Source organism: Cynocephalus volans, chromosome 16 (assembly GCF_027409185.1).
Source record: "Cynocephalus volans isolate mCynVol1 chromosome 16, mCynVol1.pri, whole genome shotgun sequence".
NCBI lineage: Eukaryota > Metazoa > Chordata > Mammalia > Dermoptera > Cynocephalidae > Cynocephalus > Cynocephalus volans.
This window is the reverse complement of record NC_084475.1, coordinates 4,854,694-5,142,109: the sequence shown is the minus strand read 5'-3', so window position 1 is coordinate 5,142,109 and position 287,416 is coordinate 4,854,694. Positions and strand designations below refer to the sequence as shown.

The window sequence follows — 287,416 nt, the reverse complement described above, 5'->3', positions numbered from 1 at the left end:
AAGGCCCCTCTAGTTAGCAGCAGGAGGCACACTGTGGTTATTATCATCCACTCTGAGCATGTCGAGGAGCTTCTTCAAGCATGGAGGCCAAGTATCATTTTAAGATGAAGATTGTGCTTGAAATCTACTGAAGGGTATGGGATTTGGGGTCTGACAGTGGGGTTTGAGCTCACTTCTAGGGTGACCAACTCTGCTGGTTTGCCTGGAACTGAGAGGTTTCCCAAGACATGGGACTTTCAATCCTAAAACCAGAAAAGTTCTGGCAAATTGAGATGAGTTGGTCACTCTTTTTGGACCCCATTCTTGCAGAGTTTCCCTCAAACTTTCAGTCCCTCCTTTTCCACACGTATAGAATGAAGATACTAATAAAACCTGCTGTCCCCACCTTACAAACTCGTGGGACTTGAAAGAGCTAACGTCTTAAACGTCTGAACCTCCCCTTCAGAGCACGTCCCTCTTCTTCCTCTCACTTTGAGCTGTTCTGGGGCAAGGCTGCCTTATTCAGCTCTGCATCCAGGGTGCTGGGTGAAGAGCAGATCCTCAGGAAATCTGTGTGGAAAGTGCTTTGTAAAGCACAGCACAAAGTGTTTCCATTTGTTGGTTTATTCCCGCCTTTTCTGCCTGCCCCTGGTTCGCCCCGGGACAAGATCTTCTATAGGTTGAGGCAGACAGACGTTCCCCCAGGGTGACTGTCAGGACAGTAGTGCAGTGGGGGCAGGAGGCTTGGCCACAGCCTTGTTTGGGACAAAAGGTGGACAGGCAGTGAGAGAAGCGGGCCTCGTGGGGAAGTGAGGGAACAACAGGTCCCCACCATCAGGGGAGAAGGGCTTTAGCTGGGATGCTAACAAGCAAGCCAGCCCCCCAGCCTCCGGGGCTCCAGCTCCGAGCTGGGCTTAAACTGTATTCTGAGGCCCAGTGCTGGCCCTCGCCTGCCTGCCTCTCTCTCCCAAGGCCAGCGATCCCTCAGGAGGGCTCCTTGCACGGCTGCCTTCCCTGGGGCATGCTGAGCTGTCCCCTTGGCCCGGGCATAGCCTGGCTCCACAGAGTGGAACCTCGTGGGCAGTCTGCCCCAAATCTCAGCTCTCCATCTCCCCTCACCTCTTGTCTCTCCTCTCCCAGCCCTAGGCCTGCTTCTCTGCCTCTAGGCTCCTGGAGATGTAGGGTCCTGGCTCTGTGGCCACTCAGGGTCCCAGCCTCAGTCCTAACCCTCTGAGCCTCGGTCTCAGCTGACTCCCCTGGAGACAAGCCCTGTGGCTCTGGGACTTGGAATCTACCAGAGGATGTTGGAGAGACGTATAACCCAAGGCAGCCTGGACTCAGGAAAGCCCCTCTCCAGCGCTTGTCAGTCTGCACCCAGAGGCTCCATCCCACACCTCCTCCAAATCTTTGCTAATCCTGTTTCATTCTCTTGCTGGCACATCCTTCCTGGGGCCCAGGAATGTGGGGGACACAGACACAGTCCCCATCACCAAAGAATTCTAGAACTCTGAGTGGAAGAAACCCCAAAGGGAACTGGTCTAGTCTTTTGCATTTGGGTAGGTTACATATTATTGTTTGAAATTCACAGTAAGGACACATAGGCTCAGAGAGGGCAAACGACCTCCCCGAGGTCACACAGTAAAGGAACGGACAGCTGCTCCTCAGCCACCTACCTGAACTCTCCTTTTTCCGTCTGGATGATTTCTTGTCCATCTCGTTGGCAGTGCTCCCAAGGACCCCGTAGTCCTCGCCTGGGCCTCCCGTGGCGTCCACCAGGCCTGGGCTGCTGGCCCCCCTCTCTCTGGAGCCCCTAGCCGGGCCTGGGTTGAGGCTGTGCCGGGCCTCCGAGACAGGGAAGTGCCAGTCAGGGGGCTGTGTGAAGGCGGGGTGCTGCTGAGTGAAGACACGCTCCTCCCGGGGCAGGCTATGTGGGGTGGCTGCCAGGCAGGAGGCTGAGAAGTCAGGGTACGCTGCTGTCGCTGTCGCCGGGAAGTCTGGTTTCTGATGGAAGGAGAATGGGGTTGGAGGGTAGTGGGGTAGCCCTGAGGCCCCATTGCCTTCGGAGTGGGGGTTTCGAAGGCAGCCCCAGATGGGGGCTGGGGGGTGGGGGCTTCTCATGCAGCTGCTGGCCACAGGATCCATCTGCTGTCCACGTCTCAGTCCTTTCAAAGTTTTCACTCTTTACACTTTTTATATTCAAAATTTTTTAAATGAAAAAAAAAAATAAAGAAAAATTAAATAGGAGGGGAAAAAGTTCAATAGAAAATTCACCCCAGGAACCAAAACAAAAACCAAAACTAAAGTCTCTCCTTAAAGTATACACACGTGTGGCCAGCTACCCACATGTGCGTGTGCACGCCTATTTCGGGTTTCACTCCTTGCTTCCTGCCCCCCAACACACCAGCCTGCCTATTGGGGTCCCTTGTACGTGTATTTGTCGCTGATGACACTAAACATTTTCACTGTCCCAGCCCAGACGCACCAGCTGATGAGCTTGTCCTGGAGCCTGAAGCAAATGCCTGCAGAGGGCTGGACCAGGGCTGCTGAGACACACTTTTAAATCCTGCGGTGAGGAGAGAGTGACAAATTTCTGAGTGAAATGTGAGAGAGGAGAGGGAGGGGTTAACTCGCACACACAAGATCCCCTCCAACCAAAACCCGAGCAGGCAACTATTAATCATCAGAAACCTTATATGCACATCTAATGGGATTTGCAGATGGAGACTTTTAAAGAAACATGGTCTGTATTTTTTTTTTTTTTTTTTAATTTTAAGGACAGAGAGTAGCACACACACCGTCTTTAATGTGCCTCCTGTAACACTATGAAGTTATTTTTATTGCACTGTTAACAAAATTCCCCAAGTCTTGGATTTGGAAAAAACCTCAAGTCAGATCCAGAATCCATCAAATGCCAAATTCCAGGGAGCGAAGCAGAGAATAAGTGTAAGAGACAAGCTTGGTGATTGCATTTGATTTAAAGGCCCTTCGACTGCTGCCTGCAGAGGAGGAAGGTGGATTAAATGAAATCTTTTTTGCAAGTCTCAGTGGCCCACTATGGTCTGTAGTATAAAGAAAGACACACTCCAGAAAAAAATAATTTCTCTCTGCCCAAAGTGACATTCTCACTTTCTGAGTAACTTAGAAAAAAATCAGATTCCTCCTTCCTCTCTTCAACCTCCAACTTCCATGCCAATTAGCCACACTCTTCTCTAGAGAGGTGTCAAGTCATTTTTCTCCACAGCAAAGGCAAGTTCTTAAATAAGGTCCTTGAAGTTTCTTCAGCCCCCCCCCCCACCTGCTCCCTGCCCTCCTCACCTCACCCCACCTGCTTCCCTTTCTTGGCCCCCAGAAGCTGAGGCGTCCACGGAGTCTGGGGCATGGAAATAGAGATCAGGGTCTTCCCTTTCCCCAAAGGAGTCCTTTCTCTTTGGCAAACAGTCCCACGGGTCTTCCTGGCTGGTGCCTATCACAGGATGGCCTGCCCAAGTGCCATTTCAATGGGTCAGTCAGTCTACTTCATGGCCATGCCCTGCTGGTCTCTCTGGAGGGTTCATGGAATCTCTCAGGAGATGCAGTTCCAAACACACAAGGGCAAGAATTCCTCTCCCACTGAGTATTTCCACGGCCCAGCGAAGCAGGACCAGGGCAGAAGCAGGTGTGGACTTAACAGCAATGTCTCCACTGGCTGGTTCCAAAGACACCCAGGGTTCGCTGAGGAGGGGCCCGTGGGTCTTACTTAGCTCTGCAGCCTGGAGGAGGGGCCCGAGGGTAAGGGTACGGAGATGCTCCAAGCCAGCAGACATAAGAAGAGAGCAAGGGGACCCGGGGTTGTGCAGAAGCCCCAACTTGCCCTTTAACCCAGAAAGTCTGGTCAGAGACACATCCCAGGGGGCAGGAAAAGCTGTAACTGATGGGGGTGCGTGTGTGCACACACACTCTTCATGAAAAGACATTTTGTGGAATGAGCGGCTAGGGCTTTGTAGACTGAAAGAGGAGGTGGGGTCATAGCCACAAACCAGACTCATCTCTCTGCTTTGTCCAGGGCTTAGCTGTTACACCCACAACGCTCCGCTGAACCTTGTAACTCTCCTATTGTGGGTCAAGAAAGAATTAGGTCTGCATTTTGCAGGTGAGGAAACTGAGGCTCAGACAGATGGCTGGGCTGGTCAGAATCACACAGCTAAGAAAAGGCAGAACCAGAAGTTGCCCTCAAGTGTCCGGCTTTCCAGTCTGGAGCAGGCCAGATGCAGAGGAAGAGATGTGATGTTTGGGGTTAGGGCTGAGGTCAAATCCTGGGTTTGCCACTTCCCAGCTGTGTGCCCTGGGATAAGTCACTTCACCTCTCTGTGCTTCTGGGATGATAGTCAGAGCTGACATTCACCCACTGATTTTAGCACCTTACACATAGTACCCCAGTGGGTCCCCACAAAAGCCCCCTGAGGCAAGTGCTATTTTCATCATCTCTGTTTTTCAAAACAGGAGACTCTGAAGCACAGAGACACTGTGTAACCTGGACAAGGTCACACAGCTAGGAAGTAGCGGATCCAGGACCCAAACCCAGATGCCTGCCCCGCAGATATTTGTGAATTTTACATGAAATCATTATGTGAAGGGCAGAGTAAGTACTGTGGCTTCCTTCCTTTGGGTTCTCCTTAACCTCGGGGATTCTGAAGGGGGAACGTGGGAACGGGGAACCCTGAGGACATTCTGCAGAAACGGCCCTGAGGGGTTCTGGGGCTCTATGCTGCGGGGCTCTGGAAGGAACCCACGGGAGGCTGGGAGGAAGATCTGGCCTGCTGGTTTCCCGAGGAACACCTTCCCGGGGCCTGGCCCTGCAGGCTGTAACCGGACTCCCACTCCGGCCTCCACATCTGGCCCAGGGACCCCATCCCAGGGAGGCCCAGCCGCCTGGCCCTTTGCCCCTAGAAGGGGTGGGCCCTGGGTCACAGAGGGGTGGACAGAGAGGTCAGGAGGGACATGGGGAGGGGCGCGGTGGGGTGTCCTGTGCTGAGAACACGGGGCCCTGGCACCCCGGCGCCCCAGCAGCTGCTGGCGTCCGTCAGCCACCCCGTGGGGCGCGGCCGGGGGCCTGCAGGCCTCTCCATCTTCCTGACAGGCCCCTCTTCTGAGGCCGGGGGAAAAAACAACAACAGTCCCTCCCCTCACGGCGACCCATTTGTTAGATGAAGGCCGGGCACCAGCACCTTTAACCTTCTCAAAGTCAGTATTTCCCCTTCAAGGCCCCGCAGGCCCATGAGACGGGAGATGGATGGAAGGGGCTGTTTGTAGAGAATGGCCTGTGGCCCTGCGGCCAAGGGGAGCATGTTCAGGAAGGGAGGGGCCCCCGGTTCCCGGTTGCTGCTGCGGATAGCAGGGGGAGGAAGAGGGAAACGTGAGTCAGGCCCAGGTCCCTGAGGGGCCCTGAGGGTGGCGTTGGGCTTGGCCACACCTGAGCCATCGCAAAGAACTTTTGGAATTTCCTCCCATGTGCACGACAAGCAGGCGTGTCCTTGGCATGGCGGGCCTGCTTCTGTGCTCGGCCACCCCACCCACCTGTGCCTGGAGATGCCGGGGGTTGGGGAGGCCCTGGAGGCAGAGGCGCGAGCTCCAGGGGTGGCCTTGCCTTTCATCAGCTGTGTGGTCTCGGGTAAGTCGCGTTCCCTCTCTGAGCCTCAGTTTTCTCACTGGCAGAATGGAGTCGACAGTACCAGCCTCGTGTGGTGGTTTCGAGAATAAATGGACTGATGTCTGAGAAAAGAGCTGGCTGACAATAAAGGGTGGTGCACACGGGGAATCGTCAGGCCTTCTCTTCCCTTAACTATTCTGAACCCCTGGACAAGCCACATTTTGATGGAGGGTGAAGATGGTCCATTCTAGCCCCCAAATACCTTCTGCTATGGCGACATAACACAAGGGTCAAGATCATGACCTTGGGGATCAGGAGGGTGTGGGTTCAAATCCCAGCTCTGTCATTAATAAGCTGAATGGCTTTGAGCAACTCACTTGATCACTTGAGCCTCAGTTTTCTCATCTGTAAAGTGGGGATAGATGACTTCTTTCTGCATTGGGTTGCTGAGAGATGAGAGTGAGGGGCGTGATCTGTGAAAGCTCTCATCATAGCCTGGCAGACGGTGGTAACACCTGGCTGATGATGATGATGATGATTCCTGAAATTTTTGTCTCTGGACAACTCCAGAAGGCCCCTGTGAAATACTTTTATATGACACCTGAGAGGGGACCAGATGAAGCCATTAGCATCCACTCCAATAGTAGAATAGGTGAATCACACAAGACACCTTTTCTCTAGCAAGATCCTGAGGGACGGAACAGGAGACACAAATTTTGAATGTGGGAAATGGCTGTGGACTAGGATGTTTACTACTGGGCCCGGGATTTATGAAAAATATGCATGTCCTTTGTTTCTCAGAAGGCTTTGAAGCAGCAGAGTTATACTACTGCCTGCCAGTCTGCCCTGCAGGGCTTTTGTGTGGTTCCAATAGTGTGATCTACAAGACAGAGTTGAGTAAACAGAACACAGTCCTCCGAGTTATCCCAGATGCCCCTGGGAAGCCCGCAAGTTGGGGCCAAGACATGCCACCCCAGGGACCCAATAACAGGGTCTTTCCCTAAATCCCAGAAAACACTGAGCTACTGGAGACAAATTCTGCAGATTAAAGTTTTCTCTTATGTATATATATATATATTTTCTTGTCTACAAGAAACCACTTTTTAAAAAATTGAAACAATTGATTATACATATCTGTGGGGTACAGTATCTTGTGTATATATTTTTAAAATTTTGGTACTGACCATCATTTATCTGCTACGGAGATTGTAGACAGATGACTGAAAAATGTAATACCCAGAACAGCCTGCATTCGAAACCCGGCTCTTGCAGGTCGCATGACCTCAGTTTCATCAGCTGCAAAGTGGAGGCTCACTGTAGAGACACGGTATAGATACTCAGTGCCCAGCAAGTGGGCACCTTCCAGGGGTCTGTGCCTGAGGAGTTAGAGGCACGTTGGGTCACAAAGGTGTGGGATGGCGTCCCTGGCAAGGATGGGGCAGGGGTGTGTGTGTCAGGATTGGAGTCAGCTACACAGAACAGAAACCTCAAAATAACGAAAGGGGACACACACAGAGTTTATCATTCTCCCCCATAAAGGAAGTTGAGAGGTGACCATCCAGGCTGGGATGGCAACTCCTGCGAGTCATCAGGACCCAGTTGCTGCCCCTTTCTACCTCGCTCCCCCGCAGCACCTGTGGCCTCCTACCCAGGCCGCTGGGCGGGACTCTCCCATGTCTCTGGCCCATTCTAAGGAGGCTCTCTGGAAGTCCTGCTCTTAGACTCTTAGACTCAGTGGCCAGAACTACTTACTTGGCCACATGGAGCTGAGGACAGCTGGAAGATGCATCCTAGTGGCACCTCGGTGGCCCCAACAATCCTTTCCTCTTCTTCCCCACTGGAACCTGTTCTCAAGGAAAGGAGCTAAGGTAGGGCTGCCAGATGAAATACAGGGCGCCCAGGTAAGTAGGTTCCACAAACTACTTGGGACGTACTTAGGCAAAAAAATTATTTATTGTTTATCTGAAACTCAGACTTTACTGAGTGTCTTTTTTTTTCCTTCTTCTTCTAAATCTGGCAACCCTAATCGAAGGCTAAACTCTTCAGGATGGAGAAGGCTCTGGCCTTCACTTTTGAGCCAGGACACTGCACTTTGACAGAAGGCGAGTCCAGTAGGTTTGCCTTTGGCTGTGAGCTTCCCGGTTGCTGGAGGAGCCCAGGGTCCCCCAGGAAAGCCTCCCCTGGTGGACTTCTGAGTGAGACAAAGCAGAGGGGAGCAGGGAGCACGGAGCAGGGAGGAGGGAGGGCGCCCAGGTGGAGGGAGTGAGGACAAAGGTGAATGTCCCTGGGCAGGAAGTGCTGACAGAGAAGGAAGGAGGCCACCGTGCCTGGGCCAGGAGCCAGCCTGGGAGACTCCCAGGCCGCCCGCTTCCCGGGGCCTCTCCTTTCCAGACCCTTGCTTTGGAGGCAGCAGTGCCATTATTTGGGGAAACCAGCTAACCAGATAGGACAGCCAACTGGGGATTTATGTGGTGTGGGAACAGCTCGGGTTTCCCTCGCTGTTTATGCAGCAGTATTTTTTAAAACAGAAACCAGCATGCGGGTGACCGCAGCTGTGAGTTACGGGCTCTGGCTGTGAGGGCTGTGGGGGAGTCTCCTTCAGAGAACGTTGCTCTCTGCCCACCGGCCTAGGAGTTGCAGAAGGAATGTGCCCCACCTAGCTGGGCCCGGGTGGGAACGGTGGCCCCGGGCAGGTCCCAGGTCACTCTCCCTCCCCGAGGAAGACAGCCAGCATCCCTAGGGGATCTGTGATGATTCAATGTCTAAAGCTTTAAAGATCACTCAGTTTAGGGGTCCAGAACCCACAGGGGACCAGGTAAGTGAACACAAGCTACTGAAGCCGGCTGGGACAGAGACACTGGGACACCTTGGAAGGGAGAGGGGCCCAACTTGGCACTGGCTAATTTTGCTTTGCATGAACATGGTCCTAGTTTTACCAAATCTTTCCATGTTTAAAGAGAAGCCATAATTCTACATTTTTTTTTTATAGGCAATCTCCATTTTTAAATGTTGGCAATGAATTTACAACACTGCTATTCAATTAAAAGAGGCCTATGGGCATGATTTGGTTCTCAGACTGCCAATTTGCAATCTCTGATCTCTTCCTAGTCTCCCACTTCCCATTTTACAGATGAGGAAACTGAGGCCCAGGGAGGCCTAGTGACTTATCCAGGGCTGCACAGGTTATAATTGGGAACATTGTGGGGCCAGGAAGCCCGTTTCGTGCTCTTTGGCCAAGCCGGCAGTTTTGCCGACTGATCTAGGGATCTTACCAAGCAGTTCTCAGGTGTTTCTTAAGTACATCTCATTTGCATAAACATGACATTTACAAGCACATCCATTATCTATTTGATTCTGGCAATAACCTGAGGGAGCAGAGCTGGCATTAATCCATTTTTTACTGGTGAGGACACTGGGGCTTGGAGAGGCTAGGTGACTTGCCAAAGTCACACTCTTTAAAAGGTCCGGAGTCAAGGCTTCCAATTACAGATCTAGGGTTTTACCACCCCCAAACCCTGTCATCCCATAAACATGCTAGCTTCCTTGGTGGACACAGCCTGATATGGATAATAAGCTCTGCCTAAAAGGAAACCACAATGGACAGGATACTTGGGTAAACTGAAGATTCTTTGTAACTTAAGTTAATTGAAAATCCATAGGTTATCAATTTTCTAAGCAGGAGAATAAAATAGAAGGTATTTCAAAGAGCAATTATACTGGGCACGGTTTAATCTTTCTTTGATGATTCTGGAGGCATTTCAGGGGAACGTAATGCCTTAGGGCATCATTATGAACACGAATAATTACTGTGTAGGGCTGGGAGGCAAGTCCTCATCAATCCCCTCCTGGCTCTTTGGGGTGTTCCAGGGAAGGATGGCAGCAGGGAGTTGTGAGCACGTGTCTGTGTTCTTCAGTTCTCTCTCTGTGTTTGTCCTTCGGGGTGGTGTTGTGCAGAAAGTATGTCACAGGAGGGAGGCAGGGTGGGGGGGATGAGGTCAGTTAACCTTAATGAGCTTCAGATTCTTCTGTAAAATGGGGATAATACTCACTGTATAAGGTTCTACTTATCAAGGGCTTCAGATCTCACAACATCACTGCAGGAAGGGACTTCAGATCATAGCATGCACCATCTGAGGCCCAGAGAGATTAGGGGCCTTGTTCAAGGTCACACAGCCAGGAGGGGTGGGGTGGGGGTGTTAGAATCTGGGTTTTCTGCTTCCTAGCCTCCTTCCTGAATACCAGACTGAGGCAGAAAAAGACCTGGGGGAACCGAAAGATTAACACACATGCAAACAGATGCACGGGGTCTCTGGCCACAGAGAGGAAAAGGTCAGACCTCTCAGTCTCAGGAGAGGGGCTGTCTGACTCCCGAAGGAGGTGAACCCCTCAGTTCAGGATGGGGAGAGGTTGGGGGCAACTGAGACACCACTGTAAGCTTTATGATGTCATGAATGTCAGAGTTTTTAAAAATGTGGTAATTTCAAGTGTGCAGCCTCCCAGGGTCTTTCTTCTTTTAATTGAAGAAATAAACAATTTCCCCTAAGGCATGCTTGGCCAAGGAGAAAGGCAGGTGTAATGTTCGCTGAGGACAGCAGCAGCCTTGGAGGACCGTGTCATGGAGAAGTAAAATATCCAAGAAACAAAGAGCAAGCAGGCCTTGACTGAGCCCCAGGAGAGGTGGGACGCAAGGGGTGCACATATGCACACCTCCACCCTGAACCCTGGTAGTCCCTACATAGAGCCCCTACACGCAGGCCACACGTCACACAAAATCAAATGCAAATAGGCTCAGCACACCAGCACACACGTTTGTGTCTGTAACAAATGCTCTCAGATGTGCTACTGTGTGTACCTGCTCATGCACATGCAGAGGACCTGCACCAGGGCAGAAATACCAAAGCGGGGCAGGCACACACGCGCACACACACTAGCACAGCCACAAAAGGTTGATCCAGTCACTCCCAGGAACACACACACAGCCAGACACACTAGGAGGCACACTGGGACAGATGGTCCCCCATCTCCCCCTCCTCCCATACCCAAGTGTATGTAACCCCTCCCCGGGCACGGTGAGTTACAGTCTTAGTCCAAACTCACCGGCAGCTGGGTGCAGAGATGAGCTCTGAAACCTGATGCCTGCACCCTCTCCGGTCTCTTTCTCTCTCTCTCTCTCTCTCACACACACACACACACACACACACACACACACACACACACTGCTCTGATGTCCACAGCCCTGGCTAATTTTTGAGCGCTGAATGTGTGGTTACCTTCCCAAAAAGCAGTAGCATTCACCTCCTCTGCAGTTTAACCCACATCACAACTCCCACTTTAAACATCCAAACAGTTAATTTCCCAGTTCTTGGACCTTCAAAGCATCTCATGCCCTGGTCAAAGGTTGCTGCCCTAGAATCTCTGGAGGAGCTTTCACCTACACCGAGAGGAAGAATAAGGAAACCCTGCATAGGTTTGTGCGGAAACATTTTAGCCCTATGAACAGGGAGGTGGGTCCAAGGGCGCCACCTTCTGGTGAGACGCAGAACTGCACCACTTTCTGCCATGGGCTTCCAACTCCCGAGTGTGAGGATGTGCTTCTGACCCTGGAATGGTGGGGACAGTTGGAGGTGTCAAGTGCCTACGGCCCCTGTGGCCCCACAGCTGCCTGCGGGAAAAGGGAACCCTCCAAAGCAGCCCCAGGCTTATGTCTGCTCTGCACTTCCATTTTCTAGATTTGAAGTGGAAAATATGTAAAAGCCCACTGGGCTGGACAACTGTCCTTACTACAAACCTGTGATGTCCCCTTCCAGTGGGAGGGCTGAAAGGCAGATGCCGTCAAGGCCTGCATCTGCCTTCTTCACCTGTATAGGCCCAAAAAGCACCCAGAACAGTACCTGATACAGGTGGGCATCCCTAATAAGGAAAAAAGAATCCCTATCCCACTAAGCTCAAGGACTGAATTTCAGGGTTGAATATGATGATGTATTTTCCTACTGTAAAATTCTGCAATGTGACCAAAGGAATTTGGGGTAATCTCTGACTTTTTAGGTGAACCATCGAGGGCAGTCGTGTCCTCCCGCTGAATCCCCTGGTGATGGCTGCAGGGGCAGACTCTTGGGCTGGAGGAAGTCCTGGTTGGATGTCTTCACTGGGCACAAGGCTGGCTTGGACAAAGAGTCCTTCCTTAATGCTGAGAATCCAAGATTCTCTGACACCTCATTCCTTCATTCCACGGCCACTTCCTGGGAGCCTTCTCTGTGGGAGGCGTGGGATGAATGAGCAGTGGTGTGTCCTGGATGGGAGTGGAGGGTGGGAGGGGGAGGGAGCAGGCAGGGCTGTGGCCACAGGGAGCCACTGAAGGGCTGTGAGGACAGCATGATCAGATCTCCACGATGGAAAAATCTCTTTGTGGTGGTGCCATTGTCTCCACGTTGGCAGTATGATAACCCTGTCCTTCTGCTGACAGCCAGCATGTGTTGAGCTCTGTGTATCAGGGGAGTAGAATTCTCAGGGCCCTACTAACTCAGTCGGAAAGGATCAAGCAGCTAGTCACCCTGCAGCCAGGGAGCTTGCAGTCAAGTGCGTGGTCTGCCTCTGACAAGCCACCTGACCTGGGACTTGTGGTGTAGCCTATGCAGGGTCAGTTTTCTTTTCTGTTAAATGGGGATAACAGCTAAAACTTAAATTAGATAACATGGGTGAAAGTGCTCTACCACTATGTAAAATTATGAAGGCATTTTTTTAATGTGCTTTATTTATTTCTTAAAATGTGTTTATTTACCTCATCGGCTGGTGGGTACAGATGGAGTCATGCTAATAGTTACTCCCACATTTCACGGGCATTGTCCCCACCTGCCATACAGGCTGGGCAAAGTGTCACCCCAGCTGTGCCTGGATGTCCACGGGGTGTCTCCTGAACTAGTCTGTCAGGTACAGTCTGCATTAGCATTGCCACATGCCCCTTGCAGACTTGCTCTGTCTGCCCCGGAAGCCATTTGAGGGGTTCCCTCTCTGCTGCTGCTGCTGCCACGACCTCCGAGACTGTGCCTCTGCTGGGGGAGGAGGCATTTTCAGGGATCCCAAACTACTGTTCCTTGAGAGGCCTGAGCACGGTCATCTCCCCAACCTGTGGTGTACTCGGTCACAGGCCAGATGACAACGTGAGGAGCAGAGACCTTACCCAGTGGTCGCCTCCCCAAGGCCCTAGTCCTCAGGTAAATGGAAGCACAGTTTAAGATTGAATTGTGGCCTCTCCAGGGAGCCATTTAGAAATGTGTGCATTCAGCCAAAAACCCCCAGGGAAAGTGCTCTGGCTTAGATCCCCACTCGGCCTGTGTGTGCAAGAGGCCCTCAGACACCCTAATGCTACATTTCCAACCAAATCTCATGACTGTGTTAGGTTCTCCATTTCCAGGTAGACTCACTTCTGTAGATATTTTTATTGTTTGCACCTAATATATGCAAAGTACAAGATGCAGTCAGGTGTCTGCATCTCGTAGGATGCCATCTCGTAGACTTGGGTTTGAACCCTATCTGAGCCACTTACTAGCTGGGTGACCTTGGGTGAATCCCTAAACCTCTCTGAGCCTTAAGGCGGTATGGTAATACCACCAGCAGAGCTGGTGCACACATGTGGGGCCCACAGTGATGTGTCACAGCACCCAGCACATCATTGTGGGTGTGGTAGGATCAGTGGGTCATGGTGCCAGCCCTGAAGAAGTCTGCAGTTCCAAGAGGTGAAGATGGTGAACCAGATTCCAGACAGAGATTCTGGGTTGCTGCTGAGACTGAGTGAGGGTAGCGGGGTACATGGTAGGACCAATTGCATAGTAGACCAGGGCTGAAGTCCACACTCAGGTGGAGTGGCCTGGCCTGCCCATCCTGCAGTAGACTTTTCCAAGGTTCACCCCTCCAAAATGCATGAATCAAATCCTCTCAGAACCAATCTCATTCGTCACGCGCTGCGGGAGCTGGCTACTCACAGATGACTGTTCCAAATGTAAGACTCACTTGTCAATCCACAAACAGGCATTGATCAGAGAGGAAGTCCCTGGGCTCAGGAGCTCTTGCTAGGGCTCCTTGGGAGGCCCAGCCAGCTCTTCAGGAAGAGAACGGCCAGCTGGCCGTGGGGAAGGTGTGGAACGGAGGGCATGTGGGGACTGCTGTTCAGAGGGGAGAGGTCTCCCAGGCAGGGCTGGCCTGGGCGGGTCCAGGGAGGGTGGGGCTGGTGCAGGGACTTGAAGGAGGGATAGGATGCCAGAGACTCAGAGAAGGGGGGAAGCGTGTGAGCCGGAAACAGAGAGTGTGTGTGTGTGTGTGTGTGTGTGTGTGTGTGTGTGTGTGTGTGTGTATGTGGGGCTGGAAAAGAACAAAGCGAGAATGTGCACAGTGCATCCTGAAGCCAGGGCCATGGAGAACAGGAACAAAGTCTTTTGCTAGAGGGGAGGGTCCTGGTAGAAAGCAAGGAGAGGGCCACTGAGAGCCAGAATGAGTGTAAGGAGTCCTAAGGGCAACAGAAGTGGTTGGGGGCAGGGTGGGGACAAACATTTGCACCTGAGCTGGGCTGGGAGGGCAGGCCCTGGAGGTGGGTAACAGGAGGGAGGCAGTTAAAGGAATCGGTAGAGAAATCCCCCAAGGTGGCTGCTGCAGGCTGGGGACAGCATGACCCCCGGAGGCCAGAGTCTGCAGAAGCCCGGAGCAGTCTGTGCCTTAGAATGCTCCCCGGGGATGCCATGTGGCAGCTATGGGTTCAACAGGGCTCAGGATTTGCCCTGAATTACTGCCTTGAGGCCCCCTCGGTCTGGGATCTCGCAAATTCAGAGGGAGGGTGCATCTGTGTCTGGTTCTGAACAGCCCAGTCTGCCCTCAGTATTGTTACTGAACAGGTCACTAAACTTGTAGAGCCACCAAATCCCAGGGCAGAAGGAAGGGGCTGAGGGCAGGGTGGTCCCTGTGCCCTCCCCAGGGATGGGGAGCCCTGCCTGGCCTGGTGCTCCTCTGGCCTCTAATGCACATTGCTCTACTTTTTTCACTCTCTCTCTCCTTCCTTTTTTTCTTGACTTGGAAATCAGAAAAGAGCTTCACAGACTAGCTTTGCCCTTTACTGGCTGTGTGACTGGCTGTGGCCAAGCGCTGTGACGTCTTCGGAGCCTCCTGACTCTTGGAAGCCTCACTGCACTGAGGCTGGAGAGAAAATGGAGCCATGTGGGCTCTGCACATACAGGAGGGGGCTGCTAATGTCTTCTTCGGAGCCCTCTTACTTTCCTTGTTTAAAAACCCCTCCTACTGTGACAGAGACACCCACCCCTTGTGTCACTGCACTCCCACCTTGGAGGGGTCAGGATGTGATGAAAGGTCATGGTGAAAGGTCATGATGGCCATGTTGCCACCACTTCCCACAGGAGGCTGGAGGCCCCATGGCAGTCCATGCAGAGGCTGTCCCAGGGTCTGGTGGGGGGCACTTGGGGTGACCCAGGGATTTGCATCTTTCCTCTGCCAAAGGAGGGCATCGTAGTAACTGCCCCAGGGTTTCAGGCCTCAACAAGGTCCCTCCAGCTCCCCACCACTGTCCACGAGGTTGGCTGTCCAGGTTTGGTCACCTGTCCCTGCACTGGAGGAGAGTTTGTGCCGTGATTCCTCCCTCAATCAGAGGGGGCTGGTGAAAGTCGCTGTCATGGGACCCTCACCATTATTGTCCCAAGGGCCTGATTTTCCTGCAGAGGAGGGTACATCTGGGGGCCAGACCTATGGGAACTCACCCTTGAGTCCCGTTTTGTTTCTCTTAGAACAAAGCCCTGTTTCCAGTAACTAGGTGTGATGGCTTTGGCAGCAGCGAGGACACCGACCCTTTCAGGTTTGGAAACTCATGACAATCTCTCTTTAGGGAAGAGAAGAAAGGCTAGGAGGAAAGACTGGCGGGGCTGGAGAGCTGGAAGGGAGCCGAGGCCTCCGGGCCGGGTCCCCGTCCCTGCTGCCGTTTGCCATTTTCTTTACCAAGGGAGCCGCGTGTATTTGCATGATCTTCTCTTCCCATGTCGGGAATCAGAAACACGTCTTAGTTAGGGACCGCCCGAGGCCAGCGCTGTCGCGGGCTGCAGGGTGGTCGGCCTTCTAGGCGTGCCCTCGGCTCAGGGGTCCCGGTGCTGGAAGCCCGGGCACGAAGCCCCTAAGCCCAGGATCCCCGGGGCCGCACGGCCGCCTCCCCCCGGTTTCGGGGCGCAGAGACCCAGCGGGCTCCTCCGGCCGCCCACGGCCTCGGCGGGGCGCTGGCGCCCTCTGCTGGCGCAGCCCAGAAGGACAGCCCTGCCGAGCCCCGGGAGCAAACGCCCCAGAAATCAGCCCGAAACTCCCCGCCCCCGGTCCCGGGGGAGTGAGGCACCGCCAGGACTGGCGGCCCCGCCTTGCCCCTTGTTAGCTGCAGGACACTGGGAAAGCTAATGAACCTCAGAGCCCTGTCTGTGAGGTGGGAATGACAGTGCCTGCCTCTCAGGGTTGGTGTGAGCATTGCACAGGATAACATATGGAAAGCACCCAGCACACAGCAGGCGTTTGTCATGGTGGCTATTGTTAATAACAGCCATCTCACACGGTGGCTCTGAAAGACATGAGGTCTGGGAAGGCTCAGCCACAACTAATCCCAGGGCAGGTGGGCGGTGTGTTACCGGCAGGTGGAAGTGGCGGGTCCCCTGGGGGCTGTCAGGAGCCACCCTCCGTTTTATTACGGAAACTGGTCTGTTTTAGTCTTCTTCCTTTTATTTACTGCATTAGTAATGCTTCCTTCTATTTCTCGCTGGTCTTGGTGAGGGGCTGGCAGGACTCCAGCAGGGCAGGATACTGAAGTATGTCACCCCTGGGGTGGGTGGGGGGTGGTGACGACTGGCCATCTGGCTGCTAGAGAAGGGCAACTGGCTTTCTGGTGCTAATGATTTGGATTTGGATTTTAACAGGTCATCAAGACATAGTGTGACAGAAAAGTGAAAGGAGCTTTTTCTGCGGAGGGCCGGGAGGGTGTGGGGTGGGGCCCTAGGGGAGAATGAGTGAGCAACGGGGTGCTGGTGGGGTCCTGGATTTAGGGATCAGATCTGGGGAAGGGGTCCGCAGGGACCACCCTTGAGTCAGAAAGGGCTGCTGAATGGACAGTGACAAGGACCAGTGAAGACATGCTTTGCTGAAGTCGTCACCAGCCAATGGCCACGACTGAGACTGTCTCACAGCCTGTGCCCAGGACCCTGCCATTAGACCACCCAGTCTGCCCCCAGGACTCTGTCTCCATTCATTACCTACCCATGACGTCTCAGGGCCTCTAGACCCCTAAGAAATGTTCCCGGACACCTAGGAAGGTGTGGAGAGCAATTCCCACACTTGCACTGGGGAGGAGGGCCCCGGGGAAACTGAGGCTGAAGGCTGGTGGCACTCTCTCACACACAGGCCAGCTGGAGGGTCTTAGTCAAGGACTGAATCCCCAGGGAGAAAGGGGTCCTTCATCTGGACTGCTCAGCAAGCAGTCCCATCCCAGGGAGGTCCTGGAGGGTTAGGAGGGGCCCCCAGGTGAGGGGCTGAGAGAGTGGGGCGAAGGGAGGGGGCGGAAGAGAGGAAGGGGGGAGACGGGGAGGGGCAGAGACAGACGGAGCCGATTTACAGCTCCTCGACAGTGTGCCTAGCTCTGTCCCAGGTCAGGCCACACCAGAGAGGCCTTCCTGTCTCTCCTCTGCATTGCCCGGCATTGCTGGCCCAGGAGAACTTCTCTTCAGAGAAGAGAATGGCTGGCGAATGGCAAAGACACCGCAGAGGGAAGAAAGCACCGCCCAGGTTATTAATGTGATTTAGGAGATACGTGGGTCACCCCCTCATGACTGAAAGCCATCCTGGAATGAAGGTTTGCAGCTATTTCTAGGCTAAACTGTCTGATGGGATGACATAGCTCAACTCCTGACCATTAAGTCACGAAGGTCATGGCCATCGTAAATCTCCATCTTTCCAGCCCTCTGGCCGGCGGGGAGTGACACCCAGCCAGCACCAGCCACCTCGGGGGGAAGGGCCCTCGTCCCTCCTGGCCATGCCCCCAAGGAGCAGGCAGGCGTCAGTGCCAGGGCCTGTGAGGGCACTTGAAAGCCATCCTGCACCTTTATTGTTTTCCCGGTGATCTAGACTGCCTCCTGGCCCTGCCACTTACCTATCTGATCACTTCGAGCAGGTAAGTTCATCTTTCTGAATTTTCATTTCCTCACCTTAAGACACGAGTAATAGTATCTCCCTGGCAAGGTGGTTTGTGAAGGCGAAATAAAATAATAATTAGAGAATGCTTTCTGGCATTCTTGTCTTAACAATACCCGGCTCAAATTCTGTCCCCTCTTCCTGGGATGCCATCCCTCTATTGTCGCCCTGGCCAATTTCTACCCATCCTCAAGGGCCTCGTCCCCTCCTGACTGTCCAGGCACAGCTAATCTCTTGCCTCCTGCTCTGACTTCACGCAGGACCCTTTGGCATGGTGACTTCAAGATTTAGAGGTGAGACATCTCTGAAGAGCAGGAAACGGCAGTTTGCTTTATGTTTGAGGAGGTAGGAAAGGAAGATGGGGTCAAGAAGGTAGTTGTTAGGAGCAATTTTAGGCCATGGGGTATGGGATCGGGGAGATGGGATTCTCGGAGTTGCGGATATAGTTCCCCTCCACTAGCAAACAGGAGGATGACCCTGCATGGTCCCTCTTGGACGCGCGGCTGCAATTCCACTGGTGGCCGCCAGGGGGCGCCGCGGCGTACCTGGGGCTTTTGCGATGGGACGGGGAGGGCGCCCATGACACAAACGCCAGCGTTGTGTGTTTAAAAATGGAGCGCTCATCTCATCCGGTATTAATGAGGCTGGAGCTGCAGTTCTTGCTTCTCCTGCCCTGCCACACCTTGCGATGATATTTCCCTGTGTCCCCCTCCCCAAGAACCTACCCGGGGGACCTTGCAGGAGACGTCTCTGGTGCTGGTTGTTCCTGCAGCTCGGAAAGCCAGCCCCGATACAAATGAACGGGGATGCCACTACTGGACTCTGCCCGCGTTTGGAAAAAAGTTGAATGATTCACAGACTTTGGTCTCTATAACTAGTAATTGAATACCTGTGACATACTTCAAGATGGTGTGTGGTGACCTAATAGTTGTGAAGCACTGAGCTAGACATGCCAATAAGGTTGCCTTCCTGGGATGAGCAAATATTCCAGCCCGGAGGATGTCACTGTCTGGCTCTTCCTGTCTTCTTAGAGAGGCAGCAGAGCAGAGTGGTTAAAAGCGTGACTCTGGAGCCGGACTACCTGAGACCAAAGCTTCTCTCTACCACTTACCAGCTCTGAGACCTTACGCAAGTTACTTAACCTCTCTGTGCCTCAGTTTCCTCATCTGTGAAATGGGAGCAATAATAGTCCTGTCTCATAGTGTTGTTAGGAGAATTAAATGAATTAACACCTGTCAGGTGCTGGATCAGCTCCTGACTATGGCAAGGGCTGTGGGTCTTGGCACAGGAGCATTAACTCATTATTATCGTTAGAAAAGGTCCCAACCTGCCGACCTATGGTTGACTTGCATCAGATGTTAGGTTCAGATTATTATTCATTTAAAGATCAGAAATGGAGAGACGGGTGGGAAAGGGTTGGTCAAAATAGACCTCCCATCCCAGCAGAGAGGGCTGGCTTCATGGCAGTGACCTGTGCAGGCACCCAGGGCCCAAGCTTAGAAGGGTCCCTGGTTTAATAGTCTTCTGTCACCATCTTGATGTTCTTAATAATTTATGAAGAAGGGACCCTGGCTCTTCATTTTGCGCTGGGCCTGCAAATAATGCAGCAGGTCTTGCAGGTGGAGAGACCCCTCTGGCTTCCTCCTCCTCTGCTGCTTATCTGTTCCCTTCCCCTGTCATAGGCAGGCACCCATCTAGGGGGACTTGCCTCAGACTGAGCCTTTTTTCTTCCTCCAACATTTTAATGAAAAATTTCAAGCATTTGGCCATGTTGCAAGAAGTTCATGGTGAACACCCATCCACCTGCTACCGAGATTCCACCGCTAACGTTTACTGCGCTCACCGCATCGTGTACCTGTGGTGAGGCTTCGGCGATCTCATGCACGCTCTCCCTGGGCCCTGTCCGCAGCTACCAGGCTCTCATCTGTTGCTGACAGCTCTACAGCTTCTGGCACTGCTGTCAGAACCAAGAAAGGCTCCTGGGCTCGGGGTGTCAGATGGTGGCCAAGGAAGGGGGGGTGGGGGGGAGGCTGCTGGAGATTCTGGAGAACCTGTTGGGGAAAGGCTGGGACCAAAGTTCCACCTGCCCTGTGCAGTGGAGGCCAGAACAGAGTAAGAGGAGCTCTAGAAAAGCAAGGAAAGTTTCACTCTGGAGTCTGTGGCTGAGGTTCCTACTTGTGACCAAGTTCTCGTGGGTTTCTTGTGTGGTTTCTTATACCCTACATGGTCTTCTGAGCATTTCTCGCAAACATGTCTGGTGGGTGGGCCCCAGCAGCCCTGTGGGACGGCCAAGGGGAGATTTTCTTCCCCAGTCCATGACTTAGGAAACTGGGCCTCAGAGGTTCTTTTCATGCCTGCCCAAGATCCCAGGGCAAAGAGATGCAGAGCAAGTCAGGGCCTTAGACCCCAAGAACAGGCCTCTTTCTTTTGATCCTTTGGAGGGGCTGGGGAGGCAATGGTGTCACATTCCCCTGGGTAATTTGAGGAAAAAAAATTTTAAAAACCCAAACTTTCTCTCCAGGAAAAAAAGGGAGTCTGGGCTTTGATTTACCTCTGAGGGTGTGGTTGGGCCAAGAGTGATCACATTTCAAAGGGTTAGGACTCACTTCTCTACTTTCCTAGCTTGGGCCCAGAGCTCAGAAGTGTGTGGACTTTTCCCGGCCCCTCCCAGCATCCCTGCCCCCTCCCAACTGCCACAGGCAGGTGACACCTGTATTATTGCTAAGGGTTAAAAAGCCCCCGAATCAATAAAACCCATTAATGAGTGTTGGTACCTCGAAGGCTACAGATAAATCCCTTCTACTCAGTGAGTTCAATCCCATAAAACAGCTTTCCCCTTTCAATCCTAGCATGCATTTGATAGAAAATGTGGAGAAATTTTAAAAAGGTGACTTACTAATTGCCTGTAAAATAAAAGGCAGATGGAAGCTTTATTACAGTTGAAGGAAGTCAGGAATATTAAGGTAAAATGTCAAATAACAATTGATTTTCCTTAGACATAAAGGGGCGATTTATGGCTTCCTAGTTACTACAAACGAGAAATTATTTGAAGTTCTAAAAAGTATGAGGAGAAATAAAGATTAAATAGAAGATGAAATCATAGGGATTTCTCTGGGAGGTGACTTCAGTGCCCCTGGGGGCTAGAATTCATGTGGCTGGGGGCCCAGCCAGCTGGGGCTGGGCTTGGCAGTTTCAAGATTTAGAGGCGAGGCGTCTCTAAGGAGTGGGGAAGCGGGCGTTTGCTTTGTGTTTGAGGAACTAGGAAAGGGAGTGGGGCAGAGAGGGCAGTGGTTAGGGCAATTTCGGGTTGAGGGATATGGGATTAGGGGAGAGGGGTGCCTGTTCATTGGGATAGAGCCTCCTGTCTCCGACTAGCAGATGTGGGGAACTAGATGAGGAAAAGGGGAGCTGTCTTCCCTGACTGCCACGGCATTCTTCCATCCTTGCTGGTCTCTGAATAGCGGTGGTCACGCACGTACGCCTCCAAGCCACAGCACTGCCCAAGGCCCTGCGGTGGCTTTGCCTGGTGTGGGCCAACCTGTTCTCCAGAAAGGCAAACAGGAGGAGAGGAAAAGCGACCTGTCTCCTGACTGCCAGACCCTATGCTCGGGCTCATCTTAGCCTGGGGTCCCCCAGAAGCTGACCTGAGACAAGATTTCAAGGGCAAGTTGTTTATTTGAGGGATGCTCACACTGAACTCCAGCAGGAGCGCGGGGACCCGAGGGAGGGGAAGGAGGGCAGCTCACAGAGGGCGCGTTGTCAGGCACGTCCCCGCTGCGGGCCGCGGGAGCTTCACCTTGCTGGGAAACCTGGGTGAGTGGCCAATGTGGGACCCACAGCTCAGAGTATCCCACCTGAAGGACAAGGGGGCTGGGGCATTTATGCACTGAGCCCATTCCGTCCTCGCTTGAGGCTGCTGGCTGGCAGGGGGGTGGGGGCATTCATGCTCTGGCACTTGCAGGGCTCCTCAGGCAGTCATCGAGCTCCACGATGACGGGGCACTGGGGAGTGTGGGCAGGGCACTCCCAGCAGCCACCTCTGTCCTTTCTGTGTTTATGTTCATCCTCCTAATTCCTGTTGCATGCCTATCAGAGCCCCAACTTTATGGAAAAGAACAAGGGCTTGGCGAGGTTAAATAATGTCCCCACAGCTGGAGGTGGGGCAGCTGGGAGCTCAGCCCAGGGTTGCTGACTTCGACGCCCAGGCCCTTCCCAGTCTGTCATATGTGACTCATGAGACGCATCTGGGGAGCGTGTCAAACTGCAGATTCCCGGGCCCACCCTCAGAGGCTCTGCTTTGGCAAGGGAGGGTTTACGGGCAAGAGGGTGTCCGGGAGTGTGCACGTTTAATAAGTCACCAGCCAGGCCAGGCAGGCCACCGGCCAGGCGTCAAGAACCACAGCCACCGCCTCCCTTTCTCCCCTTCCTTTGGGTCTGTTCCCCCTGACAGCTCCCTGAGCCTCATCTCTGTCCCTGAGTGCCCAGGAGTGGAGAGGGGAGTCACCAGACTGGAGCCAGCCCCCAAAGCAGAGATGAGAAGAAGAGCGCTGTGGCTCCTGAAGCCGTGAGAGCTGGCCAGGATGGTGGCTGAGGACGAGAGCCTGCAGGGAAACACCCTGGACACGGGTGGCTGTTCTCGTAGCTGCTCAGACTAAGAAAAGTCTTAGAGGGCTGGGGAGAGGGAGCAGCGCGGGGGCAGTGAAAAGCCTCGGGGGAGCTGCTTCCTCTCCGGGGACCGAGGGGCTCAGGCTGCAGAACAGCTGCAGGACTCTGAGGGACCAAGAAAATGGGAGCAAACCCCATGGCAGCCCTGCATGGAAGGGTGAGAAAGTCACAGACGAGGGAGGAGCAGACAGGGGGCGATGGCCTTGTGGCTTCTGGACCAGAGGAGCCACCTGACGCCAGTGGTGATCTGGGGTGACCCTCAGCATGGGGGTCCCTCTCTTGCAGTGTGTACAGACAGGAGCCACACTCCCAGATGCAGAGTCCTGTGACAAATCTTCTTTAACACTTTATTAGTTTCCTATGGCTGTTACAACACATTACCATAAACTAGGTGGCTTAAAGCAACACACATTTACTATCTTACAGTTCTGGAGGTCAGGAGTTCTAAACCCGAGGTGTCAGCAGGGCTGCGTTCCTTCTGGAGGCTCTAGCGGGGAGTTGGTTTCTTTGCCTTTCCCCGATGGAGAGGCTGCCACATTTCTTGACTCATGGCCCCGCATCCTCCAGTCTCCTCTGACTCCTGCCTCCCTCTGTCTTGTATAAGGACTCTTTATATTGGACCCACCTGGATAGTCCAGGCTAATCTCCCGACCTTAAAATCCTTAATTTAATCACACCTAGAAGGTCCCTTTTGTCATTATAAGGCAATATATTCACATTAGAACAATTAGGGGATTAGGACGTGGACCTCTTTTTGAGTGGGAATAAGGACCTGGGGTTCTTGTCTCACATCAGCCTCAGCAATCTGGGTGATCTTGAGTGAGGCACGTCCCCTCTCTGTCACCACATGTACAGTGAGGCTGGCCCCTCCAGCTTCTTCACTCTGAATTTTTAGTGGGAGAGTATCTTGGAAGGGGGTGCAGTTATTCCATTTCCGGGCCTCCCAAAGTTCCACCGTGGTGAGCACGCTGTGTGCGTGTGTGTGTGTGTGTGTGTTTAATCGTCTACATTTGGATGTGGTCCTAATCCAATAAATGCTTAAAAGATTTCTACAGAATAGATTAATTTTTACTAGAAAAAAATATAATTGGTTGATGTTAAGACTACTGTCCTGACAAATCTGCCTTGACCATATATCTGAGAATGTAAAAGACCTGATATACTCGCACATAAATATGCCATCTTCCCCGCAGGCCCCGGCAAAGCACTCCGTGGAGGTTTCCCTCAGTGATTTATTCTTCATTAATAAGCTCTATGCTATATTAGGATCAGATTTATGACTCTGCCTTTCTAATATTTCTGACATTTCATCTGAAAAGAATTATAAATGAAATCTTGAAACTTTGCCACTTCTCTCTGCTGGTACCCGAGCACTGTGTGTCCAAGGGGAGCTGGTGGGATGGGCAGGCCCTGAGGAATGGGGGCAGAGGTGTGTTTCCAGTGGAAAGGAATATTAGCTTGACTTTGGGAAGGCTTAGCTAGGTTGCAAGCAGCTCAGGAAGTGAGCAGTTCAGGCTAGAAGGCTGCAGACCACAACCACAGCAGCAGCAGTGATCCCTGTAACATTTATTAGAGGACCACCCTGGTGCCAGGCACAGTGACTCATTCATTCATTCAACAAATATTTATTGAGCATTTACTATGTGCCAAACACTGTGCTGCTTGGCGCTTGGGATACAGCAAAGAACAAAAACGAAGTGAAGAAGATTTTGGTCCTCATGAGATGATGTTCTAGCGGAGGTAGGGTGTCAAACAGTAAAACAGGAAAATCATAAATAAGTGAAATATATACTATGTTCACAGATGATAAGGGCTATGGCAAAAAAAAAAAAAAAAAAAACAAGATAAAGGGAACCGCGAGTGCGGGGTGGGGCAAGGTGCAGCGCTCACCAAGGAGGCTCCTCAGCTCGCCAACTCGGGAAACTAACTATCCCCATTTTTCAGATAAGGACAGAGTCTCAGGGTGGATAAGGAGCTACGCAGTGACACAAAGGGACCTTTGTACAACTTGATGCTTTGCAAAGCACCGTCTCAGCCATTAGTCTTCTTTCTACCCCTTGCCTACTCACTATAATCAATCACGTGGGGACCTTTAAAATACTGTCACCTGGGTTCCACCCCCAAAGGGTCTGATTCAATTGGTCTGGATGCAGCCTGGGACTTAGTGTGTTTAAAGGGTCCCCGTGATTCTATTGTACCACTATGGCTAAGGACCATGAACCTCAGGGCCAACCTCAGGCATGAAAGGCGGAGAGAGTCTTGTGTGAATTTCAGCACAGCCTTGCCTGGTGCTGTGAGAGACCCCCCGTCCCCTCCCCCACCTGAGCCCCCCACTCCCAGTTGGCCCTTCTGACCCCAATGTGGCTCTGGTTATTTCACTCCCACAGCACAACTTCCGAGGCCACTTGCTCTGAGATAAAAGCTCTCACGTGGCAGATGGAGATGCAGACCCAAGGCTTGATGTCACCTTAAGCCAGATGCCTCCCTAGAAATGAAAATTCAGGCTCCTGAAAGTCATCTAACCTACGACCTGCAGCGTGAGAGCACAGACGAGCCAGCTAACGCTCCCCTCCGTACCCCTGCCCCCAGCCCACCCCACCCCGGGTGCCTAACACTGACGATCCAAGGGGGGCATGATGTGGGCCTGCCCTGGGGCATTGGCAGTTTGTCCGAGGAGACAGCTGGCCACAGGGAAGAGCTTGGAAGCCAAGCCTTGTGTGATTTTGTAGTGACAAGTGCCCCTAGAGGTCACAATAGCCAGTGGTGATTTCTGCCACTGCCCCTAGCATCTAGAGTGGCAGGAGGGAGGGGCCCTGTCAGTCACCCCATTCTATCATGGACTTGGGGGGGATGGCAGAACTTTCTTATCCACCCCCAACCTCACCCCATTTCGATAGACAGGCAAATAGAAATAACTGAAAATGATTTAAGGTACTGGGCAGAAAGGGACAAAGGGCAGGTGTGGGGGTGGGACAGCAGGAGAGGAGGCAGCAAGAGGCCGTGACTGCCTGGCTGTGCCATGGCAAGGGCAGAGGAGAGGCTAGAGGGGCCAAGGGCGTGAAGCCGGGCTTGGGGGTTTGGAAGGGGTTGTGCACGGGACCCCAGGCAGAGGAAGGCCTCCATTCCTCCCAGGGTTATCTTTTCTCTCTAGGGGGTGCTCTGCAGGGAAACAGCTTGAATCCTAGCAGGGAGGCAGGGAGGATGAGAGAGCTGGAGTGGAGTCCAGCTGCATGGGGTGGAAAAGCCAGGAAATTCAGGAAGGCCAGGAGGGAAGAGTGACACCAGCCCAGGCACTTGGACTTAATCGAGGGGGAGCCAGAACAGCTTCCTGAGCAGGGGAGGATGAGAACCCAACCGGGGGCTGTGGGAGGAATGGATGGTGGCAGGTCACGACACAGGACTAAGAGGCACGGATGTTCCCTTTACTTGCTTTGGGACTTGGGACGGTCACAGCTGCCCGGAGCCTCAGACTCATTCCTTTCAGGGAGGTCACAATGATGATGCTTCAGGATGATGGGGAAGGATGAGGTAGAAGGGAAAGTACACGAAGAGTGCTTTGAAAACTATAAATCACAGTGTGCGTTCTGTTCTTGCTGCTGTTTGAAGGACTCACTGCAGTGGTGGGACAAGAGCTGGGGAAGCCCACTCAAAGGCCAGTGGGTGACTAATAGACCCACTGAGAACCAGTGGGGACTGAGAGAAAGAGTGAGTCAGAGAGAAATGACAGGACCAGGAGACAGGCCTTGTATGGAGAATGAAGGTGAAAATCACAATTTATCAGAGATAGAGAATTGGGGGGGGGAGGTTGGCACTTATTGAGCCCTACTGGACACCAGGAGTAGTGCTGGGCATGTTCTTAACAGGTGGGGAAATTGAGGCACAGAGAGGTTAATTGACTTATCTAAGATCACCCAGTTAGTAAGCAGAACAGCCTGGATTTGAATCCAGGCAGCTTAACTCCAAAGTCTTTCTACTAAAGCCAGATTTCCCAAATTTGCCCAACTATAAAAATCACCCGGGAGTTTATTACAAATATATATTCCCAGGCCCCTCCCTCCGAGGTTCTGAGTCAGCGGGTCTAGTAATTATTCATTATTATTCATTATCACTCGTGTTCAGATGCAATGTGGGTGACAGCTTGTCTGGCAGCCCCGTAGCTGCAGGCAGCCATGTCCAGACATCAGTAATAGTAACACCAATAACGACTGACATTTAATGACCACCTACAAGGCCGGGCTGTAGACTAAGCATTTCATGCTCAAGATGCCATTTAACCCTCACAACAACCTGTGAGGTGTGTTAGCCTCACTTTACAGAGTAAGAAACTAAGGCCCAGGAAGTTGTGTGACTGGCCCAAGGTCACTTATCTTGAAGGAGATGAGATTTAACCCATTTCTACCCAGATCTGAACCCTCCTTACCACTCGACTCTGCCCTGTCTCCCAAGTGGTATTTGGTCTAGTTAGGTACTGTCCAGTTGGCAAATGAGATTTTTCAGCGTTAGGCAGTCAGTACCACGTAGAAATATGCCCAGGACTGTGCACATTAGAGAGGTTTTCAAATGTGTCCACGTCAGATATTTTTTCTCAAAGTGCCTCCAACTGCACTCGTGCCATTCACTGTGTACTGAGCACCTGTCCCTTGCCAGGTCCTGGTGGAGAGGAGGAAGGAGTCAGACAGAGTCCCCACCCTCAGGGGGACCAAAAAAGGGCTCATTAAAGCAGGGCCTCTGGGCCTCAGCACTTCTGACATTTTGGATCAGACAATTCTTCGTCGGGGGGTGGGAGGGGGTGTTCTGGGCATTGTAGGATGTTTTACAGCATCCACAGCCTTTGTCCACTAGATGCCAGTGGCACCTTCCAGTTGTGACAACCATATAATGTCTCCAGACATTGCCAAATATCCTCTGTGGGGCAAAATTGCCCCCAGTTGAGAACAACTGCATTAAAGAAAAAACAAATTCTGTATCCTCTGTCCACGAACATGATTTGACTGATATTTCTCTAAAATAACTGATTCTATTTCCATATTAATATTTTTTTTACCAGCTGCTATTTTATTTCTTAATAAAGCACAAATCCAATTTAAGATGCAGCTAGATTTTCTTTTATATATAAAGCTTAATGGATTTGGTTTTGTCAGCTTCTAGAAAGTTCTGGGAACTCCAAGAGAAGTGCAATACCAATTGATGATGTTGCAAACAAGAAGTTCTTCTGACCAGCACCCCCTTAAAAGCTGTCTGTACTTGGGGTTCTCAGATGGGCTGCAACAGAATTGCCTGAGCCACAGAGCCCTCCCCCACCACCCTTGAAATTCTGATTCCCTAGGTCTGGGGTAAGGCCCTGGCACCTGCGTGTTTTTAAAACTCTGCAAATAATTTACATGATCATCCAAATCTATAACAACATAATATTTCCCCCCATTCTTCATTATCCTCCCTGGAAATTAGATCCCAAGCTCTGCTGGGGTTCAGTTTTACAGCTGACCACAAGATGTCCCCTTTCAGCCACAATTCTCACCAGGTGGCCCTGCAGGAAGGCAGGTGCCTTCTGCAGAGAGAGACGGCCTTCTCCAGGACTGTGGTACCCTGGCTCCTCCTCATGCACAGACTCTCCACAGATATAAGCTTTCCCTGCTCCCTGTCTGTCCCTGCCGGCCAACAAAGCCTGCCTATCAGCAGACAAGAACTGGGAGCTACCAAATGAGCCATTACTAGTTATATTATGTTTGGAACCACAAAAGGCAGAATTATTAGGGCTGTAAAGGACCCCAGCATGTGTGGTGCAATGGGTTTCAAATGTATTTTTTAAATGGCGTGATCTTGGATAAGTTACCTAAACTCTCTGCCTCAATTTCTTCATCTGTAAAATGGGATAAGAATACATCTCGCTCATACGTTTGTTATGAGGACAAAAAGAATAAATGCATGCGAAGCACTTGGCTATGTACTTCGTTAGGGGAAGCTTTTGTTGTTACTATGATTTTACATATGGGTAAACTGAGGCACAGTGAGGGGAAGTGACTTAGCCAAGGTCACACAGTGAGATAATGCTGGAGGTGGGGCCCCACCTCAGAATTCTTGACACCCAGTCTACTGCTGTTTCCCATGCTCTGATTTTTCCTATAGCGGAAAATCAAAACCCTAGAAGGTGGGACAAAGAACAATGAAAGATGGCTTTTGAGGCAGTGAGTTCTACCGGAAGGTGGCAAAAGCCCTGATGCTGGCTTGGGGACAGAGTTCTGTTCGAAGCTGTTCTCTGGCTTTGTGGGTGAGGATGAGTGTCTACGCCTGAGGCTCAGTCTGTTCATCTATAAAATGAGGATAACCATGGCTGTGCCTCCCTGGAGTGGAGTGAGGATCAGACCAGAGCATCAGAAAGGCACAGCGACTTGTCAGGGTGACCAGAGAGCCCTGGAACCCTTCCCCTTTCCCTCAGGGAGCTGGCCCTCGAAGGAGGACTGGGGTCCAACACTTGGCACCAAACTGGGAACCCAGGGACCTCAGCAGAGATCTGGTCCTGCATCAACTTGCTGTGGGTATTTTGTCAAATCACTTCCTCCTTTGCAAATTGGGAGAATTGGATGCAATTATTTGGGGGGCTTCTTTGTGGCTCTCATAATCCTTATGTGTTTACTGTGTCCTCTTCAATTTAGCTAGCACAGCCCAAGAAACGGTTAAGCAGACGCAGCCCCTCTCCTCCTCGGACAGGAAGGTCAGAGGTGAGGCCAATACAGGAGGTAGCCTTGTCGGTAGAAATGACAATATTTACTTCCCAGCCTCACGTTTGCTGCCTCTCCCCACGGCCTTGCCTGCAGTGGCCTCCTGAAGCGGCTGGCTAGGCGCAGGACAGAGGCCAGCCCTCCTCTGAAATGGATACGCCGTTGCACCCCCTCAAGGCTGGTCTCATTTGCCTTCTTCATTTTTAGACACATTCCAAACTTTTCAGCAAATTACAGTGTTTGCCAATGGGCCGTCTGGGACCCAGGAGAGATGCTATTTATAGCAGTGCTGGAACGCTGCCATCCCAGAGCAGCCTGGTAAGAAATTGGGCCAGAATGGCCTGGAGTGGCGCCCTGCGCCCTGAGCCCTGGGGAGAGGCCGGAGCTCCTGGAGCAGGGTGGCAAAGCCCACAGCAAGGCCCACCCAGCACATCCCCATGCCTGGGCCTTGGGCTCTGCTCTCTGTGCCTCGCATGTTAGGGGGCTGCTTCGTGCTCCTTGGAGACTCCTGAGACCCAAGAGAGACAGCGGTGCTGTTAGGGCCACTGAGCACGGTCAAGGTTAAGACTCACCACGGGGCAGCTCATGACCATGCTGACTGCTGCCCCATTTCATTTCATTCATTCCCTTACCCACTCATTCCTCAGGGTCTGTGTGCTGGCTCTGTCACTACCTGTGTAAAGTCACTTATGTGAGCCTTGATTTTCCCCATCTGTGTAAAGGGTGGATCTGAGCTCTAAATTTCCTTCTAGCCACATGTGTGAAACCCCAGCAGAGTGTCTAACATGCAGTAGGTGTATAATAAATGTGTTTGTATTCCCACCTTGCTCAGTTCTGAGCACCGGAGCATGCAGAGGAGAAACATGAATAAATGTGGCCCTTGTCCTCAAGAGGCTCAGTACACATGCCAGGATCCAGGACACAGACAAGGGACTTACCCAGGGAGAGCTGCATACCCTCACATCTGCGCCGGACGTTGCCATTTACAAAGGGCTTGTATGGCGTGTGAAGGTCCCCACGACTCCATGAGAGAGGCAAAATGTGGCGATGCCTGTTCACTTGGGAAAATACTGCATCTCAGAGAGGCCGAGGGACTTGCTCAAGGTTACGCAATGACTGTCCATAAGTGGGGAAAGAGCCAGAGACTCCAGGCTCCTTTTCTGGGGGGCCCTACTTCGCATGTAACCTGCGCTCTTAGACTTCTTGGGCTCTGGGCCTCCCCTCTGCCCTCCGCCCCCACTTTCCATTAACAGCTCAGTGCTCTGAAGTTCTCTCTTCTCTACTCCCCACCTCTGCAAAACTCTGCCTGCTCCCAGAAAAGGCTTTGATTCAGTCATTTTTGGCATCTCCCCCTGGGGAATCAAGGCTGCCTCCTCTGCGAGCAGCTGAGGACACCTTTTTGAAAGGGAAGCTTCTCTATGATCTTAGATTATGTAATTTTTTTTTGCTTCTTTTTTTTCTGCATTTTTCATATTTTCCACAATGAGTGTGTATTACCTTTATAATTAAAAACGGAAATCTTCATTTAAAAGCACAATGAGACACAAGGCAATATATGCTCGAGTGCCAAATGGCCAAGTGGCGGGGGAGGTGTTGGGCACCGAGGCCTCGGGTGGCCCAGCCCTGAGGGAGGAAAAAGAAGGACAGGTGCAATGAGGGACGGTGGGGGCCCCCTAGTGGGATTTACAGACTGTGAGTCTGAGGGGAGCCCCTCTACACCCCAGCCTACTGGACAGTGCCTTGCACATAGTAGGACCTCAGTAAATACCTGCTGATCAAAAGGCACTGCTTGAGCAAATATCTAGAAGCAAAGTGTGCTTGAGGAGTGGGGTGGGGGGTGGGCGAATGGTCCAGCTTGGCTGGAGGGGCTGGTCTGCCCAGGGAGCTGGTGCAAAGGCAAGCTGAGAGCCGACTGTGGAAGCCCTTCAGTGCTGGCCCGAGGAGGGTTCCTTCCTCCCAGAGAGAAGAGCAGCCATCTGAGACAGGGGGCTGAAGAGTGACATTTTGAAATCAGTATTTTAGGAAAATGGAGCCAGCGGCTGTCACAGCCAGTACTGATGTGTGACCTTGAATGGACTCTGGGAGGGGTCTTTGAAGCTCCCAAGGTTTCAGAGGATCCCCTGAGAGCTCCTTGCCTGGTGAGGGGCTCAGTTTAAGCCATGTTCAGTGTGGGAGGGGCACAGGCCACCCCAGAGGACAGGTCCAAGCAAGGCACTAGTGACAGAACGCCTCACCTTGCGAGATGAGGGGGGCTGATTGAAGGCAGGGGGCTTAGTGTTGGGGAAGGTCCAGTGGGGGAAGGAAGGGAGCAGAGGAGGAGCTGGGGGTGTCAGAGACATGGGAGGAGAGTCAAGAGAGGGAGGGGTCCTAGGGGTGAGGGAGGGGAGTACCTGAAGGAAACACAGGAGAACAAGGGCTGAGAAAAGGCCCCTGGGACACTGGCTTGGATGTGGCTGACACTGGTCATGTTGGTGCAGATCCCGAACAGGGGAGCCCAGCCAATGACCTTTCCACATGTTCTCTGGCTCTTTCTTCAGCCGGCTAGGAGCAGCAGCTGTGAATAAAGTTTGGAGTCCTTCCCTCGGGATCTGGCCCCAGCCACTCTCTGAGCCCTCTGCTGTCGCCCTGCCCTGCCCTGCTGGCTTTTCCTGCTGCAGCCGCACAGGCTTGCTCCTGCACTCAGCTCCTGCCTGCCTCAGGACCTTTGCACTTGCTGTTTCCTCTGCCTGAAGTTCCCTGCCCTAGGTAATCACATGACTCGCCCCCACTTCCTTCAGCTCTCGGCTCCCCTATCAGGAGCCTCCCTGGGCTCCCCGTCTGTGACAGCACTCGCTCCTCTTTCCCTCCTCATGCCCTCAAATGTGCCTTAGTCGCCTTGTTTATGTTCCGTCTCTGCCCATTGTAGACAGCCATAGCTGAAATAATACTGTGTAGCAAACCACCGCAGGACTCAGAAGCTTCAAACAAGCTTTGATTTTTCTTATTCATGAGTCTGGGGTCAGCCGGGGCAGGGCAGCTCCAGGCTGAGGCTTGGGTTCGGGTCTGCTCCACAAGTCTCCTCATTGTCCTTGGACCAGCAGCTCCCGGGGCATGCGCTTCTCACGGAGATGGCAGGAACTTAAAAGCCCAGCCAAATCTCACAGCACATACGAGGCTGATTGTGACATGCCACGAATATTCTAGTAGCCAACGAAGTCCCGTGGCCAAGTCTAACAGCAGCGGACTGGGAAAGTTTACTGCCCCGACACCTGTGGGTGGGGGAGGGGAGATGAGTGGCTATTTTCATCAGAACCATGGAAATGATCACATACTCTGATAGAACTGAGACAACATAGGTCTGGGACCGGGTTCGTATCCTGGCTTTATCCCCAGCACCTAAAATAGTTCTTGGTATATAGTAAGGGTGCAATACACATTTGTTAAATGAATATACAAACTAGCTAATTAGCATAGTACAGATGGTAAAGCTGTCCCTCTCCTCCCAGATCCTGTGCCTGAAAGGCTGGTGGTCTCGCCCCGTCTCTCTAATGCAGATCTCCTGCCCCCACCTATCTGTGCCCAGGGATCGACTGCTGTGACAGGAAGTGAGGGCCCCTCCTCCTGTCTCCCTTGGGCTCCTAGTACCTGCGAGAACCTACGTGTCTCTCCCCCTGCTCACCTGGACTCCCATCCCAGGGGCCCTCTGGAAGCAGCTTTCAGGGCTCCCACAGCTCAGCCAATTCGACATCTGGCCCCACTGTCATGTCAAGCTTGGTCTTGTTTTCTGACCTGACCACAGCTTCATCACTCCTACCTGACTGTGGATCCTGGCAAGCGGGGGGGGGGGGGGGGGGGGCGGAGGGGGCCAGGGGTGACAATTACCTGGGACTGTGACACCGAAGAGCTAGACAGGCTTGATTGGAAAAAAAAGTTGCTATAAAAGATGGTATTGGACAATTAGTTAGATTTGAAAATGAACTGTGTATTAGACCATAGTATTATACAGATATTAAATTTCCTGTTAATCATTCTCCTGTAGGTACGTAAGAGAATGTCTTTGAAGTATTTAGGAGAGGAAGGTCATGATCTCTGCAACTTACTCACAAACGGTTCAGCAAAATAAAAGACTAAGACTAACGATAATGTGACTATTATTATAGTAGATATACATATATAGAGAGAACTAAAGCAAATGTGGCAAAAATGTTAAAAATGGGTGAATCTAGGAGATAGGTATACGGGAGTTTATAAGATTCTTGCAACTTTCTGTAGCATTCAAACTTTTCAAAGTAAGTTTAATAGTAAAAACAAAGGCTGGTGGGTGAGGCCTTTCATGTGCTCTCCAGGGGAACTGAGTCTTGCTCCCCAATTCCTGTCCCCTTGTTTTCTCTCAGACACCCCCGCCCCCAACTCAAGGACCCAGGGTTATGTTTACTAAACATCTCAGCAATGAGCTCTCGCCCCCTGATTTCATCAATTATAAATGTGCTTGCTACTGACCACGGGCAATTTACAATGGACTGTGGTTTGTGGCGAAAGTAGCCTCCAAGTTCACTGCAGCCGCGAGTAGAGATGAGGGTTGGGGCCAGACACAGGGCTGTGGGGGTGGCAGGGGCACGCAGGCAGCCCTGCCACCTTCCTGTTTGTCAGCCAAGCGAGGCTTTGGAAGGCAGCGGGCAAGTGGGTCACTGCTCAAGACTGGCTACTGCTGCCAGGCTTGCTGGGTCAGGTCTGTGCAGCCATAGCCAGATGTGCCCCCAGGGCCTGAGGTCTCCCAGCTTCTGGGAACTGAAGCAAACACTCTGACTAGCCCTGCTTTCAGTCCTTGATGCGCACGAACTCATTTAATCTGCACAACAAATCTAGGAGCAGCTATTGTCATTATACCCATTTGGCAGATGAGAAAAGCGAGGCATAGAGAAGTTAAGTAACTTCCTCAAAGTCACTGGTAAGTGACAAAACCAGGTCTTAATCTCTGAATCATTATGCCATATTGCTAAGTGACTTACATTAACAGATAATACTCATATATATGTTTAATTGATATGCAGTGATTAAAAATCACGGGTAGCAACATTTTCACTGCTGCCTAATTCAACTGCCTGAATCCCAGCTGCGAGAACGTCTTTCCTCTATGTGAGAGCATCCATTGGCTCCTAGTGCCAATGTACAAAATACATTGTATGTATCTTTCATATAAAGCCCTCTTTCCTATCTAACTTCCCATTTCCCCTTCTCCTCTCCTTCTGGTAATAGCTCTTTCCTACCCACACTACCTGTACTTCAAGGGGAGCTGACCCCACCTTGCCTCACTTCAAACTAATCATGTGACCCAGGCCTGGCCAATCAGGTTGCTGAATTTCCCAGCTATGGTGATTGGTTCAGGGAGGGACACATGACCCATCAGAGCCAATGAGGATCTATTCTGGGACTTCTGTCAGAACTCTTGGGAAAAGAAAATCTCTTCTAATGTTGGGGTGGCTGAGAGAATGAACATGGGCTGGGAGCTTCCAGCAGACATCATATTATTCCCCTCCACTTTCAAGTAGTGTTTTTGCTTCTCCTAAAAATTCCAAATCTTAATCTTTCCCAGCATTCTTCCATTCACCAGTAATATCCTAGCACTCGAGGGTTTCCATTTGAGAAATCAAATGTTTGGAATTAAAATCTGCCTTGCGGCTTCCCTGGTTACAGTGAAGGCCTGAGCTCTGGCTGCTTTCTGCTAATCCTGGGGAAGGATTTAGCCTGCCTGCCCTTCCTCCCTGGTTAATTTTCAGAGCACAGATTCCGTGCCTTAGTTTTCTCCCACATAGACAACCAAAGAGAGAGTCAGATATGGCTTTAAATGCATAAGAGAATCTGGTGGTGAAGCAGAGGTGGCTCTGAAATTCAGGCTAGGAGACCTTAGTAAGAGTCTAAACCTTGCCACTTACTGAGTATCATCACATTAATCTCTCTGAGGTTCAGTGTCTCCATCAGTAAAATGGGTACTGCTGAAGATGTGGTCTTTCCAAGTGTCTCCTAAACTGTAAATACTGTTCTTCTGATTATTTCCTAAACAGAGATAGAAATGGTTTTCTCCTCACCTGGGGTGTCACTGGTCATTGCCAGAAGGGTGACTGAGTGCAGGGCTTCAAACATCCAGATGAGGCTGAGTCTTCTACATCTCTGGAGCTTTACCGGCACCAGCCACATATGGACCTTTAATCAGAGTTTGCAGAATGAGTGAGAATCGTGTCAGAATACAAACACAGATATCATTTAATCTTAGTCATTGTTACTCTAAGGGACCATTCTTGCTACAGGAATATTGCACAGAATCCAGAAATTCATTGATGACTTCTCCTAGTAATGGCCTAAACAGCTGGCATTAGACATATGCTGAGGCCAACCCAGAGGCCCAAAGCCTGCTGACCAGCCCCAGCTCGGGTAGGACTGCCCTGCCTTTACCCTCCTTTTCCCCGGGCTGCAACCCCAGGAGGCTGTAGGCCAGCATGGGCACAGCACTGCTGCAGAACAGAGGAGAAGCCCAGTGGTGTCCTCTCGCACCACAGGCTTCCAGCTGGGGAGGGGAAAAAACGCATGTCACTAAATCAGATTCAGTTTTGGGTACTTGGACTGGACATTCCAGTGTCTGAACTGAGATGGTGTTTGTGACTTAAACTGATTTCAGGACTCTCTTTTACCGAAGAATGGGCAGAAAAGTCATGGGCTTGTGGGGGTTCTCATTGAGAAACAGGGGAGATTACTCTCACTGAAGAAAGTTTAAAGGAAGGTGGGAGATGAAAACAAAGTTGTGCTTTGATGATACTAGGAGCTGCGCTTGTACAATGTACCGGTTACACCTGCCATCACAGCATTTATGAGTTAGGGAACCCAGGAGTCTAGAATTATATCCAGAAGGCCTCTGAGGGCACAGCAGGGTTTCCCTTGGCGAAAAGTATGAATTAAACCCCAAGAACCTGCTCGGTGTCTAGGTACACTGTCTCTGAGTCTCTCTGCTCCTCCCTTAGGCTGCTGGGAGTCTGAATTCTTCCCCCAGCACCCCTCCTCCGTGCCTCAGTCGTGGGAAGAAGGTCCCTTCAGCCGTGGTCCAAGCCCTGTTCAACCTGGAACCAGTTTCCCATCAATGGGGTGGTCTGGGCAATGGCCAGCCAGAGAGCAGTAATTACTGTCAAGGTGCAGGGACCCCAGGTGGCTCCCCATGCTCCCACGTCTGTGTGGGCAGTGAATGGACCTGTCCCTGGATAAGATGGTGTCAGCAGGTGCCTGCCCACCCCTTGCTGTGTTCCCAGGCCCCTGAAACCCTCTTGTAATAGGAGTCATTTGCCCCGTAACCAGTGGGTGACCAGGTTTTTAATCTTGGAGACCCCTTGGATCCCAGCTGGGAAGTGGGATTTGTCAAATGGGTTGGGGAGGGTCTGTCTGGGAATGCCAGAGGGCTTCTCAGCACAAAGGGGTTGTCCTGGAGCAATATGTCTCCTTTCTAGAGCGGCCTCCCACATTCCTCTAATCTTCCCTTACCCCTAAGCCAGCTCTGCAGCTCCTAGGGGGTGTGTCCAACATGCCCAGCTGTTGAAAGTAAGTGGATGCCTGAATTTGAAATCTGAAGGGCTTGTTTTGTGCTAACTCAGGTGCATGTCAAACTGGGGTGCCTCTTGGCTTGACCCTCATCCTCCCTTCTCTGAAACTTCCTTTCTGGTCTGCTGCCTGCCAGCAAATGCCCTGCAAAGATCTTCCACTTGGCCACTGAAGATGCTGTGTCCTAGTTGTTGTGGATGAGACAAATACTGGACCAAACCCTGACTACTCTCCGCAGCAACTCACTGTGTGACCTTGGGCAAGTCACTTCCCTCCTCTGGACCTCAGTTTCAGGTGGGGTCAGACTTGGCACTTCCTAAGTGCCCAGCATATGCCTTTTTTTTTTCTTTTTCTTTTTGGTGGCTGACTGGTATAGGGATCGCACCCTAGACGTTGCTGTTATCAGCACCACACTCTAACTAAGTGAACTAACCAGTCAGCCTGTGCCATGTTGACATACATGATCCCATGCAACCCTCGCCAGTGGCCCTGTGATGTAAGTCTTCCTATTTCCAGTTTGCAGGGGAGAAGATGCAGCCTGGGAGAGATAAGCAGCTGTCTCAGATCACACAGCAAGTCATCCAGTGCCAGGATCTGAAGCTGGGTCTGTCCAACTCCACTGCCTGAGCACTTTCTCCTCTGCTGAGACCTCCAGGTGATCATGAGGAGCCTTCCAGACTAAAGGTACAGAGCCGTGATTCCAGCAGCCCAGGTTCTCATGCCTTCTCCATGGCAGTTGCTGCCTGGCCAGCTAGTGTCTTTCCACTGGGTTGTTCCTTCCATCTCCTGGAGATTATTCCTCCTATCTCATCTCTCCCAAACATTTATGGTATGTGCATGCCTCCCTAAGTTGGACTTTTGAGCCTCAGTTTCCTTCTCTGTAATTTCCGTCTCTTGGGGTTGATAAGCTCGGGTGCCACTTCTTTGGAGAGGTCATCCCTGACCATAGCACATGAACTAGCCACGCTTCACCCCCTGACCTCACAGAGGTCAGATTCTTTCACATATTTATTTGTCTATTATGTTTCTCCACTAGAATGCAAGTTCTACAAAGGCAGGGGCTTTGTTGGTTTCATTTGCTGTTGTATCCCCAGCACCTAAAACCGTGCCTGGCACATAGAGTAGTCAGTATGCACTTGCTGAGTGAATGAATGAATGATAATAACAGCTGCTATTTCTGGAGTGTTTACCACATGTCAGGCACTGTGTCAATCTTCACAACAACACTAGGAGGAAGGTCAATTATTACACTCACTGTACAGATCTGGAAACTGAGTCATGCAGTGATTAAGTAACTTGCCCCAAACTCCACAGTCTCACTTTGAGCTTCTGTGTGTGTGACTCCAGTGCTTGTGAAAATGCTTTGTCAACTCAAAAGTGCTCTGCAACTCAAGTAGCTTATGTCAACAGACTTATCCTGGCACTGCTAAGAGCTGGACTCCTGACATTGGTGGAGCCCTGTGCACGGCTGTTCCTTTCCTCAGCCTCCGGCTCTGGCCAAGGGGAGCTGCACTGGGGCCCCACAGGAGTCCTGAGGACTGAGACCTGGACCCTTTCCCTCTCATGGGCAATGGTCCAAAATTAAAAACAAAAACACTTTAAAATAAAAGCCATATTAAAAAACAAAACCAACATTCTGCCTTAAAATATTGTGAGCCAGGGGGGCAATTAGCAATTATGTCGTATTTTATTATGAGAAGATAGAATTCTAATTGGACTGATTTGAATTCCACACACCTCCACAGATTGTTTTGGGAATTAAGGTATCAGTTGTATCGGTAATTATGGTTTACCATTAAATTACCCCCCCACAGAAAACTGTTAAATTGTCTGTGACAGCGCTTAAATTTAGCCCAGACTCATGTCTTATGAAGACTGCGCAAGTCAATACAAGCCATCCGGAAACCACTGGGTGCCCTGTGCCAGGTGGTAATTAGGGGTTGAGGTTTCCAAAGTTTTACCTGAGGCAGCAGGGACAAGTGCCTGGGCTGCAGGGTGCTCACATGGAGGGCTGGGGATACTGCCCCAGAGCAGTGCTCCCAGACCCTGCCCTGCTCTGCTGGCCCAATACCTGAGCTGCACTAGGTGTCCTGGAAAGCAGTGTGGCTTCAGCTGATGGGTGACACTTTGGTGAGGTGCACTATCACAGAATGAGCCCTTGAGCTGTGAGGGACCATGTAAGGCTCAGGGACATTGTCATCATATACATCTGGGATTGAGTGTGCTCTGCCATGTCGGGAGTGAACTTGGGAGGGCCACTTAATCTCTTTGAGCCTCTGTTTCCTCATCTGTCAAGTGGGTACACCACCTGCCTCATGCATGGGTTATTGTGAAGATTAACTGGGAATTGGTGATCATTACCATCTCTGGTACCTTTGTAATGTGCCGGGCATGTGCCTTCACCTTGAATCGCTATGACAAGCCTATGAGTTGGGCACAAGTTCTGCACTGGGCAGGATTGTATGACTGTGAGCTATAGACCCTGAGTCCAGCTAACTTAAGCACACTGGGAGTTTACCGGAAGGGCAAGGAGGGACTCACAGAATGGAAGGGAAGGCTGGAGAAGGGGATTAGAGCAGACAGGACCCAGCGAGCGCCAGCAGGACTCAGGAGCCTGAAGCCTCGCTACTTCCTCCCAGCGCCTCCGATGGAACAAACGAGCTCCGAGCATCCCTCGCGTGCCTGCGGCCTCCACTCAAGACCCTGGCTGAGTTGCTTGGCTCTAAGTGGGAGCCGCAAGAGAAAGTTTAGTCCAGAGGGCAGGCACCCGGTGTCCTATTTTTCACAACACTATGAACAGTGGGAAGGGGAAATTGGGTGTTGGGGAATGGATACTGGGCACAACTTTTATTATCCTCATTTTATAGGCCAGGAGACCAGGGATCAGAGCTGTTCAGCCACTTGCCTAAGTCCACACAACCAGTGAGTGGCAGAGTTGGTTTTCAAATCCACGATTCTCCTAGGAAGTAGCTTCCTTCCTTCAGCCCCCAACCTGGGCTTTTCCTGGGCAGACCCAGACATCAGCATCCCAGGGTTGTACTCTGGGGTCTCATGTAGATGTCTGGCTCTGCGAGGCCCAGCCAGGATGGGAAAGCCTCAGGATGGCAGGGCAGCTATCGTCACCCAACCCCCAGGACTAGCTAACAATGCAGCAGCATCTCTATCTTACGGGTATGAAACACAGCTGTCAGGACCAGTTGGGAGGGAAAGTTTGTTGTCATGACACTGAAGAGTTTTAAAAGTTGTCAGATGTTCAGGGCGTGTTTTACGTTGGGAAAGGGCTGCCCCCTTTCTTTCTTGACTCCATACTTTGCCTTCTGTCATTTCTCACACGTAAAATGAGGTCTCCCCTATCAAGGATTTACAACCTTAAGCATTCTTGAAAGCTGGATCCAAAGTCTACTTTATCTGAGAAGCTTTCCTGAGTCCCCAACCAGGGCAGGCCTCTCCCTCCTCTGGTTCTTACCTAGTTTGCTCTCATAACCTTGGCCGTGCTCTGCATGGCTGGGAGATTGTTTTCCCACCTGCCACCATGGCAGCTCCTCTGAGAGGTCTCACCAATTCCAACCCATAGCACAGTTCTCAATCCAGGGTACAATCCCAGAGTGTGTATTAAGTGGAACAAAACTGCTTTTCCCCCCAAATAAATTGCGTTATTTTTAGTACTCACTATATGCCAGATACTTTACAAACATCATCATCTCTAATCCTCCCAACCACTATGAGGCAGGCACTGTGGTTATTCTGTTTTACAAATTAAGAAACTGGGGCACAGAGAGGTTCAATAACTTGCCCAAAGTCATACAACTATTAAATGGGACAGCTGGGACTCACACCCAGCAGCCTAGCGCCATAGCCCAAGTGCGAGGCCACCGTGATGGATGCCCTCTGTCCCTGTCCCTCCGTCTGGAAGTGCCTCACAAGGACTCAGTCAGAAGCGGGAGGTCTTTTCTCATTTCAACAATTCCCCTTATCCATAAAAGATTCTGTAGGCCCCGGGCAGTTCTTTTCTCCTGAATATAGAACTGAGATGTGCTAATAAGCAACTGGCTTTTTAATATCATGATGCAAAGGAGCTAGCTCTGCCATGGCCTTGAAGTGACCGGGTAGAGCAAGGGTAAGACAAACCACACCCCATGGACTACAGAGGTCACTCTCCAGCGGGTGAAGGGGGGATAGGAAATCCTGCAAAAAGGTGCAGTCTTGAGGATGATAAGGATCAGGGGAGGGACATGGACTCTTCCTCTTCCTTCTGGCACCACCAGGGGCTAAACACACGGACTTTGGTTCAGGTCCTGGCTCTACCAATTTACTAGCTGTGTGGCTTTGAGCAAGTTACTTAACCCCTCTGATCTTCAGTTTCCTCATCCTCAAAACAAAAATAGTGCTTGCATTATGGAGCTATTGTGATGATTCAAGGAGATGATGAATGCAAAGGGCTTCATACAGTGCTGACATCTACTAAGTGTTCGATAAATATCGGCTGTTTTTACTGTTATTGTTGAATACTAATGGGCCTTGAAGTTCCTCCTCATTGCTGGCACAGACTACTGTAGTAGCCACCTCCGTCCCTCCTTTGCTCCCTGCATTCCAGCCACAGGTGGCCACAGTGGCCTGAGCACTCTGGCTTTGTCATGCCTCCGTGCCTCTACACATGCTGTCCCTTCTGCCCAGAAGGCCCTCCCCTGGAGTCCATCTCCTTGCCTCTCGGACCCAGCTGGATGGTAGCTTCTCTGTGATGCTGACCTCATTCCTTGGCAGGTCTGCTGCTTGGCCCTCAGCCCCTTTTATTCAGCCCTGGCCGCGCTGAGGATTAAATGAAATGATGTCTGAGAAAGCCCATGGACGAGTGCTGGCACGGAGCGGGTGTCCCATAAATGACTGATGGAGCTGGGATGGCTTTCTCAGCCAGCTTCCCTGCCTGGCTGGGGCCTGGCTTCTCTGTCTCCACATCTCAGCACCTAGGGTAACAGGTGGCACACACTGAGCACACTCTCGAAAACTCTTAGACAGTTGTCATTTTGGGGGCTGCTCAGCATTCACACTGGGGTGTGGAATCTCCCCTTGAGTAGTCCTGGTGGGGGAAGTCAGGGGTCCAACCATAGAAGCTGCGGAGGCCACATCTTCCCTCATCTGTCTAGGGGTGGACATGAAACCCAGGCTTGGCCAGTCGGATGCTTGGTAGGGATCTCCATAAGCAGTGGCAGTGGTGGCCAGCAGGGGTGGGACCTGGGCAGCCTCCTAACCCATCTTCCTGAGGTGTGAAGCTGGCTGGCTTCCTGGCCCCTGGCCCCCCTTGCCCATTCCTATCCAATGTTCCAGGCTCCCTGTAGACTCCTTGCATTCACTAACATCCTTCCAACCCACTGATTTGCTGCTTCTCAGCCCAGGCATCGGTTTCTGTCACTTGGAACCAAGAGCCTGGTCAGGTGCGGGAAGTGTCGGATGTATAACTGAAATTGATCAACATGTTTCCGAGACGTGCTGAGAGGCAGGCCCTGGGCTGGAAAGCTTGGTGTTCAAATGATGTGTGAGACAAAAGTAGTACCCCCAGGGAGTCCTGATCTACTGGGGAGACAGACTCTGCATGAGACCATGAACAAGACAATGACGTGAGGCTGGACTTAATTGGGCCATGTGGACACCTGGAGAAGGTGACTTTGAGTGCTCATTGGGTGGTCCCATCATAAAATACAAAATGAATTCGATTGTGAGAACTGGAGGCAGTGGGACAATATTCCAGAGTAGGGACTTGAGCTGAAGGGGTTGGAAACGGCTGAGTGGGGTGAAGGGAAAGAACCCACCTAGTAGGCAGTGCTCGTGGGAAAACATGGCCCAAAGCAGGAGGAGACCAGCCTACGAGGGAGCAGCCATTTCCACCAAGAGGGGACCCAAGGGTGTACCCACTACCAGTCTAGGTAGTTCCCCTGAATGTGGGCTTCTGTTTGCATGGAGGGCTGAGGAGCCTCAGGGAAGAAATCATGCAGGACCCCATGACGCTGAGGAATCTACAGGTAGCTGGAGCAGTAACACATGGGTTACTACAGAGGAGGAGAGATTAAGTCTGTCTTCCCTTTGGCCACTTGTCCCCTAAAAGTGCTCTCTTCCTACAGTATTGCCAGGAAAGTAAAAAAATTATCCCTGATGTCAGCTAGGGTGGTACCAAAACAATTGTGGGAGGAACGACATCAGCAAATTAGACAGTGTGAGAGTGTAGACAGCAGGTGTTTTGTCTTCGACTTCATCTCCCAGTCTTTGTTTTTGTATATATAGGAGAGTCCACCATCACCCAACCTGGCAGTAACTTGGATCTACTGCGAGGAAGCCAACTTCTCCCAGGACATCGCCTGAGAGCAAACCCCAGCTGCCCCTGCTTAGCCTGTCATTGAGGGGTGAGCACTGTATCACAGAAAACACAAGGATGACAAAAAGCCAAATGCAAAAAGTTCCCATTTCATAATAAAGCTGGCTCAGCAAATCATGCTATTTCAGGGCCTGGCGTGGGCCAGTTCCCAGGCAGCCTTGGCAGGAGGGATCTGAGGGGTAGACAGTGAGGTGGGGGCTCGGGAGTGCTAGGTCTAAACGTCTACTGGAAGCAAAAGAGAGGGCAGGAGAGCGAGTCCAGAAATCCTGCCCTTCTAGGAAGTACCAACACCAGGCTTTTCCAGCACCCACCCCTCCGAGTCCCTTTTCATCTGTACCTCTACTCCACCCCCACTTGCAGCTGTCCCAAGGCACCTGTTCCTCTGATCCCCAAGGTCATGCCCTTTGTGTGTGTATAGGGAAGCGCAGGGTACACACTTGGTTAGTTCCTTCTTTGAAAACTGTAAATTATCAGACACAACCCTTTTGGAAAGCAATTTGGCAATAATATCAAGTGACATAAAAATGTTCATAGCCTTTGGCCCAATAATCTTCCTCTTGGGAATTAATCCTAAGGAAATCATTCACAAGGAAGACAGGACAATTTTGTTTCTACAAAGACATTTATTGGGGTGTTATTTATGAGAGGGAAAAACTGGAGACACCTTCCCCAGCCAGCATAGGGGAATGGTCCTATATATCATGGTACATCCGTCCAGTGAAACACTACCCGGCTGTCACAAGTGGTAAGTTTCACGTGGCCTAGCAACGAGGCTGAGTATTTAGAAAATAAAAGCGTGTGAAACGAGGAGCACAGAATTGCAGATGTGCCGTGATCGTGTCGATGCAGACAAATTCTATGTTCGTGTCGGGGGGGAAGATCCGCCACAACTTGCAGAAATTAAAATAGTTGTTGTGTTACCTGCAGAGGACGGGAAGGTGGACGTACCTGTCCTTCGAGCGTTCTTTTCCACGTCCGCAGAGTCCTCGTGAGAAGTCATTTCTGTAACATCACAATCGGTCCCCACGGTTTTGGACTTTATTGCCTCGCGCGAGGTGGCAGGAGCGTCCCACCTCACACCGAGCCTCGGTGCCACCACCCCCCGCCCCCGCCCCCGGTGGAAGATGTCGCAGCCTCCCAAGTCCCCACGGCAGCGTCTCCCACTTTGCTCGGAGCTTTCGGTGGCAGACAGAGCCTTTGGGCGCTTTTTCATGCTCATAATTCAAATTGCCTGTTTAAGTCAGTGAAATGAAAAAATAGCAGCTCGGCCCCCACGCGGCGGCTGCAGCGCCCCCCGCCGCGTGAGCTCATTTCCTGGGGCGCGCGCCCGGGCTATTTCAGCCTGGCGCTGTGCAAACAGGACAATTTACTGCAGCCAAAAGGGGCCCAAATTACAATCGTATCACAGACAAGTCTCCGCCACGCCAGTTCTCCGGAGGTCGAGGAGGGGCCTCTCTCCCGGCCGTCGCGGGGTCAGGCGGGTCCGCGGGGCTCGGCCCTGCTGCGCCCTGGGCCGGGAAGGGGGCTCCGGCTCCCCCGGGGCACAGTTCCTCTCTGGGTTCCGGTGCAGAAAACTTCGCCTCTTCCTGGGGAGTCTCCCTGATTCAGGGCCCCTTTTACTGGGCTACTTCTCGGCACTCAGGGGGAGAGTCTCTCTCCATGCAGACACCCCAGGGCTCAGGACCTCTCCATCCCCCTTAGGAAAATGTCCAAGTCCTTAGCCTGATGGTCAAAGCATCCGTGTCCTGACCCAGTCCCCCTGCCCAGAGCCAGCCCCTACACCAGCTGCTCCAGCCACTGAGGGCACACCAGGGTTTTTCATAATTTCAGTCCTTGGATTTGCCTTTTCGCTCCAAATAAATTTTCCCTTGTTTTCTCTGTCTGATGAACTTACTCCTTCTTCAAGACCCAACTACATGTCTCCTCCTCCATGAAGCTTCCCCTGACTTCTTCTTCCCCCCCCCCCCACCTGCCCTCCAGGCAAAATCAGCCCCTCTCCTTTCCCAGCACCCAGGAGAAGTATATGGTACTTTTCACATCCTAGAATCACTTGCTTCCATGCATATGGTACACCGTACCATTATTCACAAATATTCCCTCCTCCTCTCTGGAAAAGGATTCTACTTCCTTGAGCCATTACCCTTACTCAGGCTTGGCTGTGTGACTAGCACTGGCCAGTAAAGTGGGACGTGTGAGTCACTGGAGAGCAGAAGCTTCCAAAGCCAAGCATGGTACACCACACTTTCTCTTGCCTCTTCTACAAGGATGGCAGTGCCCCAGCTAGAAACCATGCTGCCAGCCTGGCACAGGACTGAGGAAATTATGGAGTGGTGCAGAGGCTGATACATGGTGCATATGAAGTGTGAGAGAGAAATGAACTTGACCTTGGTGCTTGAGGCCTCTGAGACCCTGGAACCACTTGTTACTGCAACATAAACTAGCTGATCCTGACTTCTACAAACTCTGCCTCTCTTCCCGGCCTTTACCTTCACAAAATCAAGAATCTTATGTCACTCATATTGCAGAGCAGGTCCTCAGCCCATGTTCTCTGAATGGCTAATAATATTCATGGCTAAGGTGTGTTGAGCACAGATTGTGTGCCAGGCACTGTGCCCTTGACAAACATCACCCCATGTCATTCTTTCATCAGCACCGTATGGTGGGTATACTCTTATATAGAATATACAAAAGAGAAAAGGGGCTCGGAGGAGTTTAGGGGCTTGCCTGAGCTTTTAAAGTCATGAGAGGTGAAGTTGGTTCTTGAAGTCACATCTTGATGCCAGAGACCTTGAACTACTTGTCATTCAGTTATGTGTATTCTCACTCCACCTGTTCCTGAGGAGGACCTGTGGAGGATGGAGAACAATGACCGGGTTGTCACTATTGTTTATAAGTGTTTTTTCCACTGGGCTATGAGCTGCTTGACAGACCTTAATCACTTCTAATTCCTGTTTATTAATTCAATCATTCAACAAGGATGTATTGAGTGACTATGTTCCAGGTACCATCTTGTGTGCTGGAGCACAGAAATAAAACAGATAAAAAATCTCTGCTCTTAAACTAACCTATGGTGACAAAGGGCAGATCAGTGGTTGCCTGGGGTGGGGGTGGGGCAGGAAATGGGGGGACTGGGAATGACTGCAACTTTGTGGGGTGATGGAAAATGTTCTTGGTATCTTGGTAGTGGTGATGGTTTCACAGCTATATACATCTGACAAGTCTCACAACTGTATACTTTAAATGGTAAGTGGTTACACTTTAATATACATAATAAATATAAATAAATCCCTCAATTAAGTTTATTTTTTAAAAAAATCCTTGCTCTTATGGAGAAGCATTCTACTAGGGGGAACAGACAATAAAAACATAGAAAAATAAAACGTGTCAGAAGGCGGGAAGTGGTACTGAGAAAAATAGGCAGGGCGGGGGGATCGGGAGTGCTGGGGGACACAATTTAAAATAAGGGGGTCTTGGATGGCCACCCCAAGAAGGGCAGGTAGAGCTATGCCTAGCTTGTGGTATCCTCACTCAGACACGGGACTGTATCCCCAGCTTGCAAGCCTTTTTGAGGTACCTGCAGGGTTTGAGCCCAAAGTGCACTGTACATTAAGTACTGGGCTCTGATGAAGTCTTTGTAACAGGAGTGTGTACCCTGGACCTGGCATGGCTCCCTGCACGTATTAAGTCCACAGCAAATACATGGGGATGAACACTTTCCTCTTCATCCTCCCTCTGTCTATCCCAGTCCAGGGATCATGTATCCACACACTCAGTTTTGCTGTTTCTGATACCCCAGTGGGTCTTGCCTGTTCCTGCTACTTAAAATCTCTGCTCAGAGGCCTCGGTGTCAGCTCCAGGCAGATGGGAACTGATGTCCCTTTATCTCAATACATCTTCCCACCCCCACGCTCCAGGTAGACTCTGAGCTAACTCTGGTCTTTTCGAAAGTCCAGACTTCCCTTTGGGAACCTCTTTCCCCATCGTGGAGCTCCCTTCCAGAATTTGGTGCTCTCTTATAGCTCTTTTTACCTTCTCGCCAAACCAGCATTTAGGAAAGATGTAATATCAGTCATTTACATCTGAGTGCGAAATCATTTAGACCAGCGTTCTTCTTTCCCAGAGTGGTTTCATGTTTAGCCCTGTCTCTCTGGTTATCAGAAGGAAGGCTCACATTTTGTTCTGGTTAAAGATATTTCAGGCTGAAGCTTGGCTGGGGAGGGGATGTATTTTGGGTTACAGGACCCTGAAATTGCTCCGCAGAGGGAGGCAGCTGTCCTCCTCTGCAGGCTCTGTTGACTACGCCATGTCTCCTGCTCCTTGATAAGTGGTCTCAGCAGAGGCCGGGCCAGGCTCTTCCTAGCTCCTTACATCAGAAAAAGCAAAATGAGGAAAATCCCAAACACTCAGACTTCTGGCCAGAGGAAACCTCCAAATCAGTGAGGCTCGAGATTTCGAGTGCCCTATAAAGCATCCAGGAAAGGAAAACTGGGAGTCCGGGGTCCTTTCAAAATCCCAGAGTCGGGCCGAGCCTGTGGCGCACTCGGGAGAGTGCAGTGCTGGGAGCGCAGCGACGCTCCCACTGCAGGTTGGGATCCTATATAGGAATGGCCGGTGCACTCACTGGCTGAGTGCCGGTCACGAAAAAGACAAAAAAAAAAAAAAAAAAAAAAAAAAAAATCCCAGAGTTAAAACCTTTTACCTCTTCCTGACTTTCACGGCTTGAAAATTTAGGAAGCCTCTTGGGGGTCTCCGTTGCCTGAAATAACTTGGCCACTCAGTCATCCGTTCAGTCCTACTGATTAAGTGCGTGCCCTGTGCCAAGCTGAGAGAAGGCAGAAATGAGTAGGATCTGTCCTCAAGGGGCTCAAAGTCTATGGGAAACAGGATCCTTTAACAAATTTAGAACCCAGCAGTGTGCTGAGTGCCATAATCGTGGTGTATGTGGTGGTGGTTGCAGGCAGGGGGTGCTGTTGACAAAATACAGAGGAAGGAACCACCAGGGAACACTCATGAGTTGAGCTGAGCCTGGACGGATAAAGAGGAGTTCCCACAGAAAGAAGATGGAACAGTGTCCCGAATGTACTAGAAATCAGAATGTCAAGTGCTCACCACGCTCAGATAGGAGGCATAAACGAATGGGGCAGGTAGGAGGAAGGCAGCAGGGATTGTTGGAGGTGCTGTGAAGCAGAAGGCCCACATCCTGCCTACAGGGCCACTGCTGGGAAGACAGCCTTGTTTGGATCCAACCTCCATTTGCCTCATCTGTCAGGCGCCTTTGTGCAGTGCACAACCCGCACGACATCACATGGCTGCTCCGCCCGCCTAAGATAGCCATCAGCTGCTTGTTGCTCTGCTGAAAAAAAGGGCTTGGTTTTACTACATCTTGCTTTTTTCTTTTTCTTTTTAGTTTTTTTAATTTTAATTTTTAGCATTTTTCAAGAGAAGCCAGAAATGCAGATTTTTATATATAAAAAAAAAATTTTTTTTTCACAAGATGACCAGTAAGGGGATCTTAACCCTTGACTTGGTGTTGTCAACACCACGCTCTCCCAAATGAGCCACAGGCCGTCTCCTTTTTTTTTTTTTTAAATTTTACTTCTCAATATACATTGTAGTTGATTTTCATGCCCCTTTACCTGTTCCTCTCTACCCCCTTATATAAAATTTTTATGTAAAATTTGTCAAACACCATTGAGGCCAAACAAAATCCTACCCTAGAATTCTAGTTTGCAGACCCAATGGGAACCAGTCCCCTGAGCTCATTCCACTCTCTCTCCTCCCCATGCACCATGCAACACAGTCCTCCACTGAAATTTGATAGGGAAAACACAGTCATTGATGAAACTTCCTACCAGCTGCTGCAAAGCTTCTCCAGAAAGACAAGGTTGGCCTCTGAACAAGAGGAAAGCAACGTGGGGCTGCCCAACAGCAGCCAGCCCATGAGATTGATGGGAAAAACTTTAATTTATCCAAGTACCTTGTTTTGAGAGGGCCTTCCCTGCCCTCTGGGCTGCCCCCACCTCCACCCCTCTTGTTCTGCTAATGATAAATGACAAGCAGTGGACATTTATTAATTAAACTGCTCACAGTAGCCAGTGGTAAGACCCCAGACCACATGCAGAGGAGGCATTCAAAGCATTCCTGCTGCCCCCCACCCAGGGCACGGGCCCCAGGCTTATCCAGCCCTGGCGAGAGTGAGCCACTGCAGCCACAGCCTCGCACAACGGGCCTTCTTAGGATCTGTCTGGGGCTCTGCTCTGACAAATGAAAATCACCTCCATGGGCCACATAGTAATTAAACTCCCAGCATTCTTTTGACAAAAAGTGTTCCTCCTGGGACATTCCCACAAGCTGCTGAAGGACTGTCTAGGGCCTGCAAGCTCCCAGCTGAGTACCAAGGGATTTTTGAAGTTGGCCTTGACTTGGGATCAAAGGGGGATGGGAGTTCAGGGGGTGAGGGTAGAGGTGAGAAAGGCCTTAGAATTAAATTTATCATTTAGTTGTTCAGCCTGAAGCACCAATACCTCTTTCCCTAGGACCAAGATGGGCAGAGGATAAAAACAGACCTTCAAGGCCCATTGGTTTATATTTATTTTGTCTATTTGCTCACCGAGGTATTCCAAGTACATAAAAGAGAGCTTGGCACATAGTAGGTATTCAATAGATATTTGTTGACTGATTAACCTGAGATGTGCTAATGCCAATTCTTAGCAAAAGCAGTAATTAGGAGCAATTTCTAATGAAGGTCCTAGAACCAGTGGCTTCTAATTGCTCGTAGCCATAAGATTGTAAACATATGGAAAACGAGGCCAGCATCCCAGTCAATTGACTGTCCCCAGAGCCAGGCACCAAGCCCAGCCTGCAGCCTGCATGAAGTACTTTCTTAACAGTATCAATTGTCCGAAGGACTCAGGGGGAAACCACATTTCAGGGCTAGGTCAGGCAGAGCCCCACTGGGACACGACCTGCATACACTTTGGCAATCCCTTGAGCATGGTGGCGGCGGCGGTAACAGCAAGGTCATAAAGCATGGGGACCAGAGCCACAGTGGATGTCACAGCTGGAAAGGCCTGAGATCTCAGCCAGCCCTTAGCTGGACAGAAAGAAGAAATAAACTAGCTACAATCTTGGGGTTTCTAAAAAATGCAACTTCATTTTCCTCAGGTTCTCTTTGAGACCGCCATTCTGCCCAGCAGAAGCAAAGTTAATCAATTTCAGCTGAATTTAGTAAATTCAGATTTAAATTCAGTCTATTCTAGATTTTCTCACCTCCCTCCTCAGGGCAGCTCCTTAGTTCCAGGGGCTTCTGTGGCATAGGAGGGGTTCTGGAGGAGAGGGGAGAGCTGAGCCGTGGTCATTGGTATCTCTTTTCGGTGGCCTCTTGGGCATGGTCACCCTACCTTGTTGGTGCCTACTAAATCCATGTCTTTTATTCTGTGATCATCAGTCCACACACTCTGCATCCTCCTGACTCTGCACATGAGGCCTCCCAGGCCACCCAGCCTTGATCGGCACCTTCCAAGTCCTCCCTGGGAGCACTGGAGAACCAGCTGTCCCCTTATTACTATAGTGCCCTGGGAGGTCCCCGGTCAATCCTGCAGGCCATGACAGAGCAGTCTCCTCTGCTTTGGGATTTCCCCAACTGTTGGGAGGATTCTGTTTGTGCCCCCACCCCCTTTTGACCTTTGTCTCCATTGTCAGCTATGGATGCTCTCAAAGGGGAGGGTCTCCAGCCACAAGGAAATGCAGAGGAGGGAATGCAGTTGATCTTGTAGCATTTTATTCCCTGATGTCATATGGGGAAATGGAGGTCAAGAAGGTAGAAGGACATGCCTAAGGCCACACAGCATGATTGAGTGGCAGTATCAGGCCAACAGCTTGGGTCTTAGTAAACCACCCCAAGCCCTCATCCTGAACCGGGCCCTGTCCCAGGTTCTAGCACATGCAGCTGCGACCAACAGGGCACGTGTGACAGTTTTGAAACATGACCACAAATTCTTTGATACTCTTTCCACTGAGGCATGAGGGTTATATCTCCTTTCCTTGAATTTTGGCAGCCTTGTGACTGCTTCAGTTAATAGAATGCAGAGCAGCGATGCTACATGACTTCTAAGTCTAGGTCATCATGAGCCACTGGTTTCTACCTTGAGAGCTGGAACACTTGCCACTGGAGTCCTGAGCCTCCGTGTAAGAACTTCAACTATCCTGAGGCCACCATGCTGGGAGGAAGACCAGAGCACATGGAGGCCATGTGTAGGCACTCTGGTGGACAGTCCTTACCGAACCATCCCAGGGCAGGTTCCAGACATGTGCATGAAGAAGCCCCCACATGCTTTCAGCCCTCCGCCTTTCAAGCCACCTCCAGCTATTCGAGTCTTCCCAACACAGGTCCTAGATATTATAGAGCAGAGACAAGACACCCTGTTGGGCCCCTGTCGAATTCATAACCCTCTGAGTCTGTGAGCCTATTCATGGTTGTTGTCTTATGCCACCAACTTTGGGGTGGTTGGTTTTGCAGCCACAGACAGCTGGAACAGTGTGCCATCTTGGCCTGCTGGGATGCTAACCCTGGATCTCTGATACCCATGCTTCTGCCAGTCCATCAATAAACACATCTGTTCCCACCAGAAGACCACAAGAAGGCCAGTGAGTGTGTGGTCATGACTGTTGTTTTAAGGAAGGTGAGTGAATGAAGTTGCTACCATGTGTGGCTGGTAACAAAAGAATATATACTCTGTAGAGTTTGCCCTGGAAGTATCTTAGGGAAGGAAAGGAAAGGAATTAAGACTCGCTGACCACAAACTGCATTTCTGATCCTGCCCATCCTCGTTTAATTTATTTAACAAAGGGTCTTCCCATGACTACTAAGTGCCAAGTGCTGTGTTAGACTCTGGGACGTGGACACAGGCCTGGCCCTAGTGGTTCTCATAGTACAGCAAGAGACAAACACTAAACAATGATTCATGCACATACTTTGAGTGAAAAGCTTAGGGTGTCCCGATTAAATAGTGAAGACCTATTTAATCCTCATAACGTCCTTCTGAGGTGGGTATTCTCATTTCTATTTTTCCGGGGAATGAGAGGCTCAGAGAGGTTAAGTGACTTTCCCAAGGTCACCCAGCGGAGGGGATATCAGACTGAAGAGAAGGCTGAGCAGGGCCCTCCAGTGCAGCAGAAAAAGTGCAGGCACAGGTAGCTGGCTAAGCGGGGGCATGGTCGGGCTAGGGGAGCACAGTGGGGTCAGTGCCCTCAGACTGGCAACCTCTGAGGAAACGGCATTAACCTCAGGAGGCCGGGGTAGCTTGTCAATCCAGCAAGACGACTCCCACCTTCCCGAGAGGAGATGGTCCTCTACTGGGAAGGGATGATGGGGTTCCCAATCATCTGCATTCCCTGGGTGGCCACACTCACCCCCCATAAGATGGGGACAGGAAGAGATTGGCGAGGTCTAGTAACCACCCAGAAACAGTGTCCGATGCCCTCTAAACCACACCTTGATTCCAAGTCCTAAGGGCAGGGGCAGGGCACCAGAAGATGAGACAGGACACCCAGACATCACAGAGGAGTGGGTTTCAGACCTTGGGGTGTGCAAAAAGTGCCCAGAGAACAGGTTAAAATGCCAATGCTTGGCTCCCACCCTGAAAGACTAGGATTCATCTGGTTGGGAGTGAAGCCCAGGCATCTATAAGTTTTAAGCTCCTCCTGGGATTCTGACACATAGCATCCCTACGCCAGCATCTGGGGACCTACCTTAGAGGCATCCTCTCTAGTGCCCTTGTCACACAGAAGAGAAAACTGAAGCCAGAGAAAGGATGTGGGCAATACCTCACCTCCATCGGCACCCTTGGCCCAGGCTCAAGGCTTCCCCTCCCCTGGAGAGGGCAGAAGGGAGGGTCCGGGGCATTCAGACTGCCTCTGACTCCCAGCTTTAGCTTTTTCAGATTTTAGGGGAAATTTTGTCATCGTCCTCTCATTGGAGGGGGGTGGCGCAAAGTCGTGGGTAAGGGAATCAGGCCCAGCTGGGTGTGAATCCCAGGCCTGCTGTCACTCACAGCAAGACCCAGCAGCTTTGATAAATAACCAGCAGACAATTAAAAAAATATATTCTTAAATGAACTTTTTATGAAGTCCTTAGAATACCCAAAAGAATAGGGAAAACTGGCACACTAAAGTATGCAAACAGGTGATAAGGCAAATGCATCATTAGATGAATTGGCTTCAGGATAATGGTTTTGTTCCCCTGTGATGCTGGGCAAGTTACCTGTCTATTCCACTTATTTATTCTCAGTTTCCCCAGCTGTCAAATAGGGCTAATGGAACCTATTCCCAGTGCTGTTGTGATGACTTTGTAAGAGGGCATGAGCTACGTGCCAGGTGGATGGTAAACATTCAATAAATTTGACTTCCCTCCCTTCCTGAGCATTCGGACCACACAGAGGCCTCCCTGCTCTTGGCCTTGGCTTTAAGGAGCTGTGGTCACTGAGAGGATTTCGCACTGGAAGTACACGCATTCCAAATTGATACCTAACTGTATATTTTTTGGTGTAAACTATATGTCGACTCTAACTTTAGCCTGGGGGAGCTTTATTATTTGTTTTCCTTTCATGAAAGCTATAATAGAGGAAGAGAAAATCCTGCCTCGATTCCTAAATACACAATTTACAATTTTCTGGGATATTATTTCAGTTTATTTTAGTTCGGGAGACTCACCATTACTGTGGTGTGCTTATTTAAGTTCCGGGTGGGCTCTGGAAAGGCCTGGAATGCCTCAATGGGAGGGAAGGAGATTCGTGCCATTCCTAAAGCATCAGGGCCTGGGGTCTTTGCAGGTTCTAGGGCCTGGAAGGTTCCTTGACACGAGCTGAGGGATCCCAGGGTGGGGGCTGAGCTCACACCAAGTCTACTTCTCATGTCCTGTAGCTCTTTGACAGTTGGGCCTCTTTCTGGCTTCTCCATGAAGCCAATGGCAGGGACGTGCTGGACCATGGTGTGGCTGAGGGCTCCAGCTTCCTGCCTTAATCTCAGTTGTTATAGGGCCCAGCTGCCCATGCAGTGTCCCCATGTGTGAGAAAAGACCTATGACTTTCATCAGGTTCTCAGAGCGGGCAGGGACCTCCAGAAGGATAAATACCATTGCCAGATGGTCGTCTACCTCCCTCCCTCCCATTTCATGCCCTCAATCCTTGTTCTTAGGACAAGGCCTTCCCCAGCCCTCAATGGCAGATCCACAAGGAAAGCCCCAGCCTTGCTGAACATCCTTCAGGCAGGACTTTAGCTCCTGGCCCTGTGGCGAATGCTGTCGTTAGCAACAGAGGGGCAGAATGGGGCAGAAGGATGAAGTTCTCCCTGTCTCTCCTGTTTGCAAATTACACACACCTATTCTGGAGCTCCATGCTAGGTTCTCAAACTTTAGAGTGCAGAGAGTCAAGCGTGTTTTAGAGCAACTTGGCTTCGGATGCAGTGACACCTGGAGAAACACTGGTTGATAAAGTTGCTAGAAAGCTGTTCCAAGTTACTGGCTGTCTTTGTACTGTTCAGAGTCAAAAAATGTAGGCGCCCTCTAAGCAGGCCGATTGTGAAGTAGAAAACCCATGCAGGATGGCAGGCCTGTGAGCACGTTAATAACAGTATGGCAGCTGGCCGACGCGCACGGAGCACTACTGTGTGCAGACACTGCTCTGAGCACTTAAGAACAGTAATCTAAATGTCACGACAGACAAGAGGTAGGCGCTCTCCACGGCCTCGTTGTACAGATGAGGAAACAGGCACAGAGAGGTTGAGTCGCGTATGATGATTTCCCTTTTGCAAATGAAAAGCATCGCGTTGAGATGCAGCCAATGCTGTTACTTGCCTATCAGGCTTCCTGCTCCTTTTTCCTTGCCAAGATACTCTGTTGATGGTGGTCAAGAACTGGCCTTTTGGAGCTTCCTGAGAGCTGAACACGTGGTGGTTCCTGGAGGGTGGCACACCCAGGGAGGGTGTAGAAGCTCCACACCCCTTCTCCCATACCTCACCTTATGCACCTCTTTATTTACATCTTTCGTAATATCATTTATAATAAATGGGTAAATGTAAAAAAAAAAAAAAAGAAAAAAGAAAAAGACTTGACCTTTGTGTGCAGTGATTTTTGATTAGTCTAAGTCAGTGCCTCTCCTCCCCAGCGAGGAGTAGTTTATAAAAGTACCAATGCCAAAGCCACACCTCAGAGTCGTTAAGTACCAATCTCTGGGGCTGGGCTCAGGCATTTGTCAAAAACTCTCGGGTGATTCTAGTGTTCCGCCAAGATTGAGACCCATTTGTCAAAGCCAATCATGATAATTCCTTTCCCCTTGGCCAGGGGTTAGCATGTGAACTATTCTGGACAAGGAGGCATGAAGTTTTCTGCTTCTGGATGTTGTCATCTGCAAATGACATGTGGTGTGGCATCCATCTTGGGATCAAAAACAGGAAGGAATCTGGGATCTGCAGATACTGCTGAGCTGCCAGATTAGCTCACCTGGAACCACCCTATTTCCAGATTTCTTGTTACACGAGGAATGGATGTCCTCCTGATTCAAGACAGGGGTTGACAAACTACGGCGCAGCGGCCAAATCTGGCCCACTGCTTGATTTTGGAAGTAAAGTTTTATTGGTATACAGTCATACCCATTCATTTACATACTCTCTCCATATTGTTTAGTGCTACAAGGGTAGAGGTAAGTAGTTGTGACAGAGACCCTATGGCCTGCAAAGCCTAAAATACTCTCTGGATCTTTACAGAAAAAGTTTGCCAACTCCTGGTTTAAGGATCTTTTTGTGAGTTTTTCTATTACTTGCAGCTGAGGGTATCTGTTTGGGAGTTTAGCTTCCTCAAGATGGCATTGTTAGTGATGGCAAGCTTCGCCTTCGTTAAGCCATTTTTCATGAGAGATTTATCACAGAGTGATCTTTCAGGGATTTTGATAATATCATCCAACCCCACTTCCCACGGGGATTCCAGGTAGCAGTGTGGGATCACACGGGTTGGGGCTGTAGACAGGCCTGGATTTATGCCCTGGTTTCATCACACAGAACCAACTGCCTTTGAAAAGTTAATTAATCCTCTAGTCCTCAACTTTCTTATCTAAAACAAGGACAATTATATTTACACCAAGGATGGGCAGACTCACGGAGGGAATTCCAGATGAAGGAATGAGTGCAAGCGAAGTCACAGGTGGGAAAACTCCAAGTGCACGCGGAGAACATCAAGAAGCCTTGTCTGACCTAAGCCAGGAGCATGTAGAGAGGGGTCCATGGAGTGCACAGTGGTAAAGGTAGGGTGGCTGTGAGGAAAGTGGAGACAGACTGGTCAGTCTCCCTCATCTCATATCCTGCTGAGCATGGCTCGGCCTGTCTGTTGTAAATATGTTAATTGCACATGTGCGCCCAGGTGTTTCTTGGCTATCTGACTCTAGTATAAAAGACAATGGCTCTGACCCGCTGGGGGCTGAGCTCGCATCCAAATAAAGCATGTCAACCTTGCCAGCGGCTCCCAGGGTCTTTTTCCAATCACCTAGCTCGTGACCTGCATATGAGGGGTCTGTGACCCAGTCTGCACAGAACAGGTTTGAATGGTCTGTGACCCAGCCCAACAGTGGCACTTGTTGCATAATAAAGAATTTGTCTGGTCTTTGTCCTGGGTTTCTGGGAGGGAGCTTCTAACTCCTTGGAATTTCCCAGTAGGAGTGGCTTTGTTATTTGTAATGAGCCCCTGGGACCGCGCCTGAGCTCATGCTGACAAGGAAGCTCATGGTGAGGTTTCAGGATGAGCGCTGGCCGTCAGAAGGACCAATCATGTGATTAGAGGGTCAGGGCTTTGACGCAGATGATATCCTCTCCAGGCAGGGAGATTGCGTTCAATCACATGACCAGTGATTTCATCAATCATGCCTATGTGGTGAAACCCCAGTAAAAACTCTAGACACCAAAACTCAGTTGAGCTTCCTGGTTGGTGAACACCATGGGTGTACTGGGAGGGTAATACATCCTGATTCCATGGAGAGAGGACATGGAAACTCTGTGACCCTCTCAGATCTCTTCATTTGGCTGGTCCTGACTTGTACCCTTTATAATAAAACCATAATGGTAAGTATAGTGCTTTCCTGAGTTCTGTGAGTCATTCTAGCAAATTATCAAACATGAGGGGATTGTAGGAACCCCCAAACTTGTGTTCAGTTGGTCAGAAGTGCAGACTGCCTGGGGACCCCAAAACTTGTGCTGGTGTCCGAAATGAAGGCAGCTTGTTGGGGACTGTGGAGTCTACACTAACTCCAGGTAGTTGACACTGCAGATCTACACATTGCAGTATTGCAGTGATAGACTCATGAATGCCTGATTCCAGACTTGTATTTTCTTTGGTTGGTGGCTGGGAGCCATAGAAGGTTTATGAGCAGATGAATGACAGGGTTAGTATCTGAGATTCTGGAAGAATAATCAGGCAAAGACTAAGGCCGGCCAGAGCTCTTCCTGAGTCCCAGGGCCCCTCAGTCATGCAGTCTCAACTTGACAGGTAATTCTGGCCACCAAAGATGCTTTCTTTCAAAAAACTAAAGAGCAGCTATGGAGCAACTCTCATATATTGGTACAGTTGGAGCCATGCCAGGGTAGGCCAAGCCAAGGAGCTACATGAAATACTCCTGGGAGCAGAAGGTCTGCTGGTTCTTCCTGACCACAGCCTCTTTAGACACTGTAGGTCATGTAAGAGGCCTGGATGCATACCCAGCTCAAGGCTTCTCTTTAAAGCCCAAGGGGTGTGGCAGCAGAATCTGGTGACAGCTTCCCCTTGGGTGTTTGGGGAACCTGGTAACATTCAGGAGCCCCTTTTCTTAAACCTTCTGTGCTCTCCAGCTTGCTTCTTTCCAGCCACAGATAACCACTGGGGAATTGTATTTCAGCCTTTCTTGAGTGTCCCCTGCAAGCCTGGCACTGCACTACTTGTTTGCTGTCACTGCATCCTGCCCAAGGTGATGACTTAATCTCTGGGCTGAGTGAGTAAAACCACAAAGTTCAGATGTATTTTGCAAGACAAAAACCTAAATCTATTTTGTGGCTGCCAATAAACCTTCTGACTTCACCATATCCACGGTCATTCCAATCACAAACACAAAAGTGCTATAAATTCTTTCCAAGAGGTATTAGATTATTTCTGGCATCATTCATTTCTCAATAAATCAATCAGTCAAAATCAGTTCGAGTCTGATCATGGATCCCAAGTGCCACACCGTGTGTCCTTATTAACAGTGTTAGGTCTTAATTGTTAGTAGCCAAGTTTTTTTTTCAGGAATTCTGTTTTCTCATTGACTTTGATGAGAAAAATATTTGAGAGAGACGCTAGTGAAAAAGTCTAATTGCACTCAAAGAAGCAGCAGTCTTTTTTCTTTTTTTATTTAATATTTTTATTAAATAATGGTCACTAGAGAAAACTTGAAAAAAATGGAAATATAAAGAAAACAATTTCATGCTCTAGAGATAACCAGGACACCAAAACATTTTGGTGGACTTTCTCCCAGCCTTTTTTCTTTCTTTCTTTTTTAATTTTAAATTTTTATTTATTATTAACATATTCCTGCTTACAAATCATGATATTCTTAATGCCCTTTGCCCGACATACCACCCCCCAAACCCCCTGCCACCTTCTCCCCCCATCTCTAACATCCTTAGGTTTGTTCTCTGCTTCTGAAAGTTCAACTTCTTGCGGTATTTTCTTTCTTTCTTCTAGTCTTTTTTCTATGCATACGCACATGCTTGAATGTAACTGGGATGATCTACATATATAGTTTCACACTTGGTCTCAACTAGTAGCAGAGGCACCACCTGGGAGCTTGTTAGAAATGAGGAATCTCAGGCTTACCCTAGACCTACTGAATCAGAATCTGCATTTTAACAAAGTCTAGGGGAATCTGTATGCATAGTAAAGGTTACTGAGTTCTGGTTTACCCTGTGTTATCTGTACTCTGCATTATAGTAAGCATCTCTGCATCTCATTAAAAATTCTCCTAAAATATGATTTCCAAATGTATAATATTCTATTACTCATATAAACCGTAATTTTAACTTAACTCTTCTCCTCTTGCTCTCAATATTATAAGTAACACTTCAATGAACATCCTTGAATCTGCTTTGCTCCCTATCTCTGCTTATTTTGTTGGAGCAATTCCTAGAAGTGAAATTACAGAGTCAAAGGTCATGATATGTTTTTCAGGCATTTTGGCTGCTCAGCACCTTTTGAATACAGTCCTGTATTTGATGAATTTCCAGCCATGTCAGTCCCGCCTCCCCCTGGTAGAAATCAACACTCACTTTCCTGGTGCTCCTCGAAGCTGAGAGTCACCTCTGCTATGTGAGGTACATAGGTGAGCACCATGCAAGAGAGATTCAGAGGGGAGCAAGGAGAAGGGAAGGCACCCGCCAGAGCCCATCTGGGGACAGCGTGATGGAATGAGCACAGAGCCACCACCTTGCATGTCTTGCTGCTGCTGGGTCCTGGGCCCAGCCTACAGTGGGATCTGATGCCTGTGCCTAGTGGTGGCAGCAGTGGACTTTTGCCTGGAGCCTTGTCCCTGTCTGCCTGGTCTCTGGGCCTCAAGGGGAGTCTCTTGGCTCTCACATATCCTTAATCAATTTTTTTATCTGCTTGAACTGGCTAAGAAACCGACTGACCACAAACATTTTGAAGACTTTTGATACATATGGCTGTAAAATTTGTGGGGTTTTTTCCTTAATTTAATTTAATTTAATAGAACATCAATATGAGGGCAGAATTTAACTAAAAAGTAAAATATAAAACCTCAGAACCTTTTAAAACACTTTCACAGAAGCCCAACGCCCACCTTCATGCTTGTGTAGTCATTAGTAACACCACTGTCATGTCCAAGTGCATCTACATCACACAGCAAGTCAGAATCATTTTCTGAGAATTAGTTCCAGATTATGTCGATGTTGTAGGCTTTGTATTTTATTTATTTATTTTCCTATCGAGATATAATTTATATACCTTAAAATTCATCATCTTAAAGTACACAAGTTCGTACTTTCAGTATATTTACAAGACTGTGCAACCATCACCACTAATTCCAGAACATTTTCCTGACCCAAAAAGAAACTCCATACTCATTAGCAGTCATTCCCCATTTCCCCCATCCTATATTCCCTGGCAACAATTAATCTACCTTCTGTATGCATTTGCCTATTCTGGACATTTCACATAAATGGAACCACATATGTGGCCTTTTGTGTCTAGCTTCTTCCACTTAGTATCATCTTTTTAAGGTTCATCCATGCTATGGGATGTATCAGTACTTCATTTCATCTTATGGCTGAATAATATTCCATTGCATGGATATACCATATTGTGTACATCCACTCATTAATAAATCGACATTGGTTTGTTTCTAATTTGGAGCTATTATGAATGCTGCTTATGAACATTCATAGACAAGTTGGTGTATAGACATATGTTTAGAAATCTCCTGGGTATATAACCTAGGAGTGAAATTGACAGATCATATGGCAATTCTTACGTTTAACCTACTGAATTAGATTCTGGGACTGGGCCCAGGAATCTGTTTTAACAACTTCCAGGTGATCCTATGATCATCAGAATTTGAGAAGTACTGCCCTACAATAAAGGGCATCTCCTGTGAAGAGCCAGACAGTAAATATTTTGGGTTTGCAGGTCAAGAGGCAAAATTGAAGATGTTATGTAGGTACTTATGTAACAAGCAACTAAACAAATTTCTAAATTTTTTATCAGCAAAATTTTAAATATAATAATTGGAAACAATGTTTTATAATGCAGATGTACTAATGAGAAAAATGGAGCTTTTTTGGATAATATTTCACTTAATTGGGATTCAAAGTTGGTGTTCTCTGTCATTAAATCAATTGCAAATATTCATCTTGAAAACCATTCTTAGCTCATGGGCTATAAAAAAACAGGCAGTGGGTCAGATTTGGGCCATGGCCGTACTTTACCAGCCTGTCCTAGAGCAAAGCAACGGCCCAAGTTTCAGCAGCTTGGCTAGCGCAGCACTATTGCTTTTTCCTCTATCCCTGTTTTTCTTTGAGCAAATCACCTCTCTTCCATTTTATGCTGTCCTCATGGGGTTGTCAGTGGTGGGTTCTGGCACCTCCCACCCCGGCACAGCTAGAGCAATCAGGCCCTCAGGAATTTGAATCTGGAGGGAGTTATTAATGGTGGAGAACAGTGGTTGCAGAAGCCTTCTGATGGCAGGACCCTGAATTAATTCCTGCCGTGAGGATCTGGCTGTGATGTCCAGGCCTTGTGCGAGTACTGAGGATTGCACCCATCTGCCTCTGCTCTAAAATCTATAGTTAGCCTTTGCCACGTCCATTTATCAATTCAGTTCAGCAACATCTACTAATGACCCTTAAATCCTGTGCAAATATATTTGAAGTGGCCCCCAGGGGTTAAAGAGCTGGTGGTCTCCCTCCAGCAACAGCACTGCTGCCCCATAGCCGGGGGATAATAGCCTGCTATTAAATATTTATTTATTACATATTAATATGTGCCAGAAATGGGATCCTCTCTCAGCCTATTTGGGTCATGGGATTGTAAAGTGGTACCTATCTTCTGGAAAGCAATCAAGCAATATATGTCAGGAGTCACAGAAATGTCCCCCTTCTGGGAAAATAAATAATCCTAAATACAGAAAAATCTATTTGAGCAAAGATGTCCGTGGCCACATTATGCCCCTCAATGTTCAGAAATGGATACAAGCTCAACCCCCCACCAGCAAGCACCTACCTACACTCATTCAAGATGCAAAGATTCTCCCCTTTTCATTGGGTTGCCTTCCAGGAAACAGCTTCCAAGCTGCCCAGTAATCTCTGCATCCTTCAGTCTCCTTCTCCTCCTTCCTGGGCAAGCTTTTTTCTCTTAGAAAACCAGCTTCATCCCCTTTGGTCAGGAGCCAGCAAATCTGGATTGCTCCTTGTGACCCTTGTGCCTAAGGTGGGCACAACCGCCTCCCTGCCTCCTCCTATCCTCTGCATGGAGGACTCTTGAGATAATCAGGCTCTCTGGTTCTAGTGGATTCTCAATGTATCACTCTAATGATTTATGGTGTTAAAAGTCTCCCTCTCCAGTAGGGGTAAGGATAGAGAGGGGAAAGGAGTTGACGGGGCCAGGGAATCCCATCTACCATATTTACCATGGTGAAAATATTAGTAAGCATCAGATGCTCCAAATGCCCTCTTGCACCAGCCAAGGGGGCTGACGCATGGTACGATCCCAGGGGCCCGGGTCGGACTTGTGGGAAGGTACCCCGAGTAACAAGGCATCAGATCAGAGAATGGGAGCCATGCTCAGCCTGAAAAGTAGGCTGAGGGCCAGTTCTAAAGAAGCATTCTGGTTAATTTGTTTTGTTTTTAATTGTGTGCAGAAGTAGGGGGAGTCTGAGAGCTACGTCTCAGGTCTAATCTCAATGGGTTTGAAATTTAGACTTTTGCTATTTTTTTCCAAATGCAGTTCTATACTTAGTCCCAGAGAGTGACTGACAAGACCAAAAGAGAACATTCATCACTTGGCCTTGGACTTTGGACAGCTGGTATCACCTGTGGTGCCTTAGAATTTGTAATTTTCTTGTGAGTTTCATGACAATGTTGTACCACATTATTGTCTGATAAGAGTATTAATCCATTTAATGTAAACATTAAAATATCTGGCAATCTTTATAACCCACTTTAGAAGTCATACCTTCATTTTATAATATGCTAAAAATCCCAAAAATGGATGGCAATTCAGGTTTTTCTAGTCTTCAAGAAGGCGTTATCTAAGTTGTCAGATCGGAGGAGGGGGTGAGTGTGATGTACAAATTAGAAGGTAAAGCAAAAAAATCTGAAACAGAGAGAAGAATGCTGGAAGAGGTCAGGGAATGAGGGACTGGATTGAGAGGGCCAAGATTTGGGATTTGAACAGGGTTGGGATCATGGAGCAGGAGCCTGGCCCTATGATAAAACTTAGCATGCTAAGGGGTGGGTCAGAAGACAACAGACAATCCTTAAGGCAACAATGGGCCATCATCTCAACAGATTAGGCAGCCGTTAGGAATGACGGTTATAAAGACTCTGCAGCAACATGGAAATGCTTACGTTGTCATATGGGATACAAAACTTCATGGACCTACCACACACGCACACACACACACCCCACAGAGGAAACAAGACTGGAAGGAATTTTACACCTAAATGCAAGCAGTACTTGTGTTGATGAGCAGGGATGGGGTTGTGTGTAGATTCATTTGCTCTGTACTTTTAAATAAAACAATAGTCCAAGTCGGGAGATAACTGAGTCAGCAATTCATCCAGCAGTCCCCGACCTCCCGGAAGAAGTCCAGGGCTTGCCAAATTCCCACCACCTGGCCAAGAAGATCTGGAAAGGCTGACAGGCCCCCTCTCCCTCTCCTGGGGTCCTGAGCCAGGGATCTAAAGCCACATTCCTTGGGGGACCAGGCAGGGATTGGGGGCAGATGTGGAAGCTGGCAAAGGCCTGGCTTTGTGGGAGCCAGTGTACTGTGGCTTCTGTCCCAGTTTCAGCTCCTTCATCCTAAAGCAGCCTTGAGGCTGGCTGTCCCCACTTCACACATCCCACTTCCCAGCCAATCAGGCCCAAGGTGCCAAGAGGACACCATCTTCTCACGGATGTGCTAGGGGAAGAATCTCCTTCTCATTCAAGTAAGAGACCCACCCGGGATGTCCCTGGTGATGGGCTGCTGTGGCCCTTGCTCTGGGCCCACCCACTGTACCTCCCAGCCAGTCTCCTCAGGGTTTCTCAGCATCCCCAGGAAGACAAGGAGGTTTCCTTGGGACCAAAGTGCTGCTGGACCTCTCTGTCCAGGCCAGGTCCTTGGCAGGGCTCCACACCTGAACTCTACACTTGTCCCTCCCACTTTCTCCCTGGGTTCCCTCTTTAACCCTTCAGGGACCATGGGAACCTTTAAACCACATAGTCTGGGCTTCAGGGCCTCCAACAAAAGCAGACTATGACCTATAGGGACTTATAAATATTTTGACAGTACGTTGTTAATCAACTATGTAAAAGTTATTTATTTTTCTGTTAGAAGAAGCAGAACTTTCCTCTCTAAAAGTCAGGCTTAAACTTTGTAAAAAAAATTTTTTTTAAAATTCATCCCATTCAGAGTCAACCAGATGTGGTGCCCAGCCTCCGTCAGAATCATACACGGTGTTTGCTAAAAAATGCAGATTCCTCGGCCCAGCTCCAGAGCTACTGAATCAGAATCTTAGGGAGATGAGGACTGGGGATCTGAACTTTTAACAAGCCCCCAAGGTGACTCTGAGGCACCAAACCAGTGGTTTAGTGGCTTCCACACGGGGGAACATGACTCCCTCCACATCCCCAGCACAAGCTCCTGGGGTGCTGGCAGCACAAGGCACAGTCCTTGTTCCTAAGACACTCCCAGACCTGGCGAGGAAGATGACGCAGTGGGCAATGGAGTTGCAATACAGGTCTGTGCCAAGTTCTCTGGGAGCACAGAGGAGAACGCAGCCCTCAGAGAAGGAAGACTTCCCAGGGAATGAGTCTTTGGGGCCAGATGGTGAAGTCTAAGTAGAGTTGACCAGCTAAAGAAGGGAGCAAACGTTCCCAAGGTGAGGGCATAACATGGCCAGAGGCACTATGGGGGAACTGCAAATAGTTTAGGGCCAGGGCCTGGGTAGGCAGTGGAGGAGAAGAGGCCAGAGAGGCGAGTGCGGCAGGTCCTCCTGCTGCTTTATGTTATGTCAACTTGGTTAATCTGGGAACAGCACTTCCCAGAATCCCCTTCTCCATATGGGTCTGGAATAGGGTTGGTGCGGGACTGTGAGCATAACTGACTCCATCTTAGGCCCTTCCCATAAAGTGATACAGTAACTAGGGGAAAGGTAGTTAGAACAACAGATAGGAACAACCTGCTGACTGTGATGAAGGAAAGATTAAACGCTGGTGTGAGGATAAACCGACCTGGCCACCTGCATCAACATTTGGAGCTAGTTACACTAAGTTGTTTATGAACTGCCTATATAAACCTGAGCTCAGCCTTGAGCTAGCATGGAGAGAGAATTTTGGTGTATGTCTTTGGGTTGCCGTCCACCCAACCTGTTACTCTGTAAGTTGCCCTGTAATAAAGTCTTTGCTTTATTGCATGGAATGGTCTATTTCATTGTTTGGCCTCACGATCCTGTAGGGAAAGTGAAAATAAATGCTCAGGGCCCCTCAGATGTCCAGAACCTTTCCGAATATTTGATGTAAATATGCACATGTACCCTGGTGTCCTTGGTTATTGTCTAATGTAATCGCACATGTGTACCCAGGTGTTCCTGGGTTGTCTGACTTGCACCCAGGTGTCCTTAGTTATTGGACTTGAGTATAAAGGATGAATGGCTCTGATTCACAGGGCCCCCCTGCCTCTGGGATGCCCCAGTGAGGGCCACAGGGAGGCGGCAGCTACCACTGCCACCGCCTGAGCTCGTGCTGTCTGCCAACAGCTCCCGGGATCTTTCCCAATTACCTAGCTCATGGACCTGCGTGTGAGGGGTCTGGTGACCCAGTCAGTATATGAGGGGTCTGTGACCCAGTCTGTTGGGAAGATATAGGAAAATGGTCAGGGCCCCTCAGATGTTCAGAATCTTGCTGAGCATTTGATGTAAATATGCACGTGCACCCCGGTGTTCCTTGGCTATTGACTAATATAATTGCACACGTGAACCCAGGTGTCCTGGGTTATGGACTTAAGTATAAAGGATGAGTTGCTCTGATCTACAGTGTTCCCCACCCCCGGGATGCACTCAAGGGGGCCATGGGGAGGCCGTTACTGCTGCTGGAGGCTGTTGCTGCAAGCTGTTGCTGCCAGGGCCCCCGTGACCCTCCGCGAGGCCACCACCACTGCCAGACTTGTAAGCTACTGGACCTGTAAGCTTCTGCTGCTACTGCTGAGGACTGAGCTCATGTTGTCTGCCAGTGGCTCCCAGGATCTTTCCCAATTACCTAGCATGGACCTGTGTATAAGGGGTCTGGCAACCCAGTCTGTACAATGGGTTTGAAGGGTCTAAGCCCTAGCCCTGACAATACAAATGGAAACAGTATACTAAAATAATGAAACATTTTGGCTTTAGTTATGATTTGCCTTATGCAACAACTGGCGTAGTCGTGTAGCTTTACACAGTCCGTACAATCGGTTCGAAGGGTCTCTGAGCCCTAACCCTAGCAATATAATTGGCTACGTCAGCAGGATTCTGGCAATTAGCTTAACAAGACAGTTACCTTTCCAGTTAGGTGAACAATCTGCCCTTCACCCACCTTCAAACAGTTGGTCAAATAGAGAAATTTGCATGAGATCTGGGAAATAAAAGTGAAGCAGCACTGAGGTTCTCAGAGAGTTGGTTGTCATGGCCAGATTCTGTGATGGCACCGGGGCAGAGGTGCCCAGCCAAGCCCAGCTAGCCCTCATGCTCCCTGGCTCCCTGTCCAGCCTGTCTTCCGCCTGCTGGCCTTGCTGAGCTGCAGCTCCCCGCAGACCTCTGTTGGAACGTGGGCAGCCAGATGTGCTTGGCTTCTTGGATTTCCCCACAAGCTCTGACTTGTCATTTATGGCAAGACTGGTTAGTGACACTTTCTCTGATAGTCCAACTCCCCTTTCAGAACATCACTTCTCCAGCTCCTACATTTGGGTAAAGTCTAATGCATATAATAAATCCCTTATTCTCCTGTACACTGCTTCTGTGACTGGAACCTGATCAACATGGTTCTTATCAGGAGTTCCTCTTTAAGAGCAGGAAAACCTTTTCCATAAGCAACTCCCCTAACACACGTGCACACTCTCATACGCTGAGTCCTTCCGTGGCTCACCAGGGTAGACGTCTCAATACCCAGGGCTGAAGCAGAAGTCCCCTCACACTCGACTGTTAGGAGGGCAGTGCCCTTGTCCAGGCCACCTGCCAGGAGGAGGAGGCAGTGGGTCCAGTCCTTCAATGCAGGGGCTTCTCCAGCTTCAAGTCCTCTCTAGGAGTCTTGGAGTTCTGCCCTATGGCTTGTATTTCTGGAACCTAGTCATGCCTGCTTAAAGATAAAAAGATCAGACAACAGGATGCTGGGGCTCTTCTTTCTCCAGGGACCTCAAGGCGAAATCAGTTCCCTTCCTGGGGGATCAGATCCTCCTGTCTGGGACCTGAGGCCAAGTTGGTTCAGTTTATATCCTTCAAGACTGGCTGTTCCTACATGTCCAAGTCACAGGATTTTTCAAGTCAAGGTCTTCTTTACAGCCCTGACCATGACAGCCAGCCTCTGCCCTCATGAAACTCCCAGTCTTGAGGAAGAAATAAATAGTCCGTTGGCAATTAGGGGGCACTTTGCCAAGGGCAGTATGAGAGAAACTACAACCTGCCGTGAGAATACAGGGGAGGGCCCTAATCTGGTCCAGGAGGCTCAGAGGGACTTCCAGGAGGAAGTGATGTGAGCCCAAGGCCTGAGTGGCATGTAACACAGGAAAAGCATTTAGGCAAGGGACCCCCTGCATAAAGGCCAAAGGTTGGGGAGAGTGTGGGACTTGGAGGAACTAAGTAATGCCCAGTAAGGCAACTGGGAAGAGAGGGGGTTGGAGAGCTGTGAGCATCTGATCAGGTCCAGCCTGGGACACCTGATGGACTCACCTGGTTGAAGGAAGTGCTTTCCGTCCTGAGGCCACAGGAAGCAGAGGAGGAGCAGGAGCAGATTCCGCTCCTACAGGAAGACTGGCTTAGAGGAGGTGAGTCCAGAGGCCAGGAGAACATCGGAGGCAGGGATAAGGGGGCTGGGGGATGGGCAAACCAGGTGGGTAGTACTGGAAAGAAATGAATGGATTCGAGAGACAGACCGATGGACAGAAGACAGAAACCATGCACACAGTGCTCAGTGGGTTGGATGCATGCAGGGGATGGGGTGCAAGGAGGAGTCATGAGAATTCCAGGGGCCTGGCTAGAACCCCTGAGGGGTTGGAGGTGTTCAGCTAGTCAGCTGAGCAGAAGCTGGGCAGTGCAATGAGTACTACACTGACAGCAAGATGTGTGCCTTTATCCCCCCAGACTGCAAGAAAGGACCAGGAAAACTTTTTAAAGGATTCTAGGAATAGTGTTTGTTGCACTCTCTTTGTCCTCACACGGATCTGCCCCCTCTCTCCCCTGGGTGATGGAGATGCAAAGGATTACTCAAAGCCTATTTCTTCTGAGCAGTGAGACACCCCAAAGGGGCCAATCTCAAAACCCTCAAGAGAGAGGCATTCCTCCTTTGGGAAACTGACACTGAACTGGGGTTCTGTCTTGGTATGTATTCTCTAGGCCAGAAAGTTACTGAAAAACAACATAGGTGGGGTTATGGCCAAGTATAGTTTAACAATAGAAGCTGGTAACATCAGTGAAATAAAGTGACATTCCATAATGCAATTTGCAAAAGGTTAAGTCGACCCATCAACAAAAGCCTGCTCTTAGCAAATACTGTGTTTTCTTACAGCAGTTTCCTTGGTATTTTTACATAACAATAAGGCAACTTTTCTTAACATATCAATCAGTAGGTTAACCTGCTCCAAGGGCATCTGTCCTTGAGCCAGCAACTTTGCTGTGTTACAATTCTATATATCAGAGACTTTAGCCTGGGGAAAGTTTCCTGTCTTTTGCAAGGTTAACATTTCTATATGTAGTTTTAAGGACTTAGACTAAACCTGAAACTGCAGGGCTTTGGAAACTAGGCCCTGTGAAATACATTTGCTTTATAAATGCTAGTGTACTCTACAGTGTTGTTGATAATATAAAGTCTCTAATGCAGGTGAGACTACTGGAAAAGGGGAAATGAAGTGACTGAGGGAAGGAAAGCACCTTGTGCATAAGGAAGCAAAGAACAAGCAATAGAAAAGCTCAAAACGTTTTTCCAGGCCTGGAGGATGGGGTAGAGAGAGTGTCTTTTACCCCCTCTGCAGGAGGAGGCTGCCTGGGACTGAAGCTCCTAAGTATTTGTGATCCGATATTTAAGTGACGCCCTCACCGGCCGGTTATGTTAACAGTAGTCGCAGGGCAAGTGCGCTAGTGGCCCAGCTGCCCCTTGCTGGTTCATTCGTTCGGCCAGCGTTTACTAAGCACCTGCTATGTGCCAGGCTCTGTGGTCCAGACCTCGGGAGCAAGCCAGCTCAGTCCCTGCCTCATAGTTTACAGTTGGGCAGCAGAGCCTGACATGACACAAATCTAAAATGACAAATTGTGACAAGGTTTAGGAAAGAGAAGAGCGGAGTCCTGTTTTAGATGGGGTGGGTCAGAGAAGGCTTCTGAGGAGGCGACATGTGAGCTGAGGTCCGGATGGCAGGCAATGCAGGAAGCGTGCTTCGGGCAAGGGGAGCAGCTTCACTGTAACAGAGGAGCCCGGAGCCTGGTGCTTTCGAGGAACTAGAAGAGGGGCAGGGTGAGTGGCGGTGGGAGGACACCAACCCGAGGCCAGCTGGTGGGGGCTGACTGTGCAGAAATTGGAATCCTTTGGCAAAGGCAGGATCAAATGATTCCTCTGGGCCCTTGCTACCCTATGTTTCGATGACATTTTAAAGATCTGTCCTGATGCCATCATAAAAGGCTAGGGGTCTGTTTCCACCTCCAGTTCTCATTTAAGAAGAGGGGACATCCAGGCTCTTCTGGAACAGGTGACCTAGAAGATGTTCCTTGGTCCAGTTCTTGCAATTTGTCCAGCAGCATTTTTAGAAAGTGCTCCCTTTTCGATTCAACTTCTCTTAGCCCAACTGACCAGGGAAAAATAAGGCCCTACAAATAGCGATCACTGGCAAACGAGGAGAGTCATTATCTTAAATTGAGGCTGGTTTCTAAGAAAAAAGGAAAGAGAAAAAAAAAAAAAAAAAGCCACTGGGCCAAACTCCTCCCCACCCCCCACCCCCACCCCAGTGAGGACCGTGACTCCACCGCCTTCCCTGTAAGTACTAAGTCCCGGGCTCAACACAGGCCTCTGCATGAAGGGGAGGAAACAGACAGAGGAAGGAAGGCAAGAGATTAGAGAAGCTGACAGATGTAAATAGCCTCAGAGGAGCCACGCTGTCCCAGCGTTTCTCCCCAGGGAGACTTTTGTACCAAGGAATCTGGTTGCCTGAATGAAAAATGAAATCATTTATTTCTTTAGTCAGAGCTGAGCTGTTTTCTTCAGACATAGAAATAACCTAACACCGCAACACCAAATTGTTGGCCAAGTGATAGAGATATCTGTAATTTGAGCTCTTGATAATGTCCTGGGTAAACAACCATGGACTTGGTTTTTAGGGAGGGGCCCTACTCCCCCAACAACGTTGCAAAGCTACGGGGGGAGATAAATGAAAGAAGTGCTTTTGAAAAGTCTGTCCCAGAGCTCTTGCCTGCTGCTGACGTCGCACCCCACTGGCCAAACATCCACTCATTCTACAAACATTTACGGAGCCCTGATTCCAACCAAGCCCTGTGCAAAAGCACTGAGGCTACAACTGTACAAAGGCTGGGGCCTGTCCTCAACAGCCTCATTGTCCAGAGGGGAGATGGCTGAGTTCAGCCCGTGTGGCAGTCCCCATAACACAGCCCCACGACGCAGCCCGTGCGTGGTGCCGGGGTCTGCCTCTGCGGAGGAGCAGAGATTTGAAGAGGACTTTCGAGGCCAGAGAATTGGGAGGAAGCAGTCCTAGGCAGACTAAACAGCATGTGCAAAAGCACAGAGGCTCGAAACCACCCGCACTATTTGGAAATGAAAAAAAAAAATACAATATTGCAGAGAATAAAGGCTCAGGAGGTCAGTGGTCAAACGTGTGGCTGGACAGGTAGGCAGAAACCAGATGATACTCTTGTAAACTAAGGAGTTTAGAGTTTATCGTTTACATAATAGGGAACCATGGAGGAATTTGATCATGGAAGTGACAGGCTTAGGTTTTTGTATTAGAGCACTCACTCCTTTGTGTCCTGAAGAAACTTGACATATGTCACATCAGGAGATTAATGCAGGCATCTTCTTTGTGGCATTGCTTGTGATGGTGAAAACACTGGAAATAATCTAAATGTCCATCAGTAGAAAAATGGATGAATAGTGATATATTCCTAAACTGTAATGCTGCTCAAGAGTGAAAACTGATCCAACGTGGCCACATCTTAAAAGCATAATTTTGAGTAAGAAAAGGTGAGTTTCAGAATATGTATAGTAAGATAAAATGCATGTAAAATTTAAAAACCTGCATTTGTATATTGGTTATAAATATTTGTGTAGAAAGCATCAAAACATGGATTATTTCCTCTGGAGAAGGAGAGAAATACAAAAAGAACTTTATCTATAACCGTCTATTGGATTTATATAAAAAAGAAATACATGGAGTAAAAATTGTAAAATATTCAATTTCCTATGTTTTTTTAAATTTAACTTTGTTTTTTAAACAACAGAGAAAGAAAAGTCCTGCTAGCCGTGGGGTAGAGGATGAAAGGGGGGGACTGGGAAAGGGATCTGAGCCAGGATCCTCACCTCCACACAGCTCCTCTTGCATGGGGGAGAGATGGAGGCAGATCTTGGGGGGTATCCCAGAGAGGAGTGTGTACAGAGAACACCCACCTTCTTGGGCTAATTTTTGCCTCTGTCCAGAGCTGTAGCACGGTCCTGGCCTCTTGTCGGGTATCTCTAGAAGATTCAGGGCCCTGTCTTGTCCAGAACTGGCCACCACTCCAACCTGATGTGACTTCTAGCATCATTCACAGTCCCCGGGATGCCAGTACCATTCTGAGACACCTGCCAACCAAGGGGCAGAAACAGGCTTTTAGAATACTTGGGAAAGTCTGGCATTGTATATTCAGAGTGAAGATGTTGCGTGGGGTGGGAGGGATGTACACAAAGCACACGTGAGCACGTGCCAATTCAAGAGCAGACTGAAAGGGAGTCTTCTCTAATGGGATTTGCAGTGGATGCTGACTTGAGCTTGTTCACTGATGAAAATGTGCTTATACAGTTTACAGAAATAAGAGTAAATCCTTCCAGAGGGAATTCATTTCTAGACTCCTTCTTACCCTTCAGATCTGCATTCCCTGATCCAGGATCTCAGCTGCATCCATCTACATATACTTGTATGTTTGGCTTAGGGCCACAGCAGGAAAGAACAACGAACACATTCAAGTTTACAAGCTAATCCTTTGCTTCCATCTCAGCCTGGATTTTGAAGACATCCAGTAAAAAAAATCAGCGAAAAACCCCTGTAGGCTTTTGTGCAATTAGGTACAAATTTTATAACATATCTGTGTCCTAGAAGGAATTCAAGGGCATTAGTTTTCCTATTGTAATACATTTGCCCAATGCTAACAGCCCGAATTAGTAATGTACAAATCATTCTTCTCTGGGGCCACTTGGTCTTTAACATACAGAGCCAGGAAAACGTACAAAGAAAGGCTCTCTCTGTTACACACACACACACACACACACACACACACACACACACCCATTATAATTATAGTTACTACACTGGCATCCAGATCAAGGGTCAGTAGTCTTGGCATGGAGACACCTGAAAGGCACCCAAGGCAATTAGTGGTGTCCCTTCACCACCCCCTACATATCTTCAGGGCCTTTGCACTTGCTGTCCCCCCTCCTGGCACATGTACCCCCAGGTCCTTGTGTGGCTCACTCCCTCACTTAGTTCAAATGCCACCTCCTCAAAGGGGCCTGGCCTGGCCACCTCCAGGGCTCTCTATCCGCTCACCAGCTGTATTTTTCTTTTTAGAACTTTTCATTCAGGCATTATGCTATACGTTTATTTGTTATCCGTCTAACATCCATCTCTCTACTGGCACTAGATTGCACTTCATGAGGCTCCATGGTCACAACCACATGTCCAGAGCCTGGGCGGTGCCTGGCACGTAGCTGGCACTCAGTAGTAGTGGAATGAGATGATTGCCCTCCACTCCTCTCAAAGCCCACCCTCTCCTGCCCCATCTCCCCTGCCTCCATCTTAAACCTGCTGGCAGGACCAGCCCTCAGGAAGTCATCATGCAGGGGAGGTCTGAGGTCTGGGCTCCTATCCTCCCACCTCCTTTTTCCACCCTCCCTCACGGGCACATGTCTCTCCCACCTGCAGGTGCCTACTGCCAGCTCTGGGCTTCCTGGTAAGCAGGCCTCAAGCCCAAGCACCCCAGTGATTGTGGGGAAATTGGGAATTGGGTGGGTGGTGAGAGTCAGAGCTTGGTCTCCAAAGCAGCCCTGCCAGGCTCACAGAGAGCAGAACGCCACTGGGACACCTGTCAGCACCCACGACCCAGATCTTTGCCTTTCCTGCAGGAGTCAGCGTCACGTTCCGGGAACTCAGCCCCTCTCTCCTTGTCATCCCTCACCTTGTTCTCTCCTGCTATGATTGACAGTATCTGACTCGACCCCCACCCCCACTCCCACTCTGCTCCCCTTGCTGACTTCTGTTTCCTTGTGTCACAACTTGGATAGAGAGAGCCTGCGACGTGCCAGGTCCCGTGCCGCCTCTCCCTGCGCCACCTGGTGTGGGCCCCCCTTGCTCCCTGTCCTCCCCCTGTGTCCCCGCTCTGCCCCCCACATCCTTGGCCGACTTCAAAGCTCAGCTGGGTTCTCTGTGCCCTTGCTCCTCTGGAGCCCCACCCCCTCAGGTCGCTACCCCTCCGGTGGCAAGTGACGACATACTCCACAGGGAGGCCTCTTGCCTTCATTTTCCATGTGACTCCCCAGCAAGACTAAAAACTGCTTGGGAGCAGGAACTGCGTCTTCTCCTCAGAGACCTACATGCGGTAGTCCGGGCAAGCAGTCTCTTTTCTCAGAAGTCAGATGTTCCCCTTCCTCCTGCCATCCTGCGGACATCCCAGCCCACTCCATCCACTTAATATCACCAGAGAAGGAATTCTAAATAAATTGAACAACAAATGTGCAACCACAATGCATATTAGGTGCCCACTGTGTGCTGGGTCCTGAGGGTGTCCTCCTGAGTAGCGACAGACGAGAGTCTCTGCCTCCCAGGTTCTTACAGTCTAGGAGGGAAGAGAGACAGAGAGGCCGGTGTTTGGAAATGGACAACTGGGCCTTAGCCATTCCACAGGAAGTTGCATCTCTTAATAGCAGGGGGACTATGTAACTTATTGCCCAAACTGGGACATTTTTGAGAGGGAAAGTGGGAACTGTTAATAATTATGCTGGGCCAATAGGTGTAAACAGGGGCCATCCTGGGCAAACCAGGCACATGGTCGCATAGATTAAGAGGAACATTCCCCCTGCCTCTAGCCACAAAAGGAACTTCTGCTATTGGTGAAGGCTGTCAGAGATCTGCGCCCTTGCCTGCCCTTGGACAAGGGAGAAGACAGAGGGTGCATTCTACGAATGGGGTGGAGATGTGGCAGGAAGGGTCAGAGAGCTGGAGCAGGGAGCACAGGCCTGTGTCAGGGAACAGGTGGGAGGTGGGTGGGTGTGGGATATGGCAGCCACCTGCAGTGTCTGTGACTCTGAGCTTGGCTCACACACAGGTGACTTTTGCACGCTCTCCACCTTCCCCAGCTGCCAGTGTCCTGCCTGCCTGCCTGCTTGAAGGAAAACAGGAAACTTTGGAATCCTGTGGCTCCTGGAGTTTCTTTTGCATTACCTTCTTGTGCAAAGGTGACTTGATTTGTACTAGGAGTATAGGTAGAGCCCTATGGAGTGTGTGTGTGTGCATGTGTAAGTGAGAGAGATCTATTTCCTTCTGTCCTGTCTTGTCTGTCTCTCTCTGACTGTTAATACAAGCCCCACGTCTGGCACCCCCCAGAACATGCACTCTACACAGCAAAACACCGCCCCTCCCAGCTAAGCCTGTTGTTTGTTCCGTTTCTGATCGGCGCCAGGCTCATAGACCCCATGTGGGTAGAATATAACTTTCTATAAATAACCTCCAACCCGACCTACAATTTAGCCTTTGGGTTTTTTTCCCCTCGTGGTAATGGGATTGTAACCTGGGCTGATCCCTCCTGCATCTCTGGGTCCCAGAAAGCAGACCCTAGGTGCACTCAGGTTTGGGCATTGCTTGGTATTTCCTGGTTGCCCCATGTTGCCTTGCACGTGGGAAGGACTCCATACACATCGAGGAATGATGGATTGATTCTCCTCCACTCAAGAACAGCCATACATTTGCAGCCTCAGCGCCCTTGCTTGGGCCCTACCCTCTGCCTAAAAGTCCTGTGCCCCCTTCTCCACCTGGCAAACCTCTAAGCAGCAGCCCTTCTGTGAAACCTTCCATAACCGTGATCCCTTGTGTTCACCACAGAGTGAGTTATTCCTGTCTTTGGTTCCCATACACTTTGTACAGAACAGTGTGACCTGATTATTTGCCCACGTGCCCACCAGGCTCTGAGCAGCTTAACTGAGTGTCAGGGCCAGGAACCAAGCCTATGTCTGGCTGTGGGCAAAATGTTTAACCCCCTCATGCCTCAGATTCAAACACAAACCTGACTCCAGAGCCTGTGTCCCCACCTGCTGTACCCCACTGCCTCTTGGAGCTGAACGATGTCTCCGTTTCCTACCTGCTCTCATGTTCTGGGCTCTGGGACCCTCCTCGTGATGCATGGATTCCCTGCAGGGTCTCCCTAAGGCCTTGTTGGGGTCTGGAACTACAGGGAGGGACCAGCCAACAATGACCCACTGACACCTACCAAAGACTTGTTAATAACAATAATGCATTTTATTAAGGTTCATTGGGAGTTAAATTGAAAAGTCATCAGGAAGGACCTCAGCTTACTTTGGGGTACGGGTTTACCCCAAGATAGGCTGGACTTCATTTAAAGCTTTGCGGTTGCTCATCCCTCCTTATGGCAGCTGAGTAGCATTTACTGAGTCCCGGCTAGCATTCAGCCTGTTAGGCACATTGGAGAGGCAGAACTTTGAGAGAAGTGCAAGACGTTGCCCCTGCTTTTGAAGATCTTACATTTTCACCCGGGAGGCATAAAATTCACTTACAGAGAAAAGCTTGACCAAGCTCTCTATTAGCTGGTCCTGAATTGTACTTGGCTTTGTGTCTATCCTAGTACTAATCAGAGCTTGGCCAGGCTAGACAGATACTCCATGAATGCATGTTGAATGGAAGGCATAGAATTAGGAACCAAAGTAGTGGTGTGAGCAAAGGCAGCTGGGACGTCAGAGAGAGGGATCATCAAGGATTAGAACATCTCTGGAAGATTCAGGAAACAGGTGACAAGGAACATGAGTCCTAAAGGAAGAGTCGGAGTTATTGGGAGTGGTCAGTAGGGATGGCACATGAAGTGGGCAGGGATCAGCGTGGCCATGTGGAGTCAGTGAGGAAGCTTGGCAGAGTGGGAGACGGGAAGGAAACAGGGGAAGGCCTCACATGTCAGAGTGAGAAGCCTGCACTTCATCCTGGGCAAGGAGGAGCTGTCAGAGGATCTGCAGCAGGGGAGTGATACCATGAGAACAGCGTTTCTGGAAGACAGTGCAGAGGACAGGCTGCTAAAGGGAGACCAGGCTGAGGTTATGACAATGACCCGGGTGAAGGAATGAGGTCTAGGTTTGAAAAGGAAAGTACGAACATGACATTTCAAAGGAAGGACATAATTGCCACAAGGGCCACCAGAGAGCAGTCAAAGGTGCCTCCAAGGTCTGAGCCCTTGTGACTGAGACAAGGGTATTAACTTTGACAGAAATGACATTGTGTGTGGTTGACAAAATGAGACCACATCCTCTCGGTAATGATTCACTGTCTTTATTAACAATGCACCCGGACTCTGAAAGAACAGACTGTTACTTCACAAAGCAATATTAACATTGTCATTCTCTACAAGAAAAACTTTTGCATAAATAACTTAAGTGAGAAAATAAATAGGTAACTTAACTCTTTAAAAACCAGTCCTTTCATTCCTGTGGACAAGTCCCACACGGAAGGATTACAGAACCCACCAGCCCGAAAGGCTTTCATATGGCATGTGCTTCTGTCTAAAATTTTTTTTCTTTTAACAATTAAAAACTACACAGAAAGTAAGAGGTGTCTGGAAATGATTTTCAAAAAGTTTTTGGGTAGCAGCTATTACGCTTTGCAGTTTCTCAGCATATGTACAGCACTTGTAATTTTTACCCCAATAATATTCTTTTAATGGAAGATATACCATCACATGGAAGAGCAGTAAAAAGCATTTTCTAGGCAGAAACGTGTCTATGAACGGTGAGCAGGAGGAGGTACCTCAGAAGGGACGTGCTGGTCTTTGAGTGGGTGGTGACTGCTCCCTTGGGCCTGCAAGCCCAGTGTCCTGGGACCTTGAACTTCTCTTCAGAAGGTGACTTTAAAACATGGTGGCCTATGGGGCAGGAGAGGGACACTGCTCTTTGGGAACGGTGTGTGTGTGTGTGTGTGTGTGTGTGTGTGTGTGTCACGATTTCTGTCCCTCCCTCCACCCTTAGAGTCCTCTCCTCCTCTATCCCAGTTGATTGTGTTATTTATTTGAGATGGAGGGATGCAGGTGGCCAAACATCTGGAGAAGCTGGGAAACAACACAGCTTCTTCCAGGGGTTTGTCAGCCGTAAGTATGTAACCCATAAATAGAATCTTTTCTTTTTTCCTGCTTGTTTTTCATCTTTAGCTGTCAGATCTGAGTGTCACAACTCTGAATTCTGGGAGTGACCCTGGCAGTGATTCAATCCAACCTCTCTCTTTTTTTCTCTCTCTCTCCCCGTCCTCTGCCCATTCAAAAGGCACCCGAATCACATGACAGTAGACTCCCCGAGATCCTAATCCCTCACCCCCATTTTACAAACAGGAAATCAAGATCCTGAAAGAGAACTGTGTAGTCCAAGGTCACACAGCAAGTTAGTGGCAGAGCCAGGAGTCCAGTGTTCTCGGTGACACAGGCTTTGCAATGGGCAGAGAGGTGAAGGGGGTACCTTATGAACCTTCTTACACTCCCCACGGCTCCCTTGATCCCCCCGGCGGTGACAATGCTCCCATTTCGGCCTCCTCTCAAGTGGGTCCGGCAAAGGTGGGCGGCCCAGGTGGCCGGGGCTGCGTGGCTCAGTGTCTGTGACTCTCCCTCCCTTGCCCTGCGGGACCCCGTCGGCGGGCGGGGCGAGGGGGCTTTGCTGGCACCCGGGATTCCGCGGGGCTTGGAAGGTTTTAGGCCCCTCCCCTGGGTTGCAGGCGTTTAAAATGAAATACAAACAATCAGACCGCGCGCAGAGGACAGAGACCCGGGGGCGCCTGCGCCGGTGGCGGCGCCCGCTGGGGAGGGAGGCGCGGCGGGCGGGCGGGCGGGCGCGCGGCCTCTAGTAGGCGTTCTCCAGCTCGGCCTGGTGGGCTTTGGCCCCCCGGGCGCGGGGCCGCGGCTTCCGGCCCTTCTGCGGCCGCGCGGCCTCGGGCCCGAAGTCCTTGAGCTCGGACTGGTTGTGGGAGCGGGTGAGGCGCTTGCACTTGCACGAGGCCACGAGGCGCACCTTGCGCGCGCGCGGCGCGGCGCCCCCGGGACACAGCAGCTGCACGCGCTGCGCGCGGTAGCGGTCGGGGATGCAGCGGAAATCCGGCCCGCTCGGGCGCCACCACTTGCCGCGGCCGATGGCGTTGGGCAGCAGGCGCGCCGGGCCGCACTGGCCCGAGCACAGCAGCTCGGTGACCGGCTTGGCGCTGCGGCACGGCCCGTCCGTCACGTAGCGGGTGGAGTGCAGCTCGCGGCAGCTGTACTCGGACACGTCTGCGGGGAGAGGTGCACGTGAGGACGGCTGCCCAGCCCGGCCACCGGCTCCCTGGCCCGGCCTGGCTCCCTCCACCCCAGCCTCGCCTTTGCCCAGCTTGGTTCTCCTGCCCCACTGCAGACGCTTTTGCCCCTGGGCACCTATTACAGGAAGGTCCCAAGTACTCTGGGGCTGATCCCCGCTGACCCTCTCCCCTTGGAGCCAAGGGGTGCAAACACCAAGGGGTTCCTTCACTTACTACCTGTGCGATCTTGGGCTAATTCCTTAACCTCTCTTCTTCCAATCCGTAAAACGGGTTGTGCTGAAAATTCGGTAAATTAATCCATTACACGTATAATGCAGAGAATACCATCTGGCACATAGTAAGAGCTCCTCCTGTTGGCTGTTACTGTGTACTATTATTATTAATCCTCTCCCAGGGGTCCCTCTTCTGATTTAAGCCACACCTGTGCTGCAGGGTCCCTGGCCTGGGTAGCAGGTACTAGCCACACCTTCTGCATGGCTCGGACTTCTCCCAAATTCCTTTTCCAGCCACTTGGGAGGGGTGGGCAGGAAAAGGAGAAAGGAGTAGAAGTTAATTGAAGGTAATAAATCAGGTCATCTGCTATGGAGGAGAGGGATAGATGGGGAGGCGGTCAGGATAAGAATTCATTAGACTTGAAAGAAACCAAAGGCAGCCTGTCCAATCCCCTCATTACCAATGAGGACACTGAGGCCCAGAGGCAGAGAAGAATTTGCCCAAAAGGCAGTGCTGGATCTCCTGCCTCCACTGCCCTGGGGCCCAGCACCTTTTGGTCCCACAAGGGTGGAAGCTATGGGCTTGAGCGCCCAAGGGAGGCTGGGCTGGGGCGATAGGGCAGAGGGCTGCTTTCTACTATAGCTACTTCCCTACCAGAGGGAGACTGAGCTCTGACCCAAAACCTACAGGTTCAGCTGCCATACACACATTTATTAAGCACCCACTGTGTACCAGGCTCTCTGCTGGGCACAGCTCTTGTTCTGTGTCACTCGGATGGACACCTGATGGTGATGCAAGCTTGCTCCCTGGGTGGGAGGAGACTGGGCTCTGAGGCCTGGCTTGGTTCCCTGCACACACCTTGACCATGCCTCCTGCTGTAGGCTTAGATGAGTGAGAGCTTTTTAAACAGCTGGTCCTCATATGAACACCTTTCATGGGGACAGTTCCCATGTGACCCAAAGGGATGAAAATAGTCCTAAGACCGAAAGCAGAGAGGGGACAGAGAAGGCCAGCCCCCTTCCCTCCAGGCCCTGGAGAGCAAGCATGGCAGGGAAGACGTAGGGCTTTGCCAGCCTGCTGTGCTGGCTTTCTGGCTTCTGGGCTGGTTTGGCATCTCACCCTGCAGGGTTGTATGTGGGGGTGGCCTATTTGCCCAGGGAAGGAGGTGTCTTTGGGCTTTCCAAGAATAGTGCCCCTAGGTCAAGCACTTCCTCTGCAGAACGTGACTTTGTTTTGAGCATGTGGCTTCCTCGGGCTGTGGCCGTCCATGGGAGCTCAGGGAAGTGGATGTCTTGTATTTGGGTTCCCTATAGCACTTTAAGCAGTCATTTGAGCTCAGCTGAACTTGTCTGGGATTGGGGGGAGGCTTGGAAAAGAGGTGCTCTTGCCCTCCTGTTTCAAAGACCCAGGGTCCCAGCTGGCCTCCTCTGGGGCTGCCCTTTCCAGAGCCCCACATCCCCTGCTGGTTGTGAGGCAGGGAGGGATGGGATGCAGGAGCCTGGACAGTGGACCCTTCTCCCACCTGGATAATGGCCAGAGGGCAGAGAGGCCCTCCCTCTGAATTGTCATTCCAGCCCACATCACCCCAGCCATTCCTGCCAGCTGCAGAGCCAGCTGCGTGCAACACCCCCAGGCTGCTCTGTGCAGGCCTGACCAGGAACCCAGGAACCCAGATGTGGCCTCCATGGAGACCATTGCTTTCTCCCTCTCCTGGGGTCAGGCTCCCTCCTCAGAATGAGGCAGTGCTGTGTCTGGGGTAGGGACTCAGGACAAATGGTGTTACCTGTGTCCACTCCCTACATAGAGGATGCTGCCTCCCTCTAGGGCCTGGACTCAGCTGCCAACCTTGTCAGAGGCTAAAATTGTGCCTATGGCTCCCATTCCTTCAAGGGCCAGCTTACTGTGCAGACCACAGGCAAGCAGAGCTGAAGGGGTTCCTCCTGGCTTCCCTTTCCCACTGCTTTTCAGAGATCTCAGTCCCCAGGCACCCCCACCACACACGCACACGCACACCCTCACACACACCCTCACACACACTCCCCCACCAGGGCTGTCTTGCAACTGAATCAAACGAGGCTCAAATCTCAGCTTTCTTTTCACTACCAGGTTACTTCATCTCTGGAGCCTCAGTTTCTTCACCTTCAATCTGGGGGTTCACCTCATGGGGCTCCCACCAGGCAGGTCCGTGGGTGCAGCCACAGCCCGCATAGAACATCCGGCATGCAGCAGATGCTGCTCCATCCATGTGGGACTCCGTCACCTTGTCCCCTCCCCCGTGGTTGCCAGCAGCTGGCCCTGGCTCCTGCATTCCCAGGAGGGGATTCTTTGAAACCTCTTCTTTACTGAGTCCCTGGGCCTGTGCCAGTGCTGTACCCTTACCAGCTCAGCCTTCTCCTTTCCCTGGGCTCTCACTACCAGCCCCTGCCAGCCTCGTGCTCCTGCACTCAAAGTTTAAGACTAGGCTGGCATGTCATCCTTCTGCTTCCAGGCAAGCCCGGCCCTCCACGGGTGCCGGCAGAGGCTGATGGTGAACCCCAGTCTTCAAAGCCTCCCAAAGAGAAGATTCTAAAATTTCCCTGGCGACCCTAGTGTTAAAATTCTCTCCTCCACCCCATACCTTTGGTCACATAGGGGTGGTGGGGAGGCCTCCCTCCGTTCTCCGCCCGGTTCATGGTCTTGTTCTCCAGCTCCGGTGGAGGCTCAGGGTATTCTCCAAGCTCAGGGATGATTTCCGTGGCATCATTCTTGAAGGCCTGCCACCCCTGGCCCTCCACTGCACTGAAGGCTGTGTGCACCAGCAGGCAGACGAGACACGGGGCTAGAGAGAGCTGCATGGTGCCAGCCGGAGGAGGGCACCCAACCTTCCAGTAGCACAGGCTCTGGTCCCCAGCCCAGACACATTCGCCTTTTTTAAAGCCCCCTCTGCCTCATGCCAGCCAATGAGGACAGGCTGGGGCAGGGCTGGGCCCATGCTTCCCTCAGCGCTGGGGGAGGGAAAGGGTTGTGCTCAGAGCAAGCCCTCCCCAAAGACTTCTCAAGCTCAGCAAACTTCCACATTGCTCCTGGCACTCCCAGGTGACCCGGGGGTGGGGGGTGGGGGCTTGCGAGACAGGGTCCAAGCCGGCTCTCCGGCACCTCCCATGTGCGGGTGGCTGTGGTCTTCAGATATCAAAATGAGCTCTGGCTTTTAATTGTCTGCCTCCCTGGGCTCCTTGGTCATTCTCCAAACAAGCTGGGGACCACCTTAAGGAAGAAAGCGTGCAGCTCTGAGTTCGCTACAGGGCTGAGCCCAGCTGATCCTGTCTCTCAGGCCAAATTCATTTGTCACTCCACCAACAAATGGCCTTAGGGGTGTCTGTTTGGTGGCCACAGACCCAGCCAGAGGCAGAAGGATGCCTTTTAAGAAATCCCATTGATCCCAACCCCGTGAGGCTCAGCATTGGTTATCCTGACCAAGAAAGCCTCTGTTGGCATCCTCTGGAAGGCAAGATGGAAAACTGGAAGCGTCAGCAAGGGCGCCTGCTTGGGCAGGGGGGCAGGTCCTGGGTACAAGTCACTGATGAGAGGTCACAGGCTTTGGTGATGGAGCGCAGAGAGGAAACCTCAGTCCGTGCTCCTCGGGGACCCTGCGTGCTACGACAGACACTTCTCACTCGGGCACTCACTGCTGCTTGCGGGCTGAAGTGCCAAAGGCTGTTATTTCCCTGGCCGGGCTGTGGGTGGGAGTGGACAACACAGATCCCTTTTCTTAGCAAAAGCCAAAGACAGCATTTTTAGTGCTGGCATTTTTTTTTTCCCTTGTCTCCCAGCCCATTACCGTTTTCTAAAACAGCTTTGAGTCCTATGTGGAAGACCGTATTGGTACCTCCCATGGGGTGGGTTCCATGCAGCCATCCCAGATCCAACGAGCCACAAAGAAGCCAAAAGGAATTGCTATCTCAGCCCTGGTGTAGAACAAGGGGCATGGGGAGGGGTAGGGGCATGGAGGAGGAAGGTTCACACCTGAGGTGCAAGGAAAGAGAGGAGGGTCAGCGGAAGCTTTCAGTGCAGACAGATCGTCTGAGGACGGCTCTCCCACTCCTGGCCCTGAAGGGAGGCTGGGAAGAGGGCCGTGCCCAGATCCCCTTGGTGTTTTAACCGGGCAATGAATCAGTACGCGCCCACCTGCAGAGCCCCTGCAGGACCTCTGCCACCTGCCTCAACTTGTGAGTCACCGTGTCCATCTGCGGCGGACTGTCCTTTCCGTCATCCATCACCCGACACATGAATGCGGCTGTTCTGACAGTTTTACAAGCCAGACAGAAGCCCCTGCAGGAAGGGCCCTCTCTGATACCTGCTTCCTAAGTCAGCTTCCTTCAGGGCAGACAAAAACAGCTGTGGCCATTGTTGGGGGTGGTCTGTCTCTCCCAGCAGAGCCGCTGGTGTTGTGAGAAGCTGGCCCTGCCTGCTCCCTCCCCTTGTCTGTGACCCTCCAGCCTCTTCTTCTCTTGCTCTGGAATGCGGATTGTTAACCCCATCGTGGCCAGACGACTGCCTTCTCGCCCTGGACTTCAGAGACGGCAGCTCTGATGCCTGGGTTCCTCGAGATGCAAGATTGGCGCTGGGAGCCCCACCTGCTGTTGGGAGCTGCTGGACTATCATGAAACAGAGATGGTGGGGACCCTGCTTGGGACACTTCTGCCACCTGCTGGAGACAAAGGAGAAGCCGGTGACTAGATGATGGCCAGGATCAGGATTTTATTTTTTTAATGTCTTCTCATTATTTTATTTGGAACTGAAATAATATTAAAATAAAAAGAGTCCAGTGGACTTGAACCTCTAAATGATCACCCCTCTGAATTATTGTCTTCCAACGGGATAGCCACGCTTTCCACAGAATGGCTCAGAGAGACCCCGCTGTGATGTCATCTGCTTTTTCATTTAATGTTAAGTCATTGACTGCTCTTTATTGTTACTCAGTCCACAAACTTGTCATTGTTCAGAGTTAGGCAATATTCCCCGGAGTTAAACCCCCAGGGTTTCAGCTGATTCCTGTTGTGGGAAGTTTAGGTTATTTCCAATTTTCCCCTATTCTCAGCAAGACTGCTGTGAACATCCTCGTACAAAGTAGTTTTTTAAATTGTTTTATTTTGAGATAATTGTAAATTCATATGCTCTTGTAAGAAATAATACAGAGAGATTCCCTGTACTCTTTTCCAGTTTCCTCCAATGCAAACATCTTGCAACAACATCTTATAGTACAATATCACAACCAGAACATTGATATTGACACAATCTAACAATCTTATTGGGATCTCTCCAGTTTTACCTATGCTCATTTGTGCATGTGTGTGCAGGTCTGCATGTGTATTTAGTTCTATGCAATTTTACCATATGTAGATTCACGTGTCCACCACCACAGTCAAAATAAAGGACAGCTCTGTGACCACAAGGCTGTCTCCTGTTGCCCTTTTATAACTACACCCACCTCTGTCTCTCACCCTTCCCCCCACCCCTAGCCCCTGGTAACCACTAATCTAATTTCCATTTCTATAATTTTTTCATTTCAAAAATTTTATGTAATAGAATCAGTGTGTATGTATCCTTTACGGGTTGGCTTTTTTCACTCAGCATGACTTCCTGGAGAGTTATCCAAGTTGTATGTTATCAATAATTTCTACCTTTTTAATTGCTGAGTGGTATTCCACAGAGGAGGGTTTTTTGGTTTGTTTTGTTTTTACTTTAGAGCTATTTCCATAGGTGAATATTGGGTCTAAGGGAGTGAACAGCTTGGTTGGTCTTGCTACATATCACAGGGTTGTTCCAGAAAGTCCAGCTGGGTCCTCGGTCCCACCAGCAAACATGCAGTAGTTTGCTAGGGCTGCCTTCACTAGATACCACAGACCGGGTGGCTTAAACAACACAAGTTTATTGTCTCACAGTTCTGTCAGAAGTCCAAGATCCAGATGATGGCTGGGTAGGTTCCTTCTGAGGGCTGTGAGGACGTCTCATCCACCTTCTGGTGGGTTGTTGGCAATCACTGAAGTTCCATAGCTTGCAAAAGCATCACCTTGATGTCTGCCTTCATCTTCACATGACATTCTCCCTGTGCCCAAATTTCCCCCTTTTTTTATAAGGACACTACTCATATTGGACTAGGGCCTACTCTAATGACCTCATTTTAATTAATTGCATCTGTAACAGGCCAATTTCCAAATAAGGTCACATTCCGAGATACTGGAAGTTATAATGTCAACATATGAATTTGAGTGGAACACAATTCAATCCATAAAAGCATGTTTCTCCACAAGGCTGCCAACACTGGGTTTGGATTCTTAATTTTTTTTTAGTTGAATTTAATAGTTGTACCTTAATTTCTGGAAAGACTATTTTTCCATGTGATTATTTAGAAGCTTTTGTTCCTAAAGAGTTTGTCCACTTGCCAAACATTTAATGAAGCAAGGGGGCCATGTGCTGCCCCTCCAGAAGTTCCCGTTCCTGGGTAAACATAAGTTCTTCATCCAAATAACTCCAATACCAGGTAGAAAGTGATTGGAGCCACTAAAAAAAAGGTTCAGATGCTTTTTTTTTTTTTTTTTTTAAAAAAGACTTTTTAAAGGCAGTTTTAGGTTCACATCGAAACTGAGAGAAAGCTACAGAGATACCCCACATATTCCCTGCCCCCACATATACACAGCCTCCCCCATTATCAACACCCCTGCCAGAGTGGTACATTTGGTACAGTTGATAAACTTACACGGACACATCATCGTCACCGAAAGTCCACAGTTTATATGCGGGTTCACTCTTGGTGGCGTATTTTCTATGGGTTTGGGCAAACATATAATGCCATGTATCTATTTTTATAGTATCACACAGTATTTTCACTGCCCAAAAAATCCTCTGTGTTCGGAATGGAAATCATCAAGTCGAAGGTATACCTGTTTCCCAATGTTCATCGCAGCCCTCTTTACAATAGCCAAGAGTTGGAACCAGCCCAAATGCCCATCATCGGATGAGTGGATACGGAAAATGTGGTACATCTACACAATGGAATACTACTCAGCTATAAAAACAAATGAAATACTGCCATTTGCAACAACATGGATGGACCTTGAGAGAATTATATTAAGTGAAACAAGTCAGGCACAGAAAGAGAAATACCACATGTTCTCACTTATTGGTGGGAGCTAAAAATTAATATATAAATTCACACACACACACACACACACACACACACACACACACACACACACACACAAACCGGGGGGGGGGAAGGAGATATAACAACCACAATTATTTGAAGTTGATACGATAAGCAGACAGAAAGGACATTGTTGGGGGGGAGGGGGGAGGGAGAAGGGAGGGAGGTTTTGGTGATGGGGAGCAATAATCAGCCACAATGTATATCAACAAAATAAAATTTTTAAAAAAAGAATAATAAGCCCTCAAAAAAAAAAAAAAATCCTCTGTGTTCTATTCACCTTCCCTTGCTTCCCCTAACCCCTGGCAACCACTGCTTTTTACTGTCTCCACAGCTTTGCCTTTTCCAGAATGTAATAAAGTTGGAATCATACAGTATGTAGCTATTTCAGATAGGTTTCTTTCACTTAGTAATATGCATTTAAGATTCCTCCATGGCTTTTTGTGGCTTGATAGCTCATTTCTTTTTAGCTCTGAATGATATTCCATTGTCTGGATATACCACAGTTTCTGTAGTCACCTACTAAAGAACATCTTGATTGCTCCCAAGTTTTGGCAATTATGTATAAAGCTGTTATAAACGTTTGTGTGCAGGTTTTAATGTGGATATAAGTTTTTGAATCATCTGGATAAATACCAAGAGCACGATTGCTGGATCACAGAGCAAGAGTATGTTTAGTTTTGGAAGAAACTGCCGAACTGTTTTCCAAAGTGGCTATACCATGTTGCATTACCACTGGCAATGCATGAGAGCTCCTGGTGCTCCATATCCTGACCAGATGCATTTTTTAAAAGGACAAAGTGTTACGATCCTTCTAAGGAGAGAATGATCTCTTCCCCCAGGGTGGGTCTGGGATCCTCACGGGAAGACATGGCAGTTGGACCAGACTTTGAAGGACAGGCCAACTTTGGAGAGTACCTATGCTCCTTTGATTCCTTTTTCTTTTTCTTCTTTCTTTCTTTCTTTTTTTTTTTTTTTTCTTTTTTGGAAGCTGGCCAGTATGGGAAACCGAACCCTTGACCTTGGTGTTACTGCTTTGATTCCTCGGGTTTGTAGAATCTTTGATCGGAAAGGAACCTCAAAGGTCGTCTGGTTTCATTCTCTGCTTGGTTCTTGAGGCCCCTATCCCTAACTAATGGAAACAGAACTCTCCTGATGGGCTGCAATTTTAAACACATTTTGCTCCCACAACAAAAGTGGTAAAAGGGGACTATCTGGATTTGGAGGGCAATGTCTGGTTTTAGGCAGTGGCCTGCACTGAGGGATGTCTAAATCACCCTGTCTTTATTTGTAATTGAGAACTTGTTCTCAGTAAATTTCAGGGCTTCTGCACAGCTGGAAATCTCCTACCTGTTCATTTAGCAGCTTCTGGGGGACAGCAGCACCCAAGAGCTTGTGTCACTCGCCCTTCTGCTTAGAATAGACTAACAGCTGCCCAAGCCCTAACAGGATAAAACTTCAGCTTCCTTTTGTTTGGGAAGACCAGGCCATTTGTCCCCAGCCACTCCCCAGCTGCCATACAAACTGCTACCATCCCCTCTGCCTAGAGAGAGCAGTGCAAATCCTGTGTTTGGAGAATGTCTCTCCTTCATCAGACTCTAGTTCCACCCCTCCCGCCACTCATTCTCTGGCACCTCCCTGGTACATCCTGCTTGCTGTGACCTGAGGCCAACTCACCAAGCAGGAGACCTGTCTTCCCTCACTCCTTTCTGCCTTCCTCCTTCTCAGGGTGGATGCCCAGGTGCTCCGTGCTCTAGGAACAATAAACTGGAAGATCACCTAGCTATGGGCTTCTCAGAACCCCGGATTTCCATAGAGATGTCTTATGGTTTTAAAAACATGTACATTTTGATTATTTTAAAATAAAAGCATTAATCAAATGTGTTATGCATCCACTTTTAATGAACTGGAGACCACCCATTCATTTAGTGTTGCCTCCAGGTTAACTCACTTTAGTGTAGACTTTAGGAATGGAGTCTCTGTGTATTTGAACTTCTTATAAATGGGTCATCAATTCTGAAGAACATAGCTCAGAGACTGGCTTTTTAAAAATTAGGCTAGGGCATGTCCACACCCATAAAATTACACAAACGAGCACAAGACACTCCTGTTCAGCTCTTATATTGAGATGCGGTTGACACTGTGCCACTGCAACAAGTGACAGAAATGAACAGGACACAGGCAGATAAAAATCTGCAACTGTCATTCATTTAGTCTTGTTTCAAAATTCTGTGTTCCTCAAAGCAGCCAGGACATCTAACATAAGAGTGTACAGAAATCACAGCACATCCATACGCAATGGGATGCTATGTAGCTCTTAAAATAAATGGGGTAAAACTATAAGAAACAACCAAAATATATTGTTTAAAAAGAAAAACTGCACAGAACATCTTCCATTTTGGGGGGAAAAGACCTCTGTATATACACACATGTATATGCATGTGTGTGCTTACACACGCATGGGATTTTTCTGGAAGGATATGATACTTATTAGTGGCTTTCTCTGTGGAGACGGATTAAAGGTTAGAAGAGGACACTCACTTTTCCTTATAAGCCTTTTATGTTGTTTGAATTATTACTATGAATTTATAGTATTACCTTTATACTTAAGATGTTTTTAAAATTATACAACCTAAGGATACTAGAGATGAGGGGGAGGGACGGAGGGGGTTGGGGAAGCGATAGGTCAGGTAAAGGGCATAAAGAAATATCACAATTTGTAAGAAATAATATGCTCATAATAAATAAATAAATTTAATTTTAAAAAGATGCTTATACCAGTTTTATATATTAGTGTTCTGCCTTAAGATTTTGTGTAAAAACATAAAGATTACGTTGTCAAAGAGGTTCGACAAATAGTGAGCTAGTCTAATTGCCTCATGTGACACACGGGGAATTGGGTCCTAGAGAGGCTCTTTCTCTGCACAGGCGTTTTCTGTCTGGGAGAAAAGGCACCCAACTTTCTCTGAGGTTTTTCATTCAGAGGAAAAAGGAACATGGCACTAATAGTAGAATTTAAGGTATCTGGGGCAAAGGATACATCTTGGGATTGCCCATTTTCAGGATCACTCAAATCCTAAATTGTCACCCAGTCATCTTCGTGTGAGGACATCTTGAGACTCCGGTTGTGTCACCCAGTCATCTTCGTGTGAGGACATCTTGAGACTCCGGTTGCCTGCTTTCTTAGGAACACAAATCTTAACTCCGTCCTTTGGGGCGGTCCACTCTACCCAAGGACATTTCCAACATAGGAACTTTCTGGTGCTGGAGAGATGCCCATCAAACATCTACTGCATAAATGTGATCATCACGGAACTTATAAGGCGCTGAGGAGGGCGAATTTTTAGGTGACAATTATTTTTTAAAATTATGAAAAGCAAACATAAGGCTGAGCATCAAAGCATAAAAGAAAAGTGTGATAACACAAGGACAAAAAGGAACATCATTTGTAATGTAAGACATTTATTTTGGTTACAATTTTAGTGTTTTAACAGACTTGTGATACAACAGACAGTAAAACTGACTTTTTTTCCCCTTAAACCAATTTGATACCTCCCCTTTTCTGTCCATAAAATCCGCTTTTTCATAATCAAATTACCCTAAAAGCTGGCAGAAGAGAAGAGGGAACAAAAGTCAAGCTTCCAGCCAACCTGCTCTCTCAGCTGGAGATGGCCCAATTTCCCATCAGGATAAAATCTTGACTTGGAAGGACCATCACTGTCGGTTTTTCTGTGATTCCTGACACCAGTTTTATGACAAAGAAAATTTACTGTGAGAAAAGCGCATATCTTCCTATTTATGATCAGTGCCTATTTTGATTAAAACATTAGCATCTTAACATTAACTCGTGACACAAGAGGCGCCCACATTCCCTTTCCGAACCATGCATCCTCACACGTGAAACGCAGCGCCACCTTCTGGTCATCGTATTACTTGTCACATATCTGGTAATTTCCTGGTGATACTGAATTCCAGGTGGGGTTTCTTGGAGACCCCTACCATGCCAGAGCCAAGAGAGACCTCAGAGAGCTTCTAGATGAGTCCTCTCATTTGACAGGTGGTGGTTTCTGCTCTCAAAATAACAGAATAGCAGGGAAACAGGCCAGTCTGTGGGAAGGTATACTGCTTTAAGATTGAGAAGAAAACTGTTTGGCACTCTAATTTTGCCTAGATGGGGCTCAGTTAGTGAGAGAAAGGGAGCAGGTCAGCAGAGGGGGTAAGGGCACCCTGAGTTCCCATCTCATCACTTCCCAGGGCGTGGAAAGCTGTCCAGGAACAGCTCCCACTCACGGCTGGGCACGTGCTGGCTATTACACAATAGAATTTTGTTTTCCTTAAAGAACTAGGAGTTAAATCTCATGAAGTAAATAGGGGTTTCTGGGGCTAAAGACTATCAAGAAATCCCAAGTTATCAACATAAAAGTCGTCCCAAAGTAAAGGCAGTAATTCTCCCAGTTGCCTTTTTCCCCTCATGTCCCCACAAGGAGGCCATCTTCAGGAGGTCCAAGTTAACTGGCCACACCAACTGCCGTGTTCGCCTACGTCGCTGTGGCTGTCCTGTGGGTGACGACTGCCGCCCCAGCTCCCAAGCCTTTTCCAAAAGCAAAGCAGAAAGCTCTAACTCAGGGGTGCTACGTGTCACCTGGAAGAAGAGCCACACTTTGGTTAGAACCCAATTGGGGACCCAAGCTTTTTACTTCCTTCTCCAGAGCTGGGTCAAGGGCGTGTGCAGTGCAGCTGGACACTTCTGGGGAGGTCATTTCTTGAGGAGGAGTATTGTATGAAAGAAAGAATCTAGCTCCAGAGAGCAGCAAACCTAAAATCTTGCTACAGCTTTGCCTTAAAGAGCCAGGAAACCCTGGGGGCCACGCCCTTGATGATTCTGAACTCTAGTTCCCTTCTTTTTTTTAAAAGGTAACAATACATGAATAAGCTCTACCAAATTCACTGGGTGATTGTGAGGACAGAGTTGGATTAAGTAGGGAAGCTATCTGTAAATTGTGAAGGGAGGTACACAGGGAGGTACACTTTCTCCTGGAAAAGAAGACAGATTCGAATTGTTCAGGGCTGCTGTCGTCACAGAGCAAAGGGGACCATGAATGTCCAGGCTGCGCAGCGCTGCTCCTGCTGTGATCAGAGACCCTTACACCTGGGAGTAAGGCCCTAAGATACACCTATTTCTCCCTGTCCTATCCAGAAGCTCCTGGTCACCTCCAAAAAAGGCACGTTACCCACCTTGACATGTTAACACTGCCTGAATTTAAACTGAAAACTGGATTTTAAACATTCAACAAAAGTCCCTGATATTTCTTCCACTTCAGGTAAGACTCCTTTGCAAATCCTTGCAAGTGATCCTACTATGAATTCAGGCTTCTGGGAGCTTGATACACCCACCAGAACAATGCCCCATATATATATTTGGTGTTCAAAAAAAGAGTTTAAGTTCCACAAACTTTTATCAGTCACCTATGAGCTAGGTGCCGGGGGCATGGCGGAGAACCACCTCTCTGCCCAGACTAACCCTGAAGATAAAACTGTATGGCATTTCTTCCCATAATCACAATAACATGAAGTCCTAACAAGACTGTTCAAAACAAAATTCCTATATTCCGGCCAGTGTGCACAAACGTGAATGCTAGTACATTCCAATATTATCCTTAAAAAGTCCTTAAAAAAGCTGTTTCTTTCTGTTTGTTTGCTCCACCAGCAATAAAGATCCATTTGGATGCTCCGCCATGCCTCATTTCTGTGTGGCTGATTCACTCCAGAGATCCTGCACTGGCACCACGGAGCCGCGTCAGGGCCCCCGTAAGTGGGAAGGGTGTGTGCCGGCGACCATCCAGTTGCCCACTTGTCCGTCCTCTGGCTGCATCTGGGAGAGGCACCCCCCTCCGCACACACCCACACATCCACCCGGAATTGGCCAACTTCCTCCTCCTGCTCTTGGAATAGCAACCGAGACAAAAAGCATTAGCACGAGTGCCTTGGGCTCACCAACACTATAATTCAGGACAAATCCCTTGTAATTCTCCAAATGGTGGGGTTTTTAAATAGGCTGGACTTCAACACCCTGTCTTCTAAAAAGGAAAAATAAAACCATGCCCAAAGCATCACTCTTTTAACAAGCGAAGTGGCTGAAGGAGGCCCAAGGGAAATATTCCAAAGCAGTAGATTCCGAACTCAAAGCTTTCCAAAGATTCACATTTTAAGAACTCGATGAATTTAGGAGAGTCCTCCAGGAAAATCTGATGGCCCACCCGAGGGCCTCTCTGTGCAGGCCTCTTTAATCCTAAGGAAATAACTGAAATGCAGGCTCTTCGTGGAAATTTCCATCCATTAACTGAGGGATACCCTTGACCCAGCTACAGACCCCATGACGTGCCTCCGCCTATGAGCGGGTGTGGAAGGCTGTGAGACCAGGGGGCAGATATGGTGGGGACAGAGGGGTCTGTATTTGCATAGTTCCTTTACTAGTGCTAAAGGTGCTGAGGTCGCCACTCAGGAGAGGATCCAGGGTAAGGGAAGGGAGGTCATGAGGGGCCCCTGTGGGCATCCAGGCCTTCCTTACACTTCCGCAGACCTCCTGCCCTGGGCCGTTGAGAAGCATGCATGCCACAGGCCTTCCCCCTCTGAGCCCCCATCTCAGGGAAAGGACATCATAAATTACAGGAACAGGACAACCAGGGAGCATGGACACCCTCCTCAGCAAACTTCATGTGCTCCCCAGGGGAGAAGTGGCCCTGGGCTGTGCTGGGACAGACTTGTGGGCAAGTGCCTTGTGATGCTGGGAGCAGGGTATATACTGTGTTTCCTAAACATGGTGGTTTGGGACACCCTCAACCAGGGCCTCCCCCTTGGACCTCTAGAGAAAAGGCAGTGGGGGCACTCTAGAGTTTCAATTTCCCCTCCTTGATGAGTCTGTCATTGAGCTGGCAGAGCTGGGCCAGGAAACCATCGTTGGGGCCGATCTCACGGTTCTGCCTCACGATGCTCAGGGCAGACTTGACATCCATCTTCTGACGCATCATGAGGTATGCGATGACGAGAGTTGGGGAGCGGCTGTAACCTTCACGGCAGTGGACGAGCACCCGGCCTGCAAGAGAACGGAGAGATGCGGTGAGCTGAGGACACCCGAACACACCAGGACTCTAGTCAAAACTCTTCCGTGAAATGCAAATTCAAAGCACCATGTGACACCATTGCATACCCACCAGGATGGCTAAAATAAAAAAAGATGGAAAACACAAAGCGCTGGTGGAGATGTGGAGCAATTGGAACTCCCCAGTGTGGCTGGGAGGTGGGGTGTAAATTAGTACAACCATTGTGAAAAACTGTGTGGCAGTATTCACCCAGGCAGAACACGTGCATCCCCCACAGCCCAGCAATGCCACTCCCGGGTCCATGCCCAACAGGAATGTGCACATATATTCACTAACAGACATGTCCTGGAACGTTCATAGGCAGCACTATGCATAATGGCCCTGGGAAACTCCCGAAGGCCCATCCACGGGAGAACGGGTAAACGAAAAGAATGAACAGTCTGCCACTTACCAGCCACAACTCGGGAGAAGCACACACACGAGGCATGTGACTGCACAGAGCAGGAAAGCAGGCAAAACTGATCTCTGTTGTTAGCATCCTGGACAGTGGCAGCCCTGGGAGCACACAGAGCCGGGGAGGGGACACGTCGTGGGCTCTCTGGGGTGCTGGCTGTGTTTTGCTTCTTAATCTGGGGGCTGGTACCTGGTGTGTGCAGTTCACTGAGCTACACACTCATGCCATGGGCACTTCTCTGTATGTATTTCATACTTCAATCAAAGGCAAAACATGGCAACAACCCAAGTGTCCCACAACAGGTGGATGGGAAAACAAATGGCCATGCATCCATACAATGAAACACTACTTTACAGTAAAAAGAAAAGAGTATTGATGCGTGCAATGACACAGATGAGACTCAAAATAATTGTGCTGAGTGAGAGAGACCAGACACAAGAAGAGTACATACTGTGTGATTCCATTTATATAAAATGCTACAGAACGCACTTATCTCTAGCGACAGAAAGCAGACCAATGGTTGCTTAGCAATGGGGGGGGGCAGGAGGGAGAGGTCCCAAGGGGACATGAGGAAAATTTGGGGGGTGATGGGGACGTTTACCATCTTGGCTGTGGTGATGGCTTCACAGGTGCACACGCATGTCAAAACGCATTGAACTGTGTGCTTTAAATATATGTAGTTTATTAAATGTCAATTATACCTCGACCAAGCAGTTTAAAAAATAAAAGCATGCATGGCAAGCACAAACACAAACAAAAAAGCAACCCAAGCACAAACAAAAACGCCCTCTCAAGGCTCCCCAAATAGCCCATGAGGACTTCCAAAACCGGGCCCCTCCCTCTGGCATGTTTCCCACCTTCCTTCCCTGTCCGCTCCAGCTCGCCCCTCGCCTGCAATGCCTCTTTCCCCAGGGCTTTGCTCAAAGGTCTCCTTCCCAGCAAGGCTTTTCCTGCTCAACCTCTCTAAAGCCACAAGCCACTCCCATCCTTATCCCGCCTTTTCCTTTTCCTGACTTTGGCCCCCACTCCCCTACATGCCGTGTCATCTGCCCACTGAGATGCAAGCTCCACGAGAGCAGGGATGTCGTCTGTCACCCCTGCTGCATTCCAGCATTAGATGAAGGACTGAAGGAAGGAATGATGAAGAGACAGCAGAGGCTGCTGTCAGCTAACTCCTAGCATGTCACAGGGAGGCCCTGTGAGCTGCAAGCCTTGGCTTCTCTCTACACCACCAGCTCCCCACACAGAGGTCCTTGTCACCTTCACCCTTATCACCTCCAAACTGAGCCAATCTACACTCCACCCATTAGCTAGAGGGATCTGTCCAAAATATAAAAATGACCTGTCACCATTTGCAGGGTAGAGTCCAGTCTCCAAGGTGTGGCTCCCCAGGCCATCTGTGCACAGCCTCGACACCTTCCTGTGCTTCTGCGCGCCTCTGCGCACTTGCACGTCACTCCCTCTGCCCGGGACATCCTCTCCCTCTTGGCTTCCTGGTTATGTCCTACTCATCTCTTACGACGCCATTCAAGTATTGCCTTTGCCAGAACAGGGATTTAAAACCCAAATCTTTGAAGCCATAAGAAACTGGGTTTAAATTTTAACTTGCTGGTTGTGATGGTTCAATGTGTTAACTTGGCTCATCTACAGTGCCCAGTTGCTTGGTCAAACACTAGTCTAGATGTGGCTGTGAACGTGTTCTGTAGCTGTGACGAACATCTACGATGAGCTGACTTCAAGTAAGGGGGACGCCTTTGACGATATGTGTGGGCCTTGTCCAATCTGTTGAAGACCGTAAGGAGAAAAGCTGAGGTTTCTTGGAGAAGGAATTCTGCCTCAAGAGTGTAACAAAGAAATCCTGCCTGAGTTTCCAGCCTGCTGGCCTGCCCTACAGATTTTAGACTTGCCAGCCCCAATAATCACGAGCCAATTCCTTAAGATAAGTCATATATGAGGGCATTTCAAGATGTTCATGGAAAAATAGGATTGAAAGACAAATCTTTCCATGAACTTTTCAAAGTACCCTCTTACATAAAAATAAATAAATCAATATTATATATATATGTTAAATCTCATATATATGAATATACTCTATACATGCTATTGGTTCTGTTTTTGTGGCCAATACACTGGTTATTAACTTTATGACCCCTAACCTCACGGTGCCTCAGTTTTCTCATCTGTGCTAATAGTACCCATTGCACAAGGTGGTTGGGAGATTAAAGGAGATGACACATAAAACCCCTAGGCTAGTGCCTGGCATACGTGAGCACTCAGTAAATAGTACCCAATGCTAGGAGTCCTCGGGTGGCTCCTAGGACATCCTCAACTGCAACAGTCCCAGTCCTGTGTTATTGCTGGCCATGCACAGATTTACCCTCCTCCTCCAGAGGGTGAATTCATTAAGAGCGAGGACTGTAGGGTATCGATCTTTGGATACCCTACAATCTCTAGCACATTCTAGGTGCTCAATAAATATTCGCTGGCTAACCGCGTGAATGATTACCCACTAACACCTCTACGTGGGCATTATTTGCAAGGAAATCTGCTAGCCCAGAGTCAAACACAGTCTCTTCTGCTCCCATCACCCTGCCCCAAAACACCACCCTGTTTTTCCAATGCCTCCCAAATCAGGAAGAGGGAGTCCTCCACTTGCCTGCCCTTTCACTCCCTGGCCAGTGTACCCAAAGGATTCAGAGTGGGTATGCTGGCCAGTATCCAGGGCTTCCCCTGCCACTGTCCTGGGAATGACACCCTCTGCAGAACAGCCACCTCACCAGCTGGAACATACTCAGCACACCCAGGACACACACAGCCAAATGAGGAAGGAGAAGGCTTAACCTCCCATCCTCCCAGGCCCAGCTCAGTTGCCAACTCCTCCACAAAGCCTCCCTTGATCTTCCCAGCTAGAAGTGACCGCCTCCCTCCTCTGCGCACCCCCAGCCATCCCACTCAGCTCTTTTAGTGATGGGCCCCTGGGTCCCCTCGGCCCTGCAGTGTTGGAGGTCAGTGCGTTTCTGCTGACTCACTTGGCCAATCTTAGAAGCATGTATACCTGGCATCAGAGACCCTGGAATTCATTGGTGATGTTTTCAGTAATCACTTGCAAGGTACCTACTATATGCCTGATTCTATGTCAGGCGCTGGGCAGACAGACAAGGGACACGGTAGACCCAGCCCAAGGCCAGGCTTCATGGAAGAGAGGACAGTATGCCCAGTGCTAAAGCTCAAGGTAGAGGTTGCCAGAGGACAGGGTAGGGAGAGGCAGAGAGAAGTTTCCAAACTGAAAACCCAGACCACCTGGAGGTCACAAAATGCCAGGGGATATTCCTAATTGTTTGCAAACAGGAAACAAAGTCAGGGAACTCCAAGTTCCCTGAAGGGATGACACATCAATAGTATATGAGAAGAGCAAAATCCATCCCTTTAACTGGCCCCCTCTTTTTTCATCTATACAGGGTGAGGAGCTCAATACAGCTGGAATACATGGGCGTAGACGGGGTGGGGGTTGACAGTGACTGTGAAGGATCATGAAGGGCCCGATAATAAAGTCAGCAGGTTCCCTAGTCAATAAAACTTCTTTCCTGAGCCCTGAACGTGTGACATCCAGTGGTCTAGTAAACTCTGTTTCCTGAAAACCATTCCGGTGGAGAGGTTGCTGGGCCCAAGGAGCATCCGTGTAGCAGAGACAAGGGTGATCACATCTCCTGGGGTCACCACTCCTGGGAAGGCTGTGGAGGGTGGGGAGGGACGAAGCGGTAAAGGGAGGAGCTAAGAGAAAAGCAGCTAATAGCAGAGAGGGCAAGTGGCCCAGCCTGCTCAGCGGAGGTCTGCCCTGAGGCCTTCTAGGGTTTCCTGCGGGAAAGCCTTGTCTGACCGCCGCACCTCGCAGCTCCCCTTCACTCATACCTTATGTCTGGGGCGTGCAGGAAGCATTTAAAAAGTGTCTGGAAGATTTGGCCTGGGGGCTGTAATTCACTGACCCCCAGCCTACGCCAATCATGGCCACCCCAGTCCCCCCGCCGGGTATTCATGTGAACACCCAGCCAGTGAGATGTGAGAGGAACTTCACTGGGAGATTTCTGGGGAACATCTTACTTGCTCGTAAAAAAAAAGAGAAACGTGAAGAAGAGGTGGCTGCCTCATCTGCTGCACTGTGTTCTGTCGGGATGCGGTGATCGGATCCCATCTTGGGACCACGAGAAGAGTACCCAACACTGAGGGTGGCAGAAGAAAGTGGGGGACAGAACTTGGCCCACTGAGCTGCTGAGTCAACCAGGCCTGGTGCTTCTTCACCCCAAGACTTCTTATCACGGGCAATAACAAATCTTCCTCATTACTAAAGCTGTTCGAATCTGGAGGAAGAGGTGGGGAGATAAGCAGCTGGGAACCAACCCTCAGCCAAAGTCAAATCAAACGCCAGGACCCCGGGGACGTGATTGTGTAAAGGAGTTACAGATCTTGTGTAATGTGGGGACGTGTGACAAGCAAGCAGAGAGAGACCTAAAGCTCTCAGACATTCACCACAGCAGATGAGAAACAAGAGGGTTTCCAAGGGACCTGCTGTGGGCCTGTTTCCTAGAAGGACAGTCTAGTCAAAGCTGCCTCCCATTTCTTCCTGGGTGCAGGTCCCTTACCGTTCTTTTGAGCCAAGGCCTGGTCAATGAAGTCTGCAGCCCTTTCAAAGTATGCGCTGAGGTTGAACTCCTGCGTGTCATTGGCCTTGATGCCCAGGTAGGTGATGCCGGAGTCCTTGTAGAAGTTGGCATTCGTGTTGACGTGCATGAAGGACCTGCCCTCGGCGGCATTCAGTACATGGGTGATGCCCAGTTTCTGCAGCTTGGGGATGTCCTGAGCCACAGACCTGAATGAGAACCAGTGGTAGGGAATGATAAACTGACACACTGGCAGCAGGGAGAGAAGATGGGGAGGAATCTAAGCCTCTTGGCAAAGCAAGCAACCCCTCCGTGCTCTGGCCCCTCCTGGTTTCCCCGGGCCTCACCTTGTGACCTCTCCTCCAACTCCAGCCATATCTAATTACCAGCAGCTTCCCCAAATAGACTGGTGGTTTCACACCCATGCTGTCCCCTCTGCCTGGAACGCCCTTCACCACCTTCTCTGCAGACAGCACCCTCTCATCTTTTACCACCCTCTGCAATATTTCCTCATCTCCCCTCCACTCCATCTGGCATTTTGCTCCCTCTACTGTGGTGATGCTACAGTCAAGTTGTTAAAAATGGGCTCCAGAGCCAGACTGCCTCGGTCTGAATCCAGCCCAGCCACTTACCAACCAGGCAACCATTAGCAAGTCACTTAACCTTTCTGTGCCTCAGTTTCCCTCTCTGTAAAATGGGGATGACAACAGTGCCCACTCCCTGGGGTTGTCATGAGTGTTAAAAGAGCTATTCGGTGGATGGAGCCTGACACCGTGACGGTAAGTGCTACTATTCTAACACTCGATTGTTCTTTGTTAGATGTCCAGGCTGCTCCTTCAGGGAAGAATCACGTCTCCTTCAGGTCTGTTTCCCCAGCACCTGCTATGGTACCTGGTACCATACGATGCTGCATAAATACGTGCTGAATGAGAGGAGAATGAAATCGTCAAATGCAAGGCAGCCCCCTCCGAGCCCCCCAGAGGGGCCCTTCCTACCACACTTCACTAGCCACATTTCTGAAGCTCTCTTGCAGGAGTGAACACCCGGGGAGCAAGTGGCCCCGACAGAACCATGGGAATTACAGAACGCTTGATCTGAATGGTAAAAGGGCCCCTTTATTTCATCTCACAACAACAGCCCAGTTCAAACAGCAGTCTACACGTCTCCTACACAATCTCGTTTGCCCGTGATGGCAGCCCCATGAGAAGGAAGGACGGCAATATCCCCGCTCCACAGAGCTTCAACTCTGGCCTGACAGGACAGGTGAAGGGCTGCGCTCATGCTCACGTGGCTGCTCATCAGGAGCCGGGAGGAGACCTCCTGTCTCCTGACATCCAGCCCCGCTCTGGCTTCCACTCACTGTGCCTCTCAGGCCCACATCAACTGCAAAACCCTGAGACCTGGAAAACGTGGCTCACACAGGCTCCATTTCTGCCTTATGAGGACATGGCTGGTGCCCTAATTCTGTTACAGGGTTCCCGAAGGGTGGGGAGATCCATATCTTCCTGGCACTAGGTGCTCAGATGATCCTCCCTGTGGAGCACCCCCGAAGTCCCTGGCCAAGTCAGAGTCAGATTTGCTTAGAGGGCAAGGGACGTGTTTTCTATGGTGGCCATCAGCACTTGCCACTGTGGCTACCACCAGGAATTCACAACCTCAGTTTCCACTTGGAAAGTGGTGACAACGGAATGTGCAAAAGTGCCCAAGCAAGGAGGGTTCCGGAGGCTACCAAGGCCCGCACACTGCTTGCATAGCTGAGGGGGTGGAAAGGGTATCCCCTGAACTTTGCAATTGCTGGGGCGTTTGGCTGAGACTGGGGGACTCCATTTTAGTTATTCCCGCTCACAACACTGCACAAGACTGTAAAGCAGTGGCTGACAGAACACTTTGCAGAGCCACTCCCATTTACCTCCTTTCTAATACTAATACGACATTCAACAAATTTGCCATTATTATTACTGTCACTATTATGAATGAAGGTTGTACAGCACCTGTCACACAGTAGGTGCTTAATCTGGTGAATGAATGATGGAATGGGGATCTGCCTGCATGAGGCTAGGACCTGCCTTAGGGACCCCTTCTAGCTCCATGAGGACCCCCACTTCTGTGGCAGTCCTTGGCAGGTTAAGCAGCAGGTCCTATCCTAGAGGAGGACGGGGGATAGAGACACGAACAGGACACGGACTCTGTCCTCTCTGCCCTGGGCCACCGTTTTCCTCCTGTGTAAAATGAGAGGAAGGGTTAGTTCCTGGTTTTCAACATGCGGTCCCTGGACTGGGCCACTGAGCTCAGGACTTTGGTAACTGGGTCCTCAGAGTTTCATGGAAATCCAACCTGAGCCTTACCAAGCCTGTACAGGCGCGCTGACCTATCCTTTCTTTTGGCTGGTGTTTCAGCACCTCTCAGAATGGTTAACACTGGTTCTCTTCCGCTGCTGAGCTTTCTTACCAGGAGTTTGACTAATAGCAAATGGGAAAGTCAATTTGGTAAGAGGAACTAGTAAGTCCTAAATAATAAATGCATTTCCTGGCGGTGAGAAGGTAGGGAGGCTTTTCTAGGTGACGGCTCAGGTCCCCAGGGGGCTTATCGTTGGACGGTTCTAGAGTCCCACGTAAATCAAACCCCGTCTAGAAGGCGGAAGAAGGGGCCAGGAAAACAGGACCCCCCTCTCTGGACTCCCTCTTGCAGGGTCTTCCGATTCCCTGATCTGGGCCTGCCGGGGCCGGGAAAGTTCCACGCCCGGCTTGTGACGTCAGCCCGTTGCCATGGCAGCGAAGGCAGACATTCCGCGGTGACCTCACTGCAGAACCAGGCAGCTGTCACATGACACGCGGCCAGGAGACCGGCCGGGTGACCGAGGGCCACCTGTTAGGTGAACACGGTAGCCCCGACCCCTCCCAAGGCCCAGCCCCAAGCGGGTGGCGGCCGAGGGCCGGGCGCCCCCGGACCCCGTGCACCCCGCGACCCGGAAGGAGCGCGCGGGGCCAGGCCGGGGTCCAGCCCCTCGGCTCCCCGCGCGGGGGTGGGCGTCGATTCCAGCCCGCGGGTGGGCGCGGCGGGCCGGGGGCACTCACGCGTTGCCCACGTAGATCCTCGGGGTGACCTCGTTGCAGGGCTGGCTCGGGAGGCTGTAGCAGCCGCTGCCGTCCGAGAGCAGGTCGTTGAGGTCCTGCACCGAGAGCTCCAGCGGGCCCGACATGGCGGCGGCGGCGGGCCCTGCACGCCGGGCCGGAAGCGAGCGAGGGGCAGCGCGGCCGGGGCAGCTGGGCGGGGGCTCGCGAGCCGGGCCCGCCCCGCCCTGCCCCGGAGGCGGGCCCGCGGGGCCGGGGAGCGGCGGAGCGGCGGGCGCCGCCACGTGGGCGCCACCCCGGGCGGAAGTGCCGCCGCTGCTGGGTTTCGGGGTCCCGTCCCTACGTCTTTGGGAACTGAGAAAGGCAGTGACTTCCCTGGACCAAATGCAGCGCGCCATAAATGCTTCTTTTGACTGGGGTACACTCGGGGGTCGCTTAGTGTTTTCGGGATTACAGGGACAGCCGGGTTCCGCTTGTGAGCCCAAGTCCCCCCGCTGCGGACCGGCAACGCTGGGACCACCGGGGCGCTCGTCAGACACACAGTGTCCGCCCCAGCCCAGACCTGCTGAGTCACCACGTACACATGTTACAGGCACCTACGGAGGTTGAAGCCTAAGCAGCCCTACGCCAGGGCACATCTGCCCTCAACACTCATTGCCAGCATCGAGCCTAAACGCCTGGGCTCTGTGCTGCCGGGCGTGGGATTCTGACCCTGGGGAGTCACCTAACCTCTCTGAGCCCGTTTGCTTGCGGGGCGGGGGGGGGGCGGTGTAATAATAATAGTACCTAACTCCTAGGGCTGCTGGAAAGATGAAACGTGACATTTAAGGAAAGCGCCCGGCACTTCATAGTGAGCCCTCAATCAGTGTTAGTCCTTCCTACCTCCATCAGCAAACGAGTTGAGCACCCACTAGGTTTTACACCCTGTGCTAGTGTGCAGATAAATCAAACTCCTTTGCAGCCCTTCCTGTAGTAGCTGGAGCCCACTATGAGGGACACGATGTCAGCAACTCAGCATTTCCTGGGTTCCCGTTAAGTACAAAAGACACAGTCTCTGTCCTGGAAGAAAGCTGCCCTCTCCCACTGCCGTGAAAAATGCAGTTCGCTTGCCCAAAAGAGCAAATATGGTCCCCAGAACTCAGGAAACCCACATCCCGAGCTCAGCTTCTGCCACCAACTTGGTTCTTGAGCGATCGCTGCTGCTTTGGACTTCAGTTTCCTCATCCGCAAAATGAAGGAACTGGATCAGGTTGTCCTTAAGATCATCTTTCAGCTCCCCAGAAAGCTTGTGGTCTTGCACCTGGAGGGAAACCATTGCAGTAAAGATTACTTAGCCTATAGCCCAAGATATGCAACCAGGGCTGGAATATCTCTATCCCCCACCCTCACCCCTCCCAGCCACCACTCCTTTTCCTCCTGGCGGGGTTTGCAGTATTGGCATTCCAGGCAGATGGGAAAGCTTGACTTGGGCCTAGGTTAGCACTTAAGCCCAGAGACAGCCAGGCATTCTCTGTTGCTCCTACTCCTTTCCTGAGACCTGTCCCTGATGTCATAACTGGGTAACTATGACAACCTGTCATAGGGACCTCTAAGCACTTACAGAGGAGCCTGGGTGCCTCATTTCTGAAGTGAGACTAGGAAGAGATGAACAGTTCCCTGGAATATCTGGCCTACCCTGTTATCGTCTCTAATCACAGACAAAGCACAACCTTCAAGAAGAAACTTGACTTTGGCTACTACCTATTACACAAGAATAGAATACAAATAGGTATGTGGGCAGTTTGAGCTGGACACTGTTAACAGAGGTTCTGGAAGGGTCCACCATAGAGATATTGACAGCAAACCAGCCCAGTACATGGCTTTGGGATGATAGGGCCTTATCTGCTGAGTTTGGTTAAGAAGACATTAGCACCAGTAACAAAATTTCTATTCTATCGGGGAGTTCATTTGATGGAACACTCACTTTAAACTCTTCAAAGCCAAAGTAAATTAGAAAGAGGATAGGGGTCAGCCCCGTGGCTCACTCGGGAGAGTGCGGTGCTGGTAGCACCAAGGCCGCAGGTTCAGATCCTATATAGGGATGGCCAGTGCACTCACTGGCTGGGCGTGGTGCAGACGACACCGTGCCGAAGGTCGTGATCCCCTTACCAGTCAAAAAAAAAAAAGAGGATCGGACTTCAGTATCCAACAGACAGGTTAGTAATATTGGCAACGGGTGGGAGAGGCCCTTTCGTTGGATTAAAAGAGTATTTATCTCTGTAAATTTCTTTCTAGCCCTCACCATTCTTTCATTTCTGCTCAAAGCTCTTCAGAGATATCCATTTGAGAAATTAAACCAAACTAAAATTGCTGAACCAGATTAAGGTCATAACTCAAAATCATCATTAGCCAGGGTCATCATCTAGCATGTGAGTAGGTTCCCTGAGGCTATTAGGATTTCTGTGATATAATATTTCTCTTTTGTCCCTCTTCTCTAGCGAAGGCTACTGTTGATACCAAACCTCCAGTGGCGCACAAACATCATATTTTGAAATTGAGCAAACTACAGGTATTTGTTCTTGTCATCTGCAGATGTATTGTAATGATTTTCAGCTGTGTCCTAAAGAGGTCCAATTTCCCAGATCTTTCTATTTAACACTCCTCCTCCCCGTACACGTCACCCGCAGTTTCCTAAGCTGTGCTCCCAGTCTCCACGGTAGCCTTCAATGTGCCACTTTCCCCACAATCCCAAGGAGAGCGATGCTAAGCCGTCGGGTGTTGAAGCAGTGTAGCAATGATGTCACCATGGTGGGGTGCGGTTTCTTTCCAGGGTGAACAAAAGAGAATTGACAAAATCGAATATGAAAATAAGCAACTGTGCCAGAAAATCGCGAATGCCCATCGTGGCCCTGCCAGGGTGGACTGCTGGAACGAGTACTTATCCAAGAGGTAGTGCTCTTTCTCTTCATTTCATTTTTAGAAAGTCAAAATTGACCTTCCCATTGGGTTTTAGTGTGAGGTTCTCTCAAACCAGAGGAGTACTTAGGAGAAGTTATCGTGACAGATAACCAATGAGACCATGTTGAGGAGAACGAAAACTTCAAAAATGGGGACCTTTCTCTAGCATCAGAAAGCTTTTATTTCATCTAAGAGACTTCTCAGAGTCCTACTCAGTTTGTCACAAGAAAGCACTGTCTCAGTTGTTCAGAGTACTGTAAAAAAATACCACGAACTGGTAGCTTATAAACAACAGAAATTTATTTTTTGCAGTACTGGAGGCTGGGCAGTCCAAAGGTCAAGGCGCCAGCAAATTCAGTGTCTGGCAAGGGCCTGCATCCTGCTTCATAGACAGCCGTCTTTTCACTGTAACCTTGTGTGGCAGAAGGGACAAAGAGTTTCTCCCAGACTTCTTTTATAAGGGTACTAATCACACAAGGGTGTCCTTATCACCTCCCAAAGACCCTACCTCCTAAAACCAACGTTTTGGGAGTTAGGATTTGAACACATGAATTTGGGGAAGATATAGACACTCAGACCACAGCACCATAGCTGGGACTATGACATGACATTCCTAAAATCAGTTCCACAAATATTTCCTGAGCAACTACTACGTGTGAGGCATCAGGAATACAGAGATGAAATGCGACATGTATTTCCTAACCTCAAAGAACTCAAGGTCTGGCAGGGGAGACATTTATGTAAATAATAACACTGTAATGTGGTCAGGGCTATAAAAGAACTGTATACAAGGGAAAGAATTTGGTGGTGTGTGTGTGTGTGTGTGTGTGTGTGTGTGTGTGCGCGCGCGCGTGCGTGCGTACGGGACAGTGTCAAGACACCTTTCTTATATCCTGGTATATCTCAAACTAAGTTGAAAGCTGAGGGGAGTGAGGTGAACCAAAACTTGTCACCAGCCATTTATGATTAATCCATAGGAAGACCTCATCACATAAACCGCAGGTTCTCAGTCTTGGTTTCACATTATAATCCTTGGGGAACTTTTACAAAATGCTGATGTCCAAGCTTTACCCTAGCCCAATAAAGTGGAATCTTTTGCTTTACTGAAGAAAGCACAATGCTTTGCAGGTTTCTCAGAGTGCAATGTGGTTCAACAGGCATGCCTTAGGGGCCTCAGAGCTCAAAGGGACAGTTTACTCCCTGCACGTAGGCAGCCTGGCGTTTATGACATCATGACTTCATCTCCTCCCCCAAACCAATTTCTTCTTCACCCATCTCGGGATTTTGTGTTTTTCAGCTTAAACAGAGAAACAAGGAACCGCGAGCTAGTGAGAATCACCATGGAAAACCAGGGTATTCTGAAGAGGCTTGGTGATCACAAACCCCACTATGACCACAGGGCATCCGAGATAGACTGGCAGGCAAGTGGGCACTCATTACATTTCCAGGAGCACACAGATTTTGTCTGTATTCATCCTAAAGAGAGTCTCAGAAAGACCCCCTAAACAGCTAGGGCCAGATCCTGTGAAATGCAACAATCGTTAAAAGAAAAACCACTCAAAGCAGACAGAGCTAATAGGCACATCAATCATCTAAAGACATCTTGGTAGAAAAGCTATTATGTGTGTCAGTTTCAGAAAATAGCTGGTAGCATCTCCCTCATCCCTAAACTCAGTAAAAAAGGCTCAACGTACAAGGATGAAAGGTATACAATTCAGTATATGGTTGACTTGCTTGGTATAGGAATGACCCTTCAAAGAGAAATTTTTTTTAAAAAGCCATCTGTACTGTTTTTTAAAAACCTCTGCTCCCTGGCTCCTTGGTCTGTAAACCTTTTCTAAGCCACCCTTAGGACTTAGAACTTTGACTGTAGCACCCTGACATTGACATAAACCTTTCTGATTTTTTTCCTTCAAGAATTCAAGGCGCTACATCAGAAATACAACAAGATACCTTCTCTCCTGAGATGAATAGGTATGGCTCTTTACTATACAAAATTGTGATCACAGTTGACACCAAAGCCCTAAAAATCCCATAAATGCCAAAGGAGGGGCCCAGTGAAGGAGATGAATTTTGCTCTTCTCATATAATATTGATTGGTCATCCATTCATGACTCCTAGAGCTCTCTGACTTTGTTTCTCCATACAAGTAGGAAATCACATTGTCTTTTGTCATCATCAGCTTTGACACTTTATGAAAGTCTAAGGGGAAGTGATTTGTTCCAATAAAACATGAACAGGAGGCCTCATGGCTTTAAAGTTGTGCCAAAGTTATATTTCAAGTCTCTGTCACTATTCAAAAGTACTTTCATGCTGGCATTTTGTATCATTTAACATTATTGGTAAGGACTAAGTCGTCCCCCCTCCCCCTCCAAGGGAGAAGGATAAATGGACACCCAGGCTTTCCAAAGAATAGTTCCTATAATTGATGTGTCTCCCTCTCTTTTCCCCACTGAATACAAGGTTACTCACCATGGAAAATGATACAAGAGAAGGCCCTAAGATTTCTTAGCTGCTTAGAATCTCAGGACACTCCTGAGTGGCTGAATGCTCAATCTTAGGATGCTACAATAAAGCTTGGAAAATAAAATGAGTAAGTTACATTTAAGGGATCCGAGGGCTTTCAGTCCTGACCCCAAACTGGGGCAGGCAAAAGGAAAGATGCAGTGAGCTTTTTTATTTGGGGCTATGAAAAAAAAGTTTGTGTGTGCGTGTGCGTGAGACAGAGACGAGAGAGAGAGAGAGAGAGAGAGAGAGAGAGAGAGAGAGAGAGAGATCTGAGAATGGCCAGTGCACTCACTGGCTGAGTGCCGGTCACGAAAAAGACGAAAAAAGAAAAAAAGGAAAACAAAAGCACATGACAACATCGAGTTTCAGACAGCACAAGGAACAAATGCCACATGTTCCTCTGTGAATACACAAAGTTGAAAAGAATGCTTCATTGAAATTTCCAGTACTCTGTTCCTTTATAAGGAGCAGCAACAGTGGAAATGTCTCAAAACATATGGGTGAGACAATGTCGCATGACTGGTCATGCTAGTTTTGAGACTGACTTTTAAAACTTTTTATTTTGAAATAATGACAGATTCACAGGTAGTTGCAAATAAATGTACAAGGAGGCCTCCTGCACCCTTCACCCAGCCTCCCCCAATGTTAGCATCTTGCATAAATACAGTACAATATCAAAACCAGGAAACTGACATTGGTACAATCCATAGTGCATATGCACATTTCATCACTTATGCATGCACTCATTTGTGTATTTGTGTGGATAGCTCTATGCAGTTTTGTCACATGTGTAACTTCATGTAACCACATTGAAAATGCTTAACTGCACTATTATCAGAAGACACTCTTGTGCCACTCCTTTTAGCCACAGCCACCCTATCCCTAACTCCTAGCAATCACTAATCTGTTTTCCATCTCTATCATTATCTTATTTCATGAGTGTTACATAAATGGGATCACGCAGTATGTGTCCATCCTTTTAAGACAGGCTTTCTTCACTCAGTGTAATTTCCTTGAGGTTCACCCAAGTTGTGTGTACCAGTAGTTCATTCCTTTTTATTGCTAAGTAGTATTCCATGGTATGGATGTACCACAGTTTGTTTAGCTGAAAGACATTTGGTAGTTTCTAGTTTTTTGTTTGTTTGCTTAAATATCATGAATAAACTTGCTTTGAGCATCTGTGCACAAGTTTCTGCATGAAAATTGGTTTTGATTTCTCTGGGATAAATGCTCACTAGTGTCATTGCTTGGTTGTATGGTAAGTTTTTATTTTCCAGGGTGGCTGTATGATTTTTCCATCCCCACCAGCAATGGGTGAGCGATCCAGTTTTGCCACATCCTCACCAACATTTGGTGTTCTTGCCATTTTTTATTTTAGCCGTTCTGATACGTGTGTAGTGATATCTCTTGCGGTTTTAATTTGCATGTCTCTAATGGTTAACGAAGTTGAACATCTTTTGTGTGCTTATTTGCCATCTGTATATCCTCTTCAGTGAAATTGTGCATGGCTTTTGCTCATTTTCTAATTGGATTGTTTTTCTTAATACTGAATTCTGCGAATTATTTACATATTCTAGATATAAGTCTTTTGCCAGTTACATGGTTTGCACATATTTTCTCCCAGTCTGTAAATTGTCTTTTTGTTCTCTTAATAGGGTCTTTCACAGAGCAAAATATTTTTATTTTGATGACATCTAATTTATCAATGATGAAACTGTTCTGTATCTTGACTGTATCAATGCAATTTCTAGGTGGTGATATCGTACTGTAGTTTTGCAATATGCTACCACTGGGGGGAAACCGGGGAAGGGGTTCACAGGATCTACAATTATCTCGAAATAAAAAATTTAAAGAAAAAAATCAAGAAGTCCAAACGTAAATTCATTATGAACTGGTTCCAGTTAATCTCATTTTGAGAAACATCCATGCTTCTAGATATCCTTAAGAATGTGGGGGTCATCCTTTATTTCACTCCCTTTCATCCTGTCCTTTTCCTTACATATCTTAAGTCGACAAGCCCTACTTCTCAATCTTTGTATGTGCAACAGCCCATATCTCAGGCACTTGGGATTTATAACTGGTATTGTGCCCATATCATTTTCTAGCTTAATACGTTCAGTGACTTCTTCCATAACATGCCATAGCTTTAAGTATGGCATACAAGGCCCTCCATGATCCTACCCCTCCTGTCTTTGCAACCTTTATCAGTAGGAATTCTTAGTTTCAAGCAGCAGAAACTGACTTTTTCTGATTTAAGTAATGAAATAACTTATTAAAAGAATATGAATTCATTAACAGTATTTCCTAGAAAACTGCAGAACCTAGCTTTAAGCTGCACATCAAGAAACAACATCCAAAATTTTGCTGTGAGACTGGCCTGGAGGTGCTGCTGCAGCTCACACTGCTGCCCTGCTTCACCTAGATCTAGAGCTTGCTGAACTGCTACTGCTGCCTTAGAAAAGTCTTTGTTGTCCCTGCCATCTGTGTCACTGGCCATCTATTCCAAGACAGTGAAGGTGGATCTGATTGGTGCACCTTAGCTGCAAGAAAGTCTGGAAGGTGATATCTGGCTTTTTCCACTTCTGGACATGGGGTCTGATGACTCTCCCCAAATCATAAGATAGGAAATTTCCCCCAGATTAGAAGGAAGCTCAGATGCTAGACTTCTGCGAAAAAAAAAAAAAAAAAAAAAAAGCCAAACTTCTGCAACCTTATCTCATCACTCCTTGCCTTTTTCAGCTAAAAGAACACGTGTTTTTTTCTCATCCCTTTATGTCGTCCCCTCTAGCTGGGAAATCCATAGTTCTATCTCTTTACTTGGACAACACCTATTCATTTTTCAACATGCGAGACAGCCCATTCTCAGGAAATTTCCATGAATTGCTCAAGTTACATTAGCGATAGTTTCAAATGTTTGGAAATGTTCCTGTTGTCTTTCTGTTATCAATTTTTAGTTTGATTCTTATATGGTCTAAGAGTATACTCTATAAGAGTATACTCTATAATTTTAATTCTATTAAATTTTTAAGGTTGTCTTATGACTCAGGATGCGGTCTATCTAGGTGACTATTTTATGAGCATTTGAAAAAATGTGTATTGTGCTGTTGTTGGAGGATGAGGAGGGAACATTCCATACATGTCACTTAGATCCTGTTGGTTGATAGTGTTCAGTTCTTCTATATCCTTGATGATTTTCTGTCTAATAATTCCACCAGTCACTGACAATGGGGTGTTGAAATCCCCAGCTATAATTGTGGATTTGTCTATTTCTTTTCTCTGTCTATTTTTTTCTTTTTTTTAGATTTGTCTATTTCTCCTTTCCACCCTATCAGTTTTTGCTTCATGTATTGTGGTGTCTGGTGCATACATTTAGTATTGCTATATCTTCTTGACGGACTGATCCCATTATAATTATATAATGTCTCCCTTTGTCCCTAGTAATTTTCTTTCTCTAAAGTCTACTTTATCTGATGTTAACATAACCACAACTGCTTTGTAAAAATTAATGTTTGTATGATACACTGTTTCTTATCCTTTTATTTTCAGCCTACCTATGTCATTATGTTTGAAAGAGCGTATACTTGTAGACAGCATCTAGTTGGGTCATGTTTTTTTATCCATTCTGCCAATGTCTTTTAATTGGTCCCTCTATCCTCCCCACTTTAAAAATATAACTATCTTAAGTATTTCTTCTGTTTACATTGAGCAACATGTCAGATGGTGTTGTACCTTTTGCTTCAAATATAAAATATGGGTAAAGAAACTCAAAAGATAAAGTATAGTCTATTATGCTTATTTCTATTGTGTCAATTTTTCCTGTCTCAAGGTCTCACCCTCAGCCTTCATCTGTTAATTTCTTTCAGTTTAGAGAGCTTCCTTTAGCCATTTGTTAAAGGTAGGTCTCAACAAATTCTGTTTCTCTTCATCTCAGAATGTCTTTATTTTCCCCTTCACTCCTGAAGGATAGTTTCAGCATATACAGGATTCAAGGTCGATAGTTCTTTGTTTTCAGGAATTGATGAATGTTGTACCACTTCTTTCCGGCCTCCATAGTTTCCATTATAGGCAATGCTAAAATAGAACTGGAATTAGTGTTTCTTCCTGGTTGTTTCTGACTGCTTTTAAGATTCGGTCTTAATCTTAACTTTTCAGAAAATTAATCATAATGTGTCAGTGTGAGTTTCAACTATTTATCCTCCTTGGAGTTAGATCAACTTCTTGAATCTGCAGATTTACATCTTTCTCCAGCTTTGGAAAGTTTTCAGCCATTATTTCTCAAAACCCTTTTCAGTCCCACACTCTTTCTCCTCACCTGCTAGGACACTGATGACACAAATGTTAGTTATTTTTGTTATTGTCCCACAGTCCCTGAGGTTCTTCCTCCCCACTCCCCGTCTGTAAGGTAGAGTACATATTATTAATCTGTCCTCAAGTACACTGATTTTTATCTTCTACCATCTCCACTCTACTATTGAGCTCATTCAAGATTTTTATATTTTGCTTGTTGTATTTTTCATTTCCATAATTTCCATTTGGTTCTTTTATTTCATTGCTAAGATTTTCTATTTTTTCTACTTGTTTCAAGAGAAATTTATAATTATTGAAGCATTTTTATAACAACTGCTTCAAAATCCTTGCCAGATAAACTCCAACATATGCATTATATCAATATTGCTACCAATTGATTGTCTTTTCTCCTTTCAATTGTGGTTTTCCTGATTTGAGTATGATGAGTGATTTCCTAATGCATCCTGGACATTTGGGTTAGGTATCTCTTCCGTTTTAACAGGTAGTAGTCCTGTTTAGGTGCAGTGTATAGGTTCTTGCCTTCTCTTGTGGGTTTTAGTTCCGATGAAACTCAGAGCCTTTGCAGTGCTATTCTGGTCTGCTTTGTTCTTAAGGTGCTGCTGGGGCTCCTGCTCAATCCCGCTGAGTCTCCTGTTGGTTCAGAAGGTGCTTTCCTGTTACATGGTGTCACTGGGCCACCTGCAGAGGGGCAGGCAGATACTGCTGGACCTAGGTCTCTTTACACCATTGGATGGAAGGCAGAGAGACACAGGGCTTTGCTGCTGCTACTAATGAATTGGGCCACCTGCTGGTGCCCTGGTGTGAAGCTAGGGTTGGGGCTCCCCAGTAGGTCTCTTTTGAGCTTCCCCATCCTTGGCCTTTGGCCATTGAAAGCAAGATTTTCTTAATTTTTTATTTTTTCTGTCTATGCCTGTTGGCTGTTCTGGGTTGCAGGCCTCTCCAGAGCCCAGTTTGGGGGTATTCTGGAGATAAAAAGAAAACCCAGAGGACTCCACACCTTGGTATTCCCTCAAGTCTTGAGGTCTCTACTCAGGCCACTGTCTTCTTTCCAGTTCTCAGCCCTTTTATCATTCTCTGTTGAATAATTTCCAAGGTATTTGGTTGTATTTAGAGGAGAGGAAGAGGAATAAGTGATTCTACATCATCTTGTTCTAAAACCACAAGCCTGACTTTTAAAGGAAGCAATGGTTGGAGAATGTATTCAAAGGGCAGGAAAAAAATGGAGTAAAAAATTAACTAATGTTAACTCCACCAAATAGAAAAATCTTGCTTATTGGATTTTTAACTATTTGGCTCAAAAACGGACTTAGTGCATATGCTGAAGTCTGTAGCTTTTAAATAAATCAAGTGCTATCATTGTTTGGATGCATGATCCTGTGATTGGTGGCATAAATGAGGTGACACTGGATAAATGGATATTTAATTTGATTGGTCACATGTTTAAAAGCATGTATGTATCCAAATATACAATAGTAAAAGCACGATTGGCTAATATTTAACCTATCTGAGCACTGCCTGTGAATGACAGATGGTTGTAACTTTCTTAAACCCATTTCCTGCAGGATACATTACAAATGGCAGGGAAGGTTACAAAGCCTGGATTGAGGATGGCAAACAGGATTAACTCACTCAATTCTGCTCAATTGATACTGAACACTGTGTCCTGAAAGATCTAGGAGAATGCCATGATCAATTAGTAATGTCTGCCACGAGTGCAGGAATGGGTGGAGGCAGCAGGTATGCCACCCATTTAACATCCTGACCCAGAAAATTCTGCTAGAGCTCACATCCTTTCTGGCTTTAGACACAGGCAGAGAACTTATCTATGTTTCAAGGCCCAAGAAAAAACAGGTACATCTGGGAGGGTTTATAATGTGATTTATTAGTATGGGGGCCTAGAATGATGGATTTTTGCAAAAATTTTGCCCAGGGGCTCAGAACATATGTTCTGCTAACTGGAACAGGACTTGGAATTGCATATATATTGGTGAACAGGTGCATTTTTTTTTTGGAACAACACTTTTCTGCTTTTTATGAACAGCAAAAACACCTTCCAAATGACCTCTGTCTCTGGGGCCCTATCCTTTCTCCTCCTGCAGATCAGGCAGCAGACACACAGCTGTAGACACAGCTTGTCTTGGGGGTGGAGAGGCTACCTTGAAAGGAAATAAAGCATCACATTTTAATACCTTGCTTCATAATACACATAGAGAGAATTACTAACATTTAATCTGAAAATTGTGTAAAAATATTGAGTAAGCAGCACAAAATAACTGTGGAGTAGTATGAAAAGAAGAAAAAAAGTCATTGGGTGCTCAACCACTGTATTCCAACATTGGAGGAAAAATCACCCAGGTGGTTCAATTGAGCAACTTTAAAACTTTTTTTTAAGTAAAGGAAACTTCTTCAAATAAATTTTTTTGCAAAAGCTTAATATGTAGAATATAAAAATCCAGGATCCTATCACTTAGTCCTCTTCTTTCGTGGTGCCTCTTGGGTGTTGGTGCCTTCACTGGGCACAGCATGAAAACCACTGGCTTAAAGTCAGTCTATCCTAAAGTTGACCAGACACCTGATCTGTCAAAAATTTGTCAGATTCAGCCATAAAAAGGAATGAAGTACTGATACAATGTGGATGATACCTTGAAAACATGCTAAATGAAAGAAACCAGACACGGAAGACCACACTGTTGTATGATGTCCACGGAGGCAAATCCACAGAGATGAAAAGTAGATGAGTGGTTACCAGGGGCTGGGAGACAGGGGGACAGGAGAACAGGGAGTGACTGCTAATGGGTACAGGATGTCTTTTTGAGGTGATGAAAGTATTGTGGAATTAGAGAACGGTGATGGTTGCATAACCTTGTGAATACACTAAAAATCTCTGAATTGCACACTTTAAAAGGGTGAATTTTGGGCTGGCCAGTTAGCTCAGTTGGTTAGAGCATGGTGCTGATAACAACAAGGTCCAGGATTTGATCCAAAAAAAAAAAAAAAAAAAGTTGAATGTTATATTATATGACTTACATCTCAATAAAACGAATTACAATGACATACTATTCTGTTCCATGGAATTGACTATTTGAAAGAAACAAAGGAATTGTTACAAAAAAAAAAAAAGTCACCAGGTAGGACTTCCTAGAGTTGTTTAGTATGTCCACCATGGTGCCTCCTAGGGGATTTCCAAGAGTAATTTTTACTTATGTGTTTTTTGCCTGCGAGCTGACTTTAGTTCCCACCTCTCCTGCATAACAAACAACTTTGCATGTGCCATTTATACCTCAGGGGCAGCTGCGCTCCTTGGCTTGGTTCTCTGTGGAACAGCTCAAGACCAACTTCACTTGATAAAAATCCAATACTCTGTAAGTGCAAAGAAGTCCCTAACCTTTTGCTAGAAATTTCCGTAGAATGTGATCTTGTTAGGTGAACCTACCAGGTGAGTGAGCGAGGGAGTTGCAAAGGTGACCATGTGTAAGAAGGTAAAATGGAAATGTCTAAACAGTCAGCAAACATTCTTCCTGCTGCTTTGCCTTTGACGTGGCCTCCTTTTCTTCTCAGGAGTAAAAGAGCTTGAGAATTTACACAGGTGTAAGCAGCTTCTTCAGTATCAGAAGTCATAGCCACACTGCATATTACTGTAAATTCTAGCTATGAACATGTTCCACACATATAAGTCAATTGTTTAATGCGTAGCCTCAACTAAGGACCACAAAACAAGCATAATGGTTAATGACCACCTCTGGTATTAGGGAGATTTATGCTCAAACACCATAGCTCTGCTATTTTTTTTTTAACACTATGAGAGCTTGGGCACATTAATTTAAGATTTCTAAACTGTATTTTTTCTCATTTGTATAATGAGATAATAAGAATCCTACCTCATTGGCTCAGTATATTTGTCAAGGCAATGTATGTAAATACCTTAGCATAGTGCCCAGCGCAAAATAAACATTGGCTATTAATAAGAAGTAAAATTCTCTGAGCAGCTAATGTATATCACAAATCCTGTGTGACACTAATCATTTTTGCTCGGAGACAACTCATTGGGCCCACACTCTGCGTCTATATACTTTCATTTTGACAGAAATGATTTACCGTGGCTTAGATATTATTTTGATGGGGGAGTCATCTGGTTCACCACAATCTAGCACAACAGGAGCCCCTAACATCTGAAGGTAGGGACAGGCAAGAACCAAGGCAACTATCACTAACAAGAGGGACAACTGAGGGATCAGAACAAGTCAAACAAAGCAAAGCCTAAATTTTAAGAGTCTAAGTATGTTTAAAAAGGGGACAAGCAGCTTTCCAGTCCTCAAGAGCCCCTGAAGACACTACCGTATTACAGAACAGTACAGTCATTCATGTGGACAGTGGTGTGCCTCAGTCTTCTGGAAAAAGTTCATGTATGCTCACGTTTCTAGAGAACCACGTTTTTGATTACCAGGCAAGAGTTCACTATAACAAAGGTTAAAACGAACATTTTAGTGCTTGAAGACAGGGGAACTTTAGTTGCATGGAAAATCCCCTAGGGTACAACAACTTAGCTTCCAACAAAATTAGATAAATGAAGGGTCACTATGTTCGTAAAGCTTAAACATCTCTGCAAATTGGTACTATATAAATTAACCACCGCCACCTCCAAAAGACAGTGGCTACTTTGGTACAAAGAACCAGGGTCAACTTGCCTGTGATCCTTTAATGAATGAAATGTGTTATTTTGTGATATACCCCTTTTAACTCATGAGCCAAAGGGGTGCAGTGAAAAACAGCAGACAAAAACCAACAACAAACCAGACTTCCCACTTCTCCTCTTCCTGATGATGGAGCTTACAGAGAGTTCTGCCCCTCTCTGTGCTTGAGATGCCTCGATGGTAAAATGACGGAGTTTGGACTAGATGATCTTCAAGGTCCCCTCCAGCCTGGATGTTCTGGGGTAAAGTTACCTGACCCAACTAACAGGTACCCAGTGACTGTCCTTGCTCAGCTTCTCTAAGACGACTTTGAGCTGGCTGTAAGCACCCTGGAGGTCCTCCTTCACCAGCACAGCATCCACCAGGTGTCCATAATGCTGGTCTATGAAGGCAGCGGAGGTAGCCATCTCTTGCTGCTCCTCATCCTGCAAGCAAAGGGGCAACATGGAACAACTGGGTTTTTCTGCTACAAGAAACCTATAGCCTTCGTCTTGGGCAGTGTTCCAACCTTCAATTTTCAAGTGATGAGTGGATGACTGTGCCCCACTAATAACCAACTGAGGACACGAGAACAGAGTGGGGTGACATCATCATATCAAATTTCAAAGAAAGCTCCTGGGGGCTGGCCGGTGAGCTCACATGGGAGAGCGTGGTACTAACAGCAAGGTCGAGGGCTCGGATCCCCTTACTGGCCAGCAGCCTCCAAAACCCAAAAAAGAAAGAATGTTAATGGGCAGTAACATAATCATTGCTCAGTCATTCACTCACCAAATATTTACTGAGGACCTATGAACTGAAAGATGCGATATAAAGTGCTTTGGGGATGCTGATTTTATTATATCTGTGTATATACGTCAATATCATAGTTCCTGCTCCAAAAATATTTCCAGAGAAATATTTATATTGCATGGGAATTTAGTATACAGGTTAAGTAAATAAGAAAAAGCTGTAAATAATATTAACTGTATAAAAGCAGAGCAAGCATTTCTGGCACTAACTGCAGGAAGTAGGAGGAGAGTAAGTAATTCTAATGCCCTTCTGAAGGCTCCTAAATTCATCACGTAGAACTGAATTCTTCTCATTTCTCCATACCAGGGCACAGCAGACACCGTGGGGTGATTTAAGTAAATGCTGGGACAACTCCGATTGAAGTCCCTGCTTCCTTAGGGTACCTAATTCTTCAATCAGATTCCTTTCCTGACACCTAACATTAAGGTCTAGACGTCAACCCCCTCTTACCCAACCTGGGCAGTGTTTGCTTCTCCATTCAAAAGCACCCCTCCTAAGGAGAGTCTCAGGTGAGTAGGTGACTGTGACAATTAGCCTGGTTTTTGGAAGAAAGGAAAGTGGAAGATCCACTCCGAATAAAATTACAAAATGAAATTTGCTACCAGCTCTCACTCACATCCTTCTCTATCCTTTTCCAGGCCTCTGTTGTCTTCTCCTCTGTTTCCAGAAGCTCAGTGTTTTCAGCTGCCAATGGGGGTTGGGGGGCAGGGTTGAGTTATGTCCTTTCCCAAAGAGACCCACATTCCAAAAGTTTCCTTCCTCTTCTCTGTCACCAATAAAAACCCAAGTCTTACTTTAGTGAGAGCACCCATAGCTTCAGGAGATGAGTTCTAAAGGTCTAGGAAACAGTTTTTACATGCTCCCACAGACAGCAAAAACCTGCGAGAAGGTTGAGACAATTTCTTCCCCTTACCTCTTTCCCTCAGGAGGGGAAAACTTGATTAAATTGGGAGATGCTTCTTGATGCTATATTCTATCTTGCAGGGCTACTCCCATACTCAAAAGCACTCTGCAGTGTCCTAGGGCAGTCCTTGGATCTCCAATTACACCTTCCCTGTCCCCTGATATACCCACATCCTATACACCTGTCTGCTGCTTTGACTTTCCCCTTCTCCAGGCACCCACATGGTTCATTCTGGAAATATTTAGCTATTTGAGAAATTATAGAAGGAAATTTTTTGCCACTAAGTACCATGATCTTTCTAATAAATATATGCAGATGGAAAGAACTCAAGTAAATCTCTAATGGAGTAAATGTGTAGCATTTGCTTTGCAGCCATAATCCTCTGAACCCCTTTCCTGGCATTTAAAGGTGGAATTCTCGCACCTGTGGCTTCAGCAGGAGAGTCAGTCCTGAAGGTCACACAGAAAAGATCCCCCCATGCGATCCCCTGACCCTGTGTTGGACTAGCTTGCTGGATCAGAAGGCAGAAGACTCATTAACTTGTGGGCAGCAAAGAAATGGACAAAGAATGTGCCCTAAGGTGTTTTATATAATAGGTCCCTTTACTTGGAACTCAGGTGCCAGACAGTGGACAAATATTTAATGTTACACAAAACCCAGGCCTTTGTGAGGAATTTCTCCACATGTGGTCTGGTGTCTGCCTACATACATCAAAATCATGTGAAATATGTGTGCGAAACATGGACATGCCTGAGCCCCACTCCAAACCTCCTGGGTTAGAATCTCTGGGAATAGAGCCGGGGACTCTGTATTTGAACAGCCTCACTGTGACCTTGGTGTCTACTCGTGTTGAGAATGACTGTGCCTTCAGGATAGTGGAACACCTCTGGAGATGCTAGAGAAGCAAGTTAGGATTTCACAATTGGTGGGTGAACTGACCCATAGACAATAAAAAACACAGCTGGCTGCGTTTCATCATCGACCCACCTGCTCAGACTGCAGCATTCTGGTGGGTGATAAAGGAGATGGAGTAGACTACAAAATTGGTCAGGCTGGAAGGACGCCAGTAATGAGGAGCAGATCTGCTTCTTCTGAAACAAGAACCATGGGCCAAGGAGGGTTCTGACTCCTAGAAAGCTGGCATTTCCTATCGACCTACTGATTTGGCAGAACTTTTTTATGTCCTAGGAAGCTTCCTCTTACTCTCCCTTATGTCTTCTTGACTCTTTTTAAAACAAGCCTTTTCCCCCTGGCTATTAAGATCTTTTGATCCTGAAATATTTATAAAACAAAACAAAAACAGAAAAAAAATTGTTGACAACCTGATCCTAAAATTCATATATAGAAATGCAAGGAACCCAGAATAGCCAAAATAAATTTGAAAAAGAACTAAGTTGGAGGACTCATACTTCTTATTTCAAAACTTACTACAAAGCTACAGTAATCAAGACAGTGTGGTACTAGCATAAGGATAGACTAAGATCAATGAAATGCAATTAAGAGTCCAGAAATAAACCCTTTTTTCAACAACTGATTTTTGACAAGGATGACTAGATAATTAAATGAGAAAAGAATAGTCTTTTCAGCAAACGGTGCTGGGACAACTGGATATCCACACAGAAAGAATGAAGTTGGACCCCTACCTCACACCACACACAGAAATTAACTCAAAATGGATAACAGAACCAAATGTAATTGCTAAAACTAAATGTCCTAAAAGAAGATAAGTAAATTTTTATGACCTTGGATTAGACAATGGTTTCTTAGGTATGACACCAAAAGCATAAGCAACAAAAGAAAAAATATACAACTATTATGTGTCAATTTAAAAAGTTTTTAAATATCCCTCCCCCAAAAAGATAAATTGGACTTCATCAAATTTAAAAATGTTGTGCTTCAAAGGACACTATTAAGAAAGTAAAAAGATAACTCACAGAATGGGAGGAAATATTTGCAAATCACATATCTGATAAGAGTCTAAAATACAGAATATATAAAAAATTTTTACAACTCAATACTAAAAAGATAAATCATCCAATTTAAAAATGGACAAAGTATCTGAATAGACATTTCTCCAAAGAAGATGTACAAATGACCAATAAACACATGAAAAAATGCTCAACATCATTAGTCATTAGAGAAATAAAAATTGAAACCACAATGACAACACTTCACACCCACTAGCATGGCTGTAATCAAAAAGTCAGGCAATAGCGAGTGTTGATGAGGATGTGGAGAAACTGGAATCCTTGAACACTGCTGGTGGGAATGTAAAATCATGCAGCTGCCATGAAAAAGAGCCCGGCAGTTCTTCCAGATGTTAAACAGAGAGTAACCACATGCCCCAGCAATTCCACAGCTAGGTATATACCCAAGAGAGAGAAAAACACACATCACTCAAAAGCTTGTATATGAATATGCATAGCAGCATTATTCACATAGCTTAAAATGTAGAGATGACCCAAATGTCCATTAATTGATGAATGGATAAAAAAAAGTGGTACTCCATACAATGGGATATTATTCAGTCATAAAATGAAGAACTGATACATGAATAGACCTTAAAAACATTATTCTAAGTGAAAGAAGCCAGATACAAAAGGTCATATATTGTATGATTGCATTTACAAGAAATGTTTAGAATAGATGAATCTATAGTGACAGAAAGTAGGTTTAGCAGTTGCCTGTGCCTAGGAAGGAGTTGGAAGGAAACAGAGAATGGGAAATTCTTATGGCTCAGGGTCTCTTTTGGAGATGATAAAAATGTTCTTAAACTGATTGCGGTAATAGCACCCACTCTGAATACATCATTAAATCGTACACTTTAAATGGGTGAATACTATGCTATGTGAATTTTATCTCAATAAAGCTGTTATTGTATTTGACAATGTCATGAAATATTCCTCAGACACATGACTTTTCATTGGCTATAAAATACCCCACTGCATCCTGTGAATGTCATGTCATGTTAAAGGGCATTGAACCAAGCCCTGTTACTGACATTTAGGTTGTTTCTGATTTTTTGGTCATTGCTATTACCACCACCATGATGAATGTGCTGTGTGTTTCTAACTGGTTCTAGACCCAAGCTGATGTTCCCTAGAGTTTCTTTCTAGACATTCTAAGTAATTTATCAATGTGGAAATTAGAACAATTAGTATGAACTAGGGTGACATCAAAATCTTTTCCTGGAGGGAGCTTCTTGACCAAGGGGAAGGATCTGAGAGGGCCTCCTTCAGATGGAACCAACTATATTGGACAGCAGGCAAGTCTATTCTGGAACTGGGTTGCTTCTCACCCACCCACCGCCCCCCACCTTTCCCACAACAGCTTCCAGCTCATTCCACTAACTGACCCTGTTGAGAGCCAGAAAAGATGAATCACCAAGCCCATGTCTCCTGGGAGAACTCTGCAAAATATTTAGGTTTCAGGTAGGGGTCTTCACACAGACTGGGCTGAACAGAGAACCTATGACAGTGGTACAGAAGTTCATTTAGGAACACATTGAGCAAGGGCTGGCCCGTGGCTCCCTCGGGAGAGCGTGGTGCTGACAACACCAAGTCCAGGGTTAAGATCCCCTTACCGGTCATCTTCTATTAAAAAAAAAAAAGGAACCCATTGAGCTATCTCATCCACTAGGTTTAGAAATAGATTAATTTGCTGATGGCTCAAACTGGTTTGAAAGTGATAATAATGACCTTGTTAGTTGGTGTTTCAACTTAAAAGTACTTGGGTTGGGCTTAGGATTTCGACAAATGAGTGTGGTTTCTCACACTTAGATCAGCTGCCTGACAGATTTTGGGGGAGGGTGCTTCTGTGAGAGAGAGGAGGGAGGTGAGCCCAGGCAAAGACAGCCCTGCCTGGTTTGGGAGGCACTTCTGGCTGTCCCACTTTGAGCCTTCTGGCCATGTGACCATCTTGTCTAAGTCCTGCCATTGGGCACGTCCTGCACCCCCCTTCAACTGCGACAGCTGTATGCAGCTAGAAGTATTCCCTATCACGGTCCCTTTGAGACTTTCAGAAAAGAAATGATCAACTGTAAACTTACAAGTGAAGCTGCTGCGTCCTCACAAGCTGGGGACATAGGTGGCGTCTTCATTTTTTCCTGAATTGCAGGCTTTACAAATATAATATAGGGTTTGAACTCTGAGGTCCTCAGTTGTTTCAGTGCCTGAGAAAGAAAGTTCAGGAATATTATATACTTTTGAAATATTTTATTATGAAACATAGTTTTTGAAAGCTCAATAATTGTGTGCTTCAATCCCATCCTTCAATGGCAAAGGTCCTGGTTACGTCGGTCCTGTGACAGCGGACTTCACCGGGCAGACCAGCTGCTCATTTTCTCGTCCTTCACTTTGACACTGAACTCAGCTGGGCCCTGAAGTTCTGCTCACTGAGAATGGAAGGTTCCAAAGCCTCGGCTCAGAGGGCTGCCGGCTGTCTCAGCTCTGACCCTCCAGCTCTAATTAACCTGAGGCTCTTCTCCACCTGCCCATTCCTGATGGACCAGGGAGCAGGATTCAGTGTGTCTATATAGTCAAAAGTCATCAATTCAGACTACACTAATGCAAAATTTGTGCCATCACACAGTCCTCTTCCTCATATCCAAAGAAGAAAAGGTTTGCAAAGCAAATGAAGAGATTACCTAAGAGATCACTTGAAACAAAATCGTAGACTTTAGGTTTTTGATGTGCAAATCATACTGTTAATTACTGCATTTTATCTATAATGTAAGGGCCTCTATTTGGAAACAGTGGTATTTAACTGCTGTATGCACTATCTGCACACACAAAAAAATCAATAAAATCACTTCAAAAATTTTTTTGAAATTTAGACTTTGAGTTTTGACCATCAACTCCCAGTCAGTCCAAATTAGTGAGGGTTTTCCCTTAAACGCATAATGTGCTTTTTGAAATATGTTTCAAGCAAACTTCTATAAGATAAAGCCTACAGCTTATATCATAAAATCAGAGATCTGTTTCTATAGAGGAAAAAAAAATCCCCAGACTGAGTTCAAAGCTTGCAAGTTTTTCTGAAAGAAAAGGTTAAAAAGCCAGTTAAGCCCCTGTTGAGCCTGCAGTATGAACTGGAAGTGTTTCTGCAGCACTTCACAGGGTCACGTCTCCCTCCCTCGTCCCCCTTTCAGACTGCTCTCCTGACCACCTCCCGCAGTGGTTCCTTGCGCCACTGAGCTCACCTGTCTAGGCTGGCGAGGGGGTGGCCAGGCCGAGAGCTCAGACCCAGCTTTGCCTGGGTATTTACGTCTAATGCTCTGTCATGTCGCACCATCTACTGCAGAATCTGTCCCATGCATGAGTTACTCTCCTGGGTCTGTGGGCCACTGGAGGGCCTATGAGCTCCCTACAACTAATAGAGTATTTGCGGACAGAGGTGCACATTTGGAGGTCTAAAGCTTTCATTCAATTCTCAAAGGGAGACCCAAGGACATTTAACATCGAGTGTTCTGGACTAAAAGTTCCTTAAACTGAGGCCAAGTGTTCTATAAAATGTCCAATCCCCCAGGTTATAAATTCCATTAATTGGAAATGCCCAAATGGCTCAGTAACTCACTTCTGGTTCCACATCCACCAAACAAACTTTGTTTTTGGCCATAACAGCGTGAATGGCCTCCAGGCTGGTTCCATAGAGATTTTCTTTATATTCACCATGCTCCAGGAACCTAAACCCCCACCAAAGGAGAAAAGACCTTTAGCTCCTGAGCTTTCCTAAATGAGCGAAGAAAAGTGAACGGACCTCCCAACCCTTCTCTCCCGCGGCCCCCATCCCTTACGGAAGCCCTCCCAGGAGGTCAGGTGAAACAATGGATACACGCAAAGACACACAGCTGCCCCGAGGGCCACCAGGCCCATCAGGCAACGTACTTGTTGTGATGTAAGTCAGCCTCAAATGCTTGCTTAGAGACAAAGTGATATTCCACCCCTTCCTTCTCATGGCTTCTGCGGGGCCTGGTGGTATCTTTTAAAGAAAGAAGAAGGAAAGCTGGGCAAAGAGATGTCACATCAGCAAGGGAGAACAGCGGCGAGCCTGTGCCCTCATTCAGGAGTTCATGGCTGATTTGTGTGTATAAACGTCCATTCACCGAGTGTCCCCATTTGTCAAGCACTGTGCCCTTTCCAGACGCGTCACTGGTTTACACAACTCTCTGATAGGCACAAGGAGGCCTCCCACGCTGTAGCTGAGGTCACTGAGATGATAGAGGTTAAGCACCGTGCGTGGTGACCTGCAGCCTGTAGGTAGCAGAGCCAGGGTCACTCTCTCTGTCTCATGCCAAGCAAATGCCATTAACCACTCTGCAAATGGCCTTGCTGATGCTGTGGCTTTTACAGAATCACTTAAGGGACCCCTAGTCCTAAGCTTTTATTTCTTCATTGTTTTTCTTTTTTGAGAGCAAAGGGGTGATAAATACATTTGACCCCACTGTATGCTTTTAATTCTTTTCTAATTATTTCTCATTTTGAAAGAAAAGGAGACATGAAGACAGTCCTTTCATGGATGAGATGTGTCTCAGCAAAGCTGGCTCTCAGGTCTTAGAGGACAGTGTTTCGAGCCCTTGGGACCACCCAGGGGATGCTGTGTGTTCCACACACGACATCTTAGTCCAATCTCTGGTAGAGCTGCTCGGGTCACTGTTCTAACCACGCTATTCCCTTGCTTAGAAACTTTTATTCGCTCGCTGATTACACTCTAACACCTTGGATGAGTATGTAAGACCCTCATGATGTGCCAGCCTGCAGACTCAGCTTCCCCTCCTGCCACGTCATCCACACCAACCTCCCCAGTCCCCGACACGGCTATTCTGGATCACACCTTCGTCCCTTTGCACATGTTGCTCCCTCTGTACAGAGAACTCTTCCTTTCTTCTCTGCCCGGAAATCTACTATTTACTCTTCAAAACCCAGTATAAAAGTCACTGCCTCTGGGATGCCTTCCCTGACTCCCCCAGTTCCTAAAACCAAAGAGGAAATTTTCCCCTCTGGGGAGTCCCTGGAAGCAGGTAGGCCTGACCATTCAGGTACCCCCCACACACCAGGGGATGGACCCAGGGGATTCTGAACGACTGTGCATGAGCAACTTCTGCATGTCCTGTTTTAGTCCACCTGAAACCCGGAAGGTCGTGGCTCCCTGCAGCCTTTCAGGTCCAGCACAAATGTGCTGCCAGATGGCCTCACCAACTCACCACCTCCCCACCTCAGATCGGGCCCTGGGACAATTCTGACAACCCATAGGCTAGGCTATGTGCCCAGAGGCCCAGGAGAAAGCAGTATGATAAAAGAAAGGCTTTGCGGTTGCCCTGGCTCAGAACACTCTGCGAAAGCCCCCTCACTGCCACCCTACACCCCCTCTCAGTAGCCACCAGGCATTTGGAGAGTGAGCCCCAGAAAAGAAAGGGGCAGCCAAGGGCAGGAAGGGACAGGCAGCAGGAGAAAGGCCGCTGTGCAGCCTCGTTACAAATGTGGCTGGGGCAGGCTGCCTGGGTTCGAATCTTGGCTCCACCACCTACCAGTTGTGTGACACTGGGCAAGTTACTTAACCTCTCTGAGCCTCAGAGTCTTCCTCTGCAGAAGGGATGATAATCACCTCTCTTCTCAGAGGTACTGGGAGGACCAACCAAGTTGCTGCACGTGAAAGCTCTTGGTGTAGTAGCTGGCACTCTGCCTTTTCCTCTTCCTCCTCATCACAGGAAGCTTCAGGAATTGGCAGGGGTGGCAGCACCCAGCAGTGTACCCGGTTACCCTGATAGCCCAATCCATCACAAGGGAGTGCCCCAGAAATACCACTCACTGGGCCCTCCAGCTCCCCTGACCTGCTCTCTTATCCAAGCAGAGGGCAGGGGCCATAGGAGTCAGAGTTATTGTGAAGAGGAAGCTGGCATGCCCCCTACTGTGGGGGTCACCCTTGGTGTCAGGTTGAGGCTGCCACTTTGCCTGCAATGTGCTCTGGACTCACCTCCCACCCGAGGCAGGAACCAGGCAGATGGTCTTCCAGCTTCTGCCTCAGAGGGTCCTAGTGGACCACTGAAAGTGGGTCTCTTCCCATCATGCCTAGGTCCCACAATTTGCCTATAGCAGGCAGTGCCTGGCAGTCCCTCAGACCCAAAGTGAGAATTAGGATGGATACGGGGAGTCAAGTCCCTGTGAAATATTCACGTGCATGCGCACAAACACACACACCCACATGGGCCCTCTTACGTGGAACAGCAACACCAAAGTGCTGTGGGTTCTCGGCCACCACCTTTTGCTTCAGCTCGTGCAGTTGGGCTCCCAGAGACCCTGGGAAACAGAGAGAAGGCTGACCAGGGTCCCTGCGGAGCTCACGCCCCACCCTTCCAGAGAGGAAACCAGCCCACTCCCTGGAAACCCGGGATGTCACCTACCGATCAGAACCACCAGGCGGGGCCTCTCACCAGTCTGGTGCTGGTACCTGGCCACCTCCTCGTAGGTCAGCAGCTCTGGAGACTCAGCTACTGTGGACGTCTTCCCTTCCTGCGAGTTACCCAGCCTCTCCCTACAGCCCAGCCGGAAACTCCTCCGGAGACCAGCTTGAGAGGAGGGGCAGACGGACACCATGGCATTTGTCCCAGGATCTCTCAGTAAAGACTTTCCTCACCTGATCAGACCTGGAGGTGGTCCTGAGTCCCACTGACCTCTCCCAACCTTCTCCTGCTACAGGAAGGGACTGTTCAGGAAGCACAGTAATATGATCAAATGGTGACCCCTGGCATACAAAATCTAGGGTTCAAGGTCACTGTTTTATTTGACATGTGACTGACCATGGGCAAATCTCTTCATCTCTCTGAGCCTCGATTCCCTTATCTGTGAAATGGGAATGCAAATCTCCAAATGCAGTTTGTGATGCTCTGAAGGACATTACTGGGACAACTGACAAAGTCTGAGTAACAGTACAGAAGATGATAGAATTGTATGCACGTGAAATCCCAGAATTTGATCATTGTCCTGAGGTTATGTAAGAGAATGTCCTTGTCTGTAGGAAATACATGCTGAGGTATTGAGAGGAAAGGGACAGGAGTCTACAACTCACCCTCACGTGGCTCAGGAGAGCAACGCAGCTGTGCAGAAAGCAAATGTGGCCACGTGCTAACGCGTGGTGAGTCCATGTGCAGAGCACACGGAGCTCTTTTACTTTTCTTACAGCTTTTCAGTAAGTTTGAAATTATTTCCAAATTAAAGTTAAAAAATGATTTGTCTACCTCTAAGGCCTTTGAAAAAACTGACCAAAATTTACAAAGTGATGGTATTTTGGAGACCAGTATAAGGCTCCCTCGCTGTATGGTGGGGGCATTAACACTGAATAAACTCTAATTAAGATGGTGATAATAATAAAATTGGTTTTAATGTAATGGTCTGTGTCCCTTTCCTGCCAGGGTTCTGTGCCCAGTGGGTGGGTAAAAGCCAGGGTGGGAGCCCCAAGGCCTGGCCTGGCTCAGCCCTTCCTCCGGCTGACGGAGACTCAGGGGAGATGGGGGTCAGACAGGCTCAGCTGCTCTTGAAGGGTTCGGAGGGCTCAGGTCACTCTGCTTTTGTCTCCGCCCCACTCTGGAGCCCGAGGGGCGGTAGGCTGTGTGCAGGTGGGGGAGGGGTGTCAGGGGGAGCCCCTGCTACTCACCCACGTAGTGTCCTTTGAGGTACCCCTCACAGTCACATGTCTCTGGGAACCAAACAGAGAGAGGGAGGCCAGTGAGTCGCCCTGGACACATCCTGGCCCAGAGGGACCCCCTGGATAGTCAGGAAGAGCCCTCTGGGAAGCTGTCTCAAGGGGAGCTTGGGAAAAATCCCATGTCCTGGCTGCCACAGGAAAACGAATTCTTCTGTTCCCTCGGTTCTCCATGCTTAGGCCCCTACCAGCCTTTCCAGGCCCTGGCAGGGGTCTGGGCCAGCAGGCCTCTTCCCAGTGCTTTGAGTTAGGGCGGGTGTGACCAGGAGGGAGGATTCACCCCTGTCTGCCCCACCCTCCTGTCTCCAGTCTCCTACCTAGCCCAGTCACACAGTCAGCACAGCTGAGTCTGCAGAAGGCTGGGCCCTGCGTGTCAGGTGGGCATGGAGGGGCCCAAGGCCTTGAATCCTGCCCCACCAGCTTGGCACACCTCGAGGCCGGTCCAGCGGGCAGGAGATGTGCAAAGAGCCGGAGGGACACAGCCACCCAGATATGGGAAAGGAAAACAAGCCCTACTGTGTGCGCAGGGGACAAATACCGGGCCTACCTTTGTCACAAGGCTGATCATCTGCGGTTTGCACAAAAGACAGATGGAACAGCGTTAGTGTAGGGGACTGGGGAGCCCTGCAGCTGAGAGGCAGCTACGGCCTCAGGTGCCTGAGGAGCCCTCCATCTGTTCCCTCTCTTTCCTCCAACAAACCTGTGATCTGAGCTGTAGTCCCTTATTAAACCCCAAGACCTGCTCTAATTAATCTTCTCGTGTGTGTCTCCTTAGCAGCCCAAAGAAAGGCAGCTCACTGCTGGCATAAGCAACCTCAAGGCCAATTTCTCCAGCAGCCCTTCCCAGTTGACAGCGAGTCTGGAAAAGCAGCCACTGGCAGTGGCTGATGGAGCAGCTCTCCCTCTCTTTTCTGGAGTTTGAGGCTTGCCTGGGGAATGCAGACGCCAGAGGATGGAGCAGGACCGAGCAGAGCTGCAGGCCAGCCATGCTACGCTCACCTGGGTTACAAGACCCTGCCAGAGAGGCCAAGCCCTGGAAAAGCTTCCTCTCCACACGGGGCACTAAGCTGGGGCCGCTGATCACAGGCCCTCTGAGAAAACCCCACCCCAGCTCCACTCTGCTGTTGGAGCTCCCGTTTTCCCATCTTCGAAAAGGGGCTGCCTGACTCTACCTACTTCACATTGTTGTGATGATTAAAAGGCAAGAAGGTAGGTGGATGAGTTTTCTAGAAGAAAAAGTGCCAAACAGAATGGTGTGGCCAGATAAAATACAGGTCACTCAGTTACATTTGAATTTCAAACAAACAACAAATAATTTCTTAGCATAAGATGTCCCAAATATTGCACGGGGACATGCAACAGTCCTTATCTACCTGAAATTCAAATTTAACCTCCTTTATCTGTATTTGCCAAATCTGGCACCCGTAACACAGAGGCATGGGCCACCCACAGCCTTCTCCATTCCCTCCCAATATCAGGGGTTCTTACATTTTTAGGGTTCAAGAGTCCCTTGGCATCTAATGAAAGCTGTGGACCCTCTCCCAAACACACACACGCACACACACACACGCACACACACACATGCACACACACACACGCACACACACGTTTGCACACCTTTTTGGGAGAGGTGTTAACATATCCCCCAGTGTTATCTATGGATCCCAAATATACTGAAGCTCTTCTCCATGGAGTAACCCCCGATGCCAAACTCCCTGCCGCCCCTTTTCCCCTCCTCGTGCCCCTGCCCCGGCTCCTTCCTCTGGAGGCCTGCAAGCTCAGACAGGACCCCTGATGCCCCTCCAGCCCAGCGCCTGAGTCTGCCCAGCACAAAGCCCCTGCGTCCTAACCCCATCCCCTCCCTGAAGTGCCGTCCCTGCCAACCTACTCACAGGGTGGCTTCTTGAGGCTCTGGGGGCTCGACAGGCTGCCCGTGGCTCTCCGGTAGCTTAGTCGTCTGTGGGAACACAAGGGGATGGGCGGGCCCATGAGCCGGGCCAGAAAACCAGTTGAAAGCAGCCTTCTGGAAAACTCAGGGGAACCAAGGCCTGGATCCCACAGGTGGACACAAGCCAGACACTCTGGGGGCCTCCTACTTTGCACCGAGGTCCACTGAAAGGGGACACTTGCACAGGGCTCATTCGTTCACAAGGAGGAAGACACCGAGTCTCTTACTCTGTGAAAAGCTTGCCCAACCCAAGACAGCCACACACGGGGATCCTGCCTGGTGTCCACAGTCATCAGTTGGTTGTTACTTTCCTAGGGCTGATTCCCAAGGAAGGCAGGCCCCTTCTCCACTCTCACCGCACCTCCCCATCTCTGAGGAGGCTGGAAAATAGCTGAATGACTAAGAGAATGACCAAGAGAGACCGAGGGCAAAAGTGACCTGAATTTAATGTCCCCTCTTCCCCCCCATAGAGAGCTCAGCCCTGGCACATTACTCAATATGGCCATCAGTGGAGAGGTGGCCGCCAAGGCCTCATCTCTGAGTCGAGGAAACTCTCCAGGGCTCCTGGAGATGTCTAATTTCCACATTTAAATGCAGCTAAAGAGCCCTCCCCACACCTCTGGAAAAATGTTACCAAGGCCCGTGAAGCCAAAAATGCAGATGGGTCCAGGGCGCTCGAGGAAACAGAGCAGCGATTCTGAGACTTCAGCACCTCAGAATCACCTGGAACATTCGTTACAACACAGAGCTCAGAGTCTGCCCTGGAGTGCCCCTTCAGCAGGCTGGGGTGGGGGTCCGAGGATTTGCATTTCTAACAGGTTCCCTGATGCTGATCCCCTGGCCTGGGGACCATACCAGGAAGGCCACTGAAATGGGTGGACCCTGAGGTTCCATCATCACCCCAAAGATGTGAAGAGGGCCCAGAGGGGCAGCGAAGGAGTCGTAACTGCCACACCTCAGATTTTACACTCTTGGAAATCCATCCTAAGGACATAATTTGAAATAGGAGGAACACTCTATGTGCAAGCTAATCACTGCAGCTTTATAACAGTGCAAAATTGGAGACAACCTACAAGAGCGGCCACAGGAAAGCAGGGAAGTCACTTAGGTCTGACCCTGCCTCCAAGAGGCCTTCCCCGCATGCTCAGATGAGGGCACACGTCCTAGTGTGAACCTGCAGAGCACCAAGTCCTCCCTCACACCCATCACATTCATATAAAGTGTCTGAAGAATGTCCGACTTGCCCACTAAACTATAAGCTCTTCTAGCCAGAAACCAGGGGTTCACAGCAGCCCGCAAGATGCCTGGCCCGAAGCCAGCCCAGTTCATAATAAATACCTGCCGCCTGTGAATGAATGGCACATCCTCATGAACATTACATAGCCGTCACAAGCACACTGCAAAGAATATGTGGTAAGATGGGAAATGCTAACGTCGAAAAGTTAAAAAAAAAAAAAAAAAGGCAAGACCACCAATTCTGGATGCAACACTCGTGTAAAACGCACAAAAAGGACAGAAATCATGCTGTTTAGATAGTGGCGAGACAGTGTAATTTTCTTTTCCTAGACTTCTTCCTCTGTATTTTTACATTTTATTTCTCAGCCTTCTCTAAGTATGTATTATAAAATACACATCAACGTAATAACGTCAATTTCCATACATTTATTTAAATCTCAAGCAGCCATTGCCACTAGCTGTGGGACAAGAAGAGCAAACACAGGCTCAACTGGCACTTACCTCAGGAAACACCACTCAGAGGGCCTCTCTGGCTGTGGTGGCAGAGTCTCTGTCATGCACTTGAGCCTCTGGCCACTCTGGAATCACCCCATCACGACATGCCCCAGACCCACCTCTCCTGGAACTGCTTGGAGGGGATGAGGCCGGCTCGAAGGTTGGTGTCCCCCACTCGCTTGGCCTGCCACCACGTGGGGTCATCCTGGCTCACCACCTCCAGGACCTGCCTGCGCTGGAAGGGCAGGCCTGCCTCCTGGCAGGGAATGGCCCGGTCCTCCCGAGGGTCGTAGTGGAAGAAGGCCCGCATGAACACCTGCACGGCAAGGGCTCTGGTGAGGCGGCCCTTCTCCGTGGAAGCCTGGGCATGTGCACGCCACATCAAAGGCCAAATGACAATGACCACTCACAATGAGGAAGAACGAGCAGCCTTGAGAATAGAAAGCTCATCAGAAACACACTACACATATTTTCTTGTTGTTTTTCAACCATTTGGGATGTAATAGTCAGGAAATCCATCAAGAATCAGAAAAGTACTAGATGGGCCCCATGAATGAATTTCTCTTTCCAGCCTAAATATTTTCTTATTTACCTGATCTGCTGTCCTCATAACAGTCTCCTTAGAATACACAAAGCAACAACTAATCCTGGGAACAGAAAGTAAAGGCGAGCATAATTTGTAACTCAAATGTTATTTTGAATATGCTAACTGCTCCTAATGAAGTCAGCAGCCATCTGTTAAAGAAGTGATCTAGAGGTTTTGGTAAGAACACAAATATCAACAAAGCCACTGTTACTGATTCCTCCCATCACTTTTCAATGGGTAATTGACACCCACGTTTTTACAGCTCAGTCCTTCCTCATCTGCCATGTACTTGGCCAAGCCCCAACTGCCCCTCTACCCTGGAGTCACCCTCTCTGGGGAAGATGGTGTCAGGACACAGCATTTTTTCACATTTTTTTGTTCTCTTCTATAATTCAGTGGCATGGCTTTTATTTCTTTCTATTCTAGACCATTAGGGTCCAATTACTTCAGCAGCAAATAGAACAAAAAACAAAAAAGAAAAAGCAGTCAGGGGTCTTCCTCAGACAGATTCAAATTGTATGAAGGGGTCTTCAAAAAGTTCATGAAAAGATCCTCATTATCTTTTAATTACATTTTTCCATGAACTTTTTGAAGTCCCCTCATATTCCTTTATGTGCCAACCAGAAAAGATTCAGTTGCACAATAATAAGAACTTTCTGGCTGCATATTGTGGGGACAGGTACCCTCACCCAGCCACAGATGTTACCAGCATCCTGGGTGCTCAGAAGACAGTGTCATCTTAAATGGCCAGCCCAGACCAAGCATTGGGATCAAGAAGAAATATTTAGGAAGGATGGGCTAAGGGACAGGCTGCCCATTTTGTCCTCCAGGAAAACCAAGAATCACCTTCCACCAGGTAAGAGCCGGGATTATTTACACCCTGGGATTTAATCAAAGAGTGCAAATAAGAAATGGCCATGTAAGATTATTTCTTCACTTGCTATAAAAAACTGTCATTGAAGACATTGTCCACTATTAATCCTCATTCATAAGAGCTCTAATTGTCCTCTCCTCTGTGCCACATGCCGTGATGTCCCTTCTTTCATGCATGTAGGACTGGGAGGCAGGGGTGGGAATCAGGTTTCCTGTAAAATGGGCTTGCTTGCTTTCATCCACTGATGAAAAGTATGTAATTCATTATGTGCTCCTCTCTGCCTTGGCTGCCAGGCAGCTCAATCCAAATTTACTGTGAAATCAAGGTGATGCCCTCCTCTCTATCCCCTCCACCACCGTCTCGGTTCAGAGCTTAATAACCTCTCACCTGGGCTTGTACAACAGCCTCCTACCAGGTCTCCCTGCCTCCAGCCTCCACCCACTTCTCCTTCCTCCACATGGCTGCCCCAGGGAGCTTTCTAAAACACAAATATGGTTGCATCACTCTCTTCCTTCAAAACAAAGAAACACAAAGCAAAACAAACAAAAGACCTTTCAGAGCTTCCCACTGCCTATGGGGTTACCTCTTGGGCTGTGGGGTGCCTACCATACCTCCCAAGGCTGTACCATTTCCGTGACTTCTAGCTGCCAGCACCTACATCTCTTTGCCTCAGAACTTCGTTTCTCTGGCCACTGGGGCCTGCTCTACCCTAATCCAGCAGGCAGGAATTGCTAGGAATTAATCCCCCAGGGACAGTCTGGCAGGAGCTGGTGTAGAAATCCCCCAGCTCCCTGAGCTCTTGGGTGAGATGACAAAAGTGCGTGTCTACAGAACAGCCCCAAGTTCCCCAGCAGGATTAAGTTCCAGTTGCCCACAGTGGTGACTTGCCCGATAACATGCCTGTTGTCAGAATGGCTGCCTTCCCTTCCCCACTCCTGCACTGGTGTTTCCTGGGGTCACCTCCCAAAAACACCATTTGCATTCAAATCCTTGTCTCAGAGTCAGCTTCTGAGAGGCCCCAAACGAAGCAGGGATTATGCCAAAACCTCTAACAAAGCATTCAAGGCCATTCAGAACATCGGCTTTACCAACCTCTCCAGCACATCGCACTTTCTCACTGATCCTCTGTGTGACCCCTCACAAGGGGCCTGTAGTGTGGCTGCACAGAACCCTACCGAAGCACTTATCACACAGCAGTGCAAGACCTGCTCCCTCACCACCCCTCTGCACTGGGAACCCTCGAAGCTACTAACCGTCCCTGTCTCCAGCATCTGGCAGACTGCCTGGCACAGAGGAGGTGACCAAAAAGGTAGGCTCCACAAATAATTAAACCAATGGCAGTTACTTAATTGGTCCGGAATCTAGCACATTTGGTACTTTTTCCTCCTCGTCATGGCCCTGATTTTCTATTTCAATTGAAATAACCTTGTCTTTTATTAGTAAGCTACGTCAAATCCTGTTGAGAAAGAGGCAGGGTACAAATAAATGAATCACTCTGTGACTGAACTAAAGTTCTCTAGTGGGCACATGCTATTAGGACCAGACGTGGGATCCATTCCCTAATGACGGTTCCACAAGGCTGGACTGGGTCCAGCCCCTCCCCCGCCATCTCCAGACCCCACCAGGGAGCTGCGATTCCCAAGCCGAGAGAGGCCACCCTTGCGCCCACCTCCCCGTACCTTGCTCTCCTTTAAGTGATCCTCCTCCTGAGTGGCTGGGATGATTTTTAGGGTGATGGATCCCTGGGATTGGGCCTGACAGGAGGAAAAAGAGAGGTTTATCACCTTCCAGGAGTAACCCTCCATGAGGTCAAGTCTTCCTTCCCAGGTCTAAAAACCGATGTTCGGAATGACAGGCCCACACTTCTAGGGTGGCACCCTGGTTGAATTAACTAACTAAAGCAAAACTCAGAAACCAAGTGTCTGCATTCTCATGGGACAAACGAACAGAAGATTTGCAGTGAGAACCCGAGGAAGCTCCGTGCATTGCGTCCCAACTCTGCACCCTCCTGACCTCTCCCCTTCCTGCTTTGCTCTTGAGTCTTTTTAACAACCTATTTCAGTTTCATTTGCCTCTTCCCTGGCTGATTTGGTGTGGTCCCCAACTAGTCCTTCCCTCTTTGCTTCTATCTCCACCAACAGTTTTCCAATCTCAGGGCACTCCCACCTTTCAAGGAGTTCCCCTTCCCTCCACCTGACAGAGACCCTGCACCCCAATGCCAGGCACCCACAAGGAAGATGCTATCAGGCCAGGAGGGCACAGGCCCAGACTGTCTCCCAGCCCTGCATCACTACCCGGAAAGCCCAGATCACGGCTCTGGAACACAGGAAGGTCAGCACCCAGAACCAGGGCAAAAACACTGAAGGGCCTGCCTGCGATCTTGGTCCCGTACAGCAAGGGACCTTAAAGACTGGGTTGCCTCTCTTCAGACCTCATCCTGTTTCTGCCCACAAACCATCCAAAGTTAGCAAAGAGCATCACATCTGAGGAGGACGCCTAAGGACAAAGGGGACAAAGCTATGATTGGGGCTTTTCACAATTTCAGCTCTGACTTAAATTCCCCAGAGTGGACTATGGAGGCTGTTTTCATCCCAGCATTTAATACTCTGGAATCCCCTTACAGTTGTGAACTGCTTTATCCTTTTCCGGATGTTTACAGCCTAATGATAACCACACAGTAGTTGAGACTCCATCTTTATCCCTACTTTACAGGAAAGGAAATTGAAACTCAGATGATTTGATGACTTGTCCAAAGTTGCTTAACTAAAATGTGGCAGAGGCAGGATTCAAACCCAGGACCCAGAAGGGTCCTCGGGAAAGGGAGCCAGGGGTAGGGAAGACAATTGTGCAGGAGAGAGAGTCAGAGAGGCAGGTGGACTGGAAGCTCCACTCCTCCCGTCCTGTACCCCACTCCCCAGGCACACTGTAGGGCCACTTTGCCTGCCGCACCTCATGCAAACAGCAAAGCTGAGCCTGAAGCTGCCCTGGCTGTGGGAAGCCCGGCTCTGGGTCTCTAAGCCCCTCCACACCCCCAGCAGGCATGCCGCACAAACCAGAATCTGGCTGATCTCGTCAGGCCGCTTGTGCAGGACTGCAATCCCGTTCACCTCTCGGAGCTCATCTCCCACGTGGACCAGGCCTAGGAGACACAGGGACTGACTGTCAGCTCAGGAAGGGAACCCAGAGCCAGGGCCGGCCTGAGGAACCCACTACAGGGCAGACTCGTGGCTTAAAGTTGATGGCTGGGACTGGGACGAACTGAGCCCTGCTCCTTGTGGGCCACCTCGCTCTGCATCGAAGTCTAACAGTCACCCAGTGAAATCCCCAATTTACAAGTTGGCAGCTGATACTCAGAAAGATTAAGCAGCTTGCACTAGGCCACACTGCTAAAAAATAATGGAGCCAGTATTCAAACAAAGTTATTTTGACATAGAAAGCCTGCATTCCTTCTACTATGATCTCTGCTGCTTTAAAAACAGCTTTAACTCTTCACCTTCCTGGGTTTACAGACACACTCCAAGAATGGTCTTAAATCTTAACAAACTTAAAGGCACCAGTGTCTTGGAGATGTATTGAAGATGTCATGGAGAAAGTTAAACACGCCCAGCTGTTAGCCTCTGCTTTAATGACAACCATCTCTGCTTATTAGGCCCCTGTGTGCTACTCAAAGTGGGCACTGGCCCAGCAGTACCAGCCTCACCTGGGAGTGGGTTTGACATGCAGAATCTTGGGCCCATCCCAGAACCGCTGAATCAGAATCTGCATTTTAACACAGTGCACAGGGGATTCACATACTCATTAACATCTGAGAAGCGCTGGTCTAGGATTCTCCACAGCAATAATCCCCCAGACTTGGAGGCTAACACCCCCACACTAGGAGGTTTGCCTCCCACCTTGCTTTTCACACACCAGTGATTCTCAACCTAGTTTCCACCCAAACAAATCTGGGACAGGAACACCCTTCCCTTGGTAACAATGGCTTGACAAGGCAATGGGGTGACAGGTGGGGAAGGGTGTCATCCCTGCCCCCAGTGAGGAATCCCCCTCACACCCATGCTACATGTTTCACCACCATGGTCCTCAGGCTAAGCCGGTGCAGGAGCTCTTTCCTGATTGCCCCACAGTGCTCCAGGCATGTTATATTCTCCATTAAAGTTTCTACTGGGCTTGGGAAGGAGATGAGAGTTCCAGCCCCACTCAAGAAAGCAAAGCACATCCCAAACCAGTGACCTGACAGGACAGGGGAGAGGAGACCTTTGAACCAAGGGGAAAGGCTCTGGGTCAATGCCACTCACCGCTCCGGTCTGCCGCACCCCCTCGCATAATCCGGGCCACCACGACAGCCCCTGAGTGCTCATCCCGCCGAATGGTGGCCCCCTGCGTTGGAGACAGAACAGGCAGGCTCCTAAGAACCAACCCCCAACATCAGACCCCGACTCTCTGGGCCCAACACAGCCCCCTGCCTCATCCCCCCCTCTGCCACCCGAGAGAGCAGATCAGTGGGGAACTTCCCAAAGCTGAGAACGCAATAAAACCAATATCTCCCATTAGTATAGCACTGTACTTTACAGTTTACAAAGCACAATAACCCTGCGACATTTTAGATAAGGGACTGGAGCTCAGAGAAATTAGCATCCTCAAGGTTATCCAGTTGGAAAGGTGGGCAACCTTGTGATGCCAAATCCAGTGCCTTCTCTATCACATCACAGCTCTTCCCAATGCAAAAACATTTAAAAATGAGGATAATCTGGGCCAGCAAATCTCAACCTGCCTCTAATCAATCACAGGGTTGCTGGGCCTTCTGTTGTTGCCGAGGGTAACTAATTATGCCCCAGCAGAGCTTCAGGACCAGGACTTGGCAGTGAAGCACAGCAGAGATGCCTTCTAAGATGAGAAAGGCACTCATGAGCCCTCGAGTTCCGGTACCACGCAGGCTGGACTGCGGCAGGACAGCAGGAAAGTTGGGAGCTAAGCTCTGGAGGTAGATAGCCCCAGGTTTGAAACTAGCTCTGCCATTTACTAAAAGCATGTGGCCTTAGCCAGGAAGTCCCTTATCTTCTCTGAGCCTGTTTCCTCTGGGGCAGTATTTAACTCACAGGGTTGCTGCAAGGATTACATCAGGTAATGCATGCAAGGCACTTGGTACACAGTAAATACTCAACAAATGCTAACCATTTATCAGTTGGCTGTAACTGCAAACACATTTGCACACTTACTATTAACTTCGTACATGTCACCTATTTGAAGAACATAAGATATTCAAGCGTAAGAATGTTGCTTGGAAAGAAAGGCCATCGGCTCAGCATCCCAGACTTCTTGCTCCCCCAGATCCCTGACTTGCAAACTTTCCAGTATCTCTGTCCATCGCTCATTCATCTCTGAACTGCGGGCACCCAGCACAGTGCCTGCACAGGAGGGCTCATTTGCCTATGCTTGGCAAATCCATGGATGACTACCCCATTTTGCAAGTGAGGAAATAGGGACAGAGGAGAGATCCTCTGTTTGCAGAAGTGGCTCATTGGAGGTTATTTGGGGAAAGTTGAAAACAGAGAATGCCAGCTGCGGTATGCTCTAGGGCAAGTATTCAATCCTCTGGACATTCACCACATCCCTCCACCTAATGAATAACCCTGTCCCTTTGCTCAGGAAACCATCGCTGAACCAGGACCGAAATGATAACAATTTGTCAGCGGGGTCAAGAAGGGCTGGAGCCCTGTGCTTGCTCTGTGTTCAGAGCAGGGAGCAGCAAACTTGTTCTGTTAAGGGACGAATGTAAATATTTTAGGCTTTGCAGGCTGTAGGTCTCTGTCATAACTGGTCAACTCTGCTACTGTAGTGTAAAGGCAGCCACAGACAATATGTAAATGCACAGGCACAGCTGTGCTCAAAAATAAAAAGTTTATTTATAAAAATAAGCCATGGTCTGGGTTTGGCCCTTGGGCTGAAGTTTGTCAACCTCTGGTTCAGAGCATGATGATTAGGGCCACCCCGTACAGCTGTCCAGGTTGTTCACTGCACAAAGAGGTCTGGACACAGCTGGGCAGAGGGCTGTCTCCACCCAGAGAAAGGGGTGCCCTGCACACCAAGCTACCTCAGGGACTAGCAGTAGCCCTGACCAAGCTGCCATCACTCCCTCTGAAGACTTCAGGAGGGTGCCTTCCCAGTGTTCTGGGTGGGGGTGAGATGCAGGGGAAGGTGGGGAAGAGAGGTGGGCACCACATACCAGGGGTTCCTTGTTCTTCACTAAGCGGATGATCTTCACTGATTCTTCATCGAAATCCTCATCAATATTGTCAGGCAGAGGTGGAAGAACAGGGTCAAAATTCTTCTGGGCAACCGTGTCGTGTACCATGAGCACAGCCTGTCAGGAAAGCAGGAGAAAAGAAGGGCTGGCCCCATGGCGGGCAGGGGTGGGCAGGCCTCGGCTGGGCAGCAGCCTGGAGGGTCTCGGGTCTCATGTCAGAGAGAAAACCACCCAGACACTGGCGCAGAGAAGCCCTCGCACAGAAGTCTCCTTGAGACCAAGAGCTCCCTCCGCCCCCATCCCAGGGGACACAAGATGCGTGGCTGGCAGGGACTGTGGTGTGACTACCCTGAGATGGGGAGTGGACAGCAGCTGGAGCAGCTCCCTCTGGTCGCTGTGCACGGAGGTGGCCTGCAGTTCCTCCATCACCTGTAGGGGAATGAGACAATGCCACTGGAGCACCCCCTGCCACGAGTCTGCTGGGGGTCCCTCAGAGACAACCCCTCCTCCCTGGACCGCAGACCCAAGGGCCCTCCCAGCACCCAGGGCACGTCAGAACTTCAGCCACCACTGGACTGATGCTCTGGGAAAATCACACCAGCAGCCAGGAGAGCTCCAACAGCTCCCCAGGGCAAGCCTACTAGGAGCTAATTCATGAAGCCCTCACTGCACGTGAGCCACGTGCCTTCTGCGGACCTTCTCACTTAACCCTCCAGCACACTAGACGTAGTGGGCCCTATTATCTTGCCATTTTACAGATGAGAACCCTGAGGCTCAAAGAGATTAAATATTTTGCCGAAGATCACAAAGCTCATAAGTGGCACAGCCAGGATTTGAACCTGGGCTAATCTGGTTCTACTGTTTGTGTCCTTATTACTATGCTGTTTTATGAATGAGGACACTGGAGCTCAGAGAGACAGACTGGTCACAGGTGGTAAAGGCAGTGCTGAGCCTGGGAGCCGGGCCAGCTAACATGCTCCTAAGAATGTTCCACAGTGAAGAGAGGTACAGGGATCTGCACCCACAGGCTGCACCTGTCCCTCACCAGGCCATCTTCTGAGGTTAGACGAGTTTATCTAATCAGGAGCTGATCTTAATAATCAACCAGGATAGCTTTTCCCCAAACATGCAACACAGAGGACTAGGTCTACAAGAATTATGAAGCGTTCCTTTAAAAAAAATGAGAAGCCTGAGCCAATAAGCAGAGACACACTGCATGTCCCTTGACTTCAGGACTTCACACTAGCCTCCCACAGCACAGATACAATATGCTTATTGACCTATTCATAGGGCCAGGCCTCAGGACAGTTTGGGAACTGCTAATCTGATCCAATGCTCTCATTTCACAGCTGAGGAAAAAGACTTTCTCAAGAACACACATTAGGTGGGTGTCACTATGTCACCATGTCTCCAAGCCCATTCCAATGCTCACAAGTTCCTCCCTGCCTGTCTGGAGACCCAGGGAGGAATAGGAGGAGGAGGGAAGGAGACGTCTCTTCATCTTTGGGGTCCCAATTCCTGATGTCCCCAGGCTAAGCAATAGCAACAAGGCAAGATGAAGGAGCCCTACAGGGTGGGGAGCGGGGCTGACAAAATAAAGGAAAACCTGGGGCTTACATCCTCAGCGAGGGCCACAGCACTGTGCAGAACTGGGGTTGGACTTTGTCTTTCGTAGTAGCGAAGCTTCTCGTGAATCTGCAGAGACAAAGGATTTCAGGTTTACACTGGACACCAAACACCCCGGCCACAGCTGTGGGGATACCTAGGGCTGCAGACTGGGTCACCGGTGGGGGAGGGTAAGAGAAAGCCCTGCCTAATGGGCTAGTGAAGACCTTCCCGGGGCAGGGGGATAGCAAGGAAGACCTCTACAAATCCTCACGTGGCAGAATGACATGGGATTTCACCTTCATTAAGTAACTGAGGCTTTTTTCACTGAAAACATCCCTCAGGAAGCCCATCTCCTCCTTGTGGTTGGAGTCCGGTCTGAGCTGAGAGGTCAGTAGCGCCAGGGTTTCATGCAAACCTGAAGATGGTGTAAGAAAAGATAAGGTACAGCAAACGCACTGGGTACTTCCTGCCCCTTGCGACCCTGAGTCGACCCTCAAACACCGCTTCAGGCCTGCCTTAGGGACATTGTCTCCCCAGTCTCTCATTGCCAGGGCTTGGAGGCAGGGCAGCCTCTGAGAGACAGCTCTGGCAGAGCCTGGTTTCTTTCCAGCCCTGGGCTGCCAGGTGGGCTCTTGTCCTCAGGGCAGCGGGAGGCACTCACCCGAGTCCTCCGATAGCACTGGCATGCCCGTGCCGGCCAGGTCCCCAGCTCTCCCTGCGGATTCTGGAAGAAAGGGGGGTGGGAGTAGGTGCTGAAGCTCCATTAAGCATATCCATTCAACACACAGTTATTATACATCTACTGTGTCTGTCTATGATCAACCTGTGGACAGAGAAGATGGGAACAAATAACTCTCTGATCACACTTTTGCAGAGAGGAAGGAAATAAAACTGAGATGAGCTGTGCCCTCAATATGCCAAGCACTGTGCTGGGTGACTTCATATGTCATTTTTCTTCATCTGCACAAAGTCCTGAGGAATGGACACTAACGTGCCCATTTTACTGACGAAGAAACCGAGGCTTGGAGGGGTTGAGTTGCAATCCTGCTCCAACTGGTTCTTCCAGGCTGGCCTTGGAGGTGCCGGGCGGGCTCTGCCTGGCAGCGGGCGCTCTCCTGCGCAGCGTCCCCTGCACCGTGACCTTCTCACAGGCCTTGCTCAGGTCCCCTGCCGCAACACCCCTTCCATAAGTACCTGGCTGGGCCTTAAAGCCCCCTCGATCCCCCACCCGGCCGCAAGCCCAACCCAAAGGGAACCTCCAGAACGGTCCGCAAAGACGAGGCCTCTCATTCCTCTAACGAGAGCCGGTTTCTACTATGCGGGAGCGGGGACCCCCCATCTCAGGCCCCCAACGTGCTCTGCAGCACGTGGACCTCAGAAAGTCCTCCTTCAGGAGGGGACAAGGAGAGTCATCACTCACTCGTTCCGCAAACGTGGAGCCAGCCCGCTGCGCTGAGCTCGGGTGACCTGGTGACACTAAGAGGCATAAGAACGGTCCCCGGGCCCTGCAGCCCCCGCCCCCCGGGCTGGCCCTCCCGCCGCTTCCAGCCGCGCCCCCCGCTCTCCCCGCGGGCGGCCAAGCGCAGACTCCGGCCGCTTTCGGAAGGGACCTGGGGGACCAACGAGGAGCGAGGCCGGGGACCGAGCGGCGGGGACGGGGCAGGGGCTCGGCGGGCACACGAAGGCGGCTCCCGGCCCCTCCTCCCGCCCCGCTCCCTTGTCTGTCCCCGCGCCGCCTCCTACCTCGTCGCGCCGGGATCTCCGCTCCGCCACCCGGAGCGGCGCGGGGGCCCAGCCTCGGCGGCCGCTGGCTCCGCCTTCCCGGGCCCCTCCCTGCCGCGGCCGCGCGGGGCTGGGGCGGCGGAGCCGGAGGGGGAGGGGAGGAGGGGTGGGGGAGGGGAGGAGGGGTGGGGAGGGGAGGGGTGGGGGAGGGGAGGGGTGGGGGAGGGGAGGGGTGGGGGAGGGGAGGGGTGGGGAGGGGAGGGGTGGGGGAGGGGAGGGGTGGGGGAGGGGAGGGGAGGGGAGGGGAGGGGAGGGGGAGGCCAGGGAGGAGGAGGAGAGGGGGAGGGAGAGGCGGAGGGGGAGAGGGGGGAAGAGGAGGAGGACGTGGAGGAGGGGAGGGGGAGGGGAGGGGGAAGAGGGAGAGGGGAGGGCAGGGGGAGGAGGGGAGAGGGAGGAGCGGGGAGGAGTGGAGGCCGCTCCGGCGTCTGGCTCTGCGGTGCTCCCGGGGCTCCGCTCGCCCGCGTCGTGCCCCTCCCCCCACTGCCCCCCACTCTCCCTCAAGTGTCGAAGCGCCCCCTGCCCGTGTCCCTCCGCCGGGCACACAGCCGGCCTTTCCTTCTGCCCCCTCCGCTGGCGCACACGCCACCCCCGCGTGTGGAAGGGTGGGCACCTGCTCAACATAGAGCTGGATTTTGCAAACATTTATTGAGCGCCCTCCAAGTGCCAGGCACTGTGCCAGGGACTGGGGCTCCGAAGACGACCAAGGCAGAGACCCTGGATTTGAGGAGCTCAGGGGCCGGGGCTGAGGACCGGTCGCACTGGAGGGCCACGGGCTGTCACGGTGCAGCGTGCTGGGAAAGCCGTCTCGGTGCGCGCTGCCCTGGGGGCGCGAGGACGGAGGCAGGAGGGCAGGAGGGGAAGGCTGCTGCGGGGAGGCCGCTCCACTCGGCCGGGGGTGCGGGGGTGGGGCTGCGTAGGAAAGGTGACTAGTGTCCAGGGGCTGCTGCTAGAGGACGCTCTGAAATGGCCATGACGATCACTGACTTCTGTTGTGCCGTCTCTGTGCACAGGTGCTCCTCAGATCACTTTGCATCACATCAGCCCCTGAGACGGAGACCGCTACTGCCTCGGCTCTGCCACTGAGGCAGCTGAAGCTCAGGAGTGGGAAAATGTTCGTGGAAGAGAGGGCAAGAGCTGCTGTGCCAGTGAGCGGTGGCTGTGGGTATTCGAGGGCGAGGAGTGAGGGAGTCCCCTCCCCTCAACCCCAGCAGCAGAGAACAACGTGCACCTACTGGGAGGTGTGGACCCAGAGGTTAACTCGGGGACTGAGTCTAGCAGGTCAAGGAGCGTAAGTGGGTAGACAGGCCCCGCAGCCTGCAGTGAATGGGGACGCTGTGAGAGGCAGCCAATGTCATGATGAAATTCCCCCCTTTTCCTCAAAAATCATCTGCACCAGATCTCCTCAGGATGCAGTGTGCCCATGGATCACCAGGGGGTTGTGTAGGCTGGAGTGGAGACAGATTCTGCATTTTCTTTCTTTCTTTTTTTAGTGGCTGGCCGGTAAGGGGATGCAAACCCTTGACCTAGTGTTGTAACACCCTGCTCTAACCAGCTGAGCTAACCAGCCAGCCCATATTCTGCATTTCTAATAAGTTCCCAGGTGAGAGAAAGTCTACACAAGACATTTTTACCTGTGGTGCTTACTGTTGGTGAGATGTCAAGAGCCATCTGGAATAGGGTCAAATGATTTTTGACAAAGGCGCCAACTAACAGTGCTGAAACAACTAGGATTCATGTGTGTAAGGACTCAGTCCCTACCTCACACCATATACAAAATTCAATTTAAGAGGGTTCATAAGCCAAAACATAAACTAAATTGATAAAGCTACTAGAAAACAGGAAGAATATCTTCTCAATCTTGGGGTAGGCAAAGATTGCTTAGAAAGGATTCAAAAACCATGGACCCTAAAAACAATAAATGGACTTCATCAAAATTTAAAACTTCTGCTTATCAAAAACACTATCAAGAAGAAAAAAAAAGGAATAAATAGGCAAGCCACAGAGCCATAGACTGGAAGAAATATTTATAATGTTCGTATCTGATAGAGAACTTGTATTCAGAATAAAGAATTCCTGCAACTTAATAATAAAATCACAAACAACCCAACTGAAAAATAGGCAAAAGATATGAACATGCACTTCACAAAAGCAGATATAAAATTACCAATAAGCAAATGGGAAAGTGCTCATACAACATCATTTGTCATTAGGGAAATGCAAATTAAAACCTGTCTTAGTTCCTTCTGCTGTAACAAAATACCACAGATTTGGTAGTTCATAAATAGTAGAAATGTATTGCTAACAGTTCTAAAGGCTGGAAAGTCCAAGATCAAGGTGCCAGCAAGTTTAGTGTCTGGTGAGGGCCTGTTCCTCACTGATGGCATGGTAAGGTGTCCTCACATGGTGGAGGAGACAGAAGGGCATAGAGGGATGAATGCTATGTTCTTACATGGTAGAAGAGGCCAAAGGGATTAGGGTGCTCATTTAACATCTTTTATAAGGGCATTAATCCCATTCAGATGTTTGGCAAGTGAAAGTATAAATAAATTGTGGTTTATCCATACAGTGGTATATTTACTAATCAATAAAAAAAAAAAAACTACTATTCAAAGATTATTCCCTCCGTGCAACAACATGGATGAATGTCAAACTGTATTGTACTGAACGAAAGAAGGCAAACGTGAAAAAGGAACCTGGGGTGTTGTGATCCTGATGCTGTCACTGCAGTCAGAGGCTTTGACTCAGCTGGTCCAGAAACCCTCTCTATTATTATTATACAAATTACAAAAATTACCCCAGAAGAGAGAGAAAATATTAACAGACCCAGTTCAACAGAGCGGAGATATCAAAGAACTGCTCCTTCAAAAAGCATCAAGCCCTGGCAGTTCTGCAGAACTCCCAAACATTTAAGGAACAGATATCTCTAACTCTTCTAGAGCATAGAAATAGAAGGAAAACTTTAAAATTCTTTTTATGATGGCATTGATACTAAAATCTGTCAAAGAAAGCAAAAAAAAAAAAAAAAAAAGTCTCACTTATGATATTGATGCAAAAATCCTAAAAACTCTATTAGCTTGCAATTTTACCAGAACACAAAAGTACAGTGTATTCTAAAAATGGTTTAATATTTGGAAATTAAATTGTTTAATGTGGAAATCTATTACTATAAGTGCATATAAGGCAATCTATTAGTAGGATAAAAAGTGAAAAATTCACATTATTATATCCATAGAAGATGCTGAAAAGGCATCCATACATAATTTTTTAAAATATCTTTCAAAAACGTAGGTGAACAAAAGGTTAAACAGAGTTACCATATGAAACAGCAACTCTACTTCTAGGTATATTCTCAAGAGAAATGAAAATATATATCTTCACAAACACTTAAACGTGAATGTTCATAGCAGTATTATTCATAATACCCAAAAAGTGGAAAAAAGCCATATGTCCATCAATTGATGAATGCATAAATAAAATGTGGCATATCCATAAAGTGGAATATTATTTGGCAATAAAAAGAAATAAAGTACTGATACATGCCTCAAAACATTATGCTAACTAAAAGATGTCAGTCACAAAAGACCACACATGTTGTATGGTGGTCTACATGAAAAAATCCACAATAGGCGACTCTATAGAGACAGAAAGATTGGTGGTTGCCTAGGCTCAGGGGATCGGAGGTGGGACTGACTGCTAATAGGTACAAGGTTTCTTTTCAAGATGATGAAAATGTTCTAAAATTTAAGATTATGTGCTGGTTGTCAACCTCTGTGTATATGCTAAGAAAAATTAAATTGCACACTTTACATGGATGAATTTTATGGTATGTAAATTATATCTCAATAAAATTGTTCTTATTAAAAGTAAATAGCCTAAGTCCTCCAATTAAGAGGCAGAGATCATCACATGATAAAAAAGCAAGACTTAACTATATGCTTTCTAGAAAAAATTCACTTCAAAAATAAAGACACAGGGGGAGAACAAAGTCTGAGTGATTTCTATTTTTTAAAAAAATAAATAAATAAAAAGTAAAGACATACACTAAAAGAGAATGAATAAAAAAAGATTTACTGTGGAAACACTAATAAAGCTGCAGCAACTATATTAATATCAAGCAAAGTAGACCTCAAAACAAGGAATATTACCAGAGATAAAGGGGTATCATTTCATAATGATAAGGGATTAGTTGATCACTGAGATATATCTTATGTGTATGAATCTAATTTGAATCCCTAAATGTGTATAAATCTAATAATCAAACCTCAAGGTGCCTAACAACACCAGACTCACTTAATACTACTCTGGATGTGTTGGCCAGCATGAGCAGGTGAGAAGAAAGAAAGAACAGATGTAACTACTAGAAAGGAGGCAGCAGAGGTATACCCGGGATAACAGGCGTATACCGAGAATCCCAAAGCAGTTGACTAAAAAGCCAATAGAGGGGCTGGCCCGTGGCTCACTTGGGAGAGCGTGGTGCTGACAACACCAAGTCAAGGGTTATGATCCCCTTACCGGTCAAAGAAAAAAAAAGCCAATAGAAACGATTTTTAAACTTAAATAAGATGGCAGAGTACATAATTGATATTAAAAATGTATGACTTACCTATGAGCAAAAATGAATTATTATAAAATATAATGAAAGAAAAAATTTCAAACTAAAATAGCAAGCGAAAGATTAAATACCAAGTTATAAACTTAATAGAAAAAATGAAGAATCTATCAACACATTTTAAAGGTTTTCCTCTTTAAAATGCTAGTGAAAGACATAAAAGACAAAGCATAACTCAAATGGATGGGAAAAAGGACAGTTCAATGCCGTAAATATGTTAATTAATTCTAAAATAATCTCCAATCCCAGTGCAATTTCAATTAAAATATAAAAAGGATTTTCAGAGGGAATTTATTAAATGCTACTGAAATTCATCAAGAAAAATAAACATTGGTGAATAGCAGGAAACTTCTGAGAAAGAACAGTTATGGGACCCAGGGTGGGTGGAGGGGGGAGGACTGGCCGGTTAGCTCAGTTGGCTAGAGCGTGGTGCTAGTGACACCAAGGTCCAGGGTTCCGTTCCTGTACTGGTCAGCTGCCAAAAAAAGAAAGAAAGAAAGAGAGGGACCAGGGGAGGTGAGGTGTAAAGTGGCACGGGCCTTATCAGATAGGAAAGGGATATTTAAAGTTTGGTACTGAAGAGTCAATCAACATCTAGACAAATATAGCAGAATGGAAAGTACAGAAATAGTACTCATGTATACGGTCTTTTAATTTTTGAGAAAGACAACATGATAAATAAGTGGGAGGAAAGGAATTACTTTTTTTTAAAGTGTGGGGACAATTACAACTAGCTACTCTTGATTAAAATGGCAGGGGGGAGAAAGCTGATCCCTAGCTCATTCCTCACACCAGGATACTTTCCCAGTGGCTTTATTTTTATAATCTTGCAGTGAGAGAAGACTTCTAAGCAAAAGCCGAGCCCAAATCTATAAAGAAAAAGGTAGATATGTGTGACTAAATAAAACATAAGCACACTTATAGACAAAAATATTACTTGCAACCTGATGTGATATATGCAGTATGATAAAGTTAAATTATTTAATTTTAAAAAAGCCCACACAAATCAATAAGAAAAGATTTTAAAAATTTAAAATACTCAAAGAAAATAGTTTGTTACAAAAGAATGATTCAGCCAATAAACATACAAAAAGATGCATAACCTCACTCATAATTGAAGAATTCTAAACCAAAATAGAAAGCAATGTCCCTTGCTACCTATTAAGATAAAAATGTTTGTTTGTTGGCATCCAGTGCTGTCAAGGATGAGGGAAATAAACACGGTTTACCCAGTTGGAAGAAATGTTAGTTGGTGCAAACTTTCTGGAAGACAGGTTAGCAATATTTGCTTAAATTATATATATATATATGTATGTATATATATGTATATATGTGTATATGTGTATATACATATATATATATACATATGTGTGTGTGTGTGTGTGTATGTTGTTTAACCCAGGGGATACTTGAGCAAGCAGGTTGGAGGGAAAGAAAAGCAGAGAGAGAGATGTTCGGGTGAACAAGAGTTCAGAGTGGGAGACTGGGGAGAAAGCTCAGAGCAGGTGATACAAGGACGGAGTTGGCCAACATGGCTGGGAGCCCAGGGCAGGAGTCACCTCACCTAGACAGGGCTTGGTCAAAGTGCTCCCTCCAGAGCTGCTGCAAAGGGGACAGGAAGATGGGCTCAGTGCCAGAGGAATGAACAAAACCAAGGTCCATCTGTACAGAGAGAAGAAAGTGTAGGAAGCACACTCTGGAAAAGATAGAATGCCAGTGATCCTTGAAGAGATGACAGAGAGCATCTGCCTCAGGCTACAAGTGTGCGTCCTTTGGTCTGGCGTTCAGCCCAGACACCAAAGACAACAAGGAATAATTCCAAGAAGAGAAATGGGCTCACTCCCAGACATGCATCAAGAGGATGAGTCAGAAATAGAAAAGATGATCTTAAAATAAGGGCTAGCCAGATAGCTTAGTTGGTAAGAGCATGGTGTTATAACATAAAAGGCAAGGGTTCAAATTTCTGTACCCACCAGCTGCCCACCCCCCAAAAAATCAAATTTAAAATTTGTATGGAACCATGAAAGACCCCATATAGCTAAAGCAATCTTGAACAAAAAGAATAAAGTTGGAAGCATCACACTTCCTGACTTCAAAACATACTATAAAGCCATAGTAACCCAAACAGCATGGTACTGACATAAAAACAGACAATTTGATCAATGTAATAGAATAGAGATCTCCAAAATAAACCCACACATTTACAGCCAACTGTAAAAATATAGGAAGACAAAAATATAGGAGGAAAGGACAGGCTTTTCAACAAATGGTGCTGGGAAAACTGGATATCCATATGCAGAAGATTAAAACTAGACCCCTACCTCTCACCATACACAAAAATCAACTCAAAATAGATTAAAGACCTAAACTTAAGACCCAAAACTATTAAACTACTATTACATAGGAGAAATGCTACATAAAATGGGAGTGGACAGCACTTTTTTGAACAAGACTGCAAAGGCACAGGCAACAAAAGCAGAAATAGATGAACGGGATGACATCAGACTAAAAAGCTTCTGCACAGCCAGGGAGAGTATCAACAAAGTGGAGACACAATCTACAAAATGGGAGAAAGTGTTTGCAAACTACACATCAGACAAGGGGCTAATATCCAGAATATATAAGGAACTCAAACAACTCAATAGCAAAATAATAATAATAATAATAAAATGGGCAAAGGACCTCAACAATATTTCTCAAAAGAAGACATACAAATGGCCAATAGACACATGGAAAATTGCTCAACATTAATAATCATCAGAGAAATGCAAATTAAACCACAGTGAGAGATCTTACTCCAGTTAGAATGGCTATCATCAGCAAGACAGAAAATAACAAATGCTGGCATGGATGCTGAGAAAAAGGAACTCTCCTACATTGTTGTGGGAATGTAAATTGGTACAGCCACTCTGGAAAAAAGTATGGAGGTTCCTCAGAGAACTGAAAATCGATTTACTTTATGACCCAGATCTACCTTATGACTGCTGGGTGTACACCCAAAGGAAATGAAATCAATATATCAAAAAGACACCTGCACTCCCATGTTCATCGCAGCATTATTCACAAGAGCCAACAGATGGAATCAACCTAAATGTCCACAACTGGATGAATGGAAAAAAAAAACTGGTAAATATATATACATATGCAATGGAATACCACTCAGCTACACATATATTTAAAAAATGGTATCCTATCATTTGCAGCAACATGGATGGAACTGGAAACCATCATGTTAAGTGAAGTAAGTCAGGCACAAAAAGACAAAGACTGCATGATATCACTGATATGTGGAATCTGAAAAAAATAATATGGTTCTCATAGAAGTAGATAGTAGAACAATGGTTACCAGAGGCTGGAAGGGAGAGGGCAGAGGGAGAAGGGGTGGACTAATGGGTACAAGACCATGCTGTCCGCCCTGAGTGAGTCATTGTGCGGTACATGCACATGCTGAAGGAACGCAGCGTACCCCACAAATACGTACACGTAAATGTTAACATATTTAGAATAAAAAAAATAAAAGAGGGTGAGTCAGAAGGAGATGAAGAAAGACAGGCCCAGCCCCACTTACATCTCAATGAGAAGCAGGGAAATTACTGTAAGTAGGTTTTTTTTGAGATTTCTGATAACTTTTCCTATTGTTTGTGGGTTTTGTTACCCCACTTCTGTTTTTTTAAAAAAATAGTTTAGCATCATGAAATAGAACATGCATACAGGAAAGTGCATAAACAAGACAAATTTACAAATGAATGAAAACTGGACACCTGTGTAACCACCACGCCGATGAAGAAATAAACACTGTCAGGATGCAGATGCGCCTGTGGGCCCCTGGCAGATGACAACACCTCCCCACAAAGACAGCCACCTCCCTGACTTTTACAGTAGTCACCTCCGTGCCCTGTTCTATGTACCATCTAAGTATAGGAGGGCACTTCAGAAAGCTCATGGAAAGGGCCGAGCCCGTGGCGCACTTGGTAGAGTGCTGCGCTGGCAGCGCGGCGACGCTCCCGCCGCGGGTTCAGATCCTATATAGGACTGACTGGTGCACTCACTGGCTGAGTGCCGGTCACGAAAAAACGACAAAAAAAAAAAAAAAAAAAAAAGCTCATGGAAAGATTCATATCTTTTCATTCTATTTTCCACAAACTTTTTGAGGTACACACACACATATATATATAATGATATGATATCATTTAGTTTGGTTTGTTTTCAAACTTCATATAAATGAAATCATACAATGTGCCTGGCTTTTTTCACTCGACATTACCCTTTTTTTACAATATATCCTTCTTTTCTGGGCTGTGTTACTGGTATTTTCTCCCGCTCTGTGGGTATGTCTTTTTCTTCTTTTTATGGCATCTTTTGATGAACAGTTTTTAATTTTAACATAGTCTAATTTATCAGTCTTTTCCTTTGTGGTCTTTGCTTTTTGTGTCTTATTTAAAAACTCTTTCCCTATCCTGAGGCCAGGAAGATATTCTACATTTTCTTCTAGAAGCTTTATCATTTTGCCTTTCACATTTAGTTCAACAACCCGTGTAGAATTGATTTTTGTGTATGATGGGAGGCAGGGATTAAGTCATATATTTTTTCCATGTGGATATCTAAATGTCCCAACACTACCTACAGGCCATCGTACCCCCACTACTCTACTGTGCCATCTTTGCCACAGATCAAATGTCCACACTGTACTTCCCTAAGACCTGGGCAAGAGGGGCCCATGCCCTGGGCCATGGGCTTTAGCACCTTGCATATTATAAGCACACACAGATACACACATGTACACATACAAACAAACACAGCAACATGGATGAATAACACACAGTGTTTCTTCAGATTTGGAACATTCTCAGCAATTATTTATATCATTACCGCGTATGCTACATGGTCTATCTTGCTTCATTCTGGGGCTCCAATAAAACGTATGCTGGACATACTCACTTTATTCCCCATTTTTCTTACCCTCTCCTCTATTTTTCATCCTCTTGTTTCTCTGTGCTTCACTCTGGATGTTTTCTTCTGATACATCTTTCAGTTTACTGTTATCTCTTCAGCTGGGTCTGTTCTGTTTGAAACACATCCGTTCAATTCTTAATTTCAATTATTGTATTTCTTCATTCTAGAATGTTTATGTTGTTCTTCTTTCAAATTTGCTATCGCTTTTTATACTTTCTGGTTCCCTGCCAAAAATTTCAAGCTTGACTTTTGTCTCCTTGAACACAGTAATAGTGGTGTTAAGGCTGTTCCTACTGTTTTCAACATATGGAGTCCCCACGGCTCTGTTTCTGTTGTCCACTGTCTCTGCATATTCTCGCCTGTGGAATCTTGTCTCCTCATATATTTAGTTACTTTTGATTGTATATTGGATTGTATTTGAAAAAACCGTCTGGGGCCAGCCCATGGCTCACTCAGGAGAGTGCAGTGCTGATAACACCAAGGCCACGGTTTCAGATCCTATATAGGGATGGCCGGTTCGCTCACTTGGGAGAGTGTGGTGCTGACAAAAAAAAAAAGAAGAAAAGAAAAAGAAAAAACTGTCTGTAAAAACAATTTGAGGCTTAGGCTGGTGCTAATTTCCTCCAGAAAGGATTTTCATTGATATCCTTACAGCACCTGAGGGTAGGGATAGGGAAAGTGCTACCAGACAAGGACCACTTTTAATTCAACTTTAAAGCTTGAAGTTTCCTGGGACATCTAAATGACAGGAAGCTGAGTGAAAGTCTACGGTGGCCTAGTTTATTTGCAATTCACTCTTCTGTGATAAGAAATATATACCAGACTCCCCCCACTTGGAGGTCCCTAGACTCCTAGCTCATGCCCTTAGCTGCTGCTTCTGAATCAGTAAATGCTCCCAAGAACAAAAGCATCTTGCATGCTGAGCTCCTTTCTGGGTTTCTGTCTACTTGCAGACCTTGGTGGCCTGGTAATCCCTCATGCTCTTGTCAGCTCTTTACTGCTTTTTCTTTTTTTGTGGGCTGGCCAGTGTGGGAATCTGAACCCTTGACCTTGGTGTCATCAGCACCACGCTCTCCAAAGTGAGCTACTGACCGATGCTGCTTTTTCTCTCTCTTTTTTTAAAAATAAACTTTATATTTTGGAATAACTTTAGATTTACAGAAAAGCTGCAAAGATAGTACAGCGAGTTCCTGAATACCCTTCACTCTGTCTCCCCTAATGTTAACATCTCACATAATCATGGCACATTTGTCAAAACTGAGAAATTAACATTGGTACATTAACTGCACTCCAGACTTTATTCGTTTTCCACTAGTTTTTCCACGAATATCCTTTCTCTGTTCTGGGATCCAATCCAAGATGCCACATTGCATTAAGCCTTCAGTGTTTTCGAGAAGGTTTTTAAAATTATCTGCCTACATCACCTCGCTTATGCGGGAGGACGGTCTGAATTACCTGGCCTGCCATTACTGTCCTCCCCATCATTTTCACTGTCATGCCTAGAAGTAAAAAGTCCTTAAAACAGTCAACTAAAAAACTTGAGAGTTTTCAGAATTGTTTCAGTGGAGGAAGTTGAAAAGTTGCATTTACAACTGTCTGGGAAGAAGAGCTGTAGGTAGAACGGAGCAGATGGAATGTGTGAGAAAAAACAAAACCTTTGTGGTGCACTAGACTATGCTGCAGCAACAAACAAGCTGCAAAATCTCAGGGGCAAAACACAGAAAAATCTCTCCCTTGCTCACACCAAGTCTGCTGCAGGCTTGGTAGCCGTCCAGGGCAACTTTCTTCCAAGTGGCTCAGGAATCTAAATCTTTCCATCTGGGGGCCACCCGTCTTTGTCAAGGACACATCTTCCCCACTCCTGATGTTTCCTTTCATGAGGACAGGTGCCTGCTGGAGTCACACTCATGGTCTCTCCCTACACCTTCGCTGATTTGACTGATGGATCTGGAAGGAGAAACAAGGCTTGTGTCACTCAGCCCCTTCCTCTTCCTCCCTGTCCCTTGGAGCTGGTGCGCCTGCAGTCTGTGTGTTCTGCATTATTATTCCACACTTCACCTTGAGTGCTGCAGGGACCACCCCAGCCCCACTGGGGCTAGGGGGGCTGCTGTAGTTTTCCAGCACTGCCTACAACTGCCTAAAGTCTACCTAATTCTGGCCTTCAGTATTAGGAAGCCCACTCCCCTATACCCAAAGCCTTGTTACTACACCTGCATAAACACAACTTACACAAAAGCACACTTATTTGTTCCATAGATGAGTTCATCACCTAAGGCAGTGGTTCCTAATCCAGAGTAATTTTGCCTCCCAAGGGGACATTTGACAATGTCTGAAAACATTTTTGATTGTCACAACTGGGGAGGGAAGGACTACTGGCATCTAGTGGATAGAGGCTAGAGACCCTGCTAAACATCCTGCAATGCACAGCATAGCCCCCAACAACAAAGAATTATCTGACCCAAAATACCAATCGTGCTGAGGTTGGGAAACCCTGATCTGAGAGGAACAAATTGCCATCTTAGACCAGCCGAAGTGACTCGGTCCAAGCAAGTCGAAACTAGAGAGGAATCAGACCAGGGAGACATCAAAGACCAAACAGCTCGGTCCCCTTCATCCCAGCCATTGCACCTCCGGGCATGGCTGTGCCACTCTCAAGCACAAGGAGCCCTTCGTGAGGGTGTGATGAGTCTGCCAGAGCCTACCAGCCCAGGAGCCCTTCTGCCCTGCTGGACCTCCCAGCGCTCCGGGTGGGAAGCAGGATGTACGTGTCCTCTCCTCTCAGATCCCCAAACCCACCTGGGCATCCACCCTTTGGCTGCCACGCACCCTAGGGTAGGACCAGGTGCAGGACCTCACCAGCACCTCACTTTTCCCTTCCCCCCACGCTCGCTCCATTTCCCTGCCTGCAGGATCTGTTTCTAGCGGAGTCCTCAAGCCCGGCTCCTGGGCTGGGCGTGGGGCTGACAGAGTGGAGGGGAAGACCTTAGAATATGCAGGAAGGGAGGTATCAGACCTGACACCCTCTTTATGTATATAAACATTTGATAACGCCTGCTTTGCTCTCCTGAAATGACAATCATAAATAATAGACCTTCTCACACTCTTCATTTTTAAAAGTCATAATATAATGTCCAAGCTGTACTAGGGAGACAAGAACAAAAGGAAAACCATTTATAACAAATAACACATACTTCGAAATGCCAGTGCTCAGGCCCGGTGACACTAGAAAACGTAATGAAGTGTGGGATGTTTGCCCCCGCTTCTAAGTTAGGGTTCAAGAAAAGTTAGAAGATCAGAAATTATTCTGGGTCAGGACAAAAAATAACTAAAAGAACAGAGATTTACTATCAAATGCTAGAATAAATATTATCTTAAACTGTCTTTTTCAAACTGCAAAACCCATTACCTTTTGTAGTGTGTACATGTAAAAGGGAGTCAGGTTCTGGGCTGAGATTGTCATAACAGGTTTTCACCGACGTGAGCAGCTGTCCCTGCCCATTAAGTGGCAGCAGCTCCCCCAACCATTGTGAGGACAGAACACATCCCCTGCATTAGCAGAAACACACACACACACACACACACACACACACACACACACACACACACACGTGGGTAAAATTCCAACTGTGCTTACGGAAGGACATACACCGAAACATTAACGGCGGTTATCTAAGGCACGAGGGAAATGACAGGAAACCTTTCTCTTTACATTTCTGTATTGTGTAAAATTTTGCTTACAACCTGCATGAACTTTGCAATCAGAGAAACAGCGCTGTTTTGGAAACAGTGTCAGGGCTCCCTCTAGTGTGCGTGTTTGTTCCGTTCCTTTCAAGGAGGATTCACATCTGCGCTGGGGAAGCCGTTCATTCACTTGTTCGAACTCCAGGACGGCTCAGCCAGCTCGGCAGCGGCGGGCCCGGGACTCCACGGCATCCGCTCAGCCCCGCGGCTCGCCCGCCTGCACCGCCGCCCCGTGGCCCCGGACGGTACTGCGCCCACCGGGAGGCGAGGGCCAAGGGGGCAAAGGGGCTCGTTCCCACCCACCGCTTAGCGGTCGGTGAAGCCGCGGACCCCCTACATACGTAAAATAAAATACTTACGCTTAAAGAAAGCTAACAGTAGTGAATGGTTATCGAAATATTTGTAATCGTGTGATACAGCAGTAAGCGTGTTTATTAGCGCTTTCACTAATCCACCGAGGGGCAGGTCTGGTAACTGGTGTTTTCCAAGCGGTGAGGGGTCTGCACGATTTTCGAGATGGGGGCAACGACGCGACGTGCTGGTGTCTGTGATTTTTATTGTTAACACAGTTCCAGGCACTGCTGACACTGCGCCCAGCAGAAGGAAAAGCCAAGGATCAGTTAGATGCTCACGAAAGTCCATATGTCTTTTTTTTCCCATCAAAAGACATGGATTCCCTGAATTCTACTCACAAACGCCTCCGGGCGCACAGACCAAGGTTCAGGCCCCCTGGAAGCGGCACGAGGTTGGCAGAAGCGCTCGCGTGGGTTTGCAGGCTGGGCAGGGACGCCCAGGGTTGGCACGCGGGGCTCTAAGTCAAGAGCGGAGCAGAGGCGCCTCCCCGGCCGGGCGTGCGGAGGGGTGACCCGCACGGCCCCTCCTCTCCTTCCTCGTCCACATCTTGCGCTTCAGGAGGAAGTTAAAGCACCGCGTGGCCCGGAGAGGAGCTCCAGTTCCAGGTGTCTGCTCCTGTGGCGTCCAAGATGCGGCCTCTGATCCTGCTGTGGGGCTGTCTGGTGCTCCCAGGTGAGGTTGGGTCGAGGGTCGTGGGAGGGACGTGGGGCACTTGCCCCAGCTCGCCTTTTGGGTCTGCAGAGAGAGGATCTCTTGAACCAACCTTTCCTTTCCCTGGTGCACATGCGGCCATCCCCGTGCCCACCCGCCTGGTCCTTCCCGGCTTCACCCCAGCCCACCCATGCTCAGCCTCTTCAGCCCTCCAAGGGGGGTTGGAACTTGGCTGTTCCTGGAACCTAGAGCCAGGTTTTCCGCTGTGTCTCTGCGTTCCAACCCCTTCATGGCTGTGTGGCTGTGGGAGTAGCTTTACCTCTCTAACCTGCACTTTCCTGCTCTGTGCCAAGCCTGAAGGTAGACAAACACCCCCTATACCGCAGCCCCGTTAAACTCAGCAAACATTTGAGTCTCTGCTATGCCGTTCCCAACAACCCTGAGAGATGAGGAATCATCACATTTCATGAATTCATAGGCTTGATTTTTTTCTTTAACTTTCTAACGCCTGAAACCAGGATTCATCTTATAACTGTCACTTGTTCAACTGGCAATGTATTTTCTTAATGGTATGTAAAATTATGCTGTGTCTTACATATACCATCTTAAATTCAATGAAGTCGGATATTATCATCATCTATAGATGAGAAAAAATGGCTTCTCAGTCTTTTAGCTAAGATCAAATGTATAGATGAGAAAACTCAGAGGCCCAGAGAGGTCAAGCGACTTCCCCCAAGTCACACTGCTACTAAGTTGCAGTGCTGCGCTTCAGACTTCCGGGTGTCTGAGTCTAGGGCTCCCCCCTCCCAACCCTTCAATATGTGAGGTTTAGGAAAACAGCAACGGCCCTGCCCCAAGTTGTCCCCGAAGGGAGGGGGGCTACTGGCTCTTACAGGGCTGCCCCCAAAAGGGGTGACTGAGGAAAGCCTTTCTTCCTCTCGGTAAAATGGAAATTTCCGGTATTGACCCTGGTACTTGGATCCAGGGAATTCCAACCTCCACCCCTACTGGTTATGAAGCCCTGGAGGGCCCAAAGGAGATCAGCGGATTTGAAGGTGACACTGTGTCCCTGCAGTGCACCTACAGCAATGAGCTGAGGGAGAACAGGAAATACTGGCGCAAGGAGGGCTGGCTCCTCTTCTCCCACTGCTCTGGCACTATCTATGTGGGAGCAGATGGCCAGGAGACAACAGAGGGCAGGGTGTCCATCCGTGACAGCCTCCAAGAGCTCCAGTTCACCGTGACCTTGAGGGACCTCACCCTGCAGGATGCCGGGGAGTACCGGTGTGGAGTCCAAAGACTGGGCCTCGATGAGACATTCCTGGTCTCTCTGCTTGTCTCTCCAGGTAACAAATGACTCTCCTTCCCCTGGCTGGGGAACGGGAGATGCAGAGGGGGAGAGAGAGGGGTGGGTAGGTCATCAGTGATGGATCCCATTACAAAAGGCCTTGATCCTGGTACTAACCTAATGGGGCTTGGAGGACTCAGTGAGATCATGCAGATCCAGTGCTGAGAAATGCTGGGGCACAGACAGTCCGCATGAGTCTCAGCTGTTCTTTCACTCTTGCTGCCCAAGGTCACACACTAGTAGATGGCAGAGCCAGACTGAACCCACATCTGTTGAACTCAATGCTTGGTGCCCTTCCTCCCTGCCTAGATGTGCTGGAGGGAGATTGCCGTGGGTTGGGGACCAGATGGGAATCCTGGGGAGTAAAGAAGACCCCCTTCCTGCTGTCAGAGCCGTACCTGAGCCTCCTGCGGCTGGGCTAGCCGTTCCTGCATCCCAGCCCACAGCATTGCCTAAGACATGGCCATGTTGGCCTCACTCCGGTTGCGGCCTCAGCTCCACACCTTGACCTGCTCTTCCCCAGATGTTGGAGTCCAGGGACAGGTACTAGGAGTGCCTGGGAACCAGCTTCTGGGTAGGGTTCCTGAAGGAGCAGCTTGTTGAGCTTGGGGACACTGCAGGGTGGGGGCTGGGGCTTTGGGGCCCGGGCAGGGGATAGAGCACCTCTCTGGGTGTCCAGAACCCCACCTGGACCTGCTCAACTAAGGAGAAAGAAAACAGAGAGAGCCTAGGGCAGCAGGCAGCCCCAGTCTGCCAGTCGGTGATGGCGAGGGAGGTGTTTGTATCCCCATTTCACAGAGGGGGCACCGAGGCTCCGAGAGACTAACTGATTTGCCCAAGGTCTCATGGCAGGACGGGGTGGAGCCAGGACCCAAACGCAGGTGCTGGCTTTGGTGTCTGCTCTTTTCCTCTGCTGGCCCCACCTCCGGCACCCATCTCAACCCCAGGCCCATCCCCACCAGCAGATCCCCGTCATCCACGGGTATTTTAATTCAGGGAATAAACTTGAACTCGGTGAATAATAACAGGAGCAGCAAAGCCACATTGAATCTATTCTCCATTATTTACAAGATTCTCTTAATCTCTTCCAATTATTATCAGTATTCAGACCTTATTTTTACCTAGTTATGATCAATTTTACCTATATTTTCAGCTCTCTGGTGTTTTTTGCTTGCCTTCATTTATAATTATTTATTCGTATATGATATTTGAATTATTATATTATCCTCCTGTATCAGACCCTGGTGGCCTGTTCTGATGAAAGCTGGGATATTGAGAATGAAGACTAATGGCAGTGGTGTGCTGGTCAATGTTTAGCAATGGGCTGGGGACAATTGACTTGTAGTGATTGCCAGTTTCTGTGCTGTAAATGTTCCTGCCATGGCCAATTTCCAGCCATCCACAGTTTAACAACTGGCTCATAAAATTCCTGAAAAGTCAGCCATCAGCTCTTTAGAGCCAGTGCGAGCCATCTCCAGAACATCCCGGAGTACGGTGAAACACTAGAAGAATTTCTGGGAAGGACAGAACAGGACACACGTACCCACTACCATTTCTTTTATTTGTCATTGCCCAGATGCCCCAGGCAATGAAATATGACAGGATAAAGAAGTGTAAATATCAGAAAGGAAAAGATAAATACTCTTTATTTACAAAGATTCTATAGTCTACTTAGACAAATCCGAGAATAAACTGACCAAGTGTTAGAACTTGTGTTAGAATAAAGAATGGCCGAGAAAGAGGGAGAGTGCAGATTGGCACATGGGGAGGTGACCGATGGGCCTGGGCAAGTCAGGGGGCTGGGCAGCTCCTGGAGGTTGGCTGCACCAATTCTGCCTACTGTGCTTGGTGCAGAGGACATGCATTTTGCCTTTGAGGAGTCCCAACCTAGTGGGGAGATCCAGTACACAAGTAACTACAGCATAATTGAGTATTAGCTACTCTGGAGGTGTGCACAGGGTACTGTGGGTGCACAAAGGAAAAAGAGATTTGTCCTGGAGAAAGGCTTAGGAAGGAGTTGACTTTTGAGCTGCTGGTGAAGGACAGAAAGACGTGTGTAAGCAGGGGCAGAGAGGAAAGGCATCACATGCAGAGGAACAGCATGTCAAAGGCATCGAGGCAGGCGGAGTCTCACTCAGTGGGAAACAGAGGGCAGCTCTGTATGGGGAGAAGCTAAGCTCCGAGGAGGAGAAATGTGTAAGCCAGGTTTCTAGGGCCCAGATTTCCAGCCTCCAGTTTTGACACGATTATCTAGTCCCTTGAAGCCATGTTTAACTGCAGATGTGTTGTGGTCTCCAATCTGAGAAGGAGTGAAGTAAGAAACACATTGGACACCACGGTGAGAACCCTTGAAGAGGACATAGGACACCTAAGTGCTTAGGTCCTGGCCTTGGTACTTAATAGTGCTTGGGTCCTGGCCTTGATACTTCAGTGGGTCATTTTGCTTCTCTGAGTGTCAGTTTCTGCATCTGCAGAATGGGCATAATAAATCTGTCCTGTTTCTTCTGAAGATTGAATGAGAAAATGGATCTGTAGCAATAATTGCTTTGGGAAAGGAAGTTTAGGGTGGTACATGCTGCTCTGTAACCTGGAAGGAGAATGTCAGCCAGAGGTCAGCCTGGAGGCCTGAGCACAGGCACACGAGGCAGACCTCGTCACGAGGTGGTGCTGGGGCAGCGCCCTGGACTCGGACTCCAAAGACTCAATCCTGCTTCCCTACTCCGTTCCCCTGGACAGGTCACTCAAGCTTTCTGAAGCTCAGACTCTTCATCTATAGGACGGTGATACTAATCTCCTCTCTCAAAGGGTTGGGAGGATTAGATAAAGTGGTAGTAACTTCACCTAGGGGACACTCAGGACAAGTCTTTAGTGTTCGTTTTTCCTCTCCTCCCTAGAACAGGTAGAGGCAGCTGGAGAAAGAAGTTTTCCCGGGAGTGGAGCAGGTGTCGGACTTCTAAGACTTCTAACCCTTCTAGGGGTGGAGGATCTCAGGTTGCTTTCCCCAAGGCTGGGAAAGTCTCATTAACCCCTGAGGAATTCTGTAGCCTAGGGGTTGGCTGTAGAGAGGAATAAATATGCTAATGCTGGGCTAAAGTCAAAATCTAGACACACACACAAACACACACACGTTCTAGAAAAAAACTGCCAGGTTTGGAGGGTTTGGATCTCCAAAAAAATCTATAGAGGACCTCAGTTTTGGGAACAGACTGACATGATCTCTTAGAAGCTGGGGGTAACCCAGTTTCTTCCAGGCATCCCTCTTTTGACCACCCTCCCCTACTTCTTATAAACATCTCTGAGCATCCTCAAAAGAGAGAAACTGACCCATTAGGAAGCAAGGAAGAGATCGGGGCCTCAGCTCTGAATATCTCCTTTTGTTGGGAGGAGCCTTAACGTTGAGGCAGCTTCTGCGGGGACTGCAAGGATGGAATTGGGAGAGGCTGGTCCTAGGGTCCTACTTTGTGGACAGGAGTCATTAAGAGAAGAAAACACACTTCCCTCCTCTCTCCAGGAAGCTTTCCTTCCCTGCAGCTGGTGCTCCAAGGATCCTCCCCCGCCTTAGATCCTGCTGAGCCTGGAATGAGAAGAATCTGAACTACAAACAGACCTCCCATAGGCACCCCCAACTCTTCTCTAACCACTCCTAGCCAGCAAAAGGCTGGCTTCCTGGATTGGAGACTGGGAGGCAGGGGTAGAGTTTGGGCTGTGGAGAAGGGGCCTAGCTGGGGGGATTTTTTTTCCCCTGGAGAGGGAGGGGAGAGAAATTTTGAGGGCAGGGTAGGGAATAGGCCATACAAGAACCATATCTTCCAAATCAAAAATCAGAACCAGTAAGAATATATTTGCAGGTGCCATGGAATTGGAGGATTGAAATCAAGCCCATCCTAGAATGATCCAAGCTGTGAGATCCCCACTGCAGGAGTAACAAGAAATCACCCGAATACAAGCTAGGAAGAGGGAAAGAATCTGTGTCCCCCCCACCCAATTCTCCCCTCCCTCTTATTTGGCCTGTCTCTCTTCCTGTCTGAAACAGTTGTGGTGGCCTGCAGGGACCATGCTCTCCCAGTCCTCAGTCTTGGATGCATAACTGAGTCTGAGAAGGTTGTGAATGGGCTTTGAGGAGTTGGAGGTAGGGGCTGCAATCAGAGGAAAGATGTCTGGGCACCAGGTGCTTGGGGACGGGAGGAGGCTCTGTTTTGGATAAAGTCGGGGACTCACCTCTTCTCCCCTGGCTGGCCTGACGCTCAATGCTGCAATTTGGGCTTCTCTTTCATTCAGAGCAGCCTCAGCGTAGGGCTGGGTACCTACAGCCTACCGATTCAACATGAGCCAGACAGGTGGCACAGGCTTGGAAAATGAAAAAGAGATAGAATCCCAGAGCTCCTTTTAGGTTCACACAAATCCACTCCTCAGTATCTGGTCCCTGAGGGGAGTAGAGGGGTGGGGACAGTGTCGGGGTGGTCTGCAAGCCCTTGACTCCCACTAGTTTCCTCGAGAGTCCTCCCCTCCCTCCCCCAGGCCTCTGGTAGGCTTTTCCTATCCCCATCAGGGGGAGCCCTTGGTACAATGGGGGCTCTGGAGCACTCGGAGTGGAGGACGTCCAGCTAGGTCTGCACTCCCTACACCCACAGGGCCTTCCTTTCCCCGTGGACCAGGGCTGAGCATTCCTGAAAGAGAAGATCTCATCCTCTAAGGGAATTCTGCCCTGGCCTTAAAGGGTCTACAGGAAGTGGGGTGAAATGTACAACACTGGTCCAAGCAGGTGATTAAGGGGCAAGGCAAGATAGACGGAGTAAGGCTCCTCTGGGGACATCTTGGCCCCCTGTGCAGCTTTTCTGGAGGAGTCTGGGATTCCTGGTTGGTGTGTTGGTAGTGAGGGACACCTCCTAGGGTTTATGAAAGGAACAGGGCAGGGCTGACTTCTAGAGGCAGGGCAGGAGGCTCATGGTTGAGCTGAGAGGAGCTGAGTTGTTTTGGGTGGTCCTCTCCCCATTTTAAGTATTGATAGTACACAGTCCATGCAAATGGTGGGGTGTGGCTTAGGTTTAGAAAATGAAGAAGAAAGATCTGGCTCCTTTATACAGACCTTTGGTGGGCTCTCAAAACTCTCCTTGAAGCCTGGTCTCACATCTCAGAACCTGGGAGAATATGGTGAGGGGGCTGAAGGTAAACTGGCTAAAAGGAGGGAAGGAAAGTAGGGCTCTGGTCCTAACCCAAGGGAGAAAGACACAGTCTCAGGCTCCCTCCTCCAAAATCTGTCCCCAGGAGATTCAGGGCAAGTCCTAGCTTCCAGGTCCCCAGAAGGGCCCAGGAGGCTGGCATCGAGACAACCAGGATCCTGCTTCCTTCCACTTGCTAAGGAGCTTGGGTCTCTGGACCTGTGAAGCCCTCGCAGGGCCACCCAATTCCCCTGGGAGGAAGGGATCTGATGGGGGTCAAGTGTTGGGAGCTCTGGGCAGGAAGCAGTTGTGAGCAAAGGCAGGAAACGCTCCTCAAGAGCTCTCCTCCCACAGTCAGCATCCTCCGAGGAGTTTGTTCACCATGCTCTGCCCTGGGCGCAGCAGGGAGGGAGGACCTGGGAAGGGGAGGGAGACTGGGGGCAGAGGAAAGAAGAGGCAGGGGCCCTGATGCTCACTGCCCCCTTCTCTCCCATTCCTGAGCTGGAAATTTCCCCAGTCTGTCCAGGACCACCCCAACCTGGGGCATCTGGAGGCCCCGACGATCTGAAGTCCACAGGCCCTGGCTCCCTCTCCTCATTCTGGGAACACTAGACACCCCAGCCTCCTGCCTGACTTGCCATCCCCTGTCCTTTGCTGCTTTGGCCTTTGCTGTCCCCATGACTTTTCTCTCGAAGGCAGGACCCTACAGGATCTTACACGCCTTTGGAAATCCAGCTGGAACCTGCCTCCACTGAGAAAGCTTCCCTGACACCCTCTCCCCCAGGAGTTCCCACCTCTGGGCTCCTATATCACTTTGTTCTCACTTCTCAGAACACAAACCACATTTTCTCTTGTTTTAGAATTATTTGTATTACCCTGTCTTTCCACTGAGCTGAGAGCTCCCAGAGCAGCTCTGCCCCACAGAAATAGGATGTGAGCTGAACCACGTATGCCATTTAAAATGTTCTAGTAGGGCTGGCCAGTCAGCTCAGTTGGTTATAGCACAGCCTTATAACACCAAGGTCACGGGTTCAGATCCCTGAACTGGCCAGTGCCAAAAAAAAAAAAAAAAAAAAAAAAAAAGTTCTAGTAGCCACATTCAAAAAACTAAAAAAAAAAAAAAAAAAAACAGGTAAAATTAATTTTAATAACATTTTATTTAACCCAATGGACTCAAATATTATTTCCACATGTAATCAATATAAAAATTATTAATGCCATATTTTACATTTTTTTCAAACTGAGTCTTTCAGATTCAGTGTTTTGTTTGCACTTATAGTACATCTCAATTTGGATTAGTCTTGTGCTCAATAGTCAAGTGTGGGTGGCAGCTCCTATAATGGACAGTGCAGTTCTAGAGAACACAGATGGAGCCCCACATCTTTACTAAAAGTCCAGATCACATCTTGTGATCACTACTTGGGTTTGAATACTGGCTCAACCACTAGCTGTGTGACCTTAGACATGTCCCTTAACCACTCTGTGCCAAAACTATGTCATTTGTAAAATGGGCTTAACAACCTTAATAGAATTGTTGTAAGGATTACATGAATTGCTTAGAATAATGCCTGGCACACAGTAGGTGCTCAATGAAGTTTAGCTCTTTCTTTTTGGCTGCTGACCAGTAGCTATCTTTATTTCTGCATGATGCTAACCTTGACCCCAAACAATTGTCTGCTGAAAGATTGAATGAAAAAAATACTCCTTTGCCCTCTAGTAGACTGAGGCAGAATTCAGCTGAGCAGGGTGAGTGAGTTTTATCTGGAGAAGTTGGAAAAGGACTGAAGAGAAGGCTGTGAGTGGCTGGCAGAAGGCTCTTTGGAGGGCGAGACCGAGGCTTACAGCTGTGTGCCATGGAATTTGGAAACAGTAACAGAGCAAGCAGCATAAGGCCTGATAATTCATTGCTACAATGAAGTTTCCGGGGTTCAAAGAAGGGAGGTTTAGAGGGCTTGGAGCCTTCAGAAAACACTTCACAGAGCAGGGTGAGGTTTGGAAAAGTGAGCAGTGAGTGATATGGAGTTTGCTGAGTGCTGATAAAAAGGGACTCATTGGAAGAAAGGGTCTGATTGGAGTCCGGCCCACTGCCCATGGCCGTAACCTCCCTCCCGGTCACAGGCCTTGTTGGAGAGAAAAAGCATCTGAGATTTGCATTTTGACGCCACAGCGCCCTCTGCTGGACATGCAGGTCAGAGCAACAGAAGGAGTGAGCGGTGCTGGGATTTGGGGTCTCAGTGACAAAGTTCTATGCAGGGCAAGTTCTGTGCGGGCTGTTCTTTTCCCCATTCCCCAGACACTCCTGGGGAGATCACGCAATCAGAATCCCTTAACAAGAGTAGAGGAAGCTTATGCAAGATGAACAGCCTCAGAAGTGTAATTGCCTATTGGTTCACGTTTATTTGCTTACAGTGGTGTAGATAAACATGTACTACATTAAATTGATTTCACCTCCTAATCCTTTGGAGTTGTAGGGCTGTGGGCTAGAGGCAAATAAGTAATAATAGCATCTAACACTCGTGGAGCCCTACTATGTGTCAGGTGCTATTCTTAACATTATGTTACAGATGAGGAAACTGAGGTACAGAGAGGTGTAAGTCACCTGCCTAATGTGACAAAGCTAATATATGAAAGAACCAGAATGACTGGGCAGTCTGGCTCCAAAGTGTGTGCACTGAATCACCATGCTGCCTCCTGTTTCTCTGAAATAATCAAGGCCATTTCACCCTTCCATGAGATATACTGAGTCCTGGTGCTCCATGAATCTAGACCGTCCTAGCTCTGTTTCTGATTCTCTGACCAATGCTAAATCATTTCTTAAAAAGCAGGGTTAACATTTACTGATGCATGTAAGGGAGCAAAAGTAACATCTTTTCCTCACCCATCACAGGCTTCATGGCTGACAAGGCTACAACAAATCACAGATTCACAAGAGAAAAGTATAACAAATGTCTTTAACCACAGTTTTATGTGACACAGGAGGCTTCAGAAATGAAGATCCAAAGACCCAGGGAAAACTGTATTTTTATGCTAAGTCTGATGAAGGAAGTCGATAGTTGTGGAGAAACGTGACTGGACAAAAAGGGGTATGATCTAATGGTAATAAACTGGGGGTGGGAGGAGACCAAGCGAGGCGTTTCTTCAGGTTCTTTGTTTCTGTATGACATTCCCCCCCCAGCCCCACCTGGCATAGGGAAGGACCCCTCTCCCATGAGGGTCTATGACCTGCTTTCAGGGGAAGTAGGTCTAAGGATTCTTTTATGGACAGCTCTCACACAGAAAGGCTGGAGAAAGTCAGAGAGTAACCTCCAAGGTGCCATATTTGGGGCACTGTGTCCTGCACCCTTCTGGATTATCTCACGTAAGCTCCATAATGGCCTTGTGAAATGGCTACTGTTATTCTACTCCTTTTACTGATGGAGAAGTGTGTTAGTTTTCTATTTCTGCATAACAAATCACTGCAAACTTAATGACGTAAAACAACATACATTTATTATCTCATAGTTTCTATGGGTTAGAAGTTCAGTCATGGTTTAGCTGGATCTACTCAAGGTCTCACAAAGCTGTACTCAAGATGTCGCCCAGACTGTGTTCTCATCTGGAGGTTTGGGTATAGGAGTGAGGGTTCTGGCTTCTTGCTGGCTGTCAGCTGAAGGCAGTTCCTTTCCACATGGGCTTTGCCAGTGTATCAGTCAGGGTCCTCCAGAGAGACAGTAGGACACACACGCACATGCACACGCACACGCGCACACGCACACACACACACACACACGCACACACACAGAGATACTTATTCCTAGGAATTGGCTTACACGATTGCAGAGGAGGGCAAGTCTGAAGTCCGGGCAAACCAGCAGGCTGGAACCTCTCAGACAGGATCTAACGCTGCAGTCTTATGGCAGAATTTCTTCTTTCTCAGGGAAACTTGATTTTGTTCTTAAGGCCTTTCAACTGATTGGGTGAGGCCACCCACCTTACTGAGGGTAATCTCTACTTAAAATCAACTGATGGTGAATATTAACCACATCTACAAAATACCTTCCCAGTAACATCTAGATTAGTGTTTGACTGAACAGCTGGGTGCCATAGCCTAGCCAAGCTGACACAAAAAAGGAACTGTCATGCCCAACATGGTTGCTTGCTTCACCAAGCCAGCAAGGAGAGCCTTTAGAGTGAGCTGGCTAGCAAGGGGGAGTCTTGTATAATGTAAGGAAGTCATAAGAATGACATCTCATCCACTTTGCCATATGCTACTGGTTAGAAGCAAGTCATTGGTCCTGCCCACAATCAAGGGGAGGGATACACAATGGCCGGGACACCAGGAGGTGGGAACATCTGAAAGTTTGTCTGCCATGGAAGCCAAGGCTCAGAGAGGCAAGGAGAGACCCAGGATCCTGCGGTGGTGACACCTGTGGTCTGTTAAAGGCTCTATTGGAAGTCCCCTGCTGTGATCCTTGCTGGTTCCATTTCCACGTGCGGGCTCAGGTGTGTGCCAAAGTTCTGTCTCTTTTTCACACTCTTTCCTTGGACAACTCAGCCTCTTGTAGGTTCCACTGTCACAGGCAGGCCCAAGAGGCCAAATCCCAGCCTCCTGGCTCCAGAGTGTCTGCTTCTCATCTGCCTGTTTCCACTTGGGTATTCGCATGTCTCAAACACAGGGTTGTGGAAAGACCCTGGCCTGGTCTCAGCCTTGGCATAGCCACCAGCTCTCTGAGGGTGCTGGACCTCTGCTTCTCAGTTTCCTGGTCTTCGACCTTCTCACAGTCACATCCAGTTCTCTCTGCATCCTGTAGCATCTACCTCTTCATTCTCTCTTGCATCTGCCCACTGCGCTCCATCCTCACCGTCTCTCAGAAAGCTCTCTGGGGTAGCTGTCTGCTGCTACTCATGCCTCCTTCCAATCCATTCAGCAGCTGGAATGATCATGTCCCCCCTCCTGAAAGCCTTTCAATGGCTTTCCACTGCTCCTGGCATCAGAGGTGAGCTCCTTAGTCTGACTTGCCAGTCCCTGCGTGGCTGAGCTCTGGCTCTCATCTCCAGCCTTCCCTCCTGGATATGTGGTTCCATGAAGTAGGGATTATGCACCCCTTGTGGCCCCAGCACCTAACACCATGCCTGGCACCCAGGAGGAGCCAACACATACCTGACAATTTCTGAACTACAGGGACGAACCTTTGAAAAGAGTGGGCTGAATCAGGCAATCGTTAAGTTCCTGCCTGTGATTCCTGTAATCCCTGTTTCATCCAGATACACTTGTCCCAGACAGCCAGGCATTACTATAAATAGATCGGCTGGTTCCCCAACTGGCCACACCAGACCTTATTGCCACTTCCATGCCTTTGTTTCTATTCTTCTAATGATTGTCCTCCAGATTACATCCTATATTTACATGTTTATATAGGGCATATTGTTTGTACCCTAAAAACTACAATGCGCATCAAAGTCTCAATTTTACTTACTTGCCTTTACTTATTTTCCTCCTAAGCCACAGAACACTTTCACTTCATTTATCATTTATGTGGTACCTTATCATGTGTTGTTCATTCTTTTAATCTCAGTGGACGTCACTGTTACTGTTTCTGTCGTCAGTAGCTGTTTAGCTTTAGCTACGTATCTTCACTCCTCGTTTCTTCTTTTTAAAATTATTTCTGGTGTTCCAAGGCTGCGCTCTAACCAACTGAGCCAAAGGGCCAGACTTAACATTATGTTGGGGCTGGCGAGTTAGCTCAGTTGGTTAGAGTGCAGCATTGGAACGCCAAGGTTAAAGGTTCGGATCCCTGTACCAGCCAGCCCAGGAAAAAACATTAACTGAGATTTAATTCACCATTGTAAGTGTATAATTCAGTGATTTTTAGTATATTCACAAGATTGTGCAACCATCACCACTATCTCATTCCATAATATTTTTATTACCCTGAAAAGAAATCCTGTACCCATTACTCCCTCCTCCCTGCAGCCCCTGACAACCCCTAACATACCTCTGTCTCTATGGATTTGCCTGTTGTGGGCACTTCATATAAACAGAATCACACAATATGTGGCATTTGTGTCTGGCTTCTTTCACTTAACATAGTGTTTTCAAGGTCTGTCCACATCATAACACGTATCAGTACTTCACTCCTTTTTATGGCTGGATAATATTCCATTGTAGGAATATATCAATTTTTTGTTTATTATTTTTGGTGGCTGGGCAGGACAGGGATCTGAACCCTTGATCTTGGTGTTATCAATACCTCACTCTAACCAACTGAGCTAAACAGCGAGCCCCTAAATTTTATTTGTTCTTCTGTTGATGGGTGTTTGGGCTGCTTCCACTTTTTGGCTATTATGAATAATTCTACCATGAACATTTGTGTACAAGTCTTCGTCCCTTCTCGCATCTAAGACCTTCCATCTGGGATCAATTTCCTTTTGCCTGAATTGCATCCTTTAGAATTTCCTTTGGTGAGGCTGATGGTAAACTTTCTTAGTTTTTACTTGTTTGAAAATTTGAATTCTAGGTTGTAAGTTATTTTCATTCAGCACGTTCGAGATATTCCACTGGCTTATGGCTTCCATTATTGCTGTCGAGAAGGCTGCTCTTAAGATTTTTCCCTATATTTGGCATTCCAAAGTTTCCTTGTGATGTATGTACAGGTGGATTCTGTTTTATTTATCCTACTTGGGACTCTTCGGGCTTCCAGAACTTGTGAATTGCTGCCTCATCAGTACTGAAATTTTTTCAGCCATTGTTTTTTCACATCCAGCCCTTGCCACATTCTCTTATTCTTTCTTTCTAGAACTCTGATTAAATTATGTTATTCCTTTTCAATGTCTCTCAAACTCTCTTCTTTTTTTGCCCCTCTTTTCTGCATTCTGGGTAATTTCTTCTGCTCTGTCTCCCAGTGCCTCTCTGGGATCCCATTTTCTCTAGGCTTTGGCCTGGAAATTCATCTCTCGTCAAATGTCTGTGATACTGTTGAGAAGATTTTTTTAAAAAATCCTTTATCCAGCATTTGCACTTGTTCTCAGTGGGAGGGCTGATGTGAATAACTTAGCCCATCATTTCTGGAAATGTAAGTCCCACCCTCTTCCGCATTCCCCTTGCTCGATGTGTGTTCTCCTTTCCCTGCTGATCCACACTGGAGCCATTCTCCAGGGACTGCCTCCAGTTCCACCTCTTCCAGCAGCCCTTCCCTGTCGCATCCCTGTTGAGCTTTCCTGCTGCAGAACTAGAACTGATCATCTCTCATTCAGCAGCAGTACCTTGCGACTTCTCTTGCATTGTTTACTTATAACTTAGAGACTGATTTATTGTCTCCTACAGTGATGATCCACTCAGGGAAGGCAGGAATACCCCCCACCAGTGGCTCAAAGTCCCGGCGAATCAGGTGTGGTGGGGATGGGGGAAGATTTGGGTTCAGTAGGTTTGAAGCAGTTTTTGGTGTCTGGCCAGGCATCTTGCGGTGCGGATTAAAACCCCTGACACATACTGTTACATTAAACCCCTATTTGGCTCCACGGGACCTCCTCCCAAGCTGGATGCTGCTAAAAGAGGGAGCTTGAGTCTGGAAACCCGGGGTCAGACATCTCACTGGGGCAGTACAGGAGGCTCAAAGGCAGCCTCATTGTCCCGGCACGACGATAGGAGGCATCACATGCATCCACATTGCAGCCCTGGGACACGTTTGCACACATCGGGGTTGGGCGGGAACTTAGGAAGACACAAAGGAATGTGACCACCCCAAAGTGTACCCTCTTTCAGTCCCCAAGACTCAAAACAGGATATGGCGACCGACCTCCCCTTCAAACCATCTCCTTGTCCCTTCTCCCCCTGGGCCCCGTGCTAAGGAGGCGCCTCACAGAATTCCAGTTTCGGATCCAGTGTTGTTTCTCTGCCTGCCTAATTTTTTTTCCCCGTATATAAAGATGACCGGTAAGGGGATCTTAATCCTTGACTTGGTGTTGTCAGCACCACGCCATTCCAAGTGAGACACGGGCCAGCCAGATCACTCACTTCTTTGAAGTGTCTTTTCTTTTTGCCTCTTGGCCACTTGAGGAATCGGTTCACTCTCTGCAGCCTTTTTCCTGCGCTCTCAGTGATGCTCTGACCCCTCAATGATTCTCTGATCCTTCCCAATGCTCTGATCCTTCAGTGATTCTCTGATCCCTCCCTCACTTGTTTGAAGTACTCATTCCTCACGCCTCTTCACCGCTGGAGGACTCTGTACACTCTCTGCAACCTTTTCCCTACACTCTCAATCTTTGCCAGGCTGTTCTCCTGTGGTTGGGCAGTTTCTAATTTAACAATATTTTGTGTTTAAGTTTGGGACCTAAAAGACTAGACTGCATAAGCATGGTAGTTTTTTCTTTCTTCTTAAACTCATCGATTTTTTCTTGAATTTCCGTATCTAACAAATTTTCGAGAAAATAGAGCTTCCCCAATTTAATTGTGTAGAGTGAATTGTTGGATTCAGGTATGAGAGAGGGGCTATTTGTATATTTTTCTTCAAGTAATCCAGGGATGCATCTTCATCCTGTATATTTGAAAAAAGCAGTTTAATGAATGGCAATAATGTTGGTTGTATATTTTCTAGGTTTCCCTCGGATAGATAATAGGTAATTTAGTGCATGTATAATTTCACTTTTATCATTTAGGTCTAGCTCCTCATTCATATCTGACCAGATGATGCAAGTTTTCTCTGAGGATGACTTCTCTGGCTCAATCGTCAGCTCAGTGCTTGTGTTCTTCTTCCAGGCTTTTAATATTTTCATGAAAGCTCTTTCTGGGTTTCTTATAGATGCCTCCTCAACTGTCAAAAGAGAAGAGACTGCTTTTGAAAAGGAAGACTCATAGAGCAGCTTTTTGTCAGGCCACAGCTATACATCCCAGTCAAATAAATTAGGAGTCAGCAAACATAGGAGTGCCATTTAGAGAGGAGGAAAATAAACCAACACTTAAATCTATGAAATAGCAACAACAAAAGGAGAAAAAGACATCATTTGAAAAAGTGGCCACCTACTCAGAACATTCCATTGAGATTATTCCATTGGTCCCCAATGGCCAATTGCCCAGTACTCATGCCCGAGGCTGGAAGACAGATATTCCCCCAGTCAGCTGGCCTATCTGCAGATCTTCCATGTCTCCTCACATTCAAGTGCCCCATACTGTCCTGCCTCATGTCCAGATGTAGTGCAAGTCTTCCTCTCTCCACCTCTTTAGTGTGCTTTTGTTCTCAGTACCATCATAGCTGACGATGATGAAAGGCAGTTCTCTGAGGGGAAAAAGGGCAGAGACGCTAAAGCAGAAACCCCACTCCCCCTGCTAACAAACCTTCATCTGGATGTCTTTCTCCACCTACCAGCTCAGTTCCTTCACTTGGTCCCTGCTCCCACATAGCATAGCCCCCATAACAGAAGGCTCCAGGGCTGGCCCGTGGCTCAGTAGGGAGAGTGTGGTGCTGATAACACCAAGGTCTGGGGTTTGATCCCTGTATCAGTCAGAAGCCAAAATAATTTTAAAAAAAGAAAGTGAGGGCATATTGGAGGTGGGTAGGCCCTTCATCCAGTATGACTGCTGTACCCATGAGAAGAGAATGACGCACACAGAGAGGAGAATGGCAAGTGAATAGAGAGACACAGTGGAGAACACCCTGTGACAATGGAGGCGGGGACTGGAGTAACATGTCCACAAGCCAAGGGATGTCAACATTGCTGGCAATACTAGAAGCTAAGAGAAAACGTGGAACAGATTCTTCTTTAGTATCTCCAGAAAGAACCAACCCTGCTGACTTCTAGATTTTGGATTGCCAGCCTCCAAAACTATCAGAGAATAAATGTCTGTTGTTTTAAGCCACCCAGTTTATGGTACTTTGTTACTACTGCTCTAGCAAACTAATACAAGTTGTTTGTGTTCCTTATATATTCTGGAAACTAGACACTTATCAGATGTATGATTTGCAAATAATTTCTCCCATTCTGTGGGTTGTCTTTTCACCTTCTTGTCAGTGCCCCCTTAAGCATAAAAGCTTTAAATTTTGATGAGTAGATAAAAATTTACCTATTTTTCTCTTCCATCTGCTTCTGGTGCTATATTTAAGAAACCATTGCCTAAGCCAATGTCACAGAGATTTACTCCTATGTTTTCTGCTTTGTGAAGAGCTTTGTGGTTTTAGCTGTTACGTTCAGGTCTATGATCCACGCTGAGTTAACCTTTGTTGAAGGGAAGGAAGGAAGGGGTGCCACTTTATCCTGTGCACGCGGATATCCAGTTGTCCCAGCACACAGGGTTTTTTGGCCCTGCTCATAGAGGGCTGCAGGTGAGGGAGGTATGGCGAGAAGGATGCCGACATCCTCGCTGGGCACCTCTGTCTCTCTCTCTGCTTCTGAGCAGGCCCCCGGGACCCCAGGTAGCCAGGCCCTGCCCCCTCCCTTCTGAATCTGAGGTTTTTCACTGGCTGGGAGAAGAGGGAGGCAGTCGGGGGTCAGTGTGCTGTGGGAACAGGTTCTAGTTCCCTTTTTTCACTTTTTCAAGCCCTCCCTGCTTTCTGTGCCTAATCATGGAAAAACAGAGGCAAGGAAGCTGGCCGCGCCACCTTGAGTGACTGCCTACACGGAGGAAATGAGTCACATGAGGTGTGGGACCAGTCCAGCTGTCTTAAGTGCCACAATCCTCACCCTGATGTTGCTATTTCCAGCCCCTAAATCAAGACTGCTCTCTCTGCTTGCAGACAAGGAAGAGGAGCTGGGCTGGGGCCGCCAGGAAGGGTTGGTTTGGTTTGGACATTTTAATCCATTCGAACGCTGTGGGTCTCCTGAAGCAGAGCATGGTGAGTTCTGATTCATGCGCCTGGGGGTAGGGGGCTCACACAACTGGGCCACCAGGGCTTCCTCCGTGGGACAATCAGAATTGGCAGGTGCTTCCTTCTGCCAGGGATGGGATGATGTGTTGATCGGGATGGCTACTGGGGACCACTGACAACACAGGATTCTGAACAACCCCTGCTTAGGTCATCAAGACCCAGGAAAACTCCCTGAGGAAAATGGGCAGGAAGAGCAGCTGCCCTACAACCAGGTGGCTGTCCTGGCAGTCACACACACCTGGGAAATCGTGTGATCTCCAGCTGTGCTAATGGCCCTGAGGGGAGAGATCGCTATCCCTTAAGACGCAACTCAGGAGTCCTCCATCAGCTCCTCCTGGAAGCTTTCCTTACACATCCCCAGCCTGCAGCCCCCCAACCCCCAGCTGGGTTAGGGACCCCTACTGGGTTCCTGTAATATTCTGTGCTTACCCCCATCCTAGCAACTATAAGCTGTTTGGAGCAATCATTTTTCTTGGTATTTCCTGCAAGTGCCTGGCACAGGTCATAAAAGGAGGGAACCTGCACCAACCAGCTGACCAAAAATAAGGAGGGACTAAATCTTAACTGTCCAAATGTCTCTAAGGGAAAATAGGTAAAATAACAAAGCTGGGTGGAAGGAACTGGAAGGAAGGAGACAAATGTGAATTTTAGGATTGTGGATGTTCACTGGTGAGGGCTTTTCTCTCCATTGAGGATATTCCTTGGTTGTGCTAACTTTTTCAGGCCATACTATTTGAGAGCAGAGACAGCCATGACCATTTTTTGTTTGTATGTTTTTGGTCCCCTGATGGCCAGCAGGAGCTGGTTATTTGTTTAAATGTAAATGTGGCTGCCCAGCCCAGGTCTACCCAAGTTGCTGGGGTGGGGCCAGGGCAACCAGCAGCCCCCTCAGGCTCACACTCCACACAGCCCCTTGAGGAAGCCAGCTGCCCTGAGGGATTTAACAACTACTGACTTCTACTCTTGCACACTCATTTAGGAAGTGGCAATGGGGAGTTACAGATACCGTTTGTCCCTGGTGTGTGTCAGGCCCTGTGCTAGGCCTTTTACACATTCTTACCCTCCATCCAAGAAGTCTGATGTCAAAGGACACAATGACAACAGATTTAAAATCTCTATTGCAGCAGCACTTCATTCCCTAAAATGAAATAAGTGTCCCAGTGAGCTGAGCAAAGTGGGCTGATGTTATAGACAGAAGAGGGCTGAAGACAGCAAAACAACAAGAAAGCAGCTCAGTCATTTCAAAGTTACTTTTCTTGTAAGGTGGGGACAGGAAGACAGAACAATAGAAAAATGACTGACTAGTTTACATCAGGATACTTCTGGCTGTCTCTTTTGTGTCAGGATTAAAGCAAAATGAGCTTCTGTATCACACTTATTGCAGATTTAAACTGTCCTGTTCAGGAAACTGCCTGTTATCTCTTTACCTGATTTCTCAGAATGTCAGAACACAACCTAACTGACATGGAATTTAGCAGGGGTGACTCCATTTTGAATTTTAGTCTTGTCTGTTGGGGCCTAGTGCAGGAATTTAGTCCAAAACAGCGGCCTCCTACAATTTTTATTTAACATTGGTTAATGGCAAATTGCGATTAGAACCCTCGGTGGTCCTGTGTAGATGTGTGTCCGTGATGCTCAGGCCAGACACTCACAGCCTGAAGGACAAGTGTGGCAGAAGGGTCCTCCCCTTTTGAAGCTGTTTCAGTTTTACTTTTCACCACAAAGCTGGTAGATGGGGGGCTGGGACAGGAAAGGGGTGGAGGGGCAGAGGAGCCGTGGCAGGTCCCAGGCCCTGAATGGGAATTGTGAGCTCCTGCTTCCTGGTCCCTGTGGATTCTTGGCACCTTTAGCTGCAGTGTCCCCATCACACCCTTGGCTCTGTATTTGAATCAGCCTTTCATTCATACCCCATGCCCTCCCAATCCCACAGGGCCCTGGCTTTCTGTGCTGCTTTTGGTGAATAAACTGCCCTCACCACCCACTGTGGACCCACCTGTCACCAGGCCCAGGTCTGGCTGCCCGCCCCCTTTCAAAAGTAGACCTTCAAAAGGACCACTGGCTCCCATGACAGATCCTACCTTCAGTCTCACTTTGCTTGCCCATGGCCCTGGTTATTCATATATAAATATTTAACTGTTTACATTTTAATTTCTTACCATATGGCTAGAATTGCTTATGAATTTTATATGTTTCAATAAAAAAAAGTATTTTACGCACAGTGCTGAAAGGTGAGAAAATAAGATTTGCAGGTGGCCTGAGGCAGGACAGGGTCACTCTGTGTTCCCCTCACGCACCTCGCTTTCCTCTCCCTCATCAGGCATATCTATTTACACAGAATCCTCTGTTCCAGCTGATTCACGGAGCACCCTAGGATAAGAAAAACAATGTCAAGGCTTTTACTCTTGAAAACAGCAACTAACAAGCTGGCCAGTTAACTCAGCTGCTCAGAGCACAGCCTCACATCACCAAGGTCCTAGGTTCAGATACCCTTACTGACCAGCCAACAAAAAAATAAAATAAAAATAAAACTTTTCATTATCTCCTCATTGTAGATACAAATTTTAAATTGTTCCCAATCATTTACCCTCTATTCTTGTACCTCTCATCCTCATCTGAAGACTTCTTGTCATGCAGCTTTTTGGCCATGTTTTTCTGGCGGGTAGCACTCGGCGGTTTATATATATCCCTAAGCCACAGAGGCTTCCTTAACAGGAAAAAGCCTTTCTAGAAAAGAAAAGGGGAAATATTAATTCTGCATTTCCCCTGCTATCTCTGGGCACAGGAGTGAATCCTTCTCAAATTTACCTGAGAGTGATTTTTCTCTGAGAATTTCCTATGCCGCAGAAATCTGAAACAGCCCCTTGGGAGAAAACACATGCACAAGACAATTAGTAATGCCATTTTCCATGTCTCTCACAATGTACATCTCTGGTCTTATTAGGACTAAATGTGCACCTCAGTCCATAATCACAATGAGTAAATCACCACAGAGCAGGGACCTTCAAAAAAAATTTCATGCATGCTGGGCTTCCAGAAGCTCTCGTCTGTCCTAAAGGTCCTCACAACGTCTCTGGGGAGAACTGTGTATGCAGCATGGAGTACAGGCAGGACTGTCAGCCCCATATACTTCCTCGACCAAGTGCCCTCGTGCAGTGAACAAAGTGCACAGCCACACTGGGCAGAAGGGTCTGCTGTCTCCAGAAGCATTTTACATCAGTCCCTTTCAGACTGTCTCACAAGCGTCATCTGCTGGGGGGTGGGGGATGAGGTGCCTCTGTTTTCCTAGAAGCTTTATCCTAGAAGTTGAATCACATCAAACAAATGCCTGCGTTCAACTAGCCAGGTTATCTACGCCACTGATTTTAATACTGCAGGCTGTCACTGATGAGTGAGTGGGTGGTGGAACCAGTTTAAAGGACATGACTAGCACTAAAACACAAGATATTCTTTCTGAATCAAACAGAATATGAAAAAATCAGAGTGCATCATTTCAGAAACTACCTGTGTCTATATATGTGTGTACTGATTTGTGACGTAAAATGTAGCTCGCAGCCCAAGCACCGTAAAATCAATGGAGAAATCCCCCGCTAGGAAAAGAGCCAGCCTCTTCTGACAATCACTGCAGTGAGACCATCGGGCAAGATACTTTCCCTTTCTCCTTCTGTTTCCTTATAATAAAAGGAAGAGACAAACTACTGCCTGAGGGCTCTCCTAGTTAAACACTGTGAGGTTTGGATAAAAGGAATAGAGAGTGGGGCCCCAAATCCAGTAGGATAAGAAGGTAGGTTTTCCTGTCACTTTAGAGGAAGGACTCATGTATTCTACCTTCTGTGAGCCTTGAATTACCTCGATATCATGTGGCCTTCCCTATCCCCTCTCCAGAGCCTCCAAGAAGGCCTCTGGCCTGGCCTGGTGCCCACTCCCCAGCAGAAGGAACAGGCACCACCAAAGCCTCTCCCCTCCACTCTTTCTTGGCAGGACAGCAGGTGCATCCTTGCTAGTCACTGCTAACTCAGCTCTGCCTGGGGAACTACTGTTGCTGGGGTCACGCAGAGCCCTGGGTTAAGGAAGTATTCTTCCTGCCTCTGGCAGTTTTCTCACTGCAATTGAGGGAATTGAAATAGATAAATATTAAGTTCTTCTCTAGTTCTAAAATTCTAGTTTAAAAATTGCCAGATTAATACTTACCCTGGGGACCTTTCTGGTACTTCTCTATGAGAATAAATCTGTTTTGGAAAAAAACAGGATCATGATTATCCATCACAGTGACCACTATCTCCAAATCTTTATTCATTCCTTTTATTTATTTGAAGTCTTATCTACCTGGTAAGATAACTTTTTGGGGAACAGGAACTCTATCCTGTTAAACAGTTCTTTCATTCTTCTACAGTACCTAGCTTAGGGTCTTGCATGCAGCTGGCACTTACTGACTCTTTAAACCTTCAACGGATAATTTCTAGCAAAAACTCTTAAACGTAGGAAAAAAAGGAAACATCTGTAACTTGATAAAAGTATCTCCCGGAAACCTAAACAACAGCATGGTTTTAAAGTCAAGAACAAGAGTATGACACCTATTATGACAGCTACCATCATCATTGTTGATTTGAGGTCCTAATAAATGCAATAAGAAAAGTAAACGGGGTATCAGGATTGGAAAGGAAGAGATAAAACTATCATTATTTGCATATGAAATGATGGAAAATGTAAAAAGCCCAAGAGAAACAACTAAATCTTTACTGGAAGTAATAGAATTCAGTAAGGTGGCTAGGTACAAAATCAAGCCATCAGTATACAAAACCTCAATACCTTTCCTATGTACCCCCAATAATTAATTACGAAACGGAAGAATGATCCCATTTACAGCAGCAATAAAAGTGTAAAATACCTAGGAATAAACATTTTAAAAGATGTGTATGATCTATGTGATGAAAACACAAACTCTTCTCAATGCTGTTAAGAAGATATAAATATGTGGCATGAGATACCATGATCCTAGAATGTTGTAAAGATGTCAATTCTCAAATTAATCTACAAATTCAATGTAATCCTATTCAAATCCTGAGACAGTTTTTTACAAAATTTGTGCAACTGGCATTTGGTAGTGAAAATGGGCAAGAATGGCTATGAAATGTATGAAAAAGAAGACCAAAGAGCACGAGCTTGCCCTACCAAAAATATACCTCAAAATATGTTATAAAGCAACTGGAATTATGTAGTGTGATCCTGGTACTGGCACAGGAAAAGACAACTGGATCAAAGAAGAGAAGAGTCCAGGTAAAGATGGTATTTTAGATCACTAAAGAAAGAATGGACCACACAATTAAAAACTGCCTTAAAGCAATTGAATATTCATGAAGGGAAAATTAAGTTAGATTTTCTACCTAAAACCACACTAGAAGCCAAGAAATTAAACAAATTCCAGATGGATTGAGTACAAAAAGAAATTATCAGAGACTGTTCCGTGAAGTGACAAAGGCCTCTAATAAGACTCGCACCCTGTAAGCCACAGGCTAGGGCCACAGGTGCGACAGCATAGACGATGAATTCCCTACTCTTCACAGCCTTTGGCCCTTTCTCCACTGGATTGCCTTCTTCTTGCTGGTTTATAAAACTCTTTATATTATATATATTAATCCTTCCAATGGTTTTCATTATACTTCCATGTTTCAAATATTTCCCAGTGTTTCTTTTTAGTCTTTAAGGAGGTAAAACAGAGTGGCAGTGAGGTGTGCAGGCTTTGCAGTCAGGGGAATCTGGGTTCTGCTTTTGGTTTTGCAATGGTGGCCTTAAATTGATGTCCTTCCTCTGTAGAGTGGGATGATAATGTCCTCCTCACAGGACTGTTGTGAGGATTAAATCATATGATACATGGAAAACTCTTTGTCCTGGGCTCGGCATATTAACTGCTGAGTTTGCTGGTGGTGTCGCAGACAAGGCAGGCAAATCTAGCAAAGGTTTCTGCTGTGATATCAGGCTTAGAAAGCTCTTTTCCACTGCAAGATTATAAAAACTACTGCTTCTATTTTCTTCTAATATTTTTACATTTTCTTTTTGTACACTTGCTGAAATATGTTGAAGGTGAGAATAGGGGTCTGCCGTTATTGCTCCTTAAATAATTAGGTATTCTGTTAGCATTTATTCATTTTCTCCCACTGCTTAGAATATTAAAAGGTGACATTTCGGGCCGGCCCGTGGCTCACTCAGGAGAGTGTGGTGCTGATAACACCAAGGCCACGGGTTCGGATCCCATATACGGATGGCTGGTTCGCTCACTGGCTGAGCGTGGTGCTCACAACACCAAGTCAAGGGTTAAGATCCCCTTACCGGTCATCTTTAAAAAAAAATAAATAAAATAAATAAATAAATAAATAAAAGGTGACATTTCAAAACTCTTAGGAACACACAGGTCTGTCTATTGCTGGACTCTACTTACTACTTCAAAGAAACACTAGGTTGCATTATTCCTCATTGTGGAATTGACATAATGCCTCATCTCTCTCTTCCTTTGCACACCTCCATTGTCTACTACAGGTGAAACACTGCGTGCTCCCTGTCCTCACATAGCTTACCATCTAAGTGAGGAAAGGAAATAACGACAACGTGTAAATAAACACAGATATAAGGTTACATTGTATACAGAAACTAAAAGCAATATAGGAGTTGATAGAAATTTCAAAAACAAAAAAGGCCACATGCCACCAGGACACGCAGAAGGTACTGACTGGGCTGATGGCTAATGACCATCTTCCCAGAGGCCTCTGCAAACTGACCCCAGCTGGCCCCTGCCTCCTAGGCCCTAGGCTTAGAAATCAGACTCTGTCCTCACCAAGAGAGAACTCCCTCCTTCCGCTCAGAGCAGTCTCACCTTATCGATATCACAGGGCTGACTGAAAATCAGAATGCTAGACTACACCTTGACAATGAGAAATATATCTTATTTCACAGACAGAACACCTGTGTCCACGCAATCAGTGAATCACCCCTCTGGAGAGAGGGGCCTCCGCGGCACACCGAAGCAAAACCTGAAGGCTAATGTGAGAAAAGAATCAGAAAAGGAACCGGCTGACTCCAGTGTTTAATGGAAAGGGCTGAGGTGGCCGGACTCACCCATCCCCCCAGGCACAGCCTTGCTGGGCCGACCCCACGTCTGCCGCCTGAGGTGCCACCTCAACTCACGCACAATGTCAGATGGGCATTGCCCTTGCTGGGCTCTTCCTCGCCTTGTCTGTGCTGTCACTTCTGACCAGCCCTCTGTAGATGGACATGTTTTTCTTTAGATACGTTAATACGTCCTGTGCGGCTCTGCTCATGTCTGTAGACCAGGGACCTTACACCTCTGCTCTGCTCCGCTATGTGTGGACCTTGGTGTTTCTCATTGGATAGCCATCTTTTAAAAAAAGTTTTACCACGTTTTTAAGTTCTCAGGGGAGGGGGAATGCCTCACTATGGACTCCAAGAAATGGTGAAAAATCTCATGGGGGGTCTAGGCCCAGGAGGGCTGGAGTATTTGTCCCGTCCTGCGGGACAGGTAAGAACGTGGGCTCGAGGAGGACTACCTGTAGCTGGTGAAAAGAGGAAGAGACAGGAGACACGCAGAATGGAGGCAAGGCAAGATTCTGATCAAGCCTCAAAATTTTATTGTCAGGCGATTGCTTATATACATAGTGAAGAAGGGGCGGGATGTCACAGAGTGTGGCAGCTTATGATAGGCGTAAAAGCAGTGGGGTGATAGTGGCGTGGTATGAGAAGAGGAGGTGGGAGAGGTGTTGGCTTGGCGTGCACGGGCTTTTCTGAGGAGGAAGAGAAAGGCTTACATGAAATGGCTGTTACTTGTTAAAATGGTGACTATTGTTAAAATGGCTCCTGACATCTCCTCCCTTTCTGTTCAAAGACAGAAGGGAAGGCGAGCATTAACCGGGCGAGGGAGTAGGGGCCTGGCTCCCCCGTGGATTTTTTGAATCCACCATCGTTGGCTCTTGGTATCTTTTGGGGGGAGGGGCAGAGCCGAAATTGATTTTTGATAGATTAGATACCAACCCCTATGCAAGCCAGGCGTGCTCACAGGGAACACCAGAGGAGGTCGGAGTTCTGTGACCTTCCCTTGTAATACTTTGTTTTACACTCACCCCGGTGCTCATACCCTGTTCTCCTTAAAGGGAGAGGGTAGACATGCCTCTGGTTATCATGTCGTCCCCGTAGGGAGGGAGCCATAGTAGTCTTCTCCCGCGTCCTTTGATGCCAGCCGTTGATAATGAATTTGGGTAGGTTTAGAAAGGACGGCATCAACTTGTTTCTTAATTAGGTTGGTGAGATGGCGAAATGCCCAGGGACCGAAGGTTATAAGTAAAAGGAGGCAAAGAAGGGGGCCCAAGACAGGGAGGAGGTAAGGGAGGAGTCCATTAAGTTCAGTCCAGAGCGGGTTTTCGAACAATTCTTTTCTTCGCTTGATGAGGTCTTCTTGTAATTTCTTGATTTTGTCTCGGACAATGCCAGACTTGTTGGCATAGATAAACACCAAAAAGAAGTAGGTAAATGCTTTAGACTAAAGGAAACAAAGACATAACATGCAATACCTGATCTTTGATTGGATCCTGGATCAAACAAAACAGATTTAAAGAACATTGCTCTTTTCTGACCAAGATGGAGTTACAGAGACCAATTTAACCTCCCACCTGAAAGAACTGAAAAACTAGACAAAATATACAAAACAACAATTCTCAAGACATTAGACCATCAGGCAACGACAGACAGTGATCTCCAAGAGATGGGAAATAAATGAAGTAAGCCCTGTGACTGCCTTGAGAGAGTTTCCAGGCTGTGGTGCAAGGGTGAGGGAGACACAGGCAGAGACTTGCGGACTCCTTCATTAAGGAACTGGAGCTGAGAATCCAGGAAAACTGAGGTGACCAGAATTCACAAAGTAGAGTACTAGAGAGAAAAGAAGTGCACAGAGAAGGAACTCTGGAGTTATGCAGAGGGATCTCTTGAGTGTTCAGCAAAGTACTGATCAGTGCATGTGTATGAGGAAACTACTTAAGGCCAGGAAAAGAACCACTTGAAAGCATTAGACAGGCATGGTGCAGATAACACCAAGGTCAAGGGTTCAGATCACTGTACTGGCCAGCCATAAAAAGAAAACAAAGCAGCAACAACAAAAGTATTAGAAGAATAATTGAATTAGACACAGGCCTAGGAATAGCACCTATTCCCACGACAGGCTGGAAAACCTCATGAGTCAAGGGGCATTGGGTACTCAGAAAGATCTTGCCTTAACAGCTTTGAATATTGAGCGCTACACTACAGTCTACTATGTGGTCCATCCAGAGAGAGAGAGAGAAAGAGAATGTTAACAATAAAATCCACAGGGAGGATACAAGGGTCTCCATTGTACTTACTCTTTCATTGTTCTGGTAGGTTTAAGTTTTTTCAAAAGAAAAATTTGAGCAAAAAAGATACCCAAACTATTCATTAGCTTATTATTATGGTTTACTGGGTGCGGTTTCAGGGAGATAAAAACTGTGTCTGTGACTGGAGTAAATCCTCCAGGTTAACTTTAAGCAGGATAGCATGGTGATTAGGAATACAGATTCCATAACCACACGAGGCTTGAATCCCACCCAGCTCTGCTAATAATGTGACCTCGGGCAAACTGCTTAATCTCTGTTGCTCAGCCTCTCTGTTATAACAGCACCTACCTCTGATGAGTTTTTAGGAAAAAAATGAGTCAATACCTGAAAAGGGCCTGCCACATATTAAGTGCTCGATAAATGTTAATTAGTTATTAACTTGCAGACGCTGCCAGAAAAGTAATCATGCTCTCCCACCTTGGGTGCCTTCTCTGAGTCCTCCAAAATGATGACTTTATTAGGATCACATTATGACTGTCAAAACAGAAGTGTGTTTCACGGGTCCATGAAGGCTGAGTTGGCAGTACAATGTAAAGAGTTTTAGATTAAAACTGCATCCAATAAGTTGGCCTGACACATTTTTCAAACCCCTAGAAGGGTAATTACATGTGACTAATATTATTCCTTTTGGTCTGGTAGAAGCTTCTGATCTTCATATAGAAAGAATGGACCCAGAAGAGTAATCCAGCATTTTACATCTATGGGAATCGCAACTCTGACACAAAGTGTTTGCTGTTTCTTTCCTGTCCCAACTTTTCATTTTGGAAAATTTCAAATCTACAGAAAACTTAAAAGAATGGTATAATGAACATTTGTATACCTTTCACCTGGATTCAACAATTGGTGACACTTCACCACACCTGTCTTCAGTGTGGGTATGTTTATACATTTTCTGGGCAAACCATTTGAGAGTAAGTTGCAGGCATAATGACTTGTCAGTGCTAAGCACTTCAGTGTGCATCCCATAACAACCAAGGCATTCTCCTACATACCCCAATACTATTATCACCCAGTGAAATTAAATATGAATATCTCTGTCTCCTACATAGTCCATATACAAATTTTCCCAACTGTCCCAGTTATGTCATAGATTTTTTTTAAAGCCAGAATCCAAACACCAGGCACTGCATTTACTGTTCATGATTCTTTAGTCTCCTTCAATTTAGAACTGTTCCCCATCTTTTAAAAATCTTTCATGGCACTGACATTTTTTAAGCATTCAAGCCCATTGTTTTACAGAATGCGCCTCAATTTCGTTTTGTATGATCAACCTGAATATAAGAAGGAAACATTTTAGCAAGAACACTTCATAGGAAATATTGTAGTTTTGTTATTCATTATAAAGTATGAGCTAGGAATAATACAAGTGATGACAAACTTAAATAATGATTTTAAAGCACGCTGACCAATTTTTGAAACTGCAAATGACCTGAGGTGTAGATTATCCTTACTTAAGAATAACTATTTTTCAATACACATTAAAGATCATTACACATGAGTCAAGACTCAAATGAGCTGGCTTACTTATTTTGTATGTAAATGTCTAAACTCCTGAGGACTTTCAATAATGAACTCCACTGTGACAGTTGCTATAATCTTTCATGGCCTTGATGGCAAATGGCTACAGAGAACGACAGCACTTTTTTCTTATCCACTAATGGACAAGAGAAAAGCAGATAGAACTCCACTACTGTGAATAGCAAAGTGGAAAGGCTGGTGGATGACAGCTTAGGACTTCAACATACGAATGACGGTGTGGGAATATTTCAGTCTTTAACAGTTTGGTACCTACTATGTACCAGGCACTGTGTGCATACTTTTCAGTATTACTTCTAACGCTTTAACAGTCCTGTGAGGTGGGTGTTTTCATACCCATGTTACAGAGGATGAAAGCAGGGCTCAGAAAAGTAGAGGGTCTTGCCTGACGTTAGGCAACAGTAAGGCCATCTGAATGCATCACTCAACGCGTGCTGAGAACCTGGGAACTGGCCACTGCAGCACTTCTCCCCTAGGTTCCCAGACAGGAAACTGTCTCTCCATCAACTTTCTCCACATATGCCACCCTGTTTAGAGTAGACTGGCCGAAGTTCACTTAGTTCTGTCAGATTTCAACATGAATCACTCATGAGCTATGATTCTCCAGAGTCAAAGTGGCAGGTGGTCTGTGGGTGTGGAGCCTCAGATGGACGGGGGACGCAGGGTGTGTTGGGCTGGAGCTTGGCCCTCTTCTGCACACGCTGTCTTCTTGGCAAGATTCCTCTTCTTCTGCGCTAGTTTGGATGCTGGGAATTCCAAAGTCCAGGGGCCACATCTGGTGAGGGCCTTCTTCATGGTCACCAGCTTATCACATTGCAAGAAGGGGTCATAGTATGGCATATAACGTAGGAGTTTAAGTGAATGGAGTAACTATGTTAAGTATTAGGAACGAAAAATACCTAAGGCATATCATGAAGTGAAAGAATTAATTTGTAGGATGTTACCATTTATGTAAAAAAAAATAGATAAAACTGCACAACAAAGCTGTTTTGCTATGTGTACATATATGGAAGCAAATGCATGGGGAAAGGTCTGGAAGGACATATACAAAACTCAGAGTAGTGCTTACCTCAGGGGTGAGGGATTAGTGCATGAAGAGGGTTTCCACTATACCTGTTACTTCATTTTTACACATAAGAATATAGTCAAGTATAACTAATATAACAAAAAATAAATTTAAATTGTCTGTTATTTTAAAGAGGCCACCAAATTTAATTTTAAATAACCATAAGGCTGCAATCAATAGAGGTTGATTTGGGATATGGAAGGGGAAATACCTTTTCTCAGAGGTACTGACCTCAAAATTCTGGACCAAGAAAGGACTTACAGTGCATGTAGTATTTTGTATTCCTATCTGGAGAGAATATACTCACAGTTTCTCAGTCCAGCGGTATGCTTCCCACACATGCTCATCAATGGAAGATATAGCGTTTCCTTGGAAATTTCTGTGAAGAAACACAGTTCACATCCTTGAATAGGTAGGAAAAGAATGAACAGAAAAAGTAAAAGAGTCATGGCAACCTCGTGGGGGATATTCAAACACGGAAAACACTAGCTTCTAATTTCCACAGCTATCAGCTTCCCAGTTTGCACAATTAATAAAGAAATAATGTGGGGTCACAGGCACAAACCATGAGGCATCTCCTCAGAATCTTAACTTCCTATCTAACCAATCTTTTGGAAAGATAATGCCAGTTAATTACTCTTTTTTCTAAAAATCACTCTGTGTCTAAACTGACTCCTACAAATTAATGAGAAAATGGTAAATAATTCAATAGAAAAATGGGTAAAAATATATCATTATCAGCAAAGAAGAATAAAGAATCCCCATGCCAAATAACACCAAAGCTTTGGCTAAGAACTCTCTGCAGAAACCTTTCCAGGTACTAGAAGGGTGAGGGCAATTAGAAATTAAAGGGTTTAATGTGCTGACATGGAAAGAACTCTTAGACATACTGTATAGGGAAAAAGCACAAATCACTGAGCAAGAAATAAAGCATCGACTCATTAGGGAAAAAACGGGAAGGAAAGAGATCGAAACGAAGGACGTACACCAAAAAGTCAGGGTTATGTTATGGGAGGGAGTGATGTTGGAGGTAGGGTCCAGGGGCCCCGCAGTCAGCCTCAACCTGCCCAGTCCTCTTACCAGGTTCTTGACTCTGCCACAGGAAAGAATTCAAGGGCAGAGTCACAGTAGACAGTGAGAACAAGTTTAATATAACATAAGAAATACAGGTTCCACGGAGAGACTGTGGCACAGCCCAGAGACTGAGCAGGGCCCACACCAAGTTTAACACAAAAGTTAAGTGCAGTACAGACATCAAGTCTAACACAAAAGCTACAAAAACATACTTAAAGTTCAGTACAAAGTGCAGGATGGCTCCAGAGGATGAGCAGCGCTTGCTGAAAGCAAGATAGATACAAAGTAAAACATACACACCTCAGCCAAGTGCAGCCACCTCCAGAGGTTGAGCAGCGCTTGCTGAAAGCAAGTTAGATACAAAGTAAAACATACACACCTCAGCCAAGTGCAGGCGCCTCCAGAGGATGAGCAGCTGCTTGCTGAAACCAAGTTAGATACAAAGTAAAACATACACACCTCAGCCAAGTGCAGGCACCTCAAGAGGATGAGCAGCTGCTTGCTGAAACCAAGTTAGATACAAAGTAAAACATACACACCTCAGCCAAGTGCAGGCGCCTCCAGGAAAGTGAACAGCAACAACCAAGCCTTCAGCTGGGATTCGGCTTTTATAGTTTCCTCTATCTAATGGATATTCAATTAAGGAGGTAGTTCCCAATTACATGCACCAGAAGGTTCTGTGGTCTCAGCTGAGCACAACCAGCCACTGGCTTGCATCAGCCAGTCCTCTGTGGTCTCATTTTCCCCCTGTTGGTGCTAAAAATAGGTCTAATTGGCAACAGTAGCTTTCCTCCAGGGCAGAGCTCAGAGGAGGGGTCTGAGACCTCAGGAAGTGGCTGGAAACCCAGAGGCATGTTCTGAAACCTGAGCCCAGGGAAACTGAGCACATCCTGTATCAGTAGGGTGCAGGGTGGGGGGGCGATAAGAGGTATGGGGGTTCAGATTTTCACATTTTACCCTATATACTTTCATGGCTCTTAAAAAAAAGTGGGAGTGTCTCCATGAATTACACACGTTTAAAAGAAGCTGTTAGATTCCTTATATTCAGTTTCAACTCTGCGGATGACTGAATCCTCACCCTTAACTCTGTCCCTGTCCCGCAGCAACAACTTACTTAGTTTATATACACGATTTCCCCTGGGGAGGGGCAGAAACAAGTCAAAAGAAATACCGGTCTGCTCATGTGCCTAGTGGACACTTGCACTCAGCCAGAAGCCTTCTGGTTGCTTTATGCTCACCGATAATAAAAGATGCCTAAAGCTGAACTCATCTCCCTCAAACTGGCTCTCCTTCCCACCTGTCACGTTTCCACCTGTCATACCACCATCCTTCTCCTCGTTTTCCAGGACAGAATCTTTGAAGTTATATTTGATTCTTCTCTTTCCTGTACACCCCATCCCCCAACTCTTTAGTCAGTTACTAAGTCCCATCTGTTCTTTTTTGAGGTGCTCCCAGGATTTTCTTTGCACTCTTACCACAACCACTCTGATTCCGACCCTTTCCACACCACTCCTAGATTTTGTTACAGCTTTCTATTTAGTCTCCCTCTATTAAGCTTCCCCTTCTAGATCACTCTAAATATGTATTCTACGTTAGTCCTCCTGTTTTAATCATTTATCTGTTTTGCTTAAAAATTTCAATGGCTCTCCATCTCTCTTTGTGTAACTTTCAAAGCCCTATAGTTGATATTCAAGCTTTTTCATAATCATTGCTTCTTAACCCAATTCTTTGCAGCCAATTATCTACTAAATTTTGATCATTCCTGCAGCCATGGCTTTGCCTAGGCCGTACTCACTATTTTTTATCTTTTTAACAAATTATAGCCACTCTTTAAATCCCTAGTAAAGTTTTAGCTTACCCATGCAACTTTCCCTGATCCCTACACCTCAGTGATTACAAATTCTGGTGAATTACAGCTACTGTCTGCATCTAATTTAGCACTTAATTATATGTCACCTCCCTTTTTATGCCTAGTCCGTTTCTTCCCACCTATCATGGTCACATTCTGGAGACAATGTCATACTTCTGTGGCTCCCACAGTAGTTAGCCCTGGATTGGGTACAAAATGGCTGTTATCTATAGAAAGCCAGGGACAAAGATGTGTTCTCAACATAACTAAGGGACTGAACAATAATAATATTAATGACTGCCACTCATATGTATGCTAGGCATTGATATTATATATTGACTCATGTAAATCTCACAACAATTCTATGAAATGGTAACTATCATAATCCCCATTTTACAGATGAGGAAACTGAGTCACAGAACTAAATAACTCACCCAAGTTCACAAAGCTAATAAATGACAAAGCCAGGCAATCTGGCTCCAGACTCTGCTCTTAACCACTTTGTTGTCTCATCACTAAGGACATGGGGAGAGACACCCTGCTGTAAAGAGTGCGGCTCAAAAATGGGAGGAGAGCAGAGGTTAAGAAATGTTATTGCGGAGATAAAGAAAAACAGAATTAAAGAAAGAGTCAGGGCAATCACAAGTGAAAGCCTGGAAAGGGGGCACAACCGTAAGGAGAGTGAGGATAAGGGGAAGTTGACAAGCAAAAGGTAAAATCAGAAAGTCGGTCAAAGTGGATTGGGAAGATGAGAAAGGCCTAGAAGACCTCAAGGAAAAGGCTGCCGTGCCAAGCAGGAGGGAGTGAACGAATGAGAAAAGGCGATCCTTACACGACGGCGAAGGTGCTGTTGTAGGTCTTCGGCTGTAGCACAGGCACTCGGCGGAGCCTCTGCTCTGGGCTGAGACCAGTACAGGACAGTGTCTCGTCTCTGCAGACACAGAGCTCACAGAGGTTGATGCTCTCCATGGCATTCTTTTCTGGGGTGTAATTTTCAGAAGACACCAATGGATGCTGAGTTGTAGTAAGTTCCACATCCAAAGGTTGAGCTGTGACTGGAGTCAGGTTCGGATGCTGAGTCTGCACCTGCTGTGGATGTGGAGCTGTGCTCTTCTCCAGGGCTGTAGAGTACTCAGCCTCTGTAGTAGATACTGAAGTTACAGTAAGCTCCAGGTCTAAAGGCCAAACTGCAACATTGCGTGACGTTGGTTGCTGAGCTTGATCCTGTCCTGGTTTTGAAACTCTCACCTCCTGGTACACTGGAGGTTGAGCTGCAACCTCCTTAGGTGGTTCTGGAGGCTGAGTTGTGGTCTCCTGCCTGGTGGGAGAAGGTTTCAGCTCTGTGGTATGTTCTGTAGTTGTGGTAAGTTCCAGGTCCAAAGGTTTAACTGTGACTTGCGTCAACTTTGGATGCTGAGTCTGGTCCTGGTGTGGATGTGGAGCTGTAGTCTTCTTCAGTGCTGTAGAATGTTCAGCCTCCATAGTGGGTACTGGAGTTATGGTAAGTGCCAGATCGAAAGGTTGAGCTGTGACTGGAGTCGGGTTCGGATGCTGAGTCTGAACCTGGTCTGGACGTGGATATGTTACCTCGGGAGGCTTTGCAGAAGGAGCTGTAGTCTTCTTTAGGGCTGTAGAATGTTCAGCCTCCACACTGGGTTCTGGAGTTATGGTAACCTCCACATCCGAAGGTTGAACTGTGATACTGGTCGTTGGATTCGGAGCTTGATCCTGACTTGGTGCTGGAACCGTCATCTCATAATTCATTGGAGGTTGACCTACAACTTCCTTAGATGGCTCTGGAGGCTGAGCTGGGGCCAACTGCTGTGTCAGGGAGGATTCCACCACCACAGAGGGCTCTGCAGCCTGAGCTGGGATCTCCTGCAGAACTGGAGAAGGTTCTGCCTCCTTTGGGGCACCTGGAGGCTGAGGAAGGGCCTCGTGATAGACTGGAGATGGTTCTACCTTCTCAGGGAGTTCTGCAGGTTGAGATGGGGCCACCTGCTGAGCTGGAGAAGGTTCTACCTCCTTAGGTGGCTCTGAGGGTGGAGCTGCAGCCTCCTGGGGGACTGGAGAAGGTTCGACCTCTTTAGGGGGTTCTAGTTGCAGGCCTGGAGTCTCCTGGTGAGATGGTTCAACCTCCTTAGAGGGCTCTGGTGGCCCAGCAGGGGCCTCCTGTTGCACTGGAGAAAGGCCTACCTCCTTAAGAGGATCTGGACTCTGAGCTGTGGCCTCTTGCTGGGCTACATTAAATTCAATGTTTTCAAGGGAATCTGGAGTTTGGGAGTAAGGATGGGATTGGACTGGATAAAATTCAACCTGCTCAGTGGGAACTGAAGGCTTAGCAGGGCCCTCCTGCTGGAGTGGAGAAGGTTCAACCTCTGCACTAGGCTCTGGAGTAGTCATGGTGAGCTCCACATCCACATGTGTAACTGTTGTACTAGGCAGTGTTGAATCATGACTTCTGAATATATAAGAGAGTTCTAGAGGTGAAAATGTCTTCTCATCATCCAATGGAAGATGAACTGAGTCTTCGACAGAGGGTGCTAGAGGCTGGGTTGGGTGCTCCTGCTGGACTGCTGGAGGTTCGGCACCCACAGGGGGCTCTGGAGGCAGAGCTGGGGCCTCCTGCTGCACTGCAGAAGGTTCTGCCTCCTCGGTGGTCTGTTCATGCTCAGCCGCAGGCTCCTGCTGGGCCACAGAAGGTTCTGCCTCCTCATTGGTCTGTGCATGCTCAGCCGCAGCCTCCTGCTGGGCCGCAGAAGGTTCTGCCTCCTCGGTGGTCTGTTCATGCTCAGCCGCAGGCTCCTGCTGGGCCGCAGAAGGTTCTGCCTCCTTGGTGGTCTGTGCATGCTCAGTCGCAGCCTCCTGCTGCACTGCAGAAGGTTCTGCCTGCTCGGTGGTCTGTTCATGCTCAGCCGCAGCCTCCTGCTGGGCCGCAGAAGGTTCTGCCTCCTCGTTGGTCTGTGCATGCTCAGCCGCAGCCTCCTGCTGCACTGCAGAAGGTTCTGCCTGCTCGGTGGCCTGTTCATGCTCAGTCGCAGCCTCCTGCTGCACTGCAGAAGGTTCTGCCTGCTCAGTGGTCTGTTCATGCTCAGCCGCAGCCTCCTGCTGGGCCGCAGAAGGTTCTGCCTCCTCGGTGGTCTGTGCATGCTCAGCCGCAGCCTCCTGCTGGGCTGGAGAGGGCTCCTCATCCTTCATAGATTCTTGAGATTGACCTGAAGCCTCTTGTTGAGATGGCAAAGGTTCAACCTCTTCGGGAGGCCCTGGAGGCAGAGTTGGGGCCTCCTGCTGGGTTGTAGAAGGTTCCACATCATTAGTTGGCACTGAGGGCTGAGCAGTAGACTCGTGGTAAGTTGGAAAAGTTCCCACCTCTGCAGCAGGTTCTGCTGTTATGGTAATCTGCAGATCTGGAGGTTTAGTAGTGGTACCAAGCAAGCTTAAATGCTGACTTTGTTGGTGACCTAGAGGTAAAACCGTCATTTCATGATGCTCTGGAGACTGAGCTGGTTGCTCCTGCTGGGTTTGAGAAAGTTCACTCTCCTCAGGAGACTCAGAAGTCTGAGCTGCCTGCTCCTGCTCACTGGGAAAAGGTTTGGCCTCCACAGCAGGGCCTGAAGGGTGAGCTAGGGCCTCCTGTTGGGTTGAAGCTTCTTCCTGCTCAGGAGGCTGTGGAGGCTGAGCTGGGTCTTGCTGGGGTGGAGAGGATTGGATCTCTTCAGGGAGCTCTAGGTTTTGAGATAGAGCCTCTTGCTGTAATTGATTAGTTTCAACTGGCTCGGGGGCCTCTAGATGCTCATCTGGGTCCTTCTGGGATTCTCGAGGAAATTCAGGATAATCTATATCCATACTTGAAAATCCATTATCATCCTGCAAGATTTGTTTCGGATGCTTAGGTTTTGATGCAAATGTGTCTGGAATTCCAAGAATCTCGGCAAGCCGTGGATGCTGAGTGAGATCTCTCTTCAGGGGTGAAACAACAAACTTGGTTGCTTTTGAATTCTCACTATCTACGGTTCGAATCTTACTTTTCAGTCCAAGAGGCAGAACCAGGGCCTGATTCTGTTCCCAGTCTTGCCCTGGAACCATGTCTGGGAGCCTTTGTGGCCGAGCCAGCTTGTCACGCAAATCCCGATGTAGAACCGCAAACGGATCCGGCTCCGGGGGCAGTTCTTGAACTGAATCTGGGCCCAGCGATGGAATCAGCTTCTTGGCCACTGCCTGAGACCGGACCAACATCTGGAAGGCAGAAGAGGATCCCAGGTAATCAAAGCTCCCTGGGGCTGCCGGGCATTTAAACGCATGGGGTGATCCAGGTGGCAGTTCAGAGGAGCGCAAAGACCAAGTCTCAGTCAGCTCTGGGGGGATGGAGGTCAGTGGGACAGGGCACCCGGCCCACTCCGAAAGGGGAGCCACCTGAACTAGCATCCATAAGGGTGCAAACGTCAGAAGCCAGAGGGCCCAAAAGCGCAACTGGGACATCATATAAATAAATAGAAGCTCTGGGGCACAGTGACCCAGACCAATCAGGTAACTTGCTCACTGAGTGGCAACAGAACCCTTATGGCAGTCCCTGCCATGAGCACGCCCTGAGCAGCTGTAGCCACACCCCTGGCCCACCCTTCATTTATGACATCACTATCACTGACAACCTTTACTAGGCTCTGGCCCACAAGGGTGAGCCTTGTCCCGTAATCAAGGGGCTCAAGCCTCCCTGCCCCCTGCAGAGGTGACAGTCACCTCCTGCTGGAACAGCCCCTCACTTCCTTAGCGAGGCAGGATTTGGGTCACAGACCCAGATAGCCCTGGGCCTCCAGCAGTCCACTGGGGTGGGGGGCTGCAGGGCATCCAAGGGAGTCACAGGGCCCCTCCTCTCGGGATATTCAGAAGTGCTGCTGTGCTTCTGACAGCCTGGACTCCGCCTCTTCCAAACTGAAATATGAGAGACCTTCTTCCCCTTGGCCATACGGCTTCCAAGAAAATGTCAATGTGAATGCCAAGATTAAGCATTAACCCTGGTCTACATTACCAGGTAGCTGGATTATCCTACCAGTTTGTATGTCCCTCTAACTCATGTCCCTTCTCTCTTTCCCAATAACACCAGATTAATATTCCCAAAATGGTGCTTTCATTACTTTGTTCTGCTCAAAAACTCTTCTGCTCATATGTCTATTCATTACCAACTCATTGAATTTAAACTTCTCAGCCTGGATGTTAATCTCCCTACAACCTGCTTCTGCCTGGCTCGTAAACCTTCTCTCTTCTTCCTGTCAATCCCATTCTGGCCACTGCTGTAAATATTCTACTGTCCTCTTTGTTCTCTTCTCCCAAACCCCATTCTCAACTCTGATCTTTGGCTCATGCCATTCCATGCCAAGAACATTCTTTCTCTTCTCTGTCAATTCAAACTCTTCCCATCTTCTAAGGCTTTAAATTGTACTTCTTCAACAAGCCTTTCCCAGTTTTCTAGCCTGCAAGGATTTCTCTTTCCTGAATTCCTTTATTATTACAAGGGTAGTTTGAAAACTTCATGGAAAAATATAATTAAAAGATAATATAAACCTTTCCACAAACTTTTTAAAGTACGCTCATATCTGCACAATCATATACATATTGACTTGCCACATTATCCAATTTTTCCTGTTAAGCATTATTTTCTCAATGAGATTAGACTCCTCCAAAGATTAGGGGTTATGTCTTTGTTCCTCAGTTATGCCATTTGAAAATGCCGTGTCTTACCTGCCAGGACCCTGAATGATACAGTCTCCTTTCTTGTCTTACTCTTAAATGTCTTGTTCTCTTTTCTTCTTAATCAGGCACATGAGACCAAACTATATCTTACTGGTCTTTCAGAGAAGTGGCTTTTGGATTCACTGATCACTGTCTTGCACTATGTTTTCTCTTTTGTTAATTTTTATTTTTACCTATATTAATTTCCACCTCATAGATTTTTGTTTATTCCTTTGTGGTTGCTCCTCCCCCCACCCCACCTAGGGAGGGGTGCTTGGTTTCTTTCTGGCTTTCTGCTTTAATAATGAAGAAGTTTAATGCATCCTTTTAGTTTCATTATGAGGAGTTCTCTATTACTTTCTACTAGAAAGCTTGTAATTGATGCCAGGATTATTTAGGACTATATTTCTTAATTTTCTTTTCTTTTTTATTACATTTTAAGTTTAGAGTTATGATCACATAATGTGTCCTCTAAGATGTTAAAGAGAATCTTTATCTTGTTAAAGTTTTTATTATGATCTTATCATATTTTTGTAAATCTGTAGGTATATGAAAAATAATGTCTAGTCTCTAGAGAACACACAGAATTCTATATATATTAGGAAACCAAGTTTATTAGTTGTATTGTTTAATTGCTTTATGTCTTTAATTGTATTTTGTCTACTAGATCTTCCCATTTTAAAAGATCTGAAGTCTGAGGTTTATAAAATTGCATTTTTATAAAATTCTTCTCGCATGTCTAATATTCTTTGCTTTATGTTTAACTGTGTGGTATTTACAGATTTATGACTGTTATAACATTCTTCATAAATTTTGCCGTTTGATATCCCTCTTATTTACATCCTTTTGATGCTTTAAATCTTACTTTGTTCAATATTACTGTTGTCAGTATTGATTTCTTCTTGTTTGCATTTGCCTTGTATATCATTGCCCATTCCTTATTTTCAATATTCTTTATTATTTGATTGAAGTATATTTCCTGAAAACATCATATAGCTGGGTGTTTGAAAACCCATCTGACAATTTTTCCCTTTAATTGGGAAATTTCAGTTTGTTCAGACTTGGAATAATACTGTATATACTTAATTATATATGTTTCAATTTATTTTATGTTTATTATTTGTTTTCCACTATTGTTTTCTCTTTTTCTCCTCATGGTTAGTATTACTGGTTTGTGCAATTGTCACTCATTATATTTGGTTTCTTCCTAATTCACTTTGAAGTTCCAGAGGAGTTTCTCATTCCTGTAATTCTTCCATTCCCCTTCCTCTCATTCACTATCATACTTACATATGACAACTACGACTGGCAACAAAATACTGCTTTATTCCCCCTCAAGATATCCTTTCTCATCAGATACTTTATTTCACCTCATTTCTTCCCCACCACACACACACAATCCCAGGAGGCCGAAACTGTGGGAAAACTCTTACTCCTTTCACCACTTCCCCCGATCTCCAGCTTGAGATTTTTGGAATATCTTTACTTCCGCAACAATACGTTCCCAAGTTTCACAAACAATCAGCTCCCAGGTTTTCCTGAGGTAATTTAATACATATTAGAATTTCTCTTATATCATCTCTCTTCTATTTCAAGAGTTGTTATTTACCACTTAATATTCCATATTCTACAGCAGATTACTTTTGAACATATAGAGAGGAAGGAAACTTCTGTTCTGGCGTCCCTGCACTTTCACCACCTCAGGAGCACGGACATTTCTGTTTTCCTCCTTCTTGGCCTTTTAAGAGTCATGGAAACTGGGAACACCCTCATGCTGGCCTTTACTGACCTTCATCAGGGTCTTCAGGATTTCAAGTGCCAAGCTCTTTCCAGCTGCTTTCCAGCTCTGTTCCCACACTCTGACACTTCTCTGGTGTTTCCTAGTCCATGTGGGACAGAGTCCCGTGACCATTTTTCCTCTAGGGCAAAATCAGAGCCCAAGGCTTGACATATCCCTAGCAGCCTGTAGAAAACAGTATGTTCAACTATCAAAATGCAAACAGCCTGGAGATGGTAGGAAAAGGGACATGAGCCATATTCAAGTCTTCCTATTTGCAGAAGCCCTTCCAAAATTTTGATTAAAGTAAACATAAAAGAACAAGAATAACATTATAGGTAAAGGAAATTTTCTCTTGTCACACAGAATGCTTTAATTCCTGCTAATAGATTCCTCCGCTGTCGAGGTGAATTTGGGGTAATTTAATGGAAGAGAACTCCCCGAGGGCCTAGTTCTCAGTGGAAATCCCCAATTAAATGCCCTATGGTAGCGAGCCCTTTCATCTTGAGTCAGAATTTTCCCAGTTATAAACCAGCTGGGCAAACAAAACAACAGAAGGATAAAGTTGAATCCTCACCCTAGCAACCCATATACAAAGCCAGACAAAAAAATACTAATCCCCTTCAAAGATCCTATCTTTTCTTCCACGATGAGCTTGGTTACCAATAATAGTCCAGTTGAATCAACACACATTTTCCATACTGTCCTGTCCTATAGCTGGTGTTGACACAGAAATTATTAGATGCCAGGAATACTTTAAGTGATACAGATTAAAAGTCTAAAAATTCTTCTCAGCACAGAGTTAGCAACATTACTGACAATTGATATACTTTTCTGGCCATTCTACTGGTACTTTGTGCGTACTCAAAAAGAAGTTTGTTGATTTGCAGCAAAAAAAAAAAAACAAGTGACAATTAAAAAGTGGGCAAAGGAGTTAAATAGGCATTTCTCTTTAAAAAAAATTTTTTTTTAATAAACAGGAACAACATTTGTTATAGTGAATAATAAATGAGAGGCAATAATTCAAGAGGGCAACAGAAAGCTTTTTCACCCACAAAATAACAAAGGATAAACACCTTCACCACCAAGCCTTTGGGTAATTTTCTCTTTTGATCTCTGCTCTCTCACCCACATTAGCATGCTGCTTCCAGAATGGAACTCTGCTTTCAAATTTTATACTAGTTAGAAGAGTAGTCTATCAGCTTTCCTTAATAATATAATGGAGGTCCCTAACTTAGCTAAGGAACCTGGACAAGTCTTCCTTGATTTCAGCTTCATCCCAAAGCCCATGAATGTTTTCTTTAAGGGCTGGCCCCGTGGCTCACTGGGGAGAGTGCGGCGCTGGTAGTGCTGAGGCAGTGGGTTCAGATCCTATTTAGGGATGGCCAGTGCGCTCACCGGCTGAGCATGGTGCAGACAGCACCGTGCTGAGGGTTGCCATCCCACCAGTCTAAAAGAAAAAAAAAAGCTGCAGGCAAATGAGGTAGGAATGGCAAACATATGAAATGGAAACCAGCAGAAGGGCAAAGAGTATAGTTCCCACAGCACTAGTGGACAGCAGGCCTCCCAAGGCTGAGAATGCAAAAGGCAGTGTGACCCCTACACAGCTGCAAGGAGTACATGCCTTCAGTTTCTTCTGCAACATGGGCAACTATCTGGATGGCAAATGTCACCATGATGAAGGCATGCAGGGACGGGGGAAGCCATGAAGCCAGGCAGACAAGCAAAGATAGCCATTTTAAAGGACAGTGTGCTGGATACAATGGCAGCATTGGCACTATAGTCGAAGAAGATGAGGTGGCCTGATAGCATGAAGACTGACACGGCATAGATGGCGTCAGTGCTAACAGACTCTGTCAGGGTCTTCAGCACTGGTGAAAAACCATAAGTGAAAGTAATGAAGACTAGGGCACTCTTCAAGTCAGCCCACCGGGTCTGCTCGCTCTTCTTCCGCCCTTCACCTCCATCAATGAGATCAAACAAAACATACCCAATCAGTGAAGAAGCCAGGCCAGTCCCAAAAAGCCAGCGGGGGGCCAGAAGACCCTCAGCCATATACCATCATATAACCACAAACACACAGACGCTGCACAGCTGCTGTATCACCACACTGGATACAAATACCACAGCCCGATATTGGTATTTCTGGGCACAGTTGGTTGTCCGGAGCTCCTCCAGGAACCTTCGGTCCACGTAGTTATCAGGGAAGGGCTGTCGCTCATACAAGACCTTCTGCCACTTGGCCTCCTTGGTGTTAGTTACAGGTTCGGCACACGTTCCCCTCGCCTTCAAACTCAGGCCAGTTCAACCTCCCTTGAAGAAGTCCATGTGGCTCTCATTCCTCATGAAGTTTTGAAATAAGACCTCTCTGGAAATTCCACGCTGTGCTGCGTTGATATTCTACCAGCCTGTCCTTGTTTTCAAAGGCAGCAGTCCAGGCTAGGCCTGCAATAGATGAGTTTGTTCTTTGAGGCAGGACAATACATTCACGTTCCTCATTTCTTCCACGGAGACCACGATGGGTTTTGCTTCACCAACCAGCCACCCTGAGAAGCCCTCTCATTGCAGCAGGGCCCCCAGCTCACCATCTCATGGCCACAGCCAGCGCTGGAGGACTCGTGGCGCCAAAAAAGGCAACACTCGCCTACAGGGTCAGGAACAAGGGATGGGGCTGGACGGGGGTAAGTCAGGGTGTCCCCAGCATGCCCTACTCACCCTCCCGGCCTCCCCTGCCCACCACCACCCCTCACCCAGGCTTTGGGCTGCCGGGGACAGCTGAGGAGAAGGCCAGGAAACACTGACTCTCACACGGAACCCACCAGCCAGCGAGCTCCCGGGGTGCACAGCTGGGGGAGGGTGGCCGCCTGCCTCCTAAATACGCATTTCTCAAAGGAAGATATACAAATGGCCAAGAGACACATGAAAAAATGCTCAACCTCACTCAGCATCCGGGAAATGCAAATCAAGACCACTTTGAGATACCATCTCATTCCAGTTAGGATGGCTAACACCCAAAAACTGATGGGGCACCAGGTTCTTCCAATTCCTGAGCTTTCTCATGCCCTTCAGCATTAATTAACATCCTTCCTGTCTTCCCTTACTCCATGACTTAGTTTGCTCCACTGTACTAAAGCTATTTCCATATATCTATAATCTGTAGCTTCCAAAATGTTGTTGACATCTCGTCTGCTGTTGTCCCTTCTCCATGTCTCTTTGTTCATGTGAGTTTATGCCCTTCTAATTCCTTTACTGTCATTTTAGTGGGGTTTTGAGAGGGAGAAGAGGTGTGGTGTATATCCATGTGATTCAATCTGCCACATTTACCCTAAAGTCTCTTTACAATGTTTGAATTGTGTGCCCTGTCTCCCTGTATTAGTCCGTTTTGTGTTGCTATAACAGAATATCTGAGACTGGGTAATTTATAAAGAAAATGAAATTTATTGCTTACAGTTTCTGAGGCTGGGAAGTCCAAAGTCCATGTGGTGGTGGTGACCGTGATTCAGGGATCTCACATTGCAAGATGGTGGAAGCAGACAGAGCAGAGAGAGAGAGACAGACAGACTCTTCCTCTTTTAAAGCCCTCAGAACCATGCCCTTGACCACCATTTTTAATCCATTCACTACTGCACGGTCCTACAATTCAGTCACCTCTTTAAGGCTCCACCTTTCAATTACTATATTAGGATATCCCACCCTTTCAACAGTCACAGTGGGGGCCAAGTTTCTAATACATAAAACTTGGGAACACAATTCAAGCTTCAATGAGTTTGGGGGGGCATAATTCAATGCACTACACTCCCCTTAGTTAGGGAGCTCTTACTGTATTCTGCTTAGGCTAAGGGTAGGGTGGAGGGTAACAAAAGATTAGAAAATACACACCCTTCCTCCATAAAAGTACACCTCATTTGACTCAGGGTAGGGCAAGGTCTATTTTTCCATTGTGATTTCTACCACCTACTCTTTTCAAAAGCAGGGAAGGCCTGCCACCCTTCCCATGTGTTTTATGTATTTTGGCTAAGGGTGCTGAAGGGTTGGGTGAGGTTCTCAGAAAGGTCATAGGATGGAAAAATCCAAATTTTTTTTTTCATTTAAATTTTTTGGTTTTTTGGTAGCTGGCCAGTATGTGGATCACCCTTGACCTCAAAAATCTGACTCTGGACCTACACAAAGTCAGTGCTGGGCAGGAGCAGGAGAGATTATTAAATTCAATTTCCTTATTTTATAAAAAGTAAACTGAAGCCCAGGGAGATGTACTTGATTTGGATCAACTTCGGGTCAAAAGATTGCTCAAAAATAGGCTCTTTGCAGTCATTGGGCATGTGTCTAACGTTCCCTCTACTCCAAGGCTACAGGCTTCTTGCTGTGCCTCAGGTCAAAAGTCGTTTTAGGGGCCGGCCTGTGGCTCACTCGGGAGACTGTGGTGCTGATAACACCAAGGCCATGGGTTCGGATCCCATGTAGGTATGGCCGGTTAGCTCACTGGGTGAGCGTGGTGCTGACAACACCCAGTCAAGGGGTTATGATCCCCTTACCGGTCATCTTTAAAAAAAAAAAATTAATATGATACTCTAGATCTCGACTATAGCAGAAGCTAAAGCTTACGTTTGTGGATTATATGCTGTAGTATCAATAATTTCCCTTCTTGCTATGAGTAAAGCTGTAAGTAAAATTATGAAGCGTCTTAAAAGAAAGGGCAATAGTTGTTGAAAATTTAATTGGTTGAATATTGTTTTGGGGTATCACCTGTACAACAGATATCATGGGGTATATTTACCTTGAGAATAGTTCCTAGAATACGGACTCATTTTTGAAAACTTGGTTAAATAAAACAGTACTTGAATAGTGATTGTACGAAGAAGTGCGTATAAATATGTCTGTGGGGGGAGTTGGTTAAGAAGTGGCTTTTTTCAAGGAGCTTTTGTTCTACATGGAGAGATAACAAAAGTAACAGTAATGTTTAGTTTATTACTCAGAAGACCAGCATGATTGTTAGATGAATAGTATAGTCAGTAAATGCAAAAACTCTAGGGAGAGAACCCTTAAAGTGGGATGACTGGGCATACCTTTATGAAGAAGTTAGCATTTAAGCTGGATTTGAAGGATGGGATTGCCTCCTTGTAAAGGAAAAGAGCGGGAGGACATTCAGTTGGAAAAAATAGCCAGGGCATAAATATAGAAGTGGAACAAGCAGAATTTGTTTGTTTAGGACAATTAACAAACCATTGGGCAAAGGAAAAAGTGAAAGCTGGGGCCACAAGTAAGCTTTATTTTAATGCTTTAAGCAGGAATTCACTAGCTTTTAAGGTACTTAAGCTGAGGGATAGACATCAAAGCAGTCTTTCTTATGGGAAGATTGATTCAGATATACTTATGTTAGATATGCTATACCCACACAGTTAAAGCTCTGACAATCAGTGTCTGATAGCCAGAGTTACTGTGAATGGGGGCAGGGGAGTAGAGGGTGCATACAAGGGAGTGATTATACTAATGGACTTGTGATTTTAAACTTGGTAAGGAGATAAATGAGGACTTCTGGGGAGAGGGTGGTGGTGGTGGTAAGAGGGTGAAAAGTTGGTAGGATCAATAGATTGTAGATTTGGATGGGGTTTACATTAGAGTGGGAGTACTAATAGGAATGAGCTGGAAAGATAGAAGGTGGTTGTTGGGGAGCACAATGTTTGAAATAGAGAGCATGGAAGGGTTCAGATTATTGTCACTGACCATGAGAGTGAATGGCTCAAGTGGAATGGAGGACAAGATCATTGTAGGAAAGGAAATTAAGGAACAGAGGTACCAGGATGTTGTAAGATCATCTAACCTGGATATGAAAATGATAATGTTGTATGATTGTATGCTGTCATGGTTTAATAAATGCTCTCATATACATTCTTTCCTGATTCTTTTAGTAATTCAGTGAAGTAAACAGAATAGGTAGTAACCCTATTTTATAGATGAAGAAACTGAGGCCCAGATAAATTAAGTGTTTTGCCTGGTGCAGAGCTAAGTTTTGAACTTTCTGGTCGGAAATTTTGATTTCTTTTGTAATGTTCTTTCTTCTGCAGTATACAGACTAGCCTCTATTCAAGGAGATGTGTTGGTATTGTTTCTCTTTAATACATGGCAGCAATTTTTACCAGTTAACTAGCTAGTAGGAAATAGTTGGTATGCTTATCATTAAAGATTATATATTTTTTTTGTTTCCGAAATATCTCAGTGTTGTATACTTAATCAATCGTTTATATCTTCTTGCTGGTCTTTTCACTGTGTGTAGGTCTTGCAGACAATCCCATTCCACTTCCCAAAGATTATTGAGTGCCCATTTGTTAGCTTGGCATCATAAAAGGATAAGAAAACAAGGAAAAATCAGTCCTTGTTCCAGTAAAAGAGTAGGTTGGAGAGAATGATACTTCTGGATACTGTCAAGTTAAGGTACTATAAACTTATCCTTGACCAATACAACATTAAACGTTCATTGCTGTGATGTCTGGTCAGGATAATATCAGCTACTATTTGTTGATTACATGTTATATGTCAGGCCCAGTGCCAAGCATTTTGGAGATATTTAGCTAATGCAAGTAACCCTCTAAAGCAGGAGGTGGTATCCCCCATTTTACAGATGAAAAACCTGAGGTTCAGAGAAATTGAGGCACACAGTTAGTAAACTCAGATTTCAAGCTTGATCTCTCCTGAGATGTGACTTTCCCTATAGTTCCTAATGTCTTAAGTATGAGACCCAAACTCACTAACTTGGCTTATAAAACGCTTAACCATCTGGTGCTGTTGCAACAGCTGTATCTCTTTTCTCATTGTCCTACCATCCTGCAGTTTCTGTTGTTACCTGGACATGCTAGGCTCTTTGATTTTTCTTGCTTTCATGTATGCTCCTACTTTTCTAGAATGCTCTTTTCTCTAGCAAGTTCCTACTCATTCTTCAAGATCCAATTTGATATCACCTCTGACATCTTCTCTAGGCAGAATTAATTGTTTCATTTTCTGTGCTCCCACCGCGTTTTGGTCGTATTTCACTAATAGCACTTTTAGTAATAGTAGCACCCAACACTTAGTACACTTAGCACTTACTCTGTGTTAGTTACTATTATCTCATGTATTCCCCAGTAACCCCATAAAATAGGTTCTGTTATTATCCCCACTTTACAAATGAAAAACTTACCCAAGGTCACAGAGCTAGCAAATCAGAGCTACCTTTCAGGTAGTTTGGATCAGTCTCAGCCTTTTAGCCACTGTGCTGTTCTACCTCTCCTACTGTATACTACCTTCTTATAATTTATCTTATCTCACTGGACTTAGAACTTGAATGCAACGTCTTTCTTTTCTTTTCTTTTTTGGTGGCTGGCTGGTGCAGGATCGGAACTCTTGACCTTGGTCTTCCTTCCTTCCTTCCTTTGCTTCCTTTCCTTCCTTTTGAGCTCAGTGTTATAAGACCTCACTCTAACCAACTGAGCTAACCAGTTAGCCCCAAAGACTTTCTTGTTGTATTTATTTTTCTAGTATTGAGTCAGGGTTTGGCACATAGAAGTTGCTTAGATATTTGAATTAATGGTTGAATAAAGGCAGGTCTGTTGGTAAAGAGGCTTAGTACGTCTGAGAAGAACGTCCAGACTTGGAGTCAACTCCCTCTTGTGCTGTGGGTTATCTAGATTGAACTGTTAGTCTCTGTAATACACTATAAAGCTAGTTGAGGGAGATTTCAAGTATGAAGTTTGTGTTATAGGTAGTTATACTCTTACTTTATTGTGTATAATTAGAGCAATAACCTTTTAGTTGTGTTTCCTTTTGTGTGAAACATTGTATACGCACATGGTTTTCTGTGAACAAGTGCAGAATTTTTGTCAAAACGTCAGAATAGATAGGAATCTGTCATACCAGCCAGTGGTAAGTGAAATAATATGCCATTACTATGGTTCCAGAGGAATTCTTAACTATTATCTCCCTACCTTTTTGAATGCCGTAAGAATCATTTGCTGTATTTTGGATGCATTTGTAAAAAAGGTTGCTTACTCCTATGGAGTTTTAAAAAGTTAATAATTTTTCAGTGTAGTGTTTTTTTATGGAAACCAGCCCTTTCTTGTCCTAATCAAATTATTCAGAAAATTTGATATGTCATTATTCAGAAAATTTGATATGTCAAACAGATGTACGTGTATTTTTAGACAAGTGTGTGATATGCTCCTACCCTTGACCCAGTGTAATGTGTTTTCAAGTTCCTAGTTATTTTCTGAGATGGATAACCATTGTCTTTCCTACCAATTTACATAACATTAAATTTACTTAGTAAGTGAAGTTTATTCCTCTGGGTTATTGACTGGCCTCAACAGTGCTTTAAAATAATAACTTATTATTTTATACCTCTTTAAACCTCACAACCTATGCCGTAATGCCATAGTGTATTCTGGATTTTATAGCTGGGGAAACAGTCCTACAAAGAGGTTTGGTAATTTGCCCAAGGTTATAGAGGTAGCAAATGGTAGCGTGACAATTAGGTGTCTGGTGTCTCTGGCTTCAGAGAGCTTTGATTTTTATAATAATATAGTGGAAATTGTTGTAAATCAGACTGTATGATTATAGCAACAACAGTGAAAAATCGGGGTTTATGAGGAATTGACCACAGTGATGTTTCTACCTTCTAATTTGAAAAGAATTTTAAATATACTAGTGAGATGCCACCAATAATCCCCAGAATTTCCATTTCCTTCTGGATAGGTTTTTCCTCCTGGGACATTTTCTTTTAAAATTCCATTGTTTTGGCTAATACTAGAATTAGTTTATTTGGAACGTGTACGGGAGAGCAAAACAGAAATGATGTCTCACAGTTATTTATTTGGTGATAGAAGAGGACTGGTTTTGTTCTGAGATGGAATATGAAGCTATCCTGTATGGTACTATCTGCTAAACATACCAGTTTTTGTCCATGGCAGGTGAAATCAGCATCATTATATATTTTGGATTTTGAATTTAGAAAATCCAAATTATAAACAAGTATGTTACTTGAGTTCTGAGGAAAGGCTACAATTATTACATGTACTCAATGACATTAAAAAACCTCTAAGGGAATAATGGTACATACAGTAGAAAAGAAATTTCAGTTGGGGCGATTTGGAGCAGGGAGAGACAGGAATGTCTATAATAAGGAGCTTAGTAGCTCGAGCCAGCTGTTAAAAACTAGGGCTAACATGAGTGGTACAATATACTGCCAATGATAAAACTACTTTAAATTTGGTTCAGACCTAGTGTAGATGGGAACAGTCAGACAGGATTTAAAACTGCTCTGTGTAATCTGCATATTAATAATTTCTTAATCAGAAAGTTTGGATCCACTGACTTTGACTATGAACAATATTTTTTATTAAAATTTTAAAAATTATATTAAATTTCAGTACTTACAGGAAGGTGGAAGAGAATAAGATCAGCTCTGTAGAGTTCTGATATTATTATGTTTTGCTATTTGAGATTATAGGCTGTTGGTTGTGATCTTTAAAGAGTTGTCCTGATAATTCCTTTTTCTCCAGCTCTAATTTCTCCTTATATTATCATATAGTTAATCATGGAAAGGGTACATCTGTGGGATTATGTGAATGCCAAAATCAGCACCAGTTAGCAAATAACAAGATTCCACTTATATGGATAAATTTAGGGCAGTCCTTGTCTCTATTTATATTTAAGTGATCACCACAGGTAAATTTGTAATGGAGAAGTTTCCACATTTGTCCGGTGTTTGGAAGCAGAATTCTTGACCTGTGAGGAACTGGAGCTACTGTGTACTTGTATTTTAATGATGTGCAGGGTAGGTCAGCCAGGTTCTGTTCGACTTGTAATTAGACCTGCCACAAAGGTCTAATTTTTCTTGAGAGGAGGCAGTTGAAGGAAAGTAAGCTGAGTGTACGTATGTATGTGCAGTTTAACACTTTGTTTTGTAAAAGTGAAATTGCTTCCAGGCTGATCATTTCTGAATTTAAATTTTTTTTTTTTTTTGTCTTTTTTTCGTGACCGGTACTCAGTCAGTGAGTGCACTGGCCATTCCTATATAGGATCCAAACCCGCGGTGGGAGCGTCGCTGCGCTCCTAGCGCTGCACTCTCCCGAGTGCGCCACGGGCTCGGCCCTGAATTTAAGTTTTTGATCAGCGTTAATGAAAGCTGTGTTTCAACTCTGAAAGTATTTAGAAAGGATTAGTTGATTTAGACAATGAAATAAGTATTCCAAGCAGTCATCCTTAAAACTAAATTTTTAGGAATGCTCTAACATAGGATTTGTGAATTTTTACTAGGATGACCATATGGTTAACCTTTTTGTCCTGGAATAATTTTTAGCACCCCTTTTTACTCTCAAAGTGCCCTGGTTTGTGCAATACATTATGTGATCATCTATCTCTAATGGGATTTGAGAGATCTAAATGAGGTTTTGAAAGCAAGATAAAGCAGCAGAAATATACTTCTGTTGAAGTCTTGTTGAGGTCTCCAGATAATCAGATGCCATATTGACTTTTTGGAAAGAATTGATTCTAATAAGTCTAAGTTCATCAAAATGACTTTAAAAAATTTGGGGTGATGGGGAGGCAAGAAATAAACTATTTGTGATCACCACCATCATCATCATCATTACTACTACTACTGCTACTACAGTTTGTGTCCTGGGGAATTGAAATCACATTTTATTTTCCTTCCTTTCTCTTCTTTTTGCTTTTCTACTACAACATTCAAAAGGCACAAATGGATTCAGAGTGCAAAGTAAACCACTTAGTTAATCTTCTCAAAGGCAACCACTATTTCTAATTACACGGGGGTTCTTTCACAAAATACATTATGCATATGCAGGCATTCTCCACTGTACTTTCCCAAAGGGTAGCATGGAAGCACATTTTTCAGCACTTTGATTTTTTTTTCTTCTAAATAATATATTTTGGAGATTATTCCATAACTAGAAGGTTTTTGTTTTTTACTTTAAAGTAATTTTAGATTTATACAATAGTTGCAAAAATAGTACAGAAAATTCTGGTGTACCCTCACTCATCATCCCTTACTACAGTATCCATACAGTAATCATAGTGCGGTTATCAAAACTAGGAAATTAACACTGGTGCAATATTACTAACTAAACCACAGACCTTATTTGAGTTTTACCACTTTTTTCAATAATGTCTTTTTTCTGTTCAAGTTCCCATCCAGGATTTCATATTGATGGCATTTAGTTATTCCTCCTTTGTCTCCTCTAATCTTAACAGTTCCTCAGGCTTTCCTTGTCTTTAATGGTAACTGGAAGATTTTGATTAACTCTGTTTTCTATAGAGAATATTGTTTCAGAATTATGGAGGCAAGGTTATTATTTTATAAAGCTAAAAGAAGCTGTATCTAGTGTGGAGGGGAGAGTATAATGGTACTGACCTTTCAAAAAGCCTTTTATTTTGGGACAGTTTTAGATTTACAGAGAAATAGCTAAGACAGTAGCAAGAGTTCCTATATACCTCATAGTTTTATAATGTCCCTGGGTTTCTTCCGAATGCTATTTAGAAATGTGGACCAAGTTGCATCTGCCATCTAAACACAGTGCTTACCTTTCTTAAGAATTGTCTTCACTTTCACATAGTTTGCTTGTTTGACATACTCATGAAGCTGAGCTTCCAAGGAGTCATTTCTTAATGTACCAAGTGGAACAGGACAGGGAACTGGAAGATGGACAGCCCGAGACATCCTGTTTCAAAAGAGAGCAACATGTTTATTCTAACTGAATCAGAAATGCAAGGAAGCAACTTAAGATTCTTTCACATTTGGAAATCTGCCCACCTTCACTAATAATGAAGAAGATTAGGGGAACAATTACTAAAATTCTATGAGATTAATGTCTATCCTCAACATTATTGTTGAAATCAAAGAACTGAATATATTTATCACCAATTCCCAGGACAGAAAATTGATGACTACTGGGAAGTAATACTAAAAAATAAAAAAATTAAAAGGGAAAAAAACCAAAAAAAAATTTTTTTAAATTTTTTAAAGAGAAAAAACTAAACTGAAAAAAATAACAAAAATAAAAATAAAAGATAATTAGGAGAGTATTAACTTTGAATGTTTAGAACACAAATGAAATAATTATGTGGGAGTGTAGATAGTATGATAGGAACTGGGGTCATAAGTAAGACTCTGAAGTTCTTGTCCTGGCTCTTTCACCTCTCAACTGTATGACCTTAGAGAAATTAATCAACATTGATAGGCCTCAATTTCTTCATCTGTAAAATGGAGATAATGATAAGCAAAGGGTTGTTGAGAGATTTAAATGAGCTAATGTGTATAAAGTACTTGGTTAGAACACAGCCTTGTAAAAACCAAGGTCAAGGGTTCAGTTCCCTATACCAGCCAACCACCAAAAAAAAAAAGAAAAAAAAATTGTAAAGTGCTTAGAACTGTGCCTGGCACCAAGCATGTTCTTTGTAGCTATTAGCTGTTACTGTGCATGATAAGAGCCATGTAGAGAAATTTTAACTTTCCACATGTGGCAGCCACACCTGACCATCAGTCATACAATCAAGTGTTTGTGGTAGGCCTACTGCTATAGTTTGTGTCCCTCAAAGTTCATGTGTTTGTAAACTTGATCCCCAGTGCAGAGGTGTTGGGAGGTAGGCTCTTTAAGAAGTGTTTCATTCATGTGGGCACTGCCCTCATGAATAAATTAATGCCATTATAGAGGGAGTTGGTTCATTATCACAGGAGTGGTTTCTTATAAAAGGACGAGTTCGGACCTCTTTTTGCCTCTCTCTCTTTCTCTCTGAAATTATCGAGTTTCAGGCATTTTCTTTCTTTTTTTTTGACAGCTGGCCGATACAAGGATCTGAACCCTTGACCTTGGTGTTACAACACCATGCTCTAACTAAACACCTAACTGGCCAGCCCTCAGGCATTTTCTTATAGCACAAAATGAACTAAGGAACTTACGAAGTGTCTCAAATGTGACAGGTGCTGTGTAAGACACCTAAAAATTAGGTCATTGCCATCACAATGCTCATAGTCTAGCAGGGCACACAAGTAGCACCATGTTGGTGTTCCATAGACAGTGGGTAAGACAAGGAAGCTCCATCCACATGAATAAACAAACACGCACATCAAGGGCATGACTAAGGGCTAAGTGGAGAAGCAAGAGGATGTGAAATGAGTGAGATGAGGTAAGGTAAAAGAAAAAGCCAAGAAGGCGGACAAATTCAGTGAATCTTCACCAGCCAGGAAGTTTAGGGATTATATGTTACTGAGAAGTAAAGCTTTCTTAATTTATCCATGAATTAAATGTGTAAAGTACTGTTAAGTTGCGTGCTTTAACTTTATTTCCTTGGGTAACTGTTACTATCCGTGTCACTGACTACAAACAGCATCCTAGAAGACAATGGCATCACAATGGTCTTAAGCAAACAAAAGTGACCAGAAAATACTGTTTTAAACATATAGGAACTCAAGCTTTTATAGCAAGCTGTCATTCACTCCCAACTCCTCCCCAGTCTGTCTACCTTCTATTTCCAGGTATAAAAACAAGTGGTGTATTTCCATTATAATGTAGATGGTTGTTGTGAGCTGAATTGTGTCTCTACCCCCAAAATTCAAATGTTGAAGCCTAACCCCCCAGTACCTTAGAATGTAACTGTATACGGACATAAGGTCTTTAAAGAGGTGATTAAATTACAATGAGGCCCTTACAGTGGGGCCACAAGGCAGTGACAGGTGTCATAAGAGAGACACACTAGGGGCCAGGATCACTGTGAAGGGACAGCAAGACGATGGCTATCTGCAAGCCAAGGAGAGAGCCCTCAGAAGAACCCAATCCTGCCAATGCCTTGACCTTACTTGGATATCCAGTCTCCAGAACTGTAAGAAAATTAATTTCTATTGTTTAAACCACACAAACTGTGGTACTTTGTTATGACAGCCCCAGTAAATACACTAAAAATAGCAAGTTATGTCATGTTATGCTTATGGCTTAGTTGGGAGGACCTCAGCATGAATTCTGTTCACCATTTACATACTAACACCCACTCCTGGGTATTTCAAATCTTAACTTCCTCTACAGACACCCTCAGTGATTCATCCCACAACTGGAATAAAAATTAAAGTAGCAAATTTATCTACATGTGGAAAAAATAGAACTAAGCATAGGGATCAGGTATTTGACCTTTCGCCCCGTATCATACAGTTCCCTCAAAAGTTGGATGGCTCCACATACAAAACACACAAGTGAGTAAGAAAGGCAAATCATCAGACAAACCAATCAAGAAATCCCACCTAAGGCATCCTCCCGCCTCGGAGGCGGCTGGCATTGAACTTTTACTGAACGGACTTGGCTAGCCTATCCCAGAACGAACTTTTAGAACCTGAACAGGGATTAACTTCAATTACACTAGAAGCAAACCACCATAAGTTAACTTTCCAGACACATAAGACCCGTAGGAAAATACCAAGAAAAACCTACTGAAAATAATGAATGTTGTTTTATAGCCTATTATTAAAAAACCCACTTCATCACGGGAAAGAACAAATGCAGTCCCCAACTACCACAAATCATGCAGTCGAATTTCCCATATTTCGAGCAATTGCAGAATTCAGTACATTCACAGTGCAATGAAGAAGCCTCACCCTGGGAAAAAAGCACCCTCCTGATCATGGTACCTCCCCCGCCAGGTAAATAAATATAAATCGCCAACTTTGCTACCTTACCATCATCCTCAACCCCCTATAGAGTCATGGTCATTGCATTCTGAGTTCTTTATTTAGGTCTTCGGTTCGCAACTTCAAGGCTTGCTCAAATGACACACATCAGGCTAAATCTATTTGGATATTCACTAGAAACTCTACTGCGCAAAGAACGCGCTAGAACCGGCAACCACAGCGCTTCTACCTCCGTTATCTCTGCCTGTATTAGCGACTTCACCCTCTGCTTCAAGGCTCCCTTCCCTACAGTCCCTACTGGATGAGTTCGCTCTAGCTACCCCTCACGTTGATCCAAAAGACAACAGCAGGTGTGGCTGAAGAGATTGTTAAATTACTTGCCTTTCGGGCATACGCGAAGATTCCGGGGTGGATTTGCAGTGCAGAGCAGTTTGGGAGGCCACCGTGTTTGGGGACGGAGCGCTCAGAATCGGTCGTGCCAGGTCGGAATTGCTACTCCACTTTGGGACTTGCTCAGAAATATAATGAGGGTGAAATGTATACTCAGTATTTTTCAAAAGTTGGGTTTTGATATATATGTTCATAAAGCAGGGTGTGGCTATCAAGTCGATAACACAACTGAGTCTACATGTCCACTGCCAGGAAAGCATGAATAACTATTGGCCTCTCTGGACCGCCTGAGTTACAGGGAGCTAAACTCATTCACTCCTGACAGGCAATGGCCCTGGTGCTGCATTTCTCAGCCACAGGGCTCTGCAATAAAAACCACAGTAACTACACTTTTGCTAGATATCTTCGTCAATAAAGTGTGACCCAACCCCACCTCAGTTATACAGTATCTCATTACTGAACTACTTTCGTAATTGGCTGCTTCCATAGTACCCATGAACGCCAGGCTGGCCACAGCTTTGAGGCCTCTATGACTGTGTCCCCCGTAGCTTTGACTTCACAGGTATTAACGGGCCCTTTTTTGCTGTGCTGGAGGAGTTTCACTTGAATGCCCTATTGCTTACTCCAGTATTTTCACCATTCACAAAGTATTCTAAAATTTCTGTGAGTGCTGCTAATGATGAAAAACACCACTTCTCAAGCCATTGCCTGTATGTAGTGTACATTTCTCATTTACTCACAGGCACTTAAGCTTTCAAGGTGCTAGGCTTACTGGTTGACGTAGCTGGTTAGAGCGCAGACTCCTAACACCAAGGAAATGTTTCAGATTCCCGGAGCCGCCAGCCACCAAAAATAAATAAAAAATAAGCTTTTAAGGTGCTAGCCACCAGCCTAGCGGTGACAGAATAGTAAGACGAATAATGCAAAAACGCGTTCTACGTACAATACATGTGAGTAAGGTCACAGTTTGTACCAGAAGATTTTTAAGCACCTAAGGCTAGAAAAGTGCTTATTCAAACGTGAGCAACATTAGAATATAACTTAAAGCCCCTTACCAACTACTTTTTACAAAACCAAATAAGATCAAGTTTAACGGTATATAAGTAAGCCTAAAACAATCTACCTGACATATAGCGTTCCTACCAACCATAATAAGCTGTCAACTATCCTTGATCACAATGAACAACGAAAACGCAAAAACCCAGAGTCCATGTTCTTAGTAAAAACTTCTCTGCATTACACGTAAGTCAACTCTCAACAAGGGCATCTGTTCTTCCACCACAACACTGCCAACGCAGCCCCCACTACCACAAGTTCTCCAGCTCCGTTTACCGCGCTTTGGGAAACCACCTTCATGATCACGGTAACTCTCCTGCCACATACGTACCAGTTCCTTTTTGACCCCGGCTCTACACCCTGGTGCCGAAACCACTGTTAAGTTTCGTGAAACAACTCTTACTGGGCTTTATTGACATAGCAACAAAAATTTTTTTGTACTATGTCTGAGTTCTGGCGATAGAGATGTTATGCATATCTTTCCAAGGAACGTGCTTCCAAGATGCAGATTCTTGAACCTACATCCCCCACCTCCTGCGTGCCCTCACGCGCAGGCCCGGCTGGTCAGCGAGCGCAGCTGCCTGCTCCTTCGCCGACTGCCCCGCACCATTTGAGACAGCTTTCAACCAATTCCTCCTTCACGCGCCATCCTAAGTGATATCTAACAGGCTACTTTCCTGACAAAAATCCATCCCTCTCCCAAGTTTTGGCGTAGCCAAAGGCCTTTGGATCTCCTTGTGGGGAAAGCCCTTGAGCAAACGGATGTGAAAGAGTTTTTTAAAAAGTAGCAAGCCACCTTCACGCCTTCCCGGGATACCGGAGCTCCACAGCAGCCCTGCACTATTTTCTCCTATTCCACGAAGGGGAGAATGGTGAGCTAGCGGGGTGTGTTATAAAGGGTTTTGGAATCCAAGAACTGGACTGCAATCCAGTGTTCATATAGGAAGGCTCTAGATATGATTCCAGCCTCTGACCTCGGTTTGTAAAATATGCATTACTGACCTTGGAGGAGTTCTTTTGAGGATAAAGCCAAGTAAATAGCAAAGTAACAGCCCAAACTATAAAGCATAATTATAACATGTGAATCAGGCCACCCAGTAAAAAACCCCAAAGCAAACCAAGAAATACTACCAGCTAATATCTACTGAGTGCTTTAGCCTACTAAGCACTCAGTAAATCACCTGGACTTTATATTTAATCCTCACAACTTTGAGGTAGGAACTGGAATCATCCCCATTTTAGAGATAAAGAATATGAAGCATGACAAAGATTCTGTGGCCAAACTCTGGTCAGCTTTCTGAACCTTCTCCTAGGCCCATCTCTGCACTTCCTTGTAAAATCCAGTTTTAGCAAAAGACCCTGCTAAATCAGTTTAGACAGAACCTCTCCACCCTCAGTATCTGATCAGGCTCCACCATCCCCCAGGTGATGTCTAATCACCCTGGAAGGCTTACCCCTGATCTTTCTTAGTGACTTTCAACCCACTGATCTTCATACTGCTCCTTAGCCATAAATTCCCACCTGCCCTTGCTGTAGCTGGAGCTGAGCCCCATCTCTCTCCCCCTCTGCAAGATCCGGGTTGCAGTAGTACATATACCTATTGTGATGGTCCTTAATAAAGCCTTCCTTACCGTGCTTTTAACAAGTACAACTGAATAATTTTTTCTTTAACAGCCACAGAGGGGTTAACTCACTCAAGGTCACACAGCCAGTTAAATTAGTGGTGGAGCCATGACTGGGACCCAGGTAATCCGGTTCAGGAGCCAACTCTCCCATCTTTTGCCTCCTTCTCTGCCCTGCTCCTGTCCTCCTCCCTTCTCTCTACATATTATCTAGAATAGTCAACTTTAACATAATACTTATATTTCATCTAATCTGACACCCATTGTAAGATACACCATTATTTCACGTTCCATTAAGAAAAAAAACCCCTGTCAATTAATAGTAAAACATAGACTGTAAAATTAATCCTAATTTTGCAGATATAATGTGTGAAAAAAGTACACTGACCTCACAGATAGCTGACCTCGTGAGAGCAGATTTTTTGGTTATCATTTGTTTAATACTAACATGAGTTAGCACAAAAGAAGTGGAAAAACTTAGTTAAGTATAGAAAGATTGCTACAGATCTCACTTAGGAACAAACATGCAAAACTCTTACTAAATGCATAAAACTTGTAAACTGAATCTAGCAGGATATTAAAAGAATAGACATAACAACTCGCGGTGTTATACTAGGACTATAGGACCTAAATACAGAAAAGTATATGATAAAGGTAGCATTTCATATAGATGGGGGAAAGGGTTGATTACTACATGAAGACTGCTGAGAAAATAAGCTCACACTAAAAAGAAGGAAAAAATGCTTCCTCCTACACTATATTTTTAAAAGACAGACTAAAATATTCAAATGTCAATTTAAACCATATGCAGAAAAAATACAAACAAAATATTTGTTTATACTTTTGAATCACTTTCTAAGCATGTTGCCAAAGTCAGAACTAAATATAAAATTTGACTAGATTTACATACAGAAAATCTCTATAAAGTAGAAAACCTCATAAAACAAAATTTAAACACACATGACAAAGTGGGAAGGTATTTGCAATACACAGATTAGGTAAATAGCCTGTGTGATGGAATATGCACATGAGCGAGAATAGGCAGCATAACAGTTGAGAGCATGGGTTCTGCTATCAGACAGCTGAGCAGAACACCTGGCCCCTAGTCAGGGCAATAAATGTTAGCTCTTGTTCCTCATACTAATTTTTAAAAAATAGACCTACAACAAATAAATACTTTAAATAAAAGTAGCCCAATTGAAAAGTAGCCAAAGGATATATGAGGGTCCTTCAAAAAGTTCGTGGAAAGATTCATATTATAATAATATTGTTCCATGAACTTTTCAAAGTACCCTTATACACCCATGTTCATAGCAGAATTATTCCCAATAGCCAAGAGGCGGAAACAACCCAAATGTCCACCCACAGATGAATGTATAAACAAATGTGGAATATACATACAATGGAATTTTGCTCAGCCTTAAAAAGAAAGGAAATTCTGACACATACTACATGGATGAACCTTGAGGACATTATGCTAAGGGAACTAAGCCAGTCACAAAAAGATAAATACTGTATTATTACACTTATATGAGGTATCAAGAGCCGTCAAACTCATAGAAACAAAGTAGAATGGTGGTTGCCAGGGATTGGGTGGATGGGTGGGGAGAGAGGAATTGTGGGACTTGTTTAATGGGCACAGAGTTTCAATTCTGCAAGATGAAAAACTTCGGGAGATCAGTTGCACAATGTGAACATAATTAACACTACTAACTGTAAAGTTAAAAACATTTAAGATGGTCAATTTTATATTTTGTGTGTTTTACCACTATTAAAAATAAGAGTGAAAGTGGGCAAAGGATATAAATGAGATAATCACGATGATAGAATACATGAATAAAATCATATGAAATAAATTCATATGAAGATAAAATCATATGAAAAGATTTTTAAGCTCGTTTAGTAATAAAAGATAGCAACTATTTAAAGACTGCCAAGGGCCAGTGCTGGGTAGAGGTGGGAAAACCAGCCCTCATATGATGTTAGTAGGAGTATAAGTGGTGGAACCATGGTGAGGGTGGGGGCAGGGAAGGGAGGGGTGCAGCTGGGGTTAGCAATAGGATTCAAAATGTAAATGTGCGTACTCTCTGACCCAGGAATTCTACTTCCAGAAATGGAGAGAAGAAAATCTCATTATTGGGATACTTTGACAGATTAACTGTGGATACTGACAGCCACAGTTCCTTCCTACTATTATATCTAGGGAGCAAGGCAACTCAGAAATGCAACCTATCAGAAATACTCAATAACGATCCTCACACATTTTAGGCTACATGAGGGCAGAGAATCTGTCTTGTTTGCTTCCTCTGTCATGTGGCACATAACTACCACTTAAAAATATTTAATCTTGCTTCAGTGATCCAACCTTGCGTGTACTAATTTTGGGGTGGGCAGCTGGCCGGTGCAGGGATCTGAACTCTTGACCTTGGTGGCTAATCGTACATGGGAACCCCAGTAACAGTTCACAGAATTACTGTAAGGATCAAATCTAAAAAAAAATGAAAAATGTGAAAGCACTCTACTTTGGCACTTTACAACGTAGGCATTTTTTAAAAACTGCCTCACAATATTAGCACTCTGCTGAGCTAGGTATTCAACAAGGATTTATTCAACTGAATACGCACATTAGAATATTTTAAAATGGAGAAAGAGACTAAAATTTATTATGCACATTATCTATGCTAAGTACTTCATATATGTTAATTTAACCTTTCTGACAACTCCATGAAATATTCTACCTGTAGGTGAGGAAACCGAATAACTTGCCAAAGGTCACACAGCTGGTAACTTCCAGAGATGTGAAACAAACCCAAATTTGTATGACTCCGAGACCCGTACTTATTCGTCCATAGCAGTGACTCTCAAACTTTTTCATGGAGTAACCCCACATTGCAAAGGAAAACAAAAACATATTCCCAGGGGACTTCGGGAAACTTCTGATATGACCAGTATAAGTCTGATCCATCTCTGACGTCTTACGTTTATCTTAAAATTTATTTTTATTTTTGCACTTTATTCACAATATATTAATGCTTGTTTAATATAAAACATTTCAAATGACTCACAAGTTAAATCATTCAACTCTTCCCTCCCTAAAAAACTTTTTGTTGTTGTTGTTGATAAAACTGACAGTGGAGGAAGGTGTACTTTCTGTATTCGTCCCATAGATTTGTTTAGTTCTTGGCGCCTGGCTTCATAAACCTGGACCCCAATTTAAAAGCATGACTGCAGAGCAAACTGCATTAAAGCAATCTTAAGAATGATGATGAAAATAACTATTGTAGGGTCAGAAGATACTAATAACCAATTGTGTAGCTACACGCAGAGTCGACTCCTTTCTTAACTCTCCACTGCCAATGAAACAAAATTCTAAACCTGACCAATTCCATTGAGTTTGACCAAACTACTGCAGAGCTATCGCTGAATGTGGTAACACCGTGTCTTCACCTAAGAATCTGGTTATTTTATAAGCATAAGCATGAATTCTCCCTGAGGACAATACGTGTGTAATGCCCACTGAGTGCCCAGATGCAGATCCAATTAGAAGTTAAGCAATGGTACTGAGTGGCAAACCACATTTTGACCAGTAGTACCAGACTTTCCCTGACCTATAAAACGGGGTACAAATACTTCTTGAATTCTCTCCCTCTCCAGGAGGGGCTCACAATTTAGAGTTACCTCAGGGTAGTGAAAGGGTCCTCGTCTTGAATTTTGGCTTCAAGAATACTGTGCTCTGAGCTTCTATGTCCCCAACTTCCTTGTAGCATGGCTCTGAGCATTTGCAACACGTGCGATTTGCTAAAATGCTCAACATATGTTGCTTCCTTCCTTAGATCTTAGGTATTTGAAGGGCTGATTTGCAGTACATTAAGAGAGTTCCTTTAACCTGGGAAGAAAAGTCAAGGCTAAGAATCACCGCCAACAGGTAGCGAATAAGTTACTCTCCTAAATAAATCACACTGACGTAGGCAAGGAAAGACGGCATCAATCACCTTCCAAACTGCCTTCCAATTCCCCCCAAATTCTGTATTTTAGAAACGGTCACTTCCACGGCGTGAACGCCCCTTCGCAACTCTACCAGACCGAGAACTCTGGCGTAACCCAACGCTTCCCTCTCAGGCCCCGAGGAGCCCAGGCCCAGCCCACTGTGGGGACATTGCTTGCTTATTTTTCCAGCTACTTCTTAAACCAGGTGGTCGTGAAGCTGTACCGGTCTCAGTAACCTCCAAACTTCACTCGCGGAAAGCCGTTGGTGGCTGCGGGGACCGGCGCGAGCGTTCCCTCGCCGGTCGGGGGCTGGCCCACAATGCCTCGCGAGGGCGGGAAAGGCGCGGGCGGGGTGGGGGTGGGGGCGGGGGGCAGGCAACGGGACGGCTGGCAAGAAGAGCCAAGAGGCTGGAACTCTGTAATGGGCATCAGGTCAATCCTTATATGACTGTTTCCTGGACTTTTCACTCCAAAAAAAACCCGGTAACTGGCCAATGTGCTGGCCAGTGTGCACCTGTTACTACCACTGCTCCCACTCGGGGAGATCGTTCCTATTGTGCGTGAGATTTCAGCCAACAGGCCGGGGCGGAGGTGAGGAAATGTGGTGTGTCGGCCACACTGGGCCTGCCTGTCCATCCTGTGGACTCCATCCATCTTTTTACTGTCAAGGGTGTACATTTGATGGGGAAACCCTAAATGGGATTTGCAGGAATCACAACGGAAATGCTGCCGAAGTGTGACATTTTGCATGCTTCGGGAAAGCGGTCAAGCCCAGAACCTCCTGCAGTAAGGCGGCAGGCCCCGCCCCTCCCGCTTTACGTCTGACGTCACGCGGCACGGCCGGGCGCGGGCGTGCGAGGTGTGGGCGCCGAGGCTTTGCGGCTTTGGGTTTGCACTAGTGCCTGTGTCGGTGTCCCGCTTTGAAATGCAGCGGGATTTAGTGAGTTTCCCGCTGTCTCCAGCGGTGCGAGCGAAGCTGGTGTCTGCAGGTTTCCAGACTGCTGAGGAACTCCTAGAGGTGAAACCCTCCGAACTCAGCAAAGGTAAGGACTACCGAGTACAAACTGAGGCACACCGGCCGCCACGGGCGCTACATGGTCTTAGTTCTCCCACCTCAGGGCCTCCCGCGATCGCGTCTGCGACGTGAAACAGCGCCTTGACTCCACTTAAAAGCTGCCTGGTTAGGAGAACTGTGGTCGTGGTAACATTTCTTGATTGCTTTCTCTCTGGCGGTGCCTGCTGGATGCTTTGAGGATTATCTCAATTATATTCAAAAGAACCTTCTGACGTGGTGCAGTATGTGTGTCCTGTAGGTAGTTGAGAGGACTGATCTGTGATCTTGGGGAGGCTAAGTAACTTTTTATGATAACTGTGTTAGAAGATAGTGGAGCTACAATTGGAAACCAAACAGGCTGTCTTATTTTTGTTGTTTCAAAATACAAAGGGTGCGGATTAAATTCCAGAAATGCAGGACTCGTGTAAGACTAGAGACACTGAGCGAGAAAGGGAGTAGAATTCCCAGAACCTGGAAATAGCGGTAGAAAAAAGACAGCGCTTCTGTTCTGTAATTCACTGAAAAACCCAAAACATATTCCAGAGTACTGCAGATTATAGGTCGGTGGGAAGCACTGCATCCTGAGATACCCCAAAATGAAGCTGGCTGTAGCCACTCTCGCTGTGCACATCACACTGTGATATGGCCAGACCTGTGCTAGTCACTGAAGAAAATAGGGCAGAATTTTCAATAATTGCCTTTAACCATGGAAAATAAGGAGGTTTCAACTCGCCACTCAGGAGTTTAACTTCTGCAGGCTGGCCCTTTACTCAGCTGGTCAGAGCACGGCCTTGTAACACCAAGGTCAAGGGTTCAGATCTGCATACTGGCCAGCCACCAGGGGAAAAAAAGGAATAAATATTGTAGACCCAACGTTCAGTTTTAAGTCATACTGCAGACTGTTCTCCAAAGTTTGATGGGCTCTTTTTCTTTCAACAAGTTGTTTTTCCAAAGAAGTGAGGGACTCAATAATAATTGCTGATGATTGTTGACCATTTTGGGGTGGCCTTGGTATTCTATGAAGCTTTTTATATGTATTGTCTTATTCCCATTTTATAGAGGAAAAGAGTATGAGGCACAAAATAGTAACTTGCCCAAAGTCACACAGTAAGTGGTGCAGTCAGAATTTACAAACCCAAGCAATCTGACTCCAGCATCAAGCTCTTGAATATGATTTCAATTTCTTAAATACTTATCACCAACATTATCTTTTATTAGCACCAGCTTTATAGTTCATATCCTTAATAAATCAAGCACTGATATATGAAACTGATAAGTGATGTCCTCCCATTTTTTTTTAATTTTTAAAATTAAAGAAAAATTTCTGTTTCTGATGCAAGCGTTCTTTTTCCCTTTCTTTTCTTTTCTTTTTTTTTTTTTTTTTGGCAGCTGGCCAGTACGAGGATTGACCCCTAGACATTGGTGTTATCAGCACCATGCCCTAATCAACTGAACTAACCCACCAGCCCATCACCATTATTTCTTTAGCAGTTTGTGTTGTAATTGCTATTTTCTCTTCTCCAGCCATCAGATAGGAGTGAAATTGTGTGGTTGAGGATGTATAAGTGTATTACTTCAAATATTTGTGCATCGAATAGTTGTTCTCATTAAGTAGTTTGGAGTGATACATGAATTTTTTATGTCAGTGTTTCCATGAAAAGTTTTTATTATGAATACTACATGCACATGCACTTCTTAAAGCTGTACCTTGTTTTAGGTAGTTAAGCCATTCTCATTCTTATCTGAAAAATAATATGTATACCTTATGGTAGCAAGATAAATATGGCTTCATAAGACCAAAAGGGATAGTTAAAGGACTGACTGCTAGTACATTTTTATTTCTACCTCCTGAGATACTCTTGTAGGTATCCAGAAATACTTTAGTTGAATTCTGTTTTTGAGGCAATAGGTAAATCTTTATGTGACTAAAAAATCACACAAAAAATGCCTTTTTTAACTTGAAAAATTAAATAGTTAATGGAATTTCATATTTTTATATTTCTCTACTCAGCCTCACTCTTGTTATCTAAAAATTAAAATTAACGAAGACAACCCATTATGTTAGACTGTGAAATCTGTAAAAATCAGGGTTTGTTCTATTTTCCTTATTTTGCTTTCACAAGTTGGGATATCTAAAGAGGAAGCCTTAGAAACTTTGCAGATTATAAGAAGAGAATGTCTCAAATAAACCAAGACATGCTGGTACATCTGAGTCAGGCAAGAAGCGTACAGCGCTGGAACTTCTTGAGCAGGAGCACTCCCAGGGCTTCATAATTACCTTCTGTTCAGCACTGGATAATATTCTTGGGGGCGGGGTACCCTTAATGAAAACAACAGAAATTTATGGTGCACCAGGTGTTGGAAGAACACAAATATGGTAAAATAAAATGTTCTGCTCTTAAGGGTGGACTTAACATTTTATGTAAGTAAGAGAGTATTGTGCCTTAGTTTTATAGTCAGGAGACCAAAAAAAGGCGTGTGTGTGCTCTTAATTTTATGTGTGTGTGCATCAAACAAAAATCAGTTTACCGTTTGTGGTGCTTCAGTATCGCATCTTGATAAAATGATACAATTATTTTGATATTAAAAAATGTTTGTTTTCACATTGTTAAACATAGGTTAAACAGTCAGTCTTCTACTTTATTAATTCACTCCTGAGAATATATTTGAAAGTCAAATATTCGAAAGTATATTTATGTATAATAAGAAAGGATTCCATTCTCAGAGACCTAAAAACCATTAAAAAGTCCTTCATAGTGGTTTTATAGGCACTCCCTTCCCTTAATCCAGGTATCAATTGATTCATATATATCTGGAGCCGTAGAGAGTTAAGACATCTTTGTTGCCTTGGAGAGTATTTGCATTTACTTTTAGTGGTACTTAACTGGTCATTATCTGGAGTTTGAAAAACACTGCATTAGATGACCCTAATAATGGATTGGTCATTTCACTTTTTTTTCTTGACAGTATGCAGTTGTCAGTAGATGTGCAGATACCAGAATGTTTTGGAGGAGTTGCAGGTGAAGCAGTTTTTATTGATACAGAGGGAAGTTTTATGGTTGATAGAGTGGTAGACCTTGCTATTGTCTGTATTCAGCACCTTCACCTTATAGCAGGAACACACATGGGAGAGAGTAAGTTAGCAAATGATCCTCTTTTTTTCTATATAATAAAAATAATTTGCATTTGTGTCCATCTCAGACCTCAGCAAGAGATTTGGAGTGCAAAGTTTAATGACTTGACAGCGTACTAGTGTTAAACTCTCATACCTCTGTTACAGAATGAGAAATTTCACCACCTGGACTGGCCTTTTTTCACCTTTCACTTCTTACTGCAGGAGCTTTGGGGCAAAACCTATGTGTGTGTTTCACCATAGGACTTCAGATTATTATACTTCAGCTTGTCAAGTGTAAGCTTGTTGGACACCTTAGTATAAACAACTGTTGTTAAATGCATTCCAGTGTATATTGACCTCCATACTGGTTTGGAAACTGCATCTGGACATGTTTGGAACTTAAGCTGATTGACCTTTGGAGGCTTTAAGTATATATAAATTGACTTCATAACTATGTTGATTGCATTGCTACTGTGATTGAGAGGTTTTTTTGGTGTTTGTTACGTGGAAATAAAGGTTTGATTTTAAAATAACTTTTTAGAAAGGTAATTTATATTCAAGTTCTTGTCCTTTCCATTACTTATAAAATTAAATGGCTTCTGGTTTGACTATTTTCTTTTGCTTTGTATATTTTATTTTGTTTTCGGATGTGCAGTTTTTATTTTTTTCTCTAGAAGTTTTAAAAAACACAATGCTTCTCATGAGATGACTATGTTTCCTTTAAACGAGTGTAATAAGCTGGATTATTATTTTTTTCGTGATACTAAGTGTTCCATTTAATGAGTGATCATTATGTGGATATAATGGATTCAGTAGACTGAATGCTATATACTGGCAGAATATGCCACCCCAATATTCCACTTTGGCCTAAGGATTATTTTGAGCTGAAGGCAATTGAGAAGAAGCAGATAAAGTAAAGCTATCTGCCCTCCCTCTATTTTCCTAAAAGCAGGACATAAATGTACAAAGGTGTCTCCTCTCCCCTCTCTATCAGGAATGACAAAAGTTAGTCATTTAGACCCTTATCAGCCTGGAGGCAGCATCAGAGGAATCTATATGAACTTTACTAGCTAGCCTTTATCTTCCATTAGTTTCCCATATATTTGCCTTCCCGTAATTTGCTACCCCTAAAGACTCAGGGTTCTTTTCCTTTGTCACTTCTCTTAAAATTTATTCTTTTGGTAAAATAAACCCAAATTCTAACCAAACCTTTGAATTACTAATCTCTGGTTCCCCATGTGTTATACTCATGATACACAAGTCAATAAACTTATACATGTGTTTCTCTAATTAATCCTTGTTTTCTCAGTCCAATTTACAGGACCTCAGCCAGAGAACCTAGGAGGGTAGTAGGAAAAAGAATTTTTCTTCCCTTCTTCCTTAAAGCTACCCATGTCACAATGCGTATATGTAATAATGTCTTAAAATCTTACAGTAAAATAGCACTGGGATATAGAGTTTTTAATGATTGGTATGTGATTATGCTATATTCTTTTGGTGAGAATTTGACTCTTTTTTGTTTGTGTGTATTTGCAATAGGCAATGTTTTTTTATTATAAAATATAGTTTCTTGGCTTTTTAACGTTAAAACTTTAAATGCAATAAATTCTTTTCTGTCCGAAATATGTACAAAACCAAAGTGGTTATATTTTTAAAATCCAGTCTAAGGAGGATTTTATATCATTGTTTCTATGTAAATATCAAATTACACTATAGCATATAAAGGGGGAAAATGTGTTAAGTAAAAGTTAGAGGAGGCCATTGTTTTAAACTAAGTTTCTGAACACTAGGCCTCAATGGACCAGACTAAAAATCAAAACGGAGTCATCCACGCTAAAGTTCCACATCACCAAACCCCCAAACAGCCAGTATCCCAAACAGTCCAGTTTAAATTGTCCATCAGCATGATAATGAGATTCCCTTTGCCTTTTTTTTTTTTTTTTCTCTTCTTCTTTTGAGGCTGACAGGTATGGGGATTCAAACCCTTGATCTTGGTGTTAACAATACTGCGCTCTAACCAACTAAAGCTGTTTGGATAGCCTCTCCTTCTGCTTTAATTCTTATGCAAAAGAAGCAGCTTGATGTTAACTAATCAGTTATTTTTCTATTCTGTTTCCCTGTCCCTGCTTTATAAGAAAAGTAGTAATACATTCTGTTCTTTGTTTCTACTTTCTTCAGCCTTTCTGTTCGTAAAGCCAACCCCTTCTGCTCTGCTTATTGGAACATTTAATTCTATTTTACAGAATGAAGTATTGCTTGAAACTAGAGTCTCAGTAAAGACAATTGAGATCTTTAAACTAAATTTCTTGTAATTTGTCTTTTGACAAATTCTTCATTTGAACATTTTTCCTTTGAACTCTACATTTGTAGTCCTATGGAAAAAAACAAGAAAGAGAAACTTATTATGTTCCTTCTGTGAAATGGAAGCCAATGACTGGAAATATGAAAAGGCAGGCATTAAAACTCTAGTTGTATATGTGTACAATTTATAGATAGCCTACTATGGAAGGAACAGTGGAAAAGTGATAAGATGTCAGGAATTATGAAATGATAGTTTATCATAATTTTATTTTGCTACACTTTTGTCATCTTTCAATTAAAGTGAAGAGTTTTGTTATACAAATATAGCATTTTGTTATTTAAAAGTATTGTTTTCCTACAATCACCAGCATATCAAAATAGGTAAAACTAATTATTTTTAAATTGTTTTATTGTTTGTTTCATAACACCAAAAAGCTTTAGAGGATTTCACACTTGAAAATACTCTTTCCCATGTTTATTACTTTCTTTGTCATGACTACACAGAGCTACTGGCACAAGTTTATCTCCTTCCAGATTTCCTTTCAGCGCCCTCAAAGGTATGGGACAAACTACAGAAATGTAACTAACCAAGTATATTTGGAGGTGTTTGATAAGCATGAAAGGGCTGGCCAGTTAGCCCAGTTGGTTAGAGCATAGTGCTGAGAACACCAAGGTCCAGAGTACCAGCCAGCCACCAGAAAAAAAAAAGATAAGCATGAAAAATAACCAAGTAATACAATAATATAAAATTAAAGTCAAAGCCAATTAAAACATCTCTTCTTTCCCTGCTCTACAGTTTATTTTGCACACATGCGTGCATGCACACGTGTGTTTGTGTGTGTAGTTTATGCCCAGAGTAAGAAATTGAAATAATATAGAAAGAGGTTCCGCCTCCAATAATAATAATATAGAAATAATATGGAAAGAAGTTCCACCTCCAGTAATAATAATATAGAAATAATATAGAAAGAGGTTCCACCTAAATAGCTCCTATCAAACAGACTTGTATAGAAAGGTGTGAAATGAAAAATAAAGACTGCCCTTTTGCTATTTCATCCTAGTCCTCTCCCCAAAGTTGACCACTATTAATATTTCTTGTGTCTTTGCAGAAAAATTTTGTACATATTGCAGTATCTATCTCCTCATCTTTAACGTTTGTTCGTGGGATTACAGTCTGATATTGTTCTATACCTTCCATTTTGGCTTAAAGTGTTTTGCATATCTTTCTGTATCAACACAAAAGGATAGACCTCATTCTTTTTTCAGCTGGGTTTTTGTTGTTGTTGTTTGTTTGTTTGTTTGTTTTTGTCAGCTGGCCAGTACAGGAATCTGAACACTTGACTTTGGTATTATAACACTCAGCTGCATATTACTTCATTTTAAGTAGGAACCTTAATTTGTTTAACCAGTGAACTTTTAGATAGTATTATTAATGGTTTGGTGATTATCCTTATACATATATCTTGGTGAATATTTGTTTATGGGATAAATTCCATATTGGAATTTTAATCCTAAAGGGTATGTGCATCTTTAATTTTGATAAACTTTTCCAACAACAGAGATTCTCCTTGACCAAACTTGGCCCCATCCTGTCATTGGCCTGTCTGGCCCAGTCTAAGCAAAGAATCCTGCTGTCACAATCTCTCACCCTTGGGCCAGCCCCGTGGCTCACTCGGGAGAGTGCGGTGCTGGTAGCACCAAGGCCATGGTTTTGGATCCTGTATAGGGATGGCCGATGCGCTCACTGGCTGAGTGTGGTGCGGACAACACTGTGCTGAGGGTTGCGATCCCCTTACTGGTCAGAAAAAAAAAATTATCTCACCCTTGATAATCTGATCACCTTTGATATCTGATGAAGTTCCTCATTTCCCACCTTTCATGAATAAATCCTTGGCCTGCCTTTAGCAAGAATCCTGTTAGGTCAGTTTAGTAAGAATTCCCTTACCCTTGATGTCCCCTGTTAGGAATTTTCCATTCACTGACCCCTTCTTTCACTCTACTCCTTGTCTGTAAATCCCCACTTGTCCTTGTTGTATTTGGATTTGAATACAATCTCTCTCCCCTGTCGTGATACCCCTATAGCAGTAGTCTTGAAAAAAGTATTCCTTGCAATTTTATTTTTATTATTTTGTGGGGTAACGATTTTTTTTTTTTTTTTTTTTGCCCACAAAGCAAGTCTTAATGCATTTAAAAAGACTAAGATCATAGAAAGTATGTTCTCTGACCACAATAATGGAAGGAAATTTAGAAAATTCACAAATGTGTGGAAATTAAACAGTACTCTCCTAGATAAACAATGGGTAAAATGAAAAATCACAGAGAAATTAGAGTACTTTAAGAAAAAAATCAAAGTGCAATATATCAATATTTATAGGATGCAGGGCTCATGCCGTGCTTACAGGAAAGTTTGTATTCCTTACTGTTTTAAAAAGTGTTAGAGTAATTTTTTCTTTAACACAGATTGTTCTTCAAAAGGGTTACACCAATTTCCACTCTTACTGACAATATATATCAATGCCTGTTACCCATCATCCTGACCTTATGGATATTTTTGCCAGGATTTTACATAGAAAATGCTATCTCTTTGTTATTTGATTTACATTCTTTAGTTATTAATGAGATTGGACTTTTTTTTATATTGTGTAACTTGGCTACTCTACAGTTTAAAAAAATTTGATTTCTTAATATTTCGAGATTCTAAAAATTATATTATTCTTTAGCTACTAACAATGACCTTCTCTTTTAATATGTTCATCATGGAGAAATAGTCACTCTGATTGTTTGACTCCTCCCTGAGGGACTAGATGCTAAAGATAGGTTTGGGCTAGTGCAGGAAATTGACACTCGTTGGGAAGTAATGGGGATCATGGGCCTACTGAAAGCCCTTTCCTTTCATTTCAGGTTTTTTGGAGGAGGGGGTACTGGGAGTGTATTTTCTGTTTTGTTTCATTTTTTTTTTAATCCAGTGGCAATTTACTTTTGTTAGTGGAATTATAAAGTCACATGCTAATTTGACCCAAGGATTTGAGGCTGGCTTACCTCAGACTGGGCTGAGATTTCTGCTCATTCAAAATGCAGTGCCCATAAAAAGAAAATATGCAATGGCCAGTAATTCTCCATCTTTAGTATCATTTCACCTGGAGGGCTTGTTAAAATGTAGATGGATGGATCCCAGCCCCAGAGTTCTGATTCATTATATGGATATGGCCTGATAATTTGCATTTCCAGTAAGTTCTGATGTGAGAACCCATGCTTTTAAATGCTTAGATGTCCTTAAATGCTCAGCTTTTGGGGGGAGGATTGGCCAGTATAGAGATTGATACCATCTGAGTTAATCAGTCAGCCCATAAATGCTCAGCTTTAATAAGAAAGGATAAACAGCAGGAGAGTTTGGCCTTGGAAATGGAGGATGAGTACTGTGTATGGGAATAGCCTTAAAATGTTGGGAAGCCTTTTAAACTTATAGCCTTTCCCTACTCCCCCTGCGTTTGTCTCTGAAATGAGGTTATTTGGGGAAAGAAAAACTTTTCCTGTGCTATCTGAGGTTAGTTTCCTGGGGAATGCAAACTAAATTGATTGGAGGGCACCCAGCTGGTGTATACTGCAGAATTGATTCATTGCTTGCTTGCCAGTGGAGAGAAATTCTCACACATTCGGTCACAGAAGTCAGTTTTCTGTGATGATAGTTGCTGATAAGAGTATAGGGGAAACACTTAACTTCAGTGTATGTTTTTTACCACAATCATGTCCTAACTGTCAATCAAAATTTTTATTAGTTGAGTTATTCACTGAGCTAACATTTCAGCTTTTCTTATTGAATCAACTTGGTGCCCATTTTGAAAATCAGTTGACTGTGATGTGTGAGTTTATTTCTGGACTGTATTCTATTGATGTATGTCTACTCTTCTGCCATTATCACATGGTTTTGATTTCTGTAACTTTGTGGTACATTTTGAAAGTGGGATCTGTGAGTTCTCCAACAGTCTGGATAAGCCCCTATTTTAGAGTCCCTTTCTCAATTCTTGTTGGCTGTGGTAAGTATTAGAAATTACTCTGGACATAAAAAAAAACAGCTTAGTTTAAACCTGCATTATGTGGTTAAACAATAACAGAGATCACATTGGCCAAATCTGGGCAATTTGAGCATTCAAAAGAATAACGATGATAATAAGGTACAACATAGTGTGAAGAATACATTAGTTCATAATGATAATCAAAGATAAAAGGGTGGGGAGCTCTTCTTTAACAGAATAGTGCCAGCTAATAAATGTAAAAGGAATGACAGAATTAGAAAAGTGCCATTTTGCAACCACCAATACAACAATTCATTCAGACTATCATTGATTCACAGTTGGGTGAAAAGGCTTTCACCAGTAGAATCTTAACTGATCTCAAAGTATCACCCCACAAACTATTTATTAATTTCCAAGGGGAAAAAATAACTTTACAATGCAGAGATCTGTAAGATACCACCTTAATCAAGTGATCAAACAGCATTATAGGCCATTTAAAGTCATGAGGTAGGAAGGATACATTGCCTATGTAGTATTCTTACCAAAAATATTTAACCTGAATCTAATCAGGAGGAAACAGACAAATCCAGGTTTTGGGACAAATTACAAGACAACTGTCTCAGACTCTTCAAAAGTGACACTGTCATAAAAGACCAAAAAGAAGTAGGGAAATGCTTTAGACTAAAGGAAACAAAGACATAACATAACATGCAGTACCTGATCTTTGATTGGATCCTGGATCAAACAAAAGAGATTTAAAGAACATTACTCATTTCTGACCAAGATGGAGTTACAGGGACCAATTTAACCTCCCACCTGTAAGAACTGAAAAACTAGACAAAATATACAAAACAACAGTTCTCAAGACATTAGACATCAGGCAACGACAGACAGTGATCTCCAAGAGATGGGAAATAAACTAAGTAAGCCCTGTGACTGCCTTGAGAGAGTTTCTAGGCTATGGTGCAAGGGTGGGGGAGACACAGGCAGAGACTGAGGTGACTAGAATTCACAAAGTAGAGTACTAGAGAGAAAAGAGGTGCACAGAGAAGGAACGCTGGAGTTATGCAGAGGGATCTCTCAAGCGTTCAGCAAAGTACTGATCAGTGCATGTGTATGAGGAAACTACTTAAGGCCAGGAAAAAACCACTTGAAAGCATTAGACAGGCATGGTGCTGATAACACCAAGGTCAAGGGTTCAGATCACTGTACTGGCCAGCCATAAAAAGAAAAAGCAGCAACAACAAAAGTATTAGAAGAATAATTGAATTATACACAGGCTTAGGAATAGTGTCTATTCCCATGACAGGATGGAAAACCTCAGGAGTCAAGGGGCATTGGGTACTCAGAAAGGTCTTGCCTTAACAGGTGTGAATATTGAGCTCTACACTAAAGTCTACTATGTGGTCCATCCAGAGAGAGAGAGAGAGAGAGAGAGAAGAGTATGTTAATAATAGAATCCACACAAAGGATACAAGGGTGTCCATTGTACTTATTCTTTCATCTTTCTGGTAGGTTTAAATTTTTTCAAAAGAAAAATTTGAGCAAAAAAGGTACCCAAACTATTGATTAGCTTATTATTATGGTTTACTGGGTTCAGTTTCAGGGAGATAAAAACTGTCTCCGTAACTGGAGTAAGTCCTCCAGCTTAACTTTAAGCAGGATAGCATGGTGATTAGGAATACAGATTCCATAACCAGACGAGGCTCGAATCCTAGCTCTGCTAATAATGTGACCTCGGGCTAACTGCTTAATCCCTGTTGCTCAGCCTCTCTGTTATAATAGCGCCTACCTCTAATGAGTTTTTAGGAAAAAATGTATCAATACCTGAAAAGTGCCTGGCACATGGTGAGTACTCAATAAACGTTAATTAGTTAGTAACTTGCAGAGGCTGCCTGAAAAGTAATCATGCTCTCCCACCTTGGGTGCCTTCTCTGAGTCCTCCAAAACAATGACTTTATTAGGACAACGGTACGACTGTCAAAACAGAAGTGTTTCTCAGGTCCATGAAGACTGAGTTGACAGTACAACGTAAAGAGTTTTAGATTAAAACTGCATCCAAGGGCCGAACCCGTGGCTCACTTGGGAGAGTGTGGCGCTGGGAGCGCAGCGGCGCTGGGAGCGCCGAGGCCACAGGTTCGGATCCTATATAAGGATGGCCGGTGCGCTCACTGGCTGAGCGCGGTGCAGACGACACCTAGCCAAGGGTTGCGATCCCCCTACCGGTCACAAAAACAAAAACAAAAAAACTGCATCCAATAAGTTGGCCTGACACATTTTTCAAACCCCTAGAAGGGTAATTACATGTGACTAATATTCCTTTGGGTCTGGTGGAAGCTTCTGATGTTCATATAGAAAGAATGGACCCAGAAGAATAATCCAGCATTTTACATCTACGGCAACCTCAACTCTGACACAAAGTGTTTGCTGTTCCTTTCCTGTCCCAACTTTTTATTTTGGAAAATTTCACATCTACAGAAAACTTGAAAGAATGGTATAATGAATATTTGTATACCTTTCACCTGGATTCAACAATTGGTGACACTTCACCACATCTGTCTTCAGTGTGGGTATGTTTATACATTTGCTGGGCAAACCATTTGAGAGTAAGTGCAGACATTATGACCTGTCACTGCTAAACACTTCAGTGTGCATCCCATAACAACCAAGGCATTCTCCTACATACCCCAATACTATTATCACCCAGTGAAATCTAATATGAATATCTCTGTCTCCTATATAGTCCATATACAAATTTCCCCAACTGTCCAAGTCATTTCATAGTTTTTTTTTATTAAGCCAGAATCCAATCAAACACCAGGCATTGTATTTAGTTTTCATGGTTCTTTAGTCTCCTTTAATTTAGAACTGTTCCCCAACTTTTAAAAATCTTTCATGGCATTGACATTTTTTAAGCCTTCAAGCCAACTGTTTTACAGAATGCTCCTCAATTTGGTTTTGTATGATCAACCTGAATATAACAAGGAAACATTTTTAGCAAGAACACTTCATAGGAAATATTGAAATATTGTTATTCATTATAAAGTATGAGCTAGGAATAATACAAGTGATGACAAACTTAAATAATGATTTCAAAGCATGCTGACCAATTTTTGAGACTGCAAATGACCTGAGGTGTAGATTATCCTTACTTGAGAATAATTATTTTTCAATACACATTAAGGATCATTACACAGGAGTCAAGACTCAAATGAGCTAGCTTACTTACCTTGTATATAAATGTCTAAACTCCCGAGGACTTTCAATAATGAACTCCACAGTGGCAGCTGCTTTAATCTCTTTGTGTCCCTGATGGCAAATGGCTACAGAGAACGACAGCACTTTTTTCTTATCCAGTAATGGTCAGGAGAAAAGCAGATAGAACCCCACTACTGTGGGTAAGAAAGTGAAAAGGCTGGTGGATGACAACTTTGACTATGCAGCGAGAAGGTCATCTAGCCAACATGGGAGGGATCGACTGTGTCAGACACTGCAGGAGGTTGAGGATGATGAGGCTACAGCAGTAACTGATGGATCTGCTGACAACGTTGTGAAGATAGTCAAGGAAGTGACCTCACAAAAATGACTGCAGCAGAGTGCAACTGAAGGGCCTTTTTCCATACTGATCTTGTGTAATCCCCTCAACTAGCCTTAACACAACAGCATGTTTCTATTTAGTTTGCCATACTGGAGGGAGAATGGCAAAATGTAAGCTGCGATGAGTTGTGTAACAAACTGTCACAATAGGGCCCTACAGAAATAAAAGACTGCAAAAAATGACATACTTCACACCATACATAAAAATTAACTCAAAATGGATCACAGACCTAAATGTAACTACACAATTTCTAGAAGAAAACATAGGAGAAGATCTTTGTGAGTTTGGATTAGACAATGGGTTCTTAAACAAAGATTTCTTAGGTCAGACACAAAAAACCACAAACCATTCAAGAAAAAAATTGCTAAATTAGAGTTCAACAAAATTAAAACATTAACAACTTCGGCTCTTCGAAGATACTTTAAATAGAATGAGAAGCCACAACCTGAGAGAAGGTATTTACTAAACACATATCTGAGAAAAAAGACTTGTATCCACAGTATATAATAAAGCACTATTAACACTCAATAAGAAGATAAATATCCAATCAAAATATGGGAACAGATTTGAACAGACACTCGGTAAAGATGATATTTGCACATGAATAGACATTCAATATCATCAGCTGTTAAAGAAACGCAAATTAACACCGCAATGACTACACACCCACTAGTAGAAAGGCTAACATTTTTTAAAAACCCTGGAATAGAAGGATCAGGTGAAGATGTGGAGCAACTGCAACTCTTATACACCGCTGGAGGGAATGCAAAATGGTATAGCCACTGTAGGAAACAGTTCAGCCGTTTCTTAAGAAGTTAAATATGCACTTAGCATGTGATGCAGCAATCCCACCCCTAGGCATTTACCCCAAAGAACTGAAAATATATGTTCACACAGAGACCTGCATGTGAGTATTTTTAGCAGCTTTACTCATAATTGCCAAAAAATTGGAAACAACCAAAATGTGCATAAAGTGATGAATGGATACACAAACTGGTATATCCACGCCACTGGAATGCTGCCCAACAATGAAAAGGAATGAACTACAGATAGACGCAATAGCATGGGTGATAACATAATCTTAAAAGGATTATGTACGTGAAAGAAGCAAAAGGCCACAAACAACATGGTTTCATTTACAAGACATTCTGGAAAAAGCAAACCTATAGGGACAGAAATCAGACTGGTGGTTGCCAGGGGCTGGTAGTGGGAGGAGAGGATTGACTGCAGAGAGACATGAGGGGACTTTTTGAGGGGAGAGAAATGTTCCATATTGGGAATGTGGTGGTGGTTGCATAACATACATTTGTCAAAACTCATCAAAGTGTACTCTTAAAAAGAGTAAATTTTATTATGTGAAAATTATACCTCAATAAACCTGACTTAAGAAAACAATAAAACAACCCCAAAACTAAGTGAAAATAAAACTAAGAAAAAAATAACTTACAGTTTTTCCAATTCAAGAGTCATCAGGATGGTGTTCTCAATTGCTGTAAGTGACATTTGTGTTGCTCCCATGTCTCTGAAGGAGAAAGCCCAAACATTCATGATAGGAACCCCAATACAAAAGTTCTGTACTTAAAAACACATTTCAAGGACATATGAGTACTTCAAATTTGGCTTCTCTATAAACAACCTTAAGAGTTTATTGGCCATAGAAGATAACTCTAGAGAGCTCTTATTGAATAAATTTGTTTATTTGCATCATTAAACTAATAGCCTTGGGATTGAATAGAGAACCTCTACTTTTTTTTTTTTTTTAACCATTATGTTACTTATCATTTTGAATTGCATTCACCTGTCTTGATTACACTTTTTTTTTTTTCCTTTTTTAAATAAAATACAGTTCTTCCTCTTTGCTTTCTGGTATAAATGATATTCCTACATGCGTCTCTTGTTCCATGTCTATATGTTTTCTTCAACTCTGCTCTCTTCCACTGCTGGCTGTCTTGCCCATTATACATCCTCTCTTAGTCCTTTCCTTTGCCAATAACTTTTTCCCCCAATAACCCAGTTAAAATTAAAATTACGACTTTTTAGCTCAAGTGAAAATATTTAATCTCTGAAGAAAGGAAAAAGGAAAAGAAGTCATCTTGTGACTCATGACATTACTGTGATACTTACAGATATTTTAATGCTGGCAATTTAAAAAGATGTGAATCTTCAACAGTACTCAGAGGATTATGGTTGAGAATTCTGAAAAATACAGTGAAATTAAAATTATTTGCATTTTCAATATGCATGAAACCACATGAAAAGTTTATATTCATTTTTGTAATAAGGAACTTTTGGTAAAAAAAAAATCATCATTTTCTGTCTTTGCATATAAATCACACTTAAAATCTGTAAAGTACTCTTCCTTTGGAAACTAAAAGATAAAGTAGAGAAGATAAAAAGAAAAGAAAAAAATGGATAGCAAAGAAAAAGTATGTCAAAAAAATTTTAGGTCAAAAATCCTAGAAGTGACTTCACCAGTAGAAAGATCTCACTCTTCAGGAAACAGTATTTATAGTGTCCTCCATAATTCAAGGTGCTTGTCTTTCACCTTTAGAAATTTCAAAAAAGAAGTCATGATTAATGCATCCAGTCAAGAAAAAAATTGGACCAGGCTGGCTGGTTGTTCAGTTGTTTGGAGCACCACCTTGTAACATCAAGGTCAAGGGTTTGGATGTACCTGCCAGCCAGCTGCAAAACAAAACAAAACACAAAAGCTACAAGGAAAATTTGGAAAGGGTGGTGCTGAAAAAACCCAGGAGAAAAAAATGGGACCAATTCCTTGGCTTTGGAGCCAAAGAAAAAGGTTCACATCTAAGAGAAGGAACTGGTCAAAACCATATTCCCATCACACACACACCAGCCCTTGTGTTCTTGTATCACAACACAGCCTTTGTTACATTGCATGTAATCACATGTATACTTGTCAGTCTCCTGGAATGTCAGCTGCTTGAGGGCAGGGGACACATCTTACTGTGATTGTCATCCCTGTGCCTGGTAGAGTGCCTGAAATTTACTAGGTATTTAATAAATGTTCGTTGACTGATAAATAACATTTTGTTTATAAATCAATAAAATGAATAAATTTTTTTTTAACTCAAATTTGTATTCCAAAATGCTGGAATAGATTTTCTTTTCAATATTTTATGGCAAAAACAAACAAAAAAACCCAAAGAAAAACAACAACAACAAAAAAGAAAATCTACCTTTAGGTTGACTCAATTCAAGAATCATTAGTGTACCTTTGCAAAACATTATAAAAGTAATAATTATTGCAGCTAAAATCTATTCAGCTGCCAGGCATCTGTGATCAGCATTTCACATTTAATCCTCAGAATAACATTATATGGTAGATATTATTATTATTACCCCATTTTATAAATGAGGAGACTGAGGCACAGAGAGGTTATACAACATGTCCTAGGTGGCCAAGCTAATAAGAACCAAAGCTGGAATTTGAACTTTGTTCTGACTCCAAAGCCTGTGTTTAACCTGTATAAAGAAAAGGGGTTTAAAATAGCTGTAACTTTAACCTTAACTTTGAGAAAACTAAATATAGAAAAATCTTTTGAAACTTCATGTATTTATCTGGGAAAGCCACTATGAGAATTATACTTTCTCTTTTTACTCCTTTCCCCTAATCATTTTCCATGATTAAATATTTAATTAATCCATGGTCATTGAGACCAGAGATTTCAAACCATGCTGTAGGTACGTTGGTGAAAATGGTGGAGTAAGGACATCTGAAACTTCATCACTCCATAAAGGCAACAACAACAAAAAATGGCAAAAAAGGTCAGAATCAACGTTTTCAGAACTCTGGAAATTTAAACAAGGCTCTTAGCAGCCAAGGAGCATATAAATAAACATTCCAGAATAATAGCTGAATTTCTGTAACAACAGTGCGATTTGTATCATTTTAACTTGCCTTAGACCATTCCTCACTGTCCAGATCAGTGGTAACCTGAAAATTAGCCCATATCCCCAGTACCAGAGGGAACAGAATGGAGCTGGTGCTCCTTCAAAACGTCATTCATGATCAATTGTCATTATTTGACCTGTCTGGTGGTTCCCTGGAAGATCTCACTTGAAAACTTTGCTTATTTGATCTGATTGAGTGCAGTATACTTGGTGCTAAAATTTTCTCACCAGAGGATGTTTTTGGAAAACAATTATAGGCAATTGTTTTAAAATGACAGCGGCACGAGGCAATGAATAATGAAAAATGGCTTAATCAAAAGCTTAACAGGAAAAGCTGAGGAAGAAGATGTCCTTAGGAACTTTGAAATACTCCAACATATCCTTGGGAAACTGGAACATTATAAAATATATTCTTGGAATGTGGAAGACCATACACACGTGTAGGGTCGTGAGCACGGTCAGGAAAGACCTGAGAAGGCTCTAAACTCTCAACCTTGGCTGATCTTGAGGTTCTGCACAGCAGGAAGTGAGAGTGAAGGCAGAGGTGTAAACTGCTGGCTGAATGCTGAAGGCATGCCCTAATATGCACACATAGCCCCTTGGCAAAAACTCGGAGGCTTATTGGTTCCAGGCATTTAATGAAATCTCTGTTCAATCATTAGCCGACCACTGAGATAACCAAGTAAAGACTTCAGTGTCCACACAAGACAAAGAACACAGACTTTACAAAATTAGTTCAGAAAAGTCACTAAATAAACAGCAACTACTAAAACAAGCAGCAATAACACCAAACCCTAAGGGGGGATCTGATTTCCAGAATCACTACATTATATTATTTAAAATATCCAGTTTTCAACAAAAATTCATGGGAGACGCAAGGAAACAAAGTATGGCCCATACACGGGGCGGGAGGGAGGAGGAAGCAATCAGTAGAAACTGTTCCTTTGGAAGCTCAGGTGTTAGACTTACTAGATGAAGATTTAATTCAGCTATTTAAAGTATGTTCAGGAGATAAAACCATTTAGTTCTATAGACTAAAGAAATAAAGGGAAGTGTGAGAACAATGTCTCATTATAGAATAACAATAGATAGATAGAAATTATAAAAAGGAGCAAAATAGAAATTCTGGGGTTTGAAAGTATTGCAATGAAGATGAAAAATTCACTAGAGGGTCTCAATAGCAGATATGAGCAGGAAAAAAAAAGAATCAGGAACTTGAAGGTCAATTGAGATTATTTAGTCTGAGAAAAAAGAAAGAAAAAAGAATAAATAAAAATGAATGGAGTCTGAGAGACCCATTTGTGAGACACCATAAAGTTTACTAACATACACATATAGGAGTTTCAGAAGAAGGGAAAAACAAAGGAGCAGAAAGAATATTTGAAGAAATAATGGCCCAAACTTCCCACACCTGATGGAAAACATTAACTTACACATTCAAGAAGCTGAAGGAACTCCAAGTAGGATAAACTCAAAGAGATCCACACCTAGACACATCATAAGCAAACTGTCAGAAGCTGAAGACAGACCATACTGAAAGCAGCAAAAGAAAAGCAACTTATCACACACAAGGAATCCTCAGTAATTTTAATAGCTGGTTTCTCATCAGAAACAATGGAGGCTAGAAGGCAGTGAGATGGCATACTCAAAGTGCTAAAAGAAAAAAAAAAAACCTGTCAACCAAGAATTCTACTATTTGGCAAAACTATGCTAGACACACAAAAACTAAGAGTCTGTTGCTAGAAGACCTTCCCTGTAAGAAATACTAAAAGGGGTCCTTCAGACTGAACTGAAGGACAGTAGACAGTAACTTGAATCCACATGAAGAAATAAAAAGCACCTAACTATGTAGGTAAGTATAAAAGACAGCATAATGTATTTTTTAACATCTTTTATCTCCTATCTGATTTCAATAGCTAGCCTTACAGTATGATATATAGTCTGATATTTTCTATTCTATCCTGTACTATTCCACGAAAAAATATTCACTAAGCCCACTGGTTTGAGGGAAGGAAGAGAAGCCCATAAAATAATGATCCTTAGGGCCGGCCCCGTGGTGCACTTGGAAGCGCAGCAGCGCTCCCGCCGCAGGTTCGGATCCTATGTAGGACTGGCCGGTGCGCTTACTGGCTGAGCACGGTGCAGGCAACACCACACCAAGGGTTGCCGGTCACAAAAAGACAATAAATAAATAAAGAAAGAAATAAAAGAAATAATGATCCTTAGGAAAGGCAGAGAAGATAATCCTGGAGAGCATGAATTTGCAGCAGTTGAGAACATACAGACTCGCAATGAAAGAATAAAAATTAATATTATGAAAGGCATCAAAGAGCTCAAGTAAAAAAATTCGAATGGAAGAAATAAAAGAAAAAGGCAAGTGGTGTGCATTGGATTTGTCTTCTAGGAAGCTGCAGTCAGCTAAGTAAGAGCATCTTTTAATAGAGGGATGAACATGGGAACCAGATATCTTCGGAGAAGTAAATGTCAGGTGATTCCCCCTTGTAAATCCTCCCTTTCCACTTTTTATTCTACTTCATAAAATATTTTAAGCACAGAAAGCAAAATACAATAGTGTATATAATATACATGTCTTTGTAGTTTAAAAAAATGGAGAGGATGAATATACATATGTATTTGCAGATATATGAATGTCTCAAATACCTCATATATCTCAGATATAAGAAACGCTAACAGTTGTCTCCAGGGAAGAAAATCAGGTGGATAAGAAAATGCAGAAGAGATGTTCCATTGTGTGTCTTTGAAATCATTTGAATTTTGTACTAGATGAATATATTAACTAATCAAAGTTAATTCTTTAAAAAACAACCTCCAGGGCTGGCCCGTGGCTGACTCAGGAGAGTGCGGTGCTGATAACACCAAGTCAGGGGTTAAGATCCCCTTACTGGTCATCTTTTCTCAAATAAATAAATAAATAAATAATAAAAATAAAAAACAACCTCCATCTTTAAAACAGAACCTCCATTTTTTTTTTTTAAAGAAAAGCTCTTTTGCTATGCTTCAAAACCAAGCAATTGTGCTATCATTCTTTGACTTACACATAATAATATTTTATCAGCATTTTTCTTAGGCTGTTTATCTACAGCGATCTTAATTTTGCTTTCTGAGCAACACACAATCTGACCCCTGAACAAACTAATTACACATCCTTCTTTTGGGCTCATAACAACTTCACATCACCATATCCATCCCCAGCTGTGTGCCATAGCCATCTGAGTCCATATTTGCCTGATTATAAGTACCCCAAAGTATACATGCATCTGATTGATTTTTTCCATCCCCCATAACACCTGAACACAATACAGCCTCAATACAGATTGGTTGAACTCAACTGCTGAAAACTTTGGACACTAAGATATCAGTACAGCTATTATGTCTTTTCCTTCATCTTATCCAGAAACAAGCAAGTCAAATGACTTTTCAAAAGAAGTTGATGGAATATCTTGTGTCTTTCTAGCTGATCAATTGTTAATATAACGGAGACTGGATAAGTTAGATGCTAGTAGCTTCTGCTAAATTTGAACATTAAATCTGGCTACTAAAGTAAATTAATATAACAGAAGATATCCTGAACTTGGAGGCACCAACTCCTGAGAGCAGCAGGCCCTTCAGATTACATTTTAATTTCACAATTAATCCTTAGGAGTCCTCTGGAGTCAGGCAAAACAGAAACTAAATGAACACCAACTTGGGCAGCAGTTTATGTGATAAAAGTCACATATTTACCCTTTGTAGAAGCAAAGTTGTTAATCATACATATCACATCCATTACAACAGATACCAGCACCTTATTACCTTGTTATCTTTATGTGGGCAATATTACCAGCTTCATAGGACTTAACATTTGAGGTAATACTCAATTTTAAAATAAAATTCTAAAATAAAATTCAATACTCATTTTCGAATAAATTTCTAGTACAGCAAATTTGGTAGTTATTTGCTGTTATCATTCTAAAATGAACCTATCCTTTGGTTAAAATAAAAGGCTATGCTATGTAACTCACCAAGTTTCATGATGGCTTTGTTTTTCAACTTACTGGGCCAATAATACTACCTGCAAAATTAGTTGCAATTTGAATATTATTACTAGTTCATCTGCAAATGTTAACAGAATTTCAAAGACTTCTAAAGCTTTTGCAGAATGTGAACTAAAAGGAAAAGAACTACCATTTTCTGGCTACCCCTTGTCACTGATAAGGCCTAAGCAGAAGTCAAGCTTTTAACAAAAGCATATAGTTTAACATGATCCACCAATTCCACTTTTACGTATTTAGCCAAAATAACTGAAAGCCTTGACTTGAAGAGATAATTGTACACCCATATGCACAGCAGCATTATTCACAATAGCCAAAAGGTGGAAGTAACCCAAGTATCCATCGACAGATGAATGGATAAAGTATGACGGGATATTAATCAACCTTAAAAAGGAAGGAAATTCCAACACATAAGTAAAACATGAATGAACTTTGAAGACATTATGCTAAGTGAAATAAGCCAGTCACAAAAGAACAAATACAAGAGTACTTCAAAAAGTTCATGGAAAAATAGGATTAAGAGATGATATAAATCTTTCCGTGAACTTTAGAAGTACCCTTGTAGTATATAATTCCATTTACATAAGGTACCTAGAGTCGTCAAATTCACAGAGACAGAAAATAGAAACCAGGAGCTGGGGAAGCGGAGGGAATGGGGAGTTATTATTTGATGGGGACAGAGTTTCATTTTGGGAGATGAAAAGGTTCTAAACATGGATGCTGGTGATGGTTGCACAACATGGTAAATGTACTTAATGACACTTATACAGTTAAAAATGGTAAATTTTATGTTATGTACATTGTACCATAATTTTAAAAAAGTGAAGTTTAATAATGAAGCTCTTTCTTTATTTCCCTCATCTAATTAGGATTAGGAAACAGACATTATCCTTCCTTTGAGAATATTTTTAGAAAAATGCTCCCCCTCTATTTTCCTCATTGCTGTCTTCAGAATACACTTAATGGGCAGAACAAGGCACTTTTCTTGCTCCTATGGTATTTTTCCACCACCATTATATTTCATTCTGTGTAACCCAAATTCCCAAATGCCTATATACATAACAAAGGGCTTAATAAGGAAAAGAATTTTGGTAGAGTTTGTTCCACAGAGCCTCTGTTCCTGAGGGTTTATATTTTAACACCACTAATCATTCTTTAATACTATTAATGCCTAAATGGAATTTTTGGATTTTATTTTCTCTACCTCAAATCTGGCTCCCTCATTTTGTGCAGTTCATCAAAAATTTAATTTTTAAATTGGAAGTACCCAGAGAGTTGAACTGATTTCCAAGTCATACAAGTTTTTTTTTTTTTTTGTCTTTTTTGTGACCGGCACTCAGCCAGTGAGTGCACCGGCCACACCCATATAGGATCCAAACCGCGGCGGGAGGAGCGTCGCCACGCTCCCAGCGCCGTAGGCTCGGCCCCAAGTCATACAAGTTAACTTCTTGGCAGACACTAGGATCAAAGCTAGATTATTCCTATTCTAATACACTTTTGCAATATATGCAGATTATTTTAAAGGGTATGTTAAAAGAATAAGATAAGGCTATAATAAAAATCTCATTCTTAGCTGTGTATCCCAATTAAATCTTACCAATAAATTACCAATTAAATCTTTAAAACTTTCAAAAGCAACCAAAATCCACTCTTACTGTGAGCATTCCTCAGCACAAGGTATATCTATGAGGGCAACGACACTTCATATCTGACGGCCAATGTAGTATAACTATGATCTACTATTAAACCGTCGGGCTGGCCAGTTAGCTCAGTTGGTTAGCGCACAGCCTTATAACACCAAGGTGACGGGTTCAGATCCACATACTGGCCAGCCGCCTAAAAAACAAACAAAAAAACCAGTAAAGGTAATATCCTAGAAAACCGGTATACCGGGAGTGGGAAGAAAGCAAGGAGCCTAACACAGTCACAAGAAACTGGGAAAACAGGCAAAGCTAACAAACCAAACTGGGAAGAAAGGCTTTCACTGGTGCACCAGATCCTTCAGAGTAGTTTAATCTGCAAAGGAGTGCTCCTTGGGTAGAAAACAAAAATAGCCAAATTACAAAGCAAGATTTCCCATGAAAGTCTATCAGGGATCAGAGAAAAAAAACTGATAGGGAGCAGTCAGCCACCAGGACAAATAACCCTACAACACAAGCTCTGTGGCCCTACACTAAGTCAAAATGCTACCCTTAAATGAACCAAGCAGAATGGAGAGATGAGAAGGTGAACCCTTTTGCAGGCCAAAGTCACCAACTACTGCAAGAATAATAAAATAAATATGCCTAAAGTTTAAGAGCCAAGTGTCTTTCTGGATTAGGGAAACAGGCATCTGCATTGTAAAAGGTAAAAAGAATAGCTTAACTTAAGAGTGTTTAGCCATGGCTAACATAGTAGGAAGCAGATTCTAAACTAATCCTAGTCAGGACCAAATGAAACCTACCACCACGAGAGACTTGACAATTTGAGACCCAGATGAGGCAGAGAGGAAGAATAAGATGGACTAAATTAAATCATCCGTAGACTCAGGTTTGAAACAAGAAATCACTAACAATGTTCCTCATTTGCTTTCCTTCTCCTGGCCTTTTAAAAAAATAATATTTGGGGGCTGGCCAGTCAGTCAACTCAGCTGGTTGGAGAGCAGTGTTAAAACAGTGTTGAGGGTTCAGATCCCCATACCAGCCAGCCGCCAAAAAAAAAAGTAAAAATAAAAATTTAAGAAATCTTTCCCTTTGGGCCGGCCCGTGGCTCACTCGGGAGAGTGCGGTGCTGATAACACCAAGGCCACAGGTTCAGATCCTATATAGGGATGGCTGGTTAGCTCACTGGCTGAGCATGGTGCTGACAATACCAAGCTGGGGGTAAAGATCCCCTTACCGGTCATCTTTTTATTAAAAAAAAAAAAGAAAGAAAAAGAAACCTTTCCATTTAATCTTTATTTAACTAAAAGTAAAAAGAGAATAAGAAATATAATAAAGGACTTTGAAGGCCAGTAGTGATGACAGTGACAATGCCAACCACATATAGGAAGGAAGCAGATGAGAAGTGAAAATCACAAGGGAGAAAACTAGATACAGATTCTCTACCCACTGTGGCACACAAGTTTGTGCACACTTTATAAGTGTTAAATAGTTTTACATTACTGACTGTGAAATAAGGAATTACTACACCAAAATCCATCAAGAAGACAAGAACCCAGAGACATAAACCCAGCACTCAAAAAACTTATTTGTTTGAGGGCATTTGCTGATTTAATTCTAAAGAAAAAACTTTGAATACGAGCGGTGATCTAGGACGCCTGGGGGTGAAGGGACAGAAAAAAGCCAAAGCCCAGGACCTGCCCTAAGAAGGGAGCCTGGGGAAGCCACCTCATACTTTAAAAGCAGTGACCCCAAGGGCTATCCACTCAGGATAAGAATGACCAAAAAATAAATGAGCTCTTGTAAAAAATCAATGTATATGTTTACGCAGATTAGACAAATTTCAAGAGAAAATTAATGAAGTGGAAAATAGGTCAGAAGAAACTACCAAGTATTCAGACAAAGGAAACAAAAAGACAAGCAATATGAAGATCGCGTAAGAAGCAGAATAAATACAGTGAGAAGATCTACCACGTTTAAACGGAGTGCCAGAGAAGACAGAGAATAAGGCAAAAGCAATACATGTGAAGAAAACAGCTGAGAATATTCTAGTACTGAGGAAAGTGGCAAGCTACAGACTGAGGAAGCCCTGTGAACCCCAAGCAGCATAAATAAAAGTAATCCAACTTAGACACATCTCCCATCCCTGCACTGCAGTGCAGAAAACCAAAGACAAAGAGAAAATTTTGAAAATGGGCAAAGAGGTAGATTATCTTCAACACAATGGCATTTAGGCTAAAAATTTAAAAATAGTAAAATGGAAGCCAGGGGACAACAGTAAACAATGTGCTGAAAGAAAATAATAGCCAGCCTAGAATTTTAAACTTAGCAAAAATATCATTCAAGAATTAAATCAGGCGGGCCCCGCCGGCCGCCCCGCGTCGCCCCGAAGGTCCTCACCTGAGACACTAGGCCGCACGCCGCCCCCGCCGGCCGCCCGCTGCCGACGCCCCCTCCGCGGGCTCCTTGTGTGGCGCCGGGGCCTGACTGCCGTGCCCGCCGCTCCGCCGCCCTGACATGCCCGCTCGACTTCAGGGACCGCCGGCATCCGCCGCGGCCATCGCTTCGGCTTCTCGGGGGCGGGAGAGCAGGACACACAGCAGCGACAGCGCCGCCGCCCCCACCACCAGAGCACTGACGTCACCGCGTACGCTACGCGCGCGAACCCGCGCCGCCGCCCTCCAGCGTGCGCGCCCCGTCCCCGCTCCGCGCGCGAGCGAGTTGGCAGAGCGGGTGGAGGCGAGCAGAGTCGGGGAGTCAGGCGAGGGGTGCCCCGCGGACTGAGGGAGGGGCTCTCGAGGAGGGAAGAAGGGACACCGCAGGCCGAGAGAGGGGGCCCCGCACCCCGAGGGAGGGGACCTCGGGGAGGGAAGGGAACCTGCAGACCGAGGGAGGGGACTTCTTAGAGGGGTAGAAGGGGCTCTACAAACCGAGACGGGGACCCTTCAAACCGACGGAGGGGCTGAGGGGGCGCCCCACAGCTGAAGGCAGGTCGACTTGCCTTCTTTCTTGTTTTTCAAGCAATTTTAAACATTTACCCTAAGGGATGTTGTGTTTTATGGTAATGGGATTAGTGACAGTTTTAGTGGCATCTGTGACAACCACCAGAAAAACAGTGTTGTTGTCCATCTGTATTCAGTCCCCTTTTGGTACACAGAGGAAGGACAGGAAATTGTCAGCAGCCTATATCTCCACGGGAGCAATGTCGTTAGATAGTTTTTGGATTGCTGTCTTCTGTCTCTTAGCTAATACGGTTAAGCATTAGTCCTTTTAATGGCCCTTCTGCTTGATACAGGTGTCCTCATCTACAGATTCCCAGTTGTTTGTGAACAGAGGACTTTTTGGTGTTATTTCTGTTTGGAAGACTAGTTATTTTATCTGAGTAGTCATGTTTGTTTTTAATTTCTAGCTTGTTTTGTTTATAAGCTCTCAGTAGATGTTTGACCTCATACTAGATATTTTCTAAATCAGCAATTTTCCGTTTCAGTTGTTTTATTTCATCTGATTCAGGTCTAAGTCGTTTTGTACACAGAAAGGACAAGTCTCCCTTTACTTTAGCTATCAGATCTATCCCAGAATATTGTTTGAAAGTTTCTAGAAATCTATTTTTCATCTTCATCTTGTTTATAATTTTGAATCTTTATTCAATCTATACTTTTTGGAAGGGCTCCTGAAATGGCCCTATGTAATACCCTCTGAACTTTAATTTCTGTATTAGGCACTGCTGGATTATTTAAATCTTTTCCTTGTCTTTCTTGCCCTGCTGCTTTTAATTGTTTTCTCCGTCCTAGTAGCTATTAAGAAAACTAGTTGGTACATAAATCTGGTTGTCCAGGACAGTATCTAACAAAAACCTAAATTCTACAATAAACTGTCTAACATCCTGAAGTTTAAGAAAATCTTTAGTTATAATTCTCAGCTCTAGACCAGGGTTTAAATTCAACTTTTGTAGAACTGATTTCTAGTCTAACAATTTTAAGGAGATATTGTACAATTCTTTGATCCTTTTTCTGAGAAAACCCATGAGGAAGGTTCCATGTTTAGGAGATCAGGGAAGATACAGAAATAGTAGGAGTACTAGTGAGTACTGTGGAAAAAGCTAAAACAGCAATGAAAGGAGGGTGGGTTTCAGAGTCTTAGACTGTTTTGGAGACGGCATTTTGTTCTGAGGATGGCACCTATACCAATTAAGGAGTCTGAATTTTGGGGGAGGGTGGGGATTCTTATTTTTTAAAAATCCTCTTACGTGTATTATTACCATTTTAATTTTTATATGTCAAAAGTGTCTCAAAATAGGCACCGTTTTTCCAAATAAAAAAGTTTGTTATTTATAAAGATAAGTAAGAGTTGGACAAACATGGACGAGCCCACGACAAACAAGAGTCACTAAAGCCAGTCAAAAATATATGCTTATGGGCCGGCCTGTGGCTCACTCGGGAGAGTGCGGTGCTGATAACACCAAGGCCACGGGTTCAGATCCTACATAGGGGTGGCCGGTTTGCTCACTGGCTGAGCATGGTGCTGACAACACCCAGTCAAGGATTAAGATCCCCTTACCGGTCATCTTTAAAAAAAAAAATTATAAATGGCAATTCGGTTTCCCAGCCAAGCAAAGATTATGAAGGACCACACCATCAACAGCCTGAAAACCACTGACCCTGGAATACAGAATTTTTAAAGTGACTATCACTCACAAATGAAAGATAAAGAATGCTTTCACTAAAATTTTTTAAGTTTGACTAGTTGTGTTTGCAAGAATTGGTAGCTGGTCTAACAAACCTACAACCATTAGTTCTTAAGACTGGCTGGAATAGGGCCTGTGGTTTCATCCATCTCCTGTGATATCTCCACTTATACATTCAACAGAAATAAGACAATCCAGAACAAAATAAAAATAGTGAGACAAGACTATTCAAATAGACAAGCAAAAGTAAAAGTAAAGCAAGTAGTGGAAGAATAAGCAGGTAACAGCAAGATTATTTACCAAATAGTACATTACAAGTCAAAAAGTCTAATTACATTATATAAGGTATGTAACACAGAAAGACAAAAATAGTAGAAAATATGAAAGAGAGATTAAGAGACAGAATAGATATAAGAATTTGACTACCTGGGATGCCAGGAGAAGGAAAAAGAATGAGGCAGAGGCAATATTTGAGGAGAACTTTACAGACTATGTAAATGGTGCCAACTTAAATAAGCCAAGTTAATCCCTTGCTAACTACCTTGATTTGATCACTACACATCATATGTATGTATTGAAATGTAACTTTGTACCCCATAAATATGTACGATCAATATATTTCAATTAAATTTCTAAAATAAGTAAATATAAAGAAATCCATACCAGATATACGAGAGTACTTCAAAATGTTGTGGGAAAAATAGAATTAAAAGATAATACTAATATTTCCATGAACTTTTAAAAGTATCCTTGTATACACTATAAAATACATAAAAATATCTAATTTATTGACTAAACTTTAGGATCCTAGACTTTGTAGACAGAAAGCTTCCAGAGGTTTATTTTCTGCTGATTTAAACCAAAAGGCTTAATTAAACCAAAATTATTTTCCCTTCCCAAGACTGCAAACTATTTTTAAAGTTTTAAATCTTTAAGTCAAAAGATGGCTTATCATATAAAATAATGCAAGATAAAAATTGTTATGGAAGCTTGAGGCCCCATTTTTTCTTTTTTAATTGACAAATCAAATCATATATATTTATGGTATACATGATGTTTTGATATATGTATACATTGTGGAGTAGCTAAATCAAACTATTTAACAAATGCATTGCCTCACGTATTTACCCTTATGTGGTTAGAAAACTTAAAACCTACCTTAGCAATTTTCAAATATATAAGACTGCTTTTAACTACACTCACCATGCTGTACAATAAATCCCTGAAATTTATCCTCCTAACTGAAATTTTGTGTCTTTTGACCAACGTCTCCCCAATATTCCCACCCCAGCCTCTGGTAACAACCATTTTACTCTCTGTTTCTATGAGTTCGACTTTTCACACTCCACATCTAAGTGAGGTCATGTGGAATTTGTCTGTCTGTGCATAGCTTCTGTCACTTAACATAATGTCCTCTAAGTTCATTCGTGTTGTCTCAAATGACAGGATTCCCTTCTCTTTTAAGGCTGCATAGTATCTCATTTTGTATATATACCACATTTTCTTTATCCATTCATCCACTGATGGACACTGAGGTTTACTCTGTATCTTGACTATTGTGAATAATGCTGCAATGAATCATGGGAGTAGAGATACCTTTTTCACATATTCATTTTATTTCCTTTGGATATATAGCGACTAATGTGATTGCTGGATCACATGGTAGTTCTATTTCTGATTTTTAGATGAACTTCCATACTGTCTTTCATAATAGCTGTACTAACTTACACTCACACCAACAGTGTGCAAGGGTTTCCTTTTCTCCACATCTTCACCAACACTTTTATCTTTCCTCTTTTTGATAATAGCCATTTTGACAGGTATAAGGCGATATCTCACTGTGGTTTTAACTTGCATTTCCCTGATGATTAGTGATATTGAGCATTTTTCATATTCCTGTTAGTCATTTGTATGTCTTCTTTTGAGAAATGTCTGTTTAGGTCCTTTGTCCACTTTTTAACCTAGTTATTTGTTTTCTTACTATTGAGTTGTTTGACTTCCTTACATATTTTGTGTATTACCCCCTTTACCAGATGTATGGTTTATGAATATTCTTCATTTTGGGTTGTCTCTTTACTTCATTGTTTCCTTTGCCATTGAAGAAATTTTTTAATTTGATGCAATCCCAAATGTCTAGTTTTACTTTTGCTGCCTGTGCTTTAGGAGTCCTATCCAAGAAATCATTGTCCAGATCAAAGTCATGGAGCTTGTCCCTTACGTTTTCTTCAGTAGTTTTAAAGTTTCAGGTCTTACACTTAAGTCTTTAGTCCGTTTTCAGTTAATTTTTGGATATGGATGAGATAACAGTCTAATTTCATTCTTTTGCATGTGGCTATCCAGTTTTCCCAGTATCATTTATTGAAAAGACTGTCCTTTCCCTGTTGTATGTTCCTGGCACCTTGTTGAAAACCAATTGCCTGTAAACATATGAATTTATATCTGGACTCTCTATTCTGTTCCACTGATTGCTGTATCTATTTTTATGCCAGTACCATGCTGTTTTGATAACTATAGCTTTGTAGTCAATTTTCAAATTCAGTATTGTTATGCATTCAGCTTTGTTCTTTTCCTAAACATTGCTTTGTTTACTCAAGGTCTTTTGTGGTTCCATCTGAATATTAGAATTGTTCTATGTTTGTGAAAAATGTCATTGGAATTTGGATAGGGACTGCATTGAATCTATAGATGGCTTTGGGTAGTGTGGACATTATTGACAATATTAATTCTTTCAACCCATGAACACAGGATATCTTTCCATTTATTTGTGTCTTCTTCAATTGCTTTCATCAATGTTTTACAGTTTTCGGCATACAGATCTTTCCACTCCTTGGTTAAATGTATTCCTAAGGTGTGGTTTTTTTGTTTGTTTGTTTGTTTTGGTAGCTATTGTAAATATGATTGTTTTCTTGATTCCTTTCTCAGATAGTTTATTGTTACTGTATAGAAATGCTACTGATTTTTATATGTTGATTTTTGTATCCTGCAACATTACTGAATTAGTTTATTAGTTCTAACAGTTTTTTGGTAGAGTCTTTTTTTTTTACCAATTCAGTATAGAATTTTTTTTTAACTGAAACATAATTGACTAAACATCTTTGCGGGGTACAGAGTTGGATGTTAATACCTGTCTACAATATGTGATCATCAAATCAGGACAATTAGTATATTCATCATTACAAAACATAATCATTCTTCGTAACCCTTAACCGATTTCTCACTAACCCACCTGCACCTCCCCCTTTCCCACCCCTAATAACCACATTTCTACTCTCTCCTTTTGAAAGTTCAGCTTTTTATTGTTAATGTTCTTGCTTCCTTGCTCTCTTTCTTTATTAGCTCCCACTTATGAGTGAGGGCATGTGGTATCTCTCTCGCTGTACCTGCCTCCTTAGGATTTCTATATATAAGATCATGTCGACAGCAAACAAAGACAATTTAGTTGCTTCATTTCCAATTAGTATACCTTTTATCTCTTTCTCTTGCCTAATTGCTCTGGCCAGGAATTTCATTACTATGTTAAATAGAAGTAGTGTGGGCATCCTGGTCTTGTTCCTGATCTTAGATGAAAAGCTTTCAACTTAATCACTGTTGAATACAATATTAGCTGTGGGTTTATCATGTATTGCCTTTATTGAGTAGAGGTAGATTCCTTTAAAAAAAAAAAAAAAAAAAAAGGTGACCAGTAAGGGGATCTTAACCCTTGACTTGGTGTTGTCAGCACCACACTTTCCCAAGGGAGCTGACCGGCCATCCTACATAGGGATCCAAACCCGTGGCCTTGGTGTTATCAGCACCACACTCTCCCAAGTGAGCCACGGGCCAGCTCTCCTTCTATAACTAATTCATTGAGAGTTTTTATCATGAAAGGATGTTAAAATTTGTCAACTGCCTTTTTTGCATCTACTGAGATGATCAAATGGTTTTTGTCCTTCATTCTGTTAATGTGGTGCATCACCTTTATTGATTTGTATACAATGAATCACCCTTATATCCCAGGCATAAGTCCCACGTGATCATGGCGAATGGTCCTTCTAATGCAATGTTGTATTCGTTTTGCTAGTATTTTGCTGAGGATTTTTGCATCTACTAGTTTGTTCCTCAGAGAGATTGGCCTGTAGTTTTCTTTCCCTATAATGTCATTGTCTGGCTTTGCTATCAGGGTAAGGCTGGCTGAGACCCCATTTTTTAAAATATACTCTCTCATAATGTGCATTTTTATGTACATTGTATTATTTAATTAATAGTTAACTACTTAACATAAGGCATATAATCTATGTCACTTTCTAAATGAAATATATGTACCTCACATTGTACTCCTCCTATAAGGATCATTTCAAAACTATCAGGGGAAATACTTAATTTCAAAACTATCAGGGGAAATATTTAAACTTCTGTTTTGTAAAGAAAGAAACCAATTTACTATTTTATTTTTACCTGTTTACAGAATTAAGCCAGGTGATTATAAATCTGGACTTTTTGTTTATTGTACAAGATTTTTTTAAGTACCATGAAATTATCTTAATGGTACATGAGTGTAAATATTGCTAGCTAGCAGTATTTGATTGTAAGAAATCACTAATTTCTGTTCATCACAAATTCTCTTTTGTCATCACTTCTGCCTTTTTTCTAGGACAGCAGGTAGATGTCAATGACCTAGAAAACACTTTGAAAGACATGAAAGTAGAGGTCACAGATGAGGACTGTTTGCACGTAATAAAACTATATCATTTGATGGTAAGTACTTAAAATATATACGTATCCTTCAAAGAGTTTTAGAGTGCTTGACTGTCAGATTTTCTTCTAAAACGGTACTACATTATTACCAGGATTTTTTAAAAATCGTTTTTGAAAATTTTTAGAATTACTAGATTTTTGCCAAAGATATCTGGGTCATCTGATTTTTATTACAATAAACACTAGCTATTTCATTCATTCCTGCCGATAAGACATGTGCATTGTTGTCCTCGACTGCACTAATATGTCTGAGAGTTTGTGGGAGGATGTAAAATGGAAGAGTAAAGGGTGTAAGAAAAGAAGTCAGAGATAAAAATAAATCAAATGGTATGTATGTTTCAAAATTTTTAGTCAATAATCATTGCCTTTCATTCAAGAGTGAACAGATTTGCCTCAAGAAAGTCTTTCTACAAAGTTTGTTACTAAAATCGGGAGCAACTTAGGTAAATTTCACAGAAAATAATTAAAACATCTATCTTTTTGAAACTATAGGATTTAGGAGAATTGCAGAATTTTTATTGTTTAGGCAAATCTCCATAATTATTGCTCTCTGACATTAATTATGAAGGAAAGGTAAAGGAAAGGTGTATAAAAAAAAAGGTTGCTGGATGGTATGAAGACTCTTAAAAGTGAGGCAAAGTATGATGAGAAGGCAGATAAATCTTAAATATTTGTCTTTTTTCATGTATACCAATTCATTTTTATTAAATTGAAAATCACATATGTATATTTTCCCAATATATATGGATATGTTAAATATATTATGCCACAGTTCCCTGGAAAATTTACCCAGCCATCTTTAGAACTTGCACTGTGTTGATAGGAACAAAAGATATAGTCAGAGGATGAGATTCTACATCTAGTTGGAATGTTGACCCTCCTTGTAGCCTTGACTAGGTCTTTCTGGACCTTGTATCTTCATGACTAAAGTAATAACACATGTAAGTTAATAAGGATTTTTTTTCCCCCACATCTTGATGTCATTTTTATTGACACTTTATCTCTCAAGGAGGAAAGATTGATATGAATAACCTGGACACATTGCTGGAAATATGGGGATTGAGCTCTCACTTAAAGAACTTGAAGATTTTTCGCAAAATCTACCAGTTGATGGTGAGCATTGCAGATAAAAATGTATTCCTTTTAGGACAGCTTGTGTTTGAGAGCACCCATAGAACAATGATGGTGCTGACTCAACATCAGCTGGGCATTCTGAAAAGCTTGTAGCAGAATTCGGGTCTCAAACAAAAACACATCCTCTCTCTTTATTAGTCAAAGTCCAGCAAATGTCTTCCACTGTGGATAAAGACAATTGGTGAGAGTGCTAACGGACCATTCGCAGCTCAAAGAATGAAGAAGAGAAGGAAAATAGAAAGAGAAAAATTTGAGAGAAACATTAACCAATACGTGAGAAAAAAGGAGAACTGCCTATGACGAAAAATGCTTAAAACTGATTAATGGTTATTTCCAGTATGTATGCCTCAGCTGTTCTAAAACAGCAAGACGAACGGGATACAGAGAGACACATCAGGAATTCTAAAGGAGACAGAACTATGGCTTGTGAGCATAACAATACTATTACAATAAGATATTGTGTGTAACATGAGATTGGGATTTTAAATATGTTAATAAAATAAAATTTTTTCCAAGGGAAAAAATAAATTACCAATATTGATCCAAGAAGATGTGAAAATATGGATAGAACAATAACAGCAGTTGGAAAAAACTATCAAATAACTATACCCATCACCTCTCCACCACCATCTGCCACTTCAACAAAAGGTGACAGGCTCAGATCATTTTAAAAGTAAGTTTTTTCAAATCTCCAAGAAACTGTTTCTCTTAATGCCACCTAAACTGGTCCAGAGGAATCCAGTTTAAGATGATGAAAAATGCAAAATCTGTCTCATTTTCCTTTCCTCTAATACCTAGCAAAGTGAACAACAAAAACAAAAAAGTAGAGAGTCAGCAAAGGAAATGTAACACCACTCAGACAGTAAAAGGGGACCAATAATGCCATAAATGTTAAAAGGTACAGACAGGGAAATAAAAGATTCTACAGTGGAAACGGTTATACAACAGAGCTACTCTCTTTTGAACTCTAGTCCTATATTTCCACCTGCTTACATGGCACCAACACCTAAATGTCCTGTGGCACATCAAACCACACTCCTCTCTCGTCCTCACGTCGACTGCCACATCAACTTACCCCACTGCCACTGCCTTAGCTAAGGCCCTCATCGGCTCTCGCTAGGATGACTCAAACTAGTCACCCAGTCCCCAGTCTCACTGCCTTCTAAATGTTAATCCTCTGCTTGAAATTCTTCAGTGACTTTTGATAGTTGACAATTACATTCTCTGAACATTTTTACTGGACACTCCTATCATAAAATATTGAAGCATGCAATCCAGTGCATATGTGTATAAATTTATAACACTACTGTATTAATATATTACACACATTACAAAAATTTGCACAAAATAGGTATTTTTAAAGGTAAAATACAAATACATATGAATAGAAGTTCCAGGCTTTTTCTTCCTATACTCTAATGAACCCTACTTTGGAAAACACTCTTCTAAATAATTATCAGATGAGGTAAAAAGTGTTGCAAGTAGAACATTAAAGTGGAGAAACGGAAGAGACATTGCAGAGATAGCAATGGCAGCACAAACACAGTATAAAGGCCAAATTGGAGATGACTGGTCAAGGGGATCCAATCCAGACTTCTCAACATGTTATAAAGTGTTTTCCAGATATTGCTCATGCTACTCCTTCTGTTTCAAATGCTTTTCCCATTCTAATTTGCAAAACAAATTTCTACTCATTTTTAAAACTCAATGCATATGACGTCTACTTTAATGTAACTTTTTTTTTTTCTTTTTTGTGACCGGTAAGGGGACCGCAACCCTTGGCTTGGTGTCGCCCGCACCGCGCTCAGCCAGTGAGCGCACCGGCCATCCCTATATAGGATCCGAACCCGCGGCAGGAGCACCGCTGTGCTCCCAGCGCCACACTCTCCCGAGTGAGCCACGGGGTCGGCCCTTAATGTAACCTTTTCTGATCACCTCCCCTGACCCTACACCCCCACAACCCATGCTTACCATCTCTCCTTTTCTTGGGCTTTATCACATTATTGTGCTTTGCTGTATATAAATCTGAATCTCTGGAAGGCCTGAAAGCTGGGCCTGCTAGAGGAGGCCACAGAATATAACCTTCCATTTGCACACTCTCTCTGTCATTCTCAAAGAGATGCTGGTATTGTTGCCAGTTATTTACAAACTTAGTAGGCAGGCGGGCATACAACTAAAGTTTTCAGACAGAAGAAAGGGACCGAGAGGGTATTAATTTCCCTGCATACAATGGAATGGAGAAGAAAGTTCCTTTGAAGGCCTGATTAAATCATCACACCAGTCAGGAGGTATGATAGGTAAAAGGGTGCCTTCACAGGGCCTTGAGAGCCAGGGGAACTTGTTCTTCTGACTAGAAGTGTTATTACATCTCCTGGTCTGTGCAGCCTTCAATGTGCGGTCAGATGTACCCTTTGCCTATGTGAAAGGAAGGCATTCTTTACTCATATCTGTCAGTATGAATCATATTACCCTCCTTTTGTGACAAATGCATGATGCTTGTTTACCCACAGACTATAAGCTGAAGGGCAGGAACCATTCCTTTTTTATATTCCCAGGTCCTAGCACATAGTAGGAGCTCAATGAATGCCACTAAATGAACGAATATTATAGTTGTGGAAAATGATGTTCAGAGATACTAAGATTATCTCTTAATTAAGCTCTATTAACTCAGAATTACAGAGACAGTAAGTGGTAAAGACTGGCCGTGAACCAGCATCTCTGTCTTCAGATACAATAAGAAATTGGTAATTGCAGCCAGGTCCATGCTTTAGTTACTTTCAGCATGCCAAATTCAAATCTCTGCAATCTTAAGCGCACATCCGACTCCCTGTCTCGCACATCTCGAGCTGGATATTTAAGATGAGGCTCACACTTGGCTTGGCAATAACACCACTCTTTCTTCTGCTTCTGCTTCCCCCCAACCTTCCTCATGGTTGACACCACCATCTACCTAGCTGCTCAAACCAACATTCTAGGAATTACCCTTAAATCCCTTAAATCTTCTTTCCGTCACTCCCCATACCTAATCCATCTGCATGTCCTACTGACATCCAGAATGGTCCCGACAACCTCAGCCATCTTTTAAAAACATGAATCAGATCACGTCACCTTACTGATTAAAAACCTCTGTCTTCCCATCACACTTCAAATTGAACCCAAACTCCTCCCCAAGGCTTAAAAAACACTGTGCCTGGGCCGGCCCATGGCTCACTCGGGAGAGTGTGGTGCTGATAACACCAAGGCCACGGGTTCGGATCCCATATAGGGATGGCCGGTTCGCTCACTTGGGAGAGCGTGGTGCTGACAACACCAAGCCAAGGGTTAAGATCCTCTTACCGGTCATCTTTTTAAAAAAAACCCTGTGCCTGCTTCCCACCCTCCCCCATGCCTGCTGTACTCATGCCACACAGGCCTCCTTCATTTCTTGAACACACTGAGCTTATTCTCCTTCAGGGTCTGTGTACCAGTTATTCTCTCAGACTGGCCACCTTCTCATCCATCAGCTCTTAGCTGAGATACACCTCCCTTGGAGAGGCCTTCTCTGATGGCCAGCTAACACAGTCATTGGCCCCTGTATCGTGTCTCTCAATTTAATTCTCCATCTACCAGCTACTGCTATGTGATGCTCTCCTTGTTCATTTGTTTTTTGTGCTATAATGTGTCTTCCAATTCAAGTGTAAGGTCCTTTAGAGCACAGTACGGGTCTATCTTGTTCTTTGCTATAACTATCACAGAAACCCCCTTGGAGCCATACAGGCCATGCCCTATACAATTCTGAGGCAACATCCACATACAACAGGATGTACCTCCTAAAGGTGTGCAGCCCTAGCCCCTGGGCCTGGCACAGAGCCAGCACTTAAAAAAATCTTTTTTTGTTGTTGTTGTTGACTTTTTGTGACCGGCCGCACCGCGCTCAGCCAGTGAGCGCACCAGCCATCCTTATATAGGATCCGAACCCGCGGCAGGAGCACTGCTGCGCTCCCAGCGCTGCACTCTCCCGAGTGCACCACAGGGTCGGCCCTCAAAAAAATCTTTAAGGAATAAATGAATCAAGTCGAAGAGAGTCCATGTTATAGGGAATTTTCATATACATAATGCCACCTAATTTTTAATAGAAAAACTTAAAATAAATTTCATTTATACATTAATTGAAGAGTCACAGTTATAAAATTTTCAAGTCACAGAGTTCCATTTTGTCAATATTAATCTGGAACAGTGAGATTTCAAAGAGCAATCAGAATAGTTAACAATTATCATAATTTTCATGAGAAAATTTACTATGGTTATTCCTGAATTGAATTTTTTTTAAAGAAATGCCAACTTTATAGCAATAGAAGGTGACTTTTATTGCATCACTCGAAATGGTTATAAAGATGAAAGTACAAGAATGCATTTCCATGTTTTCCCCAAAGTCTGAAACACCATATGCATAGTCCAGACTGACTTTAATAGGGGAGCCTGTAACATACTGTACTTCTTGAACTCATGGCTTTTGTCTAACAATAGCACTGAGTAACTTTTGAATAACTCAAGAGCAAAAAGTTTTCAACCCTCACACTCCACTTCTCTTGTTAATAAACATGCCAACATCACTGTATCTAGAGCCATCATAAATATAATTTGCCCAACAAGTAAGGATAACATTTACATTTTTAAAAATCAGTTTTTCAGGAAACATTTGGTGAATATGTGCATTTTGTAAATAACAAAACAAATAAGGTTGCACTTGCACCTAGGGATCTGGGGTTTGTTTCACTAACAAATACCGATTTAAGGAGCAAACTTAAGATGAATTAATTACCCATATAATTTTAACCTTTTTAAAGACCTGCAACTTTCAGATCTTCACACTGGAAAATTCTCTTGTTCTGAGATGCTGGACCTGGCTTTACTGTTGTCTACGTGTTCACTGAAAGCTCTTGTGCAGCACACAATGTCAGTGTCAGAGGGAAAGACACACACACCTTGAGACCAATGTTGCGTTACAACTGTCCCTACAGACAAGGGAAGAGACCCCAGATCCAGGCCACACAATTCAGCAAACTTCATTCTCTGAGGACATCATTAACTCATATTCAAATATTACTAATACTTTCAGGCTTTGACTTCATACCTAAGCAAAACAAATCAAAATGAACCAGAAAAATAACATACATTTTCAAACCCTGGAAATCTAATTGTGTACTTTTTCTTTCTGATTTCTTGTGATCTTTCCCAACCTCCCAGTATTACAACTATCCAAAAGTACTTGAGAGATTGGAAAACAATTTAAAATAATTGCTAAAACAAGTGAAAAAAAATTATTTTCACTGAATTTTTATATTTCTTTCAACTGAAAAACATCTCACGTTTCACTTTAATCCACCAATTTCAATACTTTGGGGCTCAATTGGGCTTATTTTATTATCCAAAAGTTTCCACTTAGTGACAATATTTTTCAAATATTTTCTGTACATAAATATTAAAGTAGTTTGAAAACAGACTATTATTTTCACGTAATGCCTTGCTCTCCTCTTCAGATAGGAGTTTAAGATCTCCCCGACACCAATTTCTATCATTTTTGTCATGAAAAATGCTCAGGTGTTAAATATCTTTCTTATCATGCTACTAGGCATGATTCCAATTAGTGCTGAATGGAAGACAAAATGACAGTTTAATAAGCTTCAATTTTCCAGCTCTTTGAACACTTGATGATATCATCATTTTGCCAATCATTTGTTACGCTTAGGCTTCAACCTCTCTGTCATGAAAAATTACCTGAAATACACAAATGAAGGTATCAGGGATATCGCTCACAACTGAGAGTCAGAAATCTCGGAATAACTTTTCCAAGACATCAAGGAAGAAGAACTACACACCCATTATTTCCTCAAAGACAATCTCTGCAACATTCTTAGTAATCTCATTGAGGCAGAGAAGGAAGAGAAATGTGCTAAAATTAACTGAAGGCATTTTTCATTATGTCAACGGAAAGGACATTCAGCATGTGTAATAACGACTTATCTCTGGAGCATTAATTTTAAAAAATAATTCATCTTAAGATTTTTTATTTTGACCAAAATAGCTCTAGAATGAAGCCAAAGCCAAATCACATTAACATAAATTGTTTTTGAGAATTCCATAAAAACACCACATTTTCTAATTATTCCTATATTTATGGAGAAAGTCTTCAGGTTTACACTTAATAAACCATCACTGACCACATTATTAAAGGTTTTGACTAGCTTTTGTCATGCAATAGGACCCTATTTAGGTTCCTTTAGGGAAAAGAATTGAATTCTTTGAGATTTAAAAATTCATTCCATAAAATGAATGAATCATATGTAATATTCCAAATTGATAGGTGAGAATGTACCTATAACAAACCATTCACAACAATCCATATTTAATGCAAATATCTATGCAGTTTTTATAGAGATCAGTAAGCCCCACTGACCTAAAAGCTTGGTGGATTCTTACTCTGGGCAAATCTTATTTCATTAATAATGTGAAAACCAAAAGTGAACTAATTTCAAAAACATATTCATTTTTACATTCTACAGATTCTGAAATTTGTGGGAAGAAAACTACATTCCAAAAAAAAATTAAGAAATTCATAACTCTTCAAAGTTTAATGTATCTCAAAATAAAAACATAGTCATGGTTTGTGGCTTTGGAGACAGATTGAAACTACTGGATAAAACTTGATTTGGATTTACCAAGTCTGAATTATGAGTATCAGTATTTTAAAACTAGTAATGCATTAAAAATCCAAAACTGGAAACATAATAGATTTATGCAGAATGAATAAAATTTAGAGACAATACACTCACACATAAGCAGGCTTGGGGGCAGGGACTTTTTGCCTTGAGTGCCAGGTACATTAACTACCAGTTACGTGACCTTGAGCAATTTATTTTCACTTTCTGAATCTTTTCCCATTGACATAATGGAAATAATGCATAGTAATCTTCTGACCCAGCTAAGAGGTCAAAACAGAGTTTCCAGATAGGAAATTTCATGCTCATAAGGTATTGAAGGTTGCAGGAGATAATGCCATGTAAAGGACCTAGCAGGGAGCTTGGCACATGGGAAGCACACCATAAATATTAGTTGTTTTTGTTGCTGCTACTGCTGTTGCTGCTACTGATAAACATTTACAAGCAAAAAAATACAGTCTTGTTCTAGGAGGCACTGCTTACTCAAACTGGAACTCAAGCAGCAGCATTATTTAATTATGACTTTTCAGCAACATCAAGTATGACAAATCACTGAAAGAAACCCAAATTGCTATGAGAATCTCAGCATGGGGAACAAGGAGTACCAATGTCTCTCTTCCAAGCTAGGCAAAGATTCTCACACAACCCTGTTCCTTTTTTGGCATGTCCAAGTCTCTCCAAAGATCTAAAATCCTTCTTGGAGGAGGGTAATATATAAAGAAAGAGACTGAATTCAAGATCAAGAAGCCCTGGTTTGCTAGTTCTGTGACACTGGGCAAGATACTGTCCTTGAACGGCAGGTTCCTTATCTCTAAATTGTAAATCATTGGATGTGGTCATTTCTTTAGATTACTTACTCTGGCTATATTATTGCTAGCTACTTAGACATCTGATATGACCAAAGCTTCATGTCAGGTGGAACATATTATATACAATGAATCGTGGTCCCTGGAAATCCTCCCAATGTTCACCACTGCAGAGTGATCACATTATACCACCTACTGAAAATATCTCCAACATTTAATTACCTCTTCTTCAGAAAAATTTTTATATTTCTAAAGATATCAATTAAGTGCAGGAGAACAAAAAACAGATTTCTAAAGCATCATTATTAGTTGACAGAAAGTTGCTTATTATTTAGAAGGTCTGTCCTTAAAAGGAATACGTTTTTTCTAAAAGTGGACCATACACCATAGAATGTGGTTTCCACGGTAACTGCCACATGTAAAAAACATGCACAGGACTAAAGATACACTGTATAACACTTCTACAAATGGATCATTCTTACAGAAATCAATTTTCTTGTCTCAGCCTGTATTTTTATTTTTTAAACTTAATATAATTTTCTCCATGAAGAGAACCAAGTCAAATTATTTATAATTGTTTCATTATAGGTATATATACTACTTTTGCACTTGCAAGATTAAAATAATTACAGAATGTTAGAATTATAATGGAAAAAGAAAGCTGGTGTCCTATGAAAAATGTAAGCTTAACCTGAAAGAGCATTTTCCAATATTTTCTCCTAATTAAGTACATAAGAAATAACATTCTTATACATGTTCATTTATATAATAATATATAAATAATGCAAATATCTTATTAAATTCATATGTAATATCACTAGAGACACACTACCATTGCATACTAATCAAATAAGACCTTCGCATCAGTGCATCTATGTCAAAATATGACAAGGATTTTTGCCCCTCTATTTGGCAAGTTCTGTATGACCTATGCTTCTGGTGTCTGAAAAATAGTATTTTCCTCACAGGCTTTTAAAAATGGCCTAGTTAGGAAAACCTCTATTTATATTTACATGTATACAGAAAATTCTTGGGCTATCTTAAATATCGAAGTTAGATAATACTATAAACATATTGTAAAATATTTTTACAAAATAAAGGTAAAATATTCAAAACATTTCCCACCAACCTTCTAATGCCTGACATTAAACTTTGTACACAGCAGCAAAACCCACTTAATACTTAAAACACACTTAATTCTACTCTGCTGTCCCTCTAATACAAATAACTCAGTATATAAGGGGGTAAGTACCAAAGTGTGGTGTGTACACAGCTGGAACACCAGACAAGCACTCGAATGTGATGCTGTGTGTCACTAGGGAAAAGAGGGGAACAAAAAGCAGGGTTACATTGACAGCAACAGCCTCATCAGGCTGGGAGAAAATACAGTCCACACAGTTTGTTTTTTCCAAGCAATCAGTCCACTTTGACCCATGAAATAAAAATAGTTATTACCTCAGAACCAAGCAAATGATATCAATGAATAAATATTGATGATGATATAATATTTTGGTTATGTAAGGAGGATATGAATCATTTTAGTACAGGTACAAATATCTTATACTCCCAGAACAAATTACCACTTGATTTTATCATTTCTTTTTGAGTTTTTTATAGTATAAATTCAGAGAAGAGAATCAGATATAGGAAAGAGAATAACACACTTGGAAATTAATTTTAGGGAATTAACTTCTAAACTATTTCTAATCTCAGCCATGTTTCTAACGTTTACTTCCTAACAACATTTTGTATGTGTTCCTGGGACAATGATAAAATGACAATACTAGGATTTGCTAGGACCATGACTTAAAATATACTTTCTTTTGATTCATAACCTCTATAAAACTGGATCTTTCAAAGCAGCTTTGTTTTATGATTTGAGAATAATGGCATTCTCAATAAATTAAAATAAAATTTTGGCACATTAAAATAAAACCTGCTAATTATATTTTATGCAAGTACTTAAAGAATCTAAGATTTTTCCCACCAGATTTTATATATTTTAACATATAGAGAATATCATCAGTTATATTGATCAATGTCCTTTATATGAAGCCCATGTCATATATTTCTCTCAGAACTGAGAGCTAAAAAAAAAATTAATTCTTATGATTTCCTTCATTACATAATTAAAATTACCTAATTCATCATGTTTCCCTCTCTGCTGTGGCTCCTAGGCAAGATCAAAATTAAAAATTATGCTTAATTATAGCCTTTTTTTAAGTACAGATTTTCTTTCTTTCTTTTTTTTTTTTTTTGTCTTTTTCGTGACCGGCACTCAGCCAGCGAGTGCACCGGCCATTCCTATATAGGATCCGAACCCGCGGCGGGAGCGTCGCTGGGCTCCCAGCGCCGCACTCTCCCGAGTGCGCCACGGGCTCGGCCCTAAGTACAGATTTTCTAATGTGGTTGATATTACTTATTGCTTAGTTATTATTTTCAGTTACATTTCAAATGTGTGTTTATTATAAAATGCTGACTTAAATCTTTTTTGAAAGTAGTTGGCATATAAAAAAATTTAAATGTTTTCAATAGAAAAATTCTACCAAAGCCCAAAGACCATGTATACAGGTATAACAATAATGTTCAGACTACACATATTCAAATTTAACAATAAAAGTCATCTTTGAAGAATAATAGCCAATGCTTAATCCACCGTATGCATGCATACATCCAGTTTATTTTTTTATTTTTATTTTTATTTTTTTTGTCTTTTTCGTGACGGCACTCAGCCAGTGAGTGCACTGGCCAGTCCTATATGGGATCCGAACCCGCGGTGGGAGCGTCGCTGCGCTCCCAAGCGCTGCACTCTCCTGAGTGCGCCACGGGGCCGGCCCATACATCCAGTTTATAAATGGAAATTTTTATCTTGTGTCCATATGCGCAAATCCTTGGAAAATAAGGTTTTTGAGATATAATTTTTTAAATTAAAATTATCTTATAAGTATCTTTTTACAAAAACTTTTTTTAAGTAAGAGAGAGAAAGAAGAAAATTACTACAGATTCCACATTTTAGAATCCGTGATAAGGTTCAGTCTCTTAATGTGAATCAATATGGTAAAATCAACAGGATCTGCCCATATATCATGCCAAAATTGTTCATATTAGACTCATGATTCTCATTTTAGGGAATCAAGAAAGGCATTTAGACGCAATGTTACGCATATCTGCTGTGATATATACAAATGCTAAGTTTAATATAGTTTCAGGTATCACAGATGACCTTCTACAAGTTTGCTGTATTTTATCTCCATGATACTCATGGTGGTTCACAATGGCTGCTGGTTACCTTGACTCTATGATCTGTCTGTACTGCAACAGGTCACACAGATGTCCTAACAGTGACACCACCTTTGGGGCATATCACACAGGTTCTATGTAACAGTCTGTACAGTATTTATACACACCTCTCATTTCAGCAACAAACATAAAAGATTAAGCAGTCTCTAAATGGATCAGGGTCCTAAAAAGACAACTAAGAGGTTAAGGAACTTATGTTCTATTTTTCTTCTAATTGCATATAATAAACTGCAGAAATTCTTTCATTATATTACATTTCAAAAGCAAAAGGAGAATTACATGTAGAACTGTCAGGGCTAGAAGAATCTTTCTAAGACGATATTTTATAAATTTTCTTTATATTTAAAATGTGATTGAATCAAAAAAATCATTCTCCAAAATAATTTCAATAAGAAGGATCTAGTAACTGAGAAATATTTGACAATGAGGTTATACATTTGTGTAGGTCTTGATTTCTACTGATCTGGATGTTTTTTCTTAAACACTATGACCTTAGGTAGATACCAGACTGAAACATCTTGTAAAAAGGTAATACGTGGCCGGCCCCCTGGCGCACTCGGGAGAGTGCAGCGCTTGGGAGCGCAGTGGCGCTCCCGCTGCGGGTTCGGATCCTATATAGGAATGGCCGGTGCGCTCACTGGCTGAGCGCGGTGCGGACGACACCAAGCCACGAGTTGCGATCCCCTTACCGGTCACAAAAAGACAAAAAAAAAAAAAAAAAAAGGTAACACGGTTTAATGTGCATTTTAGCAAATGTAAGTATCACAATGTAATATATCATGCCATTGAAAATCAAAGTAACATAATAAAATTATAATATGCACATAGAATAATTAGCTGTGTCAAATAAAATGAAGAAAATGGTTAATTGTTATTATATCATTGTTATATCTTATCATTCCTCTACAAAACAAAAATTATTAGAAAAACAACTAACCTATAATAATTACATAGCACATTCACCAAAAGGGAGTTCCTAGTTGATATGATTCACCTTAAGGTAGGTAACCACACTTCACTATGATTTTCATATCAGCATACAATGTACTACATATTTGGAAGCCAAAAATACATTTTTAGGATATTGTGTTCATTTAAAAATCCGATCAGAGAGAAGCAGCAGACAAAGCCATAGTATTCAAAATAGATATTTCACTGGTCCTCTTTTAGTTAAGTATTTCAAATAGTCCTTTTTACAAAATGACCTCCATTACTAAACTGGAGTAGCCAAACATTAACTGAAAATCAAATCTCTCTGGAACTAAAACAAAAAATTATACAATCTAATATTTAAGGGACATGTGTTTGTTCTGCATCAAACTATAACACAATGACTTCAAAAATATCTTCTATGTTAAAAAACATATGCCTACTTTGTTTTTTTTGAAATTTGTGAATGGCATTCAGTACTTAAAAGGTGTACATTACTTTATTTAGATCACATCATGAAGATCTATATTTTGAAAATTTAGGACTAATCTGAAAGGAACTTGAATTAATATCCTCGATAAATAACCAAAGATAAATACAAATTATTAGCATTTTGGTACACATGATAAAATTTTTTTAAATATAACTTATTGATAAAAGTTTTTAAAAATTATATTCTCTAAAGACAACAAAGTACAACATACACAAAATTATTTTCCTTTTGACCAAGAAAGCATTTAGCCTAAGTTTCTATTGCTTACTGGCATTCCCACGACAGCAATTCTGGTTAGAAAAACGTTCCAAGAAAGACACAAAATACGAGAAATATACCTTAAGCTACAGCACTTGAAAAGGCAAAATAGTTCTTATACTGAATATTTCAATAAGAAGAAATTTAATTAATAACCTTATGATACTATCCCTGTATCTTAATTATACATACTCGTTCTAAAATTTCCCTTTCGTTATCATTCAATGAACTGCACCCTATATGGCAGACACGACATATACAAAATCACAAAGATTTCCTCTAAATTTGGCCTCCACTTGTGTTGACTTCCATAACAGCAATATAATAGTAGGAAGTTATGTAAATTAATGTATTTTACTGAATCCATTATTCAATTCTACTATGCAAACAGATCTTACCCTGACTCAGAATCCATATCCCTTAACATGGGAAGACAAAAGTAAGGTCTATCATCATGTCTGAAGGATAATATAAGTTTTAAAATATTCTCAATAAATTGTATGGCTAAAAATCAAAAGACAAGCATATATTTTGCAAAAGCTAGTGAGGTTTGTAGCAAAAGTACAATACACATTGATTTAACAGGAACCACCTGACTATGCTCATACCATGGCCACCACAATGACTACCTTTTCCTATATATAATTTTCCTATAAATGTATATTATTAACAAAAAAAACCTTTGCTGGGTATATTCATATTGCCCAGTTGTTCTGTGAAAGTAAAAGACAACTCAAGGTTAAATAAAAATAACCAATAACTCCTATTCTTTGCCTTACCGCCTCCCACTCTCCACTCAAAAAATTAACATTTTATTTAATTAGAATTATTTTTTTATATAGATAATTATAAAATTGTTTAAACACATAGCATGACAGAAGGTTGATTTCGTTCTTTGAAAATTATATTATTTTGAGCGTAATGATAACTAGAGGAAGAAGCTTATGTGTGGTGTGATTAGTATGGTAAGATTTCAATCGTTAAAGAAGTATTTAGAACTATTATATGATATGGTTTTATCAGAAAAGAAAATTATCTTTTTAGTGTTTTCAATTGTTCTTAAATTTTCCTTTAATAAAATTTCACAGCAATTTACTCAAGAAGGTATACTAAAGGCCCTCGATATACCCTAAAGAATGTATTGTACCACAAAGATACACACCCAATAAGTTTTTTTTTCATCTGAAATTTATAGATAGTTTTCCATGCTGACAGTGCACATTTCATCCACAAGTTTGAAGAGTCAAATGCTACCACAGCTGGGGGTTATTCTGCCAAATGGCTTCCAACAGGGGCTACAGAGATGGAGGCTAGGAGGCATGTATATGTGCATGTAGGAAAAGCAACAGAACTGATGGGAAATAGCCCTTCTCTGGAGTCATTTTTATCAATTACCATCTGAGTGATCTAATCAAATATAGAGTCTAATGAAAAAAAGCAACACTAGGAAGGAAAAGCAAATATTAAAACAGCTGCTTGATTATTAAAACTCTGCTTGCTTACCTACAGAGATTAAAACAAAAAGCAAGGAGTGAAGCTGATATATTTCATAGGGATTTGCTAAGGCTGAGGGGAGGGGTAAGGGGCAGATACCTTTAGAAAAATCCATCATGAAAGGAATTGAGACAAGATTATAAAAAAGGAGCCAAGTTATAGCGCATCATGGGATTTTTAATCTGGCTACCTGTGGTTTCTGTAGTTAAACCCTTATTCATCCTCAAAATGGAGACGGGGGGTAGGAGGGAGAAAACAACAAAATCACATTTATATGTCAGTCTTGCAAATGATCAAACAGCGTGCATCAACAAGAATAATAAGAAAACATTAAACGCTGATGACTTTTTAAAAAGGTACCCATTTTATCAAATATCATTGATAATTACCTGTGCATCTCGTTTCTTGAACTCTTGAATTTGATTTTCGTGCTCCATATTGGCAGCGCGAAGCTGTTTTTCCAGGTTTTCAATTTCCCGTTCATGGTCTCGGACTAGGCTATCCTTCTCTGCGTTATGCTGCTGTAATAGGTGCGTCTTCTCCTGTTCATGCTCCAGCTTCAGCTCTACTATCTGATTGGACAATGAGGAGGACAGTTCATCAACAGAACATCCTTGTCGTCATGACAACTCATGTACAGCTTAATTTTTCTCTAATTTGTTCAAGTTAAAAATTTTATTTTTGCATCATTATTACCTCACCCTTGAAATACTCTCATTTGGGGTGGGGGGGATTTATACAAACCTCCTAATATTCAAGACAGTTGAGTATATTCAGTAAATCCTTCTGCAATCTGTTGACACAAATGTCTGAATATTGAAAAAAAAAAATGTTAAATGCTAGATATTTCCTCCCCAAGAATTCAGGTATTAGTAATCAGCAATGGCTGTAAATGGTTAATAGTCAGTACGCTTTGCTTTTTCCTTAAACATATCACAAAAAGCAGCGATTAAATCAGTTTTCTTCATGGTTTTCAAATAAAAGATTGGAGCTAAATATGCATCTGGATTATTGTATATACAGTTGTCTTTCTAAAAATAAAATGATAAATTTCAAAGCTCTATTATCTCGTTGTCAGCTACAGTATACCAACATAAACAGATGTTATGTGTTCCAGAAGGGCACCTGCTGTGCTGCAAGCTTGCGCCATGATTTCATAAAAAGCATTCTATTCTCAGACTCCTTTCCCAGTCCACTCCACACTGGAGACTGTGACCTTGGCCAGTCTTAGCCTCTCCCTGCTAGACTGAATGGCAGCCGGAGACCAAGGGCCTGGTTGCCGCAGTTTGATATTAATCCCCCAAACTGTGCACAATGGCACCCTACCTGGCCTGCAAACTATAGCCAGCCAGGCTGTCTTTGAAGCAGGTGATGAATAGGGGACTACAGGAAGCCAGCTTCCCCAGTGAACTCCAGGCCACACAGCTGCTAAGAACAGTCACTTGGATTTTTCTTCAGTTTTGGTGGATGTCAGGGGGAAAAACTGCTGTTATCTAGAATATGTTGTGTTATTTTTGGCGTGAGAATCCATCTTCGGAAAAGCTAACAGTAGGAGCCTGCTCTAAATCGATCTTGTTTCATGCAATGAATCACCAGACTACCTTATCTTAAGGCTATAGCATTCATTTATCCAGGCATGCATGCTGCACTAAATTTCAGAAATCATTTTCTTTTTAAATTCAAAAGTCTCTCTAGAATCAAAACCTAAGTTAAATTTGCTTTAAAAAATAGGTTTCAAAATGTCTTATTGTGATTTTGCTTAGAGTTGTATAATCAATAATAAATTTCTAACCATTCATACATTTATTATAATATTTAGAAGAAAGAAGGCATGCTAACTCTTGAACATATACACTTATTAGAAGAAAATAACGTACACATAATATGGAAAAGCATACTTTCCATCTGAAAACAAAAATGTATTCTAGTGAATTTACATTCATTTAAAATTTAGGGGTTGTTTCCTCAATATTACTCTCCTGTTGACAATATATGAACAAAAATAGCACAAAAATTTTCTCCTAATATATACTATACCAAATAGTAAAGGAAAGTTTTCTTTGATTATTTAAAATAAATGTGTATGTTTTATTCTACAGTTTGCATGACTATAATGTTAATCCCAACAAAAGAGAGAATTTAAAATTTTATTGATATTATGGCATGTTTTTCAGGAAGCCAGATATATTAATCATTGAGTTAGAATATTTCTAGTTCTTGGACACTTTATTATTTCTACTCAGTGTTATACTATCAAGCACCATTACAATAAAATTATAAATATTAGTCAAAATCATTTAAGTATGTAACTACCTAAGGGAAGTAGAAGGAGGTAGAATGTTCTACTGAAGTCTTCTCAAAAGCCTCAGAAAAACTGGAAGAATGAGTGCTTCTTAAAATTGATAGAAAGCAAAATATTTTATAATATTCTAGGAAAAAGTAACCAAATGACCTATAATTGGTGCAGAAGAATTACAGAATTTTCCCCCAAGAAAAAACAAAACACATGACTGGAACTAGTTGTGAGATCACTAGTAATGATACCACCTTGTTCTAGGCTCTAATAATGCATCACAGTATCTTTCTAAACTGAGTCATTTGTTCTTACAGATTGCTCAGTGACCATACTCATGTTCAAATTTTAGTTTATTTGTTTTTAAAAATCAGGGGGAAAAATGAAATGATGTTAATGGAATTTCAAGCCTAAAAATACAAGGGTATTTCAAAAAGTTCATATTTTTCTATAAAATTTTTGAAGTACCCTCATAGATGTTCATAAATTATTATTAGTTTGTTATTTTGCCAGAGCCTGTTGCTGTGATTCTACTTAATGAGCAAATCTCAAGGTTGCTAAAGCCTTTTAAAGCAAAATAGCTTAGGTTTGACTGCTCAGTCCAAGACTGCTTTTTGGCCGACTTCTAGATGCTAAGAATCCTTTCTGGGCTTTGCCTAGTTTCCTCACTGTCAGCATCTTCTGGAAGCTGGGGTGTCTTCCCCAGATAAATTGTAGAGTTCAGAGGAAAAACCCTAATGTTCTAGGAACATCTTGATGGTGGTATTCGTAACCGCAAAGGCCATCATTGAGGTGGATCTGTGTTAAAATTCAAGGTTTTCCTAATCCCTAGCCCCTTCCATGTAAGTCAATGTTAAGAGTCCTTTGGACTTTCTGGTTTGGTCCTTTACTTGTGCACACATGTCAGAGGTAAACGTGCAGTAGCATACCGTCTTTACCTCAGACCACCACATACTTTAGGTTGATTGACAATAATGTCTAACAGAGTCATTGGTGGCGAGGAGGTGGTAAATTATGGAAAATGTGTTGGATGTGAAAGCAGACAGCACCCAAAAGGACAAACATTGAGTGACCAATGAGCCTCTAAGTTAAGGGGGGTCTAGACCCATAATATATGTATGCTACTAGTGGAATGGGATGCATTATCACCAAGGACCCTGCCTGATTAAGTCTAGCTAAAGAGTTCCCTGTAACACAGAAGTGAAGGCTTCAAGTTCCCTAATCCAAAAGAGCTGAGCTGTGGGCCAGGTAACATTATTGGGTATTACCCACTCTATACATACTAAAGCAGATTAGCATGTCTCCCAGGTACAATGAAAGTGATTAGTCCTTGTGCAAGCATCTCATAGTATCTGGCAGTCCCTTGAGATGCTGGGCTTGATGGCTTAGTGGTTTGGGGTTTGGGTGAGAAAACAGCTTTACTGCCTAGGAACTACGAGGTTGACCCACACAAAATTGCCATTTTTGTAGGTCAAAACAGGAGATGAATAAGGGTCCTGCTCCACCCACTATGCTACTCCTTAACACACTCTAAACCTAAAATTCAAGAGTGAAGTTTCAATGTTCTAAAGTCCCTGAAAGCATAGCCCTCCATCACAGACTAAATCATTCCACAGTCTGATGATACTTTCCCCATTCCAACTGAGGTTTCAGGTAAGTGCCCAAGGGCAGAAGCATATTCTAGGCCCTGAGAAAGACCAAGATGGAGCTGCTAGATATCCAAGTCCCTGGGAATCTTGTAATACATATTTAAGTCCTGGTAACTGTTTTACAGTGAAATTAGTGCTAGCAAATATTGCCTGAACACCTTTTCATAACTGTACAAAGAAAGAGACAAAGAGGATAGAAAAAGTCATTACTCCTCAGTACACAACACATGGAAGCCTAGCACATTTCAGTAATATACCTCCATATCAGAAACTCCAGCACAAGAAACATAAATTATAGAAGTGATAGAATGCACCACAGCACACTGAAAAGGAGAAATTATGATACAAAATACTAACTAAAATAACCTCAAAGGTAACCAAATTACAAAATCTATATTCTATAAGCCTTAGTGTAAGAAGGGGTTATAGCTACAGGAAGCAGAGAGAGATGTCCTCCATATTCTCTAGCTAGAGAAGGAGGAAGAAAGGCTGTGTACAGTTCAGAGCCCTAGAGGGTAGATCTGTTCCACAGCTCAATGATAACTACTGTAATTTTAAGTGAATAGAAACATGAAATCAAGAGCTTAGAGGGACATAGAGGCTACCTGGTACAATGTTCATCTTAATCCAGAAACCTTCCCTACAACACCGTGATAGTTGGTCATTCAGCTGCTGCTGAAATAATTTTAGCCACAGAATAACCATATTTCAAGGCAATCAATGCCTCATACTGCACATGCTTGGCACTGAAACTTCTGGATAAAGATAGCAGGGGAAACTGGAAATTGTGAAAAGAACAAAAGCAAATGTTAAAAACAAAAACAAGAACATTCACTGGCAGCAAACAAACAAGGAAAGAGGAATAATATCTTGGCCACAAATTTCAAAAGGTGGTAGTCAAGGAAAGAAAGAGAAGATTCTCACATGATTTGGTGAGACATACTGTTTTGTCCCCATATCCCAGAAGTAGAACTGGTGAGTTGAAGTAATGCTGAGGAATATGTTCCAATACCACAATTTTGGAGAAAAACGGACTGAAGATGTATCATTTGCTTTCCTCTCTTCTGCCTGGGTGGGAGAGAAGGGGGCAATTTTAATGGAGTAAAATGGCTGCTGGAGAGAGATGAATAAAACTGGGAAAGTAAAACACTGGAATTGATTCTCTCTGATAGAACACAGGCTTTAGACCTGCATAAAAAAAGAAAACACCCTCTGATGCATGGAGCGAACCCTGGTGTAGAACATTAATAAGTTGTTAAAAGACAGAGTAGATGCCAGTTTCTCTAAGAAAACTTGCTCAGAACTCGAACTAAGCTCTCCTTTTCCATCCTTACAATGATCTCAAGACACAGAAAAGTGAATGCAACAAAATATCCATCCCCTCAAACTGAAACTCAGTGGAAGACAACAGGCTGAACATAAAGGCAGAGAAGGAGCCAAAGAGAATTCATGAATATTATACCAGTACTAAGAGTAGATTTGGACAGAGCTCAAGAAAGATGAGGTGAAAAAGTGAATATAGCAAAAAAGAGGAAGAAAAGAAGGAAGAAAGAAAGGAAGAAAGGCCCATTGTTCTGGATGGAGGGAAATGTACCTTAAAAACCAGAAACAATTAGAGTTGTAGGAGAATCTAAGACCATGAGTGCAATGAAAGAAGAACTCAAAGACAAGAAGATAAGGCAACAGAACTAACTAAGGACCAAAATAACTCCACCAAAAAATCATTACTAAATTAGAAACAACAAGCTGAATAAACACTGCTGCAAATCGAATCACTGACATAGACAGAAAGCTTGCAAGTCATAGTAAAGGCTCAGGAAAGAGATGAAGAGAAGATAATATGGGGGGGAAAGTGGAAAAGAAATGTATATATAGATATGATATCGGAAAATTTCCCTAAAATGAATAAAGAGCTGAACGTGTATATCAAAAAGGCACACTGTATACCAAGAAAAATTGATTCTGATGGAGAAAAAGAATGCCTCAAGAACATCATAACTAAGTTCAGACATGGAAGAACCCAAGGACTATGATACCCAAACCACTCTTGAAAAAAAAAAAAAAAAAACAATTGAGGATAAAATTCAAGCAACCAAAGGATGACTACAGAAGCTGTGTTAAGAGCAATGCTTAGTGCCAAAAGACAATGGGACAATGTGTACAAAGATCCAGGAATGAAAGGATGACCAAAGAATGTTACGCCCAGCCAATCTCTTCTTCACAAATAAGAGAACACAGACGTTCTCAGGCACGCAAAACCGCAGTGAATATAACATCTATAAGCACTTCCGGAAAAAGCTACTTAATGATGAAATCTCAAGTAGTCAATAGACAGATAAAAACAAAGTACTCAGATAAGAAGTTTTGCTAAAAGTCCTGGAGGTGAGCACATGACAGATTTAAATAAAAAACTAAGTCTATATAACTGCAAGAATTATGAATTCTCATAGAATTATAGAACAGAATATAAATGTTACAAAGCTCAAAAATGTATAAATAATACTAATAATTGAAAAAATAGAGTGGTAGAGTGGGTAGAACGAAGTGTAAGCAAGTGAGTTTTCTTTATATAGTAGGGAGTAACTACTGCGTCAAAATTGAGCCATAAAATTTAAAAATAACTCTAACTTCAATGGTATTTTTAATGTTTATTTCTTAACATTCTAGGAAATCATCTCTTACGTGGTAAAGAAATGTTTTTCTAAACTTCAGAAATCTTTTGGTTTCCTGTGTTTCTTCAACCAATTTCATTTTTTTTTTAAGGAAATTTTTGGCAGTTTTTTATAATTATGCAGCTTATGAGCATACGCTTACTGAGAGAATTGAAAAACATATAGCCACAAGAACACTTGTATATAAATATTCACAGCAGCTTTATTCATAAAGGGCCGGACGGACACACACACACACACACACACACACACACACACACACACACACACACACACACACACACACACACACACACACACACACACACACACACACACCACACACCACACACACACAAAGAAACTCTGATCTGGGCCTGCACACACACACACACACACACACACACACACACACACACACACACACACACACACACACACACACACACACACACACACACACACACACAGAAACTCTGATCTGGGCCTGCACACACACACACACACACACACACACAGAAACTCTGATCTGGGCCTGAGTCTTTTCATCAAACTGCACCCCATGCAATTCTATATTCCTGACCAGTCTCCTCTGAGTGGTTCTGCGCTTATTGGGGGGCAGATCAGCTGTCCTTGCTGTGCCCTAGCATTCCCCCAATGGGCCTGTCTTCCCCACCGCCCCTGCTGCAAACACTTCCCGTGGGACAGGCTGTGCACCAGTCCCTTGCGATGACTCACCAGCCTCTGAGTGGCTCCATTTTTTCAGTTGTTGTGGCCCCTCACTCATATGTGGGTCCTCAGGAACCCTATTAGTGGTCTTGCTGGCCTGGAGGCCACCACAGCCCTCTTCTCCCCTGCTGCCTCTAAGCAACTCCATCTGAAGGGCACAGCTGCGGCTTTTGCCAGCTCCTGCTCTGTGTGCTCAGCAGCTCCAGCCTTAAAGCGGCTGCAGCACAAAATGGTCAGAGCAGTTTTTTCTTTCTCTCATCGTGGCTTCTCCTGCCTTCATGCACTCCATAGGTCTCTCCTGATCTTCCCCTGAGCTCTAGAGGCCCCAGCTTGGCTGTTGCTGCTTTTTTATAGTTGTAAATTGGTTGATTTGTGGGAGAGAGTGATGCTGGGGATGGTCTGTTCCTCCATCTTGACCGGAAGCCCCAATTTCAACTTTTTAATATTAAAATTAAATTTAATATTTTAATGAAAGTGCCAAATGACTAGCATGGTCCTGTATCTAAAAAATTGCTTTTGTCGATCTACTTATCCGTCTATTTATTTATCTCTCATAGAAATTCCTGGAATAATGCTCACTTAAGATTAACAACAGTCATTTCTGGAAAATAAGATTTGGGTAGAATTTTTTCTTTCTTCTTTGTGTGCAGTTAGTTACCATGTTAAATGGCAACAGCTCCCTTGGGGGAATATTCACTTGTGGTGGCATTGCAAGAGTCTGTAACAAGGGACATGGTCTCCCTTCAAACAATGGGATCTGGGTCTGGGAACTGACTTAGATTTAGAAACTTGGTGAAAGACCATGATTCTCCATTTAAGTGGGAAACTATCTAAAATTCACTCGCCAGCTCCAGACTTCTTTCTTGACGTGTACTAGCCAAGTAGTACTCTCATTGGCTCTCTGTCTATCTCATCCCTCAGAGCACCATGTGCTATTCGCTATCACCACAGACCCCTGTGGGGTAAGATACCTTAATTGCCAGTCTAGCCTTGCTGTCCATTACAGTAATCACTACCATCTGACACTTCAGTGCCCCACGTGATGTCTGCCATTTTGGAACCCTACCGTCCTGTTGAAAGTAGGCAGCCATTTCCATAGCAGCATCTCTACTGTCAGCCCTGGAATACAGAGGAAGCCACCCCACAGCTGCTCGGTGGTATCAGTGCCCCCACCACCAGTGAGTGTCCCCCTCAGCACTTTAGTGAAGGCAGTATCCTCCAGGCACTCCCATGGGGTGGGTTCTTTGCTCTAAAGTAACAAAACTACTCTCATATTCTCATTTTTCCTGATACTGTGACTCTTAATACTATGCCAAGGCAGTTCCAGCATCTTCATCTCTGATCAACTGAGTGACTGGAATAGTGGGAAAAACCACTACCTTGTAAATGTGCTATATTTTGAAAAAAGAGAAATGAAGGACAGTTCGTTGTGAATTCTATCAAAAATAATATTGATTATCAAACTAATAGTTCAAGGGACACTTTGCTTTAAATTGTTAGCCATTAAAGAACAGAGGTTTCTCTATAGGGCTTGCTAAGTGTACTACTTTCGGTGTTTTTATCTGCCAGATCTCAGTTGAAACTCAGGAAGGATTCAGATAGTCAAATGCTGCAAGAGGACTTTTTTTTTATGGTTTAATGATGGTCAACTCAAGCCACACAAATTGAGAAAATTAATTTTCACTCTTACAGATGGCATTCAAATTTTTTGGAAAGAAACATGTCATAACTATATATTTTAACTTATTTTAGCTTAAGTCTGTTTCTCTAGAATACATTCAGAAGAACAGGATACATTCACAGACACAGAATGCTCTGGCCCAGCCCTCCCCGAAGTGCAACCAAGAGCCCAATACCTGCCAAACTCCCCGACGGGACCAGCGACCCCCAAAATACACCCAGGGACCAAGCACCCCCAAAAGTACACCCACGGACCAAAGCCTACTCAACTGCACCTACAGGCCCAGACCCTACCCAACTGCACCCATGGGCCCAGCCCCAACAACTACCCACACGGGCCCAGCCCCCACCCAGGTGCACGCATGGGACCAGGACCCCCCACCCCCCAGCTACACACGTGAGCCCAACCATCCTAACTGTACCCATGGGCCCAGACCACAGCAAGTTGCACCCACGGTCAGCCATCCCCAACTGCACCCACGGCCACAACACCCTCTGGCCCAGCTCTACCCCAATTGCACTCACACCCTTGTTCTGTTTTTTGTTTTCGTCATCTAACATGTTGTCTTTCGTCACTTACTGATCAAATTCTACCCAATCTTGAAGATTCGACTCACATGTCACCCCACTCGAGGCATCCCTACTCACCTTCTCTCACCTGGCTTCTGTCCTGGGACTTCTCTTTTACATTCACAGTCTCCATTCGATGATGTTGACACAGAAGGTGTTCGGCTTCCCTGCTTGGGTTCCAGGACACGCCTCGTCTTTCCAGCCACTCCCTAAGGTCTCAGGCCCCCTCCTCTGAGTTCTTCCCTGGAGGAAAGTTACAGTTGCCACTTAGACTTATTTTTAGCATCAACATGGGGAAAATGTGACCACAAGGTGCAGGCTCATGCAAATCCAGTGGCTGGGTCTGCTCAGGAGAGAGGACAGGAAATTCCTGAATGTACCTGCTGCGTGCAATAGGGTCTGACCAACGAACACGCTCCAGGAAGAGACGGATTCAGCGTGTCCAAGACTAATGTTCCATAACTGGGAGCCAGCCCCTTCAGTGAATGTTCCTTACGCAAAGAAACCACAGACGCCAAATCCCGGCTGAAGGCGGGGTCGTTGCTGACTGTCCTGGAGGCGGCCTGCGCTGCCCTGGCTGAGGGGTGTCGGCTTAACTGTGCACGGAACTTACCTTCACCAGGTAGCTGCTCGCGCTCTTGAGCCAACCTGCGCTCTCTGCTGAACTCGCTTCATTCTCGCTTTAGAGTTAGACCTGATGTCTGCACTAAACTGACATGTGCGTTACACTTGGTAGAAGCCTGGCTTGGGTCTCTGGAAGTAGGCTGCACTCTCTCTATGGAACCTATGTTTCTTCTCTGTTCTATTAAACTGGTTCTTTCTACCTTGAGTCTGCCCTTGAGTTCTTTCCTGTGGCGGAGTCAAGAACCTGACAAGAGGACTGGGCCGGTTGAGGAGGACTATCTGGCCCCCGCCACCCGCCACCAACCAGCCCGGTCAGACCCTACCTCCGACATCAGCTTCAATTAGTCTCATAGCTTTAAGTACCTGCTATATGACAATGACCCCCAAATTTATATCAATAGTCTTAACCAACCCCCACCAAAGTGCACCCGCAGGCCAAGCCCCTACTGAACTGCACCCATGGGGCCAGTCCCCACCAAAGTACCCCCACAGGCCAAGCCTCCCTCAAAGTAAACCCAAGGACATGTCCTCCCCAAAGTACACCCAAGGGCTCAGCCCCTATACGACTGCACCCACGGCCAGTGCCTCCCCCACTGCATCCACAAGCCCCACCTCCCACCAACTGCACTCACGGGATAAGCCACAAACAAAGTGAACATACGGGCCCCGTCCCCACCCAACTGCGTCAACAGGTCCAGGCCCCAGCAACTGTGGCCACTTTTGCAGCCCCTACCAAAGTGCACCCATGGGCCCAGTCCACACCAAAGTGCATCCACAAACCCAACCCACACCAAACTACTCCCAGTACCCAGCCCCCAACAAACTGCCCCAACGGGCAACGGCACCTTCGCAGCTAGCCCCCGCAATAGAAACCCCACGAGTCCAGCCCCTCCCAACGTACCCCCATGGGCCCAAGCCCCACCAACTACCCGCATGCACAGAGCCCCCACCCAGGTGCACGCAGGAGACCAGGACCCCCCCCCCCCCCAGCTACACACCTGAGTCCAACCATCCTAACTGCACCCACGGGCCCAGCCCCAGCAGAGTATACCCACTGGCCCAGTCCCCCACAATTACATCCTTGGTCACAGGCCCCTCATTGCCCAGCCCTCTCCAACTGCACCCAAGGTCCCGGCCCCCACCAACTACACACACGGGACATGCGCACAGTAAAGGGCCCCCTCAGACCCATCGCACGCCCAACTTTCCGGCACGGCCCAAAGGCCCACCAACTGCTCCCACAGGCCCAGCCCCCACCGACTGTCCCCATGGGCCCTGCCCCCACGGGCTGACCCTCCACCAACTGCATCCAAGGCTCCCCCCAACCCCCATTAACTGCACCCACGGACCCCACCCCCAACCGCACCTACGGCCCCCATCCCAAACCAAAGGGCACCTGTGGGCGCAGCTCCCCACAACTGCACCCTCGGGCACAGCCGCCCCCCCAACTCCACCCAAGAGCCTGGCCGCCCCCCAACTCCAACTATGGGCCTAACCCCACAAAACTACACCCACTGGACCAGCCCACCACCAACTGCACCCACGGGTCCAGCCTTCTCAAAGTACCCCCAAGGACAAAACCTCCTGTAGTGGATGGAACTATTTTCCCCCCAAAACTCCCTGAAGCTGGAATTGTGTCCCCCAAGTTTGATACATTCACCACTCAGCCCCCACTAGGACTTTTAAGAGGGTGGCAAATCCTACTTTGGTCATTGAAAGGTGGAGCCCTGAACAGGTGATTGGATTGCAGGACCTCGCAGTAGTGAACGGATTAAAAATGGTGCTCGGGGCGTGACTCTAAGGGTGTTCAAAGAAGAGGAGAGTCTGCCTTTTGCTCTCTCTGCTCTCTCTGTTTCCATCACCTTCCAGTGTGAGAGCCCTGGGTCACTGTCACCAACACCAGATGGACTTTGGACTTCTCAGCCTCAGAAACTGCAAGCAATAACTTTTGTTTCCTTTAGAAATTGCCCAATTCCAAGGACTTTCTGCGAAGCCACAAAAACGGACTAATTCACCACCCTCCAAAGTACACCCAAGGGCCCAGGCCCCACCCAACTGCACCCACGGGCCAGCCAGCCCCAACTGCAACCACGGGCACAGAACCCTCTGGCCCAACCCTCCCCCAAATGCATCCATGGACCCAACATCCGCCAAACTACCCCCACAGGCCCAACGCCTCCCAAGGTACTCCCACGGACCAAGCACCCCCAAAAGTACACCCATGAACCTAGGCCTACTGAAACGCACCTACGGCCCCAGACCCAACCCAACTGCCCCCACGGGCCCAGCCCCCACCAACTTTCCCCACAGGCCCAGCCCTACGAAATTCCCACATTGGCCCAGCCTCCACCCAGCTGCATGTATGGGACCAGGAGACCCCCCAAGCTACACACCTGAGCCCAACCATCCTAACCGCACCCACGGGTCCAGACCCCAGCAAGTGCACCCACGGTGCACCCATAGCCATAGAACCCTCTGGCCCAGCCCTCCCTCAAGTGCACCCATGGATCCAGCACCCGCCAAACTAGCCCCACGGGCCCAACCCGTCCCAAGGTACCTCCATGGGCCTGGCAACCCAGAAAGGACACTCACAGGCCCAGGCCTAGCCAACTACACCCATGGCCTTTACCCCCACACAACTGCACCCACGGGCCCAGCACCCACCCAACAGCATCCGTGGCAACTTCCCCCCTACTGAAAGCACCCCCATGGGCCCAGACACCCCCAAAGCACACCCACGTTCCCAACCCCCACCCAATTGCACCCACTGGCCCAGCCCCCATTGAACTGCACCCATGGGGCCACTCCCTACCAAAGTACCCTCAAAGGCCAAGCCTCCCTCAAAGTAAACCCAAGGACACATCCTCCTCAAAGTATACCTAAGGGCTCAGCCCCTATACAAGGGCTCAGCCCCTATACGACTGCATCCATGGCCAGGGCCTCCCCCACTGCACCCACCGGCCCTACCTGCCACCAACTGCACTCATGGGACAAGCCTCCACAGAAGCGCAGCCACAGGCCCAGCCCCACCCAAAGCACACCCATGCGCCCTGCCCCCACCCAAGTGCAGGCAGGGGCCGAGCTCCCACCCGAATCTACCTACGTGTCCAGCCGCCACAAAGTACACCTGCAGGTCCAGCACCCCGCAAGTGCACTCGTGAATCCACCCCCCACCAACTGCACCCACAGGTCCAGTCCCCCTCAAAGCACGCACACGGGCCCTGCCCCTGCAAAGCACTACCACCAGCCCAGCTGCCCCCAAGTGCAAGCAGGGGCCTAGCCCTCAGAAAAGTGCACCAATGGGCCCAGCTCCCACCAAACTGTACCTAGGGACTCATACCTCTGAAAATGGAGCCATGGGTCCAGGCCCCCTGAAAATGCACCCATCAACCCAGCCCCACCCTATCTGCATCCACAACACGAGCCCACACCACCTGCACCCACCGGTCCTGCACTACCTCGCCAGGGGTTCTGTGTCTTTCAGAGAGCTGCCTGGCTGCTGGCCCAATGTCCTGCTTGAGAGGCATTTCATAAAGGACCACTCTGATTACAAGGAAGAGGAGATGGACATGGCGAAGCTCCTATAAGAGGCAGCCCCTCCCTGGTCCTGCGGTTCCCTGCTCAGGACAACTGACCTGGCTTAGGCCACTCCTACCTCTCCAAGAGCCCCCAGACCTCTGCTTCTACTCGTGCCTCCCTATGTGTCTGTCCCTAGGAATCTTTAACCAAGAACCAAACTGGGGTCTCAATAAAGGAAAAAAAATTTCTATCAAGAAGAAGAGACGCTGTCTTACTTTTCTCCTGGGAAAATATACCCCAATCCATTTTCCCACAACCAGTCTCTATACCACGTGTGCCCTCCCTCAAAACATGGTCCAGTCCTGTGCACAGCACTGAGACCAAGAGGCCATGGGAGTCTGCTAAAAACAGCTCTCCACATTCCCTGCTCTGAACTGGGTGCCCAAGGCGACCTCACTGTGACCTTGAAAAGCCTCAACTCCCCTCCCGGGCCTCAGTTTCCCCACTTGAAAAAGGATGAGGGTGGACTAGATGCCATCTTATCCTGTGCCCCCAAATGAGACAAAATCAGAGAGAGCAACATGCATCAAACTCTGAGATGTCCTGCCTGCCCGCGCAGCCAGGGCCCTTCACTGGAGCCTAAGACGGTCTTCGCGTTGTGGACGGAACACAGGGGGCAGATGCATACTGGGGCAAGACGCTAGAGCTAAATCCTGCAAAGAATGATAATCCGGTCCAGGCCCCAGCCAGGCCTGACCCTTTCGGGGGCTGTTTACACACACTTGGTCCCAGTGCCCAGTGGAGGACAATGGCCCACTCTTCAAACAGGACCAACCATGCAGGGCCCCAGGGAGTCCTGGGGTTGGGGAAGAGTCTCTTGCCCTGACACCCCGTAGGCAGGGTGTGCCACCCCTTGTTATCCCTCTCTCCGATCTCCTCCCCAGGCTCTGCAAGACCCAGTCCCCAGGAGGGTGGGTTGAGCAGGTGCTAGACAGGTCTCTGACCCCTGCCTCCAGTCTAAAAGGAAAGTCCAAGGACCCAGGCATGGGGCCTCCCTCCCACCGACTGCCAAGACGGGCAGGTGGGCCGCCTCCATATGCCCTCGCCCAGGGGTCAGGTTAGTTCCTCGACCTCCACCTCAGCCAGGGACCCCCACCCCACCAGCAAACCCAGGGCTTCACACTTACAGACACCATGACAGAAGCACCTCCGGGACACCTGGGGGACAGCTCTACTTGAGAACCCACAGAGCCCTCCGACACCTCGGGGACTTCACTCCCAAGCACTGCCGCCAACCCCACGAACTCCAGGCTTTCCTCTCACCTCCAGCGCCGTCCCTGCCAAGAAGCGCTCCCCCCCCCCCCGTCAGGGGCTGCTCACCCCCAGGATCCTCCAAGTCCAAGGCTTCCATCCCACGGCCTTTGCTCGAGACACTACAAACCGTGGCCTCAACCCCTCCTCCCCCGACACCCTGCTTCCCGGCTCCCCGGTCCCCCCCGACCTCCGGCTACCCGGCTTCCGGCTCCCCGGTGCCCCCGACCCCCTGCTCCCTGGCTCCCGACTCCCCCCGACACTCGGCTCCGCGGTCCCCCGATCCCCGGCTCCCGGCTCCCTGGTCCACCCCGTTCCCCGGCTCCGGCTCCGCGGTCCCCCCGACTTCCGGCAACCCGGTCCCCGCGACCTCCCGCTCCTCGGCTCCCGCCTCCCCCGACCCACGGCTCCCCGGCTCCCCAGAGCCCGGCTCCCGGCTCCCCGTTCCCCCGAACTCCGTCTACCCGGCTCCCAACTCCCCGGCCCCCCCGACCCCCGGCTCCCCGTTCCCCCGACCTCCGGCTACCCGGCTCCCGGCTCCCCTTTCCCCCGGACCTCAGGCTCCCCGGCTCCCGGCTCCCCGGTATCCCGACCCCCGGCCCCTCCTCACCGGTCGCGGAGTCTCCTCAGACACCGGCACCGCAAGCGCCAGCAGCACAACCAGTTCAGCCGCCATGTCGCCGTCCACGGTCCGCCGCCAGCAGCCGCTGCAAACCTCCATCGTCGCCGCCGCCGCTTCTGGACGAATCGGCGGGGGCGCGGCCGGGAGCGCGCACGCAGGACGGTGTCGCGGGGCGGGGCCCGCTTGGGGCACGCAGGCGCGCTGGCTCCCGGCCTGGTGAGGCGCGTCGGGCGTTGCTGGGAGACGGGGGCCGGACCTGCCGGGATGGGTGGGAGCCTGGTGAGAAAGAAAAATAAAACGTGATCAAAAAGTGGTAGAGGGGGCCAACCCGGCTCACTCGGGAGAGTGCATCGCTGGGAGCGCAGCAGTGTTCCCGCCGCGGGTTCGGACCCTCTATAGGGATGGCCGGTTTGCTCACTGGCTGAGCGCGGTCACAAGAAAAGGACAAAAAAAAAAAAAAAAAAAAGTGGTAGACGGGGGCCGACCCCGTAGCTCACTCGGGAGAGTGCTGCGCTGGCAGCGGCCGCGAGTTCGGATCCTATATAGGGATGGCCGGTGCGCTCACTGGCTGAGCGCGGTGCGGGCGACAGCAGGCCAAGGGTTGCGATCCCCTTACCCGGCGGTCATCTTAAAAATAAATAAATAAATTGGTTGAGGGCCGGCCCGTGACTCACTCTGGAGAGTGTGGTGCTGATAACACCAAGGCTGCGGGTTCGGATCCTATACGGGTTCGGATCCTATATAGGGATGGCCGATTCGCTCACTGGCTGAGCGTGGTGCTGACAACACAAAGTCAAGGGTTAAGATCCCCTTACCGGTCATCTTAAAAAAAAAAAAAAAAAGTGGTTGAAATGGTAAACTTTCGATTACGTAAATGTCAAGAGAGGGAGCTAATAAAACTACCTGGAGGGCAGTTAGATTCAGAGAACAAGTAAGTGTCATAGGATGAGCATCCTGTGCAATGTTAGGACATAGTTCTACAAAAAAAGTTAACACCGAGGTCAAGGGTTCGGGTTCCCTACTGGCCAGCCGCCAAAATAATAATAATAACAATCAAAACATATGTAGCGCCCCGTGTCACATCAGTGATGCCCACGGCAAGAGGCTGCTCGGCACGCTGGCAGCTCTGCTCTGCATCGTGTGGGGATCTTCTACCAGGGGGTCGAAGAAGTCTATGGCCTGCACCGGGATGGCCCCCCTGCCTCAGGCGTGATGCACGAGTCCATCCCAGTGCTCGGGGCTGGGAAGTCCGGGCTGGCAGGCCGGCTTCCTGGGCCACCTCTTCCTGGCCTTGACCAGGACCTGGCCCGTGGGGTCGCACGTCTGCCTGCATCGGTCTGGCCAGGAGTTCGAGCAGCATCTGCTGGGGACCCTGCAGCCTCAGCCCTTCATGCATGAGAAGCCTCGGCTGCCACCTCGGGCTGAGGCCCAGAGGCAGGGGCTCGAAGGACGGTAGCTCAAGAAGCCCCAGCTCCGAGACCAGCCCAGCAGCTGAGGAACCTGCTGCCACCATCGCCAACATCACCATGGCCATCACGCCCACCTGGCAGATAGGGAGGAGATGGCCTTTTGCTTTCTATTTAGTTAACGTGAAGTAAGTCACATGGACCCACAGGTTCTCCCAGCATGACTCAAGCCCCACGATGCCCTCCTGGCCTCCCTCTGGAGGGAGGCTTTTTAAACCTTGCAATGTGTTATGATTTTTCACTCTTATTATTTATTTTGAACCTAGTTTAAAAAGAAAACATTTTGTATTCTTTTACTTAAAGAGGCCCTCCAGAATCGTCTCAATGTCAAGCCTGTGGCCCTGGCTGTGTGCTCATGCTGTGTGGACATCTGTCCAGGCACTGGGGACAGCATTGTTAGCCCAGCAGACATGCCCTTGCCCCTGGGTATGGCCAGCACCTGGGACAGAGCTGGCACTGGCTAACACCCACTGAACGCTGACCTAAACCCTGTTGCACCCTAGAAGAGTTGGCTTCTCAGGGGGCTCAGGGCTGACCCCAGCAGCACCCAGGTCATGGGGTCAGGCTTTCAGAACCTCCCAAAGCCCTTCAGACGGGCAAGGAGTCCACACTGGCACCAGCCACCTCTGCGGCATGGAATAATACAGAAGCCCCTCTCTCCAGGCCTCACGAGGAGGGATGGGCCAGCATCCCACTGCTCGGCCCCCAAACAGCTCCCACTGGCCCGTCCCCTATCCTGGAACACTTCCATACGGACAACTGCTACCATCTGAATGTTTGTGTCCCCAAAACTTCATATGTCGAAACCTAATCCCCAAGGTGATAGTCTTAGGAGGTGGGAACTTTGGAAGGTGAGCGGGTCATGAGGGTGGGGCCCTCATGATGGGATTAGTGCCCATATAAAGGATGCTGAGGGAGCTTGTTTTCCCTGTTGGCCGCGTGAGGACGCAGCGAGAAGGCACTGCCTACGAAGCAGAGAGCGAGTCTTTGCCGGACACCAAATCTGCCATGCCTTGATCTTGGACTTCCAGCCTCCAGAACTATGAGCAATGAATTTCTGTTGTTTATGAGCGACCCAGGTTATGACCAGTTCCATATACATATTCACTTTTATAAAAATTAAGGAAGTCACCTATTGGAAATTAAAACAGCTTCAGGACTGATGTCTAATTGAACAAAGAAGCAAAGCATGTATCGTTGTGTAAACCACAGGGCATAATAGACTTGTGGAAACAATAATTCCATGAACAGGAATTTCAGAGAGGGAGATTTCTAGGGCAGGGTGTTTGCTAATTCTCGGCGGGGACTGATGATCCAGGATACATCTGTGTGGCGAGACACCCATGGCTTGAATTTTCCTGCAAACCCTACCTGCCCTCAGACCCCTGACTCCGACTGTTACGGTTGCAGTCTTGGATGTTCTGAGTCCCCTCTCTCGATCTTAACATATTTGTATAAGGTCTAATTTTTATGGTGAGTATCTTGTTCTCTTAGTACTTCTAGTGGCTCTGTGACTGTGATTCCACCAAGAGAAAGCTACAGTGATCACACTTGGCCCACGTGGGGGACAGAGATGATCACACTTGGCCCATGCAGGGGACAGAGTAACCGGGAAAGTATTGGTTAGTCCCTCAGGACTGGTGCTGGGGTGAGAAATCACACAAAACAAGAAGCACTGACACGGCCGGTGTTTTGCACAGGACATTATCTGTGTTCTGGGGATGAACATGGAGGATTGAGGAGCCGGGCAAAGGGTTCCTAAAGGTCAGAGTAAAATCTGCCTGAGTCTCCAAGCGCCTGGGAGATAATGTTTTCCCAGAGGGACGGGGCCTGCTGATTGGTCCCTCAAGACTTTTGCCACATTTGAAAGCTGCAGGGCGTGGGTGCTAAAGCAGCAAGCTGAAACCTCCAAAGGTCACGAGTGGATTTGCCACTTGCTTGACCAGTGACCTACTAGAATGTTCATCCAAATCCCTGATGGGCCTTCCCTGAGGAAGACAGGAGAAGCAGAGATGGATGAGCCTCATTACAACTGCGTGTGTTTAATTGGACTCAGTAGGGGACAGAGAGGGGAGAGAGAAGGGGGCAGAAGCCATCCCTGAAGGTGGAATGCCTGAGGGTTTTGCAAAATGGGTATAATACGTCAATCCGCAGATTAAAGAACCAAACCCCAACTGGGAATAAAAAAGAAAAGAGAAAATCATACTAAAGTCCATCGTAGTTAAATTGCTGAAACGAAGGACATAAAGTCAAATTTCTTTTCTAAAGCAAATTCACACCCTTATATGTTGTGATTAAATAATAAATATCAAAATATTCTGAAATATAATATCAAAATATTTCTGGAAGTTTATCTTTTCAGAGATTTTTCTTCTTTTTGTGGGGGTGTTTCTTCTTTTTGTTAGGGTTTTGTTCTTTTCATTGGGGTTTTCTTCTTTGGGGGGCTTCCTATTGCTGGCACTTTCTTCTTTTTACTGGGGTTTTTCTTCTTGTGGGTTTCTTCTTATTTTTGTGGGTTTTTTTCTTTCTCTCTGTTGGTGTTTTCTCCTTTTGGGGGGGTTTCTACTTTCCTGGTTTTCTTTTTGGTGGAGTTTCTTTTCTGAGAGGTTTTCTTCTTGTCATTGGGGTTTTCTTTTTGTTGGGTTTGCTTCATTTGGGGGGGTTCTGCTTTTTGTTGGGGTTTTCTTATCTTGGGGCGATTTTTCTTCCTCCTGTTGGGGTTCTCTTCTTTTTGTTGGGATTGTCTTCTTTTGGGTTTTTTATTCTTCTTTTGGGCAGTTTTTCTTTATGTTTGGGTTCTATTCTTTTTGTTGGGGTTTTCTTCCTTTTGCAGGTGTTTTCTTCTGCGTATTTTCTTTCTGTGTTGCGTGTTTTCTTCTTCGTTGGGGTGTTTTCTGGGTATTACCTTCTTCTTTTGGGTGTTGTCTTCTTCTTTTGGGTGTTTTCTCCTTTTTGGTATCTTCTCCCTCATGTTTTCCTCTTCTTTCTGTTATTTTCTCTTCTTTTGGATTTTTTCTCATTTTTTCTCTTTTTTCTCCTCTTGATTCTTTTATTCAGTTTTGGTGTGTTTCTTTTTTTTTTTTTTTTTTTTTGTCTTTTTTAAGGTTTTTTCTTTTTTTGATTTTTTCCTTTTTTTGTTTTTTGGGGGACTTTTTTTTTTTTTTTTAAAGAACAGTGGTCTTAACATGATAAAAGGGTGACTGGGAAGGAGTGGCTGGGACAGGGTGGCACGGGCAGGGTGGCACGGACAGGGTGGCATGGGCAGGGTGGCAGGGACAGGGTGGAAGGGACAGGGTGGCAGAGACATGGTGGCAAGGACAGGGTAGCAGGAACTGGGAGGGGGCAGAGCTCTGGGCCCCACATCTCAGACGTCCATGATCTTACTGTCATAAGACCCTTCTGCTCGATAAAACAAGGGAAAGCAGGGATTGTTGCTGAAGCCTTGGTTCTCCTGGCATTTCTGTATGTTCTGCGGCAGCTGCGTGGTCAGAGGGAAGGGAGGAGGGGAGGCTGGAGCCAGCTGGGCTCTGAGGCATGACATTCTGAGTGTGACGTGCCAGCCCCAGGGGGATGGCCTGGCAAGGGGGGACCGAGGGGACAGTTGGCTCTCCTGGCAGTGGCGGAGGACAGGACACTGGCAGGGGCCTGTGGCCTCTTATTGGGGCAGCTGGAAGCACTGACGGATGCATCTAGGGTATAGATAACGCAGCTCTGAGCTTGATGACTTGGAGTGTTTGAGGATTACTCCAGTAGTAGGAAAGACTTCCAGACACTACGGCATGAGTTGCCCGAGACAACGTAGAAAACATTGCACTATGACAATAAAAAGGTAGAAACCAAGCATAAATGTGAGAAGTTCCTGGAAACCTGATTCCCACTCATTTGGTGTTAACTAGGAGATTAACTCACTCCTGACAACACTTGGTTGAATTATGGACTGTGCTGAAATGTGAGTATGTTTTTTTGTGATGAGGATTTTGACCGGTAAGGGGATCGCAACCCTTGGCACGGCCACCAGCCATCCCTATATAGGATCTGAACCTGTGGCCTCGGCGCTACCAGCGCCGCACTCTCCCGAGTGAGCCACGGGGCCGGCCCTGTGATGAGGATTTTGTGGTTCAGACTTTTTGGTAGAGTG

General features: G+C 45.6%; 8 protein-coding genes, 1 non-coding gene and 1 pseudogene across 22 annotated transcripts in view; 3 read left to right on the top strand and 7 right to left on the bottom strand.

Moving 5' to 3' along the window:
- MEOX1 (mesenchyme homeobox 1) overlaps positions 1-2,525 on the bottom strand; it is a 16,634-nt gene extending 14,109 nt beyond the window's left edge. The window contains exons 1-2 of the mRNA XM_063081359.1: positions 2,462-2,525; positions 1,653-2,165 (exon numbers count right to left, since the gene is read on the bottom strand). Coding sequence (XP_062937429.1) covers positions 1,653-2,121 — 469 coding nt within the window. The 5' untranslated portion in view covers positions 2,122-2,165; positions 2,462-2,525. The remainder of the gene's footprint in view (positions 1-1,652; positions 2,166-2,461) is intronic.
- A 75,890-nt stretch (positions 2,526-78,415) lies between these two features.
- Positions 78,416-81,910, bottom strand: SOST (sclerostin). Its single transcript, XM_063080214.1, has 2 exons — positions 81,694-81,910; positions 78,416-78,837 (listed from the first exon to the last, which is right to left on the bottom strand). Exons 1-2 carry the CDS (start codon positions 81,908-81,910, stop codon positions 78,416-78,418), a joined length of 639 nt encoding a protein of 212 aa, XP_062936284.1.
- A 7,791-nt stretch (positions 81,911-89,701) lies between these two features.
- On the bottom strand, positions 89,702-101,727 carry DUSP3 (dual specificity phosphatase 3). Of its 4 annotated transcripts, none has more exons than XM_063080508.1 (4): positions 101,543-101,727; positions 98,451-98,677; positions 97,912-98,168; positions 93,190-93,352 (listed from the first exon to the last, which is right to left on the bottom strand). In XM_063080508.1, exons 1-4 carry the CDS (start codon positions 101,665-101,667, stop codon positions 93,284-93,286), a joined length of 678 nt encoding a protein of 225 aa, XP_062936578.1. In that variant the 5' UTR covers positions 101,668-101,727; the 3' UTR covers positions 93,190-93,283. The 4 variants fall into 4 exon arrangements, with proteins under 4 accessions (XP_062936582.1, XP_062936578.1, XP_062936580.1 ...); XM_063080510.1 differs by lacking the exon at positions 93,190-93,352 and adding an exon at positions 94,368-95,595; XM_063080511.1 differs by lacking the exon at positions 93,190-93,352 and adding an exon at positions 95,604-97,544.
- A 1,456-nt stretch (positions 101,728-103,183) lies between these two features.
- Positions 103,184-106,441, top strand: CFAP97D1 (CFAP97 domain containing 1). The gene is made up of 5 exons (XM_063080278.1): positions 103,184-103,307; positions 104,017-104,087; positions 104,349-104,467; positions 105,774-105,897; positions 106,394-106,441. The coding sequence occupies exons 1-5, from the start codon at positions 103,184-103,186 to the stop codon at positions 106,439-106,441; spliced, it is 486 nt and encodes a 161-aa protein (XP_062936348.1).
- A 9,790-nt stretch (positions 106,442-116,231) lies between these two features.
- On the bottom strand, positions 116,232-141,080 carry MPP3 (MAGUK p55 scaffold protein 3). 2 transcript variants are annotated; one of them, XM_063081156.1, is made up of 18 exons: positions 141,022-141,080; positions 140,657-140,775; positions 140,370-140,447; positions 139,101-139,205; positions 138,732-138,869; positions 136,804-136,885; positions 135,562-135,647; positions 134,188-134,262; positions 131,168-131,364; positions 129,262-129,326; positions 127,917-127,937; positions 127,322-127,363; positions 126,072-126,236; positions 125,887-125,967; positions 123,559-123,652; positions 123,248-123,356; positions 121,725-121,847; positions 116,232-116,408 (listed from the first exon to the last, which is right to left on the bottom strand). In XM_063081156.1, exons 1-18 carry the CDS (start codon positions 141,044-141,046, stop codon positions 116,232-116,234), a joined length of 1,782 nt encoding a protein of 593 aa, XP_062937226.1. In that variant the 5' UTR covers positions 141,047-141,080. The 2 variants fall into 2 exon arrangements, with proteins under 2 accessions (XP_062937226.1, XP_062937227.1); XM_063081157.1 differs by having other exon boundaries at positions 139,101-139,181.
- A 15,348-nt stretch (positions 141,081-156,428) lies between these two features.
- LOC134365099 (CMRF35-like molecule 9) lies at positions 156,429-158,220 on the top strand. Its single transcript, XM_063081282.1, has 3 exons — positions 156,429-156,468; positions 157,458-157,796; positions 158,108-158,220. The coding sequence occupies exons 1-3, from the start codon at positions 156,429-156,431 to the stop codon at positions 158,218-158,220; spliced, it is 492 nt and encodes a 163-aa protein (XP_062937352.1).
- Positions 157,791-281,903, bottom strand: LOC134365178 (leucine-rich repeat-containing protein 37A2-like). 10 transcript variants are annotated; one of them, XM_063081381.1, is made up of 14 exons: positions 281,801-281,903; positions 275,815-275,979; positions 266,554-266,736; positions 234,151-234,222; positions 233,474-233,548; positions 217,637-217,844; positions 207,800-207,936; positions 189,560-192,963; positions 186,112-186,183; positions 177,984-178,021; positions 176,601-176,655; positions 176,395-176,519; positions 176,013-176,162; positions 166,425-171,746 (listed from the first exon to the last, which is right to left on the bottom strand). In XM_063081381.1, the coding sequence occupies exons 8-12, from the start codon at positions 192,961-192,963 to the stop codon at positions 176,501-176,503; spliced, it is 3,588 nt and encodes a 1,195-aa protein (XP_062937451.1). In that variant the 5' UTR covers positions 207,800-207,936; positions 217,637-217,844; positions 233,474-233,548; positions 234,151-234,222; positions 266,554-266,736; positions 275,815-275,979; positions 281,801-281,903; the 3' UTR covers positions 166,425-171,746; positions 176,013-176,162; positions 176,395-176,500. The 10 variants fall into 10 exon arrangements, with proteins under 10 accessions (XP_062937456.1, XP_062937451.1, XP_062937454.1 ...); XM_063081384.1 differs by lacking the exons at positions 275,815-275,979; positions 281,801-281,903 and adding an exon at positions 271,031-271,071; XM_063081385.1 differs by lacking the exons at positions 266,554-266,736; positions 275,815-275,979; positions 281,801-281,903 and adding exons at positions 241,649-241,829; positions 244,034-244,248.
- Positions 197,177-198,535, bottom strand: LOC134365098 (phosphatidylinositol N-acetylglucosaminyltransferase subunit C-like; annotated as a pseudogene).
- On the bottom strand, positions 210,745-210,910 carry LOC134365354 (U1 spliceosomal RNA). The gene has a single exon (XR_010022058.1). It is a non-coding gene; the product is annotated as a U1 spliceosomal RNA (small nuclear RNA).
- On the top strand, positions 218,809-252,611 carry LOC134365180 (DNA repair protein RAD51 homolog 3-like). The gene is made up of 3 exons (XM_063081388.1): positions 218,809-218,988; positions 250,948-251,051; positions 252,061-252,611. The coding sequence occupies exons 1-3, from the start codon at positions 218,871-218,873 to the stop codon at positions 252,076-252,078; spliced, it is 240 nt and encodes a 79-aa protein (XP_062937458.1). The 5' UTR covers positions 218,809-218,870; the 3' UTR covers positions 252,079-252,611.
- Positions 281,904-287,416: the final 5,513 nt, after the last annotated feature.

Excerpts from the sequence above, each read along its gene's own strand:
- SOST (XM_063080214.1), bottom strand. The coding sequence starts at position 81,910 with ATGCAGCTCTCTCTAGCCCCGTGTCTCGTCTGCCTGCTGGTGCACACA. Across the intron at positions 78,838-81,693 it reads CCACCCCTATGTGACCAAAG|ACGTGTCCGAGTACAGCTGC; the intron begins GTATGGGGTGGA and ends CTCTCCCCGCAG.
- DUSP3 (XM_063080508.1), bottom strand. The coding sequence starts at position 101,667 with ATGTCGGGCCCGCTGGAGCTCTCGGTGCAGGACCTCAACGACCTGCTC. Across the intron at positions 98,678-101,542 it reads AGGATCTACGTGGGCAACGC|GTCTGTGGCTCAGGACATCC; the intron begins GTGAGTGCCCCC and ends GTTCTCATTCAG. Across the intron at positions 93,353-97,911 it reads CTCTTTTTTTTTACGAGCAA|GCCGGGTGCTCGTCCACTGC; the intron begins GTAAGATGTTCC and ends GTTCTCTTGCAG.
- CFAP97D1 (XM_063080278.1), top strand. The coding sequence starts at position 103,184 with ATGAACAGTTCCCTGGAATATCTGGCCTACCCTGTTATCGTCTCTAAT. Across the intron at positions 103,308-104,016 it reads CAAGAATAGAATACAAATAG|CGAAGGCTACTGTTGATACC; the intron begins GTATGTGGGCAG and ends CCTCTTCTCTAG. Across the intron at positions 104,468-105,773 it reads AACGAGTACTTATCCAAGAG|CTTAAACAGAGAAACAAGGA; the intron begins GTAGTGCTCTTT and ends TGTGTTTTTCAG.
- MPP3 (XM_063081156.1), bottom strand. The coding sequence starts at position 141,046 with ATGCCAGTGCTATCGGAGGACTCGG. Across the intron at positions 127,938-129,261 it reads GAGCCTCAAGAAGCCACCCT|ATGATCAGCCTTGTGACAAA; the intron begins GTGAGTAGGTTG and ends TGCAAACCGCAG. Across the intron at positions 121,848-123,247 it reads TGGTGGATGTGGAACCAGAA|GCACTGAAACAACTGAGGAC; the intron begins GTGAGTTACTGA and ends TTTCTTTCTCAG.
- LOC134365099 (XM_063081282.1), top strand. The coding sequence starts at position 156,429 with ATGCGGCCTCTGATCCTGCTGTGGGGCTGTCTGGTGCTCC. Across the intron at positions 156,469-157,457 it reads GTGGGGCTGTCTGGTGCTCC|CTGGTTATGAAGCCCTGGAG; the intron begins CAGGTGAGGTTG and ends CCTCCACCCCTA. Across the intron at positions 157,797-158,107 it reads CTCTCTGCTTGTCTCTCCAG|ATGTGCTGGAGGGAGATTGC; the intron begins GTAACAAATGAC and ends CTCCCTGCCTAG.
- LOC134365178 (XM_063081381.1), bottom strand. The coding sequence starts at position 192,963 with ATGTTGGTCCGGTCTCAGGCAGTGGCCAAGAAGCTGATTCCATCGCTG. Across the intron at positions 186,184-189,559 it reads AACAGCACCTTCGCCGTCGT|AAATTTCCAAGGAAACGCTA; the intron begins GTAAGGATCGCC and ends GTTTCTTCACAG. Across the intron at positions 178,022-186,111 it reads TACCGCTGGACTGAGAAACT|ATTTATTCTCATAGAGAAGT; the intron begins GTGAGTATATTC and ends TTTCCAAAACAG.
- LOC134365180 (XM_063081388.1), top strand. The coding sequence starts at position 218,871 with ATGCAGCGGGATTTAGTGAGTTTCCCGCTGTCTCCAGCGGTGCGAGCG. Across the intron at positions 218,989-250,947 it reads ACCCTCCGAACTCAGCAAAG|GACAGCAGGTAGATGTCAAT; the intron begins GTAAGGACTACC and ends CCTTTTTTCTAG.